Source organism: Peromyscus leucopus, chromosome 2, assembly GCF_004664715.2.
Source record: "Peromyscus leucopus breed LL Stock chromosome 2, UCI_PerLeu_2.1, whole genome shotgun sequence".
In the NCBI taxonomy this organism is placed as follows: Eukaryota; Metazoa; Chordata; class Mammalia; order Rodentia; family Cricetidae; genus Peromyscus; species Peromyscus leucopus.
The window spans coordinates 97,625,314-97,913,671 of record NC_051064.1 but is presented as its reverse complement, the minus strand read 5'-3'; the positions used below and the strand labels follow the sequence as shown (position 1 = coordinate 97,913,671).

At 40.5% G+C, this 288,358-nt stretch overlaps 4 protein-coding genes and 1 pseudogene across 13 annotated transcripts; 3 read left to right on the top strand and 2 right to left on the bottom strand.

Moving 5' to 3' along the window:
• Positions 1 to 38,506: 38,506 nt before the first annotated feature.
• Positions 38,507 to 39,256, bottom strand: LOC114693794 (annotated as a pseudogene).
• Positions 39,257 to 45,001: 5,745 nt separating this feature from the next.
• Positions 45,002 to 84,961, top strand: Mysm1 (Myb like, SWIRM and MPN domains 1). 7 transcript variants are annotated; one of them, XM_028870305.2, is made up of 21 exons: positions 45,002 to 45,107; positions 49,550 to 49,628; positions 51,121 to 51,191; positions 53,801 to 53,878; positions 53,968 to 53,991; positions 55,532 to 55,610; positions 57,714 to 57,812; positions 60,057 to 60,820; positions 64,218 to 64,348; positions 65,664 to 65,767; positions 67,019 to 67,096; positions 68,740 to 68,828; positions 72,347 to 72,401; positions 72,732 to 72,782; positions 73,732 to 73,806; positions 74,290 to 74,478; positions 75,576 to 75,708; positions 78,582 to 78,687; positions 78,863 to 78,920; positions 79,948 to 80,116; positions 82,264 to 84,961. In XM_028870305.2, exons 1-20 carry the CDS (start codon positions 45,046 to 45,048, stop codon positions 80,104 to 80,106), a joined length of 2,484 nt encoding a protein of 827 aa, XP_028726138.1. In that variant the 5' UTR covers positions 45,002 to 45,045; the 3' UTR covers positions 80,107 to 80,116; positions 82,264 to 84,961. The 7 variants fall into 7 exon arrangements, with proteins under 7 accessions (XP_028726138.1, XP_028726139.1, XP_028726140.1 ...); XM_028870306.2 differs by having other exon boundaries at positions 78,866 to 78,920; positions 82,264 to 82,353; XM_028870308.2 differs by lacking the exon at positions 45,002 to 45,107 and adding an exon at positions 45,703 to 46,074.
• A 16,318-nt stretch (positions 84,962 to 101,279) lies between these two features.
• Positions 101,280 to 111,987, top strand: Eqtn (equatorin). The gene is made up of 8 exons (XM_028870331.2): positions 101,280 to 101,426; positions 101,643 to 101,828; positions 102,950 to 103,036; positions 104,520 to 104,603; positions 105,198 to 105,242; positions 106,803 to 106,862; positions 110,063 to 110,216; positions 111,460 to 111,987. The coding sequence occupies exons 1-8, from the start codon at positions 101,351 to 101,353 to the stop codon at positions 111,839 to 111,841; spliced, it is 1,074 nt and encodes a 357-aa protein (XP_028726164.1). The 5' UTR covers positions 101,280 to 101,350; the 3' UTR covers positions 111,842 to 111,987.
• A 22,177-nt stretch (positions 111,988 to 134,164) lies between these two features.
• Positions 134,165 to 249,569, bottom strand: Tek (TEK receptor tyrosine kinase). 4 transcript variants are annotated; one of them, XM_028870312.2, is made up of 23 exons: positions 249,002 to 249,568; positions 207,198 to 207,509; positions 196,062 to 196,172; positions 195,509 to 195,661; positions 190,943 to 191,074; positions 189,968 to 190,108; positions 185,156 to 185,284; positions 182,487 to 182,638; positions 175,714 to 175,858; positions 175,232 to 175,393; positions 172,883 to 173,017; positions 168,164 to 168,451; positions 157,823 to 158,122; positions 155,391 to 155,542; positions 153,791 to 154,001; positions 151,828 to 151,938; positions 149,122 to 149,312; positions 148,459 to 148,572; positions 143,236 to 143,306; positions 142,369 to 142,409; positions 141,636 to 141,732; positions 135,887 to 135,984; positions 134,165 to 135,148 (listed from the first exon to the last, which is right to left on the bottom strand). In XM_028870312.2, the coding sequence occupies exons 1-23, from the start codon at positions 249,051 to 249,053 to the stop codon at positions 135,072 to 135,074; spliced, it is 3,375 nt and encodes a 1,124-aa protein (XP_028726145.1). In that variant the 5' UTR covers positions 249,054 to 249,568; the 3' UTR covers positions 134,165 to 135,071. The 4 variants fall into 4 exon arrangements, with proteins under 4 accessions (XP_028726145.1, XP_028726144.1, XP_028726146.1 ...); XM_028870311.2 differs by having other exon boundaries at positions 155,388 to 155,542; positions 249,002 to 249,567; XM_028870313.2 differs by having other exon boundaries at positions 134,165 to 135,146; positions 135,884 to 135,984; positions 155,388 to 155,542; positions 249,002 to 249,564.
• LOC114693773 (ATP synthase subunit ATP5MPL, mitochondrial-like) lies at positions 178,067 to 178,444 on the top strand. The gene is given in 2 exon segments (XM_028870315.2): positions 178,067 to 178,235; positions 178,237 to 178,444. Coding segments are annotated over 2 exon segments (183 nt in total). The 5' UTR covers positions 178,067 to 178,109; the 3' UTR covers positions 178,294 to 178,444.
• Positions 249,570 to 288,358: the final 38,789 nt, after the last annotated feature.

Below are 288,358 nucleotides of genomic sequence, written 5' to 3'. Positions count from 1 at the left end.
GTAAAAGCTTTTAAAAATGTTCCAAACACACAAAAATGGAGCCAAACATGGCTTCCTAGTCCTAGAGTCTCTCATGGGGGCTATGGTACATAGATGTATCTCCTGGCCACTGCCTGCTGGCTTGAGCCTTGAGTACACCATGAGCTAAGGTGCATGGCAGTTTAAGGTTTTTTTTTTTTGTTTTTTTGACAGGTTTCTGGTATTTGCTCACGTAGCCAGCTGCTCGAATCACAGAGATATGCTTACGAGGATAAGGCGACAGCAAAACAGTTTCAGATGGGGGGATAACGCAAAACAGTTCAATAAAAACTCTAAACAAGTTACGGTGTGTTTAGCAATTTGGGTATATTTCAGAAAAAAAAAGAAAAAGTATAGACAGTAATAAAAAGTTTAAAAATAACAAAATAAAATCATTAAAAAGAGAAGTAAAGTGAAAAGAAGAAGAAGAAGAAAAGAAGAAAGAAGAAGAAGGAGGAGGAGAAGGAGGAGGAGGGGGGGGGGGGGGGGGGGGGGGGGGGAGGAGGAGGAGGAGAGGAGGAGGAGGAGGAGGAGGAGGAGGAGGAGGAGGAGGAGGAAGAAGAAGAAGAAGAAGAAGAAGAAGAAGAAGAAGAAGAAGAAGAAGAAGAAGAAGTCGTGTAAGGATGGGAAATACAATACAACACAGGGGTTTGGACATCATATAATGCTTTGTTAATTTTGAATTTTTTTGAATACTAATGAGCAGACAACAGCTACTGAGAGACACTGAATTGTGGAAGGGACTGCTGAACAAAACCAATCTATATAATTTAGGAATGCCTTAACTTTAAAATGGAAGTCAAAAAAAATGTATTACGTTGGGGAAGAGGTTAGGCTTTTGCTTCCACAGAAAACAAAAGGCTGTGGATTTCTTCTAGGTTAATAGAAAACAGATTTGACCAGGGAAGACTTCCTGAGTATCTTGTCTACAAACATGGGGGAGGAATTCAAGAAAGACTACAGGACAGATGACATGTAAGCTGATCCCTCTGCATGGGAACAGTTCAGAGACAAGATGACACATGATAAATCTTGTTGGCTACAGAGTCCTCATGACTTATTATTATTACATGCCATCCTTTCATATGACATGGATAGAGATTTATATTACAGTTTGGTTATGCAGTCCAAATGGTCTTTAAAGTTGACAGATGCTTTTTACTTACTTAAACATAGAACAAAAAAAAAAAACATCCTTAACTGACTTATGCACATCACATATCATACTTATGTAAATGCAGATATGTGTGCTACCTTTAAATGTTTGTATATTTTCAGAGCAAGAGGATCAGACATCAATGAAAACGGGTGGCCCATAAAATCCAGCCTCTCAGAATGCCTCTGTTTCAGTTTTCTCAGAGTTCTGTATCCAGAACAGCTTCAAGGCTGCTTGCTAAAATGGTCCAGCCAGGACTTCAGATCAACCTTGCATTATCCCATCACACTGAGACTACACAACAGCTAGCTCCCCCAGGACTTAACCATTATCTTTTCTCAGGGTCCCCTAAATGTCATTGCCCCCAGACAATAGGAAGAGGTCTAGAAAACATGACGCCCACATGCCAAGAGGTGGGGTGGATTGTTTTGGTCATTCAGTGGATTATGAATGTCTATCATCGTTTAAGGGGGTTGGTTACAAGTTCTTATTGATGATGTTTAAAAAAAAAACTGAACAAAGGAGAGTGGATTCAAGGATCTCTTTCTAAAGAGAAAAAGGGGGATATAATGTAGATGTTGAGATAAGAGGGTTGATTATTGAGTTACTTTTGAACAACCACTAGCCTCAAGTATTTTACATTGGTAAGTATTTTGGTATAATGACACAAATTTAAAGTAATTTTGGTATACTGAATATATGTTTTGACTCATTTGAAATATTGTGCTTGTGCAGCTCATTTAAAAATGTAATGTATAGTTAAGAAATGCAGGTTAATAGTCATCTATAATCATCAAACTTGTGACCATATAAGTATGTTTTCAAAGTTAAACAAATATATTTTAGATAGATAGATGTTCTTCAAACACTTCAAAGACCTATAGAATATGACATTTGAGTGTTTAAATGACATAAGGTTTTTCATGAGAGTGAGACACGTCTACTCCTGGCAGCACCAATTTACTTCAGAGAAGATGATGGGCATTGAAAGAACTCCATATGGAGTTTGTGTTCTTTGTGGCAAAAGTTAGGCACTGGGCAAAGAAACTGCCCTTGCCTCAATTGCAGACAGCATACTGTTCAAACTGGACAATCGGGATACAAAGGAAAGTGTCTGCCAAATTTTGTCAAGACAAGGTAGGGCAGTCCTTCAAAATTCCATCTTCACAGAAAAGTCTGTCAGATATTTTATGCCCATAAGCTGAAGACTGATGCCCCAATGTTGCAGAGGAGCCCTGAGGTGACTGTACAGGCAGCCAGATGTCTCTGCTGTTTCTTTGTTTTAGAAGTTGCTTTCTCTGAACTTCCTGTTTACTCAAATACTATTTTATCCTTCTTGGGTCTCTGATGAAGATTGAAGACTAGATAGCTATAGTTTTACAGTTTTCCTTGTTACCAAATTCAGAAAAGAAATTTACCTAAGAGATGTAAATTTATAAGGTTGAAAAACATAAAAGCTTAAGTTGTTTAACCAAAAAAAAATGTTTTAAGGTCTAAAAAGATACTGTCAGCAATTGAGGCAAGGGCATTTTTTTCCCAAATGGTTAGCTTTTGCCATAAGGAAAGCAAACTTCATATGTTTTAATCGAGCAACTTTCATAATCCAGTGTCTCTTAACAACCAAAAAAATTAAGCCGGGCGACGGTGGTACACACCTTTAATCCCAGCACTCAGGAGCAGAGACAGGAGGATCTCTGTGAGTTTGAGGCCAGCCTGGTCTACAAGCAAGATCCAGGACAGGCACCAAAACTACATAGAGAAACTCTGTCTCAAAAAACAAAACAACAACAACAACAACAAAATTTAAAGACAACACAATAATATATAGGATCCAGACTCTGTGTATTTTCCATCGATATGTGGCTTTTTCTTTTATATTACTTTATTCCCTTTTTAAGGACTTCACTTTATTATTTTAAAACTACACACACACACACACACACACACACACACACACACACACACACATTTTATGAATGTCTATACCCTCTTTATCTCTCCCAAGCCTTTGTACATTTTAAACACACTGTAACCCATTTAAAGATTTTTTTCCCATTCTGGATCTGTCTTTATTGAGCATCTGTAGCCTTTTCTGTCTGCATTAGAAAAACCCCAAACCTTCCATGCAGCACACTGGTGGAGCTTGCCTTGGCAGCTCAGGCCCACAGGCAGTGCCTGGAAGAGGCCTCTCTACTGTGGCCAGTGTGAAAGACTCTGGCAACCTGCTCTGCAGCTTAACTCATGGTGGTGTGCTGGCAGCTGCCAGGAGATGTATCTCTGTACTGCACCTGGCATGAGAGATATGAAACTAGGAAGCCTTATTTGGCTGTTTTTGTGTGCTTAGAACCTTTTTAAAGTTTTCTCAGGTTGTATGTGGATGTAGGTGCCAGATGTTTGAGTACCATTTGTAGGCAGAGTTTTTCTATGTCTCAGCAGCTGCTCCCAAATAACCATGAAGAGGCTTAATATTAATTATAAGTGATCAGCTAAAAGCTTAGACTTGTTACTAACTAACTCTTACAACTTAAATTAACCCATATCTATTAATCCACATATTGCCCCAAGGATCATTGCTTTTTACTCTCTACATATACTGTTTCCTTTCTGTCTGTCTGGCAATTCCTCTGACTCTACCCTTCTTCTTGCCAGCATTCTCTCTGCCGAGAAAATCCTGCCTAGTCATTGGACAATCAACTTATTATTAATAATTAAAACAATATGTATTTATAGTGTGCAAAGATTGTTCCACAGCATGGTAATAAAAGTTATGACAAAAAAAAAATGGTTTAAGGATAAAACTTTGGACTAAGATAGGATAGATAATGGAGTATTTTCTCTATATTTGCCAAATGCAAATGGACTGGACATTGTAAATGTAATTCTTACATGATAATTGTTCTTATTGTATAGTTTTACTATGTTAGAGTTAAAACTTTTCTTTTTTATTTAGACAAAAAGAGGGAAATGTTATGGAATATTCCTTTGCACTGCATAAAGATGTGCCAGTCTGATTGGTTTAGTAAAAAGCTGAATGGCCAATAGCTAGGCAGGATTTCCAGGCAGAGAGAACACTGGGAAGAAGAAGGCAGAGGCACAGTACAAGCAAGATGGGTACTATGGAGTTGAGGTAATAAAGCCACAAAGCAGAAAGTAAATTAGTAGGAATGGGTTAAGTTATAAGAGCAAGTTAGAAACAAGCCTAAGCTATCGACTGAGCTTTCATAATTAATAATAAGTCCCTATGTCATTATTGAGGAGCCAATGGTCCCAGTGAAAAAATCCAACTATGGAAGAGATCTGAGAATTGGATAGTATTCAGTCTGGTTCTCAGGATTCTGACTAAGGATAGCAATGCATAGCCCTACTTGCCAGAGCTATAAGAGAAAGAATATGAATATGATCAGGGAGAAGACAAGATGGGGTGGCCTAGGGCATACTGAGTTCTTTTTGCCTGCAAAGAACCAAGTAGAGTCATTTTGATTTGACTATCAAGTTCAGGAATTGAAGGCAGAGCTGGGTTAAGGTAGAGTCTCAAGACATGGGAGAACAAGGCCAGGGTGGTTCATCAGGAGGTAGGAGAGAGGACTTATGCTAGGTGTGGCCCTCATGTCCTCTCCCATGAGGTAAAGAAATGAGTGTCCTCCTCCATGGTGGTGTGAACCCTGGGAGAAGAAAAGTGTGTCAAAGTGCCTTGCAAACAAGTACCAACAAATGCTCTCAGATATAGAGAAAATGTATAAACACTAAGAAAATTGATTTTCTACTGTGTTCAGAACGAGCAGCAGCCACTTTGTGACTAATGAGCACTACAATATTGTCTCTGCATTTCATTTCCTTACAGATTTGTCTCTCCTTGAGCTACAGACTGTCAGGGGACAGGAGTAGATCCCACAGAAGAATGTAGCTTATGCTCCCCCAAGTCCTCAGCATGTAACAGATATCCACTAAATGTAATAATATGGCTCCAAAGTGGGTATACAGTCCAGTACCTCTCTGTAACTGACAAATACTCTGTGTCCTGTCCATTCTCACTGGAGAAAGGTATCTAATGTCTTTTCCCAATGTTTGACCAGTGGTTGAAGGATTGATGAAGTCAAATTCCTTGGAGACACTTGAGTAAGAACTGGCCTGTATTGTTGCTCTGTTTTAATTAATTTGAAAGTCATCAGATACTGTTCAAATGGCAACTGACTCATCAAAAGTGGGTGTTTGAGAAGTCTGAGGATTTTCTCATTAATTAATTTGGTTATGAAAATAAGCACTGGCCCACATTCCCAGTGAAAAATAAAAACAGATCAAAAAGTAGCCAAGTGGTTGGGCCTGAGGTGGAATGGCTTAAATCCTCTCCTGGACATAGACATAGAATCTCACTTTTGGCATCCATGTAACTGTGTGTGTGTGTGTGTGTGTGTGTGTGTGTGTGTGTGTGTGTGTGTGACACATGCATGCATGTATGTGTCTATCTTTATGTATATATATGTATGTGTGTATATATATACATATATATATGATTTTCCCTAAGATATCTATGAGTCCATGCTCTTTTATCACAAAAAGTTAATATAAAAACATTAAACACATGTGTATCATATAAAACAAGCATATCATTTGTGATAATTATTATAATAGACATTAAAGTAGACTATGTTTTTAACTATCTATCTGAAGACTATTTTATTATTATTTCATAATATTATTTTTTCCTTTATCTTATACCTAATAAATCAGGAATCTTTAGCTGTAAGCAACAGAAATTCCATCTGCTAGTATAGAACAAAATTTGCTGGGAAAACATGGGGGGTTCACAAATTTCAAAGAAAAGCAGGAAACAAAACTTGGCAAAGTAAGAAGTAGCGGCCAAGGACTAGAGAGATGGCTCAGTGGATAAGAGCATTGGCTTCTCTTGCAGAGGACCTGTCTTCTGTCCCAGCATCCACATGGTGGTTCCCAATTATTTGTAATTCCAGTTCTAAGGGATTCAATGCCTATGATCTGTAGGTGGACTTTTCTGTCCTGCTAGCCACTCCCCAAATAACCACACAGAGACTTAATATTAATTATAAGTGCTCAGCCAATAGCATAAGCTTGTATTTAGCTATGTCTTGTAACTTAAATTAACCCATTTATATTAATCTATGTGCTGTCCCAAGGCTCGTTTACCTCATGTACTTACTTCCCATCTTGCTCACTCTACGTCTCATGGAGTCTTTTCTGACTTTGCCCTTCTTCTTCCCAGCATTCTCTCTGCCCTGAAAATCCTGCCTAGCCATCAGCCAATCAGCTTTTTATTAGCAATGAGAGCAACACCTATTCACAGTACATCTGTACAAAAGGATTATTCCACAGCAATGATCAGGCACCAGGCACACTCATGGTGCACAAATATATACATAAGCAAAATACCTATTCACATAAAATAAAATACAAATGAATCTAAAAAATAAGCACTGCAGGATGCCACAGGTACTGTGGGTACATGCACTTCCCCAGGTACCCAGTGAGCACCACCTGCCCTTCACAGAAAAATCTGACCACCCGGTAAAGGTCAAGTTTCTGGCCAGGGCACCTTGCTGACTATCTGGCCGGGATATATTTAAAGGATCTTAGTTATTCACCAAAGCAGATGCTAACCTTAGTCCCAAAGGAAATGTAACCTAATCCTTCCCAAGCAGTTCCACCAAATGGAAATCAAGCATTCAAACATATCAGCCTATGGAACCATTCTCATCCAAACCACCACATTCTACTCCATACTCCCTATTGGTTCATGGCCAAAACACAATGAAAAATGCATTTAGTTCAACTTCAAAAGTCCCCATAGTCTCCTAATGTCTCAACATCACTTTAAAGTCCAAAGTCAAAGTCTCTCCTGAGATTCAAGGCAATCTCTTAGTTGTAACCCTCTGTAAAATCATAAAGCAAATTAATACTCCCAACATGCAATGGCACAGAATGGACACTGCCATTCCCAAAAATGGAGGAATAGGGCATAGTGGGGACCAAAGCAAAATCAAAATCCACCGGGCCAACTCCAAATCCTGTAGCTTCATGTCTGGTGTCAAAGGGCTTAATGGCTCTTCCATTTCAGTTTCGCTCCCTGAAACACACTTCTCTTTAGTGGGCCGGCACCCCTCCCTTTGTGTAGCTCTCCTGGGCAGATGACTCACAGCTCTGGCATGTGCACCATGGTAAGGTCTCCAACACAATCCAGGCTTCGCTTCCACAGTTTTACAAAATGGCTTCTTAGGGCCTCCCTTTGGGGACTTCCCTCCACATGCCCAGACTCAGGAGCTCTCCTTGGCTGTGGAGGAAGGTTCCATACCCCCTTCACCCATGTAAATCTTTGTGATTCTAAAGCTAGAATGACATGGATGACACTGCCAATCAGGGTGAACCCTGGTGCTCTAGAGTCATGTCTACAGCCCCCTGGATTTGTTACAGCCTTTTAAGAGCAGAAAAAAAAAATTGCTTAGGCCTTTTGCTTTCACAAGTTGGACACTTAGTTGGGTGGGGTCTTGCCTTGAATGCACCTCTCCTCTGTCCCATCCTAGAACAAGCCTCTGCTTAATTTCATAATCTTTTTCAACATAAACCCTGCCTCCAGCATTACATTTCTTGATGCTATTTTTTTTTTGCTTTAAACTGCTCATTTTGTATTTCTTTCCTCCCATCCCATTTCTTCATTTTGACTGTAGACCTATGTAAGAGAGATTACAAATGACCACATGACAGAATCAACATGAAGACTCTCCAACAAGCTCTTTCTTTCCATTCCCTCAAGGTGAGCACCCTGGCCCCGCCTCTCTTTCTCTCTTTCTTTCCTCCTTTTCTGTCACTTCCCCCCACTAAATAGAACTATTCACTGAGAAAAAATAAAATAAAAAAGAATCTCCAACAAAGAAATTGGGTTTTTTTGTTTTGTTTTGTTTTTTTTTTTTGGTTTTTTTTTTTTTTTACTTTTCAATTTAGCCTCAGGCAAATTTTTTTTTCAATAACTTACTTTATTTTATGTGCATTGATGTTTTTCTGGCATGCATGTTCATGTGAGGGTATTGGGCTCTCCTGGAACTGGAGTTACAGACAGTTATGAGCTGCCATGTGAGTGCTGGGAATTGAACCCTGGTCCTCCGGAAAGGCAGTCAGCAATCTTAACCATTGAGTCATCTCTCCAGCTCCAGGCAAATTCTTAAGACAAGGAAAGAAAGCAGCCACATTCTTTGCCAAAATGTCACAGGAATGGTCTCTAGCCCAATTACTAACATTGTTTCCCTCTGAAACCTCCACAGTCTACATTGCTCTCAGTATTCCTGTCTTCTAAAATCCTACTTGGATGGTCCAGTAAGTTCCACTTACAGCATTCGGGTGCTTCTCTAGTCCAAGGAAGTCTTTCACATTCCTCTGAAGAACTGCATGGTCAGGTCTGTCATAGCAATAGGCCACTCCCTGGTACCAATTTCTATCTTAGGTACTTTTTGTTGCTGTTATAAGGCACCATGACCAAGGCAACTAAGAAAAGAAAGTGTCTAATTGAACTTACAGTTTCAGAGGGTCAGAGTCCATGATGTCAGAGTAAAGTCGGGCCGAAGAAACGGCGAGAGCTCACATTTTGATTCCTAAGTGAGGCAGAAAGAGAAAGCCAGCACTGGGAGTGGCACTGGTCTGTTTAAACCTCAAAACCTGTCCCCCCCCCCCCCCCCGTGACGCACCTCTTCTAACAAGCCACACCTCCTAATCTTTCCCAAACAGCCCCACTAACTGAGAACCATGTATTCAAATGTATAGTCTCATTCAAATCACCACACAGAGAATAATTTTTATTCGCAATTTTCAAAGTATAATTTATATAAAAGCATATATCTACTAAGACCTATGTTTAATTAGTCTCTAGCTCCATATCCAAACTTTTCTGAATAGTGATTCCTTTTGGTTTTTTTGTTTTGTTTTGTTTGTCTAGATCAAAAAAGGGGTCAGGAGCATGGAAACTAGATTGGCTAAGAAACTGAGGTGGGAATAGCTTGGAGGTGGGGAGAGGCGGGGAGAGTTGGTGAACTGATTTCCACGACTATGCTTCCAAAGGGCTTGTGTCTGTGTTCAGAAGAAAAAGAGATGTGCTTTATCTCTGGTGACTATGGTTAGGACCAGCAAGTCGAAGTTCAAGAGAAACAGATGTCATTTACAAACAGAACTTTCTAGCAGTCAGAACTACTCCACTCTGAAAAAATGGAAAGGCCTGCATCAAGTGAGTTCCATCCTAAGATGCTGTGGTAGGTTGAAAGAAAATGGCCCCCAAAGGAAGTGGCAATATTAGGAGGTGTGGCCTTGTGGAGGAAGTGCATCACTGTGGGGGGCGGGCTTTGAGGTCTCCTATGCTCAAGCTATGCCCAGTGTCACAATTCACTTCCTGTTGCCTGCAGATCAAGATGTAAAACTCTCAGCTCCTTCTCTAGCACCATGTCTGCCTGCATGTCACCATGTCCTGCCACCATGATCATGGACTAAAACTCTGAAACTGTAAGCCAGCCACTCCAATTAAATGTTTCCTTTATGAGTTGCCGTGGTCATGGTCTCTTCACAGCAAAAGAAACCCTAACTAAGACAGCTGCTATGGTATTTGAATTAGAATGGCCCTCAGAGTACTTGCTTAAAGACTGAAACTCAAGTTAAAATTAAGTCTAACCCCAGAGGCTGATTGCTTCACCATATCAGAACAGTTTTCACTTACATAGACTAACATATACTCTACTGGACTTAATATAAGGACTGGCACATGGCAGGGACTCAATAGATCCGATGTCCCTTCTACCCATCAAGCTTGTGACTTTAACCTACACCCCTCAGTGAGCCAATGGTCACACTTAGTGTTGGGCTCTGTGATACTCTCATCCTCAGCCGGTTACAATGGGGCAACAACTGTTCTCACCATCAAAGTAAGGCACCAGATGATGCCTTCTAGTTCAAGTCTCCTCTCACATCTTTAACAGAGCTGGGTCACAGCCTAAACCAACCGGTGGTAAAAGGAGATCAAGCAACTAAATAAAGGAGAGATGATGAAAAATGCGTAGGTCAACAACTGTATTCCCTAGATGCATATTTTTCTGGTAAACAAACCAAGGCTTAGAAGGATTTAATTAATATGCCATAGTCCAAGGGTAGGAGTATAGCCATCATATAAAAGTGATTCACAAATAAGGGGGCGGGGGTGAGGGTCAGGTCAGAGCAGGGAGAGGAGGTTCTCGCCTGTGTGACACTTTGAAGTCAGTTTCAACAGAACTTCCTTAAAGTTCTAGTTTACAGAGACTGGGGAACCCTGAACGTCAAGAATTTTTAAAGCTTTCCAGGATGTTTTAATGTGCCACTAAGATCAGAATCACCGGTTTAGGAGGACGACTGTTGATATTTGAAGAGTTGTTGCTGAAAGCTCCCCACTGACGGGGGAAAAGAGGAGCCTGCCTCTGCTGTTTCCTCCCAAATAATTGCTACCTTTATTGAGGACAGGCATGTTCCTCATCATGTGACCCAACACTTAACATCTGGTCAGGTGATTAATGATGGAATGAATCACAGATGATATACTCACGGAACATCATTTTCATACCACCCCTACAAAATGCTCCCATTTTACAGGTGAGCAAATTGAGACCCTGACTCTGTATCTTCATGACCTATCAGCCAAAGAAATTAGGAGGCTGAGAAGCCAAACTAGAATTTAGAGAACAGCAGCAGCCTGGAGTACGGCCCTGTGGTAGGTGGCTTCTCCCCTCTTTCTCTATTTCCCGTCCTTCTCCTCTCTCTTTCTGGTCCCCAAAGTCTCACCTTGCATCTTACTTCCTCTGTTCAGGAGTTCTCCTGGCCTCTCTTACACTCCCTGGAACCCCAGCCTCCTGGGAAAGAAGAAGAAAGGATCAGAGATACTGACTGAGGCACGGCCGAGGGTTAGGACCAGTCTCTGTGTCTGAGAAATCACAGACACAGCCCTACATACTGGGAGGCCTAGGAGCTAGCCTGAGCTCAGAGCCTCATCTGTGGTGTGACCTTGAGTAAATTCTTATTGCTCAATGCCAGTGTCATCATGAGGGTTTGCACCAGAACATTTGCATCACAAACTCTAGTTCTAAGATCTAGGTAGATACAGGGGTCTAAATGGGGACTGGTGAGCAGGCCCACATGTACCCTGTCAAAAAATGGTGTGAATTAACTGAATTCCAGAAGCTGTTGCTATGAGAGCTGGAGGACTTGGCTTTGTGAGGACTTTTGGGTTGTTTTGAAAGGATTGCTATGAAATCTATGTTTTTATCTGTTATCTTGTAGTTATAAATTGTCCCAGTGATAATAATAGTAATAAATGTGTGTTACAGAACAACAACAAAAGAACATGAAACTGGACTGAACTTGGCCTCTTCTTTGAGACCTCTGGGCTGAATGCTCTAAAAGGCCCTTACTTAACTCAAGAGATAGATACACATTGCAGGACACAGACACTGGCATTTCTGCATTAACTGGAACTTCTCTTCAGAAAATGAAATTGAAATGGCATCATCCTTATCACTGACTCCTAGTACTTTGGCATGCATCTATTTTCAGGATCCCTGGAGAAACAACCCCCTTTCCAAAAACCTGTCTGGTTTTACAGGCGAGGTAATCACTTTATAGAGAAACAGTGCCCTCTGCTGGAAGAGTGCAGCAGGGCACTGCCAAGGTGCTGAGATAATTTAATACTTCGAAAAAGTGACTGTTTTCACTTGAAATAGATTTAATGAAGAATAATAAATAAAATATAGATGCATATGCACGCATGGTTTGATGTATGTTAGGTAAAAATTAGGCTTTGGTGTGTCCATTTGGGAGTAATTACTCTTAATCTATAAAAAGAAGTTGAGGATTAGAAACAGGATGAAAACATTTGTTAGATTGATGGACAGCAATCTGGAATGGGCCGGCATGGAGAGAAAGGTGGGTCTCCAGGCAGTGTTCTGAAAATCAGAGAATTATAGCAATTTACTGAAGGCCTCTGTGATTGTTTCCATTGCATTCTTTTGATAAATTCCCATAATAATTCTGCAAAGCAAGGACAATTAATTATCTCCATTTGACAAATAAGGAAAGCAAAGGCCAGAGACTCTAAGTGACAAACAGAGTCTGTGACCATTAAAGAATAAAAACAGATATTAATCCCTTTCTGGGCTTCTCTATGCTTTGCTTTTCCTGTTCATGAAGCACAGAGGTTAATCGAGAATACCCGTATGGGGCTCTTGGCACAATGCTTGGCCCAGAGTGAGCCTCGAAGCTATTACAGTCACAACAAGCAGAGACCCAGGCTTCTGGCTCCCTGTGCCGTCCCTCTTTCATGATGCTGGGTAAGGTCCAATGGTCTCAAGGGAAACAGTGATGCTGGGATTGTTCACATGTACCCCAAGCCCTAGCTTTCTGAACACTAGTGACTTCGACAATGACCATTAAGACCTTGAGTTATATCACAAAAATGGGTCATTCTTTCTTTTTATTTTTGAGATCATAACATAATTACAACATTTCTCCTGTCCCTTTCTTCCATTCAAACCTTCCTGTATACTCTACTCTCCTTAAAATCCATAGTATCTTTTTCTCACTAATTGCTATTGTGTGTACATATGTATACACACATATATTCCTAAAGATAACCTGCTCAGTTCATATACTGTTACTTGCATGTATGTTTTCATGGATGACAGTCTGACACAGACCAACCAATTGGTGTGCTATTCCTGGGGAAAAACCATCTTTCCCTCTGAAATGGGTCAGTCTGAGGAAGCTGTGGCTCCTATAGATTGGGTAAGAATTATTGTGCAGAATCCTAGGCTCAGCATTTTAATACGAGGTGTGAATATCTGAAAGTTCAGAAACCCCATCAGAAAGAAATCACTACTACAGAGCTGAGGACCCATGACCAGGATGGGAAAACACTCAAGAAGCATGTGTTCCTTCAGTCCTTCCCTTGTCTGTTCATTGTGTTTACTGTATTTACTTGTGTGTGGCCTTATGTCAGGTGTTGAGGAGACTGTGAAGCAGACATGACATCCATCTCATTTAACCTTCTGTAGAGAGGGTCATAGAATAGCAGAAGTGTCTCATAGAGAAGTAACCTTCATCTGAGCAGATTCGTACAACAGGACAAAACTCCAAGTTGCTGGAAGAGGTGGCTGACTTGTGGCTGACATTTATTGCTAGGACTAAAAGGTCACTGGGAAGCTTTCAAGGAGAATGAAGATGATGTTGGGTTGTGGTGGGATTTGACCCTCTTTTCTACCCTTTGGGCCTAGACATAGTGGATGTATCAGCCTTCCCAGAGTTCACTGGGAAGGCCAACAGCTAATGCCTCTTGTCATTCTCAGATGAGGAAGAACAAAGTTACAGCCACTGGTCTTTGGTTTCCTTTCTTGATCCTTTCTTTGAGTCTCAGTGGTACTGTGACCTTTTCTTTTCTGGTCACACAAGTTTCCTATAAACATTGTCCTTTAACCATAGAGTGTAAAGGACTCACATAAAAACAGTTTTTGGCATAGGACATGGACATTTTCTTTTCTTATCATTTGTGGTGCTAGGAATTGAACCATGATCTCATACATGGTGGGCAAGTGTTCTACCACTGAACTACATCCCCACCAGTATTTTTGTGCTTTACTTTAAAGAAAAATTTGAGATAGGGTCATGCCAAGTTGTCCAGACTGACCTTAAACTCACTCTGCAAACCAGACAGCTTGAACTCACATGAAGCCCAGGTAGGTATTAAATTTCTGATCCTCCTGCCTCAGATCACTTAGTAGCTGAAACTACAGTCCTGCACTACCAGGCCCTGCTGAATTTTTTTAAAGTCTATTATGAAAGACTTTCATCTTCATTGTAGATAACTGACAATGTTATCTACACAAACATTATCTAAACAAAGCACAAAATAAGCAATAAGAGTGAAGAGCATCACCCAAAAATAACCATTACTAACATTACTTCTGCTTGTTTCCTCCAATTAGAATTGTACTTTGTTTTTAAATACATATGATCATACCAAACCCTGCCATTTTATTTATGATTATTCAAAAGAAATAGTTAAGTTATGGCAATATCTTTATTACAATCATGTTGAATCATGCTTAGTATTATTTTTATCATTTAATGTGCCTAGTAAAGTCATCATACTTTATCTGTTCTCATATCTTGACCATTTCCAATTTCTTGGTATTACAAACAATGCTCAAACCTAAAATATTCTACGGCTATTTAAAATGTAAACGAATGTGGTACATAAAGATGTTGGTTGCTTGTGGCTTTTAATTCTCTATTTAACCTCTATCCCCAATGCATACAACATGTTTACTTGATCTTTACTGTATAATCCCAAGTTTCCTGATGTTCCCTATGCCTTCCTTCTCTGGAATACTCATGGCCTCCACTCATAGTGAGGCACTGGCTCATCTTTCTTAAAAGAGGAGCTCAAAACTAGAAGCAAGCACAAATGTCCTTTGCTTAGTGAGGCCTCCTTCTCAGCTCTCAAGACTTCTTGTCCCTGTGTCGCCACCATTTTCTCTTATTGTACTGTTTGACTGAGCAATATAGACATTTGGTTAATTAGTTTGAAAGTTGGTCATCATACTGCTGGCTGAATTGAATAATGGAAGTAGTCTAGTGTCAGAACTAGAAATTGTTATTGAAAACAACGTTACTCGTGCATGTGTGTGCATGCACATACAACCTGTGTACACACCAGCCTGCAAAGGTATTCCTTTTCCTGTTTCTTCTGGATGAATGCACTTTGGTCTTATAGGATATAGCACTGTAGCAAAGAAAGAAGTTAGGGTCTAGAGTCCACTTATAAATTCCACACTTCTAATAGAACTGCAGCAAAAACTGTGTCGGGCACAAAGTTGAGCTCTGGAAGTATAAAACCAGAGAGTGAGAGGGGATACTTGTGTGCAGAAGGCAAGCACACTAATAGAAGAGTGAAGACAACCTGCACACATATAGGTCTATATGGCTACATAGGGCATTGGTTTGGGGGACTAAGGAGGGAAACAGAACAAATAGTGCACATTGTAGAGACAGAAGAGACTGAGTTGAAGGGAAGTGCAAGTTAAAAATATGGAGGAAGATTTGAAGGTCAATAGGTTGTCCCTGGGTGGACCAGAGAGGAAAGTATCAGCCAGATGACATACTAAGAGACTTCTCTCAGGTGTCAGAGCCAGGTTCCTGATGCCAGTGGGTGATATGCAGGTAAAGTAAATTGTTGGGAGGCCTTGGTGGTCAGAGGTTTCAGTCTATCATAGCCTGGCAGCTCTTTCCAAAGCTCAGCAACATGAGGGACTCTCCCCATCAAGACTTCCTGCTCTCTACCTGGCCTTATCTGGAGAATGTCTCTAGGCCCGGAGGAATGACTTTATCTGAAAGCTGTCATGCAGCCTGGATGCCTGATTTCTTTTTAGTGTGACCCTCGGCACAGTTTCCTGCTAGACACTTGCCCCCTGCTGCACAGATGGTAACTAAGACTTGTGTTAGGAGCTTTGCTGGAGGACCCTCCTGCCACATATGAAACCTTGGGATAAGAGTATGCCACTTAATGCAAATTAGGGTTTGTCCCCAGGCTCCCCTATCCTATCTATTTCCTATACTCTGGAATAAAGTTGAGCTGATTCACTGAAGTCACCTCCCAGAGGGCTATCTCCATCGTATCCACAGTCATCTGAACCTTGTTCCCACTTCTGCTCCCTCCCCATCACAGATCAGCAGCTGAAGATCCTGAGGAAGAAGGAGAACCACAAGTAAGTGAGTCGATATGTAAAAAAAGTTTAGGGTCATGCCCAAACTCACCTGTCTCCAGCTAAAGGCTAACATGCTAGATCACTCAGTGGTAACCCAGAAACATTTGTGCTAAGACCTTGTCTAAGGTCTCCCTGTGGTTTGAAGCCTGGGAAACTACATCTTACACAATGCATATTCCCAGCATGCATTTGTTTCCTAGAACTGCCATGACAAAATACCACAAGATTGGTGGCTTACACAGCAAAAATTGTTTTTTCTACTGTCATGGAGGCTAGATTTAGATCAAGGGGTTAGCAGGGTAGCTTTGTCTGAAGCCTCTCTCCTCCTATGTAAGACCACCTGCTTCTGTGTCCTATTTTTGCCTATAATGACACCATTTGGGGGGCTAAGACCTACCCAACTTATTGCGTACTACCTGTATTACCTCTTGAAAAGCCATATTCCAAAATCCAGTCACATTATGAGGTGCTAGGGATCAAGACTTCCACACAGGGATTTCAGATGATACATTTCAACCTCTAGCAATGAGTTTCTGGATGACAGCCACACCTTAATTTGATAATGTGTCACCTGGCATTGAGGAGCAACTCAATAACTAATGGCTGAGTCAGCCAGTGAGTGTCCAAACACTAAGTTATGTGTTCCCGTGCATCCAAACACTCCCATCATCTGTGCGGCCTTCCCTCCCTCAGTACTTTAGCTCACAGTTCAGGCCTTGTGTGTACATGGGCTGTTCCCTGAGCTTACAAGTCCTTCGCTTCTTAACTCATACAGAAAATGTCTACTCACCCATCACAACATGGCTTAACTACAACATTGTCAGAGAAGAGTGTGGCTATGAACATGAACATAGGCATTTAAAGTGACCACCTCCTCATTTTAAACACAGACCTTCACGTGTTCAGTGGGAAGTTGCTCCAAGAGTTTATTAGATAATAAGTAAAGCAAAAAAAAAAAGAAAGAAAGAAAGAAAAGAAAGAAAGGAAATAAATTTCACTAAACTAAGACATCATTTTCTACAGCTGTGAACTGTATTTCCACAGGCAGACCAATCTGGTACCACCACCAAATCTCTTATTTTGAACTTTTCTGAAAATCGCAAAGTTCTACTTAGGTAGAAACACGGCCATAACCAGGTACCAGATGTATGTGATGGCACAAGCATTCAACTACACACTAGATACGCTAGAACTTTCCCATCATCAATTTCTGCCTGTTGACTGGGTCTAGTTTGCACTGCTGTGCTAGAGGAGAACATTCTTTGGCTTCATTAAGACTGGATAGGAAGAGTTGAACATTCCCATTTTCACTCACTGTTATTCAGAATGGCTGCATTTGTGGTAAGACGGCTGGAAACAACTGGAAGGGTGGAACCCTCACCCTCTCACCAACTGCCCCCCATCTTCACCCTGTGAGGCAGTTATCCAATAGACTCACTGGGCTAATACTGTGTGTTGCCTACTTTCCTTCTCTTTTTAATTCATACATGTCAGCTGCTGCCTTCATTCTCAAGCCCGTTTTCTAGAAGAAACACCTGTACATGTGCCATCACACAGCTGGAGGTCTGAGTAAAATAAAATATACTTAAAGGAAATAACATTGTAAATGGCTACAAACCATTTCATGCTCAATGCTTTGTCACGCAGCTCAGTTCATTAAGACCAGACCTGATGAAAAAATGACTTTGGAAGCTAGGCATGGGGACTCATACTTGTAATTCTAGCACTCAGAATAAGAAGTCAATGGACTACTATGAGTTTAAGGTCAACCTGGTCTTCACAGTGAGTCCTAGGCTAGCCAGAGTCATAGAGAGAAACCCTGTCTTCCCCAAATCCAGAAATGATGCATCTGGGAAGAGCTGGAGGAGAGAGGGAGTGTGACCAAAATATATGGTAAAATTCTCAAAAAGCTAATGAAGAATTGTGATGGTGATGATGATGATGATGATGATTATACCTTTGAAACACTAGATCATAGTCTTTAGATGAGTTTCCTAAAGTCCTTCCAAGTTTCCTCAGTGTGACCCACTGTAAGACCTCCATAGAGTGTACTAGCATATAACAAGATGAATATAAACCTAGGATACAATAAATAATTAGTAAATGGTATCTGCTATTATACCTCAAAAGGAAAGCCACCTACTTTTCCCAGAATATATGTCCTTCCTCAACACCATGCACAGAATGCCTTTAACTATTCAGCTTGCAAAATAATACTAAATTCATGAAACTGTTAGGGTGAAATTGCATAAGATATAATGGTGTATGGCATTTTAAGAGTTCTAAAATTCTGTTGCAATTTTATTTGTGCCATACTAAAGCCTAAGCCACTCCCATGAGAGCTGGAATTATTACCAGGCATGTGTTCATTCTGTATCCATTGCCTATGTGTGGGTTCGGAAAAAAAGGTGAATAACATGTATTGGGCATCTACCATGGATAAAGCAACATGCATTTCATACCTTATTTCTTGGGACCCTTTTCAAATCTGAGAGAATGTATCAAATACCCATCACAATATATGGTGGAAGGTAAAGGACTGGAGCGTGGTGATGCCTCACCCTTCGCACCACATTCTTTGTACATATCATAAAACTGAGGCAAATGCATGTTCAATAAATGGACAAGAACACTCTCATGGAAGAAGCAGACAGCTGCCTACCATTAGGTGTTTATTGAGTACCAGTGCCTCAAGACAAGTGTGCTGGAGCCAATTCTCTGCTTACTGGACCACAGATTTTTGACAGATTCTTAAACAGGCTGTACCTAAACTAAATAAACTATGCAGTAGAAATCAGGATAGTATATCTCTTAAAGCAGCCACCTTTACCCAAGGGCTTAATTTTATTTGGTGATATTAGTCCACAGTCCAAAAATATTAAGTGGAAAAGTCTACAAATTCGTAAGTTTTAAAAGCATTTATAGTATTCTTTTTTTTCTTTTTTTTTCTTTTTCTCTTTTTTAGTATTCTTATAATTGTCCTATTTTATTAGTGGTATCACTAATCTCACTCTGTGCCTAATTTATAAAGTAAACTTCCAGAGGAACATATGTATAGGAAGAAACTTAGCATACACAGGGTTCAGTTTGCCTGTGGTAACCAGCATACAGAAGGGGGTTCTGGGAACATGTATTGTGCTTGTTTTGAGAAATAACATTTGTGTGTTATTTTGTATATAGCAAATGATTAAAAGATGTCACTCCTGAATAAGTAGTTCTCAGAACTCCTAAGTACCACTGCTGAGGAAACCCAGGATGTTGCCCCTCCAGCAGACACCGACCTGAACCCCGCATCTCCTAAAACCTGGAATCTGTTGCTGGTGAAACAGCCTCACAGCTGATGAAGGGATGGTGATCATTTCCTTCCAAAGTTGTTTTGTTCTCTTTCCAAGACTTCAGAACAACTGCTGGCTCAATAGGAAGCTCTCTGGAGCTGAGTCAACCATCACTCATCCTAGGAGGTGACTCACACACCAGTGTGTGGTCCCCAAATGGTATGGGGGTGGTACCTCTCCGGGGACGACTGATGGCCCGGAGTGAGTTGTTTGTGATCACAAGCTCCTCACCAGCACACAGGAGAACAGATGCACTGATCAAGTTCTCATATCATCATGTCCCATCTGGACTCCTACAGAAGCAGGGAACCATCCACAGGCTTTTTGGAAAGATCAACTTGGGAGCGAGGGGTGTCATTTCTCCTGTTCTCTGAGCCTCTTTTACAGTCTAGTTAAGAGTCAGAATGAGATGGGGAAGGCTTGACAACGTGTGTTATTCGTGTTGTGGTAAAGTGAGAGAATTTATGATCAGATGACAAGGAATATGGGAAGCTGGGGGCAATTTCAGTGAGATGATCTCATTTCTCCTAAAGTTTTACTTCACGATAACATTTTATGAAGGTTTTAAAAATGATTAACCTATTATTCTTCTGCTTCTTCCAACACATAGAATACTTTATGGGTACTAGACCTTAATCTGCACCTTTCCTGGGTTTCCCTGTGAAGCCTGGCACAGGCCCCGTGCTAAAATCCTTGAGTCTGAATCTGAGCCTTGATTTTCTTTCAGGAAACATTAGGGATGCTCTAACACTGGATAATGCAACGGTGCTACTCAAATCTGGGTCTGAGGCCAGAGCTGGTCCACAGTTGTCTGAACCACTTAATAAAGGTATCTGCAGGAAGAGACAGTGACCTTTTTAGAATTTTTATAACAGCTGCCCTCTGCTGGATAATTTTATTGTATTTTTATGAAAGTATTAATCAGTAGTAGAATGTTTAAGACTTAATTGAAGTGCCATCACAGTTTGAGAACTATTAATACTGTCATCCCATATAGATGCGTTCCAGCATATACGTATTAAAGCACATGTTTTATTTTAAATACCTTCCACTTATTTCTTGTTTATGACCATACTTCAGCCTCAAATGGTCACATGATTTCCATTTAGGATTCTTAAAGGAGGTATAAAATGTTTGTTACAAAAAAAATGCTTGTTTTTTAGAAAGTGGATGCTGTAGAGTTGAGACACCAAATAGTCAGTGTTTTGCTAAGTTACATATTTTATTTGTTCTTCTTATTTATTTTTCAGTGCTGGGTACAGGACGCTAGAGCCTTGTGCATGCTAGGCAAAATGCTGTGAACAGAAAGACTGAGTTTGGCCCTAGGATTTAGTGGGTATGCCATGAGGTCCAAGTGAGAACGTTGTAGCATAGTCCTATGAAATCCCATCCACTGGCTGTGTGGCAGCTACCTGGCTCTGCTCTGGTTCCGCAGTAGTGAAAGTTCTGCTGATGAGCCTTTGGATGAAAGCAACTTCTCTCATCCAGTGGGGTGTTGTGGTGTGACTGTGAAGTGACCCCCATAGTCCTGAGCCGGTAGCACTGTTAGGGAAGATCACAGGACCTTTGAGAGATAAAGGCTCTCTGGGGGAAGTGAGTCAGTGGGGACAGGCCTTGAGGCTTTGTAGTGTGACTCTCTTCTGTTCACTCTTTGCTTCTTGAGTATGTATGCCGTATGATCACCAGCCTCCTATTCCTGCTACCATGTATTTTTTTTTTTTTTGCCCCCTTCTATGTCCTCTCCACCATTGCGGACTGTATTCCTATAGAACTGGAAGCCAAAATAAGCTCCTTTTGTCTTAAGTTGTTTTAGTTAAGGCATTCCATTAAATCAACAAGGCAAGGACCAGGACACAGAACATTCCAGGCAGAGTGTGTGTTTCTCTTGAGACCAGCTTGCTAAATATCAGTTCAGAACATACCTTGGACCAGTGAAGCTGTTGTAAAAAACTATTTTCAAAGTTTACTAATTCATAGACATTGAAAGATGCTAATTTTATATTCTGTAAGTGATAATTTTATAGTAGCAAGTAGTCATGTAGTTTCCAGAAAGAACACAAGACTTTAGAATCAGACTATTTTTTGAATCTATTGACTAGCCAGTCAAGATCTTTGGGGCTTTAATTCTTTACCTAAAGTGGGGATAATAACAGCTCTTTTGAGTCCTTTTGTGAGCCAGATGATATTCAAAATGTGCATGTGATGTAATACTTCCAAGACTACTAATTGCTCTTCTCTGTTCTCATGTTTCCATGATGAAACTTCTATAAAGGAAATTAAAAATAACTTACTTTTTTCCCACTTCCTCTTATGGAGAGATGGAGTATAGTTCTCCTTCTTGATTCTGAACTAGTTAGTGACTTTCTTGACCAACCAAATGGAACAGAAGTCATGTTTTGGGAATGGCAGAGCTAAGTCATAAGAAATACTGTAGTTATGATCTGGGTCTCCAGGAAAATCAGTTATAGGGAAAGGCAGCTGCTATGTAAAAGACTGATTACTCTCGGTACTTCATGTGGTTTGGGAATCCAGCTCCCACTTTTTGAGGGTTCTTAGGTGAAGGAGAGAGGAATGAGGAACTATCAGACAGAAAGATAGACCTGGACGATGTCAAGGAGAAAGACAGAGACACAGGATGGCTTTGGGAGGGCCTGGGTCAATATCCATCAGCCCAGAGCTTTATTCAAAAGAGCTTTTTATAATATGCCAAGGGGAGAGGCAAGATCAAAGCACATGGTACAGCCAAGTGTAGACCCTTCCAAACACTTGGTAACCACGCCTGTGGCTAAATCATCTCTTTATGCAGCCCTGCTGGGTAAAGCAAGCTCAGATTGTCTGACCCTGAGTAATTTCTCACTAGGAAGCCTCTGTGGGCTCCCACAATGTGTGAAAGTGGAGAAATCAGTGGGGGAGGGGTGTGGTCAGTGCAGAGCAGTCATCCCTAATTCCACTATTGGGTACTAACCCTTAGTGAGACATCTTTGGAAGATGTCAGAGCCATCTCCACAACTACCATCTGAAGGCTCTAAGAGCCACCCAGCTAAACAACACCATGAGGAAAAGGTATATATTTAAACTAAATATTTTATATTTAGCTGAGCCAAAATTTTTAGTCTAATTGATTGAATTTTATTTATTTTTTTTTAGTATTTTCTAAGTTAAAAATATCTGATTTGTTTTATTTTAGTTATTGTACTGCTTCTAATAATTTTTTTGCGGCTTAGGCCACAAAGGGATAATAGAAAGCCTATTAGGTAAAAAGTATGGCATATTTATTCCCATTATGATGATTTTAATTAATTCAAATTTCTTAAAACATAGTGACTAAAAATACAACATGCTAAGATATACATATATAATACATATTTAATACACATACAATGTATACAAATTAATAAAATCCCTTATATATTTTATATATACATATGTGTTTGGTTTGTTAAACAGTAGTATGTAACCAGAACACTCCACTATGGCAAAAATTTTGGCATTTTAGCACTATTTTTCCCTAGAGGCAAGTGTTGCAGCAGTACCTCCAGCAATGCTGAAGTGGCCAGGGCAGAGACCTCTGTTCCCACACAGCTATCCTCCTTTCCCATTGTGCTCTCTGAGAGTATTTGCCTCTTCCTCCTTTGGAGGCAAAGGGCTGTTCTCAGCAGGGGCAGCTTGCCTCAGTGATCTCACCTGTAATTGAATATCTATGCCTGGGGAAGCCAATTTTGCCAAAGGTCAGGGTACATTCTCAATTCAGATCTGATATTTTCATCTTTTTCTCTTTGGTTCAGCTGGTTTAGAACTAACCATTGAGCACACTAGGACGAGCATCACAGGGAGCCCCTGGGCTTCCTTAGAACTCTTACATACAGCAGCAGAGTGCATTACAGGCTCCGACTCTGATTATGTTCTTACTCATATGCAGTTCCTGCCTATATTGAAAATAGTGCATTTAAACTTACACACAAGTCATTCATTCAACCAATCTTAGTTGGAAGCCCTTTGTTGAACCATGGCCTGTGATAAGCTCCTGGTCTATGGCTTATAAATAAAATACTTTTAGGCAGAATGGGAGCAGATAAAGAGCAGGCAATTTCAGGAATGTTGGTGGTTTAAAAGACCATGCCAGGACCCAGGAGTTCAGTTGTCCTCACAGCAGTCTCGTGAGTTAGCAGCTCTAAAGTCCTGTATTTTCTATTTGAGCAAAGTGAAAAGACAGCTAGAACAAGGCAGAGCCAACATTGAAACTTTACCATCTAACTCTACAGCCTACAGTTTTCAAGAGCCCAAAGTGGTAATACACATGTTATATATAATATATGCATATATTATTTTTCCCCAAACTTACACTCTCAAAATATTGTGCCACTACAAAATCTCAGCCTCCGTTTGGGTATTCATATTTTGATATTAGTGGGGTGAGAATAAGCTTATTGAGGGAGTTCCAAAGTCCAGACTGCCCTGAGAAAGGGAATTTTCACTTTAAAGACAGGAATGAAGTCACAGAGGCCACTTCAGAACTTATTTCATTCAAGGGCCCTCCTCTATCTGTTCCAGTTTCTGAACTCTTTCTACAGCACCTCCCTACTGACTGAACTACTAAATCATAGAGATCCAAGCTTGAAAGGACTTCCAAGACTATGTAGTCTGTGCTGGCTGGTTTGTTTGGTTTTTGTTGTTGTTGTTGTTGCTGTTGTTTTTTTTATCAACTTGACACAAACCAGGGTCATTTTGGAAGAATGAACTTCAACTGAGAAAATTCCATCATCAGTTTAGCCTATAGGCAAGTCTGTGGGGTCATTTTCTTGATCAATGGTTGATGTGGGGGGGTGAGATCCACTGACAGTTGGTGCCACCTCTGGAAACACGTTCCTGGGTGGTATAAGAAAGCAGGCTGAGCAGGCCAGGAAGCAGTGTTCCTCTGGGGCCTCAGCTTCAGTTCCTGCCCGCAGGTTCTGGCCTTGAGCTCCTGCCTTGACTTCCCTCAGTGGACTGTGACCTGGAATATGTAAGCCAAATAAACACTATCCTCCCTACGGTGTTTTTGGCCATGTTCTTTGTTACAGCAATAAAAGCAAAACGACAATGTAGTCCAAGCTTTTCTGTGATAGTGCCTTCTGGAAGCTCTCTTCCTATTCCTTGAATACTCCTTTAAGATTAAACATGCTCTCTACACCAAGCTCCCAGTAAGGCCCAGCTTTTAAGTGAACTGTGAATTTACTACAACCAAAGTATCTACGGAGAAAAATAGACTAAACAAGGCAGTACTGTCCTTGCTGTTCCCTCATGGAAAAGAGATTCCAACACACTGCAACAATCTGCCTTCTGACAGAATATATCGGTGTCTGACTGTGGTGGGAAGTGTCTCCAATGCTCAGCCAAAATCGCATTGCTCCAGGCCAGGCTACTCTGACCATGGGCTTCTTCTGTCTGTTCTTGCTCTACTCGCCAATATCCTGGCAAAGAGTGCATGCATCCCTCACATTACTTGGGCCAAAATTGATGAGTTATTCTTGGTGCCTCCCTCTTCCTCACCCCCACAGCCAATCAGTCACCAAACCTTGTTGATTATACTTTCAAAATGCATCTCTATTTCATGTGTTTCTTTCCATTATAGCTACCCATATCTGAACACTGGAACTTCCTATCTGGAACCTGCCTTTTTTCACAATAATTACAGGCAGACACACAGACACACCACACACACACCACACACAACACCACACACACACACACACACACACACACACACACCACACACATACCCCCCACACACACACACACCACACTCCACTAACCAGGCAATAACCACAGTGATCTTCTAGAAAAAGTCATGCCACTTTCTAGCTTACCCTTATGATTTCCCACTGCTGGAAGAATCCCATTAGAAATTCCACCTGCCACTGTAACTGGGTCTTGACCTACTTCCTGGTTTGCTATCACACCCATCTTCCATTTCACTTCTGCCTCAGCAGCCACCTTTCAATTCCTGCCTGCCCTAGGGCCCCCAGCTTTCATCCTGAAGTGGCCCCTGTGCTGCCTCTCCTCACCACCTTCCTTTGTCCAACTTAAATTCTTCCTGAAAGGGTCAGCTTTAGTGTCAGTTGCCAGAGAGATCCTTTGTATCTTCCCCATAGATATTAGTTCCCCATGGAAGCTACGACTTCTTTGCTTCAGACATCAGAAACTCATGGAGCCTGAAAGGCTAAAATTAATCTTGCCACAAGCACAATGGGTCAATACTCAGATGTCATCAGAGATGGGTTTAGCTTCATCTCTTCATCTAGCTTTTTTTCTATTTTGTTTAGTTTGTTTACTTATTTTGTTGTTGATGATGCTGTTTTCTAAGACAGAATTCTGCTATGTAGATAAAACTGACCTCAAACTTTGAATAATCTTGCCTCTGCCTCCCAGGTGATAGAATTATATAACACATGAGACCACACCTAGCTCAGTATCTTATAGTCAACAAATATTTGGTACCTGCTATAAACCAAACACTATCCTAGCTGCTGGGCAATGTGTCAGTGAAGAAAAAGATAAACTTCTTGCCTTTGGGGACTGTCATTCTACCAAGAGAAAAATATATGCATTCACAGACACACAGCAAATAATAAATACAGTAAATAATTGTACCACCCATACCTGTGGGTTCTACAGCCAAAGGTCAATCAACCACAAATTGATTTTTAGAAAAAAGTTGCATCTATACTGAGTAAGTACAGAATTTTTTCCTGGTCATTGTTCCCTAAATAATTCTGTATAACAATTATTTACACAGTACTTATATTAAGTATATGAGTGATCTAGTTATGGTTTAATGTGCACAGGAAGGTGTATGTAGGTTATTTGTAAATACTGTGCTATTTTGCATAAAGCGTGTTAGTAGCCATTGGTATCCAAATGGGGCCCTGGAACCAGTCTCCTCTTAGAAACTGAGGGCTAGCTTTCTTAGAAAATGTACCTGATAGGAATGAGAAATAATAAAAGATAGGCAGACTGGGAACTGGAGGTTGCAATTTTAAATAAAGTAGTCATTGAAGGCATCTACAAGAAGGTGACCTTTGAACCAAGCTTTGATATGGGAGTTAGCCTAGTAATTATATGAAACAGAATCGTCCGGCATGAGAAACGGACAGAAGAAGGCTTCCACATGAGTGTCTGGCATCCTGAGTAAGAGAGAAGGAAGGGGGAACCATGAGCAGCACAAGACCCATCCTGGACTGAAGGTTTGAGCAGAGGCATTAAAGCCTCTTATAGTCTAATAGCTTATTGTCTTAGGGAGCTGTCCCTGCCCCTCTCCAGCTGTCCCTGCCCCTCTCCAGCTGCAGCACTTGGAGGAGTGGCCCCTCCACCTCACCAGGGCAACACAGTAGAGCTGGTCCTGAGGTGTAGGTGTGGGAGATTCAACCCTGAGGGCATGAAAGCAGGGAACGGGCCCATCCCTTGCTCACTGCCACAAGCGGTAAGCTAGCTTGGGCAATGCTGGAGAACTCAGCCTGGTGCTGAGAACAGGTGTGAACTGGCGGGCTGACCAACCCTGCAACTACCCAGGCGCAGAACCAGGCTTATGAGTTGGCCCACCTCAACATCCACCCCATCTATGATCTGCTGGAGCACACAAAGGGACAGATCTTTCAGACCCAAAGCTGCATGATCTCCATGACACAGGACAACAACAGGATCCCCAAGAGGAGTCCCAGTGAGGGCCCAGCGTTGATAGCATAACAGAAACCAGAGTCCTCGAACCAGACCACTGACTCTTTGCAATGAACACTTGCAAGTAAAGATATATGGACAAAAGGGTGTGACTCACTGTGTCAACTACAGCTTCCATAACAAAATTGATTTTTCCTTTTTTTTCTTCTCTTCCCTTAAATTTCATTTTATTTTATTGGGGGGGCGGTGTTACAAGGGCAGAGGGAGGATAAGAAGGGACTGGGAAATGGATGGGCTCAAGATACATGATGTGAAAGACACACAGAACAAATAAAAGGAAAGTTAAAAACACAAATATTTAAGTAATAAATGTTTAAATCCAACTTTATTGTATATTTTCTCATGTTTGTGTGATATTAACATGCATAATTGACATGAAGATACAAGTGAAACCAGGAGACAAAGAGAAGAGGGTGCTGGGGCATGGAGGAGAAATGTGTTCAACATACAATATACACTTGTACAAAAACTTCGAAAAACATGTTTTTAAAAACCGTCATAAACTCTAAGAGTCACTGTACATGTTATATTGAGCAAGAGATTCCGAAGAGGTCAGGAATAAAAGGAGGAATCTGATAAAATTGCTAGACCAGCCACACATGTGGTTCACTGCCACACATGGCGACAAACCACCTACATTAGTTTATACGTGTAAGGTATATGTATAAAATAACATTTTTTCCTCTGATCTCCAAATGTGCGCTCTGGCTCTCTCTTTCTCTTTCTCTTTCTCTTTCTGTCTCTCCCTCTTTTTCTCTCTCTCATGAGCATATGTGGGACACACATGTATCTCTCTCCTCTCTCTCATAGGTATATATGTGGGGACACACACAATTAATTAACAATTCAAAGATTTTAAAGGTTCAAAAGAGTTAAGTGACTTGATCCAGTGATACATAGTCCATAGGTGATGGGGGGGGGGCGGCAGCGAGAAGGAGAGAGTGTTAAGGGAAAAGGGAGAGGATAAAAACAATAGTAAGCAGTGGTCCTGCTCTTCTTCCAGGATTTTCTTTGTCTCTCCTTCCTTCCTGGGTAGGAGCACACAGATGGGGCACAGAAAACATCGTACAGGTCTCAGATGCTTTAGAGGCCAGAGGGCACCAGAGCAGGACTCGGAGCCACTGGCCACTTGATCTCCAGAGTTGATGCAAGTCCTGGTCCAACTGGCAGGCTCCTGGCATCAGTCCTTTCTCTGGCTGGCACTTCCCTGTATGTGTAAATTGTTCCAGAAAAGCAGGTCAGCAAAGCATCACCTGCTGTTTGTCTGGGGCAGTGACAGTGAGTGCTCCCCTCAAACAGTCCCAGTGAGGTACTAACCCTCCCTGCTTGCATACCCAAAGGGGGTTAGACTCCCTTTGGGCTTTGTTTTGGTTAATTCCCCAGTTTTAGAGCCTTTCTGTCCAACTCGCTTTGCAGGGAGGATGTGGGCAAAAGCAGGTGAGTTCAGACATGAAGGGTACCCGCCATGCACCCCAGCCTGGGTGAGCTCTTTCCATTTGCACCTCCTTCATTCTCTTCCATTGAGTCTCATCCTTCCAACAGCCCCCCGAAATTATGGGTGGTGAAACTGAGGCCCGATAAGCACAAAAACACTAGTCCCCTTATTTGTGGTTTCAGCTGCCAGCAGTCCACTGAGTTTCTGATATAAGAAATTCAAAACTAGACCATTTGTAAATTTTAAGTTGCATGTGACTGAGGATAACAAATCCTGTACCATCCTATTCCATTCTGCCCCAAACATGAGTCATCCCTTCATCTAGCATTTGCAAGTTGTGTATACTACCTGCCCATGGGCCACTCAGCAGTCCAGCATTTCTACACTGTGTATATATACTATCTGCCAGGGATCATCACACATCAACTGTGGTGATATAGTTCATTTTACTTAATAATCCCAAAGTGCAAACGCAGCAATCCGGAAGTTCAGATACGTCAGAGAGAAGCCATAAAGTACTTCCTTTAAAGAAAATGTGAAACTTTATTTTATAGACACACACACACACACACACAATATAACACACACACACATATATATGTGTGTGTGTGTGTGTGTGTGTGTGTGTGTCTGTGTGTATACATATAAAATATTCTATGGTTTTAGACATCTACTGGGGGACTTGGAACATATCCACCTCTACAAAGGGAACACTATTATGCTTCCCAAGACACCCCAACAGTAAATTCAAAGCCAAAATTCCAGATACTCACTTCCACTCTACCACCATTCACTGTTCACACCAGCAAACATCACTTTTCCCATACTGAGAATCTAAACTCTGAGGTTAGAACAAGCCAGGAACAGAAAAAAATCAAAAGAGACAGTAAAGCTGGGCTGGTGGACTGGTGGAGTGCTTTATAATCCCCACTGGCAGGAAATGGAGACATAGGATTGTGAGTTCAAAGTCTACCCTAGCTACAAAGAGAAGCCGCTCTCCCTCTGGAGTTGAGGGTGGGCGTGGGATGGGATTAAATCCCTGCAGTGGAGAAAGGGTGGAGGTTGTCTACAGCTTCTCCTGGGAGGCATTTTAGATGGCTCTGTCCCACCTTCCCAGGGTCCTGGCAGTCTTAGCCCCACGCCCAGATGGGAAGATAAAGAGGCAGAAGGGAGGAGGGGGCAGGGGCAGGGAGGCAACTGCTCTGGGCTAATGAAGTATAAATACTGCACCCCAGGCATCAGAGGCTTCCAAGTCTCTAGCTTCTTTTATGCTGGGTCCAGACTAAGGCTGAAAAAATTGTGGTGGTCATAGTATATTTTCAGGGGCTTAGTGGGATCAGTAAAAAGAATGCCATGGGATCTTCCTAATGCAGTTTCTGAGCCATGGAGCTTAGAAGCAGAAAGTCTTATCAAATGTCATCTGTTCTACTTAATAGAGGAAAATCACAAGTTCAAGGTGTTAGTAACTGAGATGGAAATGGGCTTCAATGAGCATGAAATTAAATCAAGCAAAGGCATGGAAAACTTTGAAAAATGCTTTCCCATACTAAATGGAAACCACGGAGATATATATGAACAATTCCTCGGTATCTAACTTTTTGTCCCCTTTCAAAGAGCTGGAAAAGTCAGGGACAGCTAACTTTTCAAATAGCTTCACAAACAAATAATTCATAATATCTGAGCTTTTAAAATTGTTTTTACCATTACACTTACTAAACAGTAACTTATAAAGAAGGCTATTGTGATTTCATGTAACTGTGCTAGAAAAGAAAACACCTATGACATGGAAAACAAACACACATGAACATATTTCAGAAAACCTCTCCACTCTAAGATCTCAAGCTGGTGATGATGTGAGATTTTTGTTGGTGCTAATTATTACTGGTACATTTCAATATTCTATGAGGGGTTCTGAGATAGGTAATGAAATTTTCATACTGTAAAATGTCTTGTGTCTGAGACAGGATAAGGAGCTATGTCAAATGTATCAGATAAATGGAGACTTGTTCAATTTAACTCAACAAGTATTGGAATGCTTCTGTCTTAGTCACTGTGCTATTGTTGTGAAGAGACACCATGACCAAGGTAACTCATAAAGAAAGGCATTTAATTGGGCCTGGCTTACAATTTTACAGCACTAATCTATTATCATCATGGCAGACAGCATGACAGCACACAAGCAGGCATGGTGCTGGAAAAGTAGCTGAGAGTTCTACATCCTGATCCATAGGCAGCAGACAATGGGCCTCACATGGGCTCTTGAAACCTCACAGCCCATCCCCAGTGGCACACTTTCTCCAACAAGGCCATACTTCCTAGTTGTTCTAATCATTCTCTAACAGTTCACCAACTGCAGACTAAGCATGCAAGTATATGAACATATGGGGGTCATTCTCATTCAAACCACCATAACACATGACAAGTTGTGTACCAAAAATTGTACAAAGTACTAGAAAGAGTCACAGTTGCATGAAATAGATTCCTGTCTGATATAGAAATGATGAGATAAAAGGGTAGATTATTGAATCTACTTTAATCCAAAATAAAAACAAGCCTGAGCTATCGGCTGAGCATTTATAATTAATAATAAGTCTCTGAGTGACAATTTGGGAAGTGACTGGCAGAACAGAGCAGATTGCTGTCCTGATGAAATACTCCACCTACAAATGGAATCCAGATGTCTAGCACATACATCCACATAAGACCTGAGAAAGCTTTAAAAAGGTTCTAAACACACAAAAATGGAGCCAAAAGTGGCTCATGTCTCTCATGATGGCCATAGCAGAGAGAAGCATCTCCTGGCAGCTGCCAGCAGGCCATGAGATAAGTAAGCTGAATGGCGGGTTCCTGGAGTCTCTCACATGGAGTGGTACAGAGAGGCATCTCCTGAGTGCTGCCTGTGGCCTTGAGCCACCAGCATGAGCTCCACCAGTGTGCTGTAAGGCAGGTTTGGGGTTTTGCTCATGTAGACAGGAAAGACTGCAGATGCTCAGTAAAGACAGATCCAGAAGAAAAAATACCTCTACATGGCTTACAGTATGTATAAAAATGTACAAGGACTTGGGAGAGAAAAGAAAAAGGGTATAGACAATCATAAAAATATATAATTTTAAATAATAAAGTCCTTAAAAGGGAGTAAAGTAATATAAAAGAAAAAAAAACAGGTAAAGATGGAAAATATACAGAGAATCTGGATCCTGTGTGCTATTGTGTTGTCTTTAAGTTTTTTGACTGCTAATGAGAGAGCAATAACTGCTAAGAAACATTGGATTATGAAAACTGCTAGATTAAACCAACCTATATATTTTAAGAATATCTTGACTTCAAAATGAAAGTCAAAAGGTGTGCTGCTTTGGGAGAGAGGTTATGCTTTTACTTCCACAGGGAATAAGAGGCTGTGGATTCATTCCAGGTTAAAGATGATCAGGTTTGATCGAGGAAGACCCCCTGAAAAATCTGACTACAGACATAAAGAAATAAACCAAAAAAAAATTACCAAACACATAACATATATTTTACCTGCTCAAACATAAAATAAAAAAAAATCATCTTTGGCTAACTTGTGTACAACCTACAGTCTATACTTTACTAATACAGATATGTATGTTACCTTCTAAAAGTTTATGTGTTTTCAGAGCAAGGGGACCAGATACCCATTTTCTTTTTTTTTTTTTTCTTCAATGCTGCTGGTTGAGCAGATGTGCCTCACTGTGAAAAATCTATATATTCTAAAACATTTTAAATGCCATATTTTGTAGGTCTTTGAAGTGTTTGAAGATCACCTATCTATCTAAACTATATCTCCTATGACCTTAAAAACACACCTAACATAACTGTAAGTTTGATGTTACAGATGATTATTAACCTGTATTTCTTTATTATCCTAAATAGCTTTTAAGGACTAGGAATTTTACATTACATTTATAAACGAGATGCATAGGTACAATACTTTAAAGAAGAAATAGAAATATATAATGCACTATAACAAAAATAACCTTAAATTTGTATCAATATACAAAAATCCATGCCAATGTAAAATATTTAAGATTAGTAGTTGATTTTTTAGTTTAAAAGTAGATTCAATAATCTACCCTTTTATCCTATCATTTCTATACTATATCCCGCTTTGTCCCTTCAGAAAGAGAGCCTTGAATCTAATCTCCTTTGTTTAGCTTTTTCCATGACCATGACCAGTAACAATTTGTAACCACCCCCCCTAAATGATGACAAACATCCATAGCACAGTGAATGATCAAAACTCACCCACACCCCACCTCTTGGGAATATGGGTGTCATGTTCTCTAGGCTGCTTCCTGTTGTCTGGGAGTGAAAGTATCATTGGAGGGACCCTGAAAAGATTAGGGTAATGGTCAAGTCCTGGGAGAGCTAGTAGTAACATTTGTTGTCCAGTCTCTGTGCAATGGGAAAACAGAAGGCTTATCTGCAGTCCTGGCTAGAATAGTCTGTGAGGCTGGACCATCTCAGCCAGCAACCTTGAAGCTGTTCTGGATCTAGAACTCTGATGAAACTGCAACGAGGCACCATGAGAGGCTGGATCACCTGGGTCACCTGTTTTCATTGGTGTCTGGTCCCCTTGCACTGAAAACGCCCAAACTTTGAAAAGTAACATACATATCTACAATAACACAAGTATGCACTGTATGTTGTACACAAGCCAGCCAAAGATGTTTTTTTTTTATGTTTGAGTAGGTAAAATATACATTACCTGTCTTGTAGTTATTTTAGGGTTTTTTTTGTAAAATGTTTGTAGCCAGGATTTCTGGGATCTCCCCTAATCAAATCTGATCCTCTTTAAATTTGAACTTATGTACAGCTATCCATTTTCTGTGGAAACAAAAGCATAACCTCTTCCCCAATGTAACCTATTTTTTTACTTCCATTTTGAAGGTAAGACATTTTTTAAAATATGTAGGTTGTTTTAATTCACTAAGTTTTAGAATCCAATGCCTTTTGTCCACTCATCAGCTATTGTCCACTCATCAACAATCAAAAAATTTAAATCAATACAACACCATACAGGATCCAGACTCCCTGTGTATTTCCCATCTCTACATAGCTTATTCTGTTTTTATTATTTATAAATTATTTACTTTTTTTCCATGACTGTCTATACCCATTTTCTTTTTTTTCCCTCAAGCCTATGCACATTTTTAAATACACTGTAACCTGTTTGAGGGTTTTTTTTTCTGTCTGAACTTGCTTTACTGTGTATCTGTAACCTTTGCTGCCTGCAGAAGCAAAATCTTAAACCACCATGCAGCTCAGCTCATGGTGTGCTGGTGGCTCAAGTCTGGAGGCAATTGCTGGGAAATATGTATTTTACCACATGGGAGATTACAGGACTAGGAAGCTGTATTTGGCTCTATTTTTGTGTGTTTTAGAACATTTTTAAAAGCTTTTTCAGGTCTTATATGGAAATATGTCCCCATGTTGGGTGCCATTTGTAGCAGACTTTTTTTGGGGGGCGGGGGGCAACCAGCACACAAAAAACAGATGAGATAGTAAAGTAAGAAGTGGTTACATAAGAAACTTACACTTTGTTCATGATAATGAAAATGTACTGCTATTTTGTGTTTTATTGCTAATAATAGATACTGTTTGATTCATTTTCTTTCCTTCTTAAAAAATCTCAAGCACAATAATCGAGGCACAAATTCACTTTACTCATGTGAAGGTAATATGCAAACTATGACTAATTTAATTCTCCAAAATTTGATATTTTACCTAAATATTCAATTTTTCCCTGACTACACAAATCGAATTTCTCATACAGTTCTTGAACCATTGGTTCCCAGAGACAAAGAATAATCAAACACTAAATAAAACTTTAGATAATTATTTTCCAATATTCTCAGCTCAGTATATCTGGCAGGTAGTGCTCAGTTGATCAATCTTCTGACAATTTTCTCCTTCACAAGCCCTCATTATCCCACAGGCTCCCGCTGACTCCTGCCAACCCTTAAACACGTCTTGAACTGCTCATTCCTTGCTGTTGCTCATGCCTTGCTCTTTGTCTAGAATGCCCTGTCACAATCTCCCTCTTGAAAATTCCATATGCACCATTCAAAGCCTAAAGGTCTAATCAGCGTCTTAGCTCGTGCTATTCCAGGAAAGCAGACCCAAGGCAGAACTTGAAGGCAGCCATGTACTTAAGAAATGATTTCAAACTTCAGGAAGGCAGTCTGAAAAGAATGAAATACGGGGGGAAAGTCAATTTTAGACCAAGTTATTGCATCATTTCCTTCTGTGGGTATTTGGAGCCCTGCCCTCCAGGTACGATTTGGCTTCAGAATGTTGATTATCTAAAGGCCTGACATTAACAATGCACTTCATAATGTAGAGAAGGTGGGATGCATTGGTTACTCAGACACTGATGATCTACTAAGGACCAGGGAATGGAGACTTTAAATATCATGCTTCTCCTGAAAGAACTCCCAGGCTCATGGGCACAGCGATCGCAGGGTTCAGTGGAAAGTACTCTGACACAGGCGTACAGTGTGTAGGGTTATAAGAGAGGGAGGAAAGAGGAAGGCCAAAGGGGACAACATTAGCTGATTTTCATGTAGAAAGGGGGTTTCTTAGACAAGCTAAGGACACTAAGCTAGGTTTTGTGCACAGGCAGTCTGTCAAATGTACAATACAGAAATGGAAGCCAGCACAAGCTCACATTGATACTAAAGAGTCCTTTAACATAGTACAGAATGAGTTCTTTACCTAAACATAGGTGTTTACTTTTTGCCTCCTTTATTTTTTTCTTTTTCTCTGTTATTGAAAATATTTTTTCCTCATGTGATGTATCCTGATTAGTTTCCCCTTCTTCTACTCCTCCCAGCTCCTCCCTGACTCCCCTCACATCCAGATCCACCTCCTCTCTGTTGCTCACTAGAAAATAAATAGGCTTCTAAAAGATAACAATTAAATTATATAAAATATCATAAGATAAAATTAAAATGAACACATTGGAATGGGACAAAACAAATAAACAAACAAAAGAGTCCATGAAAAAGGATAAGAAACAGAGATCCACTCATTCACACACTCAGGAATGCCATAAAAACACTAAACTGGAAACTATAATATAATATATATATACAAAGGACCTGTAGGGTGAAAAATAGAGAAGAAAAAATACAGAGATAAAATAAAAAATAATAAGATATTTTTTAAAAAGGAAGAGCCCTGACATGACATTATGAGACCTACAAAGATGCTGTTGAATTCATTTTCTGTTGGCCATCTACTACTGGACATGCAGCCTACCCTTAAGAATAGTTTGTTTCCCCAGTGAGACTCCCTTGGAAGAAACTAAATTTTCATTTGCAAGAAGTTATCAATTGGAAATAGCTTCTGGGTTAGGGATGGATGTGTGTCCACTTCTCTTTTCAGCTCTGGGATGCCATTTTCATTTTCACTGTTTAAAATTCTGGCAAAATATATCATAAAGTTTATTGTCCATACCAGTTATAAGCACATGCTGAGTGACATTCAGTACATTCCTGACAAGAGTCATTGCAACCACCCATCTACAGAAATCTTTTCATCTTACAATGCTGAAGGTTTATATTCACAAAACACTAGCTCTGCATTTCTCTCACCCTCGACCTCTCAGAATCACAATCTTTCTTTCTCTAGGAATGTGAGAGCACTAGAAACCCACAGGGGTAGACTCTCACAGTACCTTAACTGGCTTATCTCACTTTACATAATGAACTTACTCCACTTAACATAATGAGATAAGCCAGTTACAAAAGGACAGCACTACGAGATTCTTCCCTTTAACACTGAGTAATACTGAATTGCAGCTGTACTCCACGTTTCCCTTTCTATTTACTCATTAGTGGACGTTTGGGTTGCCTCTATTTCTTGAATATTATGAATAATGATGCTGTGAAAATATCTGAAATTTCTGCTTTCAAGTTTTTGAATATTTATATTCAGAAGTTGAATTGCTGGATCATATAGTAATTTGTCTCTAATTTTCTTGAAGGTCAGTCATACAGTTTTCTGTAATGGTGCCATTACTTCATAGTCCCAGCAACAGTTCACAAGTGTTCCAATGTCTCCATATCCTATCAAATATCGGTTATTGTCTATTTTTTCTAGTGGCCATCCTAAGGTGTCAATTCTCCATCTTTTATTGATTATAAAATACATTTTTAGGGGACTAGAGAGATGGCTTAGTGTGTAAAAGCAATTGCTTCTCATCCTGCTGAGCATCATTCAATCCATAGGACCCACACAGTGGAAGAAAAGAACCAACTTTCCCAAGTTGTCCTCTAACCACCACAAGTGAGCATGTGCATATCTCTCTCTCTCTCTCTCTCTCTCTCTCTCTCTCTCTCTCTCTCTCTCTCACACACACACACACACACACACACACACACACACACACACACACACACACACACATTTTTTTTTTTAAAGATTTATTTATTTATTATGTATACAGCATGTATGACTGCAGGCCAGAAGAGGGCACCAGATCTCATTACAGATGGTTATGTGGTTGCTGGGAATTGAACTCAGGACCTCTGGAAGAGCAGTCAGTGCTCTTAACCTCTGAGCCATCTCTGCAGCCCCTAATAAATTTTTAATTTTGATTTTTAAAAATCTAGGCCTTAATCTTCCCTGTTGAATCATTTGACAAAGTTTATATGTGCCCACTATATGCCAGACATCACACTAGATAATGTAGAGTCAAAGAAAACAAGACTGCCTTCCAGTTTTATGATGCTTACAATAATGGGACAGATGAATAAGTCAACCAATCAAACAATGGCACTTTACACACAGCATAGGATAAAGATGGGCCAATAACTCGGCCATTTATAAAACCTTGAATTGGCTTTCACAAATTCATTTAGATTTCTGACTTCCTTTTAAGGAAAAATTTGAAAATGTAGTAGCAATTCTGAGCCAAAATTTCAAAATGACTACAGTAGTTCAGAGCTGAATCATAGCTTGCTGCCTTTTGAAACACAGGAAGGAAACCTAAACCCCAAGAGAATAGGCACAGGGAATGAGAGACTGGGTATAGATCCAGGCAGAACATTTTGATTTTGGTCCATGGATAACTAATTAGGAACTATACAACAAACCTATGTAAACCTCAACATTCCTCACTGTTCACTGATAACAATATTCAGTAAGTATCGAAGAGATGAGTAAATTATCAAATGATGTTACCTCTGAGAGACACTTTGTTTTGGAGCCGTAATTCCTTATTATTTATTCTCCTCTTACAAAAGACACTTGGATAAATAAATATAAAATGGTATATGTCATATTTAGAAATGGCCAAAGACACATTTTCTTGGTATTCCTCACCAGAATACACTAATAAAATCTTCAGAAATACACTCATCTTTCCCACCACCTACTTTTTTGTTTGTTTATTTGTTGTTTTTTTAAAGTCAATTATTTTAATTCTCCACAATTTTAACAATGAATTATCAAAATAAGTAATCTAATACTACTCAGAGACAAAGACATTTAAATGAAAGTTTTAAAAATACATGTGTGTACAAACACACACAATATGATGTTGCCCAGAAACTCAAATTAATGAATAATTTCCTAGGTGACACGCCACAACTCTCCAGAAGTGCAAATAAACACCAGGAAGCCCAAAGCCAAGAGCCAATACAGCACATCAACATGCAGTCAGAATCTTATCAAAGTCACAGGCATCGGGATTCAGTGATGGAATTTACAGTTCAGTCTCTTCACAGGAGAAAACAATGCTTCAGGATGGATGCAGATCATGTTCCCTCCTGAGACACATACACATCACTGCTGCTGAGGCCACAATCTCTGATAATTTAGGAATCCAAATTTAGCTCCAGAGCATATATCTCCAGTAGGAATTTGAAGACAGACAGTATAAATGGAAGTTGAGTAGAAGCTCCCTGCAACGATCTTTTATTTTCCTTCAAGGCTACAGAAAATCTGAGCATAAGCAAGGAAATTAATTCTCATAATAAAACTATCCCTACAGATAGCCAAGGTGTCTGTCAGGTTCCACGTGGAGAGTATGCTGTGTCTATTCCAAGTATGTGCTTTGTGAGTCTGCGGGGTTAGGATCAATCCTTTCTGGAAATACTAGCTTCTCACAAACTGCCTCCTTGATTGGTAAATACTGTGATACTTTGTTAGGTTCCGTGAAGAGGAAAGGTGGAACATGCGTTAAATTAGCAATTTTGCTCTCTCATGACGTATATTCTCTTAACATGTAGGTCTTGTCAGCCTCGTGGTAAAGCCTTGTGTCATTCATTCTGATAAGCACCCCATGAATTCTCAAGAAAAACCGCAATAGCAGAAAAAAGCTGGAAGGCATTACTCTAATTTTCACACTTAGACTAGAAACTCCACGATCATGTAATCCATCTTCAAACAGGAGAACTTCTTCAAAAAATTTAATCTGTTCTCTGGCTTTCAATTTCTCTGTATCTATATGATCTGTTGTAGGTACAACCTTTAGCTTAAGAGATTCTCCAAGTAACATTCCTTTATAATCTGCTGTATAGGTCCAATCATTTGGTTTAATAACTTCTTTGGAGTGTTCACCCTCCGTCCTACTTTCCTGCCACTCCTCAGCACAGGCTACTTTAAGCATTCCTTGGTAGTTGTTTACACATTTGAGTGCATCTGTAGCATTGAACTCAATTCCAAAGCCAGAGCCATGCTGGATCCTTCGAACGTTGTCTCCAGACGTCATTTCAGGGAGGGATGGCATATGCAATTCTTCAGCTAACGTCTCCACATCCGCAGACTTCATGATGTGGGTCTTGGACACCGTCAGCTTCCAGGGCCCTAAGGAAAAGTCCTGGTGCCTGCTCTGGAAGCCGCGGAACATGATGGCAGAGATGGAGCCTCAGGGCCACTCAGAGCAAGTGGCGGTGGCAGCGGTCACAGTGCGGCAAAGACACTTTTTAAAAAAATCATTTAATCATTTTCATTTTAGAGATGAAGAAACAGAAGCATGTAGAGACTGAGCAGCTTTCCTGATGTAACACAAACATGGGTAATGTGTCGACAGAGTAACAGCGAGGAATTATAGTATCGAACAGCACAGTGGGCGTTTGTTTTATGCCTGCCCAGTATCCTTTCTCTCTTCTCTAAAAATATAGCCTCTTTTCGGTTTAAGGATCATCATTCCTCCTTAGTGCATGTGGTCCTAATGGAACTGAATCCTCTTGGGCTCAAAATTGTCACGTGACCCAAGCCTATCTGCACCCATTCACCTGGAGCTATTCTTGACGCTGGGGATTGCTGAGAAGAAAAGGTTTAAGTCAGAATGATGCTATTGGTACTCAAGACTCCATGATGTAATGAAAAGATAATAAGTTACCTTTCTTTGGGTAAATTGCTTAACTGTTCTGAGCTTCAGTTAACACATCTGTAAAGAAATAATTCCTGCCTCGGAGAAATGTTGTCTGGCTGTAAAGAATGAGTGTAAAATGCTTGGCACACAGGAGGAACTGGCTCCTTTTATTCTCTTCCAACTAATGTCAGATGGATGTATCATTATTATAATTAAAATGTAAGAAGAACAATGGCAAACATTCCTCACAACATATTGCAAACAGCATTTTCAGTAGCTACCTTATGTGATTTCAGGGAACTGGAGAAGGGGAAAGAAAAGAAAATGCAGCTTAATTTCCTGGAAAAACTGAAGCCATATCTAATGCTTGCCAAGTGTAGTCCATAACTATGTCTGCATTCATCTATTTTATCACCTCTATAGATAAAGTGAGCTTCCTCTCTGCTCTTTAGCTATTGCATTTTAAAGATGGGAACTCTTTTAAATCTCTGGCAATCATCTAGCAGACAGTTCCACTCATAAGGAAATAATATTAGAGCAATTGTATGACACTTTCTGTTTTTAAAGCACTTTAAAATACAAACTAATTAGCATAAATGCTAACATGCCAGAATCTATGAATTAAAGTTGCAATTATACTTTGCTTTTCAATACAAACACAGCTCTCTTTTTTTCATTCACTAGAAGTAGGGAGGAACAAGACATAAACAAGCTGTCTGTCCAATGGGGTCAAAATTACTATAGCTTGAAAAATGAAATGGGGACTTTATTGACTAAACATTCCTCTAGCAAAATCCATGAAGGTTTACAGGTTGGTGTCTCTGATAACATTGTTTTAGAACCTACAAAGGAAACAGGACATTGCTGCTTACATAAAAAGATGTGCATACTCATCATAAGATTCCAATCCTCAAAATATACTCTTTATTAATTTCTAGATTTAAATAACTCAAATTAGAAAATTCATCCACTTGTTATTTGAATCAAATGGCAAAATATCAAGTGACATAGTATTGCAAAATATATCCTCTTTCTACTATAATATGGACATATAACAGAGCAAGTAGACTGGGAAAGGCTGGAGCTGGGGTGTCAGCTCTGGAACTTGTTAGCCCTGTAACAATAACTCTCAGGATCTTTTTTCCTCATTCCTAAATGGAGGCTGGGTATCAGTCAGGGTTCCCTAAATGAATAAAACTGATTGTGTGTGTGTGTGTGTGTGTGTGTGTGTGTGTGTGTGTGTGTGTTTATTAGAATACCTTCAGGTTGTGGTCTGGGTAGTCCAACCATGGCTGTCTCTTAATGGAAGGTCCAAAACTTGGAGATTGTTCAGTCTGTGAGACTGTCTGCTCAGCAGTCCCAATCTGATGCTGCAGTTCCGGAGGATTCCTAGGGAGTTGGTGGTCTTCAGTCTATGTTGGAATCCTGAAGAACTAGGTTCTAGGACTAGTGAAGGAATGCTTCAGCAGCAGGATAGCCAGCAAGAGTGAGGGCAAAAAACAAAAGCTTTCTTTTTCCATGTCCTTTTGTGTGGACTGCTACCAGAAGGTGTGGCCCATATTGAGGGGAGGTCTTCCTGCCTCAGATAATCCAATCAAGTAAACCCCTCACAGGCATGGCCAGCTGCTCAGGTTTTAGTTGATTCCAGATGTGGTCAAATTGATAATGTTCTTCCTAGACCTTATACATTGATGTCATATATTTTATGAATCTCATATTTCATTAGTTGTCATCACCATCATCATCACTTCTATTACTAGCCCAGACTGACCTTGATCCTCCCATCTCCACCTCTGTAACACTGGAATATATTACCACGCTTGGCCTACTTTTTTAACAGTTAATAATCTTAGATTTAATACTAAGGAAAATTTTTGCTTATAGAGCTATAGAGATGACTCAGGCAGTAAAGGACCTGCTGCTCAATATGAGGACCTGAGTTCAGATCCCCAGGTGAAAAGTTGGAGTTTTGTGCAATGTGCCTAGCTTGGGGAAGCAGAGATATTAACTTGCTGGCCAGCTAGTCTTGCTGGATGAGTGAGCTCCAGGTAGAGTGAGAGATTCTGTATCAAAATGCAGGTAGAAACTGATAGAGGAAGATATTTGACATTTACTTCTGGCCACTGTAAAGTACGTACACTTATGCTGACATGTGTACGCACAAAGATATAAGCATTTATATAGCTCCCCAACACATACACAGAGTTTTACATATGTATCCTGTGTTCCTCGTTTTTTTATGTAGTCCCAGTTTCATCTCATATACCTTCCTTCTTCTTGAATGATGTTGCTTAATAATTTTTGATCTTCCATATTTTGTATATCTTCCAAAAATTTTTGTTGGGAACAGTAGTGCATGCCTATAATCCCAGCACTCTGGTGATGAAGGCAAGAGAATTCTGAGTTCATGGCAAGTCTGAGCTACATAGCAAGCTCTGCCTCAAAACAAAACAAAACAAAAGACTACTTCTCATGTTTGGAAAGTTGGTTTACTAGAAGTAAATCTTTAGGTTGACTAGTCTTTGTCTACTGGTTTTGAGTAATTTTATTACAACTGATCTTAGTACAGTATCATTTGTTTGTGGAGTTTCCTTGAATCTATTAATTTATTATTTTCCTCAAAATAGGAAATATCTTCAGTCATTATCTTCTTAAATGTTTTACTGATCTGTTTTCCAGAGATTCTAATTGCTTATGTAGTAAGATGTTCAAAGTTGCTCATTGGACAGCTCAGTGATTCCTTGCCCTTATTTATTTATTTATTTATTTCTGTCACTCTGTGTATTTCATTTGGATGGTTTATTTTGTTATATGGTCAAGTTCACTGATTCTTTCTTCAGAAATATCTGCTCTTCCATTAGTCCCAAAAGATGTGTTCTTCATCTCTGGAAATACACTTTCCATTTCCAAAGATCAATGTCATCCTTTTTATATTGTCTATGTCTCTACTTAACTTTTTAAACACAGAGTACACTTATAATCAGTGTTTCAATGTTCTAGCTTAGGGATTCTCACATGTCAGTTCTAGCATAGGGACTCTCACATGGAAATGTCTTATGAATAGCAACTCCCTTAACATCTGTATCAGAACCAAATGGATTTCAATGGATCACCATTTCCTTTCTATGACTTTTATTTTCTTACTTTGAATGTCTAGCTATTGGATGCCAGACATTGTAACTTTACCTTGATATAGCTAAATACTTTTTTTTTTTTTTTTTTTGGTTTTTCGAGACAGGGTTTCTCTGTGTAGCTTTGCGCCTTTCCTGGAGCTCACTTGGTAGCCCAGGCTGGCCTCGAACTTACAGAGATCCGCCTGCCTCTGCCTCCCGAGTGCTGGGATTAAAGGCGTGCGCCACCACCGCCCGGCGCTAAATACTTTTTATTCCTTTACTTCTGCATATTGTTTGAAGGTGATAATGCAGTTAAGCTACCTGGAAACAGTTTATCCTTTCAGGTTTTGTGTTTGTTTGCTGGGCAGTGTCAAAGCAATGGCCTATTGACCCACAGCTATTGAGCTTTACTACCTAGGCCATATCCTTCATATTGTCTACCCCATGAATGATGACGATTTCTAGTCTATGCTGCAATCTTGCTGTCTTGCCTGGGTGTGGTCCTTGAAACATGGCTGGTGTGATGAGGGAATGAAGCCAAGAGAGAACTAAAGAAACAACAGACATAAACAAAAAAGCTGGGGTCAGGTGGGCTGAGCACACTCTGATGGAGTGACACAAACTCCACCCACAACACAAAGCCCACAGTGCAGAACCTCAGCACCATTATTATGTACGCACAGGGGTATGAGTAAGCTGGTCTCTAGGAGGTCTCTGCAGGGAAGCAGTCTCAAGCTGTAAACACCCAGGAGGAAGAAGCTACACTTTCTAGTTTTTGCCCATGGTGGTCAATTGTTCATAGACACTCATACCTGGACCACAGGAAGGCTTTGCCATTCTGAGCCTAACCCCGACTGGGATGGCTGCTCCATGGGTCTGAGGCATTGGGTACTTGATATGGCTGTGCACATAACAATACACATTCACTTGGGATTTCAATCACTCTGTACACATTCAGTCAAGGCTTCCTCAGCTTCTCACACACACGGTGCAATGAAAATAGGCACCATTCCTGATCCTGCCTGAGTAGTAGGTACTGCAATATTCGCTGATATTTTTTTCTTGGTTCTTTTTAACCTGAGTTAGAGACAAAAGTCTTCATTTGGCATTTCCCAGGTTAAATTCAGCAGACATCTCTAAATGCCTATTCTGTGTCAGGCGAGCTGTTAGCATTGGTTACTGGATAAGTCCTTTGATAATAGGTAAACAAACAAAACAGAACTTCAGAAAATAAGGTTAAACCTCACACTGTTCGGTTCCTGAGCACCGGGCACTCATTTTACACATTTCTTTCCCCATCTCTTGTCATCATACTCTCAGACTGAGGTGTGAAATAGCCTACTTTATCGACTCGCTCAACATTTATTAAGTTCCTACAATGTGTGAGACATCATGCTGAATGCTGACAGGGTAAGGACTACCAGGCAGGTTTTGTCCTTAAGGAAGTCACAGTCCAATAGCGGAGAAGATCGTGAACTAAGGATTCTAACTATATGAAAGATTCTAAGGCAGAGAAATACATAGAGGTGCTATCTAATTTCTTGGAAAACCTTAAGTTCTTTGCTTCCCAGCAATGATTTGTAAGAACTCTAAGGGCAGAGTTTACGAGGCTACTCTTCCTAGCTCTATGCTTGGACGATCACGTCAACTTTCTGAGCCTGTTTCCTTATCGGTGACATAAAATGCATAAAACCTGCACCTATCCCACTGGGTCATTTTAAGAATTCACTGTGGGGGGCGAGTGAATACGAGTGTGTGTGTGTGTGTGTGTGTGTGTGTGTGTGTGTGTGTGTGTGTGTAAATAGAACCAGAGGCAATCGTTGCCACACGCACAAAGCAGGGTCTCTCGTCCGAAAGGAAAGATACCTGCTGTGAGTAATCTCAAATAACACGTGAGAGAAGTGAGATACCCCAGTGTCCAGGGGCCTGGACGGCAACTGAGGGTGGAAGGGTGTGTGTGTTGGGGGGAAGTTTTTCACAGTAAATCTCCCCGGGTCTCTCCTGCCAGCCAGCGCCTTTCCCCGGAAGCCCCGCCTCCCCAGCCGCGTGCGCAACACTGCAGGCCCCGCCCCCGGCCCGCCCCGGCCCCGCCCCGGCTCGCTGCATCTCGCGGGATCTCGCGAGTACGCCGGGTCAGGTGCAGTCATGGAGGCGGAGGAGGCGGATGTGGATGTGGAAGGAGAGGTGGTGGCGGCCGCACAGCCGGGGTGAGGCGCGGAGCGGGGTCCTGCGGGCCGGGCGGTGCTAGGCGAGGGCCGGAGGATGCGGTCTCCGGGTCCGCGTGGACGGCGTCGGGACTCGGGCTGCTCCCGGCCGGAAGTCGGCTGGGTCTGCGGGTCGGGGCGTGGCCTGAGCGCCGGGACCAGACTGTTTTGCTCTGCTTCCCGGAATGCGGTGGACGCGTTCCGATTCGGATTCCTTCCTGCTTGCGCTCTGTCTCAGGCCCCTCACAGCAACTTGAACACGGGCGTCTAGTCCACAGGACCTGACTTCATAGACACTTGGTTCTGCGTCCGCAAGCGACCTTGGTCAAGGCGTTTGGTTCCTTCTTCGCAGAGAAAGTTGTGAAAACTTGTGGAACGGCAGCTTAATTCAGGGGGTGGGGTCCAGGTTTTATAGTTGGACAATTCAGGTTTTCCTTCTGCATTTCTCTTCCTGTTTACTGTCATTGTGACCGTGGTCACGGCATTTGAGCCTCTGCTCGCTTGCTTGGAAACCAAGAATCAGGTGTCTGTCTTTCTGTTGTGAGCCTCGATGAAGTAATTGCGAAAGATGCTTTAGCCTATGTAAGATGCTCGACATTGTTCTCTACAGTTTTAGGGATAATACAGTGAAGATCCAGTGAGCGATGTTGTTAAATACCAGTGCCTGCAGGACGGGCAGTGTGGTTTTAAACTGAACCTGATTTGACACCTTGCTTTAGCAGTAAGAATTATCCCTCCTTTTAAGTAATGGGATCCAAAGTGGGAACTCAGGTAGAAGCCAGAAGACCTGAGTTGTAAATGCAGCCAGTTACATTACTTGTAACTTGTCAGCAAACTTCGTTAGAACGCTGTTGACCTGTGTGCTATTACTAATATTGGCTTATTTGGGTCCTGTATAGTGTCAGTCTCATAAAATTCGTCTGACAGGAGAGCTGCTTGACTGTATACAGTACCAGTCCTCCCCCATGAGGTACCATAATAAAGAACATTTATGAACTCTTACAACGGTGATAATAACGTGAGGGGTAGTTAAGATCATTTGATTATTTTTTCTCTGAAGTTATTCAGCAGAACAATTCAGAAGCTATTGCAGGTAGCCTGAGATAACAACAGTTCTTAAATTGGTGTACTTATTCATTCTTAAACAAGTGCTTGTGAGTTTGAGGTTTTTAAGTAAGTCGGTAAGACTTGTCAAGTCATTGAGCTAAGTGGGCAAGGACAGTTGTTTGCAATTCATAAAGGAATGAATTCACCTTGGGTTCAGGCAGCATTACCTGAGAGCATTGGCTCTATGCCATTTTCATAGGTTTATCTTCACTTTTCTGGCTGTGTTTAGTTTTTCACCCTTTTTCTTGTACCATTTTCTTGACAAGAGTCTACTGGTGGCATTTGTAATGGTTAACCTTATGTGTTAGGTCTCAAACCCAGGACAAATGGCTGAGGTGCCCATTGACATTAGCTGGGCAGTGGTGGTACATGCCTTTAATCCCAGCACCTGGGAGGCAGAGGCAGGTGGATCTCTGTGAGTTCAAGGCCAGCCTGGTCTACAGAGTGTGTTCCAGGACAGCCAGGACTGTTACACAACGAAACTCTGTCTCGAAAAAGGAAAAAACAAACAAACAAACAAAAAACCCCAGAACTCCGCCACATTTTCCTAGCATCCCTCAGTCCTTACCTGTTACAAGTTATGGCTGTCATACCCTGGGCCCTACCCTAAACTCCTCCTGCCCTAGGACTGGACTTCCCTTCCCCCAGCTCTTCCCTTTATAATCCAGCCATTTTGGTTACTTGGTCCTTTTGGTCTACCCTTTACTCTCTTGGTTGGCAGCTCCTCTCCCTTCTCTTTGTCTCCTCACGTGGTTCCACTCGGGGTCAAGTTCACTCTGGACTCTGCCAAATGTTTCAACCTCTGCCCATGTTCTCCCTTTTCTCTACAATAAACTTTCTCCTCCACCATACCTAGGAGCAGTCATGTCCTTCCTTTTTTTTTCCTCATTCACCATGCATGCAGGATTATGAAGGTTCCTGATGTCAGCCACCGCTTAACGAGTATTACTGACAGAATGGTGCCCTATAATACTGGAGTTAGAATCATCTTGAGTGTGACTGGTGCCCCTTAAGGTGTGGTATTACAGGGGACAATAGCATTTAAGGAGTTCTTGAGGATTAATTGAAACATGCTTTTAAGTGCGTACTGAAAGCTAGGTACAAAAATGAAACATTGCATTTTGGTTTTCCTTCAACTATTATTTCTTCTCATCTTCCTTTTCTGTATGCTTTTAGAGACCTTGTTGTTGAAAGGTGTTTTTCCATAAGTCTTGTGCTCTTTGCCATACCTAGTGATATCTCTGAGCCTGGCATCTCTCCTGACTTAATTTCTTTTAAGTTGATTTGCTCTCTGCCATTCTGATGTAGAAAGATACAGTTCCTTAAATTCCACCTAATACTTGCTTTCACTAATCCTTCACTGAGCCACCTCTCCCTCTGAGCTCAGATCAGGACTCTTAATTGGAAGCCGCCAGCTTGTGTGTGTCTCACAAGTACCTCAGCATCACTTTATCGACTTCCTTCTTTAAGATCTGTCTCACAGCTGTCGCTGTTCAGTACATGACAGCAGCATCTAGCCACTCCCAAGGCACAGACCTGAACTCCCTCCCTTTTCTGTCACCCCATTTTCTACTCCCCCATCTGGTCAGGTCAGTTATTAAAGACCCATTGGTAGTAAGTATCCTCTCAAACAACACTTTTCTTGCTCATACTGCTTTTTCATTGCTGTATTTCTGTGGTATTTTTATAATTATTTCTTCTACCACTATTTTTCTTGGTCCCCTTTCTCCCCTAAAGTTAAGTCTTTGTTACATCCAAATTTGATTATGTTATTACCTTCAGTTTTCAATTGGTTTTAAGGTAAAGGTTTTTTTGTTTGTTAATTTTTTTTTTTTATTGTGTCATCTTGTGTTGTTTGAGACAGTTTCTCATATAGCTCAGGTTGGCCTTGCTGTGTATTGGACTGACTCCTCATCCTCCTGCCTCTACCTCCTAAATTCTGGGATTACAGTTAAGTACCACCATGCCTGGGTAGTTTTGTGGTAAAGTATTCATTCCTTAACTATTACAGACCTCTAGTCCATTACCTACCTGCCTTGTTTACTCATTCATTCAACTGTTGATTACATTCTGTATGTCACCCCCTGGGTGTACATAGCAATGTGAAAATGAAGCCCCTGCTGTCATAAAAGTGGAACAGACAATAAACCTTGTGTGTGTGTTTGATGGAGATAAATGGACAAGGGTGAAGGAAGATGATCCTGATGGCTTGCCAGCTTTTTCCTGTGCACTGACCTAGGAAAGCTGTGCAGCTGTGGGCCCTTGGAACAGAGTGTGGAAACAGTGAAAGAAAGGGGGCAGACTGAATTGGGTTGTGAAGAAAAAGGAGCAAACTTAGATTTCTGGCTTGGACCGCTAGGGAGATTGAGGGGGTGGGGGAGAGGAAACTGGAAGCCTGGCAGACTTGGGAGGAAAGGTTGTTTTAAGCTTACTCATGTAAAGGAGATTCAGATAGGTGTTCAGATGCATATATCACAGTGTTGTGTTGTTAATCCTCACGGTGGTATATTGTGAAAAGATTTCTGCAGTGAACTGGAAATGATAGGCCCACCTCTTACACTCTTGGCAGACCTAGTTGTTTGTACAAAGGTTTCCTTCTGTGGACACGGTTGTAGAAGCCTTTATTAGTCTTCTTGGACTCACGGTTGACATGAGTTTAAAGCTGTTCAGTATCAACAGTTGAGAGAATGCTTTCAGTCCATAGAGTAAGTGTCTTAGCACTAGGTTAGGTCAGGAAAAGTCAATAACTTCACTAGGAAATGTAAATTTAATGTTTACCTTTTGTGTGTTTGAATTTGGTATCATACCTTGAGACCCTCCAAAACCTGACCGTTCAGTCTTGCAAGTGAAACATATATTGTACTTATTATTTCAATGGAAAAAAATGTCAAAATTAGTAAACTTTGATCTCTCATGGATCCAGAAACTTCCAAATCAAATTACTTTTAAAATTAAGTTGTTACTAAATTCCTTCAGTAGTTTTTATTTTGCTTCGTACATCTAGTTTTATTTTGTTTTTTTCTTCCTTTTGAGGATGGTGAGGTTTGTGGCTTTGATATTTCTGAAAGATTTAGCTATAGTTTGTATGTGCATATGTACACTTAGTCAGCCAAGAGTCAAACGGTGGCTGTGGGCACAGCATGTTGTGGGGGTTGTGCTGCATCCTAGTTTCCCCTCACAGGCTTACAAGGCAGAGCAGGTACGTTGTAGTGTTCAGTCTTTGTTAAGGAGAGAAGGTATTTGCTTAGCATCAACAACTAGCCAGCCCCTGTCCTGTGTGAGTTATAGCTGTAAATGAACATAATATCACTCTTCTATTAATTTTTGTATTACTACAGAAATGAGGAAAATCATACAGCATCAATTTTTCACGATCACTATCTTGATTCAACGTGGAGAAGGGAGAATGGCTGTCTTGTAAGTATGCTAAGTCAGGTGACTTCACACTGCTGCTAGTTGCCCAGAGTGCCTCTTTTCCTTTTTTAACTAAGTCTAATTCTCCACAATCGCAGAGGTAGTATATGGAAACACTTTAACAATAGAGGAACCTTTTTTTTTTTCAACTATTAAAACAAATGATCTCTTGAGAAATTTAGAAATTTAGATCGAGTTTGATTTAGGTGTAGATCTTTCCCATTCCTCATATTTGTCACCTTTGATTTCCTCAAGTGAAAGATGGCATAATCACGGAGTTCACGTCTTCATTTAGCAGTAACTGCATATACACCATCGCAGACAGTAGGGCAGGTTAACACTCAGAGTGTCGTCAAGATAGCTGGGACTTTGCTCTCATCGAGTCTATAGACAAAACAGGAGTCTGGCAATAAATAGGCAGACAAACCATGTAGATTGTGAAAGAAATAAGCAGTGTTGACTGAGGTTAGTAGGGTGGGGAAATACTTGAGGAAAAGTCAATAAAGGACCAAGGAGGTGACATTTAAGTTGAAATGTAACAAATGGATAAATGAATTACAAAAAACTAACATGCCAGGCAGAAGGAATAGTGAGTGCAAAAGCCAAGACATCATTGAAACATTTCTATAACTTTCAGTACAGACTAGTGGATTAATTTTTGTCAAATATGCTTTGGGTGCTGTGGTAAAGGAAAGACTAGGGGGAAGCAAGAGTAGAAGCAGAGGGACTGATTAGGAACCACTTGCAATAATTCAAGCAAGCTTTTAGACAGTGGCTTGGTCCTGTATGTTCCAGAGGAGGTGTATGTAATTAGACAAGTTTAAATTAGAGTTTAAAGGTAGAACTGTTTAGTAGATTGTGTGTGGGAATGGAAGAGAAAGGGAAGAATCCATAATGACTCCGGGCTGTTTAAGTGGTTGACAGTGCTCTTTGCAAAGTTGGAAAGGCAGGTGAAGACAGGTGATACTGAATTCTGTTTGGAATATGTTTCATTTGAGAAGCCAGTTAGACATTCAAAGGGAGATCTTATATGGGTAGTGACCATAATAGTCTGGAGCTTGAAGGATAGGAGTTAAAAAATTTGTAACTTTGAGAATTGAAATGAGTATGATCATTTACTCAGGGTGTGGCTTAGGAAAAACAGAATTGGGTTTGGGAAACAAATTAAGTGTTCAGCAAAATGCCTGAAGCCTAGGAGTTCTTTTGTGCATGGCAGCCATTATTACTGCTTACAAGTAAGGGTATGAGCCTTGGAATCCAACAGGCTTTAATGTGAGGTTTCTTCTCTTCCACTGAAAATACCACCAGTGCTGCAGATGCCTCTGTGGACTATGTATGCCTGTCTCAGAGTGATTGTGGAAGTCAAAATGTGGCTGTGTGCCCATTCAGTGAGTTGTAGCTGTTATCATTTATATTATTTCACTCAACGAAATAAGATAACTTTTTAAGTAATGAAATATATAGAGTTATACATTCCATTGTTTCTTTTAAATAGCCTTGGACTCTGGATAGCACCATCAGTGATGAGAACAGAGCTGTCATTGAGAAAATGCTGTTGGAAGAAGAGTATCCTTCATCGTTATGAGAAGAGTAAAGGTTTCAGGGTTAAAAATGGATGAGTGCAAACATTACAGAAGAGGCCTTTGTAATTACTAGATGACTTTTTGGCCACAGACTTCAATTGTGTAATTTCATGTCACTTATCTATGCAAAAAGGAGCATCTTTTACTGCTGCATCTGAGACTGACACAGTGTTTTTGTTGTCAGCCATGTCTGCATGTAGAGTGTACATATTGCATAGAAATGATAAAATATTTAAGCCAGAACCTTAATTCTAAGCCTCCATTTTCAAAGTAATAAAAGCTAAAACTCAGAGATACTTATCTGTGTGAGGCACACAATTAGAACATGTGGAAATTTTCACATTATACTCTGCAGTTTACAGATGTTATATGAGAGAAATTTTAAATGAGAAACACAAAATATAATTGATCCCCACCCCAGGGACTGTAGGTCTTTATTTTGGCTCAGCAGCTGACTGCTTGTCCTGATTGACTTCAGTGTAACTTCTTTAGATGCAGTTTTCTTATGTCAAATGAGAGGACATCAGTAATTTCAGAAAATTTAAGTAAATTAGTAATTTCTGATTTTCTGGCTTTTAAAGATTACTAATGAATAGTGGTTTATTTTTAACTTTTTCATATGCATTTTATGGATATCTGTCCACTATTATTGTTGTTATCATTATTTATGTGTGCGTTTTTGTTTACATGTATGTCTGTGAACCTCTTGTGTTCCTTGTGCCTGTGGAGACCATAATGTGGTCAGATCTCCTGGAACTGGAGTTAGAGTTGAGAGCTGCCATGGGGTGCTGGAATCGAACTCAGGTCTTCTGGAATAGCAGTTATTGTTTTTATTTGCTGAACCATCTCTCCAGCCCTCTCTGTCCACTGCTTAATCCAGAGTTTCTGTTATTTTATTCCCAACTGCTTCTGTTAATTTAAGAATGTTTTCTATATCTTTAATTGCCATTGGTTAGCCCTTTACTCCGTAACTCTCCCCAGATATTGCCTAGATTATTTTTTTTAATGAGCAGCACATATAATTTCCAAATTCCTAATAGCCTCATTTAAAATAAAATAAATGAATTTTTATACCATAGAATTTTTTTACAACATATCTTTTTAAAAATATTAGCTTATATGAAAACATTGTTTCTTTGTGTGGTTTGTGTGTGTGTGTGTGTGTGTGTGTGCGTGTGCGTGTGCGTGTGCGTGTGCATGTGCACTCTCGGGCATGCAGGCACATGTTTGTATGTGCATGTATGTGCACAGCCCAGAGGTTGACTTCAGGTGTTTTCTTTATTCACTCTCCAAATTATCTTTTGAGGTGAGGATTCCTATGAACCTGAAGCTCACTGATGTGACTAGCTAGCTAGTCAGACGCTCTAGGGATCCACCTGTGTCTGCCTCCTAGTACTGGGATTGTATGTGCACAAAACTACTGCACCTAGCTTTTTATGTGGACCCTAGGGATCCTTGTTAGATACTTAAGATCATATAGCAGACACTGATTGAGCCATGTCCCCATCCCCAAATGAAAACATCATTAACATTTCATACTAAGTTTTTAAAATCCATGATACATTCTATTTTAGCGTTACATCTCAGTTAATGCTAGTTGTTTTCCAGATGATTGATCCACACATTTGACTAGTACCCATAATATTGAGCAGTGCACTTCTAGGTTATTGAACACTCAAGTAGTCACTTGTTTACTTCCAGATGTAGAAACAAGTAAGAATTAAACTTAAGCATTTAGACTCTTAATATATTTTAGGGGATAAGGAGAATCTCTAGTACATAGCCTAACGTGACATGTAGTTGATATTTGCTGAATAAAGAATAGTTCAGATTTAAGAGAACAGGTTTTTTTTTTTTTTTTGTTAAGGTTTACTTGTTTATTTAAAGTTTTTTTTCCCATTTTACATATTGCCTACTGTTCCCCTTCTTCCCTTCTCCCACTCCCTCCCACCTTCCCCTATCCCACCCCTTCCCACTCCTCATAGGGGGTAAGGCCTCCCTTGGGTATTCAACATAGGCTGGCATACAAAGTTGGGGTAGGCCCAAGTCCCTCCCCCCTGTATCAAGGCTGAGTAAGGCATGGCACTGTAGCTAATGGGCTCTAAAAAAACCAGTTTGTGTACTCAGGATGAGTCCTAGTCCAGTTGCCAGGAGACTCTAGCAGCTAGTTCCAGCAATGCTGAGGGGGCCGTTTCTTGGCAAAATTGATGTTTGTATTAGCATATAGAAGAATCCTGAACGCTTTACTGTGACTTAAAAATATGGAAACAATGGTTCCCCATTTAGCCAGCATAAAAAATTCATCTATTTTACTATTCAAATTGTAGAAAAGAAAAAAATTGAGCTACTTTTCTTAGCCACTTGTGGTAGAGAAGAGAAGGGAAACCAGCATTGCTGTGGTGCAGGCATTGTGTTTTGTGTTTTGATATGTGATCATTCCTACAGGTAACATGTAAAGCATGGACTCACAGCCCTGGGCAAGCTTCAAGAAGAATAGGTTTTGATTACATTTGAATGTCTTCACCAGTCTGCCTATTTGATATTATATAAGAATTATGACTTTAATATTAAGTTTCCTTAATAATTACATAGGTATTATTTGTCTAACAAATCACTTCCAGGAAAATTCTGGGTTAATCAAAAGGAAGATGATAAAAAATATACAAACAGGTAAAATCAGTTATAATATTGTTAAAAGTTTTGAATTGCCAATTTAGGAACTTCTTCACAAGCTTCCTATTTTTTTTTTTCTTGTGCAGTCTGCAGAAAACAGCAAAAATCATGTATGTACCTATTTTCTATTTTAAAAACCTTTTAAAAAATAAAAATCCTTTTTACTTTTAATTACGTGTGTTCACTTGTGTCCCTGCATGGTTATGGGTGTGTGAGTGCAAGTGCCGTGAAAACCAGAGGTGTCAGGTCCATTGGAGCTGGAGTTATAGGCAAGTGTAGCCTGGTAGGAGGGTAAGCAATTGAATACTGTTAACTACTGAGCCATCTCTCCAGCCCCTTTAAAACCTTTTTAGATTAGTTAAAAATTACAAGAAAATTCTTAACAGTTAGATATAGTCAATGGGAAAGCGGTCTTGATTCAAAGGACAGGATTTTTATTTTAAAGATGTTTTTGGCACAGATGTTAGAATACATACTTGAATGCCATCATTTATTTGCCAGAATTTTTTTTAATGTCTATCAGCAGTTCGTCTTATCATAAAGATACATTACTCATTGACTTGATTTCTGTTCTGTCTGATAATTTTAAATTTGTTACATACAATTTCATTTGCATCTGTGGCTTCTGAAAATTACCTAGTAAAATTGGGCTGGGCATAGTGGCTCATGCCTGTAATCCCAATAGTTGGAAGGCAGAATCAGAACCCACAAGTTCAAGACCAGATTGAACATAGTTCTAGGCCAACTAAGACTATATAGCAACATCCTGTCTCAAAGAATTCTAGATCTAGATTCTAGATTCTTTTTAATTGGAAGAATGGTCATTATTTATAAACATAAGTTTGAGTACTGAGCAGACTTTGGCTTTTATATTTTGCTACATAAAGTGAAGTTAGTGAGAGGATTGGATGCTTGATGAAATTGGAGAACTTCCTTAGTATGCTTTAATTTCATGTGATACAGAATTTAAAAGCAATAAATGTGATGCCATATTTTTTATGATTTAAAATCTTGGGCTTTGAGAATATGTTAATGGCTGCTGTTTGTTTTCAGTCTGAGGAGGCCTACTTGTTAACCAGAGAGACTTCCTTTGATGTCTTTTAGTGCTATCTTCACTCAGATGAAAGGACTATATATATATATATATATATATAGTGTGTGTGTGTGTGTGTTTATATATATTATTTCAATCTCATTGTGGTAGAGATAAGGAGCAGGTAAAGCTTACTGTCTAGGTGCCAGCTGCAGTAGCTGCCTCCTTCCCCTCCTCTTTTAGTAGACTAGAAGTCTTGGTTTTAGCCAAGTGACTGACTGTCTGTAACAGTGGTCCTCAACCTGTGGGTTACAGCCCATTGGAGGTTCCAACAGCCCTTTCACAGGGATCACCTAAGACCAACAGAAAACACATATTGTTACGCTTCATAACAGAATAGCAATGAAAATAGTTTTATGGTTGGGGGGAGTCATCACAACATGAGGAACTGTATCAAAGGGTTGCAGCATTAGGAAGGTTGAGAACTACTAGTCTATAACCTTTAGCTGCATAAATATAGAATGTTCCATTTCAGATTTTTTTATTTTTTTATTTTTTTATTTTTTTATTTTTTATTTTTTATTTTTTTTTTTTGCAATTCCTCTTTTTTCTTTCAGGGTACATTCTCCTACAAAACCAGCCAGTTATTCAGTAAAGTGGACAGTAGAGGAAAAAGAATTGTTTGAACAAGGACTGGTAAGTAGGGAATATTTTAACTTAAGGTAAAACTATTCTAGAAGCAAAATTTAAAAAAAAAAAAAAACCTTGTGTATTTGCAATAGGAGATAAGCTGAATTCTTTTTTTTTCATTCAACTGTTTAGCATTGTGCATAATCCACATTTTTCAGAACATGTATTTGAAGACCAGAAACATTTTTTGTATAAATGTATCACTGAAATCTTTTTAAAAGTATAAGTTACGAAGAATAAAAAGTATGTGTGTGATTCAAATACTAAAAATACTTCATAACATGACAAAATGTTTAATAAAATAACCATGAATTTTTAGACTATCAAGAGTAGGTTGTATTTTTTCATTTAGGGTACATGTGGCTCAATTATACTAAATTTGATTTTGAGATTGTATATAAATTATATACGTAGTATATGATATGTATAGAACATTTGAATAAATGAATTACATACAAATTATGAGAAGTAAAATATGTTGGTATTTTTCTAGTCAGTAGAATGGCAGCTGTGTATTACAGTGTTTAATACAAGTACATAAACTTATCTGGAGGTTTTCTTCCTCTTTTTCTATACGATGATAGTTATGTTGGCTTTTTTTCTGTTGTCTGACAGTCTAACAATTTATTTAGGATGGATAACTTCAATGTTTGCTCTTTATCAAAGACTAAATATGCATATGCTCATATTTGCAAGTTCATAGTTTGTGAACTTAAAGATTCTGCTTTTGTTTTTATTGTTGGCATTAATGATGGTTATAGGGACCTATTTGTGTGTTCAGAACTCATACTTAACCTAAAGTTATTGGGTAATAAGTCTCGCTCTCATTTCCGAGGTAATCACTTAGCTCTTCTCTGTATATCCTAGGGATGTTTGGTCCATATGTAAGCAGATGAGAACTTATTTATATAGAGGCATAGAAATTTGTACACAGTAAGATAATTTAAACAGAATGATTTCCTACAGAAGAAAATGCTTTGATTTATTGGACAATTGTTGTGTTGCCCACTTTTATCCATTGATACAGTTTCAGGCTTGTGAGGGAATGTGGTGGTGCTGATGGTGAAGGAAGATTTTATTTTTACTGTTTCTTTAGTGTGGGGCTATATCTTTACTGCACTTTGAAACTGGTAGATATTTTCTATGCTCCTCTTGCTAGTTTGTCTTTCATTTTCTTAGTGTTCAAGCCCTGTTATCCCAAAAGATCTCAATTTATTGAGGTCCCTCCTGTCTCTAAATGTGTTTCATGAGACCAAGTCATTGGCCTTCACTCCACAGTAAAAAGAACTTATTCTTCAGTTAGTTAATACAAGCTAGGTATTACTCTTAAATAAGTTATAACAGTTTTTTCAGAAGTACTTTGAGTTTTAACATATTGCCCATCTGAATAACAGAAATAAGTGCATAAATGAAGCTCTACCATCTGGGTCAGATCTTTAAAGATATTTTACTACCACAAGATATGGCTACTTGGTCTGTAGATGAGTCTGAGGAGGTTTTTCTGGGTTGTATTTAGTTGTTTTTTGTTTTGTTTTTGTTTTGCTTTTCATGGTTTTAAGAATTCTAAAAAAAGGGGGGGTGTTGTTGATCTGCTGTGGGAAATATCTTGTGTTAGTGAAGATTTATGTGCTAAATAAGGTTTAGACTTGGTATCTAAATGTCCACCATATGTCTAGAATTGTGTATTTTCTCTTTTGCACTTGAAATCTCCATGGGAATGCCCAGTGTGTGGCATAGCCTTTGGCTCCTTGGTCTTCTTCATCTGTCATTGAATTTTGAAAGTCATTGCACTATGTACCCTCGTTTCACTGTATACCCAGTATAGATTGTTTGCTGTAGGATACTTAAATAAAGTCTGAGTTTAAAAGTTGCAATTAGTGTAGAATGTGTCCAGTTGATTTTGTAAGAAAAAATTAAAAAATGTCACCTACCTCTCTTTTGGGCTGTTGTAAGTCATTTTGTTTAGTTTTCGGAACTCTAGAGTCAAAGAAACATGGGTTTTGATTTTTAAGAGCATAGTCTAATAAATCGAGTTTCATTTTGTGGCTACTGTTTGAAATATTACTGAGTAAGGACTCCAAAGCAAATTTGTCTCCATTTTGATTACAGGCTAAATTTGGCCGAAGATGGACCAAAATCGCAACACTAGTTGAAAGTCGCACAGTTTTACAAGTGAAGAGTTACGCCAGACAGTACTTTAAAAATAAGGTAAGCAGAGTACAGGTATCCTAAATAATAATAAAATTTTGGATAAAGTTAGTAAGAACAAATACTCAATATAGACAGTAAATATAGTCTGGATTGTTTTGGTTTTGGGTTTTTTGAGGGGGTTTGTTTGTTTGTTTGTTTGTTTTTTGTTGTTTTTGAGACAGGATATCTTACTATATAGCCCCAGGTGGACTAGAACAATATGACAGTCATCCTGAATGCTGAGATGTAGGCATGCATCATCACCTCCATCTAAGTAGTCTTATTGTTAATACTTTTTATAGCTAAAGTACTTTATACTTACAACATGTATGTGTTTTGGATCTTTAAAAAAATGGATTACGTTTATTTTATGTGTGTATGTGGCCATGCATGTGTGCCATGGCAGGAGTGTGGAGGTCAGAGGACAACTTGGGAATAGGTTCTCATCTTCCACCATGTGGGCACTAGTGATTGAACTCATCTTGTCAAGCTTGGCTTACCCACTAAGTCTCTGTCTTGGCCCAGTGGATTGTTGGTTTGTTTATTTGCTTTTTGTTTTTTAATTTTTAAAAATGGTTTGGAGCAGCCATTTCCTAGCTGCAGCTCATGATGGGTGACTGAGAATGAAGCTGAGCACATTGTAGCTGATGGTGCATGTTGCCATGCTCCAGCACCTCTTCAGTGTTCTGAAAGTTGCTGTGTTAAACAGGAAAGTAGTTGTTCATTCCAGTCTTTAAAGCCAATAGTATTCCTAAGAGGCAATGGTTAGCAGCCTAATACTTCCTCTAGAAAATACCTATTCTTCTATAAATATTTGTGCTGTAGAAGAAACCTGTGGAAATTTTTAGAGTTTAAGGGGTATAAATGCTAACACAGGGTTATGAAATCTGTCTAAAAACAGACAGGTTTTTATTGTTACAAGAACTGTCCGAAAATCTTAATAACTTTGTTCAGAAAGTAGTTATGATCTAGTTCCTTAATTTTTCAAATAATTTGTTCTGTATTTAGCTGTGTACATTTAAAAAAAAATTAGGATGTTTTATTTTTATTTTATATGTGTGGATGTTTTGCTTACATGTATGTGTGTAGACCACAGTGTCTCCAGTGCCTGCAGAGGCCAGAAGAGGGAGGACATTGGATTCTCTAACTGGAGTTACAGGATAGCTGTGAGCTTTCATGTGGGTTCTGGAAAGCAATCCTGGGACTTCTAGAAAAGCAGCCAGTACTCTTTGAACTGCCGAGCCTTCTCTCCAGCCCCAGTTGTGTTGTTTTGATATTTAGAATTTATAACTGTGTTTACTTGAGATCTGGGAGCATAATTATGTGATATTTGGAAATGCCTTAAATGAGATTTTTTTTCTAATGTAAATAATGTGCTTTACTAGGTGTGCTTTATTCAGTATAGCAAAAAATTGCAATCATTCTAGTTATCTATCACCAAATGATTGGATAATGGAACTTTGTGTGTGTGTGTGTGTGTGTGTGTGTGTGTGTGTGTTAGAATAGTATCCAGCTTTAAAGAAAGATGAAATTATAAAATTCATAGGAAGATGGATAGACTTAGAATGTATATATAGTATTAAGCAAAACCATACCATCAGTCAGAAAGACAAAAACTGGGTATTCTCTCATACGTGGGATCTAGTCAGTAATATATGTATATATGTAAGCAAATGTATGCATGGGTGTAGTATAACATGTTGAAAAGAGCACAAGGAAGGCTAAATATTAGGGGATGAATATGGACTGAGTGCGGGTGATGGATATAATGTATGAAAGAGGATATAAAGTTAATTCTGCCAGGCAGTGGTGGCATACACCTTTAATTCCAACACCCAGGAGGCAGAAGTAGGCAGAACTCTGACTTCTCTTGAGTTCTGAATTTAATGCTAGCCTGGTCTACAGATTGAGTTCCAGGACAGCTAGAGCTACTCAGAGAAACCCTGTCTTGAAAAACAAAACAAAACAAAATTTTTTTTTCTAGTTCTAACTTTGTCTAGTTGTTTTCATTTTTGGTGGTTGGTAAGTGCATAGAAATATAGTCAATAGTGAAAGTGTAAAATCCATTGGGAAGCTCCACAGCTTCAGAATGGCTCTTCTAACTATGTACAAGTTCTGTAGGATGTTTAAAAAGCAAGTAAAGATAGGATGGCTGTTAACATATACTTAGTTTAAAAAATATTTTATCTAAATATTTTTTGTGTAAGGTGATTAAGCTTCAAATCGTAATATTATGTGGATGCTATTTTGATTCTTAATAAGGTAAAGTGGAGTATGGAGAAAGAAACACCAACTCAGAAGAGCAGCAGTGATCTTCAGGTTAAAAAAAAAGATGAAAGGACAAAGGTGTGGGCAGCATCCTGTTTAAGGGGGCGTGCTGATCCTAACTTGAATGCTGTAAAAATTGAAAAGTTATCTGATGATGAAGATGTAGACATCACAGACGAACTGGATGAGTTGACTTCTCAAACACCACAAAAGAGTTCTGGCAACCATCTTACTATAGACATTCCTAATAGTAAAATTTGTACAGCCAACCAAGGAGAATTCATATGCTCAGAAGGCCTACTAGCTGCTGCTGCTGCTTCTTCTGGGGAGAATCTTCAGAATGTGAAGCAAAGTGAAGTAGAAGAATGTTCAAGCTCAGCAATTACATCATGGTCTATAAGACTGAACAATAATGGCAAAAACACAGTTGAATTAAGGGAGAAGTACAATAAACTGGCTGAAGAGTATGATGTGCAAGATGGAAAAGAGATAGCAGATGAATCCAAGCACTCCCCTTCTCCAGAGTCCTGTGAGAGTCAGCAGGATTCAAGTGGAAATGAAATGCTTTTGCCTCCTTTCCAAATGGTGGAGGAAAGCCATGAGGGAGAAGAGCTTAAGCCACCAGAGCAAGAAGTGGAAATAGATAGAAATATCATTCAAGAAGAAGAAAAGCAAGCAATTCCTGAGTTTTTTGAGGGGCGCCAAACTAAAACACCAGAACGCTATTTGAAAATTAGAAACTACATTTTGGATCAGTGGTAAGAATTACATTGCACATGTTCTAAAAACTTGATACACTGAAGTATATTGATTAGGCCCATGCAGAATTGAGGATTTGCTAGAGATCCAAAGAGTTTTCGAATGTCCTCCTTCAGTAGTCAAGATTTAAAGTTTCTCATAGTGAACCTCTTTAAAACTTTGGTAAGCATGGTCATTCATTGCTATCATAACACATCTGTCTTTGTGTTGTATGTGAGCCTGGGAAGAAGTGAGTGAGCATTGCTGGGTGGTGGGGGACAGTTTCTTGGGGCAGTATTGGGAAGCTATATTTATAAAACACTACTGTCTGGGAAAGGAAAGAATTTACAGTTTTCACATGGATTTAAGTATAAAAGGAGGACAAACCTAGAGACAGGAGTATCATTAAACATGGCTGTATTGCAGAATGTTCTCAGAAATAGCTTTTCAATGCTTGCGACTATGAATGTGGAATGAGCTCAGTTATTAAACCAAAAGATCATAGTCCTTATTAATCTAAATACGCTGAAAGTAACTGGACTTGTTCATGGGAGCTTATTAATAAGCCTTGGGCATCCATAGTCGCTATTAATGTTTTAGAGCACTTCCCAATCCTTTGGGTGGGGATTCTCTGTTGTCCTTTATCTTCTCTTCTGTCAAGGGTTTTCCTGTCCTGTTGCAGTGACTTTCTGCTAGAACCTAGAATGTTACTGAAGATTGACATGTTAAATAGCTCTCATTTCACTCAGGTAACATGAACTTACTTGGCTTTTAAAGACAGCCATGTTCTAAACAAAGCATTTTTGCACTGATGAAAGCGCTAAAGAACCGACTTGGCTAAGGATGTCGTGAGAGTAAGGGATACTTAGGAGAAACAATTGACATTTACGTAGTGCTTTGTGGTTTACAGAAAGCTGCCCTGTATCTTCTCATCTGAGTCTTCACAACAGTCCTGTGAAGTAGGCAAATGGGATCTTCGCTGTTTGAAACAGATTAGCACAATTTTCAGATAGAGGTTTAGGGTGCCTGCCTTTGATCTTTCAACCAGCCACTGACCCATGAAAGGTATCAGTCCAACTTACTCGTTCTGTTAATCCACATTGCCTAGTTGACAGTTTTTAAATGCTAATTAAATTAGATCTCTGTTCATACTTGGGTTTAGTTTGGGAAATAAAAGAATAGATAGCCAAAATTGAAGGCCTTCAAAACAGTTTCTACTTCAGAAATGTCACGACTTGTTCATACTTAATGTTAGTTTAAACAAATTTTGTTTTGTTAAATTTTGGGTTTTAAATTAGCAGGATAAATTACATAGGTAGTATAAATTACATGGCAGTAGTTTCCTACACAAAGCCTATTTGGATTACTGTTTAAGAACTATTTTTAAAGAGAAAGGCATGAAGTACAAAACAGAACACAGGTAATACTTTAAAAAAGGAAAGGTAAAGTTTTGAAAATAAAGAGACCTACCCGAACTTTGTTTTCCATGAGAGCAGGTGAAGTTGGTTTTATTTAGGGTAAGTTTTTATTAAAGTGTTAACCAACTCTTAACACCATTATTCTACCACATGCCATGCATTATATTGAAATCGTCTTCAATTCTCTTGACAGTCTTTCCAAATGAGAAAAATAAGGTTCCCAGAGGATGAGGTCACACTTAGGGTGAAGCGATTTCAGCTTCTGTGTTGATTCAGTGTTTAAAAAGCTGTAACTGCGGCCACAGCTTCTTTGCCTTCAGGGTTGAAGGTGCTGGCTCTGGATTCCTTAGGTCTGCTCAGGGAAGGGGAGGTGCGGGCGGCTCCTCCCTGTTCTGGCACCTTGTTTATTTTTGTCCTGCAGCTTACTGCCACGGAAAAGGCTACAGTTTTGTCAATTGTCTTCTCCCCTCATCCCTCAGGATCGTAGGCAGTGGGAAGACAGTTCTGTTGTCTTCAGCCCACTGCCTAGACAGTGCTTAGATACCGTAGGCATTTCAGTTGTGAGGGTAAGAAGATTGAGGAAGCAGTTACTGTCTGAGCGTGAGCAAGGGTGTTGAGCTTCTTGCAAAGCCTTTTGATTGGAGAAGACGGATGGAGACTAAGCCAGGTTCCTGTCACTTTTTAGTAGCTCTACTTTTTCCTACTCTTGTCATACTTGTTTAGTTTGTTTGCTTTTCTTTCATGGAACACTGGAATTTCAGCTTTTCTGTAGAAGTTACAGTATTCTCCTCTATCACAATTACTTTCACGTTCTATGGACTTCATAGATTTATGGACTTTAATTTTGTCTGTTTAGAGAGACCTTCCCTAAGCACCCTATCTCAAGTAGACTGTGCCTGTTTGTTGCCCTGTATCCATCCATCCACTTAGGCTTCTTTTTCTTTTTAGTGCTGTTATTTGATAATATAATATATATTATTCCTTTATGTATTGATAGTCTCCATTGGAATTTAAGATCTTTGAAAATAGAAACTTTGTATTACTCACCTCAGACCCTTGTTCCTAGAACAGTGTCTGGACATTGGACACAAGTCCTTAGTGAATAAAATGTGACTGAGTACTGTCTGTGCTGTCACTTAATGTCGGGGTCAGTGTCTGCATCTTAACCCTATCGCTTCCTCAAGTAGGTAGGTGCTGTAGTGATTCTGGCCAGCCTGCTTGCTCCCTTCTAAGATGGGATTGGGAAAACCTTTCTCTTAGAATTATGTGTATCTAACATTACAGCATTTGGCATACTCCGTAATTGATTTCTACTCTTGTGAAGGTCTCTGTTTCTGTTAAATTTATATTGTGTTTTCTAGCATAGTACATTAAACAAATACATGATTATTATATGAATTTTTAATTTCATTGGGAGTTTTTTAATTCCTTTGGAAATCCCTAGAATACTTATATCTATTTTCTTTTGAGACTAAGTGCTTATAATTAAAAATGAATATACAATATTTAAAACTTTTTGAGAGTTAATAATTAACAGCATTGGAAAGCCGTGGGACGGAGTATAACTCAGTGTTAGAACAGTTGCCTAGCAGCATGAGGCCAGTACTATAAAAAAGAAAAAGTAGGGGGAATGTCTTAGTACTAAATTTCTTTAATTCCCAAAGTGCTCTTTTTATTCACAGATGTAGAAGTGAATTTGCTTTTGTACAAAATAAGTTGCTAATTTCAAGGTTGGGGGACACCTGGGATCTATGGGGCTTAGTATTTGGGAAGAATATTTGTAACAGTATTACACTTACAGGTACTTGTAAGTTGTTGCATTATTTAAAGATATTTTACTTGTGAAAAAAAGGACACTTGGGTATTTATTTGTTACACAATTAGGCATTGAGTGAAAATAAAAATTTAAGGTATTTCATATATTAAAAGTTTTCCCCAGAAATCCCTTTTTAAATGTTTCTATTCATCCAAAATAATTGTACTTCCATCTCTTAATTAGGGAAATATGCAAACCGAAATACTTAAATAAGACCTCAGTACGTCCTGGCCTGAAGAACTGTGGGGATGTTAATTGTATTGGACGGATTCATACATACCTCGAGTTGATAGGAGCAATCAATTTTGGATGTGGTAAAAATAAAAACCCAACAACATCTTTTACTTGGCATTTTTTATCCTTATAGCACCCATTAATTTTTATGATGGCTCAAATTCAAGTGGATTTAAGTATATGGAATTCAGAGAAAGAGTGTAATATTATGAAATAAGTGTATCATTAAGACTTGATGTTAAACAGATTTCTGCTAATTAAACTGTTTCCCTTTGAAAATACAATTTTAAAGGAAAATATTTTATCTACATAACAGTAATAATTTAACAAAGAGTTCTTTGTCAAGTAAAAGTAAATAATTTATGAGAATCTAAGAATAGCCTATTTACTTTAAAAAGATACAGGTTTAGACCAGCATGGCTGTTAAAAAAGTTTAGATGTTGTGAACATTTTTCCGCACATATTCTAAGATCCAACAAAATCTGAAATTTGAAGTGTTACTCACCCTATACTGTATTCCTGCTAGAGATACTTTCTAGCAATGGTTAAATGAAGGCAGTATCTTAGGAACTTGTATATTTAATTATAATAAAAGCACAAAAGTATTTTAACAAGGCTGGTGAGCTGGCTCAGTGCCATTTGCCCCTAAGCCTGAGCTGCGAGTTTGATCACAGAGATCTACTTGGTAGGAGAGAACCAACTCCCACAAGTTGTCTTATGACCTTGACATGTACGCACCTGCACAATTGTGCACATGTATACACACACACAGTTTAAATAGTGAAACTCTTTCACTCTTGGTTTTTTTCTGATTCAAGTTGATGAGTATATTTATATATATGTCAGAATGAATTCTTCCTGATCACTGAATTCACATGACAGAGCTCTGAAGAAGCTAGTGGTGATGGGTGCAGGTAGTGATAAAGAACCAGAACCTCACCACCCCTGGTTTTGGAGGTGAGCGAGAGAGCTAACCAGAAAGCCTCTGATAGATGGTTTCATTTTTGTGTATTGAGAACACTTTGTCTTCCACATTTGTTGCATTTGTGCCCCAAGCTCTGTGTAGAGACCAGCTATTTGGGAACTTCATCTATCTTAGCCGCAGCCACAGAGATGACAACATATGTTTTCTGTATTAAACTGCCAGAGTCAGCAAAGTGGGCTCAGCACTCAGTTCACCAGAAGTTATACAAATTACTTAGTTCTTAATAATTGCTTTTATTGGGCTGCCATTTTATTAACAGCATTATTCATTTGAGAACTAAGTGACTTATCAAATGTACAATTGTGAGATAAGAATCATGGGAGCTCAGCTGTAGTCAGCATAGTATATCTTCCTATTTAACAGATTTCATAGAATAATAGATGTGTTTTATCTTTCCTAAATTCCAACAGAACAGGCAATATATAACAGACCACAACCAGTTGATAAAGTACGAGTGAGTGATGGGAAAGATGCGGAAGCAGCATACCAGCTTGCCTGGCGCCTACAGTCTATGGTAAGTAGCTGTTTTACTAAACAAGTGGCCACTGAGTGGAAGAACATGTTTACTCTTGTGTTTCACCTTGGCCATTTAATTTTCTGGCTTCTTTTGTGTATGAGACAAAAACCAAACAAACTGGAAAACCCTTCAAGTTCACTGTCAAAGTCCATAGAAATATCTTTACTAAAGTGGCCTTGGGCTACTTGGTTTTGATTTGTAAATTTAACGTGTTGGGTGCTAGAGAGATGGCTCAGTGGTTAAGAGTACTTGCTGCTCTTGCAGAAGACCCCAGTTCAGTTCCCAGCATGCAGACCACAAGCATTTGTAACTCCAGTTCCAGAAGATCTGACACTACTGGCCTCCTGAGCATCTGGCATGCATGTAGTGCACAGACATACATGTAGGTAAAACACTCATAAACATTAAGAAAACATTAAAAACAAACAAACAAAAAACAGCAACACACACACACACCAGCTGAGGGTGGTGGCATGTGCATTTAACCTTAGCATTCAGAAGGTAGAGGATGGTAGAAAGGATCTCATTAGTTTCACATTAAATTGGTGACTGGTAAAATAAGTCTTGGATATACCTGAATTTGCTGTCTTAAGAAAGGCTGTTTTCAAGTGGCTCTTTGGAGATCGTACAAATTGCACACCTCTCTTTAGCAGCTGGTTCATTCTAAACACCTCAGATATGATGTTTGCAGAACTAGTTGAGTCATAGAGTCTACACATTTTGTAGTTTTTTCATTGTTTGTATTAATTTGGCAATGGCCTTTCTAAACCTGAGATAATCATTTTGCTTCTACTTTCCCTATACTCTTTGATGTGTTTTATTTTCTCTACCACAGATAATTGGAAACAATTCATTTTCTTGGTGCTTCTTTCTAGTCTTAATAGTATTTTTATCCTGGTATTTTAGCTCCTAAATGGTAATGGAAAGGAAAATAAAAAAGAAATCGAGTAAAATGCAGAAAGACATCAGTGCTATGTTTTTTTAAAGTGGTACCTTGATGCTGCCACCTAGCTCCTACCTTGCTAGCTGCTGCTAGTGGCCACGAGAAGTCACTTGAGTGTCTTAGGCAGAGAAATAATTGACTGTTACACATGATCAATAGAATACAGTTAGTGAGTTGATGAACAGACACTAAAATACTTAATAGAGTTTTAGATAGTTATTGTTTAAGTTTTGTGTGTTCGTGTGTTAAGGATTTTGCCAGGTTAATTTTCTTACATTTTACCTTTATTTTTTTTCTTAATGTAGCGTACAAGGAGACGTAGGGTCCGAGACCCATGGGGAAACTGGTGTGATGCAAAAGACTTAGAAGGGCAAACATTTGAGGTAATTTTGAAATTATTTGTGGTTTATCCTTGAAAACTTGTTTGTCTTATGATTTTAATTCCTGTATATTACACTAATTTCATTGTTGAAGTGTGTGTGCTCATTCCCATGTTAATTATTAATTGAAAAGTTACCATTAACCAAACTGGAGGTATCAGTGGTACAGTTAACTTGCACTCAGAATTTTGGTTCTCTATCTCCATCTCTAAATCAAGAATAAATGCCAGACTGAGCAATTGGTATGCCCTAATCATTTCATTAAATGTTAATGTTCCTTTGAATGATGTTTGTTAAACCAATTAAAATACTGTTCTAAACATTATGCATACTGAATTATAAATATTGAAGTGTTATTTCTGCTAATAGAAATTGGGACCCTGAAAGGAAACATAGGCAACAAATATTGTACGTATATATACACACATGCACACACGTGTTTACATATAGAATTTGTTGTAGGTGATCAGTGTAGTAGAGTGGGAAGAAGGTATAAATATGTATTTATTAACTTTCTTGTCTCAAGTAGCTACTTCACTGCACTAAATCTCCAATTTTAATTTATGAAGTATGGATAGTACCTCTCTGAAAGGATTTTAAAAGAAATGAGATGAAATATATTAAGGTCCTAGTATTAGTTATTCAGTAAGCCTGCTTGGACAGGGTAATCAATAAATGTTACCTTTCTCCTGCGCCTTCTCCTCCCTTTCCTGTCCCTAATCTTACACCCAGTACTCTTATTGGCATATTAATAAGTAATACATGGTTCCTTCCCATAAGGTTGGTCTAAGAATATGAGGTACTCCCAAAGAGTGTGATGAGGAAAGAGTTTGAACCAAAGGATCAGGAGAAGAATCATCTCAAAATATAGATGGAAGCATTCTAGGCTGAGGGAGTTGCACAAGCAAAGGTACAGATACAGGGAAATTATTAATATTCTGGGAAAGGTGCATAGTTTGTTCAGTTGGAGTGTAGGGGTGGTAGTAGAAAGAGTAGATTATGAACATTAACATGTTTAACTTCACAGTACACCATGACAGTTACTGCTGCTGTTATTATTTGTTTTCTAAAGATGAGGAAACTGAAGTGTGGAAGCTTCAGAGCTCAACAGTGGCCTCGCAGCTGATAATGAATAGAGCCATACATTTTTGCTTCAGAATTTTATGATGTTGATGCATCTAACTTCCATGGTGCCAGAGAGGAAACCAGGACCTCATGCATGCTAGACAAAGTATACTTTACCACTGAACTACCCTTTCAGCCTTTGGACTCTGCATTCTTGATCATTGCATGGTGGTGTCTTTTATGAGTTGATCATTAAGATGTTGTTTAGTAATAAAGAAGAACTAAATTCAGTTGCCACCTGAGCCCTGGAAACTAGAAATGAGGAATAAAGACATGGAGGTTTTTGAAACTTAATGACTGATACCCTTGATTAAAATGGGCAAGTCTGGAGAAGAAACACATTTTCATTGTGATAAGGCTGTATATTTTGACATAAATTTAAAAGTTATTGCCCAGGATTTATTAGTAGCAAGGAAACAATGCATACTGACTTGCTTGGTCTTGTTCTTACATGTCCATAACTGTTTGATTTCTTCTGCATCAGTAGCTGATGAACCCTTTGATTGGCTGTTTTGTTTTAGCATCTGTCTGCGGAGGAATTGGCAAAAAGAAGAGAAGAGGAAAAGTGCAAACCTATTAAATCTTCAAAAATTTCCAAACTACCAAAAAGGTAGAGTGTTATGTTATATAATGTATTTTCTTAACTTACCACACATGGTTATGAAAAAATACCTGATAGCTTCATTAGATACTTTGTATAATATACATGAGGTAAAATACTTTTCTTTTTTCCTTGTGTGTGCAAAAGAGTGTGTGTGCGCACACTCATGTGTGGGCCTGAGGTTGATGTCAGTCAGGAACGTCCTCTGTCATTCTCACACCTTATTTATTGAGGCATAATCTCTTTATCAAACCAAAAGCTTGTAGATATGGTTGGTCTTACTAGCCAGCTTGCTCTGGAGACTGCAATTACAGGTGGGCTACCATGCTCACCCAGGATTTGCATAGATTCCTGAAACTCCAAACTCAGGTTCTCATGCTTTCAAGGTGAGCCATCACCTTAGCCCTTTACCATTTTTTAATTGAAAAATTATTGATCACATTTTGGAATTGTTTTTTAAATTACTTTATTTCACTGATTAGCACTTTGAGAACTTTGGACTGGCACTGCAGAGTTCTGACTCATTGAGTTTGGGGGATTACCTAGGGAACCTGTGTATATAAGGAGTCCTTCAACCCTAGACATGGTCAGACAATCCCTTTTTCTTGCTGAATTTTCACAAGTTGTTGTGAAATTTGTTGTTTTTAATGTGATATAATCTGAAAATTTCAATTTGTAAAATATTTGAGTATGTTGAATTCCTTGATTTTTCTAGGCATTGTAGTTTCTGCAGCCCCATTAAGTAGACTTTAGTTTTGGCCTATCACTTTCCAAAGCAATATATTAAATACTGTAGCAGTTGTATTTCCTTGTCAGGACTTGGTTCCTTACTTAGAAACTAATTAAAACAGCTAACATTGCTTGCTGTGTTTTAAGTACTTTTATTTTAAGTGTGCACACACTTAATCCTTTGACAACACTTTTCAGTGTGAGCATCATGCCCGTTTTACCCTTAAGAAAGCTGGGTGACAAAGAAGTGGCCATGTAGTATTTGCTCATGCTGCCATATGTGGAAACTGATTTAAGCCCAGGAATCCTTAGACCTGGGAGTGTAACTCAGCACATTGTTTCTTTTCCAAAATGTAAATTTAACCTTACCCTTTAGGGCAAGTGGACTAAGTTAAAAATCATTAATAAGCCTAGACTCCTTCCAGTATTCATGCATTTTATTTCCTGAATCTGTGTGTGAAATTTAGCTTTATTATAATTTTTAAGCTGTTTTGTCTTGCCAGGAACCTTTTAAATCCACACATACTTTTCTCTTCTTTTTACTGTTAGCATTGATTCATCAGCATTGCAGTAAAGTTACTTTTTCTAGTATTCATCACCAAATAAAAAGGTCTACTGGAATAAGCCTAGGAAATCATTATTCAGTCATCTGATATACTTTAACACAGTTAACCCATATGCTTGTATCTTATTCACATGCAGATCATAGATATCTCGCTTAAAACTCAGATTTTAAAGTAGTAGTGTCTAGTTTGCAACAAATCATTCCCACCAAAACTGATAGTACACTTTACTTATTGTGACATATATTTTTCATGAATCCATTAATATTGATCATCTCTTTGCTTTTCTAGAATTTTATCTGTATTCAGTATCTAATACCTCTGTTTCCAATATCTACTGTTTGTGTTTTGTCCATTAAGTGTCTGTAGCCATCCTCAGCAACCCTTCAAGAAACATCAACATGCTCCTGTTTGTACAGGTTAAGTTCACACACATTCTTCAGACTATTCTCTCTTCATCATTTCCACATTTCCAATCTGTCTCAGTCTGCATTGTTGTTATTTACTTATTTGCTTTTTATGTGTATTGCTGTGTTACCTACTTTTATGTAGGTGCATGCCTGATAGCCTTGGAAGCTAGAAAAAGTGTGTTGGATCCCCTGGAACTGGAGTCACAGATGGTTGTGAGCTACCATGTGGGCATTGGAAATCAAACCTTCATCTTCTTTTTTTTTTAAATATTTATTTATATTATATATATACAGTGTTCTGCCTGCATGTATGCCTGAAGGCCAGAAGAGGGCACCAGATTTCATTATAGGTGGTTGTGAGTCACCATGTGGTTGCTGGGAATTGAACTCAGGACCTCTGGAAGAGTAGCCAATACTTTTAACCTCTGAGCCATCTCTCCAGCCCAAACCTTCATCTCCTGCAAGAGCAGCCAGTGCTCTTACTTTTCAAGCCATTTCTCCAGTGCTTAAACATTTAGTTTTTGGGGGGTTCGTTTTGTTTTGTTTGTTTTGATACAGAGTGATATGTCCCAGAGTGCCCCCAAACTCGAGGTGTAGCTGAGGATGACCTTAACCATGGATCCTCCTGCTTCTGCCTCCCAAGTGCTGGGATTACAAACATGTCCCAACTCACCCACCTTCCTTCTTCATTCATTTAATTTAAATATCTTCTTTTATCTTTATTCCGTTTTTTAAATTCCTACATGTTTTGGGCCCTGGGGTACAAGCCTAATAAAACAAAATACCCTCACACACTCCTGTCAGATGGGAATTCCATATGCTACTCTTTCCAAATTGTCTTAATAGAAACATTTCTGATTGCTTTTCTTTGTATAAACATTCTTCCAATACCTGGAGATACAGCTCGGTGATTAGGAGCACTTACTCTTGCAAAGGACCTAGGTTCAGTTCCCAGCACCAACATGGTGGCTCACAAACATCCATAACTCTAGTTCTGAGGGATCTGACATCCTCTTTGGACTGTTGTGGGTACCAGACACACATATACATATCTACATTCAGGCAAAATACTGATACATATAAAGTAAAATTTTATAAATCTAAAAATAATACTAAATTAAAAAATTGTTCTGCTATTTTCTCCAAACCTCAATTTTTAGTGGTCAAAACCTTTCTTAGTCTTTTTTTTGGTTTGCACACACTTTTGTATCTGGCCTTGCTTAGATTTCCCTTTCTATATCTTTACATTTTCAAGTAATATCATAGGCCTTTCTGTTAGCTTTAATCTGTTTGATAGACTTGTTAGTTACTCCTTAATTTAACAGCTCCTTCTTCAATTCCCACTATAGTGACCTACTATGATACTGACAAGTGTTGGTATCCATGTGTTTCCTTTGAGACAGAGTCTCAGTATAGATCCCTGGTTGGCCTAAAGCTCACTATGTAGAACAGGCTGGCCCTTGCCTCATGAGTAGGGGGGGTTCAGGATGTACAACACAACACTTAGCCTGGCAAGCTGTTTTGAGAAACATCTTACTTGAGCTTCTATCAGGTCTTATATTGGGGAAATAGTTGTTTCCCTGAACTTTTGATATCTCCTTTCAGTTGAAGAACTATGTCTGCTCACCAGCTCCTTCAGTTGCTAAAAGAAAATAAAACAACAGAACTACTTTGGCCCAGACTTGCTTCTCGCTGTCAGATCTAAAAGAATGTGTAGCTCCTTATAAGGGATTCTCCTATGCTAATATTTTCTCATACAGGCAAAAGTTTGGGTTTATATTAATTGCTAATTTGTCAAATTAGTGATTTTTTTTTTCTTTTTCAGCTCACTTGATCCCTTCCAACTGATACCTTGTAATTTTTTCAGTGAAGAAAAGCAGGTACTTGTTATCAATGAGTAATCACAAATAATGCCCTCATTGGACAGCAATTACTTACTCTTTATCTGTTTGTGAGGCATGTGTATGAATGAATTGGACATGGCAGGGTATAGTAAGGATCGGGTGAATGAGTCAGGCAGAAAATGAGAGGGAAGAGCAGTTTCCTGCTGGGGCTTTGAAGCTTAGTTGTTTTTAAGTCTCATTTGTCCTGAACTTTGATTAATTATGAGAACTTGGTGGGGTGGGTAAGGAGAAAAGGGTGGATATTCCAACTGTGGAGAACAAAAATCTGAGTATTTATGCTATCCACCTTTTCTTTTTATATTTCAGGAGCCATTTCAGGTGAAAGTAGCTTCAGAAGCACTTTTAATAATGGATTTGGTAAGGATAACCTATTGTGCTTAGTTATTTATTCTGATTTCTGTTCTTGTATTTCCTTTATTCATTTTTTTGTAGACCTAAGAGAAAATGGAAGACTTATATTTCAGATTTTAACTATTTTCTTTATAAGGAATCTAATTTCTTTTGAAGGAAAGCCAGACAAGTGCATGTTTCCGTATTTTAGAAAAAAACAAATTTCTGTGAATTTTGCAGATTGTCTGCCATCATTAGCCTCTGACCATTTTCTAATATCCCATGTCTGCTGTCCAGATGACTGAAACTCCACTACATCTAAACTGCGGAGGCTCCTTGAGTGTACTGCCTGCAGACCCTCTAACAGTTGTGTGTGTTTCAGGTCATTTTCTACAAAAGGTTCTAGAGTGACTCACTCTGTGTCCTTTGAATGCAGTTGGTGTCTTTCTTTTTAAGTGAAGAAGTTTCATATTGCTAGAATTATTAAGGCAACTCCACATAGTTAAAAGGGAGGTTTATTTTGTGGGGTAACTTACAAGTGAAGGGATAGGTAACAGTCTGGGAAAGGTGAAGCGCAGTCCAGCGGTGTTCTCTGGAGAACTCTGCTCGGTCTACCTCCAGTGTCCAGGATCCAGGAACCAAGAGAGCCGGCCCATCAGGATCTCGAGTCTTCAGGCGTCCTGTCTCAGCTCCGCCTTGTAGACGTGATAGTTACCGAAGCCTCAATGCGGGTGGTACTTCCAGGTCAAAGCTGGAATGGCTACCTACTACAGTTCGTCTACTATGTGCTTCAAAGCTTCCTAGGTAGCTGAAAGGAAACGGGTGTAAAGTCTGAGCCAGATGCTTGGAGCCCAGCTGCCAGCTCCCTGCTGTGCCTCTATTCAGAGCAGTGCAGTTGCTGTGCTGCAGCACTGTTCTATGACTCTTCGTTGACTGCGAGTGTGGATTTGGTCTGAGTCTGTCCTGTTTCTTTTAGCATGCTCATGTCTCTATGGCAGAGGTGATTGGGCTGTTAGGAGGAAGATACTCAGCAGCTGAGAAAACCGTTGAAGTAAGTCTTACTTTTCAAACATTTCAGTTACCAAGTCTTGGTGCCATAACAAATATTTTATGGAACCCAGAAAATATTGATTTTATCTGTATGTGTGAGAGTATACATGCATAGAAAATTACGTATTCAGAAGTGACTTAGCATTCTATTTACTGAGCATCTGTTTCCTATCAAAAGAGAGAGGATTCTGCCAGCCTTGGCTACCCACTACCTTTACCAGTGAAAAGCTACAACTAAGGTAGTAATGTATTCTGTGCTTGTGGGTAAACACTGGTATACATCATTCTGCTGAAATTATTTTCATATGTAACAGGAATTGTTGAAAATGCCTTTGGGTAGGTGTTATGGTGCAACCTGGAAACTAACCATTATCATGCCTTTTAGATTAGAAAATGCTACCTAAGTTCGTAGCCTACAGTCACACTTTTGGAGTTTATTTAGCAAGGAATAGAATTGATAGGATTTCACTATAATCATTTACAGGTGTGTGCAGCAGAACCATGTAACAGTCTGAGTACAGGACTACAGTGCGAGATGGATCCTGTATCACAAACGCAGGCCTCAGAAACCTTGGCTCTTAGAGGCTACAGTGTTATTGGGTGGTACCATTCTCATCCTGCATTTGATCCTAATCCGTCTTTACGAGATATTGACACACAAGCCAAATACCAGGTGTGTTTATACTATTCTATACCTACAGTTTGTAAATTATTACACATCCTCCTGTTGATTTCCGTGAAGTAAAACATCTATTATTTTTAGCTTTACACTAAGAGTTTTTACATCTACAATTTTGAAATAACTTGCTTTTTTTCCTATTATATCAATAAGTATTTGGAAAGTCAACAGTTGAGTTGAGTATAGACAGGTTTTTTGTTTTAGTATGGACAAGCTCCTAGAGCCCTTAAAAACTGCCAGAAAGAAGTAGGACGAGACTTGTTATAACTGTAAAAGTTGGAAGGATTGATACATCTCTTTGTAAAAAAACAAGTTGTATTTTTACTCACTGTTACATTTAGTGTTTATTTTCTATGTAGGTAGCTATTTGTTATCGCCTTGTTAGTAAGAATTACAGTCAAATGATTTGGCATTATAGTATGTAAACACATTTGTGGTATGGGTTTTGTTTGACAAAGACTCTTACTCTTTGGGCCCAGATTGGCCTGGAACTTGTGGTAATTCTCCACTCTACTGTCTCAGCCTCTTGAATACTGAGATAGATGTGTACCACCACACCCAACTAATATATGTGGCACTTCTGTTGTCTTTTTGTTTTTAATTTTGTATGTTTGTTTATGAGGTGAGGTGCACACTCATGTATTTGCACATGAGCCAGAGGAGAACATTTGATGTCCTCTTCTGTCACTTTGCATTTTATTCCCTTGAGATAGGATTTCTCCCGGAACCTGTAGCTAGGCTGGTACCAGCAGTCCTCCTGTCTTCCCATCCCCTTCCCCAGCACGTGGGCTACAAGTTACAGGTGCATATAGCTGATGGCAGCAGGCTTATGTGGGTTCTGAGTGGGGAACCTGCTCGTCCTGCTTGCCCAACTTCTCTTGCATAGTAAGTCTTCTCCCTAGCTGTGCTGTATGTTTTTGTAAAGATCATCTCTGATGAAGGTGAACAGTATGGGCCTGAAATGAGTACATAAGGCATTTCATTCAGTTGCTGCTGTTTGGATAGGGCTCTTTTTTGTTATCCTTTCTCCAATTAACCATCAATTAGAGCCTTGATAGTTGAAATTAATTAAACTTTTTTTTTCATTGTAGAGTTACTTCTCCAGAGGAGGAGCAAAGTTCATTGGAATGATTGTTAGTCCATATAATCGAAGTAATCCTTTACCTTATTCCCAGATTACATGCTTGGTTATAAGTGAAGAAGTTAGCCCTGACGGTGCCTATCGTAAGTTTCAGCAATAATAACTTCTTACTGTCCCTATCCTCAAATCAAAGAACTTATAACTGTGTAAAACTATTTGATGAGAAATTATGTTTATCAACCAAGGATTCATTGCATGCCACCTAGTTAAACCAACCTCTTTCCTTTCATTCTGGTGTTACCATGACCTTAGATAAAAGGATGAAAGTGTTGAGAAAAGTTAGAGCAGGCAGTGTTTCTGCTGGAGACTTGTGTTGCACAGGCAGTATACATACTAAGCACTATGAACATTGCATGCATAGGACATGTGTATATACTGGGCACTGGAGACACTGCATGTATATGTGGTGTATATACTAGGCACTGCAGACATTGTAGAACACAAAACACAGTTCTCAGAAAATATTTTCATAAATGCAATCTTGCTTTCTCTGCTGTGGTTTACAAATAAAAAAACGAAACCATAACCCAGCTTCCCATTACCTCCCGGGTATCAGGGTTCCCAAAGACAAGCTGACTTCAGATCTCTTAAGTCCCATCCGTATCAAGAGAGGTCCAGCCCCAAATAACTCTCTCCCAGGGTCCATGGAAGAATCTTACCAGCTGGGAATCTAATCGTAGGGATATCAAAAGAATGTACGCACACCGAGCTCTTTCAGTCCATTCACTTTACTGTTCTTAGTTCTCCATATACTCTTCTTTTCAGCTCTCATACTTAGCTCCTCTCTTGCCTGATTCTCTGTACCCTTTTCTGCTGTTCTCTTTGTTCTGTCTTAGTTCTTCCCCGAGTCTCTGAGGTTTACAGTTTTTATACACATACACTCATACACTCAGCAATTCTCTGACCAAAGCAAGGTCACAAGGCTTGAATTCTTTCAGGGTCATAAAACAAGATAAGAGTTTACACCAGGCAGTGACTGTCAGGCACTTCTTATGACTCAAGGAGGGGGTAACTTGTAAAAGCCTCAGTGAACTCTTAGAGGGAATAGGATCAAATGAGAGGGAGAGAGACCTTAAATCAATTAGGGAAATCTAAGAAGGGAAAACAGGAATCCGTGTGTAATACTGCATTCCTAAGTGTAGTTAGATAATAAGCTAATTAACAAACCAAGGTGGCAGGAAAAGGAGTTAAGATTTTGTTAGTTCAAGGTTAGCTTGGGGCTTCACTTTTCCTATCTGCTGGCAGGGTGAGCCCAGGGCATGCTTGTTCCATATCTCTCTAAAGGCTGTGAATCAACAAATTCAGACATGTTATAATACGATGTCCTTGGATGTCCGAGAATGTCTCAAATGAGATTATTTTTGCCTAGACACTTTAACACTGACCAAATGCCTGCCAATGAAGATAATTGCAGGAAGACAGACCTCTAAGTTTACATTGGAGAAAGGAACAAAGACCTGCTTGTGGGAAACAGGTTTTGACTGTGTGACTGTTTTCACACATAGCTGGGGGATGTTGTCCAAATACCTGACATGTATAGGGGAAGTTGTGTCCAATAAATAGTCAATCACACTGTTAGAAGTTCTTGGGAAAAGAATCAAATGGGAAGGCTACAATAGCACACAAGAAATTCACTGCAGGAAACAGCTAACACATTCAAAAGCCAATATCACCAAACTGAGTTTTGGCTTCAACCTCCCCAGAGCCCCTGGCTCTGATGGGTCAGCCTTGTCAGTGCCAGTTGAGTTCCTGCTTCATAGTTCTGCGGCTCGCAGCACATCTGCCTCAAGAAAGAATTAGTTTGACATAGCCAACTACCCCACTTGGTTTCTCTGGGATGTATGCCTCCTTGTGACTGTTCCACAGCAGTCTGAGCAAGGCTGGAGGGAACTTTGTAAGGAAGTGGTTGGTGCCCTATCCTTGGTAAAAATCTTCTCAGCACTGTTGACTGTTTTGTTTGTTTGTTTTTTATAAATCTGCAGTACTTTTTCTGCTTAATGGCCACTTTGGCTTTTACTGCAATTTATTTATTATTTTTATATCCTTAGTACCAGCTAATCAGCACTATGAATTTTTATTGAGTGAATAATATCAGTAGTAGTCCAGAATGCCCTGCTGAGTACAGCACATAATACACATAAAATTCTCCATCTTAACCAGAAAGCATCACAATAAACTTGTCTTCACTTTAAGTCAGACCTCAGTCTTCTGGGTTTGTCATGAGCCCCTATTCCAATCATATCTAATATAGTTAGTTGATACTGGGTACATGTGACTATTCACAATTTAATTCACTAGAATTTAATAATTTCAAACTTAAGTAATTCTGTTTCTGGCCAAAATGAAGTAATAAGGAGTTTTTTGAAGCAAACAAAATAGTAGGCAAAATATACAAAACAGTAGTATTTTATTTAGGATATAACTCAAGGCTGTGAAGGAAGATAGTTGCTAAAAGATGGGAAACAAATCAGTTAAGCCCAGTTGCTATCCTTTAGTGACCCGGAGGAGAGACACAGCCTGGTCCTGGCAAACTTGTGTGAACATGATGGAAGTGAGGCGACTCAGTTACCAGAGTGAACCCATGAGAGCTGTAGAAGACACCCCCTCAAGTAGTTAGCAGAATGGAGACAGCACATGTTTGTGAAGAGACCAGCAGAGGCAGGAGACAGCCACTGGGGAGAACTGCAGTCTGAACGCCTGTAGTTTCCTCAGCTTTAACAGGCATGCCGCCTGCTGAGACCACGTTGCCATGGGCTTGATGACTTGTATCCTAGGAAGGTACTATGCCTTGCTTTGCCGAGAACAGTCCCAGTTTGTTGCGGATACTGACTGCCCTTTTCTGCTTAGAATGATAAGTGAGATGCCATCCTGCCTTAGATGGTGCTTTTCACGGAGCTGTTGGAAAAGGAGATGGGAGAAATAGTTGATGAAAATGTGCCTCTTTACACTTCTCTAGGTTTACCTTACAAATTTGAAGTCCAACAGATGTTAGAAGAACCACAGTGGGAATTAGTGTTTGAAAAGACAAGATGGATAATTGAAAAATACAGGCTTTCTCATAGGTATGTGCCTTGGTTTGTGATGGCCCCACATTTACAGTCTTTCTCATTAAATTGAATCAGAGAAAGCAAAGCCTAGATTTAATACAGAATCCTGATACCTGGTATCAGTGACAGTTTACCACACAACCAGCTGTGTGTTTGTCTCATCGGTTCCTTTTCACCTGTCTTCCTACAGCAGTGTCCCCATGGATAGAATCTTCCGCCGTGATTCGGACCTAACTTGTTTGCAGAAAGTAAGCTGCCTTCAGTTTTAATTGGTTTCATTACTCAGATTCCAAAGCTGGTGTTCTTGGTGTGTTTTTCACCGTTCTGTGGATACATTTTCTGTTTCCTTTATTGATTTACTTTGTAAAATTAATGTGTTTTATTGGCTGAACTTATACATAGAAATAATACTATTTTAGAATGCATTTGTCATTGTTGACTGATACATTTCTTAGTGGGGTTACTATTGTGTACAATGAAGAACCTTTGATCTTTCTTTGAAATTCATAAGTACCATGTTTCCCTTTTAACCATAACACCTGGCCATTTTTTTTAAATACAGCATAAATCTAATTTAAGTTTTAAGTGGTCATTTTGCTCTAACTTTGCCCTTGGAAAATAAGGATTTAGGTTCCCCACCCACTCAACCCCCCCAAGCACCCCACCCCCACGTACACACATACTCCTGGTAAGATGTATAGATTGTCAACACTCGAGTTTTGTTTTAGCCATTTGGGAATATTCTGAAAAAGTAAATATATTAAGTTCTTTTTGCTACATTTTCCTATATACTGTTGAAAGATCAATGTGTGCATCTCCAATAAAACTGGTGAAGAACTATATACTTAGTTCTTTCTCATTCCCCTTCTCTGTCTCTTTTCTCTGCTTGGTTTTGGTGCTGGGGCTCAATTCTGAGCTGTGCATGTGGTCACCAGGCACTGTGCTTCGTCCCTAGACCCACAGTCTTATGTGCTTCCTTGTTCTTGCTGTTTCTGAGTCGTTAGAGCCGGCACTGTAAATGTACTGCTCAAGGGGCAAAAATCCTAGATTTGTCCCACGTAGAGAGCATTGCTTGCACATGTTTGTGCCCTGTGGAGTTGTAAGGGGCTAAACTTAACCTTCAGCAGTGATTCCAGTGTTCCAGGCTGAGATTGTTGAGAACAGTGTCTCTCCTTTGAGAATTAAGAAATCTGAGGTTTGAGAAGAAATTGTGACAGTTATGCAAATCCTCTTAATACTTAAGTATTTAAATATAAAACTTTTCTTTTCAACTAGCTTTTGGAGTGTCTAAGGAAAACATTAAGCAAAGTAGCCAACTGCTTCATTGCTGAGGAATTCTTGACTCAAATAGAAAATTTGTTCCTTTCCAATTACAAAAGCAAGGAAGAAAATGGACCAGCTGAAGAGAACAGTACAAAGGAGTCGTTCTTGTAATTATTTAAAAGTAAGATGTTCTGTTTTAATCTTGGCATACTACTGTAAATAATTGAGATTTTTTTTAAAGCATAAAATTCTAAACTGTCCCACATACACAATAGGAAAAGGAAGAAAGATAGGCTTGTTCTCATAGAGTGGTAATCAAGAGTTCTTGTCTATGTTAAGCAATGTAATAGACTATGAAAGCTTGAGCAGTGATCGGCTTTACTGTGTATCCAACTTGATCAATAGACTGTGTCTATGTTTTCCTTCTTTTTTGAAGTATTTTCTTTTTCATTTTGGCATCTTATCTTGTTAGAAATACTTATTTCCTTCCCATGTGCTCTGGTGGTGAGATTTGTGTTTGGTATGTGGATATCGCAGCTTACATGTAGTGTGAGTTACTGTGGTTGAGAACTTCTGACTGCTAAATCTAACAGCATGCTATAGCGTGCCAACACGGGCATAAGGAGAGGATCTTTAAACATTCAGACAAGAAAACAAAGGGGAGAAGAACCAGTTTTCAGTCCTGTTATTTGCTTTAGTTTTAGTGTGTAGCTCTGTACAGATAGTCAGCCTTCTCAGTGATTTCAACATTTTAGATGATTGCACAAGTGAAATCAGTAGCCCCAACTCTAATTACAGTACTGTGATAAAATATCATTGACCTGGACTTGGCATTGTAACCCTCCACCTAGCTTTTTTCCCTGCTGTCAAGAGAAAGAAACAAATCACAATAAAGCTTAAATCAGATGTTGGAATTAGAAACAAAGAGATGCCATCTAGCATTTTACATATTTAAGCCAGTTTCGGACTTCCTGAATAAGAAATGGAGGCTAGTAAACTTCATGGAGAGGACCAGCTAGTGTATTTCTGTTAGCTGGAGTACTGTTACTTGCCTACCGTCTAGGCCTTCTTATAATGGTGACAGTTTTGGTACCTTGAAACTGAGTTGAGTTAAGACTTTTCCTTTTTTGTTGTTGCAGTTGTAGCAAAGAAGAGGGCCGCACTGGATGGAGTGGCCTCACGGTCTTAGGTGGCCTGAAACTGATTTGGGCTGTGTGATTTGAAGAAATAAGAGTTGGCTCTCTCTAGGCCTTCCAGTGTTATTCCAGCTCTGATTTTATCTTTTTTTTTTTTTTTTAGGTTGATTTTTTGGAACTTCATTTTAAGATTGTACAGTTCCAAAATTAATGTGTATTTTTTAAAGAAAACTAGTATTTTTTCCATTTCCCTGTGGACATTTAATATGAACAATGAAACATATTTTGTAAAATCACCTTGATGTCTGGAAATATATAAACTCCCAAAGCAAAAAGTCAGGAATCCTGAGCTCTCAACCTAATTTGAGCCAGCTTTGGTATGTGACCTAGTCACAGTCACATGTCTGAAATCCAGGTGTCTCCGTTGAAATTGAGAGAGCTGAATTTTATAACTTGGTGTCTCTTCAAACCCAGAGGGTGACAAAGTTGGCAGCACCTCACTCTTTCATGCTTCCCTTCCTCCTTACCTTCATAGGCTATTGGAACGGACCTAGGAGCGGATGTTGATTAACTTTCTTGATTGGTGTTGCCCTAGAATGTTGTTGAGTTGTTAGAAGTTCTTTGTCAAATCTGGGTTTTTCCACGTGCCTATGTTTAATATTAGGTACTCCCCTGACCTACGTTGTAAGGACTTAAAAGATGGCCAGAGGCAGAGTGTAGGTCCTTGAGAACACAAAGTTTTAAGCAACTATTGAGGGTCTATTTTTCTGTCTATAGAATACATTTATAATTTATTTTATGAAATACTTTTAAATACAGAGAAGTATATACAAAGCACAGATATCTCAAACCTACTGTTAAGGAAGTACTTCACACAGGAATTACATTCTTTACCAGTTGTGTTTTTGGTTGTTTGTTTTGGGGTTTTTTGGAGGGTTGGGGGTGGTTTTTCAAGACAGTGTTTGTATAGCCCTGGCTGTCCTGGAACTTGCTCTGTAGACAAAGCTGGCCTTGAACTCACAGAGATCCACCTGTCTCAGCCTCCCTAGTGCTGGGATTAAAGGTATATGCTACCACCACCCGGCTTTCCTGACCAGTGTTAACAGCATAAACTTAGAACATTCCAATTTATCATTTGTCTCCTGTTGTTTCCTGTCTGTTCTCCATGTGGCTTTCTTTTCTCTTGTCATAGTGTCTACATGCTTTGACAACTGCAGATGACGCCTATGCTGACCTTGCCAACCTTGACCTTCTGAGAATAATTAGAGCCAAGGCCTTAAAGAAGCACAGATGAGTCTGGAACCAAGGGGGCATGTAACACAGAAGTTGATGAAGCAGGCTCCTAAAGAAAAGCCCTTTAGGAAACAATGTGTGTGGAAGTGGAGGACCGGAGACATCTGGGACCCTTCATCCCAAGTTCTGTCTTTTTGGAGGACACAACTGTAAAATAATGATTTTAATTTGTTTCCTGTTCTGATTTTATAAGGAAATTTAATAATGGTACTTCTCCTATATTAGACTTAGTGTTCTTCAAAAATAATACTCAAGAAAGCAAAATCAGGCCATCATTTAACCTTGAACCGTTCTTCTCCAGTCCTTTTAAATGGCCTGGAGCTCCCATTTCTAGAGTTGGTTTGACCCCATGCTCACAGCTCATGAGCACTTTTGCACACTTAGACTCCTTCCATAAAAAACTTAAATTTATATTTTATAATTGTGTTTGTGTAAAATGACAGTATTCATATTTTGGATTAAAATATTCCTTTAATCTAAAACTTGGATTATTTTTACTAATAAAAATAAGTAAAATGTTTGTTACATGCTCTGGGAGTCTGAGACACTGTGCCTTATGCATGGTTTGCCCTGTCTATATTCAGAAGATGCTGGAAAAATGCGGTTAGTGTTCTCTGTCCCCTTCCCACCGCCTCTAGGTTATCTGTTGTCACTCAACCCAGTAGCACTTGTTTCCACTCTCACGGGCCTATCCATGTGAGCTGCGTTCTTTACCATCCTCGCCAGAACTCAGGGTATTGCTTAGCACCGTTCATTCTTGTGAGAGAGGGACAGAACTAGGGAGTGGGGGTGGGGAGACAGTAGTTAGACATCAGTAGATAGACGTTTTTTATTCTGGTTCCTACTTTGACAGCTTCTGCCCTGCTTCACAAGGTGAGGTCCCTTTCTTTCTTCCCTTTCATCTCAGGCCCTTTTATTCATCCATCCTCACAGCTCATAGGTATAAAATCTTTATATCATTCCCTGCAGTTGTTTAGTACTGGCTCAGGCTTCTCCCCAGAATGTTCCTCCTTCCAGGCTGGGGAGTAGGTGAAGTCTGTGACAGGCAGACTGCAAGCACATTCAGCCTCTTCAGTTTTCAAGACAAAGAAAATGTCAGCCTCAGCATGCCAGCCCAAGCTGTCATGCTTTCTAGATTTTATGCTTTTTACCGTATATATTGCTGGGTTTGAGTGCAATGGAGAAGCAGATAGAACCAGTATGCCCAAGAGTGCTGCTCTGTCCTGGGCCAGCAAAAGCCACCTAATTGACCTCCTGCTTGTCCCACACACTTGTATGTCACCAGCAGACATCCCATATGAGTTTCTTATCAGTAGTAGAGCTGGTCAACCAAATTTTCTTTTTTCTTCTCTCACATCTACCACCAAAAGACTTAATCTGGTGCCACATGGTATGGCATGAAGAAAGAGTACTTTCACAGAAGCACAAAGAAAAGCACACGTTTTGATAAACATGTACTCTTATCAGCATTAACAAATTTAACAAAGAAATTTGATCTGCATCTCTACTTTCCTATTCTTTAATAATGCTCTTACAACTTCATGTATTTTGTAATATGCCCAGAAAAAAAAAATCACAGTTAGGAGAATAAAGTATTTAGGTTATTATTTCCTGACCTTTTCTGAAGAGGTTTTATTCATGCTTTCATTTCCTGAAATTTTGCTTTCTGGTATTTCTTCTAAGCTACCTCATTCCCTTAGTGCCCCCACTAGATCACAAAAAAAATAAAAGCATCCAATTAAAGGGTTCTAAAGGAAACTAAACTTTAAAGGTGAAATTAAATCCCAGCACCTGGGTGACTTTTATTCCCTCCTTTGGTGTTTCTGTCATATACTCATGAGTCCCAGGGAAAATGCCTGGTTTGTTTTCTCTGACATTTCCTAGTAGCTTTCCAGGAATTCATAAAGTGTTCTCACAGTTCATATTCCTGTTTCATATATTATCATAAAATTGAGCCTGTGTGGTGGCACACACCTTTAATTCTAGAACTCAGAAGTAGAGGCACATGGATCTCTGAGTTTGAGGCCAGCCTGGTCTACATAATGAGTTCTAGGAACAGGACTGAATAGTAAGACCCTATCTTTAAAACAAAACAAAACGAAGAAAAAATTGTCTGCTTTAGCATATGGATTCTAAAATTGTGGTTAGATTTTAGCATGGTTTATGCAGATGAGTCATTTGCCTTTAAATGTGTAGAGTAGAGTTGACTTGCAGAGTTACATTATATATAAGATACTGCATGACAGTTTATAAACTTGCCACTGTTTTCCTACAATATTAGCAGTTTTTGTGAATTTTTTCACTGGTTTGCATTTTATAGTGTCCTACAACAATATAATGATTTAAAACTATTTGTACATTTAAATGTTATGCTACATTGTATATATCTACAATAAGAATATTGTAAATATCAGTGTTTGTAGAATTGTGAAAGATTTTCCCCAAAATATGAACTCATCTTTCTATACTTACTTGTGACATATTAAAAATAACCTAATTTTAAGCTTTGAGATATCTCACAATGAAAGCTAAGGAGAAACATGCTACCACATTGATGTAAATAAAAATTTGAAAATAAAAGAGATGTCTCTTGTAAACTCTTGTGTCTTTGTAAACTATTAGCAATGTATGTATTGCATTACAAAAAGAAGGCACTGTCTTAGTTACCTTTCCATTGCTGTGACAAAAACCATGACAGAGGCAACTTACAAAAGAGAGCATTTAATTTAGGGTTCACGCTTCTAGAAGGTTCTAGAGGGTTCATGACCATCATGTCAGGGAGTATAGCAGCAGGCATGTAATTGGAGCAGTAGCTGAGAGCTTACATTATCTTATCCCCAAACAGAAGAGAGAGAGAGAGAGAGAGAGAGAGAGAGAGAGAGAGAGAGAGAGAGAGGAGAGGAATGACATGGGCTCTGGAAACCTTAAAGCCTGCTCCTCAGTATCACCTCCTCCCACAAAGTTTCACCTAATCCTTCCCAAACAGTTCCACCAATGGACACCAGGTATTCATACGTATGAGCCTGTGGGGGCCTTTTAGGAACATTCAAACTCCACAACCACATTAACTCAGCCAGGGTTTGTTGAGCATTTCTTACACTATACACAGAGACACAAAGATTAGTAAATCTTACCTTCTTTCTACAAGAACCCTATCACCTTATTGGTGGGAAATACAAAACAAGCTGCAATTGGTTATTAAACACCTATAGACAGTTTCCAAGTAGAGAATAATGGTGAGAAGTCTCTGGACCAGGAATGTGAGATCAGTGCCTTTGGAAGAAATGTCTGACAGGATTTGATTATGTGATGTTTAAGAAAAGATGGTGCAAATAGAAGTGGCCTCAGCACAGCTGTGAAGGTAAGAAAACTTGAAAAATACTTTGATCAAAGAATAGGGTATATGAAGATGGCAATTATGAAAAATACAACCAGCCCACTTAATTTTAAGTTACAGAGAATAAAGTAGAAGCCAGTGAAGTAGTAGGTAAAGGCATCTGATGATGACCCAAGTTCTGTTCCCAAGAGCCATGTGGTGGAAAGAACCAACTCTTGCTGGTTGCCCTCTGACCTCCACTCAGTACCCTATGTCAAATGCTCACACACATACACACAAAATATTTTTTAAAAATTTCTTAAGTAGGTAGAAAGTAAAAATCTCATCTTAAAAATTAGGATAAATATTGGTTTAACTGGTTTTGAACTTTGTTTTTTCCCCCAGCATGTAAGAAATTACACATTTTATATAAGGCTTTAATTTCTATATTATCTTCATTAAAAACACCAGCTTAGGGATGCAGCTCAGTAGCTTTCCAGGTGAGTGAGATGTAAGATCTGCCCGTTCTTTCTGTAGGAGCTTGGCATTCCATGCTGTGGTCTGTCCCCTGGATCTGGTAGTATACAGTGGAGCATCAGATTGGTTCATGTCTGCTACAGGTGTGTTTCTGGTACAGGCGAACTACTATGGCTACTTACCAGAGAGAGGGCCAAAACCTTCATCCCTTTTAATTTTTTTGATATCTTGGAGAAATTTTTATTTTTTTATAGTAATTTTAGAACTCAAGAAAATTAATGATTTATTTACAAGATATAATGAAATCCTGAGTTTTAATTCCATAAAGCATTTATTCCTTTGGAAGTTCATTCCTCCATATAGTAGTTAGGGATTCTTATTAATTAAGCATTTGCTTTAACTTTCTGATTTCAGCCATGGCTTTGGAGGCCAGCATTGTCTCAGTCCTATTTGTGTTTGAATGGTTTTCTGCGTCATTGAACCTCAAGTTTATCTTCCGACAGAATGCTAATTTAAACACAGGCTTACACCAGGTACACATTTGTTCGGAATCTTGCATTTTCAGAAAGATATACTCAAATAGAATGCTTGGTTTGTTTGTTTTTTTCTACCATAAGTTTGCCTCTTACCCTACAAGGCATATTAGGGCGTAAAGGATTTAGTGCATATGTAAATAAGTAAAGTCAAAATCTGAAACAATTCTGTCCCAGTTCAGATGATGAGACAGGTTCTAATAGTGTATAGCTTCTAATTTTTGAAGTGGTTTAAAATATTATTTGCTTTGACTTCTGAATTGTAGGGAAGATCCAGTTCTATGGTAAGGTCATAAATATATATTCTAATATTTTCTACAAAAAGGTATTGTGTATAGTTCTTAAACTTTGCATATGTGTATACAGTCGTGTGTGTGTGTGTGTGTGTGTGTGTGTGTGTGTGTTCAGATGTCCATGCAAATTATGTTTGTAGGCAAGAGTTGAAGTTGGTAGTCTTCCTGGATTCTTCTCTCACTGATTGCCAAGAGTGACTGCCCAGTGAGTGTCTCCACAGGGCTAGGGTTATAGGTGTGCTAAATCATGCCCAGCTTTTTTGAGTAAGTGCTGAAGGTCTAACCTCAGTTATCTATGATTTCCTAACAGATACTGTTAGGAAATTTTGTCTAAAATTAAAAAAAAGATTTTAACTAATAAAAGAAAAACTATCCAATAAGTATATACAATATATACAGTCAAGAATTACATTAACAAGTCCATTAACAATTGACAGATTCAGATAAAAATTCCATTTTATATATATTAACAATGTCTAGTCCAGTAACATTTGATAAACTCAGACAAAAAAATTCATTACTTATCTTATTTAAAACAAGAAGTTCCTTTTTAAAAGTATATTCAATAATTGACCTTTTATCTTATCATATCCATATTCTCTCTTTTTTCTTTTTATAGTAGATTCAGTAATCTACCTTTTGTCATTTTTATATCTTCCCCTTTTTCTTTTTTAGAGTAGATTCTATTATCTACTCATTTATCTTGTTATTTCTTTATCTTTTTTCTCAGAGTAGACTGAATGATCCACCTCATATCTATATTTTCTTTTTTTTTTAAACAGAACCTCTGAATCTAATCTCCTTGTTCAGTTTTTTTTCTGACCATTAACAATCAACAACTTGTAACCAACCATTGTAAACAATGACAATATCTATAACTTACTAAATGACCAAAAAACACCCACCCCACCTATTGGGAATATGGGCGTAGTTTTCTTAAAATTACTTCCTGCTTTCTGGAGGTGAAGACATCTTTAGGGGATCCTGAAAAGAAATTTTTTGGGTTAATTGTCCAGTGCTGTATCATTTGTCCAGTCTCTGTATAATAGGAAAGTTCAGGGCTTGTCACAAGTCCTTGTTTGAGTAGTCTGTCAGGCTGGATCATCTGAGCTAGTCATCTAGAAATTGTCCTGACCAGTTTGTAGTACAAAGTCGATCTTTCCATGGTGCTAATCAGCTTAATGGCTTTATCATAGTCCATGTGGAATCATCATTGTGGGAATCCTGTCATAGTTTTTGAAGATTTCAAAGTCACTGTTAAACGTGGTCATGGTTTCCTGCAGACTTTTTTTTTCCTCCTCTGTGGTTTGGAGCAATCAGTCTGATAAATGTCTGTCTCTTGGAACCATGAACGTTCTTCCCTAGAAGAGAAAATCTTCACAGCAATTTCTCCCCACCATTTGTCTTGCCAAACTTTTCCAAATTGACCTTTGTTGATGCTTTCTTGTCCAGGTAATTCTCTGAACAATTAGTGGTAAACCTTTCATCCCAAGTAGCAGCATCACCACAGTCACCAACATGATGAGAAGCAGCCAGCAACTTAGAGCAACAGCTGCTGCCTCCATGATCCAACTGCCACCCTTTGTGTCTGGGCCCGGGCCATAGCTTCTCCTTAGCAAGCCTCCTAGGCCTGCCTCAAACTCGGGATGCTCCTGCCTCTGCCTCTTTCAGCAAATCCAACCAGTGTGCCACTACAACCGGCAAAGTGTAGTTCAGGCCTGAGCTGGGTTCCACAAGGCTACCAACAAGCGGCTTTTTCATGAATTCATACCATGAACGTTGGGTGCCAGCTGTAGCAGGAATCTTAGAAGGTCTTATTAATAAAATCAAACCTGAGGCCACTTATTGGGGTGAATGCTGGAAGATCAGAGAAGCAGAACAAGCCACAGCTACCTGACCTTGCCAATTCCTCAGCTGATTCTGTTTCCTCAGACTGGAAGCCTCTTGAGTCCTCATCCAGAATGAATCTCAGCAGAACTGCTGCATCGAAAGCCTGAAAGCTTAACCAGCCAAATGCTTCTAGTTCCTGGTCTTCACACCTTATATATCTTTCTGCCTTCTACCATCACTCCCTGGGATCAAAGGTGTGAGTCACCATGCTTGGCTGCTTCCTATGTGGCCTTGAACTCACAGAGATCCGGAGGGATTTCTGCCTCTGGAATGCTAGGATTAAAGGTGTGTGCTACCACTCCCTATCCTCCACGTTTAATATTGTGGTTGTTCTGTGACCCCAGATAAGTTTATTAGCGCGCACAATATTTGGGGGAACACAATATCACCACAAGATATTGTACTGACTAAGCCATCTCTCCAGCCCCTTGTGTATAATTTTTTGCCCCATGTGTAACAAATTGTACTGTATTATTTATTGAATAACTTCCTTACTGATTTTTAATAATTTTTGTCTGATAAATTCCATCTCTGCCTGGATGTCTGGGGCTCACTTTTATTCTATTTATCTGACTACATTTTTGACAACTCTTAACATCTTAGCTTTCTGACTGGAACCCACAGGAGGAGGGCTCCAGAACTGTGAAGTGTTGAGGGGGAAGACAGGAGATGAGAATAAAAAGACATGAAGGTCTTGAATGAGCTGTTGTCTTATGCCAAGCAAGTGGATTAAGGAATACAGCATCTTATATAGTATTTACAGGGGGAGGATTTCAACCTCCACACTCCACTCTCTGGCCCCCATAGGCGTGTAGCCATATCGTAATGCAAAATTCATTCAATCCAACTTCAAAAGTCCTCATAGTCTAGCAGTTTCAACCTTATTTAAAAGTCCAAAATCTCTTTGGAGATTCATGGCAATCTCTTAACTGTAACCCACTGTAAAGTCAAAACAAAAAAGCATATCACATATTCCCAACATATGATGGCACAAGATATATATTACCACTCCAAAAGGGAAGAAAGGGAGCATAGTGAGGAAGGAAATACTGGACCAAAGCAAGGCTGCAAACCAGCTCAGCAACCTCCAAACTCTGTATTTCCATGCCTGATGTCAAAGCACGCTTCAGATGGATATCCAGCTCCTTTCAACTTTGTTGACTGCAACATACTTCTTTCTCTTGGACTGGTTCTACATCCAGTCTTCAGCTCTCTTTGGCAGGTATCTTATAACTCTGGCATCTCCAACGTCTTGTGGCCTCCAATGAAATCCAGGCTTCACCTTCACTGCTTACCTGGGGAGGCTGATTCCCTAAAGGAGATTCCCTTTCTTGTATCCTTGACTCTAAAGCTAGAGTGACATAGCCAAAGCTGCCAAGTTCTGTTGATTGCTGGGGCTGAAACATGGGCCCCTGTTGATGATTTCCTTTACTGCCTAACCTTGACTGTCCTGGAACTGACTTTATTGACCAGCTTGGCCTCCAACTCAGAGATCCACCTGCCTCTGCCTTCCAAGTGCGTGGACTAAAGGTATGAACCACCACACCTGGCCCTAAACTTTTCTTTAGTTCCTTTTCACAAGTTGGAGGCTTAATGGGTGGGGTCTTGCCCTGATGTCACTGTGGGAGCCCGTTCTCGGGTTCCTCGTGACGTTACCCAGCAGGTCCGCGTAGAGGATGATTAGGACCATGGGCCTGAATGCAGGTGTCTGAGATGGTCTGCACTTGGCTGTGCTGGGGGAGGAGGTCTTTTGCTCCACCCCTTGGAGTCTCTATAAAAACTCTGGGGCAGAGACAGTCGGGCCTGTTGGAATAGGTTCCAGGCCCTCTCGAGGCTATCATTTATTTTCTATCTGTTTATCTCCGCAAGATTCCCCGCTATAATTCCTTCTATCTAATATTTCCTGCTGCTCACACTCAAGAAAACTCTGGGAAGCTGTAGGGGTGGTGGGTAAACGCCCCACATGTCACCACTCCCTTTATGCCATTTCTCATCAGGTTTTTAATTTAAACTTTTTATTTCCTTGAGCACTGTTCTTAGCTCCATTACACTGCCTGGTACTCCTTTTTTCCTCATTTTGTATTTTTCCTTGCTCAACTTGCTCCTTCACATTATAATTCTACATAAGCATGGCTACTAATAACCAAGCAACATAGTCAATACTAGGCTGTCTGGAAATCTCCTCTGTCAAAGCTGTTAACTCTTCAAAATAATTTAGTCTTAGGCAGATTTTCTGAACAAGGGCAGAAAGCAGCCACATTCTTCAACAAAATATCACAAGAATGGTCTCCAGGCCACATACTAATTTTCTTCTCTGAAACCTCTTGAGCCAGCCCCCACAGTTTAAATCATACTCAGCAGCATTGTCTCCCATGCTCCTCCTAGTATGGCCCATTAAGCCCCACATAATAAGCATTCAAATGCTTTCCTAATCCAAAGTCCTCACACTGGATGATTTTGTGTGTCAACTTGACACAAGCTAGAGTCACAGAGGAAGGAGCCTCAGTGGAGGAAATGCCTTGATGAGGTCCAGCTGTTTAACATTCCTTGTGGAAGAATCTTCCAGTGGCATCTTTTAACAGCCTGGGAATTATTATAAGTAGACGATGTGAAGGCAAATTTTTCTCTATCTTGTTCTTGTATGAGTATAGTGAAAAAGCAATCTTTTAAATCAATCACTATAATAGACCATCCATTAATTAATAAAGAAGACAGGGGAATTCCAGACTGTAAACAGCCCATTGGCTGAATCACTTTATTTATGGCTCTTAAATCTGTTAACATTTTCCATTTTCCTGATTTGTTTTTTAATGACAAAAATAGGAGAATTCCAAGGAGTGGTCAATTCTTCAACTGCTCATGTACCAGATGTTCTAGTGCCTGTAATTTTTCTGATGTCAAATGCCATTGTTCCACCCACACAGGTTTGTCAGTTAACCATTTTAAAGTTAGGGGTGTTGGTACCTTTGAAAGACCAAGAGCTGTTGTGCCCTGCTTATGTACAATTTGAACAATCTGTGACCATCTTTGACAATATTATTTAACATTTCTCTCAGAAGCATTCCTTATTTTATAATTTGTTTCTGAGATTGGGGGAATATTAGTCTGTGTTTTTCATTGCTGCAACAAATCATATCCCCATTAATATCATTGTTATGTTAGCCGCATATGGTTTTAATTTTCCTATGTGTCCTTCTGACTCTATACACTTGACCCACCTTGTAGTTTGTTTTACTTAAGACAAACTGCCAATCTCTAGAAGCTGAACATTGACCTCAAGAGGCCAACCTGGATGCCATGATTTTGATGCAATTATTGTTACATCTGTACCTGTGTCTACCAAACCCTCAATTTCTATGCCATTTATTCATATTTTTAGCTTTGGTCTTTGATCATTTATAGACGTTTGCCAAAATAATGCTTTATGGTTTCTCCTGAAAATTTTGTTTTATCTTTTAAAGCTGTTCTGTCATCCAGAGCAGTATGGTTTTTAACAATAGGCATTAAATCTTTTAATTGTTTTGTAGAATGTTTTTCCCAATGCTGGTAGGGAATGATTGAACCAAATTTGATATTGGGACCTGTATTCTAATAATCTTAGGCCATTCCTCTCCAGTTTCACAATGCAATTGTGTGGTAAGTTCTGCTCTAAATTCCTCTGTGTCTGAGCATTTTTCTTTTTTTCATTAGTACGTATTTGCAAGGCCTGCATCCTACTAATCAACTTGTCATATTTAGCACACAAAAACCCCCACAATGACTATTATTGATAAGATATTAATTACCATACTGATAGTACTTATTATCAGCATTATATTGGTGTCAGTTAAATCATTTATCTTTCCATATTCTGCTTATAACTTCAATCCTTCTAAGGTAGCAGTATATAAGGTTCTAGCACCCAGCACTGTTATGTTTGCCATCTTAATGTGGAGAAAAAATATTCTTCTCAATATTATTTAGTTCTCTCCTACTCCCCTAAAGGATTACCAAGGTCTCTCACCAGTTCTGTTGACTTCTCTGGGCAAGTCATAGTCAACTGCTTGTGTGGAGAGGCCCAAATAGCAAATGCAACAGAACCGCTGACATGACCCCTCCTTCCACATGGTCACACCATGTGTTGGAGCACCAAATGTTTTGCATTCAATACAGTGGCTGCACATTAAGCAACTGCTGACCCAGCTGGCAGTTGCAACTCTGCAGGTACCAGCAGTGGTATGGCTGCATAGGCCAGGAATTCTTTTCCCTCAGGCACCAGCTCTATCACAATGCTAAAGGAAACTTTATCTAAATCTCTAACCTTATATGGAACTCAGGATTCAAAGATTGAGGTAAAATCCTGCTAGCTCAGAGAGGCTGAATAGCAACAAGCTAACTTTCTCTCCTTGCTCGAATCCCCCCAAAAAAGGGTTGTCCTTCTGCTCAGCCCCCAATAAAGAACGCTCGAAACACTTAATTCCTCCCTACCACTTCCTTTCAACCAGTTGCTGAGTCAGCCTCCTGACCCCAGGTGAATTTTATTTACTCAAACATATGTAACACACCTTTGCCTCATTAACAAAGGCAGCAGGAAAAAATGAAACACACCTTTACACCTTTACCCAGTTAAAATAATATTCTACAGCAATCATTTGCAAGCATATACAATAAATACATCTTCTAAAACCAAAGAAAGATAAAATGAATTATCTCAGACCTGAAATATAGTATGTTAATATAGAAAAAATATTGGAAACATATGCTGAAGTAACAAAATGGTAAAGGAATAATGGAAGTGTGTGTGCATGTGCATGAGTGTATGTAGATCAGAGGTCAAATTAAGTGTCTTTCTCAGTTACTCATCACCTTTTTTTTTTTTTTCTGAGATAGAATCTCTGAACCTGGCACTTGCCAATTCAGCTAGACTGACTGGTCATCAAGCCCCAGGGATGCAGCTGTCTTTGCTTCCCCAGCACTAACTACAGATAAGTGCTGCAATACGCAGCTTTTTCCAGATGTCCTGTGGATCCAGGCTCAGGTTTAGTAAAGTTGGGTTAAGATGTTTTTGTTAAAGGCTTTGATGTAGAAAGTCTTGGGGAAAAATTTAAAGTTTAGAAAGTCATACTTTTGTTACTTGAGCTAAGGTTATTCATTGAGGCCAAGGAACAAGAATAATGTCAGCCTAGCTATTACTAGCTGACATGCTTTTTGTTCTTTTTAACTAAATCCCAATTGTTCAGTTTTTACCAATAAAGACTCAGGAGCCAGATGCTGTGGTAAAAACATGCTAGCTCAGAGAGGCAGAGAAAGCACCCAACTGATCTTCCTCCTCTGCCGACATCCCAGAGAGAGCTTTCTCTTAAGCTGTCTCAAACAAGACTCCTAAAACTGAATGTCCCTCCCTTCTACTTCCAGTGAGTCTCTCTATCCAGTCTTCTGACTTCCCCTTACTCTCTATGGTTTTTTTTTTTATGTTCACTTCCTGTCAACTGGTTGCTTGTTCTGCCTAACCTATGGTTGACTTTATTTAATTGATTTATAATATTCAAGCAGAAATCTCTTAGATTAAAGGTATATGCTAGGGCTGAACCACACCACAACTAGAAAGTTTTTTTTTTTTCAGTAAATAAGACAATCTCGGGTGACAATGTGATCAAGTATCCTGAAACATCTTTCTTGCTAAAGATGGGTTGATGATCAAAGGCAATGATTAATTTCTTGTATCCATTTTGCCCTCTGCTTCCTGGTATGATTTAATGAAAAATTGTTGATGAGTGGGTGTGCATTCTGAGGACTTAAAGTAGAAATGACTGTTTTATATATATAAAAGTTTAGATTGTGATTCTTTTAAGATCTTTTGTAAGATTACTTTTTGTGATAAATAATAAAGTAATTGATCCTTTCTTTGTAACTGCAAACAGCTGCTTGCCAGTACAAAAGAAACTGGCTGAGATATATTTGGCTTGCTTAAAATTTTGTTAATGAGTTATAAAAGAATCATTGTTTTGGGGTGAAGATGTTATAGTGGGAAAATCAATACAAATTAAAAATGCTTAACTACTTGTGGATTTCTAAGAAAAACATGTAAATTGTGATCATAATGTGGTTTTTCCTGTTTACAGATTTTAATTTGTTTTTGGAAAATATGTAACTTGTGGTTGTGAGGTAATCTTTTCTTGTGTAGATTGTTTTTGTCTTGGGAACTATAAATGGGATAAGATAAAAATAAGAGAAGTAGAAAAAAAAGTCAAGGAAGAGACAGAAGAAGGACAACAAGGAGGAAGGAGGAGAAGAAGGAGGAGGAAGAGGAGGAGGAGAAGGAAAACAACAGGGTAGAAGAACAGAACAGAGAAAGAACTGAGTAGGAGCAGAGAGAAAAAAAATAAAATGAAGAGTTAAGCTTTGCCTCTCAGATAAAGTCCCATGTGTGCCTGTGCATCTGTCTAGTAGTTCACCAACTCCATACCTTCTCTTCAGTTTTCCTGACCTGCTAAGGGTGGCACTCTTTATTTTGAAAAACAGATGGTCTGTATTTGACAGGAAAAATTTTTTCTTTTTATTCTCTTTTATAATGTGACTTTTAATCATAAAAGTTGAAGATATACATTATTCATTTTGCCTTTTTTTCAAACTTCACCAAATTGTCTAGTACTTTACTGTAGCATTGTTTGTTTATTTTAAAATGAATATCTTACCTCACTTTTATTTTAAATACTGAATCAGAAAGGCATCAAATAAAAGATTTGAAAAAAAAGCAGCTTTCAGAGTGAACCCCAACAAATATGCAACAGAGAAGCACCTGAAGTCCCCCAGAAGGACCTCCTAGGATGGGTCTGTGCAGAATTGCAACTTCCCACTGCAGGCCGATGACTAGCGGGGCCTTTGCCAACACTCCAGGGGAAAGCTCTGGCCGGTGCCCCTCAGACAAGGCTTATTTATGAGACATTCGGTCTGCGTGATATTTGAACTGACTGAAAGGCAAAATGTTGGGTCAGGAGGTGAATGGTGGAGAGAGAGCAAGAGAAGAAGAAGAGACAGAGAGAGAGAGAGAGAGAAGTGAGAGAAGAGAGAAAGAAGAGATAAAGGGGAGAGAGGAGGAGAGAGAATTGTAGAGAACCTAGAATGGGGAGAAAGGAGAGAGAGAGATGGGGGCATGCAAACGGAAGCAACAGTGCAACAGCAGAAACGGTTGTACCACTAATGCACCGCAGAGAGGGTTTCTGTGGCAGAAGTTACCACAGATTTAATAGAAAGCCGTGTACACGAGGATATTATTATCACATTGGAGCGCTGGTGCACACTGAGGGCCCAGTATCAGTACGTGCATGTCTTTACTGGCACATCCGAACACATGGATGTCTGTGAACTGCTTTCCATGTGCTGTATTAGTACAGCAGCACACATGCAAATACAAGCAAAGGCTTGCACATGGATTCACTGATCACATATGTTCTTGCAAAAAAGCACACATGGATATCTGAATTCACACATAAGAATATAATACTACAGCAGAATTCGTGGATTAGTACATCAGTACTCAAGGAAATACTAGACAGGAGCACATGATATTAATGAATCACTGACATGAACATACAAGTAGAGTAGACCACAAACACCTGATACTAAAGCACCACACAATGGAACCTTTGCCCAAATTTGTGTACTACTACTGCAATGTAAACTGATGTGCATTTACTGCAAAGCAGATGGATGTACTTGTAAAGCCCAGAACATGCCTTAACTAGGACAACAGCACATCTGTTTTCAGGAGTACAGTACCAGAGTGGGCATAGTGCAAATAGAAGTAATGAAACAGCAGCAAAACAGTTGTACTACTAATGTACCACACACAGATCAGTTGCAACAAACATGACCATAGACTTACTAGAAGGCAATGCACATAATATTATTATAGAAGTTCACGTGAACATTGAAATACTAGTGCAGAAGAGCCATGGACACTGATGTTCTAGATTAGTGTGTCCATGTATTTACTAGTGCATGAACACATGGATGTCTGTGAACAAGTGACCTACTTATATCTCCCAGTACAGCTACACACAAGGAAATACATGTAAAGTAACACACATGGGTTGAATAGTAAAGAACTGACAATGCTCTTGTAAACTCACACACATAGATGTCTTAGTACAGCTGCACACAAATGTACTGTAACATAAATGCACATGAATATACTACTACAACAAGATTCATTGATGACTACATCAGTACTCGTGGAACCATTAGACAAGAGCACACAAGGACATACTCGCACATCACTGCACATGAATGTGCTTGTAGGTCACTGCACACACATCCAATTCTAATGCACTACACAATGGCATCTTTCCAAACACTGATGTACTACTACTTTAGTTATATACAGGTGTGCTTTAACAGCAAAAAAGTTGGATATACTTACAGAGCCCAGAACATGCCTGAAGAGCAGCACATACATTTTTAGGAGTGGAGCGATGCATGGGGATAGAGGAGTACATGACACAATGGAAGTAACAGTACAGCAACAAGAGTGCCTGTACACTAATGCATCATACCACACACAGGGGTATTAGAGAAAAGCACACAAATGTAAGAATACAGCAGAAATTCACAGACGTAGTACATCAGGACTCATGGAAGTCCTAGACAGGAGCACACAAGGACATTCTACTGTATCACAACACATTCATGTCCCAGTTGAGCACCATACATGGCCCTGTGACAAAAGCGCTACAGAATGGAATCTCTGCTAAAAAATACACTTACTACTGCAGAACAAAGCGATGTGCACTAACAAAAAAGTAGATGGCTGCACTTGTACAGGTCTGAACATACATGTGATACTGTAGCAGTGCTGTGGGATGCCCTATATGTTGTGAATATATATTGCTATGATTGATTGATAAATAAAACACCAATTGGCCAATAGCCAGGCAGGAAGTATAGGATAGGCGGGACAAACAGAGAAGAGAGGCTGGGAGGTGGAAGCCGAGGGGAGACACCAGCCTGCCGTCCAGGGAGCAACATGTAAAGGCAACAGGTAAAGCCATGGAACATGTGGCGACATACAGATTAACAGAAATGGGCTGAGTTAAGTGTAAGAGCTAGTCAGTGGTAGGCCTGAGCTAATAGCCCAGCAGTTTAATTAATATAAGTCTCTGAGTGATTATTTTATAAGTGGTTGTGGGGTCCGTGGTGCTGGGCAGGACTGGAGAAAACTCCAGCTACAAATGGCACCAAACGGGTTGGCAAGAGTTTTCACCTAAAACCTGAGAAAAAAAGAATCTAAAACAGAGCTAAAAACAGCTTCCTAATTGTCTCTCTCAAGTTAGCAGCAGCCTGCTGGTTTGAGCCACTATCTACTATGGTGGGTTCCTGGCGTGTGCACTTGACCTAGATGACTAGAAATGGATTATTTTAAGTTATAAGAGCTAATAGGACAGTCCTAAGCTATAGGTAGAGCTTTCATAACTAATAATAAGTCTCCATGTCATTTCTTGTGAGCTGGTGGCCCAAAGAAAAATCCATTTACACCTCTCCCCACCTCCTGCCTCCATCCCACACTCCCACATCACTCTCCTCTCATGATCCCCTCTCTGTGTTCCCTCTCTCTTTTTCTCTCTCCTCTGTGACCTTCTTCATACTCTCTTTCCTCTCCCCTTCTCTCTTCCTTTGTCATTATTGCTGCTGTACCATAACATCTATTTGCATTGTGTATTTGTGTATCACGAGGAACTGCACTATTCTAAAAACATGGGATCTGCTGTTCTACTTCAGGTATTTGCAGACCTGTACAAGTACATCCTCCTGCTATGTTGCTAATGCACGTTAGAGAGAGGGGGAGAGAGAGAAAGTGACAAATGAAGGAGAGAGGAGAGAGAGGAGATAGCAGTAAGAGAGGAGAAACAAGAGAGAGAGAGAGAGAGATGTAGGAGACAGAAAGAAAGAGGGGAGGAAGGAAGGGGAGAGACAGGAAAGAAAGAAGAGGAGACAAACAGGAGAAGAGAAATGGAAGAGTGAGATCTAAGTGAGAGCTGAAACAGAAAGGAGAGGGAGAAAAGAGGGGGTGAGGACAAGGGTAAAGAAAGATAACAGAGAACACAGTGAGAGCTGAAGAGGAGTGAGAGGCCGGAGAAGAGAGTGAGAGGGAAAGGGGAAAATGGAAGATTGAGGAGAGGTAGGAGTGTGTGTGAGAGAGGGGAAAGAAAAGGGAGTACAGAGGGATGGAAAGTGAGGAGTGAGGTGAAAACATGAGAGTGGGAGAGGGGAGAGTGAGGAGTTAGAGAGGAGAGAGAGGGGAAGATGTGAGACAAAGGAGAGAAAGTAATGGTGGGAGGGGAGGTGGAGAGGGAGAGAGGGAAGAGAGGAGATGCATGAGAGGAGGAGGGAAGAGGGGAAAAGAGAGATGGGGAGAGGGGGAAAGAGAAGAGAAAGTAAGAGAGAGGCATAGAGGGAAAGGAGAGAAGAGAGAAAAGAGAGATTGTGATGATGGAGGAGAGAGAACATGCTTGTGCACATAGATGCATGCACACCACATGTACATGTGCCCACACAACTTTTTAAAAACCCACTGGAAAGTCAACCTGACAAAGTCAACATATTCATCTCTATTCTTGCTAAGCATTCTTAGTCAACATGGTGGTCTTATTCTAGAACAGCCAAGGCTATGTAGAGAGAACCTATCTCAAAAAAAAACAAAAACAAAACAAAAAACAGTTAATCCAGGAGGACTCAGTGGAGAGCAAGATAATGAAACAACAAGAAAATTCTATTTGTGCCCCCAAATGCCAAGCTGACTTTTGGTATTTAGGGGTTCCTGAACTACATACAATGCTGCATTGTTTCATAGATCACTTGCTGCCTGCCAAGAAGTGTGTAGATTTGGGTAAACAAACATGTTTCTCCAGCTGTCTCCTCTATACCACCAGGTATAATATGATTCTATTATGATCCACACACACACCATCAGTATGTCCGTCAAATTTCACCATAGGTTAGTTGCATCATCCAAAAGTGTTTGATGGCTTGTAGCAACAGGAGGCATGTTTGCTTCCTGATTCTCTGATTTCCTCTGTTGAACCATTTAGAGAGACACTAGAACAGTGCTTCTCAACCTTCCTGATGCTGTGACCCTTTAAACACAGTTCCTCAGGTTGTGGTGACCCCAAAGCATAAAATTATTTCATTGCTACTTCCTAACTGTAATTTTACTACTGTTACGAATCATAACAAAATATCTTACATGCAGGATATCTGATGGGTCATTTGATCCCCCAAAGAGTCGCGACCCGCAGCTGAGAAACACTGCACTAGAGAAAAGGACTCTAGAGACATGCCAGCTCAGTCTTTTCCACCTTCTGGTTCTTACTTAAGATGACTGGGAGAGTCCAGTGCTAACTGTGGAATCATTTTCCTTTGGTTGACTGAGACCTTGGTCAAGAGCCTAGCTTGCTTTTCCATCTCTCCTTTGGACACACTATCTCTGCTTGTCTTATCCTCATAAGAAACCAAACTCTGCTGAGCTTGCCCTCCACATCACCAGGCACCATCAGCAAAGGACCACAGGTTGTATTTCACTTATGCCCTTCCCCTTCACTGAAGACAAATATAAAGCCTAGTGATGCTATGCTGTTTTCTCTGATGCTTGTGTTGTAAGTATGAATATCATCTGATGTGGAAAGGTTATCATCAATAATAATTGAAGTTAGCATACTTCAAAGTTAGGTGACTATAATAATGTCAATCAGTTATCTGTCTTTATTGCTCATTAATTGTTATTATGTAAGTAATCCATGTACAAGGCTGTGTGTGTGTGTGTGTGTGTGTGTGTGTGTGTGTGTGTGTGTGTGTACTGGAGTCATCTTTCAACTAGCTAAGTAAGAGATAATTTTCTCAATTGAACTGTGAAGTAGAAGTTTGACCTCATTGAAAAACATGTATTAAACAAAACAAATATGTTACATCTTATGAAGAAAATAATTCTTAAAATAAAAAAAAGATGTTTCATAAAACTTTTCTTAAAGAATTATAGTCAAATAGTTTATGAATAAGAACTTAGAGGCTATTTGGATTGTTTTGAGTTTTGCTTCCTCTGACTAGATTTTCATTTTGTTTTGTTGTTGTTTTCATTTTCAGCAGATTGCAGCACTCTGACAGATCTGATGTCGTTAGAAACAAAACCCTAAGTTCCAAAGGTTTTTATGTCATTATCAACAAGATTGATTATTTATAATTCATGGACCAATGACTACATTATTTTATGAAAACACATTTGTTATCTTTCAAAGAAAAAAGTGTTTATTTTTAAAAACTAAAATCATCGTAACACCAAAAATGAAATGGTCAATGGAGTCACAAAGTTCTGGGCATTTCTCTGGCATTCTGTTTCTCACGAACAGTGATGTCATAATGTCCTTCTGAGTCTTAGTTCCTGCTGAGCCACAAGAAGGAAGCCCTGAGGAGACAGTGGATTGCTGGATAAATCACATCAATTTCCCAATGGATTTTATATCATTTATCTTTTTATTTGGGGTTTTTATCCCAAACATTAGCAATCTACAGTCCAATGTGGAACGTAAGTAAACATTTAAAATTAGTCCACCAGAAGGTTGATTCTCAATCACAGAAAGTCAGCATATGGCAGTTTTCTGCAGGATGATTGAAAGTTGAAGATACAATATAATTTAACTTTTAAATCTCAATCTCAAATTGTGAAAAAATTTCAGTGAGAGAAAGCAGTAAAGAAAATTAACATATTTTATTCCATTCTGTGTCATGTTTTCTTTTTCAGGGAACCCTGAGGTGATGCCTTCAGATGAAGAACAGTATTATTCAGATGATGAAAATCTGGCTAATAGTGCTCCTCCTGTACATGAAAATATAGATGATACTCATGTTATACATAAATCAGAAGAAAATGAAGAAGATACTCCTGCTAATGAGAAAACTGGCAATTACTATAAAGACATAAAACAATGTAAGTGTTTTAAGTTAATAGCATATGTATGACTGATTACACTGGTTTGATTTTCCTTAATCCTGCCTTATAATCTCTCACCACCATATTATTTCCCAGTTTTGAAATTCTAATTTACTTTGTAGGCATTTCAGTGTGTAAACAAAGCCTTATTTCTTACGTTTTTTTCATGAAGTGTTATGAAATTTTATAAGGTTATCTTTTTACTATTTCTGTCTACTGTGGTTCATCCTGGCATCGTGATACTTCCTTTAGTAAAAACTGGTCTATTTGATGGTAAGTCAGCCCAAACTTATTTCGAGGCATGAATCCATTTCCGAACGCTGCTGAAACAAAAATGCCACAGATTAGGATGATAAAGACAATAGAAAACTAGTTTCCTATAGTTCTAGAGGCTGGAAGTAAAAAATCAAAGCAGAACCAATCAAGTAAGTGCTCCGTCCAAAGCCAAAGATTGAGAACCGTTCCTTCCTTCCTTCCTTCCTTCCTTCCTTCCTTCCTTCCTTCCTTCCTTCCTTCCTTCCTTCCTTCCTCCCTTCCTCTCCCTCCCTCCCTCCCTTCCTCCCTTCCTTCCTTCCTTCGGCTTCTGGTGGCTCAGGTGTGTCTTGGCTTGTGGCAGCAGCAGTTTGTACCTCACCCTCTTCGTGTCATATTCTCCTCCTTTCTTCCCGCAGACTCCCCTCTTGTATAATAACATGAGACAGATCCATCTAGGAGCACACCCTACTCCAATCTGGTTTTAACTGAATTAGAAGCTCAGCAACCCTGTCTCTAATCCTGTCTCATTTTCTGATGTACTGAGGTTAAGATTTAGTGACATTTTGCCTCCAAATTGATTTAGGCATCTTATAGTCATATACATATTTTCCATGAATTTCCTTAATTGTTTCTCACAGTTATGTATCATAAGAAAATTAGTTTGACTTTTTTCCTTATGAATTTTCAGCTTGCTCCTTGCTCCCCTTCCTTTGAAAAAGTCTCATATTTTTTTGTTGTCTATAATTATTTTTTCATTAGTCAGTGGATACTTTTTAAAGTTTAAAAATACACTATGATGAAAAAAATATAATGGACAAGCAGTGATTACTGGTTGCTAAAGACTTATGATTTTCTGTTTGTAGATGTGTTCACCACACATAATCCAAATGGCACAGACTCTGAAATCGCTGTGAGTGCCACAACCGACCTGAAGTTTGTGCTGAAGAACTGTGAGTACTAAATGCACCGTCCACAGCTCCACAGGCAAATCCCTTAGGGTGGGATTCCAGAACAGACCAGGGACATGGGTGAGGCCTATGGTTCTCCTCTAGAGTCCATCTTGTGCTTCTAGGCACCAACAGAGTTATGTCATCTCCTGTTTTTGTTTTTTCTAAATTTTCTTCCACAACATTTTTTTTGTGAAGCTCTGTAAGCATTCCAGTGACCATTACAGAGGAAGCAGACAGAGTCTCTCAATTCTAACTCTGTTTTCCAGTTTGCATGGAAAGAAACACTAACTAAAGTTAGGATTCCAGGCTATTACTCATCTTTACTAAACCTGTATTTGTGGGGGGTTTTTTTTTCCTCTTTTATACTTTGAATGGTGTGAAATAGCAAAAAGTGACTCTTTCTGGCTATGGCAATTTTGATACTGGGACAGGCTCATTAATGCCTCATTATTAATCAATTTACTTGACAGTAATGGAGAATATGGGCAATTCCAAGCCCTGTGCCAGTCACACTTTTAGAACAAACTTAGTTAAACTACCAAGGGCATCTTGCTTGTGTAGAGCAAGCATCTTGAGTTGTGTGGGGAAAGTTACAGTTAGCTGACTCTAAAGCACCCCAGACATGTCAAATTTCAAAAAAAAAAAAAAAAAAAAAAAAAAAAAAAAAGAATTACTGAAAACCATAGTACCCAAGGAAGAGATTCAAAAACCATAGATTCCAACCCTATAACTAGAAGATTGTCAACAAAATTGGAATGAATAAAACTTTGTGCCTTCTACATGTGGGCGTTGTAGGAACGTTCCAGAAGAGCTAGCCTATCAAGTAAACAGTGAGCCCCAGGATAGTTCTTTCACTAATGATAAATTGCTTCAGTATAGTCTCTAATGCTCCATGGAGAGTGGGGTAAATTGAGGCACCTGGATGTCCTTAGTAGGAATAAATGGTTGCATTGTAGCTTGGACTTTTCACCTGTTTTGAGTTCTGTCTGAATATTTATTTTCTACCCTTTCTTATTAACAGGATACCTGTGATGGATTTGTAGGCTCTGTGGATTTATTCTGCCACTCTGCAGAAATTCCCCTTTAGTGGGGTAGTGTCCCATATGGAACTTATGCTATTAACTGATACAGCTGAAACACTCAGTGATGTGACCGCATCGACACATTGTAGGCTGAGATTTATACTAAGGCCTGTGTAGGGAGCCTGCTGAAGCCAGCCATCTTAGCAAATAGCTCATCATTACCTCTCAAGGCCTGAGTTCCAAGCTTTTCTTCTCTTTCACAGAGCACAGACATGTTAGCCCTATTTCAGGCACCCCATAATCACAAAAACACTATTCTCCAGTGCCTTCCTTCCTTCTCTTCATTTCTCTTTCCTCTCCTCTCTCCTTGTCTTTGTTCCATTTGTAGTCTTAAAATATGGAAACCCCAGACATTTGGTCAATGTTTTAATATGTTGAAAATACTTTATCTCTTTTCCTAGATAAACTCGTCAGTGCAACTACAGCTAAAACATCTGCCAGCGAAGAAGCAAAACCTTATGAATCCTTGCGTAAAAATTTTCCAAGTATTAAAACTACTACACTGTATTGATATCTGGAGCATATTACTCTATAACTTAGGCAATGAGCTCACTGGTCTGAACATGACATAAGTGAATAGCATGCCTAAAGAATCCATACCACTATCATTTAGAGCCATCCTGGAGTCTTTAAGTGGCAAATATGTAAGAGTCCATTTTCAGAGGTACCTGACATGCTATAGGAACTGAACTTTTAAATATTTAATTAAACATATAAATGTATTTTATATATATAATATATATAATACATTTATAAATGTTTAGATCTATCTAGGACAAATATATAGAGTATATTTTAATATTTTTGATGACAATGTAAAATTTTCTACTTGATTAAAGAATAAATGTATCTCAAGTCACAACAATTAATGTTTCCTAGGATTATTTGAGGGAGGGTCTTAAGAGTGGGAGGCTACATATTCAAAATCACCATTTTATTTTCTTGCCAAGATCATTGTTCCTTATAAAGTATTTGTGAAGCCATAACAATCCAGGATAACTCTCCTAAAGTTTTTGAGTGAGCACATAATTGTAGACAATAGATTCTCACCTGTTACCCATGTCATCTCTTTTGAACAGCATCAACCCCCAATGTGCCTGCATTTTGGACAATGTTAGCAAAAGGTAAATTCATGCAGTTAGGTAACTGGGAAAATGTTTCTAACATTTCTATTTATATTAATTATCTGACATTTTATATAAGAAAGACAAGACTGGTCTAAATATTTCTAACAATAATTAATAAGTTCATGTTTGTTGCCCCTTGTAACAGCAAATGTAATATGCAGAGAAATGATAAAGCCGCAGTTTCCAATTCTTTTGCATCCAGAAGTATATCCTCCAACAAATAGTCTTAAAATCACAGAGGACACCTGCTGGTATAGGGGAGTTGGTTTTTTTGACCTTGTGTTGTAATTATCACAGTCTTCCTGTTTTATAGCTTTGACTTGAGAAACAGATGAGCCCAGATAAAAAACTTTCAACTAAGTGCATGATTCAGCATTTTAAGCAAAGTTTTTGCCCAGTATGGTCCCTCCATGTTTGGGGCAGCATGTGTATAAACACACAGAGATGCACATCTAAGTGATGCACATATAAGTGCAAAGTACCAGTATATATTTTTGCATGAAAGTAATGTGTATAGCATGAACACACAAGTATACATGCACAACACAATACATAGATCAATCTATGCATCCATATAGTTTATGCAGATACAGACATATGTATTAAGATATGTAATGAATTTGTCATATACATTATAAAAATGAAATATATATCATTCACTCAACCATTATTATTTGCATATTGTGTATTTACATTCAGTATTACCTACTCGAGATTAAGATCTCTGTTAACCTAAAATCAATATTTGTAGAACCTTCCAGATCATTTGTCGATATTGATACAATTTCAAATATTTTTAGTTGCCTGACAGTCATACCTTGAACTGGCCTCTGTGGTGATATTGTGTTCCCCAATATATTGTGCTTCCTAGTAAACTTATCTGGGGTCAGAGAACAGAACAGCCACTAGATATAGAGGCCAGAAAATAGTGGCACACACGTCTTTAATCCTAGCATTTCAGAGGCAGAGATCCGTCTGGATCTCTGTGAGTTCAAAGCCACACTGGAAACAGCCAGGTGTGGTAACAAGAGCCTTTAATCCCAGGAAGTCATGGCAGGAAGCAGAAAGGTATTTAAGGCGTGAGAACAAGGAAATAGGCCTGTTTAAGCTTTTAGGCTTTTGAGCAGCCCAGTTCAGCTGAGATTCATTCTGGATGAGAACTCAGAGGCTTCCAGTTTGAGGAAACAGGATCAGCTGAGGAATTGGCAAGGTGAGGTGGCTGTGGCTTGTTCTGCTTCTCTGATCTTTCAGTGTTCACCCCAATACCTGGCCCTGGGTTTGTTTTTATTAATAAGGACTTTTAAGATTCATGCTACAGGCCTCTAAGCATAGTGTTAAATAGTTTGTTAATGTCCCTAAATACTATAATGGACCCTATGGGAAATACACATGTATCAGATAAGCTCTTTGGAACCTGAGTTGTAGAGATGTTCCCTTTACAAAACAATACTACAATGAATAAAAACAGACTTCACATAATATACACACACCTTTACACACATGTAAAAATTTTAGTAAGTGAATCTTACTTATAACATCAACATATTGTTTTAACAGCTATAAGTGGATCAGCAGGGAACATGGGTGATAAAGATCAATTCTTTCAACCAATTCCAGGTAAGAACAAAGTACTTCAATTAATAGATACATTAATATCACCCGAATTTTAGTGACTGCATTGTGAAACAATTTCTCATAGAAAAAGGGTAATGAGTAATGTGGCAAAGTGTAATGATGGTTAATGCCATATCAAAGAGGACATTGATTACATTGACAAATTATGCTTCTCAAATACTCTTGTTGCTCTTTTACCAATGACTATTATCATCCCCCTGCCTTGTGACTCACAATGTTGAAACAGATTAAGACAGGTAAGTGAATAATACATATAATGTATATAGTCTTTTAAAAGTAGGCTTTAAGGTTTTAAATTTAAAGAAAACAATAGCAAAAAGTACGAAGTTCTCTTACCCCACCCTTCTTTGGTTTCTACTTTTTTGATGTTAAGATTGTGTGTGTGTGTGTGTGTGTGTGTGTGTGTGTGTGTGTGTGTACCACATATGTGCAGGTACTTGTGGAAGCAAGAAGAGGGTGTCAGATCCCCTGGAACTGGAGTTACATGTGGTTGTGAGCCTTCTGACTTGGGTACCAATGGAAAGTCATATTAAAAGGCGGTGTTTTAATTTTTCTCACACCATTTGTCCTACAAGTAAATAATTGTAAAATAGATATATTTGATGGCATATCTGTCTGCTCAGTTCTGTAATGAATTATTTGACAAATGTATCCCTTGCCTTGAGCTGCTATAAGAAAATGGAATGAGTCTTATTTATATTCAGGAATGGCAGTGGTGAGTCACCTTAGATAAAGGTTGTCATCTCTCTACTTAGCATTTAAGTGACTGAACTTGGAGTTGACTGGTTTCCTACCATTTATTGAGGACATACTATAAAGCATGTATTCTGATGTTTTAGCCAAATTATGCCAGTTCTCCCAACAAGTCTATTTTATAAAGAACTTGAGGCATAAAGCAAAAGCCAGCCCAAACCTGCAGTTAACTTCCTGTAACTTCTAGTGTTTATACAATGTAAAGCCTCCTCTGGTTCTGACCTTGACTTTGATAAATGTGCTATGTTAGGAAGAGTAAGGGATTTGTAGAAAAAGGAGATTGAAGCAAACTATCTGTCAGATATCCTTTGTTAGGAGAGTCCTAGGCAGCCATGAGGAAACCCTGAAGTGAAAAGCAATTAGGAGAGATAGCATCATGGCCCATCAGTAGGTAGCCATGATAAAGGCTTAAAAGGACATAGATCCTTCAGTTCCTGGAATATCAAGAGAGATACAACATCATGGCCATAGGCAGCTATGAGGATCTTTAGAAGGGCTAGACTGTCTAGTTCTATCAGCTTCCTTCAGATCCAGAGTGTCTGACTATTACAGGTTTAGGGCCAAGTAGAAGATAAATTTCCATACCATCGAATTAGTGTGACCTACCTATGTGGCTCCTGGCATAGAGAAAGGCTCTAGACAAGAGAATAAAGCTACAGTACAAGGTTGTCTTGGGCCTAGCTGTCAGAGAAGAGAGAAGGGTCGGGAGAGAACTCAGTGAGAGCTATAAGGTCATAGCAGTTCTCTGTAATTCTCTCCTCCCCTCTCTCTGTCCCTCCCCTCCCTCTCTCTCCCTTCCTCCCTCTTCTCTCTCTCAGACAGGGAATGTGGCTTGCTTTCTGGGAGACAAAACAGCAGCTAGAAGTTCTATGAGTTAACCCCAAGAACACACCCATTCATTCATTCATTCATTCATTCATTCATTTGTTTATTTATTTTGGTTTTTTCAAGACAGGGTTTCTCTGTGTAGCTTTGGAGCCTGTCCTGGAACTCACTCTGTAGCCCAGGCTGGCCTTGAACTCACAGAGATCTGCCTGCCTCTGCCTCCCGAGTGTTGGGATTAAAGGCATGTGCCACCACCGCCCAGCAATACACCCATTTATAAAGACTTTTGGGAGGCAAGTTTCAGAATGACCAGAGCTACACAATGACATCCTGTCTCAAAAAAGAAAGAAGAAAGGAAGGAAGGAGGGAGGGAGGGAGGGAGGGAGGGAGAGAGAGAGAGAGAGAGAGAGAGAGAGAGAGAGAGAGAGAGAGAAGAAAGAAAAGAAAAGAGAAAAGAAAAGAAAAAAGAAAAGAAAAGAAAGAGAAAATAGGCTTTGGGAACTAGAGGTGCATTTAAGGGGGGCAGTTCATTTTAATATAATCTACTTGATTATTCCCAATGGGTCTGAAAGTCAGACAACAGTCAATGACAGCTGTACACATTCCATTCCTCTTGCTTTAAGATCACACTGGGATAATATAATTTTTACTCTTTATTGGTATTAGGAACCTAGACCTTTCAACATGCTAGCGAGAGCTCTACTGGGCTATATACCAAGCACAATAATTAAAATGTTTAAAAGTCAGAGAAGACTGACATGGGAGTCTAGATCCGTCATTGAGTATAATCTACATATTACCTAGGAAGTCATGAAGGCTCTAGGAACGCTGTGAGTGGTCGGGAGAGCACTGTGAGAAGGGAAATTTCAACATTAAATATATTTTGTCTGATGTATTCTCATGAACATCCAAAATCTGACAGTAAAGAAACATCTTCATCAGATTTTATGAGATTCTTAATGTCTCTGGAGCCAGCCATGATTTTGTGAGTAAACTCACTTCCGGAGTCTAAAAAGTCACTTCTCTTTCTTTTTGTAATATCAAGCACACTAACTTTAATCATCTTGGTAAGAAAATGGCAAACTTATCTCTTAAGCCTTAGAGAGGAAACCACCAATACTACACACTTTTAGTTCAAAAGAACAACCAGTGTGTGCCCAACAACAATACATACACCTTTCCTTTCAGAAGAAATTGTAAATTGTTCTAATAACCTTTTCAGAGACAATAAGTTACTTAAAGTGGTTTCTAGTAAAGCCAAGAAGAAAGGCTGCTCCATAAAAATGTTGTCATGTGTAGCTTGGGCTTAAAAGCACATTTTGATTAGTAGAAGATTTGCAAACTTCTGTGAGTATCTAAAATGGAGTTAAGCACAGCTACTCCAAGATTGTTATGAAGACTACAGAGAAAAACTGTGTATGTGGATGAAAAATGGCCCACTTTTTTTTTTTTTTTTTTTTTTTTTTTTTTTTTTTTTTTTTGCCATTGTCTGGGGTAGGAAGAGTGAGCTGTGAATGTTACAGCTATCTTCTGTTATCCTTATTCCTCAAGGAAAACATGCATAACAGTCAGTTTTCCATCGTATTGTGTTTCTTTCCTCCCAGGCTCTGATTTGAACAATACTAACGAAGACAAACTGTTAGAGTTAGAGGAAATCAAGCTCAAATTAATGCTGGGAATCTCACTGATGACCCTTATCCTCTTAATTCCCCTCCTGATATTTTGTTTTGCCACACTGTGCAAACTGAAACACCTAAGGTAAGCCTACTGACCTTTTCAGTCTTCAGTGCTAGTCCAAGGCGTCATGCTCTCTCCCTCCCATCTTTCATGGATTAATAGGAATATGTACCCTCCTCAGTAATGGATAAGATATTCAGCTCGAATCTACTTCCTCTACGCATTGGGAATGTGAGCCCTGTTTCAGAGAATGTCTCACTGTATTTGCCCCCAGTAGTTTAAATAGTCATAAATAAACTCACAGTTGATTAGGAAGGATATAGAGACTTTAGACAATGCTTCCTCCCTCTGCATGCCTGCAAAATAGCCCTGGAGTACAAAGGCCATTTATTCTCTTCTAATTAGCTCATTTGCTTGGGGTTTAACATTTAAATTTTTTTGGTAGCCTTGCTTAAGACCTTGAAAGAAACAGAAAATCTGCCACTTTTATGCCTTGAGGCCTAGACATTTGTCTTCAATAATCATTTATCTTTTCTTATAAAAATATGACTCCTAACAGTGTGAGTTGGGTGTGTCTCTCTTTTTCCTGCTCTTGGGACCCTCTTTCTCCTACTGGATTGTCTCCTCCAGTCTTGATATAAGGGTTATGCCTAGACTTATTGTCACTTATTATGCTGTGATCAGTTGCTGTGCCTGGAAGGCGTGCTCTTTTCTGAAGGAAAAGGGAGGAACAGTGGATCCAAGGGAAAGGGGAGGTGGGGGAGAACTGGGAGTGGTGGAGGGAGGGAAGACTGCAGTTGGGATGTATTGTATGAGAGAAGAATAAATAAAAAGAATTAAATTTATTATATATATATATATTTCCATTTGAACCTGAGAGCCTGGTCTCTTTGCAATATTACTTTAAACCTCCACAGGATTACTTTTTAATCTTCACCATTCTATTATCCTTAATTTTATTCTTTGACTGTGGTGCTTTGATAAGGTACTTCTCCGACCCATTAAACCTGTAAAGTTAAATGTTTATTTTCTCTAATTCAGTTTCATTTTATGCTTCTTGTTACACCTTTATTACTTAAGGCAATCTTTATTGTTGGCTTTTAAATTCTAATATTGACGTTTGAGACAGGCTGCATACACTAAGCATCCATGGTTCATTTACACAAGGATTAAATACAATACAACTACAATGGAAAAAAAAACTATACCCTTTGCATTAATTAATACATTGGACAGACTCTATTTCTGTTTTTAACTGTTCTGATTTGAGTTACATGTATATGCAACTAAAGATAACTCCTGATGTGTGTTCTCTTCTTTCTAGGGACAAAAGTTATGACAATCAATACACTGTGAACCCGGAGCTGGCCAATCTGTCTTACTTCCACCCCTCAGAAGGGGTATCTGATACATCTTTTTCGAAAAGTGGAGAGAGCAGCTCATATTGGGGCAACACTTCTTCAGACTTGAGACGACCCAGCTCAAAAAAATCAAAATCTAAGTCTATGGATTTTTCTACGGACCCCAATCAAATAGCCTTAGTTGAAAGGCCAACACTAAACTTCCTTCCTCCTGAGGAGCCATACTTCCTTCCTCCTGAGCAACTGGGCGAGCAGTCCGGTGAGAATGCCTTTGTTGAGGCAATGAATGAGGAGCCCATGGAAGATAGGATACCTACTGATGAGGAACAAATGGCTTCTGAGTAAATAACTTTAATTCTTTGGTCATTTAAAAAAAAAAAAAAAGATCTTTGTGTCTCACATAAACTTCCTAATTTTGAAACTGCAAGTTTCAGAGACATTTAAGTTTTCTGATGTCCTAAGGGCATATTCAATAAAAACTATCACAGTTATTATTTGTTATACAAATTATTTAAAAGAAAATGTACAAAGAAATAATTTAATGGAAACTCATGAAATAAAAACAATGCTGAAGACTAGGTTATGAATGGTATTCATGACTGTAAGTAGCTCAATGATAGACCACTTGACTAGCATGCCCAAGACCTCCTTGGAACCATCAACCCACCCTTCCATTCATCTTTAAATGAGGGCATTTACATCTTTACCTTTACCTATGCCTGGATACTACTATCTACATCAAGGCCAAAAACATCTGGCTTATGTTTCACTAACTAAACAGTGGTACCACCGAGAGACAAAACTAAGTTAGTGGTAGAAACTGCTGGCATCCTTGAGTTGTTTTGAAGTGATGCAGCTGCTCTCACCAATTGCCAGCAAGAAAAGATAGCTCAGCTGGAAAAGCTGCTTGCCATACCCTGAATTGACAACCTGAGTTGGATCCCTGGGCCGCGCAGTGGAAGGAGTGAACTATTACTCAATTCTTGCTTGTCCTCTGACCTCCCCAGGCATACTGTGGTGACGATAAATAAAACATTTCCTCCATTTCTAAAGTACTTGTAATCTTTTGGGATAACATGTTGTGCCAGAAAAATCAAGGAAGAGATCATTCTAGCAGGTAATTTCCTAGAGAGGGAGTCATTAACTAATTGGTTAATTAGCTCTCACTCCTATCAGTCCCAGGCACTCAGAATCATTCTGCTTTAACTGAAAAAAAAAAAAAATCTCAAAAAATAATTCAAGTTTATTAGTAACTATAGAGGCTATCTATACTAAGAATATTTCAAGTTACCTGAACAGATGAAATAGGGAGATGATACTGTTTCCTTCAGTGGGACAGTTTTAGGGCATGCCACACTGAATTATACTGTCCTATGAAAAGTTTGTTTATTTTATAAATCAAGTTATGGAATCTCATGGGCTGTGGATGTAGCTTAGTGAGTAGGATACTTCCCTAGTACGCAGGAGGCCCTGGTTTCCATCACCAGTACCAAGTAAATCTACATTGGTAGCACATACCTGTAATGCCAACACTAGAGAGGTAGAGGGAAGAAGATCAGAAGTATGGTTGTCTTTAATTAACTTCAAGAGAGTTTGAGGCCAACCTGGAATATATGAGACCCTGAGTTAAACAACATGGAACCACAGCTAAGCCAGATCCATGCCTTGCCAGAGTTCATTTGCTTGGGAGTGGCAAAGATAGAATATGCTTCTAAACTGAGTTTCTGACCATGATCCACAAAAGGTCAAAGGGCCTTAGGAACAAGATAAGTCCAAGACATCTGTTGTTCGAAGCCTAAATGGTCTTATAATAAAAACCCAGAGCCAGATATCAGGGTGAAAGCTGAAAGATCAGGGAAGCAGAGCAAGCCACAGCCAACCACCTCTTACCTCACCAGTCACTCCTCTGCCTGATAGAGCATCTGCAAGAGCCCGAGTTCCTGTCTCCTCCTGCTTTATATTCCTTTCTCTGCCTAGCCATATCACTTCCTGTTTCAAACTTCCCAGTGCTGGAATTAAAAGTGTGTGCCACCATTGCCTGGCTCTGTTTCTCTTTTAGACTGGGTTAATCTCATGTAGTCTAGTGTGGCCTTGAACTCACAGAGATCCAGAAGATCTATGCTATTGGTGAAATTATTAAGGCCACTCCACACAGTTAAAAGGGAGATTTATTTAATGGTGTGGCTTACAGATGAAGGGATAGGTAGGTTAAGGGTTCTGGGGCGTTCTCTGGAGAACTCTCCTCGGTCCACCTCTAGCCGGAAGAGAGCACCACTCATTCTGATCTCCATCTCGGGTCTTCAGGGCCCTCCCTTGGCCCCGCCTTGTAGGCGTGATAGTTACTGAAGCCTCAATGGGGGTTGGAACTTCCAGACCAAAGCTGGAATGGCTACCCACTACACTATGCCTCTGCCCCCCGAGTGATAGGATTAAAGGTGTGTCGCTACCACTACCTGACCTCTGTGGCTGGCTCTGTCTTCTGATCTTCAGGCAAGCTTTGTTTCTTAGATTACAAATATATCACCATAACATCAGGTTTCTAGGTGTTATTTCCACTCACGAGAAGTTGTTTTCACCATCTTTGGCTTAGGAAGATGTTTTTTCTTCCCTATGGAAAACAGATACATTTCCCTAACCAGCCACTTCACTCCCACTCTCCCTTTTCGGACTCCACCCTGTTTCACTCACCATTGGTTGAGAGAGCAAGGAAGCTCCGCCTCTAAGTAGCTGTGGACTGTATAAGCCCCTATCCATGAGGGAAAAGACATTGCAAGGCAGGTGCTCGCTTTGCCTGGATCTCACCCAATAGTGGACAGTTTCTGAGCCAGTGTGGATGGCCTTGAGCATCAGCTCCCTCTGCCTGTTCCTTTTGCCATTTCTCAGGCCCCCTTGACAGTTCTAGGGCTGGAGACAAGTCTCTGTACTGGCAGTTCAGGCATCTGAAGCACTGAAGGTGGGTGCGGGCTCAGTGAGGCAGATGGCTGAAGGTGCTTGGATGTAGCAAGGTGCTAAAGAGTCTCATTGAGTCCCCAGGTGTGGAAGGGGCTGGTGGGAGGATGTGATGCTAGGGTGCTCATAGTCCCTCATTTTTCCTCTGGCCCTCCACCCATCCCTTAAAGGTGAGAAGAATGTTCTTGTTTGGAAACAGGTGCCAAAGGCCACTTTCAAATGGAAGTGTTTGTAGTTGTAATGCATCATAGGGAAAGTTAATGGGTATAGTATTACTCTTACTAAAATGGGCAAAACCAACGTTAACTCTGTTTTAAAAGTCAGCTGAGTATGTAGCCCAGTTATAGAACCCTAGCCTGGCATGCACGAGGCCCTAGGTTCAACCCCCAGCACCACCACAAGAATAAAAGCAACAGCAAAAAATAAAAAATATTAAAAAAAAAAAAAAAACCATGTTGCTTCCCGACTCCTGACACTGCTTATAGATATTTAGAAAGGACAATCAGGATATTTGAGGGAGCTGGGTGAAGGTACATAAAGGATGTTGGGCAGTCTCTCCTGCTCTACTCTAGAAGTGAGGAGACAGCGCGCAGACCATACACACTTGTCCACTGCCGATCCTTAACTTAACCTGCATTTCCTGAGCAGGTTTCCTTGACCCCTGCCTCCCTTTTTCTCCAGCAACTGATGGGAATCTTCCTATCCTAAAGCACCCAGGTCTCCTCAATGCTTCCTAGCCTGCAACTTCCCCAGCCTTCAAAACCTGCTTTAAGTTTTGTCTTGCAATACCTTGGGTTGCACTGCATAGCTCCGGCTCAATGTACTCTGCTTGTACATTGAGTCAGTTCTTATAGACTGTCTGGGTTAGGCGAGAGAACTTATGTGAATTCCCTGGAAGTCTGCCCATTGTTACCCTAAGAGCCAGCCTTGTTCTCTATTCGTCTGCATCAAGTCCCGAGGTATGTCTAAAAATGAGGTAGGTGCTGGGGACCTTTCAGAGAAGGGGGGTTGTTACATGCCTTTGGGGTGGTCTCCCAGTTCCAAAAGTCCTGATGTGTCAGAGCTAACCCAGAGATGTTTAGGAAGCTGGCTCCTGTGTATGGTATGTCACCATGATACGAGGAAAACCCCAGCTTCTGTCTTGTGGCTACTAGAGTTCCATCAAGGATGCAAGGGCTATGTGGAATGGACATAGAGGACCTAGTGAGGTTGAAGAAAGGTGCCCTGAACGCTTGGAGCAGCATGGAGAAGATGTGAAGGTGATGTCCACTACCATGATTTTGGATGTGAAATCATCATAAGGGGTTTTCTGTGCTCTGGGGAAAGGTGGGGTAGAAAAACCCTCTGGACAGTTGGACCTGGCAGCTTAGACTTGCACATACTCTATTGTGGCTTATAACTACCATTCAAAAGTGGCTGTTTTCTAGCCAGGAAGAACCAATGGGGCTCTAGAGCAGGAGGTAAGAGGAAAGTAGCCATGATGAAAACTCCTAAATTGTTCGTATGTCAGCAAGAACAGAGGCTAGGGTTAAAAGGAATCTTAAGGTTAACAAGGGAGTATTTGGAATCCTGAGGCAGATGAGTAAGAGACCAAGCTCAGTAGATAAGAAGAGGAGGAACAGAGGTCTGGGCAGGAAGACAGCTACCCCCTCGCCAAATCCCCAAAGCCTGCGAAGGACACACATAGGTTCTATTGCCCTTTCTTATATTCTTGCTTCTAATGCAGCTGATGGCAACAGTTTAAATTAATAGTAATGATGGCTTCTCCCACAGGCTTTTGCTGAGGGGACCATCTCAGACCACCCTTTAGATAAAGAGCTAAATGTGGGGTAACTAAGAAAACCTGCAGCTTCATCTTATTGACTTGTGATCAAGTTAAATATTTTCCACAGTAAAGCTACATGCTTATCCTTGTAAATGTAGGAACAAAGAGGACTTGGTGTAATTAGCAACATCTGAGACATCAGCAAAGGTCAGAGGGTAGTAATTCAGACCAAGTGACCAATAGCATCAGGCTGAAAACCTGACAAAAATGGAATTAGAAATCATAGACAGCATAGGGCTTCAACCATCCATAACAGGGTCAGCACCCCATTAACAGAGATCATGGTCATCTCCTTGGTTGGAGCAGAAATACATGCCCTATTGGCTCTGGCCCACCGTAGCCTATAGAATTAACCAGTATCAATAGAGCTTACCTCAGCATTGGTCAGATTTCTGTCACGAAACCATAACAACTTGTAACAAAAGTACTCCATAGTTTTTACCCCCTTGGAAGTCCTTCCCTCTTTCTGAAGTTTCATTTTTCCTTAATTTCTCTTTTTTTCCCTCAATTTCTCACTTTTGTGTAATTCTTCTTAATTAAAGCTTGCTTCTGCTGTGGGATGTTCTGTATGTTAAATGTGTTGCTCTGATTGGTTAATAAATAAAACACTGATTGGCCAGTAGCCAGGCAGGAAGTATAGGCAGGACAAGGAGAGAGGAGAATTCTGGGAAGTGGAAGGCTGAGTGAGGAGATGCTGCCAGTCACCACCATGAAAAGCGAGATGTAAGCCACGAGCCACATGGCAAGGTATAGATTAATAGAAATGGGTTAATTTAAGATATAAGAACAGTTAGCAAGAAGCCTGCCACGGTCATACAGTTTATAAGTAATATAAGTCTCTGTGTGTTTACTCAGTTGGGTCTGAGCAGCTGCAGGACTGGCAGGTGAGAGAGATTTGTCCTGACAGTGGGCCAGACAGGACTGGAGAAAACTCCAACTACATGCTTCCATTGTTCCAATGGAACATGTCCCACAAGATTCTGTGTCTTTAATTTCTGTTGGCACAAGACAACTAACCCATAGACACTGTCTCAGGTTGATCTTTGATGAGTGCCCAGCACCTTAGGACCCTGTATTGAGCCCAAGGGGGTTGAGAAAAGTATGATCTTACTCAAACTCTTGTAACAGCTTCATGTTTCAAAACTATCTAAACCCATTTCTGGTGAGGTGGTCGAGTTTAAGCTGTGGCATGAGTAGACTCCTGCTGTTTCTCATAGTACTGTTTAACAACACTTTCCAAATTATCGCAGCCAGTAAACGCAACTTATGACAACATACATTTCTGGCTGAGAAGCCAAGCTTATTTAAAGAGAAACCAAAGCCCGGATGTTAAGTTTAGATCATGGAATTGCTAACATTGTCTGTCATCTCTTCTCTCCTTTTTCAAACAGTTCCTTTTCCAGTATATTGTTTTGAATTTCAATATATTTCTTATAGAATAGAAAATGATTGGTAAGTTGAAAGCTGTTGACCCAGGAGAAAGTTTATTGTGTAAAAAGGATGTATGTGTGTAGTTGTTTTGTTTTTTACTCTTTAGTCTTTGGGGGCTTGCCATCCAGCTCCCAAATAAATCACACATAGAGGCTTATTACTACTTATAAATGGCTTTAGCTTGACTTTTTTCTAGCCAGCTTTCCTTAACTTAAATTATTCCATCTGCCTTTTGTCTCTGGACATTTTACTTTTCTTACTTCTGTTTATCTTGCTTTCACTCTTACTCCATGGCTGGCTGTGAGGCTGGGTAACTGACCCTAGAATCTTTCTCTCCTGTTCTCTTGCTCCTTCTCAATTTCTTCTCCTGTTTATTGTCTCTGCCTGCCAGCCCCACCTATCCTTTCTCCTGCCTTGCTATTGGCCGTTCTGCTCTTCATTAAACCAATCAGGTGTTTTAGATAAGCAAAGTAATACAGCTTCACAGAGAACAATTATTCCACAGCATAAACAAATGAAACACATCTTAAAATAATATTCTATGACATATGTGTGTTGCCAAAACTTGCAGATTATCTAAAATCAATTCAAAGTTTAAGGGCATAATTGGACCATATCTTAGATGTGAAATGTGTTTGGGAGAAGGGATAGTTAACATATAAACAAGAAAGGAAAATTAATCTTTGCAAATGCAACATAAAAGAATGCAACACATCTTTGCATATTTGAACAATTATTCCACAGCATAAACAAATGAAACACATCTTAAAATAATATTCTATAACATATGTGTGTTGCCAAAACTGCAGATTACCTAAAATCAATTCAAAGTTTTAAGGGCATAATTGGACCATATCTTAGATGTGAAATGTGTTTGGGAGAAGGGCTAGTTAACATATAAACAAGAAAGGAAAATTAATCTTTGGAAGAGGACATGATTATTCTAGTAAAAAAGATGGTACTGCTGGGGGTTGGTGCTGTCACTTCAATCCTTAGGCTGTGCCACTATCCAGTTGTTCTCAGGACTGTGGATCCATATGCTTTGGAATTTTGTTTGCTGACTCTGATTTTTGTGGTGGATGGGAATGGCATTCATTCTATGTTTGGAGTATTCTGTAAACATCAAGGGCCTTGGTCAGAATGTCAAGAGAGAGGCATCAAATAAAGGTAAGCCTGATGTTTTACACAGTATTTTACTGTAGACACAGGAATTGCCTTGCTGTGTGAGGCTGTGTGCAGTTCTGTGAGTCGATCATCTGTTTGAAGTGTCCCAGTTGTCACTGATTGGTAATAAATAGCATATCTCTAAACATGTTATGTTTAACCCAATTTAGTTGTTTGCAAATGAGGCTCATACTCATATGTACTCATTGTAGTATTTAAGGCAAGGGTGTAGGCTAAACTGGCATAATTCTTTTTATTTTTTTTCCCACTAGCTTCATGTTTACAAGATTTGTCATATTAAAAAGCACTTTTTGACCAAAACCAAAAAAGATAATTTCACAGGCTTCCAAAACTGATGCAGGTCATTTAGTTTATCTCCATATGACCCAAAACTTTATTATATATAAAGTGTATGAATATATTCCCAGCTTTCCCCAGTGCTTAGGACCTTATCACCCACCAGGGGGCATAAGAGGGAAGTAAATGAATTGATTCCTATTTGCAAGCATTTTCTATGTCCATTTTTCCTTATCTGCCATTTTCACTAAAAGGTTTTTTTTATCGACATTGCTGAACTTTTCCATCACAAATTAATAATTTCTATCTTTAGAATTTTGAAATTCACCTACCCAGTCAAAGTCATTTATTACTCCCCAATCAAGAACTAATACTACTGCCCTTTTATGATCATTCGCAGATACTCAGAGTGGCAAAATTTTTGAAATTTCTAACATGCACACTTCCAGTTAAGGTTAGACACAGTCACCTTTCATTTGTCATCCTGTGAATGCTATGTCAAGCCACAGATTTTGCTTTTTTGTATTTTTTGGTGACTTCATTTGGAAATGGCCCTCAGAAATGCTGTCTAGTGCCACTCAGAGAAAATACTGGCTAGGTAAGAATTGCTAGTTGATAGAGGAGCAAGTAGGGAATAGCCTTGAAGTCATTGGCACAGGAAAAGACTTTCTGAACAGAACACCAGGCATTCAGATCAATAATAAATATGACCTCATGAAATTGAAAAGCTTCTGTGTAGCAAAGAACACCGTCATTCAGACAAGTGACAGGCTAGAGAATGGGGAAACACTTTTACTAATTACACATCCAGTAGAGGGTTAATATTAAAAAAAATTAAAAACTAAAGCAAAAACAAACCTTAACATCAAGGAAACAACCCAATTGAAAAGTGGGTTCAGATCTAAATGGAGAGTTGTCACATGGCTCAGCACTTAAAGAAATATTTGACACCTTTAGCCACCAGGGAAATGCAATCAAAACCACTTTATAATTTCATCTTACACCAGTCAAAATGGCCAGAGTCAATTATACAAGGGACAGTTCATGCTGATGCGCATGTAGAGTAAGGGGAACACTTATTCATTGCTGGTGGGAATGCAAACTTGTACAGCGACTATGGAAATTGATGTGGCAGTTCCTTGGGAAGCTGGGAATAGATCTACATTAAGGTCCAGTTATAAAACTTATTTAAAAATTGAAAATAGATTCTTCTCTCATACAATACATCCTGACCACAGTTTCCCCTCCCTCCACTTGTCCCAGCTCCTTCGTACCATCAATCTCCCCCATTCACTTCCCTTCTGTCTCACTTCAGAAAAAGAGCAGACCTCTAAGTGAGAAGAACCAAACATGATGAAACAAAATAGAATAAGACAAGGCAAAAGCTTTTATAAAAAGGCTGGACAAACTAATTCAATAGGAGGAAAAGAGTCCTAAGAGCAGGCAAACAAGTCAAAGATACAACCACTTTCACATTGGGAGTCCCGCAAAACCACCAAGCTAACAGCCACATATATGCAGAGGACTTGGTGCAGACCTGTGCAGACCCTGCAGATCCTGTATTTGCCACTTCAGTCTCTGGGAGCCCATATGCTCCCTGCTTAGTTGATTCAATGGGCCATGTTCTCCTGTTGTTCTCCTTCCCCTCTGACTCCTAAGATCTTTCCACCCTCTCTGCTGTGGGATTCCTCAGGCTCTGAGGGGAGGGACCTGATAGAGACTTAGACTTCTTTCTGAATAATGTCTGGATATGGGTCTCTGCATCTACTAGCATCTGCTGCTAGGGGAAGCATCTCTGATGATGAATGGATAAAGCAATGACCTATACATATAGCAGAATACCGTTAGGAATCATTTCATTAATTTTTTTTAAAGACCAGTCATCATCAAAGATGATGTGTTTGGTTCTACCCTAGGTCTCTGGGCTATCCAGACTCCTATTCTGGCCATTCAAGCAGTGTTGGGCATGGGCTCCCTCTCATGGACTTGCCTCAAGTTAAATCAGACATTGGTTGGCCACTCCCACAAGTTCTCTGCCACCACTGCCCCAGCACCTTGTAGGCAGGACAGATTGTAGGTCAAAGGCTTTGTGGCTGTGTTGGTGTCCAGGTTTCTCTTTCTGTAGCCTTCACAATACCTTTCCAAAGGAAAGAGACTGGATCTTAGGGGTAAAGGCTCCATGCAGGCATCAGCTCGACCCCTCCCCATTCAATTAGCTGTGTGGCCATTGTCCTTGGCAATGGGGCCTGACTGCCAGTTTTCAGAGAGTGAGCCTCTGTTCTAGCACCAGCCTGGGTTGTTTGGGGACCCCCTTAGCCAACAATTCAATCAAATACAACCCAGTCTGACCACTGGGAGCCTTGCCTGGCTTCAAGAGATGTCCAATACAAACTCTGTATCCTCCATTACTGGGAGTCCTCACTAGAATCACCCTCATAGATTCCAGGAAATTTCCACTGCACTAGGTTTCCACACTGTCTCCTAAATGCCCCGCTATTCCAGCTGTCTCTCCCCACACTCTCTCCCTCCATCACATCTCTCTCTCCACCTGATCCCTCCTGCTCCTGTCCCCACCCCACCCCCAGTCCACCCGCAAAATCTATTCTATTTCTCCTTCCCTGGGAGATCCATGTGTCCCCCCAGATCCCTCCTCTTTACCTAACCTCTCTTGGTCTATGGATTGTAACTTGGCTATCATTTACTTAATGGCTAATATCCACTTATAAGTGAATGCATACAGTATTTATCTTTCTGGGTCTGAGTTCCTTGCCAGTATGAGCTGTCACTTTTATTTTCTTATCTTAGCCATTCTGACAGGTGTAAGATGGAATCTCAGAGTAGTTCTGATTTGCATTTCCCTGATGGCTAAGAATGTTGATGATGTCCTTTGCCTTACAAATAGCCAAACTAGTGGAAGCGCATGAACTGTGAACCAATGGCAGAGGAACCCCCATGGAACTGGACCAGGCCCTCTGGATAAGTGAGACAGTTGATTAGCTTGAACTGTGTAGGAGGCCCCCAGGCAGTGGAGCCGGATCCTGTCCTTGGAGCGTGAGCTGGTTTTTTGGAGCCTGGGGCCTATGCTGGGACACTTTGCTCAGCCTTGGTGTAGGGAAGAGGAGACTGGACCTGCCTTGGCTGAGTCTGCCCGGCTGGGCTGACTCCCCAGGGGAGACCTTGCCTTGGAGGAGGTGGGAGTGGGTGGTAGATTGGGGGGGGGGGGGGGGGGGGGGAAGAGGGAAGATGGGGGAATCCATGGCTGATATGTGAAATTAAGTTAATTAGAAAATAAAAATAGTATTAAAAAAGAATTGTCCTTTCAAGGTCTGTAAAGAATTGTGTTGGAATTTTGATAAGGATTGCATTTAATCTGTAGATTGCTTTTGGTAGGATGGCCATTCTTACTATGTTAATCCTACTGATTCATGAGCATGAGAGATCTTTCCATCTTCTGATATCTTCTTTAATTTATTTCTTCAAAGACTTGAAGATTTTGTCATACAAGTCTTTAACTTGTTTGGTTAGAGTTACACCAAGATATTTTCTATTATTTGAGGCTGTTGTGAAAGATGGTGTTTCTCTGATTTCTTTCTCAGTCCGTTTGTCATTTGTATATAAGAGGGCTACTAATTTTTTTTTTAGTTAAACTTGTATTTAGTCCCTTTACTGAAAGTGTTTATCAGCTATAGGAGTTCCCTGGTGGAATTTTTAGGGTCACTTATATATACTATCATATAATCTGCAAATAATACTTTGACTTCTTCTTTTCCAATTTCCCCTTGATCTCCTTCAATTGTTTTATGGCTGTAGCTAAAACTTCAAGTACTATATTGAATATATATGGAGAGAATGAACAACCTTATCTTGTTCTTGATTTTGGTGGAATTGCTTTGAGTTTCACACCATTTAATTTGAATTTGGCTATAAGTTTGCTGTAACATGCCTTTATTATGTTTAGGTATGTTCCTTTTATCCATAATCTCTTTAGGACTTTTATCATGAAAGAGTGTTAGATTTTGTTAAAGGCCTTTTCTATATCTAATGAGATGTGGCTTTTTTTCTTTCAGTTTCTCTATATGGTGGGTTATATTTATTAGTTTTTTGCATCTCTGAGCTGAAGCCTACATGATCATAGTGAATATCTTTTTTTGTGTGTTCTTGGGTTTGGTTTGCAAGTATTTATTGAGTATTTTTGCACCTATGTTCATGAGGAAAATTTATCTTTAATTCCCTTTTTATGTTGAGTCTTTACGTGTTTTGGCTATCAGAATAACTGTGACCTCTTAAAATGAATTGAAAATGTTTCTTCTGTTTCTATTTTGTAGAATAATTTAAGGAGTATTGGCATTAACTCTTCTTTGAAAGTCTGGTGGTATTTTGTGCTGAAACCATCTGGACCTGGGATTTTTTGGTTGGGAGACTTTCAATGACTGCTACTATTTCACTAGGGGGTTATAGATCTATTTAAATTGTTTATCTGATCTTGATTTAACTTTGGTAAGGGGAACCTGTAGATGAATTTCTAGTCTTACTAAATAAAAAAACACAAAGCCACATATAGGGGTGAAAGCCTTAGAGAGATCAGGGAAATAGAGAAAGCCACCAACCAACCTTACCTTGCCAACTCTACAGCTTCCAAAATGCAAGTTACTTCCTGTCTACCCACACACACATATGCCTTGCTGTTCTGCCATCTGATTTGCTCTCTGTCCAGCTACATCACTTCCTCTTCCTACACAGGTCTGTCACTTTCTGTCTTGTCTGTACCAACCTCCAGACCTCCATGGTTAACTAGTATTGTAATTAAGGCGTGTGTCACCACACCTGGCTCTGTTTACAGTGTAGCCTTGAACACACAGAAATGCTGCCTGTTAAGTGATAGGATTAAGGGTGTGTGCTACCACTGTCTGACTTCTTTGTTTACTTATAATGGCTGGCCTTTTTCCTCTGATCTCCAGGCAAGCTTTATTTATTAAAGCAAAAATAAAATATCACCAAGGAACCTATCAAGAAAAGATTTTCCATTTTGGTGAAGTATAGGTTTTTTAAGTATGTCCTTATGATTCTCTAGATTTCCTCAGTGTCTGTTGTTACATCCCCCTTGTGTCTCTGATTTTGTTAATTTGGACATTCTCTTTCAGTCTTTTAGTTAGTTTGGATAAGGATTTGTCTATCATGTCAATTTTCTCAGAGAACCAACTCTTTGTTTCATTGATTTTTTTTATATGTGTTCTCTTTGTTTCAGGTGTGCCTTAAGTTGCTATTATGAGATTGCTCCAATTGTGTGTGTGTGTGTGTGTGTGTGTGTGTGTGTGTGTGTGTGTGTAGGCTCTTAGTGTTGTGAACTTTCCTCTTAGCATGACTTTTATTGTGTTCCATAAGTTTGGATATGCTATGTATTCACTTTCATTGTATTCTAGAAAGTCTTTAATTTCTTTATTTTTGTCTTTCCCAGTTTCCATTCAGTAGAGAGTTGTTCAGTTTCCATGAGTTTGTAAACGTTCTGTTGTTAATATCCAGCTTTAATCTGTGGTGCTCTGATAATGCAGGGAGTTATTTCAATTTTCAAGTCTCTTGTTGAGACTTGTTTTGTATCTGTGATCACTTTTAGAGAAAGTTTCATGAGGTGCTGAGAAGAAGATACATCCTTTTGTGTTATTTTCTGTAAATATCTGTTGGGTCCATTTGGTTTATAACATCTGTTAGCCCCAGTGTTTTCTGTATTCAATTTTTGTCTGGATGACCTGTCCATTGGTAAGAGTAGGGTATTTAAGTCTCCCACTATCAGTGTGTGAGTGTTAATATGTGATTTAAGCTGTGGTAGTGTTTCTTTTACAAGAGTGGGTGCCCTTGTGTTTGGGGCATAGATGTTAAGAATTCAAATGTCATCTTTGTGGATTTTTCCTTTGAGTATGAAGTATCCTTCCTTGTCTCTTTTGATTAGTTTAAGTTTGAAGTCTATTTTGTTAGATATTAAAATGGCTGCATCAGCTTGCTTATTAGGTTCATCTGTTGGGAATATTCTTTTCCAACCTTTTACTCTGAGGTAATGTCTATCCTTGATCTTGAGGTGTGTTTCTTGGATGCAGCAGAAGGATCAATCCTGTTTTTGTATCCATTGTTATTCTGTGTCTTTATATTGGGGAAATGAGACCATTGAAATTGAGAGATATCAATGAGCAATGATTGTTGACTCTTGTTATTTTGATGTTGTTGGTGGTGGTGGTGGTTGGTGTGGGTGTGTGTTTCACTTCTTTTGGTTTTGCTAGTTTGAGATTATCTATTTCCTGTGAGTTTGTTGTTTTGTTTGTTTGTTTGTTTGTTGTTGTTGTTCGTTTGATTGATTTTTTTTTTTTCTTTTTGAGACAGGATTTCTTCACGTGGCCCTACCTGTCCTGGAACTCACTTTGTAGACAAGATCAGCCTCAAACTCACAGAGATCCACTTGCCTCTGCCTTCTGAGTGCTAGGATTAAAGGCATGCACCACATCAGCCTGGTTTATTTCCTGTATTTTTGGGTGTAGTTAACCTCCTTAGGTTGGAGTTTTTCTTCTAGCACCTTCTATAGGGATGGATTTGTAGATAGATATTGTTTAAATTTGACTTTATCATGAAATGTCTTATTTTCTCCATCTACGGTGATTGAAAGTTTTGCTGGTATAGTAGGTTGGGCTGGTATCCATGATCACTTAGAATCTGCAGGACATCTGCTTTTTAGTCTCCATTGAGAAGTCAGGTATAGTTCTACCAGGTCTTCCTTTATATGTTACTTGATTTTTTTCCCTTGCAGCTTTTAATATTCTTTCTTCTTTGGTGTTTTGATTATCATGTGGCAAGGGGACTATCTTTTCTGGTCCAGTCTATTTGATGTTTTGTATGCTTCTTACCTTTATAAGCACGTCCTTCTTTAGGTTAGGAAAATTCTCTTCTATAATTTTGTTGAAAATATTTCTGTGCCTTTGAGCTGGGATTTTTCTTCTACTAGTAATATTATTATTATTATTATTATTATTATTAAGTTTGGCCTTTTCAGTGTCCAGATTTTCTTGATGTTTTGTATCAGAAGCTTTTTAGATTTAACATTTTCTTTAACTGATATGCCCATTTCTATTGTATCTTCAATTCCTGAGATTCTCTCTTCCATCTCTTATATTCTGTTGATAAAGCTTTCCTCTGTACTTCCTGTTTGAATTCCTAAATTTTTCATTGCCAAAATTGCTCAGTTTGTGTTTTCTTTATTGCTTCTATTTCCATTTTCAGGTCTTGAACACCTGGTAGACAGGTAGTGTGAACTTTGTTTTAGAGACTAAAGGCTTTGTTTTAAGGACAGACATTAGAGGTCTGTCCTGTCATCTTATGTTTGACACTTAATAAATTGTTCCATACTATTTGAAGTCATAATTCTAGTGAAAATGCAAAGACTTGCTGTGAACTGGTTCCTTAGAAAGGGAAAGATGGCATGAAAGGGAAAAACAATCACATTGCCCAAGAACATCCTCAGTCTGTGCATTGCTATGGAGTTTGTTTGTGATCGTGTGTGGCTTCCTCAAACTTCCTTAAAGAAGAGGAGGAAATATAGCATGAAGTTTTACCCAGTGCATTTCAAAGTACCATTTTTACAGTGGTTTCTAGAGTTGAGTGAGCATAGGAAGAGAAGACAGTTTCAAGTTTGAACACACCTTCCTATGTGCTGAGCTTCATTTTGTGGATGTGCAGAGTTGAAACAATGAGACCCTGGGGCCGCAGAGGCCATTTCTCATAGCCACATTTCTTTTTCTCTCTACATATTTGACATAACATCATCATTCCTCTTGATGTTCAAAACTTTACCAGCCAGATATGGTATGGTGGTATATGCTTATAATCCCAGCACCCCAAATCAGACACAATAGACTCACTGTGAATTTAAATTCAGCTCAGTTTACACAGTCTATCCCAGGCCAGCTGTGTCCTAAACAGTGGGACCCTGTCTGAATAAACAAAGTCACAAATTATTTCCCTAACAAATTATGTCCATTTTCTTTAGCTCTCCTATAAGCACAATTTTTCCTCATAAAACGCATTGAAGTTAATGTAAGCTTTCTATTGCATGCTGTTGGTCTGAACTTGATAATTTGGCTCTTGGGCAATGTGTTTCCACTCTCACAGGTGGGACAGCACCTGATTTTCATTGCTATCAACAGATCAGACTTTCTTGTTTTAGAGACAGTATGGTACAATCGCTGAACATGTTTGGGTCTGGTCCATGTTTCCTAGACTAGAAGTGTGTTAATCTCTTCCAGGTATGAGTTTTGCTCTTTTTCAGACTTGTATGTCCTTTGAAAATAGGCCCATGGAACCTTCAGTGGGAAAGCTACAAACAGGCTACAAAACTCCCAGGGGCTCCTTGTCAGTGATGGAGCTGAGTCACAGGTGACCAATAGTGTGGCCACTGTGGTGGAAGTCAAAGACTTTGCTCCTGACAGTTGACTGTGATGGTGTGCCCTCAGTGCTGTACCTGATATGTACACACATCATGTGCTGCTACGGGATGGTAAACTATGAATTCATTCTTGCTGTTGAGCACTTTCACTTTTTAAATTTATTTTGAAAATTTCACATATGAGAGCTATATTTACATTCTTTCTACCCCCATCTCCTTCAGCTCTTCTAATGCTGCCCAACTCTCTCTCTCAAATTCATGACCTCTTCTTTAATTAGGTTACATATAGATGCACACACACAGACACACAGACACAGACATACACACATATACACACAAACACACACACACAAATGCAACCTGCTGAGTCCATTTTTTTTTTTTTTTTTTTACTGTGTATTTGTTTAGGGCTGACCTCTTGAGATTGGACAACTTATCAAGGATCTTGTCAGTAGGCAAGAATGATTCTTCCTCTCTTAGGTAGGATGTTGAACATCTTAAAGGTATTTTTAAGCTGTTTTTATCTCTTATTTTGAAATGCTCTGTTCAGATCTCTGACCCATATTTTTTTAACTAGGTTGTGTGTTTTCTTGATACTTTGGGGTTTTTTGTTTTTTTGTTTTTGTTTTTGTTTTTAGTTCCTTGTATAGTCCAGATATTAATCCTCTAGCATCAAAGATTCTCTCACACTATGAGGGCTACTGTCCTTGATTGTTCATTTAACTGCACAGAAGCTCCATAGTTTTATGAGTTCCCATTTGTCAGTTGTTAGCATTAATTCTTGAGTAAATAGAGTCCTGTTTAGAAAGGCCTTTTCTCCATCTACATCTTGTAGGGTACTGTCTGTGTTTTCTTCTAGCAGTCTCAGTGTTTGGGGTTTCACTTTGAGAACTTTGATGCATTTGGAGTTGATTTCTCTATAGAGTGATAGATATGTGCCTAACTTCATTATTCTATATGTGGACATCCAATTTTCCAAGCACCATTTGATGAAGAGGCTGTCTATTCACTGGTGTCTATTTTTGGTAGCTTTGTCAAATAACTGAGTGCCTTTTAAATGTCACTGCAGAACCTCTTACCCACTCTCTCATCATATCCTTGATAGGAAAGATCATAAGAGGATACGTTTATATTATTTTAAATAATACATAATCAAGAAGATCCAACTATTATATGACAAAACCAAACCAAACCCTGTAATCGTGCATTTCAAAGCCATACACTAAGTTTTTGAAGGCCATATCTTCATTTTTCAGGTCATCTGTGCTCTTGTTAAGCCTCAATACACCAGCAATTCAAGAGTCAGCAAAAGTGTTACTACAGCAGGTCAAAAGCAAAAGGAATCACATAGATTTAGACCCATTTTAAAAATACCGAGAAGTGTAAGTTCTATATAATTTAAGTATATACTATGATGTTTTATTACATATGTACATTTCAGGATGGCCAGGCAAAGCTTGTTTAACATTTAAGTTACTTTTCACCTTTATCATTTTTATTGTAATAACAGTTAAAATATACTGCCTTAGTGTGCTATATGTTTTTCTCTGTAATCATAATGGTGTCAAATAGCTTCCCTGAAGGAGTTTCTCCCATTTACCTGATATTTTGTGATTTTTGTTTTCAACAAAGTTTCCCCAATCTCCCCCACCCTTCAGTACTTTCTGTGTTTTTGAGTTTGACTTTTTAATGTTCCACATATAAATTAGATCATGTGATTGTATCTATTGTATTTAACTTATCATAATCTTTGTTTTCCAGGTTTCTCCATATTGTCACAAATGTTGCAATTTCCTTGTTATAAGAAGCTGAATAGTATCTAGGATGCAGGTATACCACATATTCTTTAGCCATTTATCCATTGGTCGACACTTACGTTTGTTCCATATCATGGCCATTGTGAACAATGCTGCAGTGGACATGGAATTGCAGTTGCCTTTTCAGTATGCTGACTTTATTTCCTCTTGATATTATGCCAAGCCATCTAGTTATATATCTGTTTAAATTGCCTATCTGCTCTTAATTTAACTTTTGCAGGTAGTATATACCAAGAAATTTATCCATTTATTTTAGGTATTACAGTTCAGTGAAGTACAGCCTTTTAAAGTATGTCCTTATGATTCTTTGGATTTCTTCAGTGTCTGTTACTCCACATCCCTGCCCCCTGCTTTTCTTCTCTAATTTTTATCTTCTCTCTCCACTGTTTAGTTTATTTCTCTAAGAGCTTGTCAATCTTATTGATTTTGTCAAAGAGTCAACTCTTTGTTTCATTGATTTTTCTTGTATTGTTTTGTTATTGTTGTTGTTTCTGTTTCATTTATTTAAGCCCTGCATTTGACTGTTTCATATTGTCTACTCATTTGAAGTATTATTTCTTCTCTTTGTTCTAGACCTTTTAGGTGTGCTGTTATGTTACCAATACCAGAGCTCTTGAATTGTATGTAGGCACTTAGTAGTATGAAATTGCCTCTTAAAACCACCTTCTTCTTGTCTCATAGTTTGAATATGCTGTACTTTCATTTTCATTCAATTCTAAAAAGGTTTTATTTCTTAATTTCTGTTTTGACCTGTTTTTCATTCAGCAGTGAGTTGCTCAGTTTCCATGAGTTTGTAAACTTTCTGTTTTATTTTATATCGAGCTTTAGTCCATGGTGGTCAGATAGAACATAGTGTGTTATTTCAATTCTCTTGTATCTGTTGAGACTTGTTTTGTATCTGAGTATGTGGTAAATTGTGGAGAAAGTTATATGAGCTGCTGGGAAGAAGTTGTATTCTTTTGTGGTTGGGTGAAATGTTCTGTAATTATAGGCTAGGTCTGTCTGTCTGTCTGTCTGTCTGTTTGTTTGTTTTTTAATGTCATTTATCTCCATCATTTCTCTGTTTAGTTTTTTGTCAAGATGACCTGTCTCTTGGCAAGATTGGGGTATTGAAGTCACCACTACCATTGTATGAGGGTAAATATGTTATTTCAGCTGTGGTAATGTTTCTTTTATGAATTTGGATACACTTGTGTTTGGTGCATAAGAGTTTAGACTTGCAGTATCTTTTTTTGTGGATATTTTTCCCTTTGAGCATGTAGTATCCTTCTTTATCTCTTTTGATTAGTTTTGGCTTGAAATCATTTTTTCAGATATGAAAATGGCTACATTGGTTTGTGTCCTTGGTCCATTTGCTTAGACTTTCTTTTTCCATCTTTTAACCCTGAGATGATGTCTATCCTTGATGTTAAGGTGTATTTCCTGGATGTAGCAGAAGGATGGATCCTGTTTTAGAATTTATTTTGTTAGTTTCCTTTTACTTGGAAATTGAGACCATTGATGTTGAGAATTATTGATGAGCAATGTTTGTTGATTCCTGTTATTTTGTTATAGTGTGGGTCTTCCCACCCCCTGGACCTTTTGATGTGCTAGTCTGGGATTATTCATTCCTTGTGTTTTCTTAGGTGTGGTTAACCTCTTCAGATTAAAGTTTTCCTTCTAATGCCTTCTTCAGAGCTTGACTGGTAGATAGATGCTGCTTAAATTTGGCTTTATTATGAAATGTTTTTCTTTCTCCATCTATTATGATTAAAAGTACTGTTGCATATAGTAGTCTGGGCTGGCATCTGTGCTCTTAGAGTTTCTAGAATGTATGTCCAGGCCCTTCCAGCTTTTAGAGCCTCCATTGAGAAGTCAGGTGTAATTCTAATGGGTCTGCTTTTATGTGTTACTTGTTCTTTTTGCCTGCTTTCAGACCCTCAGGTTCAGCTCTCCCATACCTACACCTTCAAGGCCAGCTCTAATGTATTGCCCAGGCAAAGTGTAGGGGCCACTCTCCTGAGTGCTGCTGATGAGGGGCAGGAACAGCTCTCCCACTCTTGTGACCTCAGGGCCAGCTCTCCCACCCACCACAGGTGGCCAGGGGCAGGGGCTGGGAAGGCATTTCTTTCCTGCCCATACCACCATATGGCAGATGAGGGGCGGGGCCAGATCTCTCATGCTCATGTTCTCAGGCCGATTCACCTGCACCCCCATCAATTGGATCAGCTTTATTGTGCTGCCCAAGTGAGGTGCAGGGTCCACTTTCCCGAGTGCTGTAGCTGGTAAGGAGGAGGGTCAGCTCCCTTGCCCTCCACAGGTAGCAAGGACAAGGGAGGAGGGCTTCTTTCTCTTACCCTTACCAACAATGGCAGATGAGGGGGGCGTGGCCGGCTAGCTCACTCTCACAGCCTCAGGGGCCAACTCACCTGGGCCTCTGCCAACAGGGTCCACTTTCCTGAATGTTGCAGCTGGTAAGGAGGAGAGTCATCTTCTTTGTCTGTCACAAGTGGTGAGGGGCAAGGGATAAGGGGAAGCATCTCTCCCCCACTCATATCATATCATCACATGACATGACGGAGGATAGTGGAGACAGCTGTCCCACACTCACAACTTCGGAGCTGGCTAACCCACACCTCCACCAACAGGCCTGATTGTTTTTAATTGTGTTTTTATTCTGGTGTCTAGGCATCCTGATTTGGGGTGATTGCAATTCTAGTTGTTAATGTCTTGTCTTTGCTGAGTGGGTGCTCCATTCCTTGGTTTCTGTTGCCATCTCTGGATCTTAGGAATGTTTGGTGGCTGTGGGTTGCCTGGTAGGAAGTACTTCTCAGTCCCTCCTAGGTTTGGCCACAGGGCGCCCTGGGTAGAAGGTACTTGTAGTTACTGGGGGCTGACACGAAGGAATGAGGATGAGGTAGAAGGGGGAGAGGCTGAGTGGATCCACAGGAAGCAGGGAAAGCTAAGTCTGCCAGGAAGGTTGGTGGAGTCCCCAGGGAGTGGAGGCAGAGAGGGAGGGGACAAGCCCCTGCAGGTGGTCTGCTACAGGGCTGGGGATCAGGCTGGGAAGTTGGAATTGGAGGACAGGAAGGAGAGGGAAGGAAAATGAAGATTGCTTTCCGATTCCCAGGCTTTAGTGACTGGCTGGTCCCAAATTTAGTTCCTCTCACTATTGGCAGCTGCTACAGCTGGAAGAGGTGATAGAAGACGGCCCAGGAGGATCTGTGGTGTCCCCCAGGGAATGGAGGATGAGAGGGAAGACCCTGAAGTTTCCTTAGTTTCTTTTCATTCTCTTGACTTCTGATTGTATATATATATATTTTTTGGTTTTTCAAGACAGGGTTTCTCTGTGTAGCTTTGCGCCTTTTCCTGGAACTCACTTGGTAGCCCAGGCTGGCCTCGAACTCACAGAGATCCGCCTGGCTCTGCCTCCCGAGTGCTGGGATTAAAGGCGTGCGCCACCACCGCCCGGCCTGATTGTATATTTTTAAATAACGTATTTTAAAATCAGATTCCTTCTGATGAAACTATTCTGCTGGTGGTGTCCTCTCTTTGAATGCACAGTTCATTCATTGTATATTTTGATTCCAGAGTGAGACACATACACGTATATGTTTACATCCTACATTTCTGCTTTCCAATTTTGCATTGTTTTCCCATGTTTTCTCGAAATTCGGAGATATTCTTTAAAGTATCATTTTGAATTATCTGCTAGGGAATACATATATTTCTTTGGAATGAGCAACAAGGAAATTGTGCTCCTTTATTAATGTTTGTTTCCTTGGTTTTTCATTTTTCTTATTGCTTATGATGTCAGCATTTAGTGGAAGAGACACCTTTCGCAGACTTTATGTATCTGGTTTGCCTGGAAATCAGCTGAGGGTCTAGGGTTGAGAGAGTTAAGAGTACCTTTCTCTACAGTGCTAAAAATCAATCGGTTGCCTGTTCCCCTCCTTTCTTTCTTCCTTTCTCTTGGTGGCAAGACATGTTGGTATTTTCTGCAGAATTGGTTACTGGGGTCTAAAGTGGTTCCTGCCACATGGCTGCTATGAATAGTACCTTCTGTCCACCCCAGGGATCTGAAATGCTCTTCATTTTCTCCATTATGCTGCTGCAGGTTCTTTAATGTGTCCCTGATTCTTCTCTGGCCTCCTTTTGGTTCATCCACAGCTGTCTGTGTCTGTGTTTCTGTGGAGGGATGAAGGCTGAACACCTACTTCACCATCTTGGTGTTCTCACATTTTTTTAAAATTCAAGTTTCCATTTAGTTAAGTAAACTGTGTGCTGGTGGCAGCCTTGCTCCCGTGCTTTGCATACTCTTGAATATGTTGTTTGAAAACCAGCGTATTTGGGGTACATTGAATAGTCTGTTCATTTCTGAGATTCAGAAGGTAGGAAGGCCAGGCGGTGGTGGCGCACGCCTTTAATCCCAGCGCTTGGAAGGCAGAGGCAGGCAGATCTCTGTGAGTTCGTGGCCAGCCTGGTCTATAGAGTGAGTTCCAGGACAGCCAAGGCTGTTACGCAGAGAAACTCTGTCTCAGAAAACAAAACAAAACAAAACAAAAAAGTTAGGAAGGTGGAAATATAAATATGTCAGTGTGAAACAATTAGAGGTCTACTCCCCTAAGGCAAGACAATGAACTAAGAGGTAGAGGTATAGAGCTTGCTGGCCTTGTGGGCTTTGTACTCCTGCCCTGGGTCATACACTCACTAACTCCATGCATCTTAAGACATCTTCTTAAAAACATATTTCCAATTCCTATGACATACACTCCTGGACAGGATGTGGGTGGATGAGACATTTATTCACCTACAGGAGAAACCAATGCAGTTGGTGGCTACTGCACCAACAGTAAATTCACAAATGATCAAAACTACAGACCTTTACAATGTGCAATACATGTAGGGATACGATAGTGTGCGATACATGTGGGGATAGTAACTCCATGTCACAAATGCCACACATCACTCCGAAATTCCTAGTTTTACTTCTTAGAATATACAATAGATTACTAAAGAGACTAAAAGTAACGTCCTACCAGTTTATTGACCTTACTTATATCTCTCTAAAGGTTCTTAGTCTCCTAAGAAAGTTTTTAGATGTTAACATTTTGGAATGACATGTGTGCTGTAAAAACACAGGACAAACTGTCACATGGCCAAATGAACTGGCTTCTGTAGGTGAGGGATAAGATTGAGAGACCCCCTTTTCAGCCTCTTGAGTAGTAACCCACATTCTGATATAATTCATAAATTCCCCTCGCTTTTCTTCCCGGGCTGTCAAGGGAATTGTTAGACTTATTAACAGTATTTTGTGTGTACACAGCAAAACATTTTTATAGCATTCAATTATAAAGGTAAATATCAAAACACCTAGGACAATAACAAACCCTGCATTACAGTATTTGCACTCATACTTTCTTGTGCAATCTCTGTTTTTAGAAAAATATATTATATGAAAGCACAAACAGGCATTCTGATCTCAGCACATTCTTCCTCCGAGCAGTATATACAGTCATGTTAGAGTCAGAACACACTACAGATCCACGCAGGCTTTCCACTGAGGGTCCCAAACACACAGCACGATATGTACACTTCTATATCACATCTCCTGGCAGAGGGTCGTGACGGTGTCAAGGCGCTCTCGTGCCAGGGAAGGGCAAACGGCAATTGAAGATGAAGAGTTCCGCTCTAGGCTGCTTCTTCAGCAGAGCAGTCGATTCCCGCATAGGTAAACTTCTCATAAAGTGTGGTATTCACATACGTCTGAAAGAAGAGGAGAGGATCAGGTCCACACTGTGCCGCTTCTGCCTCTGCCGGGACAGGTAGACCAGCCCTGGCTTTGATTTATCTTTCATGGCTGGGGGGACACCTTCTGTTCTCAATCCCTCTGTGTATTTGATGATGTGTTTTTCTGAAATGCATCCTGTGGCTTCTAAATAAGATTCCCTGCTCCCTCTAGCCTTAGTTTCTGAGCATCTTTAGTATCTTACTGACCTCTCCTGGAAAGGTCAGCTGGTGTAGGCTCCTTCCTCTGACTATATTTATTCTTCATCTCTCCTGCTGACCTAGATTTGTCTGTGAACCCCTAAAATGGTACAGGCAATTACCTTTTAAAATGTTTCAATAGACTTTCTTACCCTCCAAACAGTAAACTACAGGCCAGACTTCGCTGCCTTTGTATTCTTGGCCAAGTCACTTAACCTCTTTGTTTCTGCATCGAAAAAATTAAAGGGCCAGGCTACATGAATGAGATTCCTTCCAGCTCTAATAGACTATTTGCAGGTTGTATTTTAGTGTATTGTGAGTGACTATATCTTACAGAGAAATCTTATTTCCCCCTAAATTCTATCTCCTCAAAATTAGGGAGCATATCTGTTATGGTGTAATATCTAAGGCTATTCTTAGAATAGCTTGTTGAGTTGTTTCAATGACTTTTTAATGATCACCTCGGGCATTTCACAAATTCCAGGGAAAGAGCATCTGTATCAAATTGTGCTCACCTTTCCGTTCTTCTAACATCCTGTTTAAGGACACCAGTATCTGGGCAAATGATGGTCTCTCATAAGGCTTCTCCCTCCAGCACTGTCTCATGAGATCATACCTTTGAACATAAAGAGTGAAAAGATAAGATTAACTCTGACTGTGCTTCAGGCCTGGCTTTGCCTTAGCATGGGGCAGGAAAAAAAAGAAAGAAAATTAGTCACTGGGGGATGCATGGTCATGACGCTGCGAGGCATAAGATACATGCACTCTACCTAGGACATTTCCACGGTGTCTTTCTCTCTTCCTACAAGCCCACTTCCCTTTTCTTCATCTGTGGATATAGTAGAGGCCAGCTGCCAGTCTTTCAGGACCTTGGCCTCAGCTATTGTAGCCATGCAGAAGGAACTGAATTACCTGTCTGTAGCAGCATTGATTTTGGAATACTACCTTTCTAGTCATGAGTTCTCCTAATGAAATGCCAATATGTACCTCCCAGAGGCAGGACTTTAAAAGTCCCGCCATTAAACACAAATGGCATCTTTAACTAGGTACAATGGACAAATTATTGACAACCAGTCTCAGAACCAGGAAAGAGTTCACAGACACCAGACACCAACTCTGCTGGCACTTTGATCTTGAACTTCTCAGCTTTCAGAACAATGAGAAATAATACACACATGTATAATTAAATATTAATATATAATACAATTATATGATTATACAATTATGGGACCTCACTGGCCAACAACTCCAAAATAGATAACCCATTCCTAGCACTGGGCTTTTTATTTGTTAGCCTGTGGTGTCTAATAGGGGAACCGTTGAAGCATTTTAGGGTGACTCCATTTAAACACTTTGTATATATGTCTATGTTCATATTTTAGGAAACTTCTATGCTAGTAGTGTTTCATATGACTTTTTGGAGGGTCTTTAGTATTAGTTTTCCTGCCTGTATTCCTGCCCTCCTATTCTCCATCCCATTTAACTTTTCCAATTCCTTCATTCCCATTCCCCCTTTATATCTGTGTTCTATCTTCTTTCTGTTGAAAGCTTCATCTTCCCTCCCTTGAAGCCTTCATCCCCCCACACCTCCTAGCTAATTTTCTGACCTCTGTGGGTACTCCAGATGAAAAACACATATCTAAATATTCAAAGCTAACATCCACAAATGAGAGAAAACATGGGACATTTGTCTTTCTGGGTTTGGGTTACCTCAGAATGATTGTTTTCAGTTATATCCATTTAAATGAGGATTTTCATGATTTCATTTTTAACAGCTGGTTAATATTCCATTGTATAAATGTACATTTTATTATAAATTCATCAGTTTATGGACATCTATATGCTGTTTCCAATGTATGCCTACTGTGAATAGAGCAGCAACGAACATGGATGAGCAAGTATGTCTATAGCAGGATATAAAGTCTTTAGGTTATATACCAAATGTGGTATAGCTGGATCATGAGGTACATCAATGTTTAGCTCTCTTAGTAACCTTCAAACTGATCTGTAGTGGCTTTCCCAGTTTGCACTCCTACCACCAGTGAATAAGTGCCCTACTTTGCCCATATCCACACCAGCATTTATCATCATTTGGCTAAGATCAAAAACACTATGACTGTAAGATGAAATCTCATAGTAACTTTTATTTTCATTTTCCTGATGTCAAATGATGTTCATTAAAAAATGTTGATATCCAACAATTTTGTTAAAAAAAATATTTCTTAGCCATTTGTTTTCATCTTTTGAGAACGTTCTGTTTGGATCCACGCTCCAGTTTTTAATTGAGTTGTTTGTATTCTTGGTGCTTATTTCTTTAAATCTTTTAGATGCCCCTCTGTCAGATGTGTAGCTGGTAAAGATTTTTCTCTAGGCTGGCTCCTCACTAAAATGATAGTGTCCTTTTCTGTACAGAAGATTTTTAGCTCTAAGACGGTTCAATTATCTGCTGTTAATCTTAATGCCTGCATTACTGGGGTCTTGCTTAGAAAGACTTTTCCTGTGCCTGTAAATTCAAATGTATTTTCTACTGTAGGAGGTTTTTGGTTTTTTTTTTTGGTGTATTCTTTAGGGTCTTTTATGTATTGTTTTATAGTTTCTATTGCTGCAATGAATCAGTATGGCCAAAAGCAACTTGAAGAAGAAAGGGTTATTCCTTTCACAGTTCCAAATAACAGTTAATCATTAAAAGTAGTGAGGACAGGATCCTGGAGCCAGGAGCTGATACAGAGGCCATGGAGCAGTGCTGCTTACTGGCTTATTCCCCATGGCTTGTTCAGCCTGTTTTCTTATAGAACCTAGGACTAACTAGGGATGGGACTACTCACAATGGGCTGAGGCCTCCCTATCAATCACTAATTTTAAAAAATGCCCTACAGGATTGCCTACAGCCTGATCTTATAGAGGCATTTTTAAAAATTTAGTTTCCCTCCTCTCAGTGACTTATGTCAACTCAACACAAGCTAAACTATCCAGCACATGTATAAAGCCACATTATCTGAACTAAAGATACTTTGGTTTCTTCCTTTCCTATTTATACCTCCCTTATCTTCTTCAATGGTCTAATTGCTCTAGCTAAGACTTGAACCACTTAAGGGGAATGAACATCCTTTTCTTGTTCTACCATTTATCTTGTTCTACCTTCTGTCTCATTGGATGTTATAGGTCTATCTAAAGATGACTTCATCTTGTTTTAACTTTGGTAGGTCTGTGTATGTCTAGAAATTCACTCATTTCTTTTCAATTTTATGGTTTGGTGGAAAGTTGTAAACTTTAAATATGTATGTGTAAACTTCATAAACTATGTCCTTATGACTCTCTCAGTGTCTGTTGTAATGTTTCCCTTTCCATCTCTAAATTTTATTAATTTGGATCCTCTCTCTCTCTCCCTCCCTCTCTCCCACCCCTCAGTTTGGCTAAAAGTTTGTCAAACTTAATAATCTTTACAAAGAACCATCTCTTTATTACATTGCTTCTTTGTGTTTTTTTCATTTGCATTTTATTTTATTTTAATTATATCTTTCCAGATGTTGTTTGTTCTTATTTTTAAAAGGCCTTCAGGTACATTGTTAAGTTATTAATTTGACATCTCTAAAATTTTTTGATGTTGTCACTTACTGCTATAAAGCTTCCTCTTTTGACCACCTTCATTGTATCCCATAGATTTTTGATATGTTGTTTTCATTTTCATTCAATTATAAAATTTTTAAAGTTTCCTTTTTGATTTCTTCCTTGGCCCAATTACCATTCAGAATTGTGTTGTTTAATTTGTGTGTTCTCTGTTGTTTCTATTGCTGTTAATATCCAGCTTCATTCCATTGTGATTAGATAGAATGTAAGATGTGATTTCAATTTTCCTGTATTTGGTGAAACTTGCTTTATGTCCTAATATGTTGTAGGATTTCCAGAAAGTTCTATTGGCTGTTGAGAAGAATGTGTATTCTTTAGTGTTTAAGTGGAATGTTCCGTAGATATCTCTTGGGTCCATTTGACTAATGATGTCTTTTGTCTTCAGAGTTTCTGAATGACCTGTCTGTCAATGACAGGTATGGAAATCACCCACTGTCACTGTGTTGGTCCATCAGTAGTTTTAAGATCTAACAGTATTTCTTTTATGAGTTCAGGTAGCTCTTCTTATGTTTGCTATATATCTGTTTAGGACTGTAACATTCTTTTGGTAGGTTGTTTTAATGTGTCAATTCTCAACCTGCAGGTTGTAACCCCTTTGGAGGTCAAACAACCCTTTCACAGGGCTTTCCTAAGACCATCAGAAAACACAGATACTTACATTAAGATTCACAACAGTAGCAAAATTACACTTATGAAGTGGCAACAAAATAACTGTATGGTTGGGGTCACCACAACATGAGGAACTGTATTAGAGGGTCATAGCATTAGGAAGGTTGAGAACCACTGCTTTAATAAGAATGGGGTGTCCCTCTCTTAAAACCATTTTGGCTTTAAGAATAGTTTGCTGGATATTAGAATAGTTATGCCTTCCTGGTTCTTAGTTAACATTTGCTTGAAATGCTTTTGTCATCCTTTCACCCTGAGTGGTATTTCTTGTTGATGATAGTGAGGGATGTTTTCTGAATGCAGCAAAATGATGGATCTGTTTTCTTGTCCTTTGGGCTGGAGTCTTTTTCTTCACTATCTGAGCCATCACTGTAGTGCTAGAACCTGTTTTTAAATATAATCTGGTAGTCTATGTCTTTTTTATTAGGGGAATTGATACTGAAAATATTAATCATTATTATTAAGCAATGTTTATTAATTCCTGTTATTTTGTTGCTTTTGTGGTGTTCTATTATACCTCTTTTGATTTAACATTCTGGAATTTTTTTTATTTCCTGTGCCTTCTTGGATGTGTTTGACCTTCCCTACTAGGATCCTCTGTAGAGATAGCTTAGTCAAAAATTTTTAAAATATTTTTATCATGAAAAGTTTTCCTTTATCCTTCAATTTTCACTGACAGTTTTGCTTGGTATAGTCTCTGCTGGTAACTGTGCTCTTTCATAACTTGCAGAACATACCATTCCAAGCCTTTCTGGCTTTCATAGTCTCCATGGAAATATCGCCTGTTATTCTGATGGGCCTTTCTGTATAGGTGGATGGATCTTTCTCCTCTGCAGCTTTCAATATCCTTTTTTTTTCTCCTGTGCACTTAGTGTTTTGGCTATTATATGACATGGGGAGGTTTTTTTTTGTTTTGTTTTTTTTTAGTTCTGCCTGTTTGATGCTCTATATGCCTTTTGCACCTTGATAGGCATCTCTTTCTTAGATTTGGGGACTTTTCTTCTTTGATTTTGTTGAAAATATTTTCTGTGCCTTTGACTTGGGTCTCTTCTTCCAATGATTTAGTAGGTTTGGTCTTTTTACAGTGTCCTATGTGAGTTCTATTCCTCAGTTGTTGTTTTTGTTTGTTTAAGATTTAACATGTGTTTTGATTAAGTGATTCAATTCTCTACCCTGTCTTCAAGACCTACTATTCTGTTTTCCACTTGATCCAATCTACTGACAAGGCTTTCCTCTGAGCTTTTATTTGAATTCCTATGATTTTCATTTCAGGATTTATTTCATTTTGGCTTTTCTTCAAAGATTCTCTTTTTATAAAATTACATTTTCATAGCTTGGATGTTCATTTTTTTTTATTCCACTGTGTTTTTACAGCCTTTATACCAGAATTTATTCATATCTTCTTGGAGTCCCTTGATTATCCATGTCTGCCCAGGGTGACCTACATTTATACCTATTACACCAGGGGAAGTATTAGCATCTCCTTCTCTCTTAGAAGTATGAACAATGACCTGTTTATTCAATCTATGACCTAGCACTCTTGAAATCATGTCACTCAGGGACTTCTGCTGGCTAGTTCTGGAATGAAAGCATTACTAATGTTAATTGTTCTTCTTTGTGAAAAATAATCTCAAAAGAACCTAGAGTGTGAACAAGTTGTTGCTTAATGGAGTGACTCAGAAATCTCTCCTCCAACCTGAATGAAGAGTCTGCATGCCTTTGTTCTTGAACAACTTTGTGTATTTCATTGCCCTTCCTTATTTCAACCTTGTCAAGACCTGTACCTTAACAACTCTCCTAGATGTAAGTAGCAGAAAAAACTGTTAATTATTGCCCATCACATAGTCTTACTAGCAGAAATTTTCTTTTCACCCAAGATCTCAATGTGGGTGTGTTAATGTACCTAATGACTTCCCCATTAGAGTCACATGGAGAAAGGGAAAGATAAAATAACCTCAGTGAGGCCTGACTTACACCTCATCATCACAGTTCAGGGGCTTCTCCAGCCTGTAGCCCTGGGGCAACTTCTCGTAGAGTTCTGCACACGTCATGCCACAGTAGGGGGTGCCTCCTGGAACACAGAAAGGAGGGCATGTGAGTCCCACTGGCACAGAAAGCTGTGCTTCCTGCCCAATGCTAAGCAGTGAGGAGGAAGAAGAGATAAGATAGGGTGATCCCTCCATGTGCCTCCCTCTATAACCCACTGTGCACCAGGCTTGGACGTACATCAGTGAACCCACCACAACTCTACCACTCCTTCAGTGGAGGGACCCGCCAAGGCTTCATTGCTGACAGGCCACTTCTTTTCCCCGTGTCTGCTATGCAGAGCACATCTCAGGTACCACTGACATTTACTTTGTCATATTGAAAGTTTGTATTTGTGCAATTCCTAGTTTATCAGCAACAGTTACTGTACAGCTTAAATTAGAAAAGCTATACACTTGTAGAAAAACTCAGAATATAAAACCGAGTGAAGGGAAATCCTACAATGCCTCTCATTACTTTTCAGTATAGCACCTTATAGTTTAAAAATATTAATTTCTAAAACCAATGGCAGTACATCTTCAGAAACACTTCTATTTGCGGGTTCCACCTGGTGGCATTAGAGAAATTAAGTGGTGCCCTGTGGAATCAGGCTAGAAGGAAGTTCTGGAGGGTTCATGCCCTTTGCACAGTGTTTTGCCTAATGGGGAAATTAAATACTCACCTAAGCTAACAATCTCCCAGAGCAATACACCATAGGACCATCTGCAGGAGGAACAAAATAAAACAAATGATCAGATACTAGGGTGACCACTCAGGTTTCTGCCCCATAAACCCTATCAAGAAACCTTTTATCAAAAGAGGAAATGATAATACGATGCTTTCTAGGGTGAGGCCTGACACACAGCATATGTTCCTCTTAGGTCCATAGAGGGCTACAGTGGGAAAGTGACTCACTTCTCCAAATCCCTTAACCCAATAGAGAATGCAAGATGCTGCTGTGGGAGACAGTGAATTCCCCTCCAGACAGATGGGAGTTGAGTCCTTTCTCTGCTGTCTAATGCTTGAATGGACAGTTTTAGAATGGTCAGTATAAACTACTGAACATAGGGAACCCCTAAGAATATTCTCCCAAAAGTGGGGAGCCCCTGGTGATGGGCTTGGTTGCAGTGAGAACACAGTGAATGCCAGTCTCCTTCTCCCTCAGACCTCAGTAAGGCCTCTGGGACAAGCATCCCCCCAATGGCCTCACTTTCTCTTCCTGCAGAGTATACAAAGCAAGATGACTTTGTCATGCAGGCTGCAGGAAGACATGCCCTACTACTATGGCAGCTTTAGGTCCAGGGAATGGAATCACGGGGAGGCCCCTACGCCCTTTCTCTCTTTAGAGGTAATGAATTCATCACCTGAAGTCTATATGTGATGGGCAAAGGTACCCTCAAACCTGACACCTGTGATTTTACACTAGAAACTTCCACTCTATGGCTTCCATTTCCTCCTCAGGGGTACAGGGTGTCCCTGTTTCTCTTTAGAATTTCTCCCAAATATACTTTTCTAGGAAAAACTCCTCAGTGGTAAGGCACATACTTACACATCACTGTTGGTTGTATAGACACTATAGTTCAATGACTCAATTGCCATCCAGCGCACTGGGAGCCTTCCCTAGAAAGAACCAAGTGAGATATCACTTAGGCAGGAAGGCTTTGTGTTTAGAATTCCAGATATAAAGCACAACAGACCCATGAAGCCTTGGCGTGTGAATTTCCACTCACAGACATGTATTCAGATTCAAAGACATGCAAATAGGGTAAGCCTTACCCTAGGGAGTCTGATTTGAGTCAGTCTATATGAATGTGCATGTTTGGGAGTCATTCAGCCATTCACCTGATCACCTTGTGATTTGGGGGCTTCCTAGGCAACCCAGTGATTGTATGGCTCACTGTTAAGAGATCTACTTCCCCCTCCCAGTGATATGCCCAAACTTTCAATAGTGCCCCATCAGCCTATAAAATCAGAAGGCTTTGGGGATTTTCCTCAACCTGCCTCTGCAGGAATTCTCCCAGGCTGCTCTTCTAGAGACTACCTCCTCCCATCCAAGAGTGATTCTAACTGCAGTCCTCTCCCAGTCCTTTGTGGAATGGCTACAAGTCCCAAGTGAGGGTTCTGTATTTTAGGCTCAGGTTCCAAAATGTCCTCCATCCCCCACGCACCCACATTCTCCCTCACACTCACACTCCCCTTCTTTCTATATCAGCCTGGGCCCATCTCCCCCCTGCTCCTCCAGCCCACTCTTGCATCGCAGCCAGGAATGGAAAGCACAGTCACATCAAGTGCTCTCTTTCCTCTCAACCCCACAGGCTTTGGAATACTACCCAGGCTCCGTACGTGCTTCCAGGTTTTCTGTATTTGCTTTCTTTGGGCTCTGTCCACTTTTGCTGTCTCTGTTGTCTTGATTCAGCCCCTGCCTGGCAATAGTATCCTCTTCAGTGAGCTCTCTACCTAATAGACCTTGCCCTTTATCGGCCTGTTCTCTGCACAGAATGATTGTTCTAAATGGCTACTTTAAGTATGTGGATCTTAAAATACATTTTTTAGCATCCATGTCCTAAGATCACAAGTCCTTGCCTGACTTTTAAAACCCTTGACTGGAGTTCAAGGAGCCTCAAGACCTTATCCCTGCTACCTCCTCCAGCCTTCAACTTGAATCCCCTTCCTCACTGTATTATTTAATCCCCAAAGTCTTATTGCTTTCCTTTGACTCTAGACTTCTGTATCAACCCTGTCCTCCAGCTCATGGAGTTCATCTTCATATCCAATATCTGCTCAACATTCTCTATAATACTCAGGAGCTTGCCTCCTCCAGAAAACCCTCCATGACTGCCCTCAGCGTTGGTTCAGCCTTCTCTGTGCTTCCACACACATGAGTTCCTGTACCTTGTGCAATTGAACTGTTGTAATTGCTAATTCGTATTTATCTGGGGACTTTATCCTGAAAGTACCGGCTAAGTCTTACTGTTATCCCTGAACCAACTATTATTATAAATGGCATCATAATAAATCAGTGAGATGATGGCTGTTGTCTATTAATGATAGCACAATATCAAATTGCTTTGTGTGGTTCATAGTAATGCTTTCAACAGTATAATTACTATGAGGGTTGAGAAAAAAAATAATAGACCCAGAAAGATAAACACTTGGATCCTAGCTTTGAATTTTAGATTTGTGTGTTTAATTTGGAGTGTCTGTACAGGACAGGAAGCTAAAACTGGCACATGCAAGTGGGGACAGGAAAAGGCCTTCAAATGGGGAGGGGAGAGTAGAACCCATGTGATTATGAAAACAGAAGGGAGGAAAAACTGAGAGTGTAAGGTGTAAGAGCAAGGATGGGGGACGGGGGGATGGAGGGATGGGATCAGATTGACCAAAATAAAAATTGTTATTTTGTAACACTAAATAAAAAATATAATTCGAAAGGAGTTTGAACAGAGCAGCCCTGCATGGGTGGACAAAGCTCCCCCAAGAAGACTTGGATGACTAAATGAGAATCTTAGTACCAAGCATGGGATGCCTCCTTATGAGTTATTGGTCAGGGAAGTCCCAGTCACTCCGAAAACAACATTGGCTACTGCCACTGTTCTTGGTTGTCCCCATAGCTACACTAAAAAGACCCTACTGCTGAAGACTCAGCACACTTGGCTGTAGGACTCAGAGAAATAAAGCTAGAACTTCCCTGACTAGTTTCCATAGTGCTAAAAGGTAATTCAAAGGCTGCTAGGGGAGAAAAGACACCAGCGGACTTACCCAGGTCTGGAACCTGCATTGCTATAATACTGACCGTCCAGTTGATGTGATAGTGACAGGACTCTGGGGGAGACTAACTACCTTTTAATTGGATTTGAGTCTTACGATAAAGGAGGGAATTCACGCCTGATACTGTAAAGCTGCCGATGTTTAGAAGGTAGGATTCTACTTTTTTTTTTTTTTTTTTTTTTTTAAGTTTCACTGATGAATGTAAGGTACAAACCACGGATTTAGACTGGACCTGAGAAAGCAGCCACTCTGCCGATGGGTGGCACCTTTCTGCCCAGCACCTGGTTTTCTCCTCTCCAACCCTCCCTTCCCCTGCCATTACCTTACCTTTTGTCCCCAGTCTGTGTTACTGCCACATACTTTACTCCACTTTTGAGAGACAGAATCTAGTCCTGCCTGCTCTACCCCAGCAGCATCCCTCCCTCCTGAGCTCTGAGAGAAATCTTTGCCCTTTATGAGATGTCAAGCCAAGAAGTACTATCACTGAGGATTTGAGAAAGGCATCCAAATGGAATTTCAGGCCATGAATCTAAACATCACCCAATGCATACCCTCTCAAGCCCTCACCTGAGACTGCAAACTACCAAATGCCAGAGTGAGGCAAGGAAGAGGATTCTGGGAACCAGTGTGAGGAACTGGGGAGCAGGACAATGTGGGCAAGTGTCAGCTCTCCCCATCTGCTGTGGGATGTCCTGTATGCTGTAAATATATGTTGCTATGCTTGATTGATAAATAAAATGCTGATTGGCCAGTAGCCAGGCAGGAAGTATAGGCAGGACTAGCAGAGAGGAAAACTGGGGGAACAGGAAGGTGGAGTCAGAGAGACGCTGTGAGCCACCGCCGTGACAAGCGAGATGTAACATACTGGTAAGCCATGAGCCACGTGGCAACTTATAGACTAATAGATATCGGTTAATTTGAGATATAGGAACTAGATAGCAAGAAGCCTGAGCCATTAGGCCAAACAGTTTAAATAATATAAGCGTCTGTGTGTTTATTTTATAAGTGGGCTGAGGGACTGCTGGGGCTTGGCGGGAGCTGGAGAGAAACTCTCCAGCTACACCTGTCTTTAAGGAGAAACATTGCACTAGATGGGGCAACATCTGATGGGACCAGGAAAATGCTGGTCCAGAAGCCCGTCCTCAGGGAGCTGAAGCAAGACAAAAGGGCCATGTGGGGACAAGGAAGGCTCCACTTTACATGCTCCTCAAAAACAGGAGTAGAAGATTTAAAATGACATCTGGACTTGTAACTATGTAGATGTAGGAATAATGAGCAATGGAGCCACTGATAAGAAAAGTGAGTCGAAGTGACTACGTGGGGCCGCTTTCCTTTTTAGAAAGGATTATTTTCTCTTCTGTCAGTTACTGAAACAAGTATTATGAAGAGGAAGGGAAGCGTGCTTGAGGCTAATGCAGAGCCCTGAGCCTTGTTAAGAGGCCAGAGGCACAGACTCAAAAAGACCCTCTCAGGACAAGTGGAGATGTCTCAGGAAAGCGAGTCCTAGAGATGGTCAGCAGAGCTGGGAGAGGCAGAGCCAAGCCACCAGAGAAGACTTGCAGGTATGGTGGCCGAGGCAGGGCTTGCCCCTGACCTACCTATGTGTGTTCTGCCTACCTAGGGAATGTGTCATCAGTGTGATGGGTGTTCAGGGACATGGCATTCAGGGCCTTGTTATTCCTGAGCAGGCAACAAAGGTGAATCAATCTGATTTCTCTCTGCATGGAATACTGCATGGTTCCATTCTATTCTTATCTTGTAGTTGAATGTAAAATCTTGTTTGGTAGAGTGAGCATCACTAGGAAAGAGTGGTTTAATTAGCTTTGATTTAGGCTGAGTAGCTGTATCTTTTACTGAGAGAGCAATCATAGCAAGGCCTTTGCAAGTTACACACTTCTCTAGGGGGCATTCTTGTGACAGTAAACTTCCCTCATGGGTTCCTAGGTTTTGTTTCCCAGCCCTGTTTGCTGTTCAGACTTGGGGACTGGAAGCTCCTCAGACTGGATTCAGACAGAACATCCTGACCACTAGGCTTGAACATTCAATTGCATGGCTACACATGATGAAGCCTCTTTATTTGTGAAGAGACCGTGATGGGGGAATTGGCAGGAAGGAAGGGATAAAGGCTTCTTCTGTCACTTATTTCAAAGTACCCTGGAGATATATGAGTAGCCTCTATCAGCTTCCTCTGAGACACATGACATGACTGGTGATCAATAAATTATCATGATGGATGAGAGATTTAAAAAAATTGAAAGGCAGACATCAAGCACCATAGTAGGAAATCTCTAGGCTCCTTGTAACTTATTTCCCCACAGTGGCATTTCAGTGAGTAATGAACGCCCAGCCACTGCTTGCAACAAATTGCCAGATAAAGACTAACCAACGCCAGGACTTTACACAGGCCACAAAGCTTCAGGTAAAGTGTTGACAGTGAATACAGCCAGTTGTTACCGCCCAGCTTAGCTGTATCCTCAGGTCCAGCCCACCCAGAGCCACTCTGAGCTGACTACAAGGCTCAACCAAATAAACAGTAGGGGTCACCTCCAAGGAGGGCAATTTTCTGCCTTGTCCAATAAAACTTAAAAGAAACAAAGCCCTAGGCACCTGACTTTCTTTCTCAGAGTACCCACACTGTATTCCAGGGTGTATCTTTTGCTTGTACACAATTAAAGATGTAACCTTTTCTCTCCTTCTCTTCCATTTCCTTTCTCCAGCACCTTCACCCTAACACTCCAGACACCACCCATCTCTTTAGTGAGCTGTCCTTGAGTTCCCTTCTGGGTCCACTTTAAAGTTATTTTATCAACAAGACCAAGAACTTCCTAAGGGGACTGATTGCATATGTCCCCAGTGACAACACTCTCATGTTAGGAACCCAAATCTAAAAGAATGCTGACTGGGCCACACAATATCCGTGAGGACACTGGCAGATAGATGCATCAGTCACCCCGAGCAATGGCATTCTAGGGGGACAGGGAGACCCTCTGTGTTTGGAACTTACCATCGTCTTTTTCACATATACTTCTTGACCTCGTGACAATCCAAAATCTGCGATTTTGGCTATGTAGTTCTCACCAACTAAAATGTTTCTGGCAGCCAGGTCCCTGTGGATAAACTGAAATTTCCAAGAGTCATGTATCTTCAGTATAATACTTGGTCTTGTCATCATTTTATTAGCAGAAAGTTCTGGGGCAAGAACTTAGAGAAATACAGAAGAAATAACGCCACCAAAAAAAAAAAAAAAGGCCTTTAACAGAGCTTCAGATTCCGGGTCCCTTAAAGCACCTTTCCACAGCTCACAGACAGCAGATTTGTCAAGGGACTCCTCACATCTTGTGAGAATCATTTCAAGGTGGGAGGAAGTACAGGGCCTTTCCACGGCAATGGAGAGCCTCTGCTATTGGGCATAATTTAGAGGCAAACCTCAGTATGAAAGGGTCAGGGAATCTCACTAAATACATGGTTTTAAACTTTCTAGGGATATACCCTGTCAGTATTGGGAACTGAATTCTTTCTGTACAGATGGAAAGTATCAGTTTCTTAACTCAGAGAGACCGAGAAGGAACCTAAGGAGGAAGGATAATGGAAAACTATCTAAAAGCATGAGAGCCCTTCAGAGAGAACCCCACAGAAAGGGGTCCAAAGCAAGGTTCTCAGAACAAACCTGTTTTTGGCTCAAGTAGTCCATCCCTCGGGCCACATCTGCAGCGAAATGAAGGAGCTGCTGGGAGGAGAGCGTGGATGCTGTGCTGTTGGCGATGGCAAAAGCAGGGTCTGTCTCTAGCACTCGGCTCTTACGCAGGAAGTCCAGCAGGTTTCCGTGAGGGGCATACTCAATAGCTAGGTACAAGTAACCTGCAGGGAAGGGATGAGAGTCATCTGATGCTGACTGAACAGCTGTGGAATCTTCAAGATATGATATGGTATTGAGGATTGGCTTACAAACTCCATTCTGATTGAAAGAGACATGTCTAGTAATGATGTTAGGAACAGGAGGGAGATGAGGGAGACTGCCCCACAGCTGTCTAAGGGACCTGCCCCGAATTCACAGTCTTTCTTTCCCTCTCCTCTGTTGACACAAACGTGAACTTACGTGCTATTCCTGAAATGCTTCCATCAACTCCTTAACGCTAGGAAAAGGAACTCAAAGCATCTTCCTCCACAGGACACCTTTGTCAGAGTGCAGTTAACTTCATTCAGTGTTCATCAAGAAGCTAACATAGGCCAGCGATGTCATTCTGGTGTGTGTCTCCAGCCACAGTGGACCAATGGCGAATTGCCCAGAGAGGAAGGAGGCACCCCACATAACTTTCTCCTTTGTCTCTCTTCGCCCTAAAACCGCACTAAGTAACTGAGTACTCCTTAGGCAACTGCCTGGCAGGGATCTAGTTTTTCAAGTAATATTTTGCTTAAAGACATCAGAAAACTTGAACTTTAGAGGAATAAAATAAAACAATAGAGCTCCTAGAGAAAGTCTGTCTTGTTGTATTGGTTTTATCCTAGGTTTTTGTTGTTGTTGTTGTTGTTGTTTACTTGTTGTTAAAAAGCAGTAAAAAAAAAAACAGGAATTTTCTTGATTTTGAAGAATGTTTGTGTACACATGCATGCATGTCCAAACCATCATTTTAAAATGTCAAATGCATTTGAACTTAGATATTTTTAAAAAATTGAAATGCTTATTACCCCACCTTCAGAAATTGAAAAAAAAGAAAAAAGAAAAATCTTCCCGCACTAAACCCAATTATATCGTAAGGAAAGGGAAATCTAAGATCTGGCATGAATGTGCTTTCTCGCTTTCTCAAAATACAAGCAATTATGTGATGATGTGATAAAAAACAAAATTTTAAGACACATTTTCAGTTGCTGTCTGGCTTTTTTAAAAAAATCTTATATGTATGTATGTGTGTATGCTTGAGTGCATGTATGTACACCATATGTGAGTAGGTATTCATGGAGACCAGCAGAGGGTGTCAGAATCCCTCTGGAACTGGAGTTACAGGAGGTTGTGAGCTTCCATGTGGGCATGGGAACCAAACCCAAGCCTTCTGCAAGAGCAGCAGTGCTCTTAATCACTGAGCCATCTCTCCAGCCCTGGACTCTTTTTTTTTTTTTTTCCTTGAATGTACTGCTGTCCCACACCAACTATTGTTTCCAGGAAATAACTCAAAGGCAAATGTCATTACTTAATAATTTAATATAAGGGATGAGATCTGGCTTTCAGAATTATACCCTAATTGGATCATAGGATGATGTATTACTTAAAACACCCATATTTTTAGCTTAATAAATCGAGGAAATAGAAGTCATCTCTTTTGATTGTTGATTTTTTTTTTTTGCTGAGAAAGTCAACAAAAGGTTGTCCAGTTTATAAATAAGTACAGCATGGAGCCCTTCTGTTTTAATGAAGCAAACTTTTCCATGAGGCATTTTGTGGAGGCATAGACTGGGAACTAGAAACTCATGAAGCATGAATGCAGAGGTAAACCCATAAAAGACTTTTTTTTTTTTTTTTGGTTTTTCGAGACAGGGTTTCTCTGTGTAGCTTTGCGCCTTTCCTGGAGCTCACTTGGTAGCCCAGGCTGGCCTCGAACTCACAGAGATCCGCCTGCCTCTGCCTCCCGAGTGCTGGGATTAAAGGCGTGCGCCACCAACACCCGGCTCCATAAAAGACTTTTTACTGTGACCTCCTTCACACCTTGTTACACACAGCACAGTAGCAAACATTTGAATCATTTTAGTTCCTAGGTATAAAACTATGGGAACACCAAACAGTTGTAAAGCTACAACGTAACTGAAATACAAAAGCTTTAGCTAAAACTAGCACTGTCATATATGAACTTAATGTCATGATTTAACCTAAGCATTATCTATGCTTTCACATCACTGTGTGTTACTGGTGTCAGTGCCTTCAAAATTCAGAACACCAATTCCTTAGTGTAGGAAGAGTTAGCCTGGGTTACAGAGTGAGTTCCATGCCAACCTGGGCTATGGTGAGGCTCAAAGCCAAAAAACTCAATTCAGAGGAACCAAAAACCCCACTTTTTCTAATGGTAAAGGCTTCCTGCACTTCTATAGTAATGATAGGACTTTTTTAATCCCTTTGCTAGTAAGATAAGGGCGAGAAGAAGTTCTGGATATCTTGACCATTAAGAGATAACCCATATCAGATACCTAATGATCTAGCCTCAGCACCACCCTCCACAAAGATAATTAACTTCAGCCCAGCCAATAAATGGTACCAGATAGATATGCAGCTTGGAACTGTAGCTTTGAAATAAGTAATGTTCTCAAGATTATTATCTTTCCTCCTTTTGTTACAGAACGTTCCTGTTTTATCTTTTAAAATCTGCCAGGGGTGGGAGCATCTTACCTCGGTGTTCACATGCTCCCAAGAGATTGATGATGTTTGGGTGGTGTCCGAGTTTACAAAGAACCTCCAGTTCTCCAGCAAAGTCCCTGTGATCATCTTTGGAGGCATATTCTGGAAAGAAAGCCAAGGGTTGTGATGTTGCTTCATTACACCTTTCCAAAGCGAACTGCCTTGTCTTGGACCCTAAGACAGCTGAAGCAATTAGTCATTTGGAAAAGTCTACTGCCTAAAGCAGTGTTTCTCAGCCTCACCACAGAGGACTGGTCTGCTAAGTGTTACTGGAAGCTGCTTTGAGCACTGGAGGATGTACAGTGACATCCCTGACCTTCACTTGCTAGATACCAGCACTCCAACCAAAAATGTATCTACAAACTAACCCATGTCCCCTCCCAAGCAAAATCAGGCCCGGATGAGAACGTCCAAGGACATAGTCTGGGAGTTGCTGCAGAATCAGGAAATTGAGCTGCAGTTTTTCTACCCTTTTGTCCTGTCTCTTCAGTGGCATTTTGGTGAGAAGGAGAACTATCAGGTTTGGACAAGAGAGAAAACTGTTGGTTGATGCTCAAATTGACTGGTCAGTATTAAGTAAAGGTCAGGGTGCTGTTGTTGGTTTTTGAAAAGAAGCATGATTGGGAGACGGGTGCTGGTGGATGTGTGTAGACTAGAACAGGCTTAGAGAGTGTTCCAACTGATCAGAGTCAGGGCCATCTGTAATATGGAAGCACTGGACACCCAGGCCCAATGCCCGATTCCTATCACAGGACCTTCACTGTAGCTTTGGTCCTGAGAGTCAATGCCTTGGGATTTCTTAAAATTTAGTGCATTGTTCAGTGACTGCCCTAGAATGTATTATTCCACCTGTGAAAATTTTCTGCCATGGCACACAGTTAAATGGCTTTACATTCATAGTACATGAAATTGAGAACCAGGTTCAGGCGAGATCCCAACAAAAGCCGACTTCATAAGTCTCTGCTCCAAATCCTTTTCTCCTTACTGTTTCCAGTGTTCCCTAAATGTTCTGTGATAAAAGTAGAACAGAAAGGGGATTTCTGGCCATTAAGCAAGTGTTTTTTTGTTTGTGTTTATTCTTAAAATATCACTGCTCATGCCTATACTCTGGAGATAGGAGGATTAAGCTGAATTTTAGGTTAGTTACAAAGTGAATTCCAGGTCAGTCTGGAATACACAATGAGACCCTGCCTTAAAGAAGAGAGAGAGAGAGAGAGAGAGAGAGAGAGAGAGAGAGAGAGAGAGAGAGGCAGAGAGAGAGACAGACAGAGAGACAGAGACAGAGAGACAGAGACAGAGAGGGAAAGGGGGTGGGGGAATGAAAAGAAAGAGACCCATGGACGAGAGAAAGTATCTCTAAGATTAGATAACATTTTGATTTAGTTCCTGGAGTCATAATCCTACCATGACATGTAGCAGATTGAGAGTCAATTCTCACTATTCAGTTGTATAGTCAAAAAGCATGAAAACCCACAAAATCAGCCTCACATGGAAACATAAATGCAAATTCTCTGACCTGGTCCAGACTTACTAAACCAAAAGCTGAGAACACACAAGGGTGATGGGGGTGGGGGCAGGACATGGGTCTGTTTTCGAGCAAGTCTTCTTGGTGATTCTGATACACCCTCGATTTTAAGAATAACCTTATGAGAAACAATGACACCTCCCCCAAATGAGGAGTAAATGGCAAAACACCAACATTCCCAAGTCCCCAGGAACCAACATATTGGTGTTTGAGTGGCTCCCACTTCTGTCCTTCACATCCAAATCCTGATACTATCTACCACAGGCTTCACCTTCAAGGAAACAACACTGTCATCTGAACACACACACACAGCCACATCTGATACGAGGGCAACTTCTGATTTGATATATATATGGCCACAAAGGGAAGATTTCAACAGGAAATGACTGTTTCCTATCCCCAGAGAAAGGCTGTCTTCCAACCGCTGACCTTTCATCCTCTTGATGGCAGCATCCATCCGTAACCCATCCTTCTTGATGCGTGCCTTCAGAACCTGGCCAAAGTTGCCCTCTCCAATCACATCTTGAAACTTGATGTCATTCCAGTCAAGCACAGGATAAATTGTGGGATCCGGATTGTTTTTGGCCTTCCTGTTTAGGGCCAGAGTTCCTGAGTTGAACTGCACAGCTGGTTCTTCTCTCTGGAAAAATATATATTTTCTTGTCATTTTTGTTTTCAGGACATTTGTTATCCTGAGGTGCATCGTATCTTCTGGCTTGTATCTACATGGGTGGCAAATAAATCCTAGACCTAACTCCAGAATGGGAATGCAATGGGTTTCATCTTACGAGCCCAGGCTGACGAAATGGCTACCTAGAGTGCTGTGTGTGCAGCAGCTTGTCCATCAGCAGTGTCTGCAAAGCCGAGGAAGGAGAGGCGACAGCCTAAGTGACATGTTTGCATCCCACTCTGCTGTGCAGAGATCAGTTTGTAGTTCTAGTGGAGAAGGAACTCGTGGCAGTCACAGGGCATGCCTTAATAAGGTCCTTCCCAATGTCATCTTGGGCCTGGTCTCTCCTTGCTACTATCCCATGCTCTCTCATTCTCAAGTTTGAATTCTAGAGCCTACCACAGCCCAGAATGACTGGTGCTTATAGCTAAACCCAGCACAGCCCTTGTTCTCCTGGATTCAAGTGGCAACTAGCAGTCTCTTGGCAGATCACTGATACCATGAAAAGCTTCAAAGTGCCCCACCCCAATATATCACCACACTCCCCATCCTTTCCAGTAATAGCGTGAGTTGAACCAGCTCTGGCATAGAATCAGACAATGAACTCCCTCTGTCCTCCATGGAAGAGAATCTTGAGGACTCAGACACAAGAGTTAGATTTCATCAGAAGCACAGCATTGTGTTCAGTGTTTCATATACAAAATCAACCGCATGGGCACAGATTTATTCTACAGACCTTGAAGCTATAAACTTCAGAAATGCCCAGGGCTTTAGTATCCCAAAAGGATGGCTGGTCAAGTGCAATGTCATGTAGCACAAATGCAGACCACAGATTGTTTGTAGCGGGGGTGGGGGGGGGGGTGGGAGGAAGCATATGCATACATAACTCTCACACATAGGAGTGGGTGATAGGATTGAGGAAGAGATGAGGAATAGGAAATGGAAACTAAGAATGGGAAAATGTGTGGAAAATCATTTAATGCCACACATAATTAGGAAATGAACTATTAGGTTGTGGTCTGGTTTTCCTCCTGTCCTTTATCAAAAAATGTTTAATTCATTCTACTGAAATACGCTGTCAGGCAATTGACTTATCACATTTCGAGGAGGAATCCTGTTTTAGTCTTAGCCCTCTGTGTAATTATTAAGTGTATCTTTTTCACTTGCAAATCTCATCTGGTTTGGATAAGAAATTTCATAGTCTTGCTAATTGCCTCCCATTGTATAATGGAAGAAAAGAATGAAATGTGCCTATAGTTTCATTCTTAAGGCCATTTGCTGGTCTACACCTTCAAAGCAAAGATCTCCCTCTATGTAGCCCTGTGCTTATTAGCTAGTAAAAAGATGAGACCCTACCACATTCTGGAAGGCCTGAGCCATTCTTCTCTGGACATTTGCTCTCTTCAGTTGCAACATAATCAGAAAGGCCAACAGCACCGTGAGGCAGGTCATTCCAGCTGACCCAAGGATGGCTATAAGCAGCATCTTCCCCCCTCCAAAGTCTGCAGAGACTGTGAGAGAAACAGAGGTGAGGCAGCTGAGTTAGTTTAGGTGGATGATGGACCAAAACTATCTTTTGGGAAGGACTCAGTGTAATGGGAACATAACCACCCAGCCCTGCCACCTGCTTCCTGTGGTGTACTCAGTTATTTCTAAACTCAGTAGAAGTGAGTCTAACTCACAGGGTTGCTACGAGATCTCTAGGACTGACAAATGTACTTTCAAGATGGCTATTTGTTGATGTCATTTGTTAAACTTTACTTCCAAGTAGGGGCCTATGTAGATGAACACTATTTAGTTGTTTAACTTTTAGTGAATTGTAGCTCAGTTTCTCTAGAAACTCTTTAATGTCCCGATGCCAACAGCATAGAGCCCGTAGGACATGTTGTCTTGTTCTGTATTTTCCCTTATTTCAAAGAGTAGGTGGAGAAAACCTGGTGATTATTGAAAGCAGAAGTTAGAAAAGAACAAGAAGGTAAAAATTAAAGCTTTATATTCAGGCCTTATGTCAAAATAATCCATTTAAGATTGTTTTAAATCTTTGTACATCTTTCCTTTATATCCCAATGAGATTAAATTTGGTATGTTTTAATTAATCACTACACGGATTATGATCCCACTTCTTTTTTGTGGTTTTGGTTTGGTTTTGAGACATGGTTTCTCTGTGTAGCTCTGGCTGTCCTGGAACCTGCTTTGTAGACCAGGCTGGCCTCAAACTCCTGGAGATCTGCTTGCCTCTGCCTCCCAAGTGCTGGGATTAAAGGCGTGCGCCACCACTATCCATGATTCCACTTCTTAAAAGTATTCTATATGTATCTATCTTTCCTTCTATGTATTGTATGGGGCATTTACCCACCACACCACAGTTTCCCAGAGTTTTATGGAGTGCGAGCAGCAGGAAATATTAACTAGAAGGATTTAGAGTGTAGAGATAAACAGATAGAAAATACAGGATAGCCTCAAGAAGGCCTGGAACCTATTCCAAGGAGCCCCGACTATCTCTGCCCCAGGGTATTTATAGAAGCACCAAGGAGTGGAGCAAAAAGACTTCCCCCCAGCACAGCCAAGTGCAGACCATCTCAGACACCTGCACTCTGGCCTGTGGTCCAATCATCCTCTCTATGCAGACCTGCTGGGTACCTGAAAATGGGCTCCCACAGTATTGATCATAGAAACATCGAGTGGTGAGGGGGTTTGTTTTGTGTCTTGGTTTAACATTTTCACATTGCATTCTTATACATAGCTTGCATCTAGACCTTTGTATATCTTTACCAAACTACAGTGCTTATAAAAATGAGCACTGATAAAGAGTACAATTGAAGAACCACATTTTCTATCCATAATTTGGCAGATGTATCATTTCTTGAATATTTCAAAAAATATTCCAGAATCATCAGCATACAGAAAGACATCCCCCAGCAATCAGTGAATATGTAGCTTCTTTTATTGTATTTTAAAACCACATGTGACCCTGACCACAGAGTTAAGAACTATAATATCTTCTGTAAAAGTAAACTGTAGCCCAAATTATAAATGTATACCATTGCCTTTCCCTATGACAACTCTGACTACATTCCTCTGCACATATAGGTCAGTAAAGAGTGCCACATGGCACCATTTGCACAGAAGAGAAGTCTGTCTTCATGCTGTGGCTACATTGATGCTGGGCCCCAGAACATGCAATTATATTCAACAGGTTTTACCAGTTGCAAACAGTGGTCATAGTGCACTTGGCATTATGGGAGGGCCTCAAGCCATCTCAGAGAGCTACAGTCCAAATAGTTTAGTTAGCTTGCATTTAGTACCTACAACTATTTTAGATTTAGATTAGACAAAAAAAAGGAGAAGAAAACTCAGAATAGCATAATGTCATTGAAAACCAAAGAAGAATCCATCTCAAGAAAAAATGAATAGCAGGGAACCCTTCTTACTGAAGTATCTACACAGCTGCTTCCCATAAGCAAATTCTGCATACCTCTTTCTCCACAAAATTGAAATTTATATTATTCACATTTTCTTAGACTGTTGGATGGGATATGCTTTGAGGTTAATTAATTCTCAGTTTATTAAGAATAATAATATTCTTATTATTATTAGAGAGGAGAGAGGAGAGAAGAGAGAAAATGGATCACTAGAGATCCTTCTCAAGACATTTTATTTTAAGGATCATATAGTGATGATAAAGCTTATTAGGATAAATGAATGATGACAGATATTTGGAGCAAACATCTCAAGATAGAATTCTATGATGCTATCTAAAAGTACCAATGGGATATCAGTCTACTACCAACCTTGGGACTGTGGAAGCGTCATCAGTTCATGAGAAAAGGCTGGGTTGCTTGAGCCTATGTTATTCTCAGCAAAAATATCCACCTGGTATGTAGTCTCTGGCTCTAGGCCCTTGAGCTGGTACTGAGTGATGGTGACATTCTTGATCTTCACGTCAATGTGCTGGTCTTCATTTTTGCCCTGAACCTTATAGCGGATGATAATGGAGGAAATCGAATAGCCATCTACTATTGTCCAAGAAACCATGGCTGTGGAGTCAGTGATGTTGGAGATCCTGATGTTTTCTGGTTGAGGAGGAAGAACTGGAAATTTAAAAGAGAATTCACTTAAGACCTACTGCCATCTCTTAGATTAACATGCCTTTGAGAGAGGGCTCATGTTAGCTCATTCGCTGTCATTCACTAACATGAACAGAAACAGCACTCCCCTACATGCTGACTCCAGGCCAGAGTGTGACTCCTGTAGATGTGAGAGACTGGCCCAGAGAAGAGAATACAATGCATATATCACATGCTTGTCTCCTTACAGGAAACGAAAGCCTGGGGAATTCTGATGCTGGTTGGAATACAAAGACTGGGAGGGCTAACATTTACATGGTGCTTAAAATATGCCATGCACTACTCTAATTATTCCATGTTTTAACTCATTTTCTCTCCCTTGCTGTGAGTACTGAGACACAGAAAGATTGGGGACTCAGTCAAGGTCACCCACTGTTAGGCAGAAGACACAGGATTCAACTCTGGTTGTCTGGCTCCGGATTCCTCTGTCTTGGCTATGGTGCTATATAGTTATCTTTACCCCAAAGACAGTCATAGATAGTAGGCATGTGCTAGCGTATATGTAAGAAAATGTGCTAAGTCCGTATAGACAAGACTCCAGAGATTTGAGGAAAGCAAGACTGCATTTCATTCAGGGACATGGCAGGGTCAGAAAATCATGTTCTGAGGTTCCCAGGACAGAATCACCCTTGAAGTTTCCCTGAGACCCCCTTCATAAAAATCATGAACTATGGTAGGCTTTTAAAATTGGTAAACTATAACTGGTTGACAACATCCTCAGGTGGTGTCCACACAGGGGGAGTATATGGAGATGGACAGAGGGAGTGCAGTATTTTTATGCACTCCTGAACACAGTACAAGCTCACTAGGTTCTTTCAGAGGATCTCTGCAAATAAGATCCGCTTCTGGACATGTTCCCTGGAACAGCTTTCAACCTGTGCACATGGAAACACATATAAGAATAGACATTACAGTTTTTGTGTGGTATGAAAAATACAAATCAATAAAGGATAACATCATAAATGTTAAAAGAAATTGATAAATGGCATGATAAAGTGAAATGGCAGGTTGGAAGCTGCCTCTGTGTGATGTGGTGATGAGAAGAGTCAGGATAAAAGAGAAGAGGTGATTTCAACTTCCTTTCTTCCTTTTAAAATTAACCCCTTTGAGCAGTCTTCTGATTTTCTTCATATGGTTTTCATTATTAAGCAATCTCTTCCCTTTTTATCTTTCTTTTTGCCCTTTGTGCCTCCGTATTTTACTATACTTTTAGTAATATTTGACTTTATCTGATTCTTAAGAGCACTTATGCTTTCATTGTTGTTTCCTCTCTTATATTGATCTAATTTTGTTTATCCAGTTTTCATTATTGGGCAATCTTTCAATTAAAAGTATGTGTGTATGTATTTGGGGGTGCAGGGGCTGCACGTGACTGTGTGTGCCTATATGTGTGGAGGCCGGAGGGTGACATCTGGTGTCTTCCAAAATCACCCCATACATTAAGTTTTGAGATGGAGTTACTCACCAGTGAGGTCAAGGGATCCTCCTCTCTCTGCCTCCCCAGGGTTGGGATTACAGATGCAGCCCACCACACCCAGGTTTTACTGGATGCTAGGGCTCTGAATTCACATTTTCAGACAAGCACCTGATCAAATGTTCCATCTCTTCCACCCCTAAAAAATGTTTATATCTTTGCTTTTCATGCTTCCTTCATAATTTCATGCTTCCTTTTCTATTCTTCTCTGTCCTTTATTTAACTCTGCTTCTCCACTTTCCCTTTCACTGGCCCTCCCTTTATATCATTCATTAACTATTTCTACATTTATACTAATTTTACATAATTTTGACTACGTACATTCTTGGGGATTTTTGCCACTTTCCGTCTTATGGTAACTGGCAATCTGTTGGATGGTATGTGGGTGACCTCTCGTTAATCTAAGGTTCATTTCTATTTCCTGTTCATGTTAGCACTGCTGCTTTTATAAGCAGTTGGCTTTCTCTGTTCTGAGGCTTGCTGCTTACTGAAAGAATCCCAAATAAAATCAGAAGAGGAATCCCAAGCAATAAACAAATAAATGGTAACAGGGAAGCATGAGAAACCTAAAAAAGACCATAATGTTGCTACTGCTAAATTCAAAGATCCTGAAATGAGTAAAGTATTAGATATAGAATTCCAAATTTCCTTATAAAAATAATCAGTGACCTCAAAGAGGATACAAGTAAAGAGATGAAGTAAGGAGACCAACTCAGACCTAAAATGTCTCAAAATGGATGAGAAAATCAGCAATACAGAGGGGAAATCCACAATGTTGAAGAGAAATTCAACGTGAAAAGTAAGATGGGTGGGAATGTATGAAAGAAAAACTCGGCTAATTAGAAAAACCACAGTGGAAAGGATTACCAATAGATTAGACCAAGCAAATGGAAGACTATCAGGGATGGAAGACAAAGTAAAGAAAATACTACATTCAAATATCAGCTTTAGAAAAAACTCAGACTAGAGAGATGACATGATGAGTAAGAGCATTCACTACCTGAGCAGGAAGAACTAAACGTTGATCCTAGCACCCATGTCAAAAGCCAGGTGTGGCCATGCACACGAATGCAGTGCACTGCTATGGAGCAGAGAGACGTGAAGCTCTCTGGGGCATCAGCCTGGCATCAGCCTGGCTCCACTTCAATGCAAGACCCTTTCTTCAAGGATTAAGGCAGAGAGTGCTAGAGAAGAACACCCAATTTTCTTCTCTGGGTTCTGAGCACATGCACAGGTACACTCACCCATAAATGTGTAAACATGACTGCTACATCTAAGAACCTTGGAATATAATCAGAAGTTCAGACCTAAGTAAGCATTCATAGAATAAAAAAGCTGAAATTAAAAACCAAAGGCATGGAGGCATCCAATTCATAAAATTTCAGGAGAAATTACCTCAAATCTAGGAAAGGAATAGCTATCTAAGCACAAGAGGCACTTATACTTTCCATAGACATGGCCAAACAACCTTTCCACAACACGTTACACTCAACACACCAGAAAGACAAAAAAGAGTATTAAAAGCTGTTGTTAGAGAAAAAAATCCCTAATCCATCTACAAAGGCAAACTCATCAGGATAACATGAGACCTCTCAATAGAAGCCCTAGGAGTCCCTGAAAGTAAGGAACTGCCAACCAGGACCATTCTATCCAGCAAAAGTATCTATAAAAATTAACAATGAGTGGACTAATACATAGAAGACAGGATCTTGATCAGAGTGGACAATGACAGAAACGAAAGCAACAAGAAAACTCAAAAAAAAAAATTAACAATGAAATAAGGACATTTCAAGACAAGCACCACGAGAGCAGCTGGTAGCTACCAAGATAGCACTAAAAGAGATGCTTAAATGAATACTGTGTACAGAGAAGGAAAGAAAACATTCTCAATTGAGAGCATAGGAAATGATAAATTTCATGAGAAGAAACGTTGAAACAAAGAGAAATAAGAAGGAATTTGTCATGTTCAACACTGTATGCCAATAAACCACTAATATGAATAGAAAAGAAAGAAAAGCATAAACAATCACCCAACTAACCAGAAAAGTTAACTAAATTACAAGTTTTAGCAAACCTCTCTCAGTGATAACCATAAGTATAGATGGTCTTAACTCTCTAATTTAAAAGATTCAGACTTCCTTAATGAATTAAAAGACAAGATCCAACTTCTGTTGTCTCCAAGAAACACACATTGTCAATGGTGAAGACAATAATAGAGTGAAAGAATGGAGGTTTATCAAGAAAACAAAAGTTAAAGACAGGCCAGTGTAACTGTTCTGATAACTGCTTTAATATATTAAGATGTGTTCCTTCTATTCCTACTTTCTTTAGGGCTTTTATTGTGAAAAGGTTTTGGACTTACCAAATGTCTTTTCTGAGATCTTTAGGTAATTTCTATTATGAAGTCTATTTGTGTACTGTTTTACACCTACTAGTACATTTTGAGCAATATTTGCATCCCTGGAATGAAACCACTTTGCCATGGCACATCTTCTTGATATGTTCTTGAACTCAGCTGGAGGGTATTTTACTGAGATTTTTTTTTTTTAAGATTTATTTATTTATTATGTATACATAGAGGGCGCCAGTTCTCATTACAGATGGTTGTGAGCACATTGGTTACTGGAATTGACTCAGACTTGAAGAGCAGTCGGTGCTCTTAACCTCTGAGCCATCTCTCCAGCCCGAGATTTTTTTTGCATCTAAGTTCATCAGGGAAATTTGTCTATAGTTTTCTTTTGTGTGTGTTTTATCTATTTTATGATAATACCAGCTTTGTAGAAAGAGTTTAATAGTGTTCTTTCCATTTATATTTTATTAAACAATTTGAGTGGCATTAATGTTAGCTCCTTGATAAAGTGTTGGTAGAATTCAGTGTTGAGTATGTCTGGTCCTGGGTTTTTCTTTGTTGGAAGACTATTACTGATATAATCTCATTGCTTGTTAGAGATCTCTTTATGGTATTTATAGCTTCTTGATTTAATTTGGTAAGTCATAGGAATATATCAATTTATTCTATATTTTCCAGATGGTGGTGCATGCCTTTAATCCTAACACTTGGAAGGCAGAGACAGGAGGATCTCTGTGAGTTCCAGGCCAGCCTGGTCTATAGAGTGAGTCTCAAGACAGCCAGAGCTGTTACACAGAAAAACCTTGTCTCAACAAAACAAACAAACAAACAAAAGAATACAAGTTATCAAAGTATACTGTAATGATCCTCTAGAGTTCTTTGGAATCTATTTTTTAAGCATTTATTTGTGGTGTGTGTGTGTGTGTGTGTGTGCGTGTGTGTGTGTGTGTGTGTGTGTGTGTGTGTTCAAGTCAAAGAACAAACTGCAGTAGTTGGTTGTTTCCTTCTACCATATGGGTCCCAGAAATTGAACTCAGGTTTTCAGGCTTGGCAGCATTTACCTCTTGAGATATCTAATTAGTCCCCAGAATCTAGTCTAATATTCCCCCCACTCCTTATCTCCAATTTTATAAATTTGAGTATTCTCTTCTTTTGGCTAATTTGGCTAAGGACTTGTTAACCTTATATTTTTCAAAGAATGCTTTTTTTTAATTCTTTGTATTGTGCTTTCAGTGTTCATGTCACTAATGTCTGCCCTCATCTTTATTATTTCTTTTAATCTAGTGCATTTGGGATTGTCATACTCTTATTTTTCTGTGACCTTGAGGTTCATCCTTATTTATTTGAGAGCTCATGCTCTTTACATTATGAATGCTTTTTAATGTAAGCATTCATAGCTATACACTTTTTTCTTGGAAATATGTTTGCTATATCACAAAGGTTTTAATAAATTGTTCATTAATTTTCATTGGAGTCTATTAATTTTTCAACTACTTCTTGATTTCTTAAGTTAACCATTGGTCATTCAAGAGTGTGTTGTTCAGTCTACCAGTATTTGTATTGTTTCTGTGTTTTCTCTTGCTATTGATTTCTACCTTTATCCACTATAATCTGACAGGACATAGCAAACTGCTTCAATTTTTTTTTTTTTTTTTTTTTTTTTTTTCGACAGGTTTTCTGTGTAGCTTTGCGCTTTCTGAATCACTTGTAGCCAGCTGCTCGAATCACAGAGATCTGCCTGCCTCTGCCTCCCAAGTGCTGGGATTAAAGGCGTGCACCACCAACTCCCGGCCAATATTTTTATGTAGATTTTTGAGGCAAAATCTCAGGCTGGCCTCAAAGTTGCTATGTAGCTAAGAATGACCTTTAATTCCTGATCTTCCAGTCTCCACCTGTTGACTGCTAGAATTTCAGGATGGATGACCTAGTTTATGTGCCATTAGTAGTCAAACCCAGAGCTTCATGTGTGTGTGCTAGGCAAGTACTCCACCAACTGAGCTCCAGTCCTGGCACCAATGCTTTTCCATTTTAAACATTTGCTTCATGGTCTAAAATATGACCTATTTTACAAAACATTCTAAAACTATTGGATGAAGTATTCTATAAATATCTGCTAACCAACATTACATTAAATGGACAAATACTGTAGCTGGAGTTATCTCCAGTCCTGCCTGGGCCTCAGTCTCTCAGACCCAAATAAACACACACAGGCTAATATTTTTTTAAAACTGCTCGGCCATTTGCTCAGGCCTACCACTGACCAGCTCTTACACTTAAACTCAGCCCATTTCTGTTCATCTATATGTTGCCGCATATTTCGTGGCTTTACCTGTGTGCCTGTTACATGCTGCTCCTGATTCAGCCTTCCACTTCCCAGAATTCTCTCTCTCTCTTTGTCTCACCTATACTTCCTGCCTGGCTACTGGCCAATCAATGTTTTATTTATACAGAGTGATATCCACAGCACAAATACTGAATTTTTTCCTCTAAAATCAGTAGTGAGGCAAGACTGTTTGTAGATAGCATTATCTTCTACTTATAGTATCCTAAAGATCCCAAATGGAAACAGATGTGATCACCACTTTCAAACAAGTAGCAAGATAAAAAAAATAAACACACAAAACTGAGCAAGCCAGGAACTGGGCATGTAGCTCAGTTGGTAGAGAGCTCACCTAGCATGCATAAAGACCTGCATCCCATCCCAGCACTGCATAAACTGGGTGTGATGGTGCGTGCCTGAATTCCAGAACTCAGCTCAGGAGGTAGAGGCAGAAGGATCAGAAGTACAAGGTCATCTTCAGCTTTATAGCAAGAGCAAGGCCAACCTGTAATACATAAAACTGTCTCAAAACAACAACATAACTCATTATGGTCCCATATACCAATAGTGAATTTGCCAAGAAAAAAATTCCACTCATGGTAGCTTCAAATAAATGACCTAGGAATAAATCTACTCAAGAGGTGAAAAACATCTACAATGAAAACTTTGAAACACAAAGAAAGAAGTTGATGATACTACAAAATGAAAAGACCTCCCATGCTCACAGATTAGCAGTGTGAAAATGGCCATATTACCCAAAGCAGTCTATAGACACTACACAATCCTTAGAAAAAGTCTAATAACATTTATCATAGAACTAGGGAAAAAATCCACAAATGTATATGGAAGCACAAAAAGACCCCAAATAGTCACAGAGCCACAGTCACAAAAATAGCATGGTACTGGCACCAAAAACCAGACTGTGGATAAATGAACTAGAACAGAGAACTCAGAAATAAACCCACATAACTACAACCACCTAATTTATAAAACATACACTAGAGAAAAGACAGCCTCTTCAGCAAATGATGCTAAGAAAACTAGATATCCAGATATAAAAATATGAAGTTAAATTCCTATGTCTCACCCTGTGCAAAAATCAATTAAAAATGGATTAAAGACCATGTGATGCCTGATGCCAAAGAAAAACAGAAAAAAACTTCAAGATTAACTTAGGAGGATCCTAACAGCATAGAAAACCAGCATAAAAGTTGGTAAAAAGAGGAGTGTGTGAAATTTAAAGGCTTCTGTACAGCAGAGGAAGCCATTGATAGGACAAAGAGATGGGATAAGAAATAGAAGAAAGCCTTTGCTAATTACACATCTGACAGTGGACCAACATCCACAATCTGTAAAGGGTTAAAAACATTAAACATTAAGAAAACCTCACATACCAAATTGGCAAGTTGGCTAATAAAATGAGCAGGAAGCCTCGAATACCCAAATGGTAAGGAGGCTAATGAGATGAGCAGATCAAAAGAATAAATTCAAATCACCAATGAATATTTGAAAACATGTTCAGCATCCTTAGCCATCAGGAAAATGCAGATTAAAGCTCTGTTGGGATCCTACCTCACCCCAGTTAGCAGAATGGCTGCCATCAAGAAAATAAATGACAAATTCTGGTGGAAATGTAGAGAAAGAGCAACTTTTATCTACTGGGGGCAAGAGTGCAAACCTGTGCAGTTACTATGGAAATCAGGATGGTGGTTCCAAAACAGAATCTCAAAACTATCATCTAAGCTGGGTATGGTGACTCATGCCCATAATCCTAGCACTGAGGAAGCTGGGACAAGAGGATCACCATAGGTCAAACTGGGCAACGTACAATTATATATATGTATGCAAATGTCATAATAAAACTCACTATTTTATATGCTATCGAAAATAATTCATATGGGGATGGAGAGAGGGCTTAGTAGTCAAGAGCACTGGCTAATCTTCCACAAGATCTGCATTCAATTTTCAGTACCCATATGACATCTAACGACTGTGAAAACTCCAAATCGAATGCTCTCTTTGGTCTCCACAGACACTGACCACATGTGCTGGACAGACATAAATGCAGACAAAATGCCCATACATATAAAAGAAAAATAAAATCTCAAAAATTTTAAAAAATAATAATGTCATATTTATAAGAAAGAATATTATACAGATGTTTAAAAGGCATATGTTAGAGTAAAATAAATTAGAAGATATAAATCATGCTTATTCAGAAAAGGACGAAGATGTATATATATATATATATACATATATATACATACATATAAATACACTTATGACTCTACAACTGTATCTATACTAAAATGAATGGAAAGACCCATAATAAACACAATTCTGTCTGGAAACAGAGGAAAAGAAACAGAGTGGGGATAACAGTCATGGGAAATTTGTGTGTGTACATTTTGTTATTATTAAAAGTACAAATGACAAAGTGTGAGAGTTGTCCATTCTCTGTGTCATGTAAGTCCTTACACTAGTCTGTAACTTCTAACTTTCACACAATTGAATATAGATAGATAGATAGATAGATAGATAGATATAATTTATAGATAGATAGATACAAATGTGTGTATATGAAATATGAATGACTGTTCTAGTTTTTGGTTTTTGGGTTTTTTTTGTTTTTTTTTTTTTTTTTTTTTTTTTTTGTCCACTTGACACAAGCTAGATTTACCTGAGAAGAGGAGACCACAATTGAGAAAATGCTTCCAAAAGGTTGGCCTACAGGCAAGCCTGTGAGACATTTTCTTAATTAGTGTTGTTTGTGAAGGCCCAGCCTATTGTGGGTGGGGCCACATATCTGAAGAGGGGAGCATTGCTGAGCCCCTGAGGTGCATAAGAAAGCAGGCTGAGCAAGCCTAGAAGTAAGAACTATTCTCCATGGCCTCTGCTTTAGTTCCTGGCTCAAATTCCTGCCTTGGTTTCCCTTAACAGACGGCAACATAGGGTATGTAAGCCAAATAAACCCTTTCCTCTCAAGTTACTTTTGGTTGTGGTGTTTTCTCACTACAATAGAAACTCTAACTATGACAATGATGAATAATCCCTAGACACTGGCAAACAGTACAGATTTCCATGAGTCACTGGTATGAGAAAGTATTACTGAGGAAATATGGAGCTCTTTCTCCTACATGTTACTGAGCCAAGAGAAGTAGCTGCAGCAGACAGCCTTGACTCTGGGGTTGGTGAGGACCATGTAGTAGGTGGCATGGCCAATAGGTATCTCTAGCCCATCTTTCCAAGGCTTCAGATTACAAAGACACAGACCTCATTCCATGAAGCACGTTAGACTCACTGTCCAAAGACAGAGAAGTTTCAGTATTACAAAGAACCTCGGGGTTTCAAATAACCAATCTAAATACAGAAAAGCCTGGACTACAAGACATTTTTAGAGAAAAGAGGTTTTTAACTGTTCTCATAAATATTTTTAAACTCTGATAACAGTATGTTATGAAGAATTTCCAAAGCAAATTATTTTGTTTATAAAATTGAGGAAGACTCACTCATCATGAATCAGCATCCATGTATATAAAGGTATATAATAATGATAACCCTTAAAAATTGTCCTATAGCTGTTAAAGCCCCAGAGAACTTTATTATTGCTACTGATATTCTTGTTGCTAATAAACAAGTCCAGAGCAAGGACAGACAAATTGCAGCATGGTGTTGCCCAATTGCCAGTGGGCCCTCCCAGTATACTACTGAAGGACATTAAGATGATTCCATGGACACTTATTCGCTTTCATTCACATAATAAACACCCTTGGAACCTCTAAGGCCTTGTGCTAGAAGTTAGGTTCAAAGGACAGTAGGCAAATGTTGCTGAGGGAGGCAGGGGCAGCGCCAGTTACTTACTGTCACTAAGGGTCCAGGCTGTGAGGTCTTCACTCCACTCCCCCTGGGCCTTGGTGTTGACTCGAGCTCGGACAACATACTGTTCCCTGGGGCTTAAGTTGTTCAGTAGCACCGAGGTCAGGTTCCCTGGCACTTTGATGTTCTGCTGATCACTTTTTTTTTGCATGGACCTCCTCTCAACTTCGACATAAACTTCATCTTTTGAGGTTGGAAATATTGGTTGCCAGGTCAAATTTAGAGTCGTCTGGCTTTTTGGCAGGAGGCTGAGACCTCTTGGAGGAGGGAGTCCTAGAAGTCACCAAAAGATGGTTATTTTCATATTGGATGGAAGTAAAGACAGCTCCAGAGGGCATCTGCAACGAGTAATCTTGGTTTCTAGAATAACATAAAATACCCACAAGCTACCAAAACACACAAGCAAGCAGCCATGATATTTCCCCTCCTAACACAACAGTAAATCTTTGAATTAATTTTCGCATACACCTTGGGTGGTTTTAATATAGAAACACAACCTTCTTGAGAACAACTTGCAACATGAGTAAATTTTTCAAGAGCCTTAAAAATGTTTATATTCTTTGGCCTTAACACCTGACTACCAGGGATTTACCCTGAGGAAATAAATATTCCAAAGGAAGATGAAAATATCTGTGCATGGGGATGTTCACTTACAGCATTCTTATAATAGCAAATGATGCGGGAAGAGCAAATCTTCAAAATTCTTTAATGAAATGACAGTCATCCCAAGGGTTACTATAAATGAATAAGAGCAGGCGCTCAATCAAAATAGTTACAGTGTTACAGGTAATGGAAACTTCCTAAGTCAAGTCCACAACTGGAAAGGGAAGCAGAGCAACTAATAGAAACGAACACAGTGGGTTTTGTTTCATTACCATTTTGAGAGAGACATTTTCAAGCCACAAATGTCAGGTCACTTCCTCCAGGAAAGGAGAATTTCAGGTATCACACCCGCTATGTGAGGGGCTAGCCCTAACCCCATCCTGACCACATTACAGTACTAGCTATGAACACCTCTTGCCTGGCTACACTTACCCAGGATGGGGTACCAGAGAAGCTGCCAAAAGAAATAGTATGAATTTTTAAAATTAGAGACACAGGAACAGCCTGCTTCTACTTCGTAATCTGGGCAAATTCATAACCTAAGTTCACCTGTAAAATGGCACAGGCAGACTCATCTTCTAGTCACAGGAGAATAAGTGGGATAATGGTTATGAAAGAGTTTGGGAAGTCTTAGGAACTCTGTCGATATTTTTTTCCCTCCTTCCTTTCCTTTCCCATCTCATGTCCATGAATAAAGGAAGAATATGTCTACTTTTAATTAGTAACAGTAATTGATTAATAAGTTCCAAATAAAAAGTCCCTTCAAGCATGACAAGAGCCTGCCTTCCTCATCTCAGGACAGTGGCATCATCACCCCCGGGCATGGGGGGTTGGGGGTCAGGTGGGACTGATTTGCAGAGTGTGAGAACATTTTAGATCATGACAAAGCTTTCCAAATGGTGGTCACAGCACACGAATAGACAGACAGTGTGCCTGTGGTGTTAAACTCTTACATGCAATATAGCCTAATGGGACTCACATTTAAAGGAAAAAACCCAACTCTTTATGGTGTGACTTAAAAAAGGGAATTTAAAAAACACTTCCAACTCTTACCCAAAGGAAGAAGGAAGGGTCCTGAGAGCCTACCCAGCTCTAACTGTCCGTAGACTGATGAGGACTAGCAGTTGTGCACACATTTGCCTGGCATTTTGCTATAAGTCTTCTTGGCTCTATCACTAGCATCCAGGAAGATGAAGAAAGGTGCTATCTACTCCTTTTGCTAGCCTCTGGAGTTTTAATCTGAACAGAAGCCACCCTCAGCGGATGTACAGACAGTTTATAAAGCACAGGCGAGTGTCGGGAAACACTTGTAAAACTCCTCAGCCTTGGCTTTGGGTAGTGGGAGGAGCTTCAAATGCAGCCATCTCTACTTTAGCCTCCCTTTGGGGACACAGTCACCCTTCACCCAGCTTTGGCTGTTCTCTTCTCTGCAATGAGCTCGGAACATGTTCTCCTCCCCCTCTCCTGGCCTCCCAGCCTTCCCCACCTAATGAAAACAAACAGTGCCACTGCCAGATGAATCGAAAAGCCAGCATCAGCAGAATTCACTTGGTGGGAAAGGGGGACCTTCAAGAGTTCCCTTTCCACTGCCCCCAGAAGTACTTTGAAATATTCCAAGAGGTCCCTAAATGCATCCTGGCTGGAATGTATTCTGAGGACTGGATGCCGTGCCGCAGGTCTGGGGAGTTTTTTATGTTCTGTCCCATGAATACTTTCCGCTTGAGTCAGATTGTGACCTTCCTCTTTTGATGCAATACTGAACTAAGGGAGAATTAACTGCCACCTGCCTCTCAATGCAGGGTAATGACCCAGCAGGAGCCCCTTTACTCAGTCATGGAGATATCTTTATTCTCCCTACAGAGCTTGTTTGATATTTTTTTATCATGATGGGATGCCATTTCTTACTGTTACCTTAGAAGTGGCTAGAGAGTTTGCAGAGAAATGGAGGTCAGAGTCTACAGTGTAGGAGGAGAGTGGAAGTATTAAGAAAGTGAGAGGTGGTGGGGATCCTGGGAAGGGAGAAACAAGGTGTAAGGAGCTGGGAGTGGGGGTCGTGCTTGCAAGGACGACAAGCCTCAGTTGTCAGAAGCCCACGGGAGCTATTAAGATCAAGTGTCTAGGAACCAAACAGCCAAAGCTCAAGAGCTGTAACTTAGATGGTAGGCGTTGGTACACTAAGCCCTGGGATGTGAGCCTCTGCCTGACTCTGGAGCTTTGGGGCTTCAAGCTAAAAGCTTCTGTGTTTGGAAGCTATTGTAGTTTGGATGCAAACTGTCTCCAGGAAAGCTCATGTACCAGAGACTTGGCTCTCAGAGGACAGTGCTGCTTTTGGACATTCTAGAACACTGAGAAGTCAAACCTAGGTAGATGATTACCTTACTGAATTCGGGTACTGAGTAGTTTTCTGGTTGCCTGGCCCTTTCCCCTACCCTGCTCTTCATGGTCACCATAAGAGGAAGAAGATCCCTTTGCCACAGGTTCCCTCCACCAGTACGCTCTACCTACACAGATAGTGAGTGACCTTGGAGCGAATCCTCTGAAACCAGGAGCTGAAACACACCTTTCCTTCCTAAGTTGTTGTCTGGGGAATTTGTTCTGAGTGACAAGGAAGCTGATGCAGAGCTGAACAGTTCTGACCTGCTGTAGAACACAGGGCACTGTAAAGAACACACAAGAACTTGCAACTATAAACCACTCGTCAGGCGATAATAAGAGTGATTAAAGGACACAGAATGAATCAAGGGACAGGAAGAGAATAGTATAAAGGTCACTCTAGTGTTTCAGAGGAGGGCATCAAGGAGCAGGAAAGTGGAATTCAGGTTAGCATCAAGGAGTCTGCACACATCGAGAGCTCCTCCATCCACATGATGCAAGGCCAGTAGATACTAAATAACACCAGTAAAGGAAGAAATGTTCTGTAGGTGTGACTCACACCTGTACTCAGCACTGGAGAGGTTGAAGCATGAGAATTAGCACAGTTAAAGGTCTGCATGGGCTATATTGTGAATTCTAGTCCTGGACTGTAGAGTGAAGCCCTAGAGAGAGAGAGAGAGAGAGAGAGAGAGAGAGAGAGAGAGAGAGAGAGAGAGAGAGAGAGAGAGAGAGAGAGAGAGAACCTAACTATTGAACCATAACCTTCCTTCAAACCTATTGGATCAAAAATTCAGGGTAGATAGTGTTGGAGAGATAGTTCAGGGGTTAAGAGCACTGGCTTTTCCTCCAGAGGACCCAGGTTTGATTTCTAGAACCCACATGGTGGATCACAACCAGCTGTAACTCTAATCCCAGGGGATCTGATGCCCTGGGGCATCCACAGACACTGCATGAATGTATTGTGCAGACATACATGCAGGCAAAACACTCATACGCACAAAATAATAAAGTAAAATTTTAAAAGATTCTGGGAGTAGGGTCCAGCAATTTGTTTTAACAAACTCTTCAGGTGGTTCTGGTGGATACTAACGTTAGAGCCACTGACTTAACAACATCAAGGTAAACACTGAAATAAATAGCTTAGTATAGAAACCGAGGTTGAAAGGAAGCAGGGCTGGGGGAGGTGGGGGGTAGAGCAGAGGAGGACCTTTCCTCAAACAAAAGCCTTTCCTTCTATTTGATGTTTGAACTAAGGGCATGGATTACTTTGAAAAATAGAAATTATTTTTTAAAAAATAAATAAACTTGGATTTTCTGAAGCATGTTTGTGGCAAAAGCCTGGTACGGTCCCTTGGGATGGAAACAGGAAGCTGGGGGTGATATACAGAAGTCAAGGCTCAACACAGTGGCTGCTAAGTAAATCTCAAGTCCTCAGGGATGGCCTCGCCTTCCTGAAGGCTCATCTGCTTCCTCCTCTGTCCCCCTGGATGGCTACAGTCCCCCTCCCCCCTGGAGACAGAGCAGCAGTCCAGCCCAAATAAAGGATCTGTTTGGCTCGAAGTTTCGAGTCTTCCTGTCACTTTCCTACCCCGTCCACAGCAAACTCCTTCCACCTCCATCCCCACCCACCCACTCAGCCCACACCACCCTTCCTGCTCTTCCTTCCTCTTTCCCCTTCCTCCCGCTCCCACCCAGCTCAGGAATAAATGTCTGCTGGCTTCCACTGACCGACAGACGCTGTTGTGAATCGTCTCACAGGTCCAGGATGGCCTTCTCCACCCTCTCCAGGACGGGCCAGCTGCACACACAGCTCGTAGTCAGTCTGAGGCTCCAAGTAGTTGAGTGTGACAATCTCATTCATCACTGGGAAGAGAGAAAAGTCCAGAAAGCTTCAAATTGCATCCTGTTATGTTCCTTAAAACCAGAGTGGCTACTATTGCAACGGGAACTAAATAAGGTTTTTAAAAATCAGTGTCTTGGTGAAGCAGAGGTAATTCCATATTCAAGGACATACAGTTTCCAATATAAGGGGAATTAGGTCTTTGATCGGGTATGTCCAGGTTTCAGTGTACATATTAGCATGTACATTTCTAGGCTACATATACATTTCTGCTCTAGTGTTTTTTACATTTTCAATTGCAAAATTAAACCTCACAAATCTACCACATAGGATGCCAGACTTGGGAGGCTCAATTAGCATACTATAAAATGTTATTTTCACTGTTTTCAAGGACACACACTGATTGCAATCAAGCTGTCGAGAGAAAAAAGGCCCAGCAGATTTTTGTTTAATGTTACCAGACAATGGATCTCTAATAGCCATATCCTCACAATGAGGGGTTCTAGAGCCTCTTAAAAACATTTTCCACAAATAGCTTGCCTGAGCGTTTCTCTTAGCTATTTGTTTTGTCCGTTCCTTTATCTCTGTCTTTATCTCTATGGATATAGCAAAGTTCAACTTCTGATTTACCTTATGATAAATTGCTAATTGGTAAGAAAAAAGAACTATGTTTAGTAATTCTTAGAAGATCATTTTTATTATTAAAAACATATTACACACACACACACACACACACACACACACACACAACACACACACACACACACACACACACACACACACGGCCCAGCTGTTGATGTTGGAAACAGAAAATCCACAAAACAACCTTAAATCCTTGAGATTCCAAAGTTGGGCTGGATCTACACTGGAATCTGAAGAGTTCAGTAATAAATAATACTGTTGTTTTATTTGGTGTATCAAGCTCAGCTGAATTATTGAGTCAAACCCCTGTTTTTCTTACAGTATTTTTAGATTTGTTTGGTTATTTTGTGTGTGTCTAGGGGTATTTTGCCTGCATATATAAGGGTACCATGTGGGTGCCTGGTGCCCATGGAGTTCAGAAGAGTGCATCCAATCCCCTGAGACTGGAGTTACACACAAATGTGAACCACCATGTGGGTGCTGGAGATTGAACCCAGGTCCTCTCTCTGCATCAACAAAAGTGTTCTTAACCACTGAGCCAACTACCTGGCCCTCTTTTTTTTTTTTTTTTTTTTTTTAACTTTCTCAAGTGTCTACATACAATAAAACAAAGGAAGTTTAGGGAAAATGTTAGGCACAATTTGATAAAATTAGGAGTGGCAGGATCCACCTTGCCCACTAGCAGGGCAATGACAACAGTCTGCCTGCAAGATGGCCCAGTTATAACAGTATGAGCAACTGGTAAGTCTCTCTTTTTTTGAGACAGGGTTTCTCTGTGTAGCTTTGTGCCTTTCCTGGAACTCACTTGGTAGCCCAGGCAGGCCTTGAACTCACAGAGATCCACCTGCCTCTGCCTCCTGAGTGCTTAAAGGCATACACCACCACTGCCCGGATGTCTCTATTTTTAACTTACATTTTTTTTTAAATTATGGTTTTACATTATCACACAGCAAATAAAACTAATATGTGTCTTAAGATACATTTACCTTTTTCATGACATTCATAATCTTTTATTATGTGCTGCATTCTTTTTTGTCCAGAAGCAGAGAGGGATGAGCATCCCTTTTGGCCACACCCCCTCCTTTTCCCTACTCCAAGTGCAATCCTGTCTGCCACAGACTAAACTTTTCCAGGTTCAATTTTTTATAAAACCCTCTGTGTTCAGGGTCTTTGGGATGAAACAAGGTAGGAAATGAGAGGAAAGAAAATCTAGCACAGCAGAAATCATTGCTCTCAAGATCTAGGCAGATTAAGGGCCTCTACTTCTCTATCATGGCCGTGAACCTTCCTGTTCACATGGTAGAAACACTTTCCACCAGGGCCAGGCATGGTAGAGTCCTAAATTACAACTGGGGCTTCAGAGTCCTGGAAAGGAAAGCTGATACAGATAGTAGCCCTCAGTGTGGATATGTCTGTGTCCCAAAGTGCTCAGTAGCATTAGAAAGTCATTTCTGGAACTTGAATGGCCTCTACATGTACTAAAATATTCTTAATGCAGTGTGGGTTAATGTGGGTGGAAGGAGATTTTGATATACAGGGAAATCTTGTTCCTGGTTCTAGACCTCCTGCTGGTGCCTCTTGTGTCCAAACCTTACCTTGAATATGTCTCCAGGCCTCATAATGATTAACAGGTTTGTAGAGAAGTTTCTTGGATTTGATTGGTCCATCCCCAAAGTATGGTTCAGAGCTGATGTTGATGATGGCAAAGTTGTGTCCAGTGTCAATCACATTTGGGGCATGCAGGGGCTTTGGAAGAACTGAAAAAAGTTTTAGCAATCAGATTCATTCTTGAGTTGGGGGGGGCGGTTGCTAGTGTTCTCTAAGTGGTGAAAGAGGATTTGCTCCTTGGAGTTCCCTCCTGGGATTTAATCTCATGGCTAACTCTGAAATCTCTGATTTGGTTCTGCTTTCCTTACTGCTATCTACACTCAAAGATGTTTCCTTAAAATACCCATGGCCACAACCCTCCAGTGGGTTCTGATTACGTGAAGGCTTAAAATCTAAAATTTGTGCCACGACCCATAAGGCCCTATCATGGCTTCAAGAACATACCCTTGGTATGTTGAGTGAAACTTACCTTTGACAGAAATGTTGAAAGGCTTTTCCACCATCCCGGCCACTGTGTTCACACTGCAGACCCAAACTCCTGACTCAGGAGGGAAGATCTGGTGGATGGTGAATATGGCCACTGAGAAATGATCTGTATGGTTGAAGTCATTTGGCTAGAATAGTCAAACACAGAAAAACATATTGAAACTTCTTGGGATAGGTACTTAAACACAAAGGTCCATAACACATACTCCAGCTCATTGTGTAGTAGGAAGTTTTCTAGGAGAGACTGAGGAGCCAAGTACAATGCTAATATAATCACTGGCTTATTTCCAAAGCTATTGTAGCAGCCCTGAAAAGTTTACACTGGACTGGTGCCCTCCCAGATCCTGCTGTTGTATTTGTGTTTGGAAGTGTGGAATAAACACTTACCAGCAAGGAGTTTAATTCTTTTAAAAGTGCTCTGAGTAGCATTTTTTTTTCTTTTCTGGCCTAATACAGAGATAGCAGGATGGAAGGACAAAGTAGCTTCCTGCATATTTGAGGGGCTGTTGGGTATGGTGCAATGGGAAAAGACACATGGATCTGAAGACACAGGGATCCCTATTCCTTTTGTCCACTTCCTCAGTTACCTATCTAGCTCCCTATTGGTTGAACATGAGGCAGGCAAGGCTACAAAGTTATGGGACGAAAACAGCTGACTTAGATGCCCCAGCAATGGTCTCTTCACAGAGCAATACACCCAAAGAACTGTTGACTCACCAAATTGCCTTCATGGGAGCTGAGGAAGTTGGGTAATAAAGTGGCTTTAAGAGTCTCTTGCACTGGTCTCAGTGGCAAGTCTCCTACACATGGCTCCAGTTATTTGGAGTTCTCTTTTGGGGCCAGTACCAACTCTGACTGGTTGCAATGGTCTGTGAGTGCACCTCAGCAGCAGACATCCCACAGCAAAGTGTGCTTTGGACCCAACCCTATGATGCACCAGTCTTAGATGGCTGTGGGCTCCAAGGGTGACCCAGCATGGCAGCATTGATGTCTATAGAACAGCCTAACCTACTTCTCTCCCAGCCAAGGCATCACAACATAGACTATGTGCTGAGAAGAAAAAAAGAGGGAGGGAGGTGCCAAGTGATTATACAAAATAATGGGTCCTCTGCAGTGAGGCCCAGAACCATGGAGAATCCTTTGGTAATCCAGGCCCAGAAGGACAAACTCCATATGTTCTCTCTCATATGTAAGTCTTACCTTCAATTCTCGAGTTCTTTTTGCTTTACATGGAGAACTGACAGAAGCCAGGAAACTAAGAAGAGGAGTGGGGTAGTGGAACCCAGTAAAAAGAAAGCAAAGACAGGAAGTACCGAATGGTAAGATTTGAGCAGGAAGGGAGGTAGGAAGATTAGAGAAACGAGGCTTCAGGGTGAGAGAAGGTTAATAGGGAATAAAGGGAGCATAATAAAGCCATGTAGGAGATGTTGTTTGATTGTAACACCCACAAAAAAAAATCAAAACACAATTGAAAGAAGTTGCCTTGCATGACTGGACATTGCTGCCCCTGGAAACAGTGGAGTATTCACAGAGACCCCGGTCCCAAGTATGAGACACCTCCACAGGAGTGGGCCTGTGAAGGGGGCACCAGAAACTCCCAAACAACACAGCTCCTGTCAATCCTCTTGGCTGCCAATCAGAACTAGAGGGATCTGGTCACAGTACAGAAGATACCACACAGCTTGGTCCTAAGAAACTAAGTGAACAGGCTAACACTGAGCTGGAAACTTCCACCATGCTGGCTGGCATTCAAACCACTGGAGGCTGCTGAGTAGGCTGCTGGGGGAATGGGGTAAGGCATCATTGGTCTTGCCCAGAGGTGAGCCTGATGAAACATGTCTAACCTGTCAGCCAAGACATGTGCACCTGTACAGATGTGGCTTCTCTGTGATAGTAGTTTCCCTGCCTACTTCTTTTCTTATATTTATAAACAATGTTAAGTTGATAACATTTGAAAACAGATGCTTATACAAAAATATTATGAAGCCTCATTGTAACCACAAAGCAAAACACTATAGAAGACTTTGGTCAATCTAGAATTACTCGGATACCTAAACTGTACAACGACACAACAAAGTAAGAAAATTATACATCATGAGCATTCAAGAACAGTAACCATGAAGTCATCTCTTTAGATGCAAAAAAAAAACTTTGACAAAATCCAACATCCCTTATTTTAAAAGTCCTGAAGAAATTCAGAATAGAAGAAATATATACCAAAATAAAAAAGTTATACATAACAAATCTATAGTTGGTATTATATTAAATAGGGAAATCATTTCTGTTAGAATTAGGGGCAAGACGGCGGCGCCTGCGTGCTCGGTGACCTTTCCCTGTCTAGCGGGTTGTGTTGTGGCCTGTGGCCTTGGTCTTGCTGAGATGCTTCAAAGCCTTATTAAGAATGTCTGGGTCCCCATGAAACCCTACTATACCCAGGTTTACCAGGAAATTTGGATGGGAATGGGGTTAATGAGCTACATCGTTTATAAAATCAGGAAGGCTGATAAAAAGAAGTAAAGCTTTGAAAGGCTCCAGTCCTGCACCTGCCCATGGCCATCATTAACTGCTCCCTGAGTCTACTCACGATGAATCCTGTCGGCTAAACTTAAGCAAGCTGTGTTAGGTGGGAACATGGAACATCGCTGTGCACTTACCTAAGTACCATTTACAATGCGGCATTAATAAATGTATGTGAGTAGTACGAAAAAAAAAAAGAATTAGGGCAAGACAAGAATATCCCATTACTTCCCTTCTTATTCAATATAGAACTAGAAGCCTTAGCTATGGGTGAAAGGCTGTTATAATGAAAGCAGTCAAATATTGGTGAAAGACGTGGAAGGACAGCTTGTGTTCATGACTAAGAAGAACAAATACTGTTAAAAGGTTCATACTAGGCAAAGCAAACAGTGCAGTCTTTTTAGAAACACCAGTGAAATTCTTAACAGAGAAAAAAAAAACACAAACAGCAAAACCCCAGAATTTATATTTGAAAAACCAAAAAAATAACAAGACAGCAAAGTGGATGTAGAGATGGTTCAGAGGTTAAGAGCATTTATTGCTTCTTCAAACGGCAAGGGTTCAGTACACAGCACTCACATAGCAGCTCACAACCACTTATAACTCCAGTCCCAGGGCATCTGATGCCCTCTTTGGCCTCACAGAGCTCCTGTGTTGCGGGAGTATTCAATCATACTGTGAAACCCAAATTTGTGTTAATTAACTAAAATCAACCTTGGATCAAGAGGCCAAGTTAGCAACTAGTTGACAGAAAGTAATCACAGAGAACCAGAGGGTGTCTGGAAGATGATAGATACACAGGAAGTAGTAGGAAGGACTTTGAGTGGTGTGGGGGTTTTTGTTTTGATTTGTTTTGTTTGTTTTTGGTCTGGCAGAGCGGAAAGATAGTCTCAAAGATGGCAAAGAGAGGTCAGCTAGTTGCTGTTCAACCTCTCTGAGCTATCAGGTTTTCACCCTCATCTCTGACTTCCAAGTCTTCTTGGTAAATAGAATGAGAGAGATTAAAAGCTACATTTGCTGTGAGTGACAGAGCTGGTGCCTGTGGGAACAGAATTCCCACCAGGTCACAACCTGAGCAGCTGGGCCCCTGCCAGAGAGGCAGGCCAGTAACTTCGGAGACACAATTATTGGCTGAAACAGCAGTAGATTAAAATGCTGCCTCTATGACAATGAAAAAAACAATACTCCTGTGCCCATATAGTGCACCTATACCCATATACTCACACAGGCTCACACATTTATTAATCAGTTAATTGACAGCAAAGAAAAACTGAGCAAAAACAAAACAGAGGAGACCTTACAATTTCTATCTACACTGCAAAACTATAGTGATTAAAACTGCACATCATTGATATGAAATAAGAAGCGTAGACCATTCAGATAGAACAGAGCGCTGAGAAGCAGACCCCAGATACACAGAAAACTAATCTGCACAAAGTGCTAAAAATATACACTGGAACAAGGACAGTCTTCTCCGTAAGTGACACTAGGAAAATGGCATGTTCACAGTCTATAGGACTGGACCGCAACCTCACCACATCCCAAACGGGAACTATGGGGAAACACTCAGGACATTAGCATGGACTAGGAATTTTTAGATTAGGACCATCCACAATTAAGGTGTGTCTTCTCACATCAAACAAATGATAGCTCATGATGGTGAGGATATGGAATAAGGGAACACTCATCCATTGCTGGTGGAGTTACAGCTACAAGTCACTATGGAAATCAGTGTGGTGGTTCCTCAAGAAGCTGGGAATAGAGCTACTTCAAGATCTTGGGCATATATCCAAAGGATGCTCCATTTTACCACAGATATTTGCTCATCCATGTTTATTGCTGCTCTATTCATAATAGACAGAAATTGGAAATATCATAAATGTCCTTCAACAGAATATATAAAGAAAATGGGAGATATTTACACAATAGATGTTACTTAGCTGGTAAAAGAAAAATGAAATTCACAGGTAAATGGATGGAGCTAGAAAAAAAATCATCCTGAATGAGATAACTCAGATCCAAAAAGACAAATGGGGTATGTATTCTCTTATATGTGAATGTTAGATATTAAATCTTCTATAAGGAGGCTATAATCCATATAACCACAGATATTGGGTATAAAGTAAGGGACTAGAGGGGAGGGAAGAAACTCCTAAAGTAGAATAAATAGCATATCTAGTTATGGAGAAATAGGTAGGAGATTGTATTAGACGATCAAATGGAGAGGGAGAGGTAAGAGTCATCTTAGGAATCATATGGAAACCTACTACAGTAGAAGATTGCTAAAATATATACATATATACATATGAAAAAACTTTGAATGGAATCACCAAATCATGGGGGAGACAAAGGATCAACTAGATATCTCTTATCACCAAGTGAAACCTCCAGTGCCAGAATTAGGCTACATCTAATCAAGTTGTTGTTCAAAGAGGTCTCATGGAAACCTCCCAAATAACCCAGGCTATTGCCATGACTATTTGTTGCTCTCCATGAATTAATGGTAAGGTCCTATTGATGAAGACAATACCTACATTACTCACCAAGCACTGAAACATCCAGCTGGTACCTACCCAGAGTCTTCACCCCTATTGACGAGTGTTCATGGATTTAAGGCCCACTCCATGAGATGAAACCCACACCGAACACTGCTCAGATGGTCATGAACCTAAGACTAGATAGGCCTGAGATGGATGTCCATCCACAGAGAGACAGTGAGAGAGAGAGGAGACAGTGAGAGAGAGGAGACAGTGAGAGAGAGAAGAGATGGGGGTGTGGGTAGGGTGAGGGAGACTAGATAAACCTAGAGGAAAACCAAATACCACTGTTCTGCCAGCAATAAAATGACTCCTAACAACATTTTGTTACACTCATAAATCAGTGTCTCACTCAGCCAACAACAGATCCTCCCATAGCAGATGGAAACAAATACAGAGACTCACAACTGGACAATATGCGGAGAGTGAGAGACATTGGAACACTAAGTTCTAAATGCAATGTCTTCATCAAAACCCTCCACTCAGGGCCCAGGAAGCAATGTGGAAGAGGAGGCAAAAAGATGGTAAGATCCAGTGGGGATGGAAGACACCAAGCAAACAATGTCTTCCAGACACAACAGGACCAATGCACATATAAACTCACAGACACTGTAGCAGCATGTACATGTCCAAGACAGATGGGGTCTCAGTGCTGAGATGGGAAGTGGACACAGTCTTCCATTCCTAAACTAGAAGCTATCACCATTTGACAACCACTTTCAAAGAAAAAATTTGTTTTCTCTGATGGAGTCTTACTGGATACACAAACCACACTTAAGGGAGGCTCCATGACCAACAATAGAAGGCCAAGACAAATTGAACTCAGCGATACTTTTTGGAAAGATTTTGCTCATAATGATTTTTTTGTTTTTTGTTTTTTGTTTTTAACCTAACTTGTCTTTTGCTTGTCTATTATGGTTTCTGATTTTGGGTTTTTATGGTTTTTTGTGTGGTTGCATGTGTGTGTCTATGAACGGGTATGTGTTTCTTATGTTTTTTCTTTGTTTTCTCCCTCTGTTTGTTGTGTTTTATTCTGAATTGTTTGTTTATTGGCCTGTTTGTTTTCTAAAGAGAGAGAGAAAGAAGGCATGGAGTTGGATGTGTGGTGAGATGGAGAGGATCTGGAAGGAGATAAGGGAGGGGAAACCATGATCAGAATATATTGTATGAAAAAATTATTTTCAATTAAAAAATTCCTCATGTCTGGGATGGGCATAGAGCATTGGTAGAGACCCTCCCTAGGCTCAGGCCTTAGTACTATAACAAAATCTGTGTCATGGCAGCACAGGAATGTTACTGATTCATGGGCTTCACTGTCCCTATGTGGCGCCTAGGCCACCTTGCTCTTCCTCATGTAGGATTTAGAAACATGGAGAGAATGTGAGGGCAGGTCCTTGCACAGCCTGACCTGAACTCAGCTCACCACACACAGGCAGACAATTTTGCAGGATGGGGACTCTCCTTGGCACAACCCCAGTGTGATGGCACACTCCCAGTCTGGCACTGCAGTACCATGCATCCAGAGGAAGTTAGTGCGAGTGAGTCAGTTCTACACCCCCAGGAGCATGGTGCTTTATCAAGCTGCCCACACACCAGCCAGGGAGCGGTTAAGGCTCGGAGTGAAATCCAGCTTTCAAAGACAGACCACCATGTTGAAAGCATCTTCCGGTGCTAAGCAGGCATACTGAGGCACGGCTCTTACTTGGAGCACGGTCCCATCCGGCTTCACCAGGGTCATTTCTTCACCGGTAGGTAGCGGCCAGCCAGAGGCTTTGCAGATGGGGTTAAACTTTCCACTGTTGACTTCTATGTGATCTGGCAAATCCTCTATCTGTGGAGTCATCCTCGGCCTGCCTAAATTAAAAAATATATATATATTAGAATCATGCAGTCCAATCTTCAACGTAACAGCAATAACTGCTCTAAAGACACTCCACTGTAGATGAATTCATCTTGACAAGATTTACAGTCACCTGGGAGATGGCTCTATGAGCCTATCTGCAGGAGATCATCTTGAATAGGCTGAGGTGGGAAGACACACTAACTCTGAGTGGTACTGTTCCTGCTGAGGATCCTGAACTGGTGAAATCAAACCGATGTTCCCTGTGTCTTGACTCTGGGTTCAATGTCACCCCCTCCCACTTCAGCTTCTGCTGCCTTGGCCACCATGTTGGGGATGTACCTTGAACTTTGAGCCAACATAAAACCTTTTTTCTCTTAAATTGCTTTTGTCTGAATATTTTATCATAGCAATGGGGGAAAAAACGAAGACCTACTCTATTCGAGAACTTTATAACTATTTTGTTTTATCATTGCATAGTGAACTTGAGGGCACATTTGTCATCTCCACTTTGTAGAAGAAGGAACTCGACCTCAAAACCTAGGCTCAAGCTCAGGTCTTCCTGAAGCCAAAATGCAGTCTTTTTCCATGGTGCTGTGCTCCCTCAGTGGACTTGGAAAGAGAGGAAGAGTCTCAATATTAAAATGGTCATTGTAGCCACATACTCCCCCAGACCTAGCTTTCAGTCCCCACCTTGCTTTTTAAAGTGTACCATTACAAAGTAAATAAATAAATAAATACATAAATACATAAATAAACAAACAGTTTCTCAGCTCAGGAGAGCGCCTCATAATGGTGCTGGTCAACAACATGATCCTCAATGTGGAAGTATGAGGGCTCTTTCACTGTTTGGGAAGTCTGTAAGTGACATGTAAATAATAAGAACAGAGTGATTTAAATTATATACAATCACAAAATCGACATGAGATAAACTCCCCTAAAGTAATCTCTAGCCAGTCAAATAAAAAATGGTGCTGCCAATATTGAATGAGGAAAACAGTTCCCTGGTACTAACAAAAGCAATGGAACCAGGACCCCATGTGTCTACTACCTGCACCATGGAAAATTAATTAACTTTTAATTAAAGTATAGGGTCTTTGACAGAAAAAAAAAAACCTCTAATTATCTTAATTAAATACAGAAGCAGATAAAATTATTGGATTCTGGATTAAGTGTGTCTCCCAAAGTTATGTGTCGTGGTAATTTGACCTTTAGTGAGGTGATATTATTTAAAAAGGAGTAAAAGCTTTCGTAGGTGAGACCTGTATGCAAGGCGACCAGGTCACTGGGGCCATTCCCTCAGGCAGGAGCACAGCTAGCTAGTTCACTCAAAAGTAGATTAGTATAAAAGGAGTAACCTGGGTCCTTGAATCCCTTGGGCTTGCTGTTACATCATGTGACCTCACTTGCAGGCAATCTTACCGACTTTCTTGGGCATTTTGCCACAAGGACAAAAAGCCAAGCCAGCTAGCTGCCTTATTCTGAGCAAAGATTGAATTAAAAAATGTATCTCTTTCTAAATCACATTTACACTAGTAAAATGTGTTACATGCTTTTTGTTTCTAATGTTTTTATGTGTGTGGGTGTTTTGTCTGTGTCTGTGGAGGCCAAAAGAGGACATTGGGTCCCTTGGAGCTCAAGTGACAGATTGTTGTGAGCTACCATGTGGATGCTGGGAACTGAACTTGGGTCCTCTAGAAGAGCAGCCAGTGTTCTTATCTGCTGAACCATTTCTCCAGCCCCTCATCTCTAATTTTTTACAAGCCATAAAAGCATATTTCTTCAAATATCACAAAATTACATTTGGGCATGAGTTAGCAACCTTTTCCTCTACAGAGAACAAACACTTTCAGCTGTATCAGCTTTGTTCTCTATGGTAACTCAACACGTGCCAAAGAGCAAAGAAGCAGGCACAGTCTGCACTTTCCAAAGGAATGGCTATGGCTGCACTTAGGTGAAATTTACATATGGCAGGCAGGGAAAGGAAAGGAAATGCTCATGCACACAGCATGGGTACACCTCAAAAAAGCCTTGGTAAGTGAGGGAAGCATTTCCTTCATCCTCCTTTCCAAGTATTCTTTGTCCAAGTCCCCCCAAAGCAGTTGTTACCCTGTTATTCAGATCTATGACTAGTCTGGTCTTCCAGAAAGGGATCAGAACAGTCAGTTGAAGATCTCAGCCAGCATTTGGTTTACTCAGAGTAGAAAGAAACAAAGGTAGTCTGAGGATCCTATGTTGGTTTGAATGAGAATGAAGCCCATGGGCTTAGGAATTTAAATATTTAGTCCCCAGTTGGTGAAACTATTTGAGAAGGATTCGGCAATATGGCCTTGTTGGAAGAGATGAGTCACTAGAGATGGTTTTGAAGTTTTTAAAAGCCTCTGGGCCATCTTCAGTGTGTATTCTGCTTCCTACTTGTTCATGTAAGAAATAGTTAGAGGATGTTAGGATGCCAGGGCAAGGACTACACCAGCAGGGCTCTCCTCTGACCTGCTGACTGTGACCCTGACCACAGTGTTACCTTGCTTTACCTTCTTTCTCACACTGTAGCCCTTGCCATCCTTGAGAGCAGAGGCAGCCTTGGAACCGGTCACACCTCTCAGCATTGCTGCACCGGCACCTGAGCTTACAGTCTGGTCCATAGTAACCAGGTGGACATGCTGGAAACAAAGATGTCATAAAGCAATGTTAGTGGAGAGGAAGAAAGGAAACTAAGCCTCTCAATGGCTAGTTTTGATGTCCTTCCACACTGTCAACTTTGCTGATTTATAAACAGTAGTGTGCCATTTGTGAGCTTTACTGAGATTTAAAAGCTAAGCAATTTTGCTCCTAGAGAATTCAGTAATTTTCTAACAGGACACACTTCTAAATACAATATTCAGAAAATGATTACATGAAATCACCAGAGAGGGTATGTGGGGCAGAGGAAACCAGGGGACTTCTAAAGGGGTTTAAAATTTAGAAATGGTGTGTTTCTCATTTTTCAGCTTTTTGCTTAAGTGTTGGGAACAATTGACACCATGTAAGAGGATAAAACACACACACACACACACACACACACACACAAATCTGTTGTTTCATTGGCTTGACAAATTGGAGGAGAGAGTTAGAGAAATCAGTAGCTGAAGAGAGAAAGGAAACTGGAAATAGTGAGTTGGAAAGAAAACTCAGATCTTTGGCTAACCCTTGAACCACGCATGCTCAGCATACCAGGAGAAGCCCAGGTAAAGATGAAAGAACTGAATAGAGTTTGACCTGATGACTAAGAGTCACAGCCTGTAGCTTAAGTCCTACCAAGTTAGTTGCCTAGTAAAATAACAAAGTGAGCATACCCACTAAGGGACATATCATGCTCCAGAATCCCCTCAATGTAATATTAGGTGCTCATAGTAACATTTCAAATTACTCAACATGAGAGGCAATAGAGAACTGTGTTCAATTAAAAAAAAAGAAAAGAAAAAGAAAGAAAAACTCAATAGCAACTAACTGCAAGGAACTAATATTAGAAAGAGAAGACACGATTTTCAAATCAAGTATAAATAATTATGTTCAGTGAGGTCAAAGATAGTACATCCACAGCAATGAGAAATTTCAGCAGAGAAATATAAAAATATCCCACCCCCCCAAAAAAATCTACAATGGGAAAACTACAGTGATTATTAATCTCAACTGTCAACTTGATGAGATCTAGAACACCTGAGAAATGAGCCACTCTGGGCATGCCTGTGAGGGAATGTGTTGATAAGGTTAACTGAAGGACAAAGGCCTGCCAATTGTGGCTGGCCCCATCCTAGGAGCTAGGATCCAGGGATACATAAAAACGAGCCAGTAAGCTGAGCAAAGGCATCATAACTGTCTGCTTTCTGACTGCTGCTTCGAGCTCCTGCTAACTTGATGGCCCCACCATATGGAATGTACTCTTGAATTACAAGCCAGAACAAACCCTTTACTTTTTCAGCTGCTTTTCTTAGGGTATTTTTTTTTTCTAAACAGCAATAGAAAAGCAACTAGACAATTCCTGTATCTAAAATACAAGAAATTCTGTGTGAACTCAGAAACAGAGTGGAGACAGAAAAAGAAAACATCAGGTCTGAAGCTATACCCACAGACATTCAGCCTGAAGAAAAGGAAAAAAGGGATGGAAGCAATGATCAGGGCCCTCGTGATGGGTGATATTGCTCTGTATGCTGTGAATGTGTTGCTCCGATTGGCTGGTAAATAAAATGCTGATTGGCCAGTAGCCAGGCAAGAAGTATAGGTGGGATAAGCAGACAAGGAGAATTCTGGGAAGAGGAAGGTTGAGTCAGGAGTCGCCAGCCAGACATAGAGGAAGCAAGATGACAAGGCAGAACTGAGAAAAAGTACCAAGTCACATGGATAAACATAAATAAAACTTATGGGTTAATTTAAGTGTAGGAGCTAGTCAGTAATAAGTCTGAGCTAATGGCCTCTGTGTGATTATTTTATAAAAGGCTGCAGGACTGTGGGTGAGAGATTTGTCCCGACTACGGGCCAGGCAGGACACAGAAAAACTTCCGACTGCACCCTCAGAACAATATTGTAAGGTGAAACACCTTAGTATGGAAAGAATACCATAGAAAAGATATTGCAGAAACTGGTTCAGCACTGGTTTCAGTGGTTCTCAGCCTTCCTAATGCTGCTACCCTTTAATACAGTTCCTCATGCCGTGGTGTCTCCCAACCATAAGATTATTTCATTGCTACTTCATAACTGTAACTTTGCTACTGTTATGAATTGTAATGTAAACATGTGATATGCAGGATATCTGATATGTGGCCTCCAAAGGGTCATGACCCACAGATTGAGAATCATGGGGTGAGCTGTCTCAGTTGGCAAAGGCACTTGTTGCTGAGACTGGCAACCTGAATTCAACCCCTGGGGCCCAAATGGTGAAAAGAGAGAAGTGACTCTTGGAAGTCGCCTGATGCCCACATGTAGGTATGCCCACATTCACACACATGTACACGAAATCAATAACTTTTTTAAAAACAGAACTAGTGCTTTAGATTTCCGCCAATCTGTTGATATTTGCACAGCTGATAATTCAGGAAGCACCAAGCAGGGCAAATATAAAGAAAAATATCTGTTAAACTACTAAAAACTACAAATAAGGGAATTTATGATGATATTAGCTTTCTTTCCTTGTCCCTTATTTTCTCCTGAAGACAGAGTATTTCTGCCATTCAATGCACTTCTGAACTTTGCAAAGTTCCTTCAAGGGGAGCAGGAACTGTACCTTTCCTGTAAGGACTACTGAACTTGTGAACTTCCTTGGACAACACTTTGTGGTGATACTTTATTTGTGCTGAAATGTGATACTTTATTTGTATGTTAATAAATAAAGTTGCCTGTAGATTAGAGGTCAAATAGCCATAAACAGAAGTCAGGCAGTGGTAGCCCATGCCCTTAATCTGATCACATGGCAGGCAGAGTCTCTGTGTGGTCAAGGACACAGCCAAGCATGATGACATGAGCTTTAATCCCAGTACCAACCATAGAGACCTGGAGGTCTGTATAGACAAGCAGTGACTAGGAAGTCATGTGGCTGGGCTTAGAACCAACGAGAAGGCAGAATAGGAAGGCAGTAAAAACAGGTTACAGCCGGGTGGTGGTGGCGCATGCTTTTAATCCCAGCACTCAGGAGGCAGAGGCAGATGGATCTCTGTGAGCTCGAGGCCAGCCTGATCTACAAAGCAAGTTCCAGGAAAAGGCACAAAGCTACACAGAGAAACCCTGTCTCAAAAAAACCAAATAAATAAATAAATAAATAAATAAATAAATAAATCCCACAGGTTACACAAGAAGAAGCTCTCTCTGTGGAAGCTACTGCTGGTGGTAAGCTAAGGCTAGTTGTGGCTATTGCTCTGATCTCTTCGGCTATTACCTCTGTATTTGACTCTATGTTTCTTATTTAGTAAGACTGTTTGGAAATTCGTCTACAACACTCTAACAATGTTAGATGATGAATGACTTCTATTGATGATCTGCTCTTATTTTGGTCAACTATAGAATTACTTTTACTTGAAAATTAATTTAAAAACAATATTGTCCCTTGGGGTTTTTTGTTGTTTGTTTGTTTGTTTGTTTTTTGTTTGTTTTTTTTTGTTTTTTGGTGGGTAGTTTTAACTTGACAACATGTTCAAGGAACCAAGAGGCAACTTGCATTTTCAGCTCAATCAGTATAATCTCTATTAAAGTTCCAATATATTTTCACTGGAACAAAAGAACCTGGGTTGACACTTCTTAGACGATGTATAGATAGCCAATATGTACATGAAAACATGTTTGATAACACTGGTCATTAGGAAAAGAGGAGGGATGCAGCCTGACATGCACATAGCCCTGGTGTCATCACTGGCAACCCATAGTCAGACAACTTTAAGGAAATACAAATTAAAAACTCAATGAGACATCATCTTGCGTCTGTTAAAATGGCTACTATTGATATGACAAAAGATAGCAAATATGGGTGAGTATAAAGAACAGAACACTCACACACTGTTCACAAACACGTAACTATTAAAAAAAAAGTAGAAGTTCCCTAAAAACACAAGCAAATGCACATTATTTAAGTTGAATAAACCAGACAGAGAAGGACAGATATTTTACACTCTCTCTTATGGAATCTAAAGAAACAGAAGTATGTGACAGTTGTTTACAGGGATTAGTGGGAAAATTGGGGAGATGTTAGTCAAGGGTACAAAGTTACAGTTGTGCTGTTTAAGCACCTTCTTAGAGGTGTAGTGTTTTAAGTACAGGCAGGTATACAGCATTGTGTACTTTAAATTTGGTGAGCATAGATCTCAAGGTTTCTCATACATACAAAGAGAAGTCTGAGATAATGGATTTGGTAATGAATTTGGCAGTGGCAATCATTAGCTCTTGAGTAAGGTCCATGAAGTGACAAGAGTTAACTTCACTTTTGAACCTTAAATGTTATCTGTATCTGTCTTAAAGCCTGATTTTATGGCACAAGACAAATAAAATCTTCCTTAATCTTTTTATTCAAAGCATGGTTGAAAACCTAACCGTAACATAATTGCCTAGAGATCCAATATAAATGCCAGTTCTCGGGCCCCAGTCCAGAACCATGCAAATTACAATCTGTGTTTTAACAAGATCCCTAGGTGACATGCATAAGAAACAACTGCTCCCAGGTCCAGAGTCTCATTGTCCAATGTAATGTCTTTTTCTTGAAAATGTCTATAATTTAAAAGAATTTTAAAGAAATCTGATGCATCCTACTCAGTGATATCAGCTAACTGCGTGGCCTCCATGCACCAGCTGCAGTTTCCTCTGTTTCCAGTCTAAGTGGTGCATACCTTCATTGCACTGCAGCCCCCTCCAGCCTGTGGCACAGGAACACCCATAGGGGTCTGGGAGACAGAACACGTAAGACTTGCATCCCTCTGGTCCACTACACCTTTCTTTACACGTCCTGCCAAATGTGTGTGGCTCACAAGCTGTGGGAGGAAAAGACACAAAGACTGATTCAGAAAGCAAATTGCAACCCCTTAAAAATGCTAAACTCTCCTTTTAAAGTTTCTCCTAGAAAGGGAAATTCTTTTTTTTTTTTTTTGAGTTTCTTTTTTTTTATTTATTTTATTTTATTTTACAATACTATTCAGTTCTACATAACAGCCACAGATTCCCTTGTTCTCCCCCTTCCTGCCCCCTCCCATTTCCCCCAGTCCACCCCCTATTTCCACCTTCTCCAGAGCAAGGCCTCCCCCGAGGACTGAGATCGACCTGATAGACTCAGTCCAGGCAGGTCCAGTCCCCTCCTCCCAGATTAAGCCAAGCGTCCCTGCATTAGTCCCAGGTTTCAAACAGCTAACTCATGCAATGAGCCCAGGACCTGGTACCACTGCCTAGATGCCTCCCAAACAGATCAAGCCAATCAACTGTCTCACCTATTCAGAGGGCCTGATCCAGCTGGGGGCCGAGAGGGAAATTCTAATCTGTGTGCTGGCAGCGGCAGGGACAAGCCTGCCATCATGATCCACTTTCCAGAAAACAAAACCACCTCACAAAGAGGAGCTCAGGGCCACCACTCAGTTTCACAGGTTATGAACCTTCACTTTGACTGCAGCATCACAGATTGGTGTTTTGTTATAACTTTCCAGTGGTTTGCAATAAATAACCCTTAGAAAAAGTATCTAGTCCACACAAAGATGGTACCATAGACATAAGAAAAGCCCTTTAGCCCCCCTCTCATCTATGTCCAGATGTAAAACTCCATTCAGTAATGATGGCTCTTTCAAGCTATGGTTTAGTCATCAAGAATATCCACTTACCTTTCTCACACGTCCTCCCCATAAACCCAGGAGGGCAAATGCACTCCCCAGTATCTTCATGGCAGACACCATTGTTCATGCATGTAGTACAGGGACGGTTACAGTCGGGCCCCCACTTCTGAGTTTCACATCCTTTTGTTAAGAAAAACATGGAGACAGAATGTAAAGCATGGACTACTCAACAAACTGTTATTGAACAACTAATACATGACAGTCATTTTAGTGGACAATGGGGAATGAAGAGAAAATATAGTCTCTGGTCTCTGAAAGACAATAGTGTAATAGGAGGGGAGAGAGTTAAACAGAAAATGATGATAGAAGCAGAGACAAGGAGTACCAAATCCTGCCTTGCCAATAGAAAGGGCATGAAGGAAGGATTTCCATGGGAGTGGGATGCAAATCGGATGTGCAGGACCACGAAAGCGGCAAGGAGGATGAGGCTAAGGAATGTGTCCTGGGCAGAGGCACTGTAAGGGAGAAGATTTGGCGAGTTCATTGCATGGTCCGAGACCAAAGCATTTTTAATACAGATCCATGGCATCTCAACCACTGAGGAACCTGATAAAAACCCAAACCTTAGACCCACAACATTGGAATGAAAAACTCTTATGCCAGGAAATTACAGCCGGCAAGCCCGCATGTTGACTCTACATGGAGTAGGCAAAGGAGGGCTAAGACCAAGGAGAAGAAATAGCCAGTTGCATACACTATTTCAGCTGGAAAGTATATTTTAAAAAAGTGAAGCAAAATACCAAGACAGGCAAAACTCAGCTCAAGGTTGCAAAAGCTTCCTAGATCTTTCCTTGTTACTTCGGATTTTCAGGTTGCTAATTTGACTCAAGAACAACTTCAAATATACAGAAAACTCAGGAGCACTGGTATGGCCCTTTGTGGTTGAAAATTTAGTTTCACTTTTCTTCTGTAGGGAACTAGTATCATTGTCCCCAAGCACTAGTCTCACGGTGCTTGGATACATGCCTGCAGCTGATGTAACCTCCAAACCTCCTTGGCAAGAACTCCTGGCTATCAGTACTTTCTCTAACATAATCAGGAAGACTATCAACACACACCAGTGCTTACAGCCTTCCACTTCATAGATAAAATTACACGATGTCTGAAAGCTAACAGTTATGTTCCTTGGCGTACAATAGGAGAAAGAACTCTGCAGAAACAGTGAGAGCCAGGCTACCAAGCACTTACACATGCTAAACACAAGGTCAGATGATGTAAGTGGAACAGGCTCCTCTTGCAGGAAGCTGTGCTCCCCAGCTTAGTATCTGTCTGTGGATGTAGCCCAGCCTCATCCCCAATTCCAGGAAGGAAGAAATACTAAAACTCTAGAGGATTACAGGGGTGATCTCTTAGGATGGAGAAGCTGAGTTTGTTGGTAATCAAATAATATTCGCTTATGTGACTTAGCTTTTCTTTTAAGCTTTGTGATTCTGTATTTAAGAAACCATGTATCCATGGCACACAAAGGAAAAAAAAAACCTATGTTATGAGAAATCTTTTGTCAAGGAGAAAATTTATACTGACATCTGTAAATATTATCAGTGAGGTTTCTATGACAAAATGTTAAAGCATCGTCTGCTTTAGTCCACACAGAAGAGATGCCTCGTGGCTATGGGAAATGAAAAGATGCCTCCAGCTTCCCTCGCTGAACATGAAATGAGTCATATTGGGGAATTATTGTTAAATAGGGAGATTATAGGGAGATTGAATGATTCTAGACAGCAGTGCCTCTCAAACAGCTTCACTAAATATGCTAACACTAATAGTAGATCATCATCTACTCCAACCAGAAAACAGTACGGAGATTAGAATAGGATCTTTTGCTTTATGAGAAAAGGCCAGATAAGCTCCAGATTCTAATCTCTATTCATGTTTGACATTTACAAATAGCTTTGAACTAGACATGGTAGTTCAGGTCTATCAGCCTAGCACTTGGGAGTCTGAACTAGAAGACTCTCATGAGACCCTGTCTCACCGCCCCCCCCCCCAAAAAGGAAAGATTTAAAACATTTTTCCAGATGACAATGTAATAAATTAAGAAATAAAATTTGGTTCCTATACTTGGTTCCTGGTACCCTGTTTCTAAAACCTTCAAAGTGATGAACACCTTTTGATGCTAATGAGATGCCTTTTGTATGCTAATGAGATGCTAATGAGATGACTCTTTTGATGGTGAAGGGGCCCTTAAATAACATTATGATAAGGTTCACCAGAAACACCAAGGCATGACTGGAGAGTTGGGACATTAGTCACACCTGTAATCTCTAGGAAGGGCTAAGGGTTGAAGGTTGGCTAATGATTTGAACAAAATCGAGAGAGCTTCTGGATTAGAAGTTTCCTGGAGAGTGCATGGAAGTGCTACCTATCCTGTCCCTGCTCCTTGCCCTGTGTATCTCTGCCCTGTGGCCATTAATCTGAATCCTATTTAGTATTGTCTATTATAAACCTGAGCTATTTCCAAGTTCTGGGAGATGATCTAGCAATTCATCGAAACAAAGAAGAGACGCTTGAGAAACCTTGATTATAGCTATTCAGGCAGAAGCACAGGGCACAATCTGTGGTTTTTCAACTTGCAAGCAAAATAAGGGTAATGAAAGGTAACTGAGCCCTTACCTGTGGGATCTGACACTATCTCCAGGAAGAATCACAACAGAGTTAAACTGTGAGATTCCCAGGTGATATCTTCTGGAGACTTGTTGTGGTGGTACTCACTCACTAGTGCCAGAAATTGTGTGTTCAAGTGAGAGTTAAGAGTAGGAAAGCCCTTCTGTTTTTCCCATACTCGAACAGACATATACCAGTCTAATGTCTGGTCCAAGACAACATACCCATTTGTCCCAGATTCTGAGGCCTTGAGTATACCGCATTATATTAGACAAGAACTATCTTAAACAATGAATGCAATTGTTCCTTTACCATCTGGGCTGTCCTGTGTAGTGGAATAAAGGGGAACTGGTTCAAGAAGTAACTGAAAAGCTAGACATCAAAAGCTGAATCCTATAGATCTGCTAACATCCTGTCTTATACCTTTAAAGACTGGTTTATCATGAGCACTGCACTGCTGTGGGATGTTCTGTATGTCAAATGTGTTGCTCTTATTGGTTAATAAATAAAACACTGATTGGCCAGCAGCCAGGCAGGAAGTATAGGCAGGACTAACAGGAAGGCAGAGAGGGAGACACTGCAAGCTGCAGCCATGACAAGGAAGATGTAAGGTACCGGTAAGCCACGAGCCACATGGCAAAGTATAGATTAATAGAAATGGGCTAATTTAAGATATAAGAACAGTTAATAAGAAGCCTGAGCCATTAGGTTTAAATAATATAAGCCAAACAGTTTAAATAATATAAGCATCTGTGTGTTGATTTTATAAGTGGGCTGTCAGACTGCCGGGGCTTGGTGGGACCCGGAAAGAAAACTAGCTACACTGCACAGGAAACCAGTTTTGGGAACATGGGCAGATTTCTCTTGAGTTAAGTACCAATTATCCTGACTATAAAATACCTTACTTTACTTTATATCTCTTGAGGTGTCTTGGCATGAGACATAAACTAGGCGAACCACACTTTTCATACTTCTTCCATTATATTGTAATGTTGACTTATCTAATTATATACATACCTGGTCTGACTGGGAATTACCCAAGTGATAGGAGTTTATTGTGTTATACTCTGTCTTTAACACCAACACAATGCTTTTCAATACACTTATCAATACCCTTTATTGAATGAATGAATGAATGAATGAATGAATGAACATACTGCAAAGCAAAATAAATTACCCTCATGATTTAAAGAGCTCCATCACCAGAGAAATGACAGAGACTTAGATCCAATGGCCTGAGTGATTAATAGCACAGATCACTTGGCATGGTTGAGGGAAATTCAAGGCAAGTCTCTTGCTTTCTGTAAATCAATTTCTCCATTAAAATTACTGATGCTGGTTCCTTCTACCTTGATGATTATACTTGATGATTAAATTATAAGGAAGAAGAAAGTTTTCCCTAGTTCTAACTCCTGCAACTTTCAAATCTAAAAGCAAAGATCACATTAGAGAGTTAAATGACCTAACATGGGACTTGGAGGAACTAATGTTTACCTAGGAGCCCAGATGACTAATCCTACTCAGTGAGATGACCCTCCTTACTGCAACTCCCCTTCTAATGGGGATGGTCCTGTGATACCACTGTGACTTCTGTTTCCTGGCTCTACTCTCACCTATGGCTCCCTGTTCAGGCTGGTAGACATCTATGTATTTAGGCCAAGCTAATTCTTTCTACCTGGAATATAAAACCCAGAAGCAAAGCATTGTGGACCTTAACTGTAGGAATAGAAAACTTCTAGATGAAAAGCTTAGCCCAACCCCACTATCTCTGAACCCCACATTTTCCCTAGAGTCTATCTTTTCTGCAACTTGCTTGTTAGCCTCTGTGTCAAATTCCCAAGAGTCCTTGGTATCCTGCCACCCTATCTCTCCATTTTGCTTATGTAGCACTGTCAGCTTCCATAACTTACAACTACACCAGTACAGAATGGAGGCCTCTCCATCACTTACTCCGTACTATCAGCCTGGTGAAGGCCGAGGTGAACAGGTTTCCTCCTATGTACCTGGCCGAGTACACACCAGCATCCTGGGGCTGAGCACGAGACAGGTGTACTTCTAAAATATCAGGTACTTCGTGCCGGGGCACTGAATGGATGAAGGAACCTGGCAAGGGAGGAAAGTGGAAGAAAACAGTTTGTGTTCAAACATGCTATTTGTTTCTCCTTACCATCAAATAACCTCACAGTCAGGCAACCTCACATCTGACCTGGGGGGACTTGAGACTTTACTTATTATGTCACAGACAGTTTTTATTGTATGCACCTATAGCTTATATGTGTATTCATGTATGTACATGGATATTTGAATCCCTGCCCCCATTTGATCAATTAAATAATCAAGCACATTGTCTAAGAGGGCTTCTGTTATAGATAAAATTTGATAGGTGAATCATAGCATCTTTTTAGACAACTACCATTGAAATTGCAATATGACAGTATCTAATGTGTTAGATGTTATCTAGTGCCTCATACCACAGTGATGGAAGGGGATGAAACAGACTCACCATTTTTATAAATCACTGCATCTTCTTCTTTAATTAACACCTTTCTGAAAGATATGCTCACATTATCTCCCCTGTCCACAGTCATAGTTAAAGTAGCAGGTAGGAAGGAAGCTTTTAAAAGAGAAAGACAATGAATAAATAAATGCATATGTACAAAAATGAGTTCACACATTTTCCTCTGGAATGAATAAACACCAAAGTCCAGAGGATGAGACCCAGCACATGCCAAGCATTACCTGGCTTTTCTAACATGAAGAACAATAGTGGATAATAGATCATATGAGCCTTTTAAAGAATCTAATGAAAGGAATTTCCTTTATAAAATACAAATATATACACACAATATACATATGACAATTTTATAATGCATATGACTGGGGAAGTGGAGACTTCATGATGATTGACATCTGCTATTACACTATATCCTGATATTAACTATAAATATTAACTATATTAATTATTAATCTGCTACCTTTCCCCAATCTTTACCATGTTTACTCAAAGTACAAAAGGATTCTAATGGGATATGAATTTCCTCAATGTAGAAAAGACAGTAACATTTGCCTACTCACTTTTCCTTTGCTCTTTTTACATGATGGTGATTGCTGCTTTAAAAAGAAAAAATAAGTTAACTGCTTTAGAGCACTCCAAAGTAGAATGAGTATAATGCTGCACTTGTTTAAGACATAAAGCTTGAAATATTGAAGAGTAAGGACAAGGATAGACACTAATGTCTTACCCTCTACCCTTCCATTAACATGGATGAGCTGACTCAGTTGTGGAACTGGCCAGCACTAAGGGGGAATAGGAAGGATTCTGCATATGACTTAAAGTGCCATCACTTAATGCAAACTCCTGCCTCTGCATCAGTCTTGGACCCCAACATTGCCTCAGTTGCTTAGCTTACTGAGAAGATGTGAAAGTGTCTAACAGTTTTCCAGAAGCAAGTGTCTGAGTTCCTTTAATGTACGTCATAGTCTTCAGAGACCGACACTCCATGGAATAAGATGGGGGATTATCTTTAGGTAGTGTTAAATCAATGTGTAACTACAAGGACTAACGCTGAGAAGAGGCAAGTGACACATATCACCTTCTTAAAGGGCAAGAGATGATGGAAGTCAACAGAAGACTACACAGAGAACAGGTAAAGACAAAGAAAATCATGGCACGGACACACACACACACACACACACACACACACACACACACACCACAGAATAAAGTGATAGAGGACATGTAAAAAGACATGTAAAAAGACAAGGGATCCCAGAATGCATTAAAATACATACATATACCTAGCACTCTTTCATAAACTACGTATGAGACTAAATGGACACATCATCTTGAGAGTACAGCAATAGAAACATATACACTAAACTAACTAAAAGACACTAATTTTATAGTGTCTACATTGGAAAAATATTTTTAATGCCAAAAAGTGTTTAGGGGATCAATATAGTCTTTTGTGGAGATAAGGAGCCATCTAGTAAAATCTTATTAGGCAATCTTATTCACAAGGCTTGCCCATGTAATAACATCAGTCCTTCAAAAGCCATGAAATACAACACCAATAGTAAAAGGAAGAAACTGACAAGTCTCCAAGCACCAAAAAACTACCATGTAAAAATACACATGGCTTGAAGAATACTATTAAAGTCTTCAGAAACTCGTGGAACCCTATCCCCAGTTATACGAAGGTTACAAAGCACACCTCCATAAATAAGAGAATTTTCTGGTCAGAATACACCTGAATCAGAAGTCAACAGCAGAATATCCTTCACTTGATAGCAGAATCATAAAATTCCTATAGAATTCCAGTCCAGGACCAAGTCTTAAAATCAGAGCGGCTCCGCAAAGGATCTTACGGTGAGTCAGCTGGTTAGTATCTTAATTCTTGTTTTGCCTGTGTCTTTTGCATGGGGGCAGGCTTGAGAGACCCTATCAAGTGCTCTGTGTATCTCTAGATACCCTATAATGGCAGGAGATGCCTCTGAACCACACTGAGAAGGCTCTGGTGGTCTGCTTATTTGGGGCTATGTGCAGTGGCCGCTAACTGAAGAATAGTTCCCTGCCAGGTCTCCCCTGTATGGTCAGGAAAGGAAAGTGAATGCCTTCAATGCACTTGATACCCAGGACAAGCATGGAGGGAGCAAGGTAAAGATTAGTATGAGCACTGGAAACAGATGGCCTTGGGCCTGAATGTATCCTCTGGCACCTACCAAGTAATTTCACCTTGGCAGCTTGCTCACCTATAATTCAGAAATAAAATCTACCATGAAGGCTGCTATGAATACGAAGCAGTAGAAGCTAAGCCTCAAGGCCCTCGTGTATCGTAAATGACATCACTGCTATGATGAATTTGTAATACGAGTGTGAGTGGCAGGAACTCAAACGGATCACCACGCAGAGAAGGCAGGCAGGGACAGGGGACATAGGTATAGAGGGGAGGCATCAGAACGCTCCTTCTCATGTTGACAGTTTGCCCACCCTAACACACAAAGTTCTTCCTGACTGTGAGAGACTCCTGTGAGAACGTTTCTGATCATTTCATCTTTGGGGCTTTCTCTGCGGTTTGTTTATATTTTCTCCCCTTTGTGTGGAGATTGTTTAGTTGAGCGTGGGACTTCTCCCTGGGCATTGTATTCGGGAAGGAACTCAGATTCCTCCGTAGGCTCGACTCCAATATAGCTTTTTCCCCCTACTCTGTGACTTTTTATTATTTCAGACTTGGTCTCTTAGCTCCCTGTTTTCTTAGGGGCACCTTCACATCAAAGGTCTATGTCTGCCCATCTGCAGGAATGTCTCTAAGCTGGTCATTCTTTGCCAAATACTAGCAAAGGACTTAAGTTGCATATTCGACTTCAGGCCTTCTCTGGTATAGGAGCCTGTTATATAGTCAGAGTGTGTTTATCAAAGCCATGTGACTTGCCTGGATCATAACAACAAGCACCGTTTAATAATGCTATGGACAAAACACTGTTCTAAACACAGGAATTTATTTTTCATAATATCCCTTTGACATAAGCACTGCCATTGTCCCCATTTTACAAATGAGGAGACTGAGGTACAGAGAGTTTAAGTAACCTGGCTCAAGATCACACAGCGATTCCAGGAAAGCCAGATTTTTTTTAAAATAGAGAGCTCACAGGTTACAGATAAGTGTTCCTAAGACTTCGCAGGCCAACCACTTCATTTCATAAAATGAGATTGCTGAGCCCTATACTGGCAGGTGACGTGCATAATATCACTCGGATGAGAAAACTGCAAACACACTTCATTTGTTCATTTTAGGGCAAGAGGAAAAGGAAGATGAGAGTGAAAGTTGTAAGCAAAGGTGTTTCTCCTGTATGAAAAATGCTGAGCTTGGTTTGAGTCGTTGATATTCATGTTGTTAGGATTCTGTGTGACCACACATGTGCAGTTCAGTAGCTAAAGGGGTCTTACATCTTACATCAGTGTGCTGCGTGATTGCATAAATGCATGCAGCATGTAGCTCTGTAAGCCCATATGAGCATGTTCAGGGAAATCCTTAAAAAGCCGGTCACAGACTCCTCCCCTCTCTTCTGCTCTCTCCTCCTCCCCGCTCTGCACGTGTCTTCCACAGGCCTGGTCACTCTCTTCTGTGCCCCCACCCTCCTCCTAATAAAGCTCTGATACTGGGTTTTGTCGTGCCCTTTCTCACACAGTAACCAGCGCCGCTGATTTAAAACCAAAAACAATCAGGACCACACTCATCCACTGCAGCTTACTTTCCACTCATCTACATCCCTACTCTGATCACTCTTGTCTAAGACATAGATGTTATCTCTTCTCTCAACTCCTTCCCCTTATGCCTCATCTGCTCCTACCCATCATCCATCAGTTCTACATTAGAGCCTATGGGGGCCTTACCCCTAGAACTCAGATTAGGTGGTCACAAGGTGACTCTTTTCTTGTCACAGCCATGCTCATAGTATATGTCCCCTGTTGTTCCCTTGAGGCTCCAGAAGGGCAGGACCACATCTGTCTTGTGGTAGCTGTTGATAGGCCTTGGAATCAGGCTTGTGTTAATTCTCCTAGGTTCAACACTCACTAGCTAGTGAAGGCATCTGAATACAAGAATGATGTGCTCCATGCATTAATGGGGTCTTGGTAGCCCTCATTACGCATTTGGAAAAGACTAATTTAGATGGAAACATTTGTAAAGTTGCCAGAGGAATGGCAGGCAGGGAAGTCTTCTGGAAACAGTCTCCAATCTATGACATACTCTGAAATAATTATAGGAAAAAGACATGAATGTGGCTTGAGGCTGGGACCCCTCAGGAGAGTGCTTGCCTAACATGCACAAAGCTCTGGGTTCAACCCCCAGTACTGCATAGACCAGACAAGGTAATGTGCACTTGTAATCTCAATACTTGGGGAATGGAGCAGAAGGTCAAAGGTACATACTTTGCTGTACACAGACTAAGCTGGAGGCCAGCCTGGTGACATAAGACCCTGTCTCAAAAAGAAGAATGAATTTGATGCATTTGATTTCAACTCTTTTCCTGTTTTTGTTTTTTAATACTCTTAATGTGCTTGTGTTGTTTAGACACAGATGGGTCCTTTCTATCAGCTTTATGATCACAATTAGGCAGTTTGATGTTCTGCTGTCAAGTTAGTTCTCAAGTGAAACTTCCTTTTCTTCTCCTGGTTCACTCTGAAACAGATCTTTGGATCTAAAACTGTTACAAACTTTATCTGTAACTCACTACTGCAAAACGAATCCTCCATTGAGGTTGGAGCAAACTGCCTGTTGATTGTTTTAGATTTCATTGATTTTTTTTTTTTAAAAAGTTCGATTGTTGGGGTATGCAAGCCAATTTAAACTGTGTTTGGCACATCTCAAATGGATTTTCTGCTTCCTCCCCAGTTGTATGAGTCAGCAGCAGGGAGGAATATATTGCTGCTTGTCCCTATCAAGCTGTGTTCCTAGACAAGGATGTGAGTTCCCCTGATGGTGTGTGTGTGTGTGTGTGTGTGCGCTCGCAGGTGCACATGTGTGTTCTAGTATGCATGCACATGTGTGGATTAATGTGGAGGCCAGAGGACAACTTCTGGAACTGTTCCTCAGGAGTGCCATCTGCTCTTTTTATTGAGACATGGTCTTTCATTCACCTGGAGCTTAACCATTAGGCTTGGCTGGCTGGCTAGCCCTCTTCAGGGTTCCTACTGGCTCTGCCTCCCCACTCACGGATTGCAAGCATGTACCTCTTTTTTTCCTACAAGAGTTCTGGGGAGCAAATTCAGGTCCTTGAAGTTATAGGAAAGCAGCACTTTTTTCTAATTGAGCCATCACCTTAGTCGTCCCAAGATGTTTGACTAGGTCGCTATAGTAGCGGTAGCATAAAGACGTAGCTTGGACTGCCTAGAAGAGGCTCAGATGAGCCCAGCTGCCTGGAAGAGGCACTCTGACCATAGCTGTCTTCAAGGTGTGCAGTGTACTTCAGGGTCGCTGCATTCCTGAGGGGTGGCTCATGCAGGGGTAGGCTTTGGTGGCGCAGCTGTCTTGGAGTCATTTCTGCTCCTGTGAGTGACCTCTTACTCATACTCTTGTAAGAAACCCCAATAAACTAATTGCTTCTTTAAAAAAAAGACAGTCTTCCTGGTACCGTAATCAGTATCACTCTCTCTGTAACGGATTTCCTCCACTGAATGGCCACCAGGAAAGGCAGACCCAGTCACAGTCTAAGATGGTCTTACTGTCCCAATACTGGAGAAAACCTGTCACCTCTTTGCCTACTTTGTTTGTGCTTCCACAATTAGTATACACCCTAAAATTCTGAGTAGGAAAACCAACCCCCAGAGCTGGGTGTGGTGGTTCTTGCTTCTAATCTCAGAGTCTGTAGCCAGCCAGGGCTACAGAGCAGGACATTGTCTTAAAATAAACAAAACACCAAAACAAAACAAAACAAAAAACCAAACTCCACTAAATTACTATACTAGTGTACTATAATAGTGATTAAACCTTTACTATGAACCAGACTGTGTTACTAACCTGTAAGTGCCTCATTTGATTTTCAGAAAAAAATCTGAAAATAATCTTTATCCTCCTTAATTTTCAAATAAGGAAAATCTATGATTTCAATTAAGAGTAACTTGTCCTGAGCCAGCCCGCCTACGCTCAGACCAGCCGCTGTCTTCTGCTCATCCACTCTCACACCTCCATTCTTTGCTCTGGTGCCTGCTGGGGATTCAAGTAGAGATCTTGTAGTTTTAAAGCCCGTGCTCAGAAATGAAGAAAGAACTGTTAATATTAAGGCTACTATACAGAGGGCTGTGTAGAGCCGTGAACACAGTCTCTGCACTAGAAATAATGAAATCCCATTTCTTCTGTTTATAAGCACCCTATGTGGAATTGTGTTACTTTATACAAGTGTTTGAAAACATAGCTGTGCAAATCAGTGTGCTTCTGGGATGGAGCTTATATATATATATGCATACATAATCTTACTCAAAGTTTAACACAACTGTGTAGGGTAGGTGTTGTTATACCCATTTCACAGAGAGTGATAAATAGGACCAACAGAAGTCAACTAGCTGTACAGCTGGTGAATGGTAGAGAAAGAATTCAGATTTGGAGAATATAAGTGTAAAAGCTACCCCATCTCACTGTTGCTCCCCATGAAACCTGCCTTGCCTCATTTAACTAAATTTAAAAGACCCTTTACCTCTGTGACCCAAGCTTAGTTCGGGCAGCTCATTAGTGATGGTTTTCAACTTCAAACACTCTGTTCAATGTGCTCTACATATTATCATTTATATTTCATCAAGGGTGACCTCAAGGCAGCCCCAACAGGGAATGTTGACACTTCATACTCTAAACGAATGGGGCACAAACCTCAGCTCATCTTCTTTAGGAATGTGGAAACTCAGCAAAACAGCACAGCGCTTTATACAAATCAAACCCAAATGACATGTGAAAAATAACAGAGCTGCCCATCAGCCATGATAGCTTTGGCACACCTCATATCCCTTTGCTCAACCTCTGTGCCCTCCGTGGAGAGCTGCGTTCCTGGGAATGTCTGCCGTACGCTTTTCCCACTTGGCCCGATGTCATTTTAAGGTGAACAGTATAGTTTTGCTAAGAAAGTCCTTTGTTTGTGAGGAATGAAGATTTTATCACTTTTGACCTTAAATTGAGCTTGCCGCCTCCAAATATTTTACTTGCTGCAAATTCAAAGAAAGGATTTCAGGTGGATGTCAGAGACGGACTGATTCTAAACTGCACAACTCAAGGTACAGTCCGGGTAGAGTAGGCACTAGTCTCTGGGCCCAGTGATACAAACACAGACTCTCAGGGCTTGCTCAGCAAAATTCTGAGCCAAAATCTCCATTTACAAAGAGTCACACGTGGCTTGTAAATACCTTTAAGGATCTAAAAAGCCTGGCCAGGCCAGCAAAGTGGTACAGCAGGTAAAGGCACTTCCTGTCAATCTGGCCACCTGAGTTTGATCCCTGAATACAAGATAAATGTGGAGAGAGAGAGCAGCAACTTCACAAAGTTGTCCTCTGACCTTTTTACATCCATGCTGTGGTCACAGACACACAGACACACACACACACACACACACACACACTAGTTAAAACTAAAAGAAAAATAGTAAAAATAAAAAAAAAATCAAAGGCCTGCAGATTCTTACATCAAAATGTGCAGAGCACTCAGCTTACCTAGATCAGCTGTATCATTTGCAATTAAACCCCTGAGGGGCGTGGAAATACGGGGCAGTGGTTAAGAACACTTGTTCTAGCAGAGGCCCTGAATTCAGTTCCCTGCACCCACATGGTGACTCACAACTGTCTCTAACTCTAGTGTCAGACACCCTCTTCTGGCTTCTGCAGGCAGCAGGCACACATGTGGTGCACAGACATACGTGTAGGCAAAACACTCGTGCACATAAAAATTAAAACTTTTTTAAGAATAAGAAATTAAGCCCTTGAAAGTGCTCATGATACCATCATTTTACGAAATGGCATCTCTTGAGCCCTATGCTTAGGCAACAAAAACTTAAAAAGAATGTCTTTATTTATGGTGTCAGCCATTCAGAGAACATGGCTGATGGATGAGGGGCCAGGTAGCTCCTTTGAGATGAAGGCAAGGTCATCACAGCATGAAATCTGTGCCTTCTTCACAGAACACAGCATCAAATCCATCAGACAAATTAAATCAATCAGACATCTGTCTACCTGTCTGTCCAGGTCCCGGGCCTCAGAGCACATCACCGAATAATGTTTGCATGCCATCTATTCCTAATGCCATTGCACTGAGACTTCAATTTTGGCAGAATGGTTCCATCATACCCACCCCATGGAGCAAGATACAGGGGCAGAGTCTTTTTTTTTTTCTTAGAGGACGCTCTCAAAATTCTCCTTCTGTATTCTAATATTTTCTTAATAGAGCCTGGGTACTCAACCACTAAAAGTAAAGTGTGTTCTCCTTCCCAGAATGGTAGCTTACAAAGAGGGTCAGAGTTTTCCATTCTTTAAAATCATTCTCTTTCCCATGTAAGTTTGTAGCACCCATCACTCTGACTCTAAGTTCAGCTAGTTGACTTCTCTGGGGCAATAAACAAGCGTAAGTAATAACACACAGGTCCTGGCTTAGAGTTCAAGAAGTCTCAAGTTTGCATTTGTTCTCTCCTTCCTCTTCCATCTCTATGAGAACACACCTAGGGTATCCTGTGCCAGACAATACATATATTGAACTGAGCCAAGTTCCTATAGCCAACAAACTACATATCTTTCAAGCCTAGTTTTTCAAGCTATAAATGTTTACAGCTGTGTGCCTACTTGTGGTTATGTTACATAATATCATTGTTTAAAAAATAAAAACATCATTGATAGAAGAAACCAAATTAATTGGGTTACAGATAGATATTTCTCATTGCATTTGTCTATTTTCAATTAATTTGTTTATTTCTAAGAGTTTTTTTTTTTTTTTTAGATTATTTGTGTGTATGAGTGTCTGCATGTTTCTCTGAGTGTCTGGTGCCTGGTGTCCTCAGAGGTCATAAAAGTGCTTTGGATCCCCTGGAACTGGAGTTCTAAATGGTTGTGAGTCAGTGTGTGGATGTTAGGAATTGACCCCAGGTCCTCTCAGAGGGTAACAAATGTTCTTAACCTCTGAGCTCTCTCCAACCATGAGATCTATTTTATTTTGAGTGTGTGTGTGTGTGTGTGTGTGTCTGAATGTGGGTATTGCACATTTGAGCAGGTGTCCTCAAAGGCCAGAAGAGTGTGTGAGTTCTCTAGAACTGGAGTTTCAGGCACTGTGAGCCTCCTGATATGGGTCTTGAGAGCCATGTCCAGCTCCTCTACAAGAAAAGTGAGTGTGATAGACTCCTGAGCCATCTCCAGCTACCATTTTGTAATTTTTTCAGAGCATTCTTACTCTTTAAAACATTAACTACTTTTAGGAGCAATTATCAACAGACCAAACAAAATAAAGAAAATACATGCACAATGTTAAAATAGGCAATAATTTTGGCAAGGATATTTTCATATTATATACAAGTGACATAATTATATGTTCATTAGCCGGGCGGTGGTGGCGCACACCTTTAATCCCAGCACTCGAGAGGCAGAGCCAGGAGGATCTCTGTGAGTTCGAGGCCAGCCTGGGCTACAGAGTGAGTTCCAGGAAAGGCGCAAAGCTACACAGAGAAACCCTGTTTTGAGATGGCTAGCTGAGATGATCCAGCCTGACAGACTACTTGAACAAGGACTTGAAACAAGCCCTGAACTTTTCTATTATGCAGAGACTGGACAAATGATACAGGACTTGATGATTAACCCAAAACTTTTCTTTTCAAGATTCCCTAAAGATATCTTCACCCCTAGAAAGCAAAAGGAAAAAGAGAATATAGATATGAGATAGATCATTGAATCTACTCTGAGAAAGAAGATAAATAATAGGATAAATAGGTAGATCATTGAATCTACACTGAAGAAAAAGGGGAAGATATAAAAATGACAAAAGGTAAACTACTGAATGTATTATGAAAAGAAAAAAGAGAGAATATGGATATGATAAGATAAAAGGGAGATTATGGAATTTACTTTTAAAAAGGAACTACTTGTTTTAAATAAGATAAGTAATGAAAATTTTTTGGTCTGAGTTTATCAGATGTTACTGGACTGGACATTGTTAATATATATAATGGAGTTTTCATATGAATCTGTCATGTTAATGGACTAGACATCATTAATGTAAGTTTTGGCTGTATATATTGTATATACTTATTGGATAGTTTTTTCTTGTATTAGTTATAAGCTTTTTTTAATTTTAGACAAAAAGAGAGGAGATGTGTGGTATTGTATTCACCAAAATATTGTGTACTCTAATAAAAATATTCTGGGGTCAGAGAACAGACAGCCACTAGATACAAAAGCTAGAAAATGGTGGCACTCACACCTTTAATCCTAGCATCCAGAGATAGAAATCCCTCTGGATCTCTGTGAGTTCAAGGCCACATTGGAAATAGCCAAGCATGGTGACATGCCTTTAATCCAGAAAGCCAGCCTTTAATCCAGGGAGTGGTGGTAGAAAGTAGAAAGATATATAAGGCGTGAGAACCAGAAACTAGAAGGTTTTGGCTGGTTAAGCATTTGGCTGGTTAAGCATGTGGCTGGTTAAGCTTCAGGCTTTTGAGCAGCAATTCAGATGAGACCCATTCGAGATGAGGACTCAGAGCTCAGTCTGAGGAGACCAGTGAGGATCGCAGTGAAAGTGTGGCTGCCTGTCTGACTACAGATGACCCAATAATCGTCTTGAATTAATAAAATAAAACCACAATGTCTGAAAAAAAAAAAAAAAAAAAAAAAAATTATGTTCATAATATCATGAAACAATTAGAATGTATAACATATTTCATTTCAAATTATGAAATAGACATGAGGTATAGTATTAGCCTGGCTGGCCCCCATCTAGGGAGGGCATTAGACTGGTTTACATCTTTCAACTCTAATGTACTGGGTAGCAGAGATAAACAATGCTGAGGAACACAGTGACTTCAGTCTCTACACTCAGGCAATTAGTGCAGTCTCAAAGAGTACAGCTGTTGAAATATGTGTATCCCCCAGTGGACCCAACCTGCCCATCATTTAGAGGCATGTTACCTTGTTGACGCATCTTCATGGTTCGTATCCTTATTGCCTGTCCTCGAACTCGACCTTCACAGAAATAAGCACCATTAATCTTGCTAGCCTTTTCTCTCTTCCAAACAACTTTTTTCGCCCATTCTCTGGTCACATCTTGAGTAACTTCCAGTGGATCTTGGTGCTGGTTCATTAAGGCTTCAAAGTCCCTTCCTATGGTGATGGGCTCATGAGGATGCCATCCAGAGGCAATGCAGGTGAGGGATGTTTCAGCATCAGACACAAGAGGTAGGGAATTGATCAAGATCAGGTCCATGGCTCCTTCTGTTATTCCTAAAAAGAGAGAGCATGATGCATGATGACAGACATTAACATGGCCCCACAGGTCAAGCTCCTCTTGCCTGAAGCATCATTTAAATATAGTCATACAAACAGTCATTTTTAAAATGCTCTGATATTAAAATGTGCCCATATTCCACTGGATAAAATCAAAACTCTTTACCAAAGAATCAAGTTTCTTCTTCATCTAGTAGATCTTATTACCTTCAATTCCCCACTGCATATCCTAAGTGCAATATACTTGGACTATTACTCCCCCCCCCAAACAATATTTGTGTGTGTGTGTGTGTGTGTGTGTACATGTGTATATGGATGGATGGATACACCCACATACCTCCCTAATATATTGCCTGAAACATAGTTAAGCATTCATTAAATATTTGCTCAATTGAAATAAGTAATGAAAATAGTATAATAATAATTATCATAATTAGCTTTTCATTAATGATTTGATACTATCATACTGCCTGCTAAGCATACTAAAGGTGGAAATCAATTGCATACAATTATGCTAACTTTATAGACCTCATTTTCAAAATATTGTACAACTATTTACTTTATTGAGTAATTATGTGCCAGCTACTCACTAAAGAAAACTCAGAGGGCCACCAAAATGTGTCAATATCACAATAAGGGATGGGAAAAAAAGACTTCCACTTGGAGTAGTTGAAACCAAGAGCAAGCCCAAACCTACTTGTCTCCCTACGTCTTCAATCTGTGTGTAACTTGTGCTGTGTGGCCTGTCTGTGCTACCTGTCTGATGTCACTTCTGATTTGTGTCTGTCCTGACTGCCTGACTAGGTTCCCTGTTGTAACAAAGAGCTATGCTCAGTATTTAGTGAACAGCACAGAAAACATGATATGGGGGAGGAATGAGGGATACTTTCTGACAGAAAAACAAGGGGACAAGTTACTTTGGTAACCCAGAACAGCACCTAAAACTATACACAGATGGAATCAACCCATAGCCACATGTTGCTTCCAACTGCTATAGGATTATTTGTTGTTTATGTTATTTCCAGCCTGGTGGCTGCTTTCAGCAAATGATTAGCACAACATACACACATTATTCAAGGTAAGGAGCACGGGAGAGTACATGGTTTAAGATTAAAGCTATGCATTAACTTAGGCTGTAAAAGCTGATTGCATGGGAAATCCAGCACAGCACAAGGTTCAGTTGCTTTATTTTCTTAAAGGCAACAAACAGTTTAGAAGACAGAGTACACAGAAGGCCAGGAAATTGGTCTTTAACCATCTCAAGACAGATTATGAACTTGGTTGCAAAGTCTGGCAAAAGTTTAGTCTCTTCAAAGGCCAGAGACATTTTCAGAAAAAGGTATTACTATGGGTCCACATTAAATTCCTAAGGAACATAGAGAGAAGATGACTAAGTGACTCTTCATTTCTTTCTAGGCCTCATTTGCCTCTTTTTACAATGGTGCTGGTCAGACCTACACCTCATAAAGATTAAATACCATAAAGGACTTACAAGCATTATCAATCCAGCACCCGATGACCATATTCTGTTTCCCCTTTCTCTACTTCCTGAATGCTTAATACCAACCTCACCCCTTCTTCAAATATAAAAGCAAAACACTACCTTGTCTTTGACATTTATTCAAGAAACAAGAAAACTACATTTACATTTTAAAAATGAAACACTAAGCTGGGGGAATAACTCAGTAGTGGAATGCTCACCTGGCATACTTGAGGCCTTGGGTTCAATCCCAAGCATGGCTAGGGGGGTGTAGACAGACTGACAGGTATAAAACAAAATAAAATCTTCTTGTTTGGTTTTGCTTTCACTGTTTTTCTTTGCCCACCCATATGCCCTACATCCACCTTCCTTCCTCTCTCCCAGTCCCTCATCCAGCTTCTCTCTTCTTTTGATACTTGGATTACAAGGGGACAAACAAATGTCATCACTTTTACAGAACATCACAGACAGGTGGCTAAGGATCTGAGGCTACCTGGAGTTTATTTACCAAATCTTGCTTGAGCACTTAGCACAATATTGCTCATACAGTTTGTTTTCCACGCCAGTTGCCAGTGTTTGCTGTATGTCATGGTGTTGTAAGGATGGTCTTACTGAGAGTTACATCTTTATCTGATTAACTGGGAAGAAGAATGTCAAGGTCAAGTCAATATAAGTAGGACTTAGAGTTAGCTGCTTTTTATTTATGAGAATGAGAAGGGGGTGGGCATAGCATAGTTTTCCAAGCTTGATCTTGAAGTATCCCTCTTACTTCTAACCTCAACTGTAACGTCTCAGGAAAATGTGAAGTTGGGATAATGCCTTAGCTTCATTTTTGCCATGCTATAACACTTTGAGTTTATTTAGTTTACACTTCCAGGTCAAGGTTGATCATTAAGGGAAGTCAGGGCAGAAACTTCAGCAAGAACTCTAAGCAGAACCTGTGGAGGAATGCTGCTTGTTAGCTTGCTCTCTCTGGCTCACACCTCCACCCCTCGGGCTTAGCTAGCTTTCACAGATAGTCAGGACCTCTTGCATGAGGAGGGTTGCTGCCTGCAACATACTAGGCCCTCTTACATCAATTAATAAACAAGACAGTCCTCCACAGACAGCCACAGTTCAAGCTGATCCAGGCAATTCCTCAACTGAGATTTCTCTTCTCAGATGACTCTAGCCTATATCAAGCTGATAACCAATGCCAACCCAGACAGATCATAAAATTGTTGCAGATAGGATGAGCCAGAAAAAAATCTCAAAGTGAAATTACAGCTTCCGAAAATAACTCCCCTTCCATACACAAATCCAGCCAAGCCCCTGACTGAGCACCTCCTCACCTCCTGATGTCCTCATTCCAGGCGTGTTCCACAGAAGGTCTTCCTCAGGAAGGAAACACACTCATTCCTCCAACTGAAGTTGCATCCAGCCCCTTGTCTAGGCCCAGTCAACTGACTTGCCAAAACCGTGAGATCTGGTCTCAGCTCAACCTTAGCACTGAGCATGGTTCATTTTACAACTTTAGGAAATAAGGAACAATGCAGTTGGTTTGAAAAGACTGGCTAGTCATGAATCAGGTTTCTTTATGATCTAATCCCTTTCAGCTACTTCTCCTTACTTTCAATGATGACTTAAGAGTCTGAATTTGGTCACATTTGCTGTCAGTACTAACAGGAACCATTTATAACAGAGACAGACAATTTATGACAGAAATGGTATTGTATGTATGGCCTTTAGGCAATAAAAATGCCTACTAGGTTCCTAGAATATATATCTCTTTAGTTTTCTTAAAATAGAATCTACATCTGCATGTGTCTAACTTTTAGAAGGTGATACACGAAACTAAGCTCAGTGGTGACCTAGCAGGGAGATCCTGGGTAGTCAAGGGGAAATGCTGACAGGAAATCTTTCACCATCTACTTAGGTGTGCAAAATTAAAATGTAAATGTAAATATAAGTGCAAAAAAAAAAAGTACACGTGATTGCCCTTCCCGTTGTGGGTCAAGAGCCATAGTGAGCTCTGCAGCAGGAGGCCAACCCTACTGCTGCCGTTGCCATGTCTTTAGCAATCCTTGAGAAGCTGCAGCAAAGTTTGCTGGCATTTAACATCCACATTGGCAAGCGACAGAAAATAGCCTTTGCCGTCACTTCCATTACGAATGGAGAATGAAGACATTCCCATGAAGTACTGAGGAAAGCAGACACTGAGCTCACCAAGAGAGCCAGAGAACTCATTGTGTGTCTTAGTTAGAGTTTCTATTGCTGTGAAGAGACACCATGACCATCACAGAAACTCTTACAAAGGAAAACACTTAATTGTGGTGCCTTGCTTACAGTTCAGAGGTTTAGTCCATTATCTTTATGCTGGGAAGCAAGGCAGCATGCAGGCAGACATGGTGCTCGAGAAGGAGCTGAGGGTTCTTACACCTTGATCCCACAGGAAACAGGAAGTGATAAGATACTGGGTGTGGCTCCAGCATATATAAGACCTCCAAGCCACCTCCACAGTGACACACTTCCTCCAACAAGGCCACACCTCCTAATGGTGCCACTCCCTTTGGTGGCCATTTTCTTTCAAAACAGCACACTGAGCATGAAGTGAACTGTGTGAATCCTAGTGTGGCATCCACCTCAGTACAGGAGCCCAAAGAGAATGGAAAGAATGAAAAATGCAGCCAGGTTCGGGCCAGTGTTCTGGAAACAAGCTCAGGGAAGATCTGAAGCAGCTGAAGAGGATGACAGCTGACAGAACAATGCATAACTTCTGGGTCTTCACATCCAAGGCCAGCACACAAAGACCACTGGCTGAAGAAGCCATAGCATAGGTGGGTCCAAGAAGAAATGACTCTGTGATGCTTTTTTGTTGTTGTTAATAGTTTATATGCCAGAGGGAAAAAAAGAGCCATAGAAATATGTGTCTCTTGTCATTTATCCCTATACCCACTCCATACTACCTTGACTTGCATTCAGATCATGCATTTTCTTTTTCAGGGTAGGGAAGGCCTATCATAAAATTTAATAAGTAGAAAGAGGAAGGTAGTTAGACTTTCAGAGTATAGGCCCCTTGCAATGGGCATAACTGAAGTCTATGGCCTCTTTAAAGAGATCTTCTTTTTTATTACATTTTTTGAATGTGTGTGTTGCATATGTGTGTAGGCCAGGAGACATCTTGGAGAAATTGATTTTCTCCTACTGTGATGGTCCCAGAATAAAACTCAGGTTATCAGGCTTGGCAGCAAGAACCTTTCCTCACTGGTAGATCTTGCAGGCCCTTTAAAGTGGTCTTTGACTGACACTACAGAAGACTGTGGTAGCGACAACCCATCTGGTAAAACACACAGAGCCTGTTGCAAAGAATCCTTTCTCGAGAGTAGCTGCCACAAGACACATCCGTCAGGGCTGAGAAGATGGCACAGTGGGCAGGGGGACTTGCTACTGTGCGAGCATGAGGACCTGAGGCCTTGAGTTAGAATCCCAACAAGGCAAGACTGAGTGTCCCAGTAACACCAGCATTAGAGGGTAGAGATGTGTGTACAGGTGCAGGTGCATTAAATGCATGTGAATGTTGGGAACGCAGGTCAACCTCAAGGGTTGTTCTCCAGGAGTCATCCCCCTTGTTGTTTGAAACAGGGTCTCTGACTGGTACTTGGGTTATTGATTAGGTTAGGTTCACTGGCCAGCAAGACCCAGGGATCTGCCTGTCTCCACCTCTCCAGCTCTGAGATCCCAAGAATGGAGCATCACCCCTGACTTTTACATGGCTTCTGGGGCTTGAACTCAGATTGCCATGCTTGCATGCACTTTGCCAACTCAACTATCTTCCCAGCTCCTTTTTGTGTTTTGAATCATGCTGGGGGTTGAACTCAGGACCTTGTGCATGCTAGACAAGCACTCTACCACCCAAGTATAGCTCTAGCCATTAACATTTGTTTTCACATTCAGATTTCCTTCCATTTGATATTGCTTTGGAGAGTAATATATTAAAAACAATATGGAAATGAAAATATTTTTCTTTAGAAGTAGTTACAGGATGACTTTGGACCTGAATCAACACATGCTTAATCAAATTAAATTGAATTCAAAAACAGAGAAAGAATCAGGCTTTTTGAACTTGATTTCAAGGAATCATTATTTTTCATTTTCTTAAAATGTATTCTTGAAGTTTCTAAGAATAAAAGAAATAAAATCAACAGAAAGAATTCAACACCTGCCTCCTCACCCATTCACAGTCTTCCTGAGCCACTCAAGTTTTGACTGTGTTTTTACATTTAGACTCTACATTTGATTTTGACAAGAATATTGATTTTTCTTTATTAAATATATTCAAAGTTCATCAATTTTAACTGATTTTTAGACAGATGAATGAGAACTTCAATCATGAATGTCAATGTGAATTCATTCCACTATAAGACAGCAATAGCATATTCCTAATAGCCTGCTCCAGCTCCAAGTGGCACACAGCTCCAACAATCAACTACTGATTAACCTGGTCCTTGATCTTAAAGGACTGTCAAGTTCAGAGGAAAGCAAGGTTAAACTAACCCCTCACTTTTGCAACAGAAAGGGATATCTTAAAGTTATGTACATTTGTAATAACTATCAGTTCTATATTGACCCAAAGCACTTCAAAAATCAGGTGAAGGGCAAGGACCCTGAAAGGCTTTAGCCAAAAGCCATTCAAGAATTTAGACCCTAGCTGGGCGGTGGTGGCACACACCTTTAATCCCATCACTCGGGAGACAGAGGCAGGCAGATCTCTACGAGTTCAAGGCCAGCCTGGACTACCAAGTGAGTTCCAGGAAAGGGGCAAAGCTACACAGAGAAACCCTGTCTCGGAAAAAATAAAAGAAAAAAAAAACAAACGAATTTAGACCCATGTAATGAGCCAAAGACGGGCAATTGTTGGAGTTGTAGTCTAGTTATAAGAGGAAAATTATTCTTATAAACAACTGTCATTTCTATGTCCATTAACTAAACATTGTGTATTTATTATATGGTAGGCCCAAAAGATCTCAGCTCTCCTATGGCTTACAATCAAGATGAAAGACAGATATGGAAAACTAATCACACTGATGAATATATTAGTACCATCATAGGGAATTGCACAGCTCTGTGGAGTTGTTGAATAGTGAATGTAATAAGACTTGACTGGCATGGAAAGTTTATAAATATTTAGCATAAAAGAGCACTGGGGTCAGTGATGGCTTAGTGGAAAAACTAGCTAGTAACCTTATGAGCCTGGTGACCTGTGTTTGATCCCTGGGATTCATGTAAAGGTGGAGAGAAATAACTCCGTAAACTTGTCCTCTGACTTCGATACATGTGCTGTGGAACATGCACACACATGCATGCACACATGCATGCACAGGGACACACACACTAACAATATAAATAAATACATTTTTAAAATAAAACAAATGAGAATTAGAGTTACTGAGGCTATATAAGTCATGAAAAGACAGAAGAATTTTCCCAGAAGGGTAACTAACTACTGGTCAGGATTTCTAACAAATGACTAAATACTTAGTAGGATTACCTTCTGATATCTTCTTAAATTCATCCTAAAGTTGACATTAAATTCCATTTGCTGCATCCTAAAGCCTATGTTAAATCACTTTTAGGATGTTTCTGCCTTCTTGTCTCCATGGAAGGAATTCCCTGGCCCTGTTTTCCTTTTTGTTCTCCATGATCCTTTTATGTGCACGGCAAGTGTTTGAGCATTGGCTTAAGGTTCCTTCTAAGAAGTTAGATAGCTAACAAGATGATACCAAGATGCACGGGACTGGAAATAACAAAGGAAATCACTGTCTTATTGTGTAACTAGGAGTTGAGAATTGGGTAAGTGCATCCTGGATGTGAGTGGGCTATGTCCCTCCAACAAACTATTTTCATGCTGATATTATGCCAAATCAGTTTCTTCCGGGGGCATTTCTACTTCTGCTCCCTGCTTTCCAGCCAAATGAGGTCCTTGTCTGTCAGATGGAGGGAAATACATTTTCTCCCCATCTTCAAATGCCAGAAATTCCCATAGAGAATAAATCAAACAGGTTATAATTATAGTTATATATATACATATATATATATAATTATAGTTATAATTAGGACCAGACAACTGCTGGCAATCTTTTTATTTCCAAGGATGAAGCTGAGCACCCATATACAGTTAGATTTGGTTAGGCATTTGGCACAAGTGTGCATTGACATGCAAATTCTATCCTGGGCGGTGCCAGAGACGAAGGAGTGTGGCACTATCAAGATAGGGACTGTTTAAAACTGGAAGCTTGGCGTTGTCTAATAGAGCCTCACATTTTACAACAAAAAAGAGCATGGTCTGCAGTCATACAGACGATAATGGCTGTCCTCAAGTTCTCATTTTTCTCTGGTCCCCTTTCTCTCACTCCTGGGTAACAATATAAGTGACCTAATATATACTGCAAGAGGGGGAACTTAGATCATTTACCAATCTGTCTGGGTAGCACCAAGAGAAATAAACAAAGGAGAAGCATTGAAGAGAGGCAATCAAAAAGTAGGAAAAGATACAAGGCAAAGAGAATAGAGACACCCAGGGATGAGACACCTGAGCCTGACAATCGGGATATTTCCTACCCAACTTTACTCCGAGGCTTTTACAACTTGAGTATGAACTGCCCTCCACAGCCCCTTGTGCTGACTGTTTGGATTGCCACTCACCATGCTATTTTGGGAGGTATCAGAGAAGGCAGAGCTTTGCTGGAGGAAGTTGGTCACTGGGAGCATACTTCTGAAGGTTACCTGTCCCCAGCTCCTTCCTCTCTCCTGCTTCCTGGGGTTAAAGTGTGAGTAACCTCTGCCACTGGCTCCCACCACATGATGTACCACTTCACCACAAGCACAGAATCAACAAAAACGTGAATCACAGACTAAGAGTTCTAAAGTCATGAGTCAGTTAAAACCCTTCCTTGAAGTAGTTTCCTCACTGATTTGGTCACAATGATGATGAGACTGACTAACACAGAGGTAAATTATTTGAATGAACCCTGTTTATTCATTAACAGGAAATGTGTCTGCAATGGCATGATTCTGTCTTTGAACTCAAGCCACTTTTTCTTTCTGGCCTTTTCTGCTACTTACGTAGACTTCCAAATCCCTACTCTTCTATGCTGCCCCCAAAGGTGTATGTCATCACCCACAAAAGGACACCTCGGTTCTTCATGACAGCAATAAACAAGACCTCTTATCTCTTCAGTGCTCTAATCTTTGTCTCCTAATAAAGAGGGCAGTCTGATGCATTGGCTTGAACACACACAAAAAGAGTGACTAAGAATCACCCACTAAAAACTATTACAGGAGCAAACCAAGGAAATACGTTTACCTTGAAAGCAATTCAGAATCATGACAGCTTCTGAGATTGACAAAAGAAGAAATCTAGACCACCCAAAGGTTTACTATTATGCTGTTCTGGAAAGAAAGTTAACATTTGTATGATATACTGCAGAGAAATCACTGTTTTAGCCTTTACAAGCACTGTCTATTTGAAGTCTCACAATGTTGAAGAAAAGGCATCTACAGTCCATTTTGTAGGTTAAAATTTAAAATCCCAAGCCAGATATGGTAGTGCACAGCCTATAATCTTAGAACTAAGGAAGGCAAGATGTGAAGGATCATGAGTTTGCAGCCAGCCTAGGCTACACTGAAAGGATTTTGTCTCAAAAAAAAGAAGGAAAGAAAGAAAAAAAAAAAAAGAAAGACAGAAAACTCACATATGCTCAATACACCCAAGATCATACAGTATAATATGAAATTTGAACTCATATATCACTGACATTATATCCCCTATGATTTACCATGCTCTTGCAAATACCATGAAGAAATCTACTTTCCTGATCATTCTACCTCTAACACTTAATGCAATGCTTGAGACATTGATATAGATCACACATTAACACGTGAACAGTTTAAAAATGAACAAGACTAGATGCTGGGGAGACAGCTCAGTCAGTAAAGTGCTTAGTGCCCAAGCCTGGCACACTGGGATTCACTCGTAATCTCAGAACTGGGAAGGCAGAGACAGGGGGTTCCTCAGGTCTCAATGGCCAGCCAGCCAAGTCTAATTGGTGAGCCCTAGATGAACAGGAGATCCTGTTCCAAAAAATCAAGATGCATAATGTCTGAGAAATGGCACTCAAGATTGTTTTTTGGCCTCCACATGTACATCACAAACATACATATGTATGCACCCACGCATATGTACACAAACATGTACATATAGACACAAAAAAATGAGACTGTAATAAATATACTCAGTAAACATGTAAGAACTGGATTTGGTGCTACATTCTGTGATGAAGAGAAGAATGAAATATGGTCTCTGCCTTCAACAGACTTACAGTCTGTTCCGTTCAAAGGCATGAATACAATCAAAACCATGAAGGAAAACACTAGCAGATTTGACTATGGAAAGGTCAAAAACCTCTCCTCAACTAAAGAGTGTTATATAAAGTTTTTCACTTGGTGAAAAACATCATTACACATAACACTTGACAATAATGTCTAGAACAATATTAAAAAATTCTATAAATCAACAAAGCAATGGCGACCTCCAGCTAATCAAACTACCAGGGATCAGGAGTGGGCAGAAACAGTGTGGGCGCTCACTTTCTGCTTGTGTACTTAATACTCCACACTTAATACTCCTTTATAATTTTAAGTTTAAAAAAGGTCTTTAAATAGGAAAGACCACACAACTGGCCAAACTAACGAAGGGGTCTAGTTTGGCACGGACTTGGCTATCCCCTTCCTTAGAGAGTGAAGAAATGGAGAAAGAGGACTCTGTTTTGCTCACCTTCTTCTCTGCAGTGCCCAAGCCCTGTGTCTGCAGACTATTTTATCATGTTTAATACGACTGGGGGGAGTTGGAAGAACTTCAGCAGCAACCGGATGTAATTCACCTTAAACCCAGGCCAGGGAACTGCTCTGTGATGTGCGAGTTGTCTCTCACAAGCAACCACTCATGGGACAGTGAAGTAACCAATACCAAGTTCTGTCATCTCATCCTCATTTTAAAACTGGGAAATAGCTTCTAAAATAATTGGTTTTTGTATTAAGGGATATTTTTATTAGCGTGGTAAAAAAGTTATATGTATGGCTGTATGAAGCCACAGTCTCTGTTGCCCACCCCCCCCCACCCCCGTAAAGAGAATTGTTTTGCTAAGAGGTCTAGGAGCTGGGGTGCCTCAGGAAAGAGAACTAATAATGCTTTGTGTCCTGCTGTGTGCCTGTGCTCGAGTATACTTCAAACATTCCTGGGCAGGAAGCAGGCCAGGCCAATGGAGAGCTAAAGAGGAGCATGTGTTTCTTTCTGAAGCCCTTTGATTCTTGCCCTCTTCTTGTAGGGTTGACCTTAATAGGAAGCCGATTCTCTGCACACCAAAAGCAGCTTGACATACACCTTGGCAGGACAGGATGAGACATTACTGAGGAATGCACCTGAGACATTACCATAGACATCTGCACTGAACTAACCCAAAGCTTAATGTGTCTCTGGGCCCCAGAGCTCTCCCTGACATTTCTTTTGAATTTTTAAAAAATTACATTCCTTATTTGTGGTGTGTGTGTGCACGCGCGTGTGCGTGCACATGCTCAAACACATGTATGCCATGGTATATAAACTTTTTGGAGTTGGTTCTTTCCTCCCACCTGTATATCCTGGTGATCAAACTCAGGTTGTCAGACTTGATGGCAAGTGTCTTTACCTACTGAACCACTGGGGCAAGAATTTCAGATTTTGCTGCTTCAAAGTCCAGGAACAAAAGTATTTAGCATTTCCCTAAGGAAAGTTATAGGCTACCAGGCACTTTCATGTAAAAGATCTCCTGATCTTCACAATGTTCTTATTACAAAGATATGCTTGACTAGCATTTTAATGCTAAAACAAGGGGAGGAGGATGAATGTCAGTTTGATTTTTAAATCCTACAAAACTGTTGGCAGGCATCCCCTATTAACTATTCACAGACTTTTAAAGATGGGGAAAGAAACGGACTGGCAAGTCTCTTGAGGGAAAGCCATCTAGAAAAAAATGAAAATCAGAGAGCTTACTTCATTATATGTTCCAATCAGACACTCTAGCATGGGCTATTTCCACTTTAAGCCAAATATAGTACACCAGTTGATTCACTATCAATAGGTTAGACAGGCTCTCGCCATGTTGCCTGGCTGGACCTGGATTCCTGTGCCAAAGCCTTCCTCCCACCTCAGTATCCCAGGAGGCTGGGACATGTGCAGGCGTGTACAACCACACCTAGCCATTATACCATGCACTTGCCTTTCTCCAGCTACTTCCCATTCTTTTCCGACCCAGCTCTAGATCCATGGAAGCTACCTGTGTCTTTCCAAGTCTTACTACTGGATGAAAGCACCAGCAAAAGAGAAAGATAGAAGAAGTTTGCCACTTCTCACAACTCCCCTTCTCCCCGAGCCATCTACAATGCACAAGCCTCTCTTGAAACTGCTCTCTCTAACTACTACCTTGTGCCTCTGGGTCTATCCATAAGCAATACCTACAAACAAACAGAATCATACTTTCTGTGGATTGATAGGGGAATGGAGGATGCTGGCTTTGCATTTATTCTCCCAAGCCTGGGCACCTCTCTAGAATGTCTATTTCTTTAAGGAAAATTGTTTGCAAATCATTACTATCGAGTATTTGCTAGTTCTATTTCTCAATTATACATGATTATTAAAATTATTTTAATAACACAATAGCTATAAATTATTAAGTACCTAGCTCAGATCAATTAAGTGCATTGTTAATTCCTGCTAGCACCATATGTGTTGGATATTGTATCTCCATACTACAGACAAGGAAACTGGCTTAGACAAAGGAAGAAATAGAGATGACTTGAGACCTCAAATGTAAGACATTCTAGAATTCCTCGCTCTTCTTCTTCTGACAGTTACTCCAGACATATTGCCTGACACTGTTTATTTGCCTGAGTTCTTTACTCATTCTATTAGAAACATATGTGCACTCTATGCTCCATGCATAAGACCATGAATCTTAAGTAGCAGGTTTTTCTTAGACCCCAATTCCAGTTCATTTTCTAAAACTCAGCAAGTGGCATTGCCCTTACCTCAGAGAAAAGTGTCTGCGAAATACCTTTATGTGTCAGAAATGTAGAATGTCCAGGATGAACTCAGCCTTTTTTCTTCTCTTAGCCTTCCCTCGTTCTTTATTTATTCATTTATTTATGTGTGTGGATACATGCCTGGCTGTATATATGTGTACCATGTGTGTGCAGGTGCCCATGAAGGCCAGAAGAGGGCATCAGATCCCCTGGAACTGGAGTTAGAGGCAGTTGTAAGCCACCATGTGGATGTTGGGAAGCAAACTTGGGTTCTCTGCAGGAGGAACAAATGCTCTTAACCACTGAGTATTCTCTCCGGTCCTCGCCTCTCATTTCTTAAAACCCATTTTTCTGATTTCAGGGATTGAAAATGATGTGTCATTGTCACCAACTTCCACCTTCATTTCAGAGCCCAGAGCCTGTGCGTCCTAGCTCTGTACTGCCACAGGCAACTTCTTCTCATCCTCCGTTCTCATTCACGTGGACTACTGTAAAGTTTCAGTGCTGTTGTTCACACTTCCTGCCACTTTGCTTTCTGGCCATTGCTCTCCCTTCTCCCAGAAATGTTCTTCCCTACATATATTTGTCAATCAAAGTCCAGTTTCTTCCAAGTGACAGTGCAAATCCCAGGGCTAAAAAAGATTTATGTCCCATTGCACAACTCAAAATCTAGAGATCAAACGTAGACTAGTGTCCTAGTTTGTTTTCTGTTACTGTGATAAATGCCATGACCCAAAGCAAATGTGGAGGAAGGAGTTTATTTGTCCTACACCTCCCAGCTTCAGTCCTTATTAAGGAAAGTCAAGGCAGTTGGCTTAATTAACTCAGCAGAAGCCATGGAAGATGCTGCTTACTGGCTTAACTTCTCTGGCTAAGGCTGTATTTTTTTTATACAACTCAGGACTATTTGTCCAGGGGTGGTTTCACCTACAGTGGCCTGGCCTGCCTACATCAATTAACAAACAAGGAAATGCCCCATAGGAAGCAATCCTTTTTCCTGGTGACTCTAGTTTATGTCAGTTGACAATAAACAATAACCAGCATAACTATCCTAACTGAAGGTTCAAACTCACCACACCTGTTTTTTTTTTTTCAACTATAGAAAATCGAAAGTACTTTAAAGTATGTCAAACATGAGGTCATCTTTCTGTAACATTATCATGTGATAAAAACATAACCAATGAGCACTGAAGTCTGATCTCAGGTTTAAAACATCATTGACTAGCATCCTATAGCCGCTTCCAGCTTATTAAAGACAGGGGAAATGGAAGAATAACAACTGTAGGGCTAACTGAAATGTCTAATCTACCAGTTATTACATCTAGAACCACAAAGACCAATGGAGTTATTGTTAAATTGTGTTTTCATTGTTAAACTTTTTTAAAACAGGGTCTCACTGTGCAGCCCTAGCTAGATTGTAACTTTCCAGATAGACCAGGCTAGCCTTGGATGCACAGCGATCCACCTGGTTCTGCCTCTGGAGTACTGAAATTAACGGTGTGTGTCAGGCTTCCTGGCTCATTACACTACTTCCAGTATCAAAAAGCACTGTAATCCCCTTAAATTGACAATCTTTACTGTGAAGGAGGATGGGGGAGGAGACGGAGGGGAAACTGCAGTCAGAATGAAATAAGTGAGAGAATAATAATAATAATTATAAAGTTATCTTCTAAGGAATTATTAATTACTAGAAGATACTTTTAAAAGAATTTCTAGAAAATAAAAACAGGAACTCTATTCTCATTACTGCTATAATAAGCTCACACTGATTTCAGAAGCAAAATTTTTATGGTTTTGAATATTTTTTATTGTTATAAATAAATCAAGAAGTATTCTCAGGAAATAAAACTTAAGAAAGGCAGAGACCAACAGAGACAAAGACAGAGAGACAGAGACAACGAATATGATAATTATGATATTTCAATAACAAAAAAAAGAAAACTATCTCATTGTGAAAATCCCAGTTAGAAGAAAGTAAGTTCAGCCATTCATTAAATTCTTTGTCATCTGTATATAACATGGGTTTATCCTCAGAAGCCAATGGTCATAGCATACCAACATTATATGAATAAATGACTTATTAACCAAATAAAAAATCCATAGGGTCTACAAACTATCTGCAAAGTTTTTACTATTTTTGGTAAGTTTAAAGACATGGAAAGATTCTGTGTGATTTTTAACAAGGTGAAATGGGGCTATGGAGATGGCTCAGTGGTTAAAAGCACTAACTGCTCTTCCAGAGGACCTGGGTTCAATTCCCAACACCCACATGGTAGCTCACAAACATTTGTAACTTTAAATGTTAAACAAAACCCAAACCCAGTGATTGCTAAAAATGAAAAAAAAGAAAAGTTTAAGAAATAAAAACAAAAATAAAGTCAGGCAGTGGTGGCACACACCTTTAATCCCAGCACTTGGGAGGCAGAGCCAGGCGGATCTCTGTGAGTTCAAGGCCAGCCTGGGCTACCAAGTGAATTCCAGGAAAGGCGCAAAGCTACACAGGGAAACCCTGTCTCAGAAAAAATAAAATAAAATAAAATAATTTCAAGACATGTGGTATGATTCCACCATTTTTAACAAGGTAGAATAGGGAGGGTAGTGACATTGTTGAGTAGTTACAAAAACTTGTTATTTTGGTAGAAGACCTGGGTTCAATTCCCAGTAGCCATGTGATGACTTGTAACCATCTGTAACTCCATTTCCAGGGGCCATAGTACCCTCTTTGACTTCCACAGGTGTCAAGCATGCATGTGGTACACAGACATACATTCAAGCAAAATACTCACACATGAAACAAAATGAATAAGTAATTTTAAGAAGACAGAACGATGGTAAGATGGAAACTTCAACTAAATCAATGCATAAACTTGACATCCTCCCCATCAGCATTCCAACAGGCCGCACAAAAAAAAAAAAAAAAAAAAAGAGAGAGAGAAGCAGAAACACAAAGTTGATGTTTGATGTGAACTTGTCTGCTTTAGTGCAGGAGAAATGGGCTCTGCTTGTGTCCCTCTGTACCTATGTGTGCCCATGTGTTCACACACTCTCGGCGTTCTTATTTCTAGCTGAGGTTAAAGCTGAGTTGCATATCTGGATTGACAACAAATTGACCAGCGAGGAGGCACAGGCAGGCATGAACCAGGGGGGTTTAAAGTAAACAAGACCAGACCCAGAGCCCAAGCTCAGCGTCAGAGGAACAATGGGAATGTAAGTACTCCAGGAACTCAGAAAGGAATGCTTACAGAGGGCAACTGACTTCCAAAGAGAGGGCTATAAATTCAACCTTATCTAGAAAATTCTAACAGTAGCTATCTCTGGATGGCAGTATTGTACACAAAGGATAAAATGATAAATATATTAACAATTGAATTCTTGGGAAGAAAGGATGTGAGTAGAGCTCTGCATACTAGGCCATGGATTTATATAGCACTTTCATCCTGAAGATATGCCTACACCACTCTCCCTGTGCCCAAATGCCTGGGTAGAGCTGTGTATCTCAAAACAGATCATGGAAACTTAGCACTGTGAATCATGAAGCAACATGTGGCAGAGGCCAGGGAATTGGGGTACCCTCAATTTCAGTTCTGACTGCCACATATTACTTAAGTGATTCTGAACCACAAACAAGTTATTTAGCCTCTGCGCTTCAGACTAGTCATCTGTAAGTGGAGGTCAAGATACTTATCTCTAAGCATTACTCTGAGAATGGATAGATGAACTCATACATACAAAAAAATCTTTTATAGATTTAATTGCTGCAATATATTAAGTGTGTGCAAGGTTCACTTGGGATAGCAGAGCATGAAGGGATGGGAAATGTTGGCAAACAGGCATGAAGTTAGATAGGAGACAGAAGTCTGATATTCTACTGTTCAGTAGGATGACTGTGTGTAGTGATAATTCCCTGCACACTTTTAAAGGCTAGAAAAGGGAATTTTGAACTTTTAACACAGCCTAACATGCTAGTGCATACCTGAAACCCTAGCACTTGAGAACTGGAAGCAGGAGGAGCAGTAATTCAAGGTTATCCTCTGCTATATAGGGAGTTGGATGCCAGCCTGGGGTGCATGTTACACTGTAGAGAGAAAGAAGGAAGAAAGAAAGATAGAAAGAGCTGGGTGGTGGTGGCACACGCCTTTAATTCCAGCACTTGGGAGGCAGAAACAGCGGATCTCTGTGAGTTCAAGGCCAGCCTGGGCTACAAAGTGAGTTCCAGGAAAGGCGCAAAGCAACACAGAGAAACCCTGTCTCAGAAAAAAAAGAAGGGGGAAAAATGAAAAGAAACAAAAAAGAAACAAAGAAATAAAAATGAGACAAAGAAAGAAAGAAAGAAAGAAAGAAAGAAAGAAAGAAAATGAGAAAGAAAGAAAGAAAGAAGGGAATGTGGAAGTGAGGGCAAGGAAAGGAAGGGGGTAAGAATTCTTCATCCCAAAAAACAATAAATGTTTAAGAGACACATTTACCCTGAATTGAATAGTATACAATGTATTCATGAGTTAAAGTATCACATGGTACCCCATAAATGTATACAACACATATGTGTCAAAAAAAGAACATATGCCAGGCATAGTAACATACACCTGTAATTCTAGCACCCAAGAGGCTGAGGCAAGTATAAGGCTAACCTGTGCTACATAGAAAAATACTCCAAGACCCTATCTCCAAAAATAACAAGAAGAATATATACCACCTAGTAGAACATATAGTGATTATCATAATGATTATTGTGAAAAAAGTAACAGTGATTTGTGATTCTGGGTATATTGATTTATGATTCCCTAAATTTGTAAAGCCAATGCAAAGAAAGTTGGTTTTGTTTCCCTCCAAAATTGTCACAACCAGACCCTCCTATGTGACATCCTGCCTGCAGAGCCCATCACAAGGAAAAGCAAATGTTTGTAGATATAATTTTTTTTATCTTATATCCAGAGAAGAGTTCTAGAAGAGGAGCTAATAAATAGCTCCTAGGCCAATAACAGACTACAACAAGAAACTTTTTTCGCTTTATACCCAGTTCATCCCTTATTTCATGAAGATTATCAACCTGGACAAGAAATGAGACAGTTTCTATGTTCTTCTGAAGACTCCAGAACTGTTCCAAGTCCTGGCATACGGAGCTGTGTCACAAATTTTTCCATCTTTATTCATTTCTTAAATACATCTTCCTTCCAGCAGCAGATCTTGAAAATAAGTTTTACTTTATAGGATATTTGCTGACGAAATCTAATTGTACCCTAAAGATGACACATATTTATAAATCAGGTTACAACCCCTGTGCTCTAAGAACTGAAATCTAGAATCATTTGATTCCAAATTGTAATGTGACTCACTACCCAGAGTGCTGGGAGAGTAAAATTAGGTTAAATTGATTTTAGTGTTTAAATTGTGCAATGTTGAATGTGTTTTAAGAAAGCCAAATTTTTCCTTATTTTGTATGATTGAAATTCAAACTTGGCTTCTGAGGTTTGTGTGTGACCAATTTTTAAACTGTAACATTTGAGAATGAGCAACACTAAAATGTCAGCAAAGAAGGAAGCAACCTTACATTCTTCATACTCCTGAGGCTCTTAATTAAGTTTCACATAGTGGCTGAGAGATCTGTCTACTCCAAATTTGTTGCATGTCAATTATCAGTGCAATGACATTACTAAGAGCAAGCATACCTTAATATACCACTGTCAAAAGTCAATGACATAATGTGCAAAGGGTGACTTTGGAGCACTAGATGGGATATCTTCATCAAACCCTCTCCTCGGGGCTTGGAGATGCATGCAGAAGAGGCAGAAAGATTGTAAAAGCCAGAGGTGATAGATGACTCCAAGGAAATAGTGTCTACACGCTGGGCGATATCTTTCTGTATGCGGTGAATATATGTTGTTCCCATTGGTTAACAAATAAGCTGCTTTGGCCTATGACAAGGAAGCTTAGAGGCAGGCAGGAAATCCAAGGAGAGAGACAGGAAACAGAAAGGCAGAGTCTGGAGAGATGACAGTCGCGCTGTGGAAGGAGCAGCAAGATACCAGCAGACCGGTAAAGCCACAGAACACGTAGCAAAACATAGATTAATAGAAATGGGTTCATTTAAGATACAAGAGCTAGCTAGCAAGAAGCCTGCCATAGACCATACAGTCCTGAGTGATAATTTTATAAGCAGCTGCAGAACCAGGGGGCCGGGTGGGACTGGAGAAACCTTCTGAATACATCTACATACACAGCAGGACCGATACACAAAGGAACTCACAGAGATTGTGACATCATGTGTAAAAACTGCATGGGTTCAAACCATATGGGGTCCCACTGAGCGGGAAAGTAGACATGGGGTCCCACTCCTAACCAAGAAGCTATCTACAATTGGTACCCACTGCAAAGGAAAAACTAGTTTTCTCCAATGGAGTTTTACTGGGTATATTAACCACACTTCAGGGCAGACTCCATGACCAGGAGCAGTTGGTCAATACAAAACTAATTCAATGGTTCTTCAATGGTAGTTTTTATTTCTTTGTTTATACAGTTTTTGTCTTAGTAGTCTTTTGCTTATTTATTTTTGTTTCTTTGCTTTGAGGGAGGATATTGTTTTATTTTTGTTTGTTTGATTATTTCAAAGAGAGAAGAAAAACAAAGCTGAGTGGGTAGGGAGGTGAAGAAGATCTAGGAGGAATTGGGGGAGGGAAAAGCATGATCAAAATATATTGTGTAAATTTTTCCAATAAAGAAAAAAATCCATGTCATTAGCTCATTCATTAAAACAAGTTCTCTCTATTAGAATAGTCAACCCATCAAATTATTGCTTCGCACGTTATCTGATTTGAGCCTACAGAAAATGAAAGATGCAAATCAACTTTCCATGCTTCATCTTCCGGTTGCTAGTACCTATTTCTGCCATTGCCTTGGCCAACAATTCTTCAAGAAGAACACCCATCTACCACTTCAGGTTCTGGACTCTGTTGGCCAGAGCATCTCCTATAACATGTATCAGCAGAGGAGTCTGTAAGTGTGGCTGTGCAGGCAGGGTGCCACTAAAGAGGTGAGCACCCAGAGACTCCCAGACATGCCCTTGACCCTGACCAGCATGGCAGCTCCCGGAGTACCCTTTTGGGTCTCTATAAAGCCAGTACAAAAGCACTCAGTCAAACACAGCTATCAAGGGGGAGCATGTTCTAGCAGTTGACTTGGATACCAGGATGAACAGGCAGTATGCATCAAGTGAGGACACTGGCTTCTGGAGCCGGATGAGTCACTAGGTCACTCTAATGACAAAATAGCCATGGGAGAAGACTGAAGATCAGCTACGGGATGTTGTCCTCTGACCTACCCTCAGTTGACGTAGCTTCTTTTTACGGAAGAAGGAAACAAAGATGAATAGGCACAGAGGCAGGAGTACATAATACTACTCATGAAGCCAGGAATTCTTGGACATTCCCAGTTACCCAGTTATTTCATGACCCTAAAATAAGCCATGATCTGTCCAACCTCTAACTTTAAAAAAAAAAAAAAAAAAAAAAAAAAAAAAAAAAAAAGGCAACAGTATTGTGTATTTGATATTCTCATCCCACTTCTGGGATTTGCCTTCAACACTTTCCTCATCCCACACTCCTTCCTCCAGGTAAAGATAAAATGATGAGCAGTCTAGAGTTAGGAGGGATGTATGTTTCAGACATTACAGTGTAGTAACACAGCAGCACCAGGAACCAGAATTTACTCTGTGACTTCGCTTTCTATGGAGTCCTTCCTAGCTTATGGTCAATAATCCTGTGGTGAAGACTGATGTTTCTCTCTCCCAGCTAGGTTTTAGAACCCAGCATAGAACAACTGTGCTTGTGTTTAAAGACAATGTTTAGCAAAGGTTCCCATTCAAACATCCAGTCCTGTCTTTGCTTCTCTTTTGTTATCTGTGTGCAGGTAGACATTCCTAAGGAAACATTGATTAACACTACTGGCTGGGTTAGTCAAGATAATTTTCTGTGTTATCCAATCAATTCTTTGTGTGAATGAAACTTATTTTGTAATTAGAAAAGTATCACTAACCCACCATTTGGCCCTGGGAAGGTGGAGGAGACCCACAGGCCTACCCAGCGCCGTTACAATGAGCAAATACATGGTGAGAAGTGGGAGAGAAAGAAAAGCAGAGCAGTTCATGTGCTGTGGAGAGAAGCGGAACTGAAAAGGCAAAGGTGTGAGGAAAAGGCTGACGCGGGTGGCCTGCGGTGCCACCCGGTGCCATGGTGACGTCTGAGCCTGGGCTACTGCCAAGTACCATGTCTGGGATCCATGGTTCTACTGCAGCCAGAGTCTGTATTGATGTCTGTAACTCCTGTTACCATCAAAGCCCAAAGACTGTGTGGATGCCAGACTAGGCAACCACCTGGGGCCATGTTGGTGCCCAAAGACCATGTTGCTGTTGCTCTGCTGCTGCTCCTGCCACCAGGGGCCATGTGGATCTGAGTGGCCTACGCTACCACCAGGGGCCATGGTGACATCCAGGTCCAGGTTGCTGCTGAAGGCCATGACTGGGTCCCTAGTCCTACTGCAGCTGAGGTCTGTGTCACCATGGGGAGAAGTGGGAATGCAAACCACGTGTGTTGAAATTCGAAGGCTGTGCTGAGCTGGCCCCATCCCTCACTGGCCATTGCAGGGAAAGAGCTGGTCTTGCCCCTCGCCAGCCCCAGGAGAGCAGGTCCCATCCCTCACCACAGGCACAGGAGAACTAATCCCAATGACATGGGCACAGGAGAGTGGCGGTCTAAACTGAGCCCTGGACTGACCAACTCAACTACCGCTCAGGCCCACATCCAGTGTTTTGAGTCAGCCCACCCCAGCATCTACCCCATCTATGACCTGCTGGAGCAAGCGAAGGAACTGGTCCTGTGGAACCACAGCCATAGGATCACCATGACTCGGGCAACAGCAGGATATCCAAGAAGAGTCTCTGTGAAGATCCCGTGTTGATGGTGTCCCAGAAGCCAGAGGCCTTGAACCCAACCAACAACTCATTACAATGAACATTTATAAGTAAAGCTGTTTGGACAAAAGAGTCTACTGCATGACACACCACAGCCCCCAGTGCCACTAAGACAAATGAAGAGGTGATGGAGAGGCAGGAAAGACGGAGGAGTGAAGTGGTTTGTTTGTTTTGTTTAATTAATTTCTTTTTCTTTTGGGGGAGCTTGGAAATGCTGCAAGGGCAAAGGGTGGATGTGGGGGGGATGAGAAATGAATGTGACTGGGTGCATGATGTGAAGTTCCCAAAGACTCAATAAAGAAAATTATGTTTAAAAAATTAAAAAGAACAGCTACTGTAATGACCCTGACACAAATGCTATGCTTTAAAATGGGTATCTAGGGGCTGGAGGGAGGGCTCAGGAGCTAAGAGCACTTGCTGCTATTACAGAGGACCACATTCAGTTCCCAGCACTCACACGAGGTGGCTCACAACCACCTGTAACTCCACTTCTGCGGGATCAACTGCCCTCTTCTGACCTCCGTGGGTCCGGCACACTTGTGATGCACATAAAGACAAGTAGGTGTCCATACATACAAATAAGTAATTTAAATAAAATAAAAATAAGCCGGGCAGTGGTGGCGCACGCCTTTAATCCCAGCACTCGGGAGGCAGAGCCAGGTGGATCTCTGTGAGTTCAAGGCCAGCCTGGTCTCCAAAGCCAATTCCAGGAAAGGCGCAAAGCTACACAGAGAAACCCTGTCTTGAAAAACCAAAAAAATAAATAAATAAAAATAAAAATTACTATCTAGATTCCCACTGTCAAAGTTTTTATTTCCAAACTTGTAAAATGAACTAAATGTTACTAGAGAAACATTTCTTACTGTTGTGGGGGCCCACAGAGGCTCACTGGTAAGACTTTGCTCAAGGTCAGAGAATCTGAGCTTACTTTACCCAGCAGGGCTGCATAGCAGGATAATTTGGCCAGGGGCATGGTTACTAAGTGTTTTGAAGGGTCTACACTTGGCTCTATGTTGTGCTTTGATATTGAAAGGGGGAGATCTTTTGCCTCTCCCCTTGGCAGTGTATAAAAAGTCTATTAGAATAACCCTCAAGGCAACTGGGTATTGACCCAGGGCCCTCCTGAAGTTATCCTGTGTCTCTGTCTTTCTTGTTATCCCTGCCTATATTTCTATCTAATACTTTTTCATTTCTCTCTCCTCCCCCAAACAATCTTTTGACAAGTCAGAGCTGGACTCTGATGGACTCTGACACAGTGTCTTTTGCCTTATTTAATTGTCCATTAGAATAATTTAATAAAAATGTCCAGAGTAGAAATCTTGTCTCTGGACATACCATGTATCTATCATACTGACAAACTGATAAATATTACAACAGGCATCAACATTTTACATACTCAGAATAGACAGCAATCATGATAAGCACAGGTACTTTGGTCACTGTTTCTTAGCTTAGTTAGGTAACAGTAATTTTAAGATGAAAAACAATCACAGTATTTTTAAAGTCATAAAAATAACATATCTCACAACATTCTAAAAGTTACATAAAAGACATAACCCTTCTCAAGAAAAGCCTTTTTAAACATTAGCTCTGGCTTACCTAGACACGGTGAGAGGAAGTGGTTAGAGGGGAATATTTTAGTGCTTGCTAGCATATTAATATATAACCTTCATTTATGTAGACAGGAACAAACTGCAGAAGCCACGTGAGCCCCACCTTGGCTGAAATGAAATATGATTTCGTCTCCTGAATGTCTGTTTCAATTATCACAACATTTAGAAGATTCTTGCTCAATGATGCCAAGTTGCTTCTAAAGGGCTGTGGTCCATGAGAAGACACTGTTTGCCAGCCTGGTGTGCATTATTGAGCACTCTCACTGATTTCTAATCTTTTCTCTTATGACTGAAAAAAACCTCTTGTTTTGAATCAATTTTAGAGCAATCCTCTTTGCACCTTTATTTGATGGTTGTACTGCCCATTTTGTGCATTCCTTGTTCCTTTTTCCTATTTTTGTTTTATTCTATTGTTTTCAATGACTTTTTTAAACATAAATGATATTTTAATTTCTATCTCCCTTATTTGTTGCAAGTATTTTTCTCATTTTGTTTTTTATCTCTAATTTTTTTTTGCTTACTTTTGAATTAGTATTTACATGGCAAGGTAAATTTATTTTTACTTTTGAAGATTACAGTGTCTCCCCTGTCAGGTAAGACTTTTATTTTTTCTGATTTTCTCCATCTTTTTTAAGTTTAAAAGATCTTTCTCCATATGAAAACTCAATTATATATTTACTTCCATGTTTCTTGTGATGGCTTTGATTTATTGCTATTGTTTTGTGGGGTTATTTTTGTTTTTGGTTTTTTGAGAAAGGATCTCATTTAGAATCCTGGGCTGGCCTGGAACTCACTATGTAACCAAGCCTGGTCTTGAACTTGTGGCAATCCTCCTGCCTCAGCTTCTAGGCATGCACCCTACTCTCTGCTTTGTAAGAGATGTGTTTATTAAGTAACTCTTTGTCCAAACAAAACACCAGTTTTCTGGAATCACCATTTATTTCTTCATGATTTTGTGTCCTTCATACTATATTAAAATGTTATAGAAAGTCAGATCTGGTTTGCTCTTTCTAATGATCTGTGTGTCCAGACTTTTGACACTGCCTTCCACAGTCATGAGGCTCCTATAGAGGCTGGGGAGAGGGCTCACCTGAAAGAGCATTAGCTGTTATTCCAGAGGACCTGGGCTCAATTCTTAGTGCCCACATGTCAGCTCACAACTGTCTGTAACTCCAGGGAATCTGAAGTCTTCTTCTGGCCTCCAAAGGCAGTATATAAACATGGTGCACAGATACACATGCAGCCAAAACATCCATACACATAAAAATAATAATAATTTTAAAATTAAAGGTCATTGTAGCCCACATTAAGACCTAGCAGATCTATTCCCAAAACACTGTTCTTTCTCAGAATTATCTCAGATATTTATCCTGCTGAAGACCATATCTTTATTCTTTAGTATAAAAATACATAATTAGTTTGTTAAGTTTCAAAACTAGTATCTTTGGGGTTTTTGTTTTGTTTTGTTTTGGATTGATTTTGGGTTTTTGGTTTGTTTTTTGGTACTTTGATACAGAGTTTCTTTGGGTAGTCCTGGTTATCCTGGAACTCTCTATGCAGACCAGGCTGGCCTCTGAACTCACAGAGATCCTCCTGCCTCTGCCTCCCAAGAGCTAAGATTAAAGGCATGTGCTACCATGGCCTGACTCTTTGGGAGTTTTAACAATAATTATTAGGAAACAATTTTTAGAACAGCTAGAACACAAGTTATAAAACCCTTGCTGTGCCATAATTAAGGAAAAAGTGATTAAAATTACAGAGAAGTTTTGTAAAAGGCAATATTACAAAGACAGCTCTTTCCCCAAGGTCATCAGTTTAGTAGAAATCTAGTTATCTTTGCATATCTGGGGGGGGGGATCCCAGCTCCCACCTCTTGAAGGGTTCTTAGGTGGAGGAGAGAGGAATAAGGAGATATTATTTAGAAAGAGAGACCTAGCAGATGAGAAAAAAGACAGAAACACAGGATAGCTTTGGGAAGGCCTGGGTCAATATCCAACAGCCTCATCCTTTATTGATAAGGGCTTTTTATAATATGCTAAAGGGAGAGACAAAATACCTCCTCCTTGCAAGATCAAAGCACACTGTACAGCCAAGTGTACACCCTTCCAAACACCTGGTAAACACACCCATGTTCAAATCATCTCCTTACGAAGCTCTGCTGGGTAAAGCAAGCCCAGATTCTCTGAACCTGAGTAAGTTTTCACTAGGAAGCCTCTGTGGGCTCCCACACTATCTCATGTGTCTTGGGACTGGATGGGCTGCTTAGAAGCTACAGAAATTCTGAGCCAGGCTTCCAAGATGAGAGAATATTCTGTGAACAGCAACAGGCCGAGGCAGTAATGAGTGGCAGCTCACCTGGGACCTCACACTTCTTTAGCACTAATGCCAAAATACAGAGAAAATATTTCACTGGATGGATATTTAGATAAGCCACTCAGGACAGAGAATGGAGAATAGTGTGATGACAGGAAGTCATGATTCTATAGAATACAGGGTCCTGATAAGACTTCCAGAAGAAGTTGGGTAAAGTGGGGTGTCTACTTGGCTTCTGTTCTGCAGAGTAGTATGTGCAAGAGGGAGGGGTTCTGATTACTTACAAGTGCTATTTCTATGAATTTGCCTAGTAGCTAAGCTTAACTTGTGTTCTCAAAACCCATGCTGAAGTATTTTCCAGGCATTTGAATGCATGCAGAGACCACAGATTTGTTAAGTTCCCAGTTTGGAAGGAGCTGGCATCCTCCTGCTCAGCTCTTATAGTACAAACTATCTCTTTTAAATTTGCTTGGGGACTTTTTTTACATTTCTGTGGTTTTGCTTGCAATTTCACCTTTGAAAGAATCTCCAAGCACAGTGCTCAAGTGCTATCTACCTTCCTAACACAAGAAGGCTGTGATATGTTAGATACATTTTTCTAAACTTAAAAATAATACTTACTGTAAACAGTTGGAGTTATGTATTGATCTACTAATGAAAATGTTGTGGCCAGAGTTTTGCAGGATGCTAGTCCTGTGACCAGGGTATACAGAACATAGCTACTGTGAACAACCATCCACTGAGTGTCTAGGTACAACTCACACTACAATAGCAACCTTTTCTGTAGCAAGGTGTATGTTTTATTCATGATTATATCTGCAAAGAATCTGACCCACATGGTGGAAAGAAGAGGATATAAGTTATCTTCTAACCTTCACTCATACACACATACTAAGAAGGAAATAAATAAACAGCAGTCTTAGGGGAAAAATAGTTCAAGAATAGAAAGGGTGGGGGACCCATAAAATGTGCTGAGAAGGAATGATACTGAATAGAATAGTGTATGCAGCAATGGAATAGAATAATGCATATAGCAATTTCCTTCATCCACAGTGGAATAGTCCATGTTACTCAGTGGAAGTCTGAAATCACAGAATGTACCAAACTCCATGAATGCTTTTTTCCTGTACATGAACACACTCATTCCATGAACACACTCATTTCATGAACACACTGATTCCATGAACACACTCATTTAATGCCTTTATGAACTAAGCCCTTGTCACATAACATCTGCCATATGACATACAACAGTGAAGTTAACATGACCTCTTGTTTCTTTACAATTCCACAGACTCTCACTGTAAACCTTGGCAACCTCAGAATATATACACATATACATATTTTCTTTCCCTAATAAGTTGACATCTTATACTATTTTGCCTGTGGATTCTCTTTGGTGCATCCACATTGACACCATTACTATTTTATCACTTTTCAACCATTATTTTAGAATACTGGTTATTTGAATATAAGCACAGTGATACTGCAATGGTTCATCTGGCATCCTAGACAATGACTCAATGACTAAGGGGCAGATAGTGTATACAGCATGGATCCACTGGACAAAGGTCTTTGTGAGGAAGAGCAGCTGAACAGGAAGAGCTTTTGAATCACAATGGTGAGCAATTGAAAATTTGTGATTATTTCTGGAGTCTCCCATGCAATATTTTTGACTTGAGGTTAACAGATAACAAAAAAAAAAAAAATGTAAAAAACAAAACCACAGATAAAGGAAGAGCACCGGGTACAGATCTTAAAGACTGGGCCTCTGAGGAAAATCTAGCCTCATTGCACAGAGAGACAAGAAATAATGACAGCTAATAGTTCTGAATATTTGTTAGTAATCTGCATTTTGCTAGGCATTGGCCATGCTTCATATCACAATTTGTTAGGCTGGGTAACATCATTATCCTTTTTCCACACAAGGTGACATGATTTGTCCCAGGTCATATGCAAAGGAACAGGGCTCTGGCCCAGATTCGTTTGCCCAGTTATCTGTGTTCTTAATCACCTTCCATAATGTGGAAAAGTGGGCTAAGCGAGGATTATAAGCTTTGGAGTTTTGATCTATTAGAGACTTTGGGGATGCTTCAAAGAAGCCAGTACAAGGCACTGGCTCTCCCTAGAGAGAGTCATCCCTGGGAAAAACGGTGGTGATACAGTCAGAGGGGATCCTTCCCAGGCTGGCAACAACACTGCCTTTTGTTTGATTCCAGAAGCAGCTGGAGGGCTCACATATTACTCATGGCGGAATTAGTCTAGAGTCACTCCATGGCCAGGCCGTGTCAGGCCTGTTAGATTACTCCAGGCCTCTGGATGTGGCAGAGCATCTGCAGCTGGCCTCTGTTTCTGGCTCTTGTTCCACACCTCTTGGCAGGTGGTTTGTGACCACTGCAGCGCTGACACTGGGCGTGAGATAGATATGCAGGATGGAGGGGGCTGGGAAGCCAGGCAGAACAGAGCAAGGCCGAGCAGGGGGTGGGAGTTTGAGTCTGTGGCTCTGAGGTACTTCTAAGACAGAGAAAATGGAATTGCAAATGAATTATCTGAGGGCTCTGTAGAAGGCTTCTCCTTGGAGTCCTTCTGCTGCTGGATAAGAGCTGATCACCAGCCAGTTTGTGAAGTCAAACCTTTCTATGACACCCTGTGCATGCATAGTTATGTTAAGTGGATAAAATTAGTGACAATACTAACATTTCCTTAACATCTTCTAAGCTCAAGCTATGCTCTACATGATGTCTGTTAGAACTAACCCATATTCTTCCCCGCAGAGTCCCTTAAGGTAGGTCCTGTCACAGTGTAAGCTTTACCGATGACGTACTTTCTTGTACTCAAAGCTAACAGCAGGTGCTTCGGGTTGAACTTGAGGCCCCAGCTCTTCAATCCTCTTTACATTACCATGTGCTTGTTTTAACCTCTTCAGGGTCCAATATACTTCCTAGTCCTTGAGTTTAGGCTTGGCACATGTATTAGGAGTGGCAGTATCCTAAACTGGGTTCCTAAACTGGGCTTTTAAGGAAATCTCACTCATCTGTCTGTTTCCACTTACCCCTCAGGGGTTTCTAACACCATCGGAAAACAAATACCTGATATAACCTGCTGGCCCAGGGAGGAGAGTGTGTGAGCCGAGCCTTCTGAACAACCCGATCTCCACACTAGCAGCTAGAAGCCGAGCTGCCCCAGCCGCTGCCACTTACAGCAGAGCCACCGGGATGTAGCAGAGGCACAGGGCAACCCAGAACACAAGTGAGCAACCCATCCTACGTCAGTTTAGCCGCTGAGTTGGAGAAGTAGCCTCTTACACAGCAGGAGCCAATGCAAGCATCAAGCAGGGCTACAGTTTCGAGCCGGGGGACCGCACAGGACTTGTGTTAAACGCTTATGTACTTTTGCCTTCCACGCTCTCTCAAATGAAGACACTTAAGCTCTCAAGAGCTGAGGGGTTCCGGCATCTCTGAGCTCTCTGCCCTCCCTGTCGACATCTCCCAAATAAGCAGGCTGACCTGATACAGCCTTCCTTACAATGGACAACTTTATCGCACGTGATAGCTCGTTTTAAAAAAAAAAAAAAAAAGACGAGGCCAGCCTGGTCTCCAAAGCGAGTTCCAGGAAAGGCGCAAAGCTGCACAGAGAAACCCTGTTTTGAAAAAAAAAAAAAAAAAAGACTGGCCAGGTACAGCAGCACATACCTGTAGACTCAGCTACTCAGGAGGCTTAGGCAGGAAGAAGACAAGCTCAGAAGTTTGGGGCTAGCATGAACACATTAGGAGTCTCTCTCTCTCTCTCTCTCTCTCTCTCTCTCTCTCTCTCTCTCTCTCTCTCTCTCTCTCTCTCTCCCCTCCCCCTTTCTGTCTCTCTCTTTTGAAAAGGCAGTAACCAATAAACAAAAAATTTTCCAGGCTTCTAGATTTTCAGCAGTTAATAGTTGCCTGAGGGAAGGACTCACAAGGCCCTTCCTACCTTGAAGAAGTGTAGGCAGTTCATGGTTGCTGGGGGAGGGAGAGACATCTTCTCCAATCACGTAGCTACTGGTAAGTTGCCCACACTCCTATAAATAGACCCTTACCCAGGATCCTGTAAGCAACCAAATTAAACTCACACAGTAACAACCCTCTGCCAAAGTACATGAAAGTAAGAGGACTAATTAAAAAAAAAAAAAAAAAGTCACTGGGGCAAGAAAGAATGAGAGTAAACATGAGCCACATATACATGAATGAAAATACCAATTTGACTGTTGTACCAAATGACAAAGTTTTACACACACGCCAAAAAAAAACCCCATGCGTCCCTATTTTGATGCAGTCACAAACCTAAAAGAATTCCTTACTTTGGAGGAAGTGGACAGTATCTGTTATGCAGCAGACCCTCATTACCTCCTTCAAACTCCTGCACAGCCTCGCATCATCCTGAGTCGATAATGGTAGAGAGAAAGACCTCGATCCTTCTCCCTATCAGCTCACCCCCTAATCAAACTCAGAGAAGAGCACATGGAATTGAGGAGCTGCCAGGCAGGAGACATCTCTCAGAAAGCAATCTATGCTTACCTGGTCTATTTCCTTAGTCTGCCAACCAATCCCTGCCCAGTCACTAAAAACGTTTTATGACACTGGCACCTAATAGCTGAATTCTCTAGATCTTCTCCTCCCCTGCTAATGCCGGCACCATTTTTTACAAAAGCTCCCCCTTCTGGGCTCATCCTCTCCGGCAGAACCCTGTGTTTCCTCTTCTTCCCATATGGCCCCTTGATGCAGGGGTTCCTGGACCTACACAGATTTTATTTTCTTCCTTTTGAGACAGAACTGGAACACCTCCCTCCCTCTTATGACCTAATGATACATCCTAAAGAGCCCCATATAAGTGTCCCCATCCCATCCAATCTCAAGCCCAATTTCCTTCTTCTCAACCTATTTTCCAAGCTTTAACATTTTCTTCATTGTGCTAGCAGTGAAGTCACACTGAGGAACAGAAGTGTTTCTTAAACATTCTACCCCTCGTTTTTAATGCTTTCTCCTCCATTTTTAATATCCTCCTCCACTCTTTACATCTACTGATTTTCCATAAGGCTATTTGTCCTTCTCAAATGCCACCCTCTTGGTGAGACCTTGTCCCCTCCCAGGATTCTTCATTGCAGCAAACGTGTCTATCTGTTCCTATCAGAAAGAGTAAGGATTCTCTTCCAACAGACTTTAGTGCTGGTAGTCAGGTCCCCTTCGTAACTAACTTTGGATCAGTGCCTGGCAGATTCCAATAAATGCCAACTTGAATGAATGAATGCACTTACTACCCATCCCTCAGTTACCAGGCTTTGCCCACTGCCTTGCCGTCTGACTACCAAGCCTTTTCTAAGAGATGCTCTCTGTGTCCAAGGGGTAAACTAGATCTTGTCTGTAATTTTAGCAAGTGTCCACTTCCCAGGGTTCCTGCAAAAAGCAAGATAAAAGGTCACACCACCCTCTGAGACAAGCTGAAAGCATTGAGACTCTGGCTTTCTCATCTCTGGCATAGTATGAATTACATGACTAAATTACTTTTATGTTATTTATTTGGACACATGTGAATCATTCTAAAAACAAGTCAATATTAAAAAATGGCTTACCTATTTGGCTGAAAAATGTCTTTCCATCTGTGTTCATTCATACATCATTTCTATGATTCTTACTAATTCTAAATGCTATGTATACAACTTACTTTATTAGCTCTATTTTTAAATTAATTTTCGTAGCCTCGTGCTGAGCAATATGTATATAAGTACCTGATTGATATGACATAGTTCAATGAACACTCACCTATAAATAGATATATTGATACTCTAATTAAAACATTCTTCTATGTACCACATAAACTCAACTTTAACATGAGCTGTTCTTCTGTATAAAACATGCAGAGAAACACTCAGAATATTTAATCTAACGCAAACCTGCTTATTAAGCATGGCTCTGCCAGTACTTGTGTGAAGCATATGCCTAGTGCTAAGAATATTTAAATAACAAATAAATCTCAGTAGGCAAAAAATAAAGCTAATGCTCTAAATACAATAACAGAGGCAAACGCCCTATACCTGAAACTCCCTAGGCACCTGTCAGAGGTCACTTCTGAACTTTTAGCAGGTTCACGCACAAAAGAGCTCATCCAGAGCCCTTGCACATTGGCCCCACCGCCTCACCCACTCTAGTTTTCCCATGAAACTCTTAAATGATGATGGAGACCTCAATGGCTCCCTGCCCCCCCTTTCCATTCCCAGGTGAGCCATAGTGAGTGTTGTTTTAAGGCTCCCAGGACAGGTGACAGCACCAGTCTTGTACGGCTGACCTGACCATACATTCCTGTATGATTCTGGCCCTTCGCTCTCAGACCATGGGATTATACCCTGAGTGGCTGCCTCTGCCCCTAGGCACCCCTTTTTTTTTGCCTCAGTCTAAGGCAGCCCCTAACTTATGCCAGAAGGTCAAGACTGATTTCTAGGAATAACAGGTGAGCTCTATCACTTATTATAGATGTCTGACAGGTGACGAGGTTAGTCCAAGCAGAGGAAATAGCATATACATGTCTGGTTAGGTTTCTATTGCTATGATAAACACCATGACCAAAAGCAACTTGGGGAGGAAAGGGTTTATTTCATCTTACACTTACCGTCCATCACTGAGGGAAGTCGGAACAGGAACTCAAGGCTGGAAGTGAAGCAGAGGCCATGGAGAAACACTGCTTGCTGGCTTGTTCAGCCTTTTCTTACAGCACCCAAGACCACCTGCCCAGGGATAGGACCTCCCACAGTGGTCTGGGCCCTCTCACATCAATGGTTAGTCAAGAAAATGTCCCACAGACTTTCCTGCAGGCCAATTTGAAACAGGCATTTTCCCAATTGAGGTTCTTCTCAGATAGCTTTAACTTGTGTCAAGCTGACAAAAAAGATGCAAATGCACAAAGGTTTGAAGTGAATATTTAGGAACTGACAGGAACACGGCATGCATGGAGCACAGCTGAAACATGTGAGAGACTGAGTCACAACGGGCTGATGTGGGGTGGGCAGAGACCGGCATCGGAAGAGCTTCAAACACAACCTGCCACAACCACCTTCTCCCTCCTCGATTCTGAAGTTAGAGGCCCAAATATGAAAATAGAAGGAGGATGACATCAACCCCCAGAGAGGACTAAGTGTTTTCAGATGCAGAGGGTGGGGACCCAAGAACGGAGACTGAGAAAGGGGGGAATTGGGAGAAAGAAGTGGTGATATGTGTGCACAGCATTGAGCTCATGGCATTACGAGGTAGTAACAAGCTGAATCACAAGTGAAGCTGACTGTCAGGGTGTAGAGCTCAGTGGTTACACGCATAACCCGCATACATAAGGGCCTAGGTTCAAAACCCCATAAGCAGAAAAGATATGTGTGACAGATTCGGCTTGAGTCCACCAGTTGTCAACTAGATAGCCATGGGCTGAGGACAAATGAAATGAGAAGGGTACTTACAGGTGATAAGTCCTCCTAGGGTCTCTGCTAAGTCAAGACCCAGAGGACAGAAGTTGGAAACTGGCTGGGGAAAGGCAGGGCTCCATCTTGCTGGCTGGCTGAGTCACAAACAAGGAATTTCCCCACCTGACAAACCAGATCTTTAGCAGATGCCCAAGAACTCAGAGCTTTAAGCCCATCTCTCCTTTTTTTTCTGATACAAGGATGGTCTTAAGGCCATCAAAGAAGCCAGAGAGTCATCCCCACACATACATCAACAGATTAGCTCAGGAATGGAGGCCTGCTCTGAACTGAGCAACATCGGGCATCCTAAAAAGGTCCTGCTTTGTACGCAAAGCAGTTAAGAACATCTGATTATTTGGATGCTTATCACATACTGACACCACAGTAAGGACTATTAAGTAGTTTTCCTTTAAAAACTTTCTCCAAGCCTTGTTTTCTAGAACGCAGCCTGAAGTGACTAGTCAGAAAGCAGCCTGGAGGCTTATTTTAAAGATCGCTTTGCCTAGCTCTTGTTGGCCATCATTTCTGCAGAGGCATGTGGTCATTCAGGATGCTTCACTTTCAGAAGACAGAAACCAGATCAAAGCAGTTCACACAAATAATGAAACCCACATTATCACAAGAGATGGGTATGGGTCTCTGGTCCCACAGCACGCGACCCAGACGTTAAATACCATCAGTGCCTGTCATGGCTCTGTTCTGCTCTCAGGCTAGCTGTCATCCTAAATACCAGCTTCCCTAAGTGGCCAGGGCCTCTGACCTTGGTGAAGAAAGAGAATGAACTTCTGACATTAAAAGTCCTTATAAGGTCCCAGGCACAGTATAAACTCCTGTTGGATTTTGCATCCTCCGAGAGAACCAATTGCTGTCCTTAGATGGAAAGGACGTTCTGTGTCCAGGGTATGATAGCCCCCATCACAGTCATAGTGGGAAGGGATGACATCTTTTGAATGCAGATGTTAGGAAGTTCCAAATATTTGATACCTGCCACACCTTTTTAGATTTGGGCAAATAATTTAACCTTGTAAGCCTTGGTTACCACTGTACTAAGACATGAACAACAATACCTACTAGACAAGATGTTAAAAGTTGCATTAAAGTACTTGGCACAGAGGTGTTTCATCCATAGTAATCACTTTTGTTATTACTGGTATAAATATTGTTCTGTTTTGGTTGGACTGGGTTGTTTTGTTTTGGGTTGCTTTTGACATAGGGATCTGAAGTTACAGCCCATCCCAGGTTCCCAGATGTCTAAAGCACTCCTGTCCCTAGGGTGGAGTCCTCTTTGGCTCTGCAGCCAGACGCCTTGTACAGGCCAGGCCTGTGTGCCAAGGTTACGCTGGTTCACCATCTGACTGCCACAGAGCAGTGAGTAGCTCCTGGGCCCCAGCAATGTCAATACTACCTTCCTGACTCCGCCTATTGTATCTAGAGGAAAGTGGCTGCTCATTGTCTTCCAGAGCTCCCCCCAGGAAGCATGATATCACCCTCTAACAAAAGCGGGAAAGCTGACAGATCTGCTGAGATGGGTGTGACCACCACACACACCTCCCTGGTCAAGCCCTGAACTAGAGGCTGTAACAAGCAGGGAGCAAACAGTAGCCACCCACAACATCCCTCAGCCCTACAGACTCCTGTGACTGATCCTTAAATGTCTCCATGTCTGTCACTTACACACCACGTCAGTCATGTAATCATGGGTATTCATTCCCCCACCCCACACACACACCTCATCAGCAAATGTGCCAAAGAGTAAAGACTCTGCACAACTGGCAGACCCTGATCTTCATTCCTGCTCCCCCAGCCTCGGGGAAGGAACATGGTCAAGACTCATGAGGCGGGGGCGGGGGTGGGAGAGCTAGGTGCTTGCTCACAAGCCTGATGACCTGAGTTCAATCTCTAAGACCCACATTGTGGAAGGTGAGAACCAAACTCTGACCTCCATATGTGTGCCATGATGCGTGCACACACACACACACACACACACACACACACACACACACACACAAGTAAAATAGATCTTGGAGGTAGCTATGGAAGGAAGCAAGCATGGCTCTATCGAAAAATCATTCTGTATTTGTGATATAAGCTAAGGAAGAGCCTGGTCAGATTGGGGGAATTGGGTTATCGATTTAAAATATCAGAAATATGGGATGCGGGGAGTGACGCCAGCTGGTCTCCCGACCCCCTCCCAGATCTGGGTCGGCCAATGCAGCTGCCTGGCTTTCTGTAAAGTAACTCATCTGTAAGCTAATGCTTCAGGCCTGGAGGCTGCCACCCTAGTACCTGTATCTTACTGTTCTCGCCCTTAAAACTCTTTCTGTGGCTAGCAACACCAATTGTCTAGAAGTTTCAGGAAAGAAATCTGATTGGTTTTTGCTGTTTCTACCATCCCCTGACTGCTAACTCTTCATAAAACACTTGGTTATCAAGATTTCTGTGTGCCATTGCCTAATTCCCTTCTTTTGAGTTTCAGCTCTCCAAAAAACAAATTTTGCTCAACATTTCCCTTTAAATGCAACCACAACATGTGCATGTACAAAAATCATTTGCTCTACCCTAGCACGTTTCCCGGCACACTGCATGGTGCCACCTCTACGCAAACCAGAATGCTGCTCCCCTCTCCCCTATGCAAACAGTCACTAACCAGGCATTTTCTTCTCGTAAGCCTCTTTCAAACTTCCTGTTCATCTCTGCAGCCTTCTTGTCTACAAGGTTGAGAAGCCATATTGGACCCCACCTACGGTCTCCACCATTTGAATCCAACCTCCACAAAATTACTACAGTGAATTCTCCAGAGCTTAAATCAGATATATTACAATGGGACTAACACCCTGCTAAATTTCAACCTATAGAGAACACAGTCCTAGCATTTTAAAACGGTCCCCAAGGCCCTCCCTAGTCTGACTCGAACCTTAATACTTAATGTTCCAGCTCTCCTCCACTTCCTGCAGCTTGACCTGCAGTTTCATACTGCCAACCCTCTTGTGGGTTGCTCCTCTAACGGGAAGTCTTTGTTTTTCTTTTCATCTTTCTTCTCGGTTTTAAAATAGTTTAAACTAGACATGGCAGCTTAATTCCACATCTCAGCACCTTGGACGCAGAGACAGGAAATCTCAAATGCACAGCTAGCCTAGCTACATGGAGTTGCAAGCCAGCCCAAGCTTTACAATGAGACTGATCTCCAAAAACCTTTAGCTAGGCATAACTCCTAAATATTTTTGGTAATGTTTGTAACCATTTAGGAGTTCTTAAAAAGAAAAAAAAAACTCAACCTGCAAATTTCCAAGTGTCATTCTCTTATTTTTTTTTTAATAAGCAGTCAGTGAAGTCATAGTGGATAGATTTTAATTAAATGTTTACTGTACTTTTTATTATAATTTTAACTATTTATAATGCTGTGGATCAACCCCAGAACTATGTAAACTCTAAGAAAGTACTTTGATGCTGAGCTACATACCTAGCCCTTCAGTTTTGAAACAGGGTCTCTCTGTGAAGCTCAGGCTAGACTTAAAGGCCTTATGCAATCCAGTCTGGTTTTGAACTCATAATCCTCCTGTCTCCATAATCTAAATGCTGGTATGAAAGATGCATGCATCCACATGCTGCTAAATATTTATGTTTAAGAGTTGCGGATTTAGCTCCCTAACATACATGAGACCTTGAATTTGATCCCCAGCAAAGCAAAAACCAAACAAATATTTATGTAGAATTTAGATGTTGTAGTCTCATTTTGTATCACTGAATTTAACAAATATTTCTGTTACTTTTTAAATGTTTTATTTTGTATAAATTACAATTATATCATTTTATCACAAAAATCATACAATTCATCATCTATTTTCCCACAAATTATGAGCTTCATAAGGTAAAGAGGAGGAATGGGCGACCTTGTTTATATTCCTAGTTTCTAGTACTGTTCATGGCTCAAAGTAAGTCTTCAATAAATCACCACTTATTGAAACCAAAGACATACAAATAATGGATATCAAAAGGCATGCAAAAATTTGTTAAATGTCTGTTGAATAAAACCTGTGTATATGTTATAGGAAGTATTCAACAATTACAAAATAGCTCATACTAAGTAAAAAAAAAATCTAGCTAAACATCATTTTGAGTTTATCCTTTATTTTTAATGCCCAAAGAATTTTTTTACTTAAAAATTAACCTTTGACGATAACAATAACTCTTACTTTCATTGTATATGAACTTGATGTACTGTAAATATTATTTCAGTGTGGCTTCAACCCTGCCTACAACATGCCTCTTTTCTTTCAGGTCTACTATAGAGTACCAAGTGTTCCTTACCACAACTGTTAAACTCTGTTTAGTTAAAAGAAAACACTAAAAGCCAAGTGCATGCATTAATAATATAGAAAATGAATAGCACCAGTTGTAAAAGACTTTAAGAACGAAGTTGAGTTCAATCTACTTGCCCCAAACTCAAAGAGACTTCGATGGTCTGTACAGAATTAGGAGAAAACTATGAAAAGGAAGAGCTAACGTAGGGAAAGTGGCACTGTTTGCAGGGGATGGGGTTTAAAATTCCCATGGGAAAATAAAATAAAAATTCCATGGGGCTGGAGAGGTGGCTCAGAAGTTAAGACTTCTAGTCCTAAGGACCCACGTTCGATTCCCAGCATCGACATAGTGGCTCAGAACCATCCATAAGTTCCAGGGATCCAGTGCCCTCTTCTGTCTCCACTAGCACCAGGCACACACATAGTACACAGACATACATGCAGCCAAACCACTCATACAAATAAAAAAATAATAATTTTAAATTGCTGTTTCCAAATGGTAAGAGTCTACAAACAAGGGTTGAGACAAAAAGATGGGTAGTTTGCGTGGTTGTTTTTGTTGTTGTTGTTTTAATAATTTAACTTTATTTTATATGTGGGCATGAGGCCCCCTGGAGTCACAAACAGTTGTGATCTGCCATGTGGGTGCTGGGTATCAAACCTGGGTCCTCTGGAAGAGCAGCTAGTGTTCTTAACTACTGAGCTACCTCTACAACCCCAGGATGTGTAGATTTTGAAAGTGGTCTTGATATATACCATGAGCAGAGATGAATGGATGAAACCTTGAGGGGTTTAACCATGTTAAGGTCTTATGGAAAAAGACTGTAAGTGATAAGAACTTTGCCTGGATGCTAGAAGAGGTGACATCAATGTTGCTTTGTGCAGTGATGCTGGTGGAAGACTTCTCCTTGGATTATATTGACTTCATTGAGGGAGTCCTGTGATTATCCATTTTGAGCTTTGATTTTATAAACTCAAATTTGTGGTCCTTCGTCCATGTTTTAAACTGTTACATCTCACCTGCCAGTTTGTTGTCAAGTTTCTCTGGGTCTTTGGTGTTTGATGGGTAAACTCTAAGCAGCATATTGAAGTGATATCATTTCTCATTTGCACCTAATTAATGCATTATATTTCACATAAGCAGAGCTCCTAATAATTTTGTGTCTAATCAAAACCTACTTAATGATTCACAAGAATTTTAAACTAACCACTTCTCTCCTACAGTAAACATTCATAATCTATTTTTAACTCAAATAACAAATTTGACATTTAACTATTTTTGCAATGGTATCTTTTGCTTTGGGCCAACCCTTCTAGATTAAAGAAAATTCTTGAATTCTCATTCTGTGTACTAACTAGAAAACCAACCACTAAGAATCAGAAGTGACATGATAACACCTTTCTTTTGAAGGGTGGAACTGCAAGTAACAAATTGATATTTTCAGAAGAATTCAGAGCCATCCTATCTAAAGCCCCTACAGCAGTGGTTCTCAACCTGTGGGTCACAAACCATTGGCAAACCTATATCTTCAACGATATTTATGATTCCTAACAGTAGCAAAATTACAGTTATGAAGTAGCAACAGAAATAACTTTACGCTTGGGGGCCATACAACATGAGGAACTCTATTAAAAGGTCACAGCATCAGGAAGGTTGAGCACCGTTGGCCTAGAGGACACAGCTTGGTCTTTTGAGAGGGACTTGGACTCCTGCCCTCCTGGAGAGATGTCTTAGAAGGATTAGACTCTTCCTGGAAGCTCTCTCAGGGCAGGGCTGAGAGGGAAGTGCTAACAACAGCAATGGTTGGGAAGGAACAGCTCTGAAGAAGGCCAGCTTTCCCCTCGGAAAACAATTCCAAGAGGTGTCCTGATCCCAGCCCCGAAGGAGGTGGCTCCACCTGGGACCACTTTCCTGGCCTAGCTATTGCATTTCCTCCGCCGCCGCCCCAGACAACATCTCTGCTCACTCTGAATCTAGTTGTTTGAAATGTCAGACAAAACTGGCAAAGATAGCTTAAGACGTGCGACCTGAAGACTTCAGACTCCCCACCAGTGTGGATCGTATAGGACATCCATGATGAAACAGAAAGGGGACTGTTTTAAGTGTAGATAGCTCTTTAGAGCAGCAGCCAGGTTTGATGAGATAGGGAATTAAGGAGTAGGTAATCTTACTGAGTTATGAGAACTTATTTGTAAGCTGAAATTGGCAATGATTCTCAAGTGGAAGGATCAAGCACCAGAATCTTGAGTTGCTGTGGAAGCTACAGATCTCTTCCAGCTTATGTGTTAGCAGGCTGCTCTGCCACTCGGAACAACCTTGATTCAAACAAATATAGACTCTTTATTTTTCAATTATTTTCGTTCACCAAAAAATGAATATGAGGCCATCAAGTAGAATATAAATAGATAAGCCCTACCTCCCTTGCCGCATTAATAAGGTCTACTATTAGAGACTGACTTGAATAACAGACTCCTGTGACTGTTGCTGTGGTCACCCAGCCTCAAGCATTCATGTTCTCAGAGGCTTAAACCCAGAACAAAAGTTAGGAATCAATAGAGACCTTTCCCCAGAAAGCATTCTGTGTTCTACTTTCCAAATAGAACATGACCTCCTCCTTCTTGTCATCTTCTCCCCAGAAATCAAGGAACTAAGGTCAAACAGCAATGACACAACTATTTTGGCCGCGGGACTTTTTTGTTTGATTTTATGACAGTTTTTCTAAACTTATGTTGCAAAATACCATAGCAAAGTCACTTAAGGGGAAAGAATAAATTAAAACAGCTGTGTGTGTGTACACACATGTGTGTGTGTGCATGCACGTGTGTGTATATGAGCATGCTATTATTTTATTTAACTTAAAACTACATCAGAGCAAACATCCATACCTGGGCTTTGTATAACCTCTGGTGTAAAATCAGTCCCAGGTCATGTGTCACTGATAAATGTGACACTTGGAAAGCTAGACAAGAGTAGGGGATCTTGATAATTATTTAGAAGTACATAATAATGAAAAAATCAACATGTCTCTACATTAATGTAAATAGTAATATAAATGTATAGTAATTTATATTAGTCATAACTACTGCATAAGTAGATGACACCATCTTTAATACTCTTTCCTATCAGCAATTTGTATTATTCTTAAAATATTATCATTAAATTTCTGATACATTGGCTATTGAAGTCAAATTGAGGAGCTGTATGGCAAATTATACACAATTATGTTACTTTACTGGGTTAATTTTTTAAATACTTAACAAAATATTATAATTAAAATTATTATAACATATAGAAAAATACAAAAATAACATCACAAGTATTGGTATCCAATTCTATTTCACCAGTAAGTTTGGCAAAATTTCCCAAACTCATTTCCTAGGTCAATTCCATTTTCATTATAATAACTAGACTATTTTCAAACCAATAGGGAGAAACCTGTGGCAATGATAATGGATCTGTGAGCCACAGTTTGGGTCCTATATTTCTCCCAGCATGTCTTACATATGCTAGGTGAGTTACAAGGCAGGCACCCCACTGTGTAGAGTCTGTGATACCCACGCAAAACCCAAGCTCATTCTCACCAGTCCTTCCCTGAGGCCTCTACAGGATTTGGTAAAATCCTAAATCCTGTGACCTTGGCAACTGCTTAAGTTTTAGTTAGATTGGGCTATTCGTTATGATTTATTATATGTGAAACATCAAAAAAACAAAAGTCAATGGCATAGCCCTAATTTCCCTGACTCCTACCTAAAAGAAAGAAAAGCTTCAAATTGGAATGCTGGAATTAAAAAGAATGGAGATATGAGATTTTAACAGAAAAGCGTTTTTTGTTTTTACTTAACATTGACAATCTGTACACTGGTAGGTAGGAATTTTGTTTCTACAAAAAAAAAAAGTCATAGAAGACTTTCTTTGATGTAATTACAACCCGATTTTGTTATTATCAACAAGGAAACACACCAGAATGAGAGGCAAGAAAGAATACGCCTAAATAAGCAGATCCCTTCAAATAAGGTGACTTACTTGTCCTGGGAGAGACCATGGCAACCCAGGAGGCAACATTCACAAGAGATGGCTTAGAAAGCCCAGCACATGCGGTAGGGGAATCTGAACTTCAACCTTTACATGTACAAACTGGAGAGTCACAGAAAAGCAAAGTGAGCATCTCCAAAATGAAGGTTTGGTGAGAGAGAAAGCTATGTGTTAAAATATGACATAAAAATAAAATAGATAAATAAGCATCAAGCCAAAACTTACCAGAAAGGAGCAAGCTGACTCCACAGAGAACTAAGCCGGCTAAAGAGTCCATACTTCCCTAGATCTCCCCATCCAGCGTCCACAGATGAGCATGAGGTCCCTGGGAGCCTTTCAAAAACCCACAAGTTTGCGACTTCCCACTCGCATGGTCTACTCGCTCTTGTTTACAAGTTGGAGGCAAGAAGAACTCGCACAGAAGCAGGCGGTAACAGTCTCATTTCTGTCGGAGCGCAGGGAGTTTTAAGTTCCTTTTTCCTGTTTCCTTTGTAGATTAGGATGGGAAAGGCTGTATCTTAAAGGCACTTGGTATCAGCAGGGCTGGGGGCACTGCGAGCCCTATCCATCTCGCCCTTCAACCAAGCACTTATCTTTCCTGCTTCGGCTCCTGCCTTGACTGGATTGTGGGGCAGAGGGATCTTTGTTACAAGTGAGGTCCTGGTCAGCGTTTTTCAGGAACAATAGGGGTATCCTCTCATAGGCCAGGAATTGAATAACAAGCCCTCCACCTATGTATGGTATGCGATGAGGACCAGCCCTTCTCAGACTAATCAGTTCTCTGGGGTGCACTGGGATCCCTGACAGAAGGGGCTTTGGGAGCAGCATTTGCTCTGTGTTTAACTCACAGGGTTTGAATTGGGCAAAGAAGTTTCCTGTCATGAGAAATCATAACCTGGAAAGCAATCAATTTGAGTGAGCACGGCTGAGGTCAGCTCACAGCGTAGCCACGAGAGACTAGATTCCACAACCATTAGCCTATTTTCTTACACCCAGATGGCCTGTTTGTTGGCCCTGAGCCCAAATATACGCATGCTACTGGCTACAGCTTTAATTTTTATTAGCGTTTCATTTGAGGGTGATCTAATTTATTGGGGAACTTGGCATGGGAAGATTTAGTAACATGAATAATTTCATAGTTATTGGCAAACAGTATTTCAGAACAGATTGTATACAAAAATATGGGGGGAGTGCTTTTTGAGAGAGGCACTTATTCTACAGCTTTGGCATGCCTGGACCTCACTCTGTAGCTCAAACTAGCCTTGAGCGCATAATGATACTTCTTCCTCAGCCTCCTGAGTGTTGAGATTGCAACCGTAAACCCCACTCCTGGACTATTCCAGATTTTTTAAAAATACCAGGCAGGTAAAATAGCTCAGCAGGTAAAACCAAGCCTGAGTTCAGGTTGAAAGCCCATGTGATGGAAAGACAGTCACCTGAAAATGTGTACCTCATATGTGACCTTAATGCATATGCACATACGTAGAAAATATAAACAAAAAATTAAGTTAGCTCTACAAAGAGCAAACAAAAGTGATTGTGTCTCTAGGAGCGGAGTTCGTCGATCAAAAGAAAAAGAATTGCTGTAGTAATGGATTCTCCAGCAAGCCTGGGCTGCCTCCCTAAGCTGATCCAAGTGAGTATTTGTCTCAGTGTGGTTTCTCCCTGCAGGATAAAGCAAGCACTCCACTTTACCTGACTTTGCCTGAAGAAAGACTCACCCCTCCCTTTCCCACAAGCAGCAGGAAGAGACACAGTGCTACTGGTCTTGACTGATTTCTGCTCTAGGTGTTATCATTGCAGGAATGATCTTGAGTACCCACAATGCTTTGAACCTGACGGGGTAGATAGCTCGGCTCTGTTCTCCTGCACACAGGAAGGCAAACACTGACTCAGCCTTAATAGTTTGAGAGCAGTTACTGAGAACCAGGAATGCTTCCAACCTAAGGGGTGGATAGCCTAGTTCAGTCCTCCGGCACATCTGAGGGGAGACACTGGCTCCTATTGCTGCTGTGAGGACCAGCCTTCAGCAGCTCATGGATTGAGGGGGATCCACGGAGTCTGCGAACTAACCACTCAACTTGACTTTTCTATCTGAGGGAGTAAAACTTAATTCTATGGGTATGGCGAGAGGGGCAAAATTTAACTCTTTGGGGGTCGGGGGGAAAAGGGAAAAAACATGCACACAAACTCAGGGTCTTTCTATCATCATCTCTCGTCTCTATTTTTTTCTTACCTCTATCCAGATGTATCCCTTCCATATCTCTCTTGATGTCTTTCTTCTAACTTTCCTTCTCCATCTTTCCTGGTGTTTTCTGTTGGGAACCTCTGCTCTGGCCCCACTCCCCCCATTCCAGACCCCGCCCCTCAGAAAGCCCGCCAAGGGTCGTCTCCTCCCCTGGAGAAGCTCAAGACATGCCTACAGGGTATTTAAGACACCATCACTACACCTGCCATGTGATTTCTTCCCCCAAGAATCACCCGGGGGTGCTTTGCTCATTAAACCTGAACTTTTAATTTCGTCTTGATTCTGCAGCATTCTATCGAGAAAAGCCCACCAATATCGGGGCATGGAAACCCTTTCATTTTCCTTCTTTTGTGTCTTTATTTTTTTCCCTTACAGCTTATATACCCCAGCAAAATATTTCAAGCCATATAAAAAGGGAAGTTTTTTTTTTTTTTTTTAAATGGGTTGGCTTGCTGAGATTGCCCATGAGAGAGAGAGGCCACTTCCATCACTGGACAAGCCTTTTCCCAATTCATAATGAGGAGTGCTTGGACATGCTCAGAAACCATCTTTAGAAAGTGGGTGTGGTCATCATTAGTGCATCTGCATTCTCTGAGGAGCCTTGTCGAGGAAATGGGAGTCAGCTGTACCCTCAACTGCTCCATGCACTGGAATGGTTCTCCTCACCTTGCCATTTATCTTCTAGCTCTCAGCCTCTAAACCAGTGGTTCTCAACTTCCCTAAGGCACTGCCCGGTGTCTGTCTTTTTTAATGTCTTCTTCTGCCCCCTAATTGACTGCATCCTCCATGAAACTGGGAACATACCTAACTTTTTTGCCACTAAAGTTCCAAGACTGAGCACCGTGCAGGGCATATAGTGGTCTTTTGTAAATTAGGTTTTATTATGACATATTCAGACAGAATTAGTTTTGTTAATTCTCCTTCTCCCCACCTTTTTCCTATTCCCATGGCCCCACCTTTTACCCTTCTGTCTCCCTTCATAGTAGGTCTTATATAAATATTTAGTGAACTGATAAAAATTAAGATACTACCATTGTTCCTCATATGCTCACGTCAAGTAAAGGGCTTTGAAGTCAGGCAAACCCAGACTTTATTTGTCATATCTGTAATATACTCTGTGTGTAATGTCCAGTTGCATTCAGGTGTCTAAATCTTCAGACTCCACATCTTTGAAATGGGAAAAAAATAGTAATTTGTATTAAATACATATTGAATAAAAGCACTTTATGGCTTCCTGCTATACGCACAACCACTACTAGATTGTTTTATGATATTTACCAAGCAAAAATCAAAAATGTGCTCTAAAATTTATGTTGTAGGAGCATTGTTGATAATCAAAACCAGGAAGCAGTCAGAGTATCAACCAAATATATACCTATCCTAGTACAGGATAAAGTGCCCAACTGTTAGAAGGGGGAGTTGATGGATAGGCAGTGGTGAATGTGTCAGGGTATGTTGTTTAGGGAAAGAACTGGTGAGAACAGGGTGAAGTGTTTATACATTCACATGTACATAACAAACACACCAAAACCTTAAAGTGACTGTTTCTGTGACGTAACAAAACAAAACTGGCCATTGTTACTCTACTCTTCATGCTCTTCAACAATCCTAGTACCTCCTAAAGCAATAGTTCTCAACCTGCAGGTCAAGACTCCTTTGGAGGTACTGGGATTATTGAAGAGCATGAAGAGTTGCATATCACATATTTCCATTATGATTCATAACAGTAGCAAAATTTCAGTTATGAAGTAGCAACAAAATAATTGTAAGGTTGGGGGTCACCACATGAGGAACTATATTAAAGGCCCACAGCATGAGGAAGGTTGAGAACCACTGCTCTAAAGTAGTGAGCATATACACGAAAGAAACTAAGGGGAGCCCTTGCAACCATTGAGCCTTGGTGTAGATGTATTTAATACACTTGGTGGCAAAGTGGACTGAATCCAAGTGACCCTCGCCTGCAGGACTTGAGTGGTCAGATTAGGTGTCTGTGACTTGTAGTGTAGCCTGGCCATTCTGCTTTCTGCTGGTCAGTGGCACTGGGCCTTGGCGTCATCACATCTGGCTTCTTACAAACTTCCACGAAGCTTTCTGTGAACCTGCTGTTCTTCACGGTGAATAGCAGCCAAGGAAGGGCCATCAATAATCAAGTCCTGGCCTTCAGCCAGGACAGCACAGCTGAAGTGGCAACACCCATGCTGAGGGATGGCTATGGAAAATACCTGACCCTCTCCGGACTGCTTTCCTGAAACCCTGTCAGTGACTGGACCCTTTTCCTTTCCTTTCTCTTTCTATTTCGCTAATTCCTTTCTTTCTCATAAACATCTAACTGGCAAGTGGACACTAAGTCCTTGTAAGATGACACACAAAAGTAGATGATGCATTCTCTCTTTTGAAGCTCGTAATTACACAAGCCAGTGACAATGCATCATAACAGGAAAGGGTAAAGAACAAAACCAAGCATTGTGTGATTAAATGCCAGTGGGTGGTACAGGCAACAAGAGGTTCCGCAGTTCTTTGCTTTGGTACCCTTTGGGCCATAAATCACCCATTAGCATGCCTTTATTTTTTTTTTTTACTCCTGGTGTTTGCTAGGTGCAGGTGGCATCTTCTCAGATACACTTAAGTCCCTTAGGCAGAAGCTTTGTGCTTTCTTTCAGATGAACCTGTGTTGTTAAAGCAAAGAGGGACCAAAACAGCCTCAGTTATTAGGAGACAGAAACCTTCATCCAGCAGACCTGTGGTCCCAGCTACTCAGAGGATCACAACTTCAAGGCAAGCCTGGACTGTGGAGTGAGTTCAAAGCCAGCCTTGGAAGCTTAGTGAGATCCTATTTGAAAATATAAACTTCTGAGGAGGAGGAGAAAGGGGGAAGATGAGGAGGCAACAGTGTTTAAAGTGGTAGCAGTGGCAGGGGATATAGCTCAGTGGCCTTTGTTCATAGTGGCCTTTGGTTCAACTCCCAGTAGTGAAAAATGGAAAAGGAAGGAAGGTAGGAAGGAAGGAAGGAAGGAAAGAAGGAAGGAAGGAAGGAAGGAAGGAAGGAAGGAAGGAAGGAAAGAAGGAGAAGGAGAAGGAAAGAAGGAAAGAAGGAAAGAAGGAAAGAAAACTTGAAGCAGAGGATGTACTTTGATGGCAGAGCTCTTGCCTAACATGTACTACTCATAGGGGGGATCAATCTTTAGCATAAGAAGAAAAAAAGGTAATAAAAAAAATACTCAGAACGGGGATGTAGCAAGTCCCAGTATTTTCTTTAAAAAAAAACAAAAAGCTTTAAAATAAATATAAAGAAAAAGAAAAGGTGAACTCCTATTCATCTTTGAAAGTAGAATTCAGATGTCCCTTCATCCATGAGACATTCCTGTAGTAGTAACTGATCGTATAACAAACCACTCCAATACTGAATTACATCTTCACAGTTATCCACCTTGTAGCAAGCTAACATTTGCTTCTTTTAAGTGTATATCTTTACTTATGAATCTCATTTTTCTATTGTGAACTCCAGTTTCCCTGGATCATTCTAGTCTCAGCGGGCCTCCTGTGTTCACAGTAAAATGCCAGTTGTTCAGGTAACCCAGCTTCAGACATAAAGGTCAAGATGGATGAAGCCACAAACATCTCATCTGCTAGCAGCCAGACTGCCTTTTTGGGTGGCAGGATCAGAAATCTAAGAATGAATGGAAATAAGGACATTTTCTTGAAGCAGAGGTTAAACATTGGCACACCATTGCTTCTGAAACATTGTTTTACCAAACAACACAGCTAAACCTAGATCCAAAATGGACAAATAGACTTACCCCACCACCCACCACCAGCCCTCACTGCTGAAGACCAAATTCAGGGCCTTGAGAAATCGAGGCAAGCACTTTGCTACTGAGCTATGTCTCCAAACCCTCAGCTATTTGATATGAAGACTTATAAAATCACAATCCAATGAAAGCCAGTCAGGTCAAAGTAAGAACACTGATTATTTCTTAAAGTCACGTTTGTTCAAATTTAATTTAGATATCATAAAATCACTGCTTTTGAAAATTATAGTAAAAAGCACATGCAATACAATTGACTATCATAACTACTAAGTGTCTAAGTAAATGACGTTAGTCATACATAAATTGTTGTGCCACAGAGTTTACAATTTTTTCAGCATGTTTGTCTGTGATTGGCTTGTGTTCCCCTTGACATGAAGGTCATTAACCCCATTCATTTTTGCTACACATGGCAAGGTTTTACTATTTGTGGGTGAATACTCCATCATATATATGTATCTCTATTATACAAATTCTTCATTCACTTGTCCTTTTGATGGACACCAGGGATGTTTACTATATTAGTCACTGTGGTTACTGCTGTAGTAAACTTGAGTATTAAGGAATCTCTTTTCTATTCTGACTTCATCTGTTTGGGTATTGTGCTGGCTAGTTTTGATGATCTAGAGTCACTTGGGAAGAGAGCATCAATTAAGAAAATGCTCCTTGCCAGGCGGTGGTGACGCACGCCTTTAATCCCAGCACTAGGAGGCAGAGCAGGTGGATCTCTGTGAGTTCGAGGCCAGCCTGGGCTACCAAGTGAGTCCCAGGAAAGGCGCAAAGCTACACAGAGAAACCCTGTCTCGAAAAACCAAAAAAAAAAAAAAAAAAAAAAAAAAAGAAAATGCTCCTAAAGGATTGGCCTGTGGGAAAGCCCATGGGGATGGGGATATATATATATATATATATATATATATATATATATATATATATATATGATTAGTGATTTATATGGGAGGGCTCAGCCTATTGTGATGGTGCCATCCCTGGTCAGAGGATCCTGAGTTGTATAAGAAAGCAGGCTGAGCAAGCCATGAGGGGCAAGCCAGTAAGCAGCATTCCTCCTGGGTATCAGTTCTTGCCTCCAGGTTCCTGCCTTGAGTTTCTGTTCTGAGTTCCCTGGGTGATGGACTATAAACTGTAAAATGAAATAAACCCTTTCCTCCCCAAGTTGTTTTTGGTGATGGTGTTTATCACGATGATAAAGAGCAAACTAAGACAGGTATGTACCCAAGATGGGCTACCTGAATCATATAGAGGTTCTAGTTGTAGATTTTTGAGGAAACTCCATATTACCTCCCCTGGTGACTCTACTAAACCACCTTCCCACAAATAGTACATTGAGTCTTTTTCCCTCCATATCCTTGCCAGTATTTGTTACTTGTTCAACATTGTTTTAGTTGTTTGTGTCCTTCTGTTTGTTTTGAACTTAATCTGTTGTTTCCTATCTATTTAGAGAGAAATATGATAGTAATTGGCAGGATTTCTTTAACATAATCACACAATGCTATACATCAATATGGCAGCCTAAATAAGATCTAAACAAGGATGACACCAATTGACATCCTAATATGGAAGGGGACTTTCATGAGGACCCTACCCATAGACAAAGAGCCATTGGTAACTAAGGGATGCTGAGAATGAAAGAAATTGTCTTTCCCTGGGGAAATCCCCCAATTAGTTATCCAATACCAAGTCATCAGTCCTGAAATCATATACTTACAAGTAACATTATACAGACTGAGCAGGTTGTATTTGTGTGTGTGTGTGTGTGTGTGTGTGTGTGTGTGTGTGTGTGTGTGAAATGAAAGGGAGAATGGGGAAATAATGTAATTATGTTTTAATTTTTAATTATTAATAGAGAAAGGGACAATTCATTTAGTTTTACCCATAAAATTTTAAGTGTTGGATTTTATTTTGCATTTAATTAGAAATTTCCCTTTATCCCATGAATTTAGAAAATAGTTTTGTTTCCAAAATGTTAGGGATTTTCCAGGCCTCTTTCTGTAAATGATTTCTAGTTCAGTGATGATATGATTACAGAACATGAATTATATGCATTAGCTATTTTAAATTTGTGAAGGTTTGTTCATGGCCCAGAATGTGGTCACTCTTGGTAAATGCACCCCTGTATTTTAGACCCCAAGTGTTCTGTTGTTAGAATGCTCTGGAATCTTCAGTTTGGCTTGACTGCTTCACAGCATCATCTTCTAGACCTTACTGACTTCATCTCCAGGTTTCATGTTTCCAGTTTCCAAGAGGAGAAAATGAAAGTTCCCTCCTCTAACTACAGACTGACTTTTATCTTTTTAATTCTAACAATTTTTCATGTATTCAAGTCATTAAAAATTTGCATGTGTCACTGATTTTGTTAAGGTTATCCATTTATCCCTATCAAATATTATTGTCTTCAGCATTCCTTATTTGGAAGCATTTAATATTTATTATGATGGGTCTATTTTGTTATTGTTCTTTAACACAGTAGACTTCTTATTCTTCATGGTTACATCTTCATTCAGACCTCCACTTTGCAAAGAGGTACACAGAGAGAATCTGGAGCATGAGACCAAAGTCTTTGCATACCAGGGAACAATGGAAGTGAAGAGAGGATAGGCTAGCATTTCTGACTAGTGGGTCAGTAATATAAGCCAAAATACCAAAGTATTAAATAATATATCACATAAGAATGAAATATGGTGGAAAAGGTGTCTCCAGAGATAATTTTCATTAAAAACAAACAACAAAAGCAACAAACAACAAGATCAAAACTTAGGTCCATTTGTATCCCCACTAAAATTTTTAATGGTGGGAAATAAAAGGTTTTGAGTCAGGAAGTGTCATGATCAGAGTTTCATCTTCAGATCACTTTGGGAGCAATGGCATACTAAATTTTTAAAACCTAAAGCCAAGAAAACTCATAGATGGATGAATGTCGAAGTGTTGCATCTAAAGACATGAACTGAGAGTCTAAATCAACATCGATGTTAGAGAGAACTGGGGCTGGAAAGATGGAACAAGTGCAGAGCACTTGTTCTTGCAGAGGGTTTATCTCTAGCACCCACATGATGGCTCACAACCATAACTTCAGTTCCAGAGGGATGACACCTTCTTCTGGCCTAAGTGAGACTAGCCATGCATGTGGTTGCAAAAACACACATGCAGGCAAAACACTCATACATATAAAATAAACAAATCTTTAAAAATTAAAGTTGGAGAGAATTGGAAATGCTAAGATGATAAATACAGATTTTAATGACCACTAGCTGGTGGGATAAAGGGAGGAGACTAGAGCTAGTCTGAGTTTGCTATCATGTAAATCATTGTAAAGCACTAATGTAATGCCTAAGAATGTTAGCTATCAGCCTCCTCCTCATTGTACACAACTCACATAATTTCTGTAGCTCCCATAGGCAAAGTTGGGTCAGGGTCTGCTGTGGCACCTGGCCTCTTTTGGTGGAATACTTGCCTCCCAATCCTTCCTTCATTATTAAACTATAGGCTCCCCAATAGTAACAATTCTGCTGCATTTTACTCTATCTTCTTCAGCTTCTTCCATAAATATTCATAGTGCTGTAGCATGAAATATAGAGACTCAAAGATGTTTTGGACTGGAGTTTATTCTGATACTTGGATAAGCGAGTGAAGGCGTCTCAGCTAGTCACTGAATATGCAGGAGTTTGCTCAGCTCAGTGTTGCTAGCCTGATAGCTTACATGTCCAGGAAAGCTCTCTGAAGCTAGTCTGTCTTTGCCACAGGATTTATAATATCCGTGTGTGTGTGTGTGTGTGTGTGTGTGTGTGTGGTGTGTGTGTGTGCATCCATAAATGATACTGGTTGGAAATACAGGTTCATCTCTTTAAGAACAGCTCAACAGCACTTGTCTGATGACTAAGTAACCCCAAACTACTTAAGATTCCGCCCCAAATCTCTGCCTTTTGATTTCTGAGGGATACAAGTGGAGGGATTCAGTGTAAGACCAGATGGAAGTCCAGGCCTTTCATGACTCAAGGCCTCCTCACGAGATCTGTTCTGAACTGTTGGCCTAGCCTGCTGAACCCTACAGAGGCCATCCTGCCAAGCTCTCCGGTTTTATCTGGGGGCCGCCACCCTTTGCCCTCTGCACTGTAGGTACAATAGCCTCTTCTCTTTTCCTGGCACATTCTGGCTAATTTCCCACAAGACATCCCGCCCTCCTGGAGTTATGGTAACTTCTTCCTTTGTCTTAACAGCTCTCTGTGTTTATCACTTCAGTGACAGGGACAAAATGTGGAGAAGAAAAAAAAAAAACTTGAACCTGGAACACTTAGGCTGTGTGGCGTCTACTCAAGCACATAGTGCTCCCAAGATGGCCATCAGCTCTTCCCCTTGAATGCTGAGACAAAGGACAGTTGGAATGCAGAATCTAACAAAGATACCCAGATTAGAAACTAACTTTTCTTAGAGTAAAGGGGGGTTTTCTCCTCTTGCATTTTGCAAACTACTTCTTTATAGACCCTGTGCTGTCATTTTCTGCTGTCAAAGTCCTATTTGCATTGCCATCTATGATCTACATTCTAGCTGCATGTCAACAGGGTTAGGTAATAATAATTCTGTAGCCTTTAACCTGTGTCAAAGAACAGAAGGCCAAAGCTGGGGGTGTGGTGCGTACCTGTGACCCCAGCACCCAGATGCCAAGGCAGAAGGATCAGGGTTCCTAGCCAGCCTGGGCTCCATAGTGAGACCATCTCAACAAAACAAAAGAACAAAAACAACCCAGACAATTCACATATAGGAAAAAATGTATTGAATCCTTTATATGTGTTTAATTCAATATGTTGGTGACAGACCCATAAACAATATGTAAGCATACTGCCCCACCTGGCAGATTTAGTCAAACTGGCCAGACCACAAACTGAACAAGCCAAGGTCTCCCAGGAGGTGCAGTGTAGAGCTCTAGGAAGAGACAAAGACCTAGGATCAGAAAAGGTAGACATAAATGCCTGTTCCCACCTGGCCCTAACATGTTCCATGAGATACTAGAGGCTTAGTCTCCCTGTGTAATGTTATTCTGATAGAATGTAACTTATGGGTCTGTTAGAATACCAAATGAGATTTTAGCACACTGCCTGGGTTGTGCAAACAATGAAAAGTACTGCTTTGTTAGAGCATTTAAAATGAAGTCAGTGGCCATCAGTTTCAGAGAGCACAAAAGAGCCAGTCTCCATGACTAGTAAATTTAAATGATGAACAGCTACATTCATATAAAATGTCAGTGATCCCAAGAGTAAAGAACCATGAGGAAGTGAAGTCTGTTTAATTTTATGTATTATCTAATTTTTCCCTCTTAAAATGCGTTAAACGAAAAAGAATTGAAGGGCATAAAGCACACAAGACAAAGGAAATGGAAGAGAAATTACAAAACTTTGGAAGCTAGAAACTTCCAGACAAGTTAACTTCTAGCTAGAAAGGCTGGCACTCAGAGACCAGTGGGAAGCCGCGTATGCCATCGAGCCTTGAGCATTGTAAGTCAACGTGTGTGAACGGGAGAGATGGGGTAAGGGAGGATTGAGAATGGTTGAAAGTATGTTAGCTAGCTAGATAAAATGAAATGCCACACATGATAGAACTGTTGCTATGAAGAGGTGAAGAGTGTCATGCAGGCATGGTGAATTGGAGCCCTCAAGTATTGCTCTGGGGAACAGAAACGGTGAACCCTATGAAAAACACTAATTGTTCCTCCAATGATTAAGCACAAAATTACTGTATAATCTAGAAATTCTACTCCTAGGTACATACTCAAGGGGTATGAAAACATGCTCATGAGAGATAGTAGCCTTGTCAGAATAAACCCCAAAGTGTAAAACTCTCCAAACCTTAAACTTGTGGGAGCCCACAAGGGTTTCCTGGTGAGATCTGAGCTTGCTTTACACAGCAGGGCTGCATTAGGGGATGGCTTGACCATGTGCATGGTCACCAGATGTCTGGGATGCTCTGCACTTGTCTCTGCTGAGGGGAGGTCTTTTGCTCCACCCCTTGGCATTCTCTTAAAAGCTCTTTAGTGAAGACAGAAGGAACCGGTGGATAAGGATCAGGCCCTCCTGAGCTATCCTGTGTTTCTATCTGTCTCTCTCCTCTATATTTCTATCTAAATCTCTTATCCCTCATTCCTCAAGAGTCCTTGGGGTAAATGAATATGGAAGCTGGTCTCCCACACAAACTGACAAATAAACACAAGGTTATATTTATACAGTGGAATATTACTTGGCAGTTAAAAATGAAATGCTGGTATGTGCAGCAACACAGATGGACCCTGAAAACACCAGGCTAAGGATAATAATCCAGTCATATAAGGCCATGTTGTATCATCATTCTAGTCACATAAACTGTCCAGACAAGGCAAATCCATAGAAAGAGAAAATGGGTTAGAGGTCAGCTAGGGCTAAGTTTGGAGGAATGAGTCAGAGTGACTGCTCAGAGCACCTGGGTCATTGCTGGGTGAGGGAAAATGCCCAGTTGATAAAACTAGCAGGGTAACACTGTAGATGTCCAAAGATGTGCACACCAACAATGTGTTTGTGGGTGTGAACCATTTCAGAGAGGTTTTCACAAGAGGAAGGGCCTTCTCTGTATGGTAGTAAAGTGGGGGTTTCTGGTCCATATAGGCCAAGCAGTAGGATTCGGCTAGAGTTTGGAATTGAATTTAAACTGGGATCTCCTTCCTTTCTGGCTCATGGACACGACAGCTGGCAATATTCCCCTCCAGACAGGGACCAGCCCTGAAGAGACTGAGCAGCCCAAGGGAGTGTCCTGATGCAGTGGGTGTCCCTGTCAGCAGAAACCGGGCCTTCGGGTATCCCACTCCTCAGCAGGCAGCCAACACAGATGTTTCCACCAAGGCCAAAGCAGAGGCTTCCAAAAACAGCTAGAGAAATCACCTGAAGGAAATGGTACAAACATAGAGGACAAAGACATGTAAAAAGACAAATATTAATATCAGAAATTTGTAAGATATCTTATGCATGAAACAAAAGCATGTTTTGAATGGCGGTGATAGCTAATCAACTTGACACACCTGGGAAGCGTGAACGTCAATTGAGAGATGGCCTCCATGAGTTTGGCCTATGGGTATGTCTGCTGGGCATTTTCTTAGTTACTAATTGCTGTAGAAGGTCCAGCCCACTGTGGGCGGTACCACTCCTAGGCGCGTGGGCACAGTCTGTATAAAGAAAGCTAGCTGTATGTGAGCTAGCCAGTGAGCAGCACTCCCCTGACATGCATGATGCTTGGGTTTCTGCTTGAAGCACCTGCCTTGAGCTCCTTCCCTGGTCTCCCTCCATGATGGACTCTGAACCTGTAAGCTGACACAAACCCTTTCCTCCCTTCTTTTTGGTCATGGTGTCTATTACAGCAACAGAAAGCAAACACGAGAAACATTCAGATACATCCATCCAGTGAAATCTGAGCCAGGCATACAAAGGATACAAAGGATGAGGTATCAAGTTGTGCATAGATGTAGATGACTCTTAACACATGGCTATATTAAAAAAAAAAAAAAGTAGCCTGATGATTCCAGCTACACAGCATTCTGGGAAGACAAAACTATAGTAGCACAAAAACTATTATAATGACAGTGAAAAGACCAGTGGTTGCCAGGGCTTAGGAAGTATTAGACAGAACACAGCAGGTTTTCAAGGCAACAATGCAATTTTATCTGGCACCGCAGTCGTACATGAATGGCATTACACATTGTCGAGCCAAAGAAGTTTACAGATAATAAAATCTCACAGCATGTGAAATTTTAGAATTTGATGCCTGGGGCTGAAGGATGGAACCAAAATATGACAAAGAATTTAACATAGTGCAAATGTCTAAAAACCTCACTGGGGTGGAGAGAAACAGAGGAATCTCTCACGTTCCTAAATGGTAGCATTTCAAACATCTGACCATGGAAGTCTCTCAATGTTAATAAATAGAAAATGTTCACATTTCCTGGATATGAATACTCAACGCTGATGGTTAATTATGAGACATTTATTGGCACCAAGAAACTTCCATGCTAGGATAACTCTAGCTTCTTAGAACAAGTCAAGCATTTCAGTCAGCCTCTAGTTTTCAGAAACCTGTTTACAAAAGAGAAAGTAAGCAATCATTTCTCTCAGAACCCAGGACAGGCAGGCACTGCCGTGTTATCTTAATCTTCCACAACCACAAAAGATAGCAAGTTCCATTCCTGTTTTACAAAGAAACATTCCATAAACAACGTCCAAGATCACAGAAAGTGTGGTTTATTCTCAATGAGTACTTATTGTATAAATGATTATTAAATAAGAGAACTTACTTATTAAATAAAGTAAAAGAACTTATTTAATAAGTAAGAAAATAAGTAATTTAAGCACCGCAGGTTCTGCATACCAAACAAAGGGCTTCTTACGTGTTTAGTAGCAGGGAACACACCACGGATTGACCACTACTCCTATAAAAAGTTCAGATACTGCTCACTGTCCACCAAAACCCAGAGAGCTGTTGTGGGCTTTGAGGTGTGGAGAAAAAACAGGACAAATGGACGAAGCCTGCGAGAGGTGAGGCTACTATAGCGGGCAAGGCATGGTTAGACAGAAAACAGGAGTAAATCTAAAACACGCGTGCGTGTGTGCGTGCGTGCGTGCGTGCGTGCGTGCGTGTGTGCGTGTGTGTGTGTGTGTGTGTGTGTGTTTGAGATAAAGTTTCATACTATAGCCCAGGTTATGTTGGAACCGTGAAGCTTAAACTAGCCTTACGCTCATGGCAATCCTTTTGCCTCACTCTGCCTCCCAAGTGCTGAACTACAGGTGTGAGCCATTACAGCTCTCCACCCCCCCCTCCCAGGCTCTACAATCTATGCCTACTAATTTTATAGTTTTCTTAATGTAAATACTTAACGTTCTTCAACATGGTAACAAAAAATGGAAACATCACCAAAAACAAGAAGACCATTAATATTTCCAGATACCACATGGCATGTGGCAGAATTGGGGTGTGAAGAGATACTGAGGGTTCCTGGGTTCTGTATTCTTTGTGCTACATAATTGAGTAGTTGACAAATGATGAGCTCCTGTGTAGAAGTTTGATTGCACATTATTAAAGAGTTACTTTAGCGGGTTCTCGGTTAAGTACAAAGTATAAATAGTACACAGCTACCGGGCTCTGCTTTGCCAGAACAAGAGTCACACTTAGAGAAGCAGGCTTGGTGCATGTTGAATTTGTGTCTCTGCTAAAGAATCTTGGGGTTTCTTGGGCCCCCTCCCAGAAAAGAATGGAGGACCCACTTGGAACATTGACAGATGTTATGAGCGATTCACATGTATGTTTTATTGTTGTCATTCTAAAGATTTCTTTCTTCTTCCACGTATGGAGCAATGTTGTGAGTTGCCCCCAAGGCAGCCAGGTAGCCTCTGTGTGGTTCCTTGGTTAACACTTTAAATTATTCTAGCCATTGCTGTCTTTGAAGATTTAGACTTGAAAAAAGAGATAGGCGCTTCTTAGTCCCATGATGGAAAGGATGCTGGCGCCTGCCTCCTCCTCTTCAGTGCACTGGGAGCCTGAGAAAGACCAGGCCCAGGGTGTGAACAAACTGAAAACTGATGACAAGAGCCAACTTAGTGTTAAGGAAAAGGAATATTTTGGTTTTGACAGGATCTGAGGAAGAGTTTCTTTACCGTCTTTGGAGCACTCTGCCCACTTAAACTGAATTGGTGCTTTTTAAAAATAACTAACAAAACAGAGTCTGTTTAGTCCTTTCAAAAGCTGTCAAATTTCTTTCTAAAATACATATGAATAAATGTTTTCAAAGGTGTTTCAGGACAGGAATTGTGATGCAAAAGAAAATGAAGGCAAAAGAGAACAACAGTACCCTTCTCACTGCTGAAATTTCCCCAAGTGCTGAAACTGTAACCTAATAAAAGCGTATCTTCATATTCAGCAAATATAATTGTAGAGCAGCTTGAGTTATTCTTAAATTATTTATGTTTATATGTTATTTGTTTCAGATCATATCTTTGTGGTGTTTTTTTTTCTTTTTTTCTTTTCTTTTATTTTACAATACCATTCAGTTCTACATAACAGCCACAGATTCCCTTGTTCTCCCCCTTTCTGCCCCCTCCCCTTCCCCCAGCCCACCCCCTATTCTCACCTTCTCCAGGGCAAAGCCTCCCCCGAGGACTGAGATGGACCTGATAGACTCAGTCCAGGCAGGTCCAGTCCCCTCCTCCCAGACTGAGCCAAGTGTCCCTGCATAAGCTCCAGGTTTCAAACAGCCAACTCATGCAATGAGCACAGGACCTGGTACCACTGCCTAGATGCCTCCCAAACAGATCAAGCCAATCAACTGTCTCACCTATTCAGAGGGCCTGATCCAGTTGGGGGCCCCTCAGCCTTTGGTTCATAGTTCATGTGTTTCCATTCATTTGGTTATTTGTCCCTGTGCTTTATCCAACCTTGGTCTCAACAATTCTCGCTCATATAAACCCTTCTCTTTCTCGCTAATTAGACTCCCGGCGCTCCACCCGGGGCCTAGCCATGGATGTCTGCATCCAGATTCCTCAGTCCTTGGATGGGGTTTCTGGCACAACTATTAGGGTGTTTGGCCATCCCATCACCAGAGTAGGTCAGTCCCGGCTGTCTATCGACCATTGCCAGCAGTCTTTTGTAGGGGTATCTTTGTGGATTTCTGTGGGCCTCTTTAGCACTATGTTTCTTCCTTTTCTCATGTGGTCTTCATTTACCATGGTCTTCTTTGTGGTGTTTTTAATCTTAGTTTACTGCCATGGGTTAAGCAGGCTGCTCTCCTAGTGAGGTGAAGGAGAGATATGTGAGAGTTTGGTTCGTAGCATTTTAAACAACTTCCTGTAGACAATCTTAAACAATCACCTCTTTAAAGACATAGTCCAACTGAGCAAGCCAGGCTGGCTTTGAAAGGACCTTCAGCCGCACCACACCACCAAACTAGGTTGTCTACCAGATTGGAAAAATAAGAATAAATGTGCAGATTATGTTAATCTTATTATATATATATATATATAATCGCTGTGTGCGAGTGACATTCTCTACACAAGGGCAATTCGCTGTATTTCTTGCTACTAGTGATCGACCTTGCTATTAAAATGCAGAAAACTTATATTTCCTAATACAAATTATTAATGGAGACATTTTAAAATATAATTAGCTTCTGTTAATGTTGCTCCTTTTGACACAAATGGTCTGATAAATATTTTAGAAGGATTTTTTAAATTATTCCAACCTATTTCATTTTACTACTTTTATTTTATCTTTTTTTTTTTTTTTTTTTTTTTTTGAGACAGGGTCTTCTATGTAGACACAGCTAGCCTTGAATTGTGATTTTTGTGCCGTAGTCCATTAGAGTTACAGGATGTACCACTATGCCTCACAAATCACAGTATTTTATTTTGCCTCTTACAGAGATGCACTACAAACATGTAAGCAGAGCGATCAGCTCTGGAGCATCTAAGCACACCTAAGGTTGGGGTTAGGCTTCAACATCATCTGAGCCTTCATCCTGGGTGCTCAGCCCTCCTTGGTTCACCCTTGCAGGAAAGGTGAAAATGCTTTGGTGGGATGTGTTGCTGTGCTGCATGCTACAAAACACTGAGCTAAAAGAAGCCAAGGAGTTTGAAAGGAAAAGTGTGCTGTGGCCATGTGACTGAGTCCACCAAAATGCTCAGACATCCTGTTTCAGGACAGTGTTGCCACGGAGGGGAAAGTCAGCTCCAGATGAAAGTGAACTGGAGAACATTTCTATTTCTGTAATCTTTCTTCCTCAAGTCCCCTGCCCCTGCCCCATCCCCCTGCCTAACTTCACTTCCTAGTTACAGCAATAAAAAAGGAGGATGTATCCCAATGGAATGCTTCTTTGTTTGAAACTTCCTTACCCCCATTTATTGTCACCATTGCCATGCATGAGATCGCTGTGTGTGAGTGACATTCTCTACACAAGGGCAATTCGCTGTATTTCTTGCTGCTAGTGATCGACCTTGCTATTAAAATTAGCTATTAAATTAAAAATGCAAAAGAAATTAAAATGTAAATGTATTTCTAGCTGGCAACCTACTCCCAGGAGTCCATCCCAGAGAAATCAATGCGTCAGTAGATAAGGACATACAAGGGTGCATATTATAGCATAATCTGTAGTGCCAAAATGAAATTGAAATGATGCTGAACACTCAGGGAAGCAATGAGTGGATAATGTTCTATCCAATCGCAGAACACTGTGCGGCCATTAAAAAGATAAACTCAAGCTTCAGCCAAAGAACTGGTTGTTTCTCTCTGGTAATTTCAGGGAGAAAATATGGGCTATTTTTCACTAATAATGTTTAAAAGCTTTGTTTATATCTAAGTACATATAAAAATACACCTAAATAAAATTTAATGACTTTAGGGGGAAAGCAGATGGAGAGATAGTGGGCTTTTCCCATGCATTGCCATGGGAATGGGGCTTAATGGGGGTTTAACATATTTTTTTAAATAAACGGCTTAGGCAATAATACTTGAAACTTGTCCAACTATATAATAGTTCACCAGAAATAACAACGGAAGTAATGCTGGAGATGTAGCTCAGTAACAGCATTTGCCTCTGCAAAGCCGTGACTGGATAACCAACACCACACCAAAACAGCAGGGAATAAGTCATCTGAGGAAATTTGTTCTCATGTGGAAAGGTACTGCTTGCTATAATGATACTAACCTAAATGTCAATCAAAATTTAAATCTAGGGGTCTGGAGGGATGGCTCAGTGGTTAAGAGTGCTTGTTGCTCTTCTAGAGGATCCAAGTTCAGTTCTCAGCACCCATGGCAGGTGGCTCATGTAACTCCAGTTCTAAGGGATTTGATGTCCTCTTCTAGCCTCTGAGATTACCAGGCAAACACATGTGCACATTCTTGCACACAGACACACAATATAAATATTTTCCTAAATCTTAAAAAAATTAAATATACATGTTTCCATTGGATGATACCTGGTACTATATAATAACCTTCATCTCAAAATATGAACTGGGACAGTCATTGAAAACTGTCACTATATTAGCTCAGACTAGAGGGAGATATTACTTTCCTAGTCGATAGCTGCTGAAACTGAGAATTAGTGAAGACCTGCTGTTAACAGTTTACCCAGCTCACAAGTGGCAGGTGTAGGACTGAACTACAGACTTCTAGGCTTTTTTGGTTTTTTTGCTTTTTTGTGTGTTTGTTTGTTTGTTTGTTTTTGAGATGAAGTCTCCTGTAGCTAGCCCAGGCTGGCCTTGAACTTGCTATGTCCTTGAGCTGTGATCCTCCTGCCACGACTTCTCAACTGCTGGCATTCCAGGCATGAACATCACACCCGGCTGAAGGCTCTTGACTTTTCTGCTACATGTTCAAGTTCTTCTGAAACCCAAAAGGAGCACTGTGCTGTTAGCACAGTCTTCCTTACTAACATAAACTTAGTTGTGGGGCTTCTATGATGTATGATAGATCAGGAAAGCGAGACATTCCATCACAAAACGTTCTATGGGAACTGTTGCTCATCTAGTTTTGATCACTCTTAAAATTCAAGTCCTGCTTAACCAACTTGGGACTTAAGTTTATTATTTCAAAATCCTATGATATTAAGACAAATAATCATTACTGGAATGGTGGTGTAGTTCAGTGGTAGAGTGTATGCTTAACATACACTGGGTTTAATCCACAGCATTGAAACAAAGGCCATTCACTTATCCAACAAATATTTATTCATGTTTGTTACCATGTGCAAAGTATTATAGGAATTGAGCAGAATTGTATATCAAGACAATACCAGTGTTGTATACCAATATATACAAGCTACATTGAATTTCGGTATAGTTACTATTTAAATTTCAAATTCAAATTATTTGTTATTGTTAGTGTGTGTGTGTATGTGTGTGTGTGTGTGTGTGTGTGTGTGTGTGTGTGTGTGTAGGTGCCATGGTGAGCATGTGTAGGTAAGAGGACAACTTTTGGTTCTTTCTTTCCATCTTGTTGCAGCAAAGTCTCTCTTATTGCTTCTGGCCCCTGCATACTCCAGACTTACTGACCATGGGCTTGGGCTAATCCTCCTGCCTCCACTTCCCTCTTTCTGCAGTTGCATGCTGGGCTCACAGATGTTTACAGCACTGCATCTGGTTTTTACATAGGTTCTTGGCATCCGAACTCAGGTCCTACAGCAAGTGCTTTTACCCATTGGGCTATCTTCCCAGTCCTTAATTTGTGTTCTTAAGACACCCCTTTAAGAACATGGACTTGGCGGGCGGTGGTGGTGCATGCCTTTAATCCCAGCACTCGGGAGGCAGAGCCAGGCGGATCTCTGTGAGTTCGAGGCCAGCCTGGTCTACACAGCAAGATCCAGGACAGGAACAAAAACTACAGAGAGAAACCCTGTCTTGAAAAACAAAACAAAACAAAACAAAACAAAAAAAAAAAAAGAACATGGACTTGAATGGATAGAGGATCAGTGAGAACCTAGGAGAAGTTAGGGCAAGGGAAAGGATAGCATCAAAATATATTGTATGAAAAAAACAATTTAAAACTCAATAAATACAAAAGTAATCCTTTTGATCAAAAATTGAATGGCAAATACCACCTTATTCAAAGTTAACAGAACAGCCTGAGAAGAGATATTTACAACTAATAAAATATATGCTCAGTATGTAAAACTATGACAAGAAAACCTCTGAAACAAAAAGAAATGTAGTAGAAAATAGGCAAACCATAGAGGAACAGATAATTCCAGAAGGAGAATCAATGTCCAATCCTGACACAAAACAGTGCTAGACCTCAATAGTCACCTAACAACCAGGTTAAAGCAACATTAAAAAAAATTAAAGTTTGAAAACACCAAGTTCACCACAGACTCTTTGGGGAAAATGGATTGAAAACCCTGTTCTCTGTGAGCTCACCGATCTACAGCCGTGTTTGAAATGGTGTGTGCAAATGCATGAGAAGCACCAGATCTCTGCAACGGGAAAATATGAAGCAACTTCAACACCAATTATTAGTGCAGTCCAAAGAAGTCACCTGTGTGTCATTTGTACAGTGAAATACAGCACAGCAATTCCAACAGATACATAAGACAACATGCTGGCTTCCAATGAAATAGTATGCAGTGAGGTAGGGGGACATGGACATAAAACAATTCTGTATTTTGTCAATATGCACATATGTGGTTGCAAAAAAAAGAAAAAGAAAAGCCTTGAAAAACAAACGCCAAATTTAAGGAAATTATTAACTGCTGACTTTGGGATTGGGGAGGGACACATATCTTATTTGTAATCTCTGCTTTTTTTTTTTCTTTAAAGCAATCTCCCCATGTAGCTCAGACTAGCCTTGAACTTGTGATCCTCCTGTCCTTGCCTCTCAAGTGCTGGGTTACAGATGTGCATCAGAAGGCCTTGCTCTTGTCATATTTGCATTGCCATTTATATCTGTAAAGACGAAATACCCACAACTTGCTCTAGCCCTGGATAATGAGAACACTGTTGTTTGTTGTGACTTTCTTCGTGTTTACCGAACTTTGAATGTTTTCCAAGACACGTAAAAGTATTACTGTAAGTAAGTGCTCTTAAACAATGGTAGGTAGGAAGAGGTCCATTAAAAGACCATTCAAAACATAGCAGCATGCTGCATTCATAGTATCATAATGGAAATGGATTACTAAGATGTTTTAGAGATAAAGCGTTCAAACTGCTCATAAACTGGATGTAAAGAGTGAGAAACAGACGGGGTGTCTCTGAATTTTAGGTCAGATTGGTACCACTTCCGGCAGGAGGCTTGTTTCTTGCTTGAAGCTTGAGCTCACTAACACTTCATTTGGCTAAAACCATGGCTAATATGAAGCTTCCTGTACAGTTCCATCAAACACCCCTTTAGAACAATTACTTAGAACAACTTGCCAATCACTCCAGACACAAAGACGACTGCATAATCCCGTATATTACAGAGAGACCTCTAATGCCAAGTAATGCTTGGTAGGTTCCTGCTATGTTTTTCGTTGACAATGGCATAAATATCACAGGTATAATATTTAGAGCATCATAAATTTATTAGCCTCTGGTTCTGGAACTTACAGGTTGGAAAGACGTATATGGGGGATTACTGCCTTGCTTTTCCAGCTTTGAAAGGCCAAAGCTGGAAATCCTGTCACCCCAAATTCTCTGCCTTAGCTTTCACATCTGTGAGTTTCTTGCCTCTATTTTACAGGGATGTCTGTGACTCATTCAATCTGTCCAGAAAATACAAAACAATCTGGCTATCTCAAGATCTTTTATTAATTTTGCACAATCTTATTTTCTAAAGATAACACATTTGCAGCCTTCAGGGCCGGGGTGTGGACAGCATTGGGAGCATTGTTCTCCTGCTCACAGCCTTTAAAGACTATTCCTTGCACTGAGCTCTACACTCTACACTCTTCAGTGTAACAAGTTTTTTTTTTGGTTTTGTTTTAAGTACAGGCATAAGGTAGAGTTGCCCCACAAATTAAAATTAGAAATTTCCATCTTAACCTAGAAATGCCCAGTATCTCTTGACATTTGTCTTTTATCAACTGTTTTAAAGAGTTAAACTTCAAGATTTTCGAGTTGTTCAGAATGGGCTTCATCTCCAAGCTTCAACTTCCAAGCATACTAAACTCTTCTTTGCAGTTATGTGGTACTTCAAAGCAGCCTACCTGGTAAGGCAGGCTCTTAGCCGTAGCCAAGAAGGCTGCCTTTAATCTCAACATTTTAAAGCCTCTTTTTTGGAATTGTCTTTAAAGACAGTTCACCAGACACACAGGAAAAGCCAGCTCATTATTTTAAGGTCATGAGGCACTCTGCCTGCTCCGTCTTCTTCCCCTCTCTATTGTTTGAATCCACTTAGCTTCATCCCCACTCCTTCCTCTGCTGAGATTAGTGCCAGAGATCTGGGAGGTCCAGAGGAAGACCTGGGAGAGCCAGCACTCTGCTAAGAAGGGGGCAGGGCGAGCTGAACACAGCACCCAGGGCAGCAAACTCAAATGCCATTTTATCTGTGTGTGCCAGCTTATTTCATGTACTGCAAAAGGGTATTCTATCAATTTTTGTATGTCAAGAACTGATACCATTGCTATTTATTTGGTGGAATAAAGTGCCACTTACAGTGAAATGAATGAAACTAGGGACCATCATGTTAATCAAGATAAGCCAAACTCAGGAAGACAAAAACGGCAAGCGTGTTTTCTCTCATATGTGGAATCTACATTTAGATTTACATATTTATGTTTAATCTATACGTGCCATGAAAGTAGAAGGAGAAATATTTAGGAAAAGAAAGTGGACAAACAGGAGAGGAGTGATGTGAAGAAAGTCTATGATATACCTGTTTGAAAATGTCTTAATGAAACCCATTGATTTGTTCAATAAATTTATACCATAAAATAATATGTTGAGAAAATTTACTGGTTATATACACAGATAAATGAAGACAATCTTGATAATGGAATTCTATGAAATATGAGTATAATACAGACAGATTATGTTTGTGAATATTGGAGTTGTTAAATGTAAACATGATCATAAGTCATCTTATACTTTTAATTATTGAATTTACATAGTATTTGTCATAATCTTTTAGAGGTCTCATTCAGAATAATGTAAAGTATTTCTTACACACAGTGTGTGTTCTTCTTGGACTAATTAAGGTTGCTCTTCAATAAAATGTGTCCATATATGGAGAGTAATGAAAGGAAACACAAAATGTCCCCTTTAGATTGTAATCTCGCATAGGAAAAAATGTTTTCCTCCTTATAGGACAGACTTCCTCTCCTAAACACAACTGCCACTCAGCTTCCTCCAGTGGCTCATCCTCTTGCTATCTTAATGAAAAACTAAATTCTAAGGCCAGACTTGCAATACATAGCCACCCACATGTGGCCATTGATCATTTAAATATTCTTAGTCTACATTAAATATGCTTTAAGTATTAAACGCATAAACTCTCAAAAACTTAGAATAAAACACCCCAAACGTATTTCATCAATAATTTTCTGTTAGCCACATGTTGAAATATTCAGATAGGGTGAGTTAAATACATTTTGAAAACTAATTTCACTGCTCCCTTCTGCTCTTACGAGGTCTGCAGCCTATGCATTTGGTTCTTGTCTTTGCTCAGGTTATTCTTCTGCTAGGTGGTGGTGCCGCCGCTGTGTAAAGTCATCAGGGAAGTACTTCTTCCTGGAGAACCAGATGGCTCAGCCTCTGAATAAATATGCTGGAATGAGCTGTGACATATGTATGCACGAAAATACATTTAACTAAAGCATTTCTAAGCATCAATCACTACTCTCTGAAATAGTTAGGTCTCCCATTTTCCCCCATGCAAGTATTAACGACAATTATTGCAAACTGTGAAGATGGTCAAAATCTACACCCAGACTTAGCTGCAACACCCTACATTTTACAGTTTTTCGTGTTGTGTGTGTGTGTGTGTGTGTGTGTGTGTGTGTGTGTGTGTGTGTGTGTGTGTGTGTGTTTTATGTATGTAGATACATGTGTTGTGATGTAGGAACATGGGCATGTGTGAGCATGTGAAGGCCAAATGTCAACCTCAAGTGTTCCTAAGAGTCATTTACCTTGCTTTTCTGAGACAAAGCCTCTCACCAGAACTGGAGCTCTCTGATTAGGAAGTTCTGGCTGGTCCAGGGATTCTCTTGTCTTTATCTCTCCAGGGCTAGGAAGTGTGCACTTCAATTTCTGTTTTGCGTGTGTATGTTGGGGGGTGCTGGGGATCAAACTCAGGTCCCCGTGATTATGTACTTTACCAGGTGAGCTACCTTCTTAGTCCCTCTTAGAGAAGGAACAGTCATTTAAAAGTTTGGAAAACGGCTGGTAAATGTAAGCTTAAATAATCTTGATATGTAATTTACTGACTAATAAAAAACAAACAAGAGCCAAGCGTGCCTAGCCCATGTCTATAATCCTAGCACTTGGAAGTCTAGGGGTGCAGGAGGACTACAATGAGCTAGAGGCCAGGCTAGACTGCATGGTGAATTTCAGGCCAACCTGGGCTACATATCAGGACCTTGTCTAAAAAAAAAATTAGAAAGTGGGGTGAGGGAATAAAAGGAAGGGAGGGAAGGAAGAAAGAAGTAAGAAATGAATACCAGGAGGGAAGGGGAGAAAAAAACAAAATGATAGAGTCAACTGCTACAACTGTCAAAATAATAGAAAAACATTACTAAAAATCCCACCAACTCAAGCACCACCCACGGAAAGACCTCTCATGATTATAGTCGGATTTACTTTCCTAGTGCTGTGATAAGACACCATGGCCCAGCAACCTGTAAAAGAAAGTGTTTCGTTTGCCTTATCGTTTCAGAGGGTCCATGACTGCCGAGGGAAGGAACATCGAGGGCTCACATCTTAATCCACAACCGCAAGGCAGAGAGAGGGACTGGGAATGGCTTTTGAAACCTCCAAGTCCACACTCAGTGTCACACCTACTGCACCAAGGCCACACCTCCTAATCCTTTCCAAACTGTTCTAACAACGGGGGACTACACATTTAAACATATGAACCAATGGGGGCCATTCTCAGACCACCACAAAAGGTAAGTCTGGTACTTAATTAGTTTCCTCTGTCCCTTCCAGCCAGCCAGCCAGCCAGCCAGTCAACCAGCCATATGTTCCAGAGGGACAAACTGTGCCCTTTTTTGGAATCCAAGCATCTATAGCAGCAGCAGCGGTGGTGACAGGGAACACTTTAGACATTTATGTTTCCAAGCAGGATCTGAGGGAGCCCCAGTGGCCTGATGGAAAAGGCACTGGCCTCCTAAAGTGCTCTTGAGTAATTATATCTAACAACTCCCATGCCTGTTCTTATTAAAAAGGGTAACAAGCTATTGTATTACCTGTCTCTTCTCCATTAATGCAGGACTGTCCCTTTAGTTTACTGTCCTTTTCAAAACAGAGAACTAATTCACACATTTGAAGAGTTGATTAGTTTAGAAGTCCTGCGTTCAGCAAGCTTCCACACAATCAGTACCAGCACACACATGTTCATCACCTATAAACACTGTGGCATTCCTACCCCTGCAGCTCCCTCCTTTCCCACTGCTAAGAGTGCACTAGTCTACTCTACAGAGTCATCTATGGATATTTATATCCACTTGATGTGACCATTTTCATGGTTCATCCATGCTGTAGTATATACTTGTGTTGGTCAATACTGTCAACTTGATGAGATTGCGAATCACCCAGGAGACAAGCCCCTAGACACATCTGTGGAGGCTTCTCTGGATGAACTGAGCCAGAAAGACTGATCCTAATGTGGGTAGCACCACTCCGTGGGGTGGCTCTGGATGGTCCAGAAAGGAGAAGGCCACTGAGCAGCAGCATTCATTGCTCTCTGCTTGCCGTGGCTGCATTGTAAACAGCTGCCTCAATCTCCTAGTGCCGTGACTTCTCAACCACTATGCAATGCACCCTGGAACTGTGGGTCAAAGCAAACTCTTATTTCCTTAAATTGTTTCTGTATGGTATTTTGTTGCCACCATGAAAAAAAAAATGAACACAGTATCAGTACTTCATTCCTTATGTTAAATAGTGTTACATTGTAATAAATACAATTTGTTATTGGGTCTCTACTTTTAGACCAGTGTGAGTAATATTACCATTAATCTTTAGATACATTTCTGCTTGAATATTTTTAGTTCTTCTTAGGAGTCATTTTGCTAGCATACGGTAATTCTGTTTCACTTTTCTGTGCAAACCTAAAGCATCCTACTGAGCTACATCCCCAACCCTTATTTTTTAAACATAGTTTTAATCAAAATACAGTTACACCACTTCTCCCTCCTTTTCCTCCCTCCAATTCCTCACATGCACCCCTACTCTCATTGACAGCCTTTTTATTATCATTATGTGTGTATACACAAATATATAAATACAACCCATTGAGTCTGCTTTTATTGTTTGTGTGTATATGGTTTCAGAGTTGACCATTCTGCATTCATTGAACAACCAGTATGTGGACTCATCCCCGGGGGAGGCTGATTCTCCTTTGCCAGGAGTCATTAGTTGCCTATAATTCTTTGTCTAGGGGTAGGACCCTGCCAGTGTTCCCCCTTCCATGTCCATTGGTATTGCAATCGTTCTGGACTTGCTTATATAGCCATTTCTAGGAGAGAATGTTTCACTACAGACTTTCTGATATTGTGGTTATTAGAAATTTTCCATGCCCTGTTCTGTCAAGTCCCCTGAGCCATAGATTCAGGAGCCATGTTACATATATATCTGTAGAGGTTGGGCTCTCCACAATCCACTGATCTCTGTATTAGGTCCAGTTGGGGTTTTCTGTGATGGTCTTTACTCACTGTAAAGAGAGGCTTCTTTGATGAGAGGTAGTGGTTATACTCATTCTGTGATAAGATTTAGAATGTAGTAAGGAATTTGTAAAATGTGGAGGTAGATTCTTTTCTAATGTCCATAACATTACTAGTCCTGAAAAGCTGGCTAGGTTTCAATTACCAGGCATGAATTCTCTCCTGTTGAGGGGGAGTTAAGTTCAATTAAAAAGCTGCCAGTTACCAACAACAATTGAGTACCACTGACTGCACGGTCACAGACATCTTACCGTGATGGTCATTGTCATTGTCATGGTTCACAGGTGTTGCAGCTGGATAGGACTATTTAATAGTTTCCTTCCCTTGGTAGCTTACATAGTACATTCTAGTGCCATTGAGGCTAGAGCACAAGAAAGAGGCTTTCAAGTCAGATCCAGCTCAAATCAACCCAGTATTGTGTACTAAGTGTATGCTGCCTTCAGCCATAGGGGCTCACACTCAACTGCTGAGAGGCAACCAAGGGCTACATCAACTGTTTTGTTTTGGAGGTCACTTGGACTACCCTAACCAACCATTCAAAAAGAGGTTTCTTGTTTCTAGTAGTGGAATTTTTGTTAGTGTGTGGTTCTTATGGGGAGCACTGTCAGCTCAAGTGGCTTCTTTTAAGCCATGCATATATGTGCATATACACATGCACACATGTATTGTATATAATTTTAGGTAAATACAAAATGCGATTTTTTTTTTTTTTTTTTTTTTTGGTTTTTCAAGACAAGGTTTCTCTGTGTAGCTTTGCACCTTTCCTGGAACTCACTCTGTAACCCAGGCTGGCCTTGAACTCACAGAGATCCGCCTGCATCTGCCTCCCGAGTGCTGGGATTAAAGGCGTGTGCCACCATCGCCCAGCTCAAAATATGATTTCTTGAGACCTTATCAAACAGCCTTGGTATTATTTGTCATCCTTCCCTTCTTCTGTCTGTCTTGACCTCTCTCCCTTCTTCCCTGTTTTCCACTGCATATCACCAGTATCCTGCTATTCTCCTCTCAAGCCCACCCCAGTACACACACACACACACACACACACACACACACACACACACACACACCTATGGTTCATTTTTACTCTCCAGACTTCTGTGGTTACTCCATGCTGTATACTCACATCTAAGGTTTGGAGTTAGGAACTGCAGATGAGAGCTTGTCTTTCTGGATCTGCGTTACCTAACTCAATAGAATCTTTTCCAGATCCATCAACTTACCTGCAAATTTTACCTTTCTTTACAAGTGTATTGTGTACATGTACCATATTTTTATTATCCATCAATCCAATGAAGGACATTTAGGTTGTTTCCATTCCCTAACTATTGTGAATAGGACATCAATGAACATTGCTGCCCAAGCATCTGCGGAGTCTTTGGGGCTTATGCCAAGTAGTTGGGTCAGATAGTGGAGTTAATTTTAGTTTTTTGAAGATTCTCTATACTGATTTCCAGGTGATAATCTATTATACATAAGCAAATCACAAAAGTTATATCAGAAAACTTCTAGAAACAATGAACAACTTCAGCAAAGTGGCAGGATACCAAATCAACTTACCAAATCAAATAAACTTACCTAAACAAATACACAGACATCCTGAACACATTCCCATTTACAATAGCATCAGAGACAATAAAATATCTTGGAATGAACCTAACCAAAGAGGTGAAAGACCTCTACAATGAAAAATTCAAATATCCAAAAGACATTAGGAAATGGAAAGACATCTCATCTTCATAGATTAGTAGAATTAATATTGTGGAAATGATCATCCTGCCAAAAGCAATTTACAGATTCAATGCAACCTCAATCAAAATACTAATGACATTCTTTACAGGAATAGAAAAACATTTCTAAAATTTATATGGAATCAGATAATAACCAGTTAGCTGAAGAAATTTTGATCAGAATGAATACTAGAGGGATTATTATTCCAGACATCAAGATACAATATAGAACTTTAGTAATAAAATCAATATGGTCCCAAAACAAAAACAGACAAGTAGACCAATGTAAAAAAAAAAAAACTGAGGCCCCAAACATAAATAGTCAGCCATCTGATATTTGACAAAGAGGAAAAAACATATACCGGAGAAAAGGCAACATCTTAACAAATGGTGCTGGGAAAACTGGATACCCACATGCAGAAAAAAATAACATTAGACCTGTTTCTATCATCCTGTACAAAAATTAGATCCAAGCAGATCAAAGACCTCAATTTAAAACCCAGAACACTAAAACTTCTAGAAGAAAACATAGGCACTATCCTATAAAATATGTGTAGGTGTAAGAAAAGACTTTCTAAACAGGACTCCATTTGCCCAGGAATTACAGTCAACAACTGACAACTGGACCTCAAAAACCCCAAAAGGTTCTGTAGAGCTAAGGAAACAATAAAGTGAAGAAGAAACTCACAGAAGAACAGAGGAGATTCTTTGCCAGCTATAAATCTGACAGATGATTAATATCCAGAAAACACAAACAAACAAACAAAAAAAAACCCACAAAGAGTCAAGAAAGCAAATTACCTAATTTAAAAATGGGCTAGGGATCTAAACAGAGAGTTCTCAATAGAAGATATAAAAATGGCTAAGAAATACCTCAAAAAGTATTCATCATCATTAGCAATTAGGAAGTGCAAATAAAAACAACTTTAAGATTTCACCTCACTGCAGTAAGAATGGCTACACTCAACAAAACACCTGACAACAAACTCTGACAAGGTTGTGGAAAAAGAAGCCTGATCTTTTGAGACAAGGTCTCACTATGTAGCCTAGAATAGCTTTGAACTCTCAATCTAGCCTTATCTTCCCAAGTGCTGGGATTGCAGATACATTTACAGAACTTTCAAACTCCTAACCTCTTTTCCTTTAAATCAGCATATATTAACTATACAAAATATGGGTTTCGTTGTGACATCTTCAACATATGCATAATACATACTTCGATCATATTCACCCCCTCAGCACTTTCTCTTGAACACCCTTCACGTTCTTTTAATTTGGTTTATTCCTGTGAGTTACCTCACCTGAGAACTAGTTCAATACAGTAAGCATTCACTGTGAGCTTACATGTCAATGATCTACTAGCAGAGAGGAAGAGAAGACATCCAACCTGTCTGCAGAAAGCCCACAGTGGTGAAAGACCTCTAAGTTTAACAGAAATGAATGTGAAGTTCTTTGCTACTCCCTGGTACCCATCTTAAGGCAATAAGCAGCAGCCATGTGTGGTGGTGTTCACCTGGAATCCCAGCACAAAAAGGAGGCACATGCACTTTAGGAAAAAAGTCAACAAGACTCCCACAGCTTCACCAGATCTCCTTCTCTGACTTAGCTATTTCTGGCAGGAAAGAACTGAGTTGATGAATGACTTCAGGGGTAAAGGGCCTCAGGAGGGAACCACTATTTGGCTTTCTGATAACCACAATGAGTGAAGAACAGGAGCCTATGACACCTTAAAGGCAGTCACTCCAGTGCATTCCAGGGATACAGACTTTAGCCATTCATCTCCTGTTGGCATTTTTGTTATTTCCTCCCAAGGGATGCTTGCTTTTTCTCTGTGGGCTACATGGGAAACTGGGGAAGCTGGAAAAGCAATTTTCTTTTCCTTCCCTTAACCATTTCCCCTAATCCTGAGACATAAAGTCCTGCTTTGTTCTGGGTGGGAAGTGGGGAGTAGGGATGAAGGGGATGAATGAGGATTGGAATGTTTAATCACTAAGGCAACCCATCAGCCTCTAGTAAACTAAGAGAAGGAAAAGCTAAAGATCGATAAAGATTTTTTTTTAAAGGGATTACATTTTCCTTTGACAAAGACAGGATTAAGTTCGTGGATGGTATCGAGCATTTTCACCTTCGTGTTGCTGGACTTCCTCTAATATGGTGAGGTTATCTGCTGGGTGTGATAACAGAAAATGAGGTATTTCAGTGGGGTTAGCTAGCTCAGCTATTGTCTTCTAATAGTAAGTGGCCAACTGAGTAGCAACTTCTTCACTTCTGCCAAATAGAGTCTTAGCTGATGAAGTCTGCCTTTCTTCCCTGGCATAGTCATGTTGTTATTTGTGCTGGCTAGCTTTTTCTGTCAAGTTAACACAAGCTACAGTCATTTGGGAAGAATCTCGACTGAGAAAATGCCACCATAAGATCTGCCTGTGGGCAAGTCTGTATGCATTTTCTTGATTAATGACTGATGTGAGGGGCTGAACTCATTGGGATGGTAGCACCCTCTGAGAAGGGGGTCCTGGATGGTATAAGAAAGCAAGCTGAGCAAGCCACAATGGGCAAGCCCACAAACATCACTCTTCCATGACCTCTTCTTCAGTTTCTACCTCCAGGTTTCTGCCCTGACTTCCCGAATGGAAGATGGACTACATGTTGCAAGAGACAACCCCTTTCTCCCCAAGTTGCTTCATGGTAACAAGAGTTAAATAAGACAGAATTTGGTATCAGGAGTGGAATATTGCTGCAACAGATCTGGCCATGTAATTCTGGGAGGAGTGTGAAGGCATCTGAACTTTGGACTGGAAAAGCCATCGAGTTCTCAGAGCTCAATGGGCTGTTCCATTGGCATTGGAGAGCAGTGCTGAGAGCAATACAGACAATGAAGACCTGGTTCATGAAATTTCAGAGGGAAGTTTGAGGGTCCTTGAAGACTCTACCTAAGCTCTCCATCATTTTGAAGAATCTGTGGTTCTCATCAGCTGGGGCTGAAGAATCAGTTATGATTAACAAGAGACCAGAACCATTAAAATGCAACCTTTGATTTACTGGGACAATTGATATTGTTTAACAATTGGGACTGAAGAATCAACTGTGATTAAGAAGAGACTAACACTGAGGCAAAATCTTCTGGGAATATGTCCTCAGGATCAGCACACAAAAGCTGTTATGGAGGCAGCCACGATTATACCTCGTGCTGGCAGTCAAACTTGGTAATGTGTGAGAGTTCTCCAGGGGGTACTGGTTTTGAAGGCATGAGGGGTCATGGAAAGCAGCTGAAGCTTAGCACTGTGAGAGGCCAGGAGAGGCCATTGGTGAGTGTGCAGCCTCGATTGTAGAAGAAGCACTGGGATTGAAGAAGAGGTCACAGAAGTTGAGGCTTGGCACCCATGGGCAGGGTTAGAGTCCCAAAGAAAGACCACGAGAGGTTATTGGTGAAGGTCCAACCCAGTGGCAGTGGAGACCCCAGCATTTTGGAGATGTCATACCCTGGGCTACTGACAAGAACAGCAGTCATCATAAAGCAGAGCCAGCCTGAGCCTAGGAGACAAGCTGTGGATGGAGAGGGTAGAGCTGGAGAAGCATTCCAGGCCCTTTGGGGTGCAGAGGACAGTGGATGGGTCCCAGAAGTCTGACACCAAGATTTGCACTGGTGTACTTTGGTTTTGCTTTGCTTTGTGACTCTGCTATGGTTCTTTCCTCTTGGATTAAAGGTATTTAACTTTTTTTTTTTTTATTTTACAGGAGCCTTCAGTTAAGACATTTTAGATTTTTACAGACTTTGGATAGCTTAGATTTTAGAGACATGTTGGGTTTTTTAGATATTTGAATTTTTTTTTTTTTTTTTTTTGGAGTTTTGGTTTTTTGAGACAGGGTTTCCCTGTGTAGTTTTAGAGCCTGTCCTGGAACTTGCTCTGTAGAGTAGGCTGGCCTCAAACTCACAGAGATCTGCCTGTCTCTGCCTCCCAAATGCTGGGATTAAATGTGTGCACCACCGCTCTTGAGTAAGAAACTGAACTTTTAAAGTGTTTGAATTTTTTTTTTTTTTTTTTTTTTGGTTTTTCGAGACAGGGTTTCTCTGTGTAGCTTTGCGCCTTTCCTGGGACTCACTTGGTAGCCCAAGCTGGCCTCGAACTCACAGAGATCCACCTGGCTCTGCCTCCTGAGTGCTGGGATTAAAGGCGTGCGCCACCACCGCCTGGCAAGTGTTTGAATTTTTAAAGACTGGGCATTTTAAAAGTTGTGATGCTTATATTGTTATATTACTATGACATCTTGGGGACAAATGAGAAAGGAAAGGTTGTAGATGAATATTGATGTTTGTGTGTCGAGTTGACAAGAAGTCAATTGTGATGGCTAGTTTTTTGTCAACTTAATACAAAGTAGACCCATTTGAGAAGAAAAAATCTCTACTGAGAAAATACCTCTGTAAGATTTGCCTTAGGCAAGTCTGAAGTGCACTTTCCTGACAAATATTGAATTGAGTGGGCCCAGCTTACTGGGGATGTTATCCTGGATGGTATAAGAAAGCAGGCTGAATGCTTTGTTGATATCCATGGATGGCCTGCCTGTTTCTGAACATAAATAGAGGAGAAGATTGGGGTGGGGGCCAGAGGGGAGGTGGAGGGAGGGGCTGGGAGGAGGAAGGGGAAACTGTGGCGGGGATGTGAAATAAGTAAATTAATTTAATTTAAAAAAGAGAGGCTGAGAAAGCCATGGAGAGCAATCCGGGAGGCAGTGTTCCTCCATGGCCCCTGCTTCAGTTTCTGCCCCTAGGTTCCCGTCCTAACATCCCTGGAAGAGGGAATAGCAGCTGTACTTTGAAATAAACCCTTTCCTCCTCAAGTTGCTTTTGGTCATGGTCTTTATAACAGCAATATAAAAGTAACTATGACACACTGTATGAATAGTTTTATAAAAAAAAAATTTTAAATATATCCTTAGTTAAAAATCTTAGCCCTTTCTCTTATCAAGGTCTCTCTGGTATGTTTGAATCTCTCTTTAAAATTATTTTCATTTATATTTATTTTGTGTTTATATGCATGAATACATGTGTGAGAGTCATGTGTGAAGGACAAAGGACAACTAGCAGGCATCTATTCTCTTCTTGTACCATGCAGAATCCAGGAATCAAACTCAGAAAATGGCTACTATGCAGGACAGGGCTGGTTCCCAAGTGGGTTATTTTGATACAGGAGAGCAGCAGTTCATTACATGAGAAGAGACTTGAGGCATCAAAGCATCATCTAAAGTCTTGAAAAATTAGTAGTGTTGAGATTTTGTTGTATAGTACAAATCTATAATGGGTAAAGTTTTCAAAGAGGGTATTTAAAATTAAAGCTTCTTCATGTGATTTGGGATATGAAAACACTCTGCCCATTAATTAACCCATTCATCTGTTCATAGTAATAAAGTCTGCTTGGTTTGTTGAAAAATGCAGAACATGCCTGGGAGGGGAACCATTGAGTGCCAGGCTAGGCTGTGGGATACTGTAAAACTGTTGCAAAGCCCTGAAGAACCTGTTTGTTTACTGGTAAGTTGAACAGAAGAGACTATTTAGCTTTCCCGTGTTGGTCTTCATTAGTGAGAGTGCTCAGTGTTTGTTCAGTCTGCTGCTTCTTTCCACATGAATTTCAAGGTGTTATTTGTAACAGGAATAGAATTCAGAATGATTGAACTCAATGAGGAAGCTGGCTCATGCAGATAGAACCTCCAGCTCTAGCCCAGCAAAAAGAAGACTCCTGGTGCATTTGTTGAAAGGCTTTGAGAGGAAGGAAGAGACATTAATGAGAATTTCCCCCAGATAACACACATTTTAGTTTTAAAGAAAACCTGCGCAATTATGTTTCCCCAAATATCACATATGAGTAAGTTAAGATGGAGGCTGGAAACTTTGCTTTTTTTTCCAAGAATTTTCTCCTGTCAAACTCCCTATTGTTACAATGTTTGTGAAGAGTAAACACACACACAGACAAACGCACACCCCTACCTTATGGGATATACCAATCTTCCTTTTTCTTCCTGGGTAAACTGGCTGAGTTCTAGATAGCACCAAGAACTGGGTTTTTACTAACCCAAATCAGCTTTTATCACTGCGGTAAACACACCTGAGACAAGGTGCATTATAAACAAAAGGTTGTTTTAGCTCATGGTTCTGTGTGTGCAAGGTCTGGGGACCTTATCTGGTGAGCCTTGCTGTCAGAGTCCCAAGTCACACAGTATCACATGACAGGAAACAGGGAGTATAGGTGTCTGTTTGGTCACTCTCTTCTTTAAAAGATACTATGATTGAAGCAAAGGGGCTCTGCCCTAATAATTTTAAGCCTAATCATTTTCCAGAGTACCCCTCCCCTAGGTATCATAGAAGGATCAAGTTTCCACCTTTATAAATCTTCATAGCAGAGGCTAAATATTAATACCTGAAGCCTTGGAGAACATTCATACATCTAAACCATAGCAATTCCTATATAATTTACACAAGGTGAAGAACAGTTATACTTTACTTCAATTTTTAAAAAAATTTATTCTTTGTGGATTTCATATCATGCATCCCAGCCCCACACATCTCCCTGTCCCCTTGCTTTCACCCTCTGCCCTTGCAACGACCCCCCCCAAAAAAAACCCCCAAAATTTAAAAGTAAAACCATAAAACCAAACCAAACAAACAAAAATTCTTGGCATGAAAGCTGTAGTGTGGCCCAGTGAGTCACAGTACAGTCCACACATCTTTACTTGTATGTGTTCATTGCAATGAGTCATTGGTCTGGTTCAAGGTATCTGGCTTCTGCTACACCCTCAGTACTGGGGGGCACTGGGGCTCCTCTTGGATATTCTATTGCTGCTCTGTGTCATGGAGATCCTGTAGCTTTGGATCTGCAGGTCTGGACCCTTCACATGCTCCAGCAGTTCATAGATGAGGTCAGTGTTGGGGTGGGCCACCTCATAGTCCTGGTTCTGGGCCTGGGCTGTAGCTGAGTTGGTCAGCAGCCCACCAGCTTTCCTTCATCTATCACCATCCAGGTGAGCTCTCCAGCATGACCCCAGCTAGCTCACCCAATGTAGCAGACAGCAAGGAGCAGGGCCAGTTCTCCTGCCCTCACACCCTCGGGTCCAGCTCGCCTGCACTCACACCACCAGGAACATCTCTGTTTTGCCCAGACAGGTTTGGGGCCTGCTCTCCAGATTGCGGCACTTGGCAATTGCAGTTGGCAGGGCCAACTCTTCCATTCTCATGGCCCCGAGGTCAGCACTCCTGACTGTCATAGATGGTGGGGGACCGTGCTCTCACAAATAAAGCTTGCCTGGAGATCAGAGCTGGCCACTAGAGGCCAGGCAGTGGTGGCACACACCTTTAAGCTCAGCACTTGGGAGGAGGAAACAGGAAGTCATATGGCGAGGTGCAGAGAGGAAGTGACTAGGCAGGGTGGAGACAGAAGCTTGGCCTTTTCAGTCTGAGGATTCGGTAGAGGTAAGAAGTCTCTCTAGTGACTGGCTCCTTTACTGATCTTTCAGCATTTACCCCGGTATCTGGCTCAGGGTTTTTATTAAGACCAATTAGTATTCCTGCTACACAGGGCCAGTTCTCTCACCTGCCACAGACAGCAAGGGGCGAGGGAAGGGAGGGCATTTTTTTTCCCTCATCCATGCCACCACATGGCAGAAGAGGGGGTGGGGTCAGTCCTCCTCTCATGTGCACGCACGCACGCGCGCGCGCGCGCGCGCGCGCACACACACACACACACACACACACACACACACACACTGCTTAACTAGGCCCACTCACCTAAGTGCTACAGCTATCCCACTCTTGTGACCCTGGGACCAGCTTTTCCCACCTGTAGTAGATGTCAAGGGGTGAAGGGCAAGAGGGATATCTTGTGACAGACCGTGGGACTAGCTCTCCCACTCCCTGTATTCAGGGCCGGCTCACCTACTCTGCCAGCAGGGACAGCTCTACTGTGCTGCACTGGGGAGATGCAGGGCCCACTCTCCTGAGTGCTGCAGCCTGTAAGGGGCACGGTCACATCTGTGCAGTCCTATCTCACTGCTTTTCAGTGGTGACAGGAGTCCCATACATCAACACAGATGGTGGCTGCAGCAGGACCACAGACCTAGACATGGTCCCTGGCAGCAGCCCACGCCCAGATGGCACCATGGCCCTGGGTAGCAGCACAGGCTACTCAGATCGGCATGGCTGCAGCAGAGGTTCAACCCTCAGACACTAATCTGGCCCTAGGTGGTGGCCCAGACCCCTGACGTCTGTGTTGCCCTTAGTGGCACTACAGGGCATGGGAATCAATATAGACCCTAGCTGTGGTTGGACCATGGACACAGACATGGTCCTTGGCAGCAACCCAGGCTTGGATATCACCATGGTCCCGACTAGCAGTGCAGGTCACTTAGAGCGGCTTGGATCCAACAGCAGTATGGTCCTCAAACCTTCACATGGCCCCAGGTGTGGGTCCAGATCCTGGGCATCTGTACTGCTTTTGATGGCAACAGAAGCCTTGGACATGAGCGCAGGTCCTGTCTGCAGCAGGGTCACAGACCCAGACGTGGTCCCCGCCACAGCTCAGGCCTGTACAACACCTCGGCCCAGGGTGACAGCCCAGATTCTGAGTATCGGTGTGGCCCTTGGTGGCAACACAGTCCATGGACATCAGCAGACTCAGGCTGTGGTAGGACCACGGACTCAGACATGGTCCTGGGCAACAACCTGGGCCCAGATGTCATTGAGGCCCTGGTCGGCATTGCAGATTGCCAAGATTGGTATGACCCAAGTGTCAGTGTGACCACCAAATGACAATATATCCTCAGGTGGCAGCCCAGACCTCAGATATCCTTCAATGATAACAAGAGTCAAGGACATTGACACAGACACACACATGGCCTATGGCCACAGTTCAGGACCCAGTGACATCACAGCCCTGGTGGCAGCATGGTCCAACCAAGTCTTTATGGCCCCTGTGGCAGCTTAACCCTCTAAGACCAACAGGGCCTCAGGTGTTGGCCCAGACTTGCATGACCCTTGGTGGTTAACAGGAGCCATGGACATCAACTCAGAACCCAGCTGCAGCAGGGCCACAGACCCAGACATGGCCCCCAGCAGCTGTCTGAGGTGGATGCCATCACAGTTCTGGGTGGCAGCTCAGGAATCCTGGGTCAGCATGGCCCCTATTGGGGCACATCCTTTGGACATCAACTTGGTCACAGGTAGTGGCCCAGACTCCAGGCACCCACAGGGCCCTTGGTGGTCACAGGAGCCATGGACATCAACACAGAGCCCCACAGCTGCATCAGGGTGACAAACCAAGTCATGGCCCTTGGCAGCAGCCCAGGCCTAGACATTACCATGACCCTGGATGGCAAGCAGGGCATCTAACTCAGTCCATTCCCCACTGCTCTTGCCTCTTCAGATATACCTCTTTCCCCAGCATAAGAATAGTTGTCTATCCCTCTCTCCCATTTTGCCACCCTGTACTCACTCAGTGTAATGGTGCCTGACTGCCGGGTAGGCTTATGGGTGAAATTCCTCCTGCAGGTCTAGAGACCTGGAGCAGAACTATGCTGAGTCCACTACTAGGCCTAGAGACATCCAGTTTGTGGGTGAAATTATTCCTGCCCAAGGTCTAGAGCTTACTTCAATTGTTATTGCATTTCTACGTATTATATAGATACCACAGACAATTTTGAAAACAACAAAAAGTCCAAGATTAAAATTGCCAGTTTTACCAAACAGGAAAAATAAAACCTTAATGATTAAAGGTAAATTTTAGTAAGATGGTAATAGTTTGAAAGAGTTGGGTTAAAAATGTCAAAAACAAGCCATGGTGGCACATGCCTTTAATTCCAGCACTCAGGAGGCAGAGGCAGGCAGATCTCTCTGTGAGTTCTAAGCCAGCCTGGTCTACAAAGTGAGTTCCAGGACAGGCTCCAAAGCTACACAGAGAAGCCCTGTCTTTAAAAACCAAAAAGTCAAAAACACTTAGGTAGAAACAGAAGACACTATAGGTAGAAATAGAAGACACTATGGAAAAGGTAAAACTTCTGTGTTTACTTTGAATGGAATGTGTGTGTGTGTGTGTTGTGTGTGTGTGTGTGTATTATTCTTAAGGCTGTCCTGCTTGAAATTATCTGGAAAAAACTGGTGGTTAAGATATTAGATAAAGTTGGAGCTGGAGAAGACAGCACTTGCTGCTCTCCAGAGGGCCTGGATTCAGTTCCCAACATCCACACAATGGCCCCTATGCATCTATAATTACAGTTCAGGTAACCCAATTCCCTCTTTGGCCTATCTAGTCACTGCATACACAAAATACACTCAGTCAAAATACTCATACACATAAAATAAAAATAAAGGCACCTTTAAAAATTGTTTTGCCTAAGCCTTATGTTCACTTATACTTGTAGAATATTCCTTTACACTATGTGAAGATGTGTCACTGTGAT

Bases quoted from the DNA above. Each gene is read 5' to 3' on its own strand.
- Eqtn (XM_028870331.2), top strand. From the start codon at position 101,351: ATGGATTTTATATCATTTATCTTTTTATTTGGGGTTTTTATCCCAAAC. The intron at 101,427-101,642 runs GTAAGTAAACAT...TTTCTTTTTCAG, and splicing joins TCTACAGTCCAATGTGGAAC to GGAACCCTGAGGTGATGCCT. The intron at 110,217-111,459 runs GTAAGCCTACTG...TCTTCTTTCTAG, and splicing joins TGCAAACTGAAACACCTAAG to GGACAAAAGTTATGACAATC.
- Tek (XM_028870311.2), bottom strand. From the start codon at position 249,053: ATGGACTCTTTAGCCGGCTTAGTTCTCTGTGGAGTCAGCTTGCTCCTT. The intron at 168,452-172,882 runs GTCAGTGGAAGC...GGTGACTTCTAG, and splicing joins ATTCACAACAGCGTCTGTCG to GACTCCCTCCTCCAAGAGGT. The intron at 143,307-148,458 runs GTAAGTTCCAAA...GGTTCTTTCTAG, and splicing joins TATATGTGAAAAAGACGATG to GGAAGGCTCCCAGTGCGCTG.
- Mysm1 (XM_028870305.2), top strand. From the start codon at position 45,046: ATGGAGGCGGAGGAGGCGGATGTGGATGTGGAAGGAGAGGTGGTGGCG. The intron at 53,992-55,531 runs GTATGTACCTAT...TTTTTCTTTCAG, and splicing joins CAGAAAACAGCAAAAATCAT to GGTACATTCTCCTACAAAAC. The intron at 64,349-65,663 runs GTAAAAATAAAA...AAATTCCAACAG, and splicing joins AGCAATCAATTTTGGATGTG to AACAGGCAATATATAACAGA.